The following is a 251,496-nucleotide window of genomic DNA, read 5'->3' on the forward strand; positions in this document are numbered from 1 at the left end:
AAGCAAGTCATCTTGATTCTGCCCACACTGAGATGATCAGATATTGATATGCAAATATGGAGCTGGTAGACTACGATGTTGGTTCATACACAAGGCAAGGGTCACATGATGGATGGAGACAGCTAAATGTATCTACAGGCTGCCTTTTTGTAGCCCTGCTCACTGAACTAAAAATGCATACAGTCAATATAGTGCTAGTTATGATGCACACAACAATCACATTATCTTCTTTGTCCTGCAGGTTTTGCTGGTTCTTTGATATTTGGACTTTTCGGCATGTTGGGAAAAGGGGATACCATATAATTTACTAGTACCATATAATTTACTAGTACAACATTCAAGTGTCTGGATGATCCAGTATCATTTCAACTGCGGTAGGTTTTGTGTCAAGAGTTTTTCTAGACCATGATAAAATCGCCATGTGCAGCTCACATGTTAATGATGTCTTTGGTTGGAGAATATCTTGTATATTTAATGGCCAGTGGGAAGCCAGTGAGGGATCACAACCTTGTTCTGGTTGTTCGGGGCATCTCTGGAGAGATGGGACTGGTAGAGTGAATGTTTAAACACCCTACTCTCTAAGTGGTGGAGCTTATTGCTGTCAGATGAAAAGAAGTGGATTGTGGCTCCTTGTGCATCGGGGTCGACAGCCTTGACCCTCAGGCTAACAGGGGGATTATCAGTGACATACAGTATAAGACGAAAGCTGGAGCAACCACCACCCTCAGACACTTTGAGTCACTCTTGCTTTGTATATGAAGCCATCACTGCACTGCTGGCTTCTCAGTAACTGCTGTTTGGAGACCTCACACTGCACCAGACTAGAAACAGGCAGTCACACAGCTCAGGCTTCATGCCAGCCCATCCTGATGATACATTGTCTTTGGGATTTAAATGACTGTTAATTCACCTGACTGCATTCATGAGAAAAACCCTCTCTGGTAACATTAACTCACTTTTCTGTGCCATCATAAAAGCTATGAAGAGACAAACCACTGTGTATAATGGTCTCCTCTTGAAAATACAATGCCCTCAGCTTGATCAGAACATGATGTGACCCTTTTTATTTATGCTGAAGTGGCTTCACAATGATACATTTAAATGGCTGGACAAGTGAAATGGCTTTGACATGAACAGCTGGTGGAGCACCACTAAAAAAATTCAACATTAACTAATATCTTTCAAGGGGATCATACAGTATTTCTCACAGTTCTTCATTATCACTTATTATGAGTATTATACTCTTATTGTGGTCAAGAGGGTTTGCTATGAAGGGACGGGAGCGTACCTATGTTCCCCAGGTTCTATGTTCCCCTATAGGGGAATATAGGACCCTCTTTTTGAAAATGGGTCCTATGTTCCCCGTTTTTACCAAAAAGGGTCCTATGTTCCCCGGTCGCAGTACATACTGGGGAAAATAGGACCCTTTTTCAGAAAAAGGGTCCTATTTTCCCCGCTGCTACCGGGGAACATATTACTTTTTTTCAAAAAAAGGGTCCTATATGTTCCCCACTGTTGCTGGTCGATGGACTCTCTCTACTTATCTGGACTCTCTCTATCTGGCCTGTCTAGCCTCTACCTGGTCTTTTTACTAAACTTAACCAACTCCTTTCTTCATTGCCTAAACCCAACCAATGGGACAATTAGCCTACACTTCTCACTCAAAGTCACAACTCAACTTCTCACTCAGAAATAGGCAAAAATATCACTCACAACTCCACTTCCAGGTATGGGTACAAAAATTGCATGTTTCCCGGGTCCTTTTGGGGAAAAGTGGGGAACATAGGACCATTTTTCTAAAAAAGGGTTCTATGTTCCCCGGTCTGGACACAGAGGGGAACATATGACCCTTTTGGGGAAAAGTGGGGAACATAGGACCCTTTTTTAGAAAAAGGGTCCTATGTTCCCCGCTTTTCCCCTGTCCCATATAAAGTGGGGAACATAGGACCCAGGGAACATAGGGATGATCCCGAAGGGACCGAAGGACTTCTGCTCTAACAGAATAACTATGTAGCATCCATACACTTTGGTTGGACGTACTATCTATGACCTGGTGAAAGGGAAACATACAGCTACGTGCTGGAAATCTCAAGCTTGGGACCTGTGCACTCCCTAAAACAGAATCTGTCTCCAGTCTAAGGGCAGCTGCTGTTCACCAACCATGTAAAAATAAAAATAAAAAATAAAAAAAAGCAACACCTTCCACCACTGAACATCTGAGTTTCTATTTATTAGGGCTGGGACGATATGCTTTTCTCCCGATTCGATTCTTCTACGATTTTTTGGATGCCGATTCGATTTAAATTGCGATTCTACGATATTGCCGATTCTCTCGATTTTTAGTCGCATTTTTAACATTTATCTGCACACAAACACTGTAGGAGCCTATAAATTAACATACTCCATTATAAAATGAACTTAAACCCTTTTCAAAGCCTGTACTCTCTGTATGTAAAAGAGGCTAACAAATACACATTGCACAATATTTAAAAAAATTCAAAAAAATTTTTTTCAAAAATTCAAAAAAAAAAAAAATTTCAAAAAAAAAAAAATCGATTTTTGAAAAAAAAAATCGATTTAAAAATCGTCAAAAAAGATATCGCGATATCTATGTGAATCGATTTTTTCTCCCACCCCTACTATTTATATATCTTTTTTTCAGATATGTTTTCCTTGGGTTCAATCACAGTATCTGTGTTTACACAGCATCAAGGAGCTGAACTGTTCGAACCGGGAGGAACCCCCCCAAGCTCATATTAAACACACATCACCTGTTCAGAGTAAAACACACATGCCCACACACCATGGAGCACGGATGGGAGCAAACACTGAATATTCTGGCCTCAGCGGGGAGCCTGCTGTCAAAGAAAATCTCATCTTTATGCAGGTTGAGGTTGGACCCAATTGCAGCACAACACAGAGGCAGTTTGTAATGACCTTCATTGAAACCCACAGCAGGATAACAGTGGCATGTATGAAAGCAGCAGGCCACAGGTGACTACAGTATTGGCAGGGCTTACTTCTTATAGTGGGTTAGAATTTGTGCGGGATCTGTGAGGCCTATAACTGAGAGTTCTGGGAAGAGCGACAGGGGAATGGTTTAGCCACCAGGTAAGGTAAGTGTAGCAGCACTCACAGAGATGAGGTGTTTCTCTTGGCAGGAGACTGGCAGGAGAAGCCGACAGGCGATACACGTGGTCAGAGACAGAAGGATGTTGCATTTATTGGGGCAAAGATGAGGGGAGGAGGTCAAAGGCAAGCTGAGTCGAAACCAGGTCAGTCAGTGTGTGAAAGAGTGCTGGGAAGGTCTTGCATACTGCGAAGAACAATCCGGCAGAGACTAAGTGGAGTTGGAGGGAAGGGGATACTGAGCAGCAGGTGAGTGGTCAGCAGGACAGTCAGCTGAGTGGAAAGGTACTAAGACCTGGAGCAGAAGACATCTCAGACACACACTCTTTCAAGCACGTACATATGCATATATAAATTATTATAATTGATTGATGAAATAACATGACAAGCAAAAAGTGATATAGACATTATGGTTTATGTTAAATAAATACTATTGTATTATATTGGAGCAGAAGACATCTCAGACACACACTCTTTCAAGCACGTACATATGCATGCATATATAAATTATTATAACTGATTGATGAAATAACATGACAAGCAAAAAGTGATATAGACATTATGGTGTATGTTAAATAAATACTATTGTATTATATTGGAAAAAGATTATGTTGAGGATGTTAGTGCATATTATTATCATAATTGAAATATAGTTCACTTGTGAAAAATACAATGTAATATATGGTGCTAAATATATGATAACAGATTATGGAATGGCATTAACATTATAAAAAAAATTGTAAATTGCATACATGTACATCTTTCCCATAGATCTAAAAGGAAATGTCACTTAAAGGTACATTGTGTAGGAATTACTCCCATCTAGCGTTGCGGTTGCGTATCGCAAGCAACTCAATCGTATTTTTCATGCTGCATTCACCTGAAATTGGGCAGACGGATGACAGCCGCTGCACATAACGGCATAAACAAGCCTCTATGTAAACAAGCGGTCTGTCAGCACGAGGCAAAACAATACACGTGACAATATGTTGACATGGCGATGTGGTATTGTTTTACCGTCTTTCTCTGGACTTCTGTGACTAAAATGACCTCTGGCTTGTTAGCGACGGCCGTCTGCCCGACTGCAGGTGAATGCAGCATCAGTGTAACGCTCCATTCCTCCTCACTGCGTTACCGCGGTGACTTTTCACAGACGCCACCTCGACCTGAGCCGACAGCTCCGGTGTCTCCGCTGAGTTTCCGTGGTTTCCTACCGTCAGGCTGCCACTGAACGTAAAAACATGGAGACACCACATGGCAGCCAGCACCGAGCTTACCCGCTCCATGGATTACTGGTTAATGAAAAAACAGACTTTAGAATGAAATCATCGATTTTCGTGAATAGATAACAGGAGAAGTTACACAATGTCCCTTTAAGTCATGTTCCTGTTGAAACACCAGTCAGTTGAGCAGCTCCTGAAATCCACTCCCCAACAATAAACCCTCTCAGTCAGATCTTTACCTCTTGATTCAAAGTCCGAATCGATTGGTCCTCCTCTGTGTGCCTCACAGTACCATGCAGTGCACCCGTGTGGAAGCATCTGCATTCATTATGTTTTTTCCACTCGTTTATTCAGATTTCCCTTTAATTTGTGACCGTCTGCTGTATTTGAATCATTAGAGCAGCACAGAGAGGCAGAAAGCCAGAGGTCTGTCTGTGCCAGAAACAAACAGTAGCTCATTAGTATGAACCTGAGCAGAGAGAGAAAACTGCATCTCTCCTGCTTTTACTTTGACTCTCTTGGTTTTAGAGGGTGGTCATATTCAGAGCTAAACGTCTGCTTCCTGCTGTCCCATTGTTACGACAAAGAATCTGAGTGGAGTGCTGCACCACTCAGTGTCCCCCCGGAGAGAGATCTCACAGCAGAGAAAGAGACGTCTGTGTGAAGCAGGAAGTGATTCTTTGCAGAGTCACTGCATTAAGAGACACTAATTTGCCACATAGTGAATCATTTCTGACATTCTGACCACATTCATATTTCACACTATATTTAAAACTTAATGCATTCCTTGCTGTTAAAATGGAGGGATTTCAGATCATCACAGTAATGAGAACATTGTGTTGGAATACAATACAAACAACAAAATCATTTTTGCTGCCGAAGTTCAAACATCACAGCTGTATATCCATAATTAATTTTAGTTCAAGCCCCAGTATGTAACTTATTTGGCTTTTTATTAGCAAAAATCAAAATATGTCTTTCATAAATACGTATTTCACTGAAGTGGAATCACACCCGCATACAAATGAAAGCTTTCTCGTACCTTAGAATGAGTTGTTACAAGTCGTTACAAATATACAAGAGGCGACGCACCGAACCGAGGCGGCCATGTTGCATCGCCATTTTTTACGTTGAGTGGCAGCGTGACCGTAGGTAACCACGGAAACTCAGCGGAGCTGTTGGCTCGGGGACATTTGTTTACATAGACGCTTGTTTATCCTGTTACATGCAGCGTCTGTTGTCTGTCTGACGTCTGCCCCATTTCACGTGAATGCAACATCAAGAATACGTTCAGATATGCAACCGCACCGCTAGATGGGGGGAATTCCTACGTATTATACATATTAAGGTCTCAATAAGCTGAAAAGATGAGGTGACCACATGTGAGTGTCTTCTCCCACTGACTGATCACCCACCTGCCATATTAGCAACAGGTCGTCTTTTTTATCAGACCATAATGATATGCATAAATATGCAACTTCAAAGAGTGAGGGCATCCCAGCGTTTTGGCACTTGAAATGAAATGTTGCTGCTGTCAACATCCTGTAGTGAGGGACGCTGTGTGAGGAGATTATAGTGAGTGATTGCAACTGAGATGATGAAACCTAGAGACTGCACCTATGGAGAGGGAGCCCAGCTGGGCTAGTTGTATGCTGCACTCATTACTGGAGGGTGGTTGCCATAAGTACGTATAGGCAGCGGTTCACAGAGGGCAGTGTGTTGTGAGGTGCTAGTCTGATCATCCTGCTTCAGGTGGAGACACCCCACTGTGGTGGTCCCACAGCAGCGGGGGGGGGGTCTTGAACCTGAACCTGAAATGAACGTAATAGTCTCTACCTTTAGCTGGAGGTCGCTGTTTGCTGTGATCTGTGCCCAAATCTCACCACGCTAGAAATCTCGTTCTGAAATCTCACGATAACTCGCGGCAAAACACCGATGGGGATACTGTTACCTGACTGAGGTGAAGAGAGACGACCGGAGAATTTACAAATTGTAACAACAAAATGTTGGGCTGCTCTTTGCGCAGCTTTCACAGAGCTTTCACAAGTTAGGGCTAACAGTTAGCTGTGCTACAAATGGATGCTGACACTCCTGTCGATGCACTGCACCGTCGCCGTGCCGACCACAGGGTCTGCTGTGACCACTTTGACCGCGATGACTACTGCCAGTCAGAAGAAGAAGAGACGTGCTAAAGGTAGAGACATACGTTCATTTCTCCTTTCTAGTATGTTGTCGGACACTCATTGTTCTATCTGAGCCTAAGGCCCAATTCCGATTCTATTTTTCATCCCTACCCCTACCCCTAGCCCTACCCCTAGCCCTTAACCCTTGCCCTTGAAACGGAGCTACAAGGAGTAGGGTTGAAAGTCAACCCCTACGAATTGGGACACCACTTCAACAATCACATGCGTCATCAGTCGTCTCTGCTGGCTTTCATATAAGCAGACGTGACGAGCTTTTGCCACAAATCCTCTATTCAGAACCACGTTAACTTAAAAAAATAAAATAAAATTTAATGAAGAATGATCGGTTCATTGTAAAACATTTATTTATTGATGTAAATGTGGTGATTTCTGTATAGGCTACAGATCCCCCAGTGCTGCTTCTGTGTCCAAAACACATGAAGCTTCACTTTTAATTCAAACAAATGAATGCGACAATTGTTACATTTCATCAATGAGATGAGCATTTATCTACTAAAAAGAATGTAACTACGCGGCGGTAAACCTTTAAAACCCTGCGGGTAAGTTAATTAGCGTCCGTCTTTTCTACCGGGACGAGGTCGGGAGGTTGGCCGGCTGACAAGCTCTCCGGACGGGGTGGTGTCTCCGTGACGAGCCGCTGATCTGCTCCACAGGTGGAGGCTCCAACGTGGAGCTTCACTTCTCCGAAAAACATCGGAGCAAACGTCTAAACAGCCTCATGTGGATAAACCGACCGCACATTGGGGATCTAAACAGCTACTTTCTCGCATGAAAAAATATTAAAACTTAACAAAATGACGTAATAACAGCGCTACAGTGAGAAATAAATCAGCTGCCGGTTGCCGCAAGATGCATTCTGGGAAACTTGCCATAGCCCTCGGTCCGTAGTGTGCCCCTGAAAAATCTCCGTTTCGAGGGCGAGATAGCCCTACCACTTCCCCCTAACCCTCGTCTGAACCAGAATTGGGACACCCCTACCACTTCACGTGAACGCGCAAAACGAAGGGTTAGGGCCAAGGGCTAGGGCTAAGGGGAGAATCGGAATTCGGCCTAACAGTGTGAAAAAAATGCCTGTTTATAGGGCGAACTTTGACGGGAGCCACTTGCCCGGTTGAAGAGCGTTAGCTGGGCTGCAGGCTGCCTGCCCGGCTCAATACTGGAGCCACCTCAATAAAAGTATTATCCATCACTCACATATACAGAAAAACATATGAAAACAGGGCCCAGGTTGAAAAAAACTGAAGTTACCCTTTAAGTTATGATGACTTGTTCCTTTGGACCCGTTTGTCTTGGTCGTGTGTGCTTATTAAACGTTATTGATTTTGCTTGAGGGATCATGTTGTGTGTTTTTACAGCTTGGCTCTGACTATGTGTAAGGACATTGTGATTGTTGCTGTTGTCTGTTCCTCCTGGGTTTCCTAATCCTTTAATTGTGGGCACAGTAGAAACAGTGTGTGTGCAGGCTCTCTACATTGTCAAACCTCACACAAGGTTTATTACAACACACCCACTACTTAAATGCACACTTCAAAAAAAAGTGACAGAGGTATTATTGATCCAACATGTTGAGTAAATAATGTCCAGTGGTGGACAAGCCAGCTGTAAAGGTTTCCATGACTAAAACATCACCTCTGAAATGCACAGCCAATCAATTTTTCAGCCACACACACACACACACACACACACACACACACACACACACACACACACACACACACACACACTGCTCTCCTCAGTGTGTGTGTGTGTGTGTGTGTGTGAGGAATCTGCAAGCTGATGCTGGGAATTTGTTAAAAGGTCTCTAAGCAACGTAAGCCTTGACATCAGTTCCCAGGATGAGGAAGTCAGAGGTGGACGGTGAGCTATTTTAGGAGCAGCTGCTGTGGATTTCATCTTTTCTTCTTGACAGGTTTTGTTTTGTCGGTGGAACATGGAGCTGCAGAGCTGCTTTCCTGACCTGATCAGAGCCTTCTGAGAGTGGAAGTGACACTGGCTCGTGTTCTGCGGTGGATTGGGACTGGGACGGCAAACACATGCGGTACACTGCTCTACTTTCAAGTTTGGCCACATAGTTAATGTCCCACAGGACGGCACCAGTCCTGCTTCTCATCTCTTAAAGATTTGCCCGTGTTTCATCTCATACTCACACTATACTTCAGTACTGTATACCATACTTTCAGACTCAGAGAGGAGTCATGGTCCCTGTTGTTACAGACACAACCAAAAGGGCATTATGCCAGGGTTAGGGTTATGAGAAAAAATCACAAACACATTGTTATGACTCTGTTATATTTGCTTCTTTTTTTTGCCCATTAAGAAGCAGTTAGACTAACTTATCACTTTTTAAACTGATACTGTGAACTTGTTAGCAAATAGTTGCTTATTTCCACATTCAGCAGTTACAGAGCAACATTACTACTCATCTGGAGTCATGTTTATCTACCTAATGAATATCAAGCCTAGTATTCACTCTCTTTAATATCTGCTTTAGTTTCCTACCAACTTGTTATATTGATATCTGGCTCTTTAGCTGCTAAATGCACCAGCTTGAGCCTCCTTTTTAACTGACTTATGTTGAAAACATCCATTCACTCTATTTTATAGATATCTTGTTGTGTTGTTTAAATTTCCACTTGTAAATCGTATCCACTCAATAAGCCACAGCAAAAATCACCTAACTGTAGCGAGTAGCCTACATGATTTAGGCCTATAGCCGACCCAAACTCATCGTGCATTGCAGCCTGTCTTGTTAAAATGCTGCAGGGAAAGCAACAGGCTAACAGACTAGGTGCTGGCTTACTATAGCTACAGTGTTTTGTCTAGAATCATAATGAAAGGGTTTGAACCCAAGCACTTAGTAAGTGCCCATATTTGTTAATATAAATGCCAGAGGTTGTTCGTTTCCAGCTGGGACTGACTCCAATGGTATGCATGGATAATTAAAACCCCTGTTGTGACCATATTCGAAAATACAGTAACACACATGGTCAAAACAGTAAGAGACATGCAATCGACAAACACACTTAATACATAAAAGATGTGGGGAAAATTGCACATCTTGTTGAACAACATGTTTCTTAATGCACGCTCTGGCATTTGTTAATGCAATGGAGAGAATAAATCAAGAATAATATTAAAATCCAGTAGTGTACAACATGAGCTGGGTGAGTGGACAATGTGTCTTAGAATAAATCTCTGCAGGTTTATTGGTCTGTCGTCTCTTTCACAGTCAAATTGTTGTGATTAGCTATATTGATGCTATATGAAATTGTCAATTCATGACACAGAACTTGAACAAACAAGGTCAGGCCCCTGAAAATAATGTACTTGCACACTACTCACACTTTTCCTCATACTCTGCAGCTTCACCTTTAAAACTTCACAGATTCTTCTCTAATTGATTTTCAACAAGTTTCATATTCACGCCTCTGATTGGTTGGAACAAACATGTGTGTCATTGTGGCATTACAAACGTAGCCCTGATCAACAGTTCATCAGCCACAGGAAGGTAACCATAGCAACACATTTGTGCATGTGCAGGTTAACTGTGTGAAATGTAGAAATCACTAATTAACTTATCTGCTACCCTCCCTCCACAAATCTTCTTTTTGACTCGTGCAAATTGAAGAAGTCATTTATGAACATTCAGTGCATGACACCGTCTCTTCCTCGCTGTGGTCCAGAGAAACCAACCAGAACCTGGAGAAACCAGGCTCTGCCTGTCATTTGTCCTCCACTGTCTCCACAGGCAGCCAAACCACTTTCACAGAGATAGATTTCTGAGGAAAAAAACTGTGGGCTCCCTGTTGCTACAGAGAATCAGTCAATGAGACATCCAGGGGGAAAAAAAGCTGTGTGAAAAATCATGGTTTCAGCTCATTTCAACAGAAGAAAAACACAGTGACCCTGTTGGCTGGCCGCGCCCTCACTGTAATATGATTGGTTGAGAGGTAAGCGGGACGGGGCCTGTGCACAAATGTCACAGGACTGATTCTATTATAGATGCTAAGCCACTTGCAGTGTGTTCACACGTACAGTACACACAAGTACACAGAATGTGGGGGTGCACAAACTCACACAAGCACACATGCAAGCGGGGGGCCAAGACCCGGCAACTCTGCAATCACCATGACAACAACAGCAGACTCACTGTCATGATACAAATGTTTAATCTGCCTTAACTCTTTGGTTGGCGTCAAGCTAAGGGAATCAAATCAGGGCGACACACATGTTCACACGCGCACACACACACACACACACACACACACACACACACCCCTGGAATTGCCATGAATTGTGGATCTGAATTCATGGGTCGAAGTAAATCCATGTCTTTTGCAATGTCTCCCACTGGTAGGGTTTAATACTGTATGCACAGCTATGAGAAAATACATGTGGCTGAGAAAAGCCAAAAACGAGTTAGCTAATTGGCCGATAGCAAAGAACTCCATTTCTCTCTTCACTAATGTTTTAGTCACTACTAGTCTGAGAAGGATTTAGTGGTTTAGGGGCCCAAGCAAGGTCAAGTAACAGGCCTTCCTTATGTCTCTGCCTGTCAATAATTTATATTATTGGCATTGAGGAGGTTATTGATAACCATTTAATTTCCCCTGCTTTATTGCATTATTTGACATTCTGATCACTTAAAGGTTGAATATGGAGAAGGAACAGAATCCCACCATCTATTGATCAAGATAGGAATTGCAACAACAGAAAAGAAAGTCCAGCAGTCGGTTGGCAGACTGTTGCTAAGTATAACACACCGTTGCTCGGGACGTCGCTCTGACAAGAGGAGCACAGAGGAGAACTATGCAGGATATTTACCTTAGGCCTATGCTTCATTTTTACCTTCATTAAACAGCTTCGGACTAATTGTGATGTTGGATAAATTACTTGTAACTTGTTACTGTACATGGAGAGTGAAGGCTTGCTTCCACATTGTGGATATATAAATTAATTAACTCAGACTAAATATAACTTTTTATGGCAAAGCAAAATTTGTATTGTGCACCCCTCTAAAAGCACCGTGGATGTATTATTTATTTTTTTAAATAGAAAGCTTTGAATAAGCATTCTCCATATTGAACCTTTAATTGAATCAAGTGCAATGTGAAGTACAAGCTAATTTGTTTTCTTTATAATGACACTAATTTTGCTCTGAGCAGCAGTTGTTGGTCTGAGCTCCATCACCAGTCAACACCTCCTCTTAAAAGTGAAGAGGACAGATGACGTTAAAGAGTGAGGGGGCAGAAGCATCGTGGACAATGAGATAAGAGTGAGTGAAAGCTCTGTGAGTGCTGACAACGTCACTGTGCAGCAAAGCTGAACGAGATTAACACCAGCATTGAGACTTTCTGACACCGTCCAGCCTCTCGTGTCTGGTCTGTCTCGACCTGATGCCATGACAACTGCATTGCAGGAATATCTGTAGTGGGGATCCCAAAGGTGTGCAGGGGCCAGCAGCTTGATTGAAAAAGTCTCACTGGGTTGACCAAGGATGGATTTAAACCAGGTCAGTAATAAACTGACTTCACGTCAGAGGGAAGAGAGTGGGATAGGTGTTTGAAATGACATCATCCTATTGTTATTGCCACGGCTACTGTAGTGCTCCAACTTTACAGACACAAAAAGTTTTCTTTCATTTTTATTTTAACCTAACAATGGTCAATGTGAGCGTGTGAGGCAGTTACCATGTCAACCTTGTGATGGATTTTTGACCTGTCCAGGGTGTATCTTGCTGGTTGGGATTGGCTCCAGTCTCTGGATATTATATAGCCTACATTATATTATTATATAGTGGAATCAACTGCATGTTATAAGTCCAAAACATTGCATGTTTTAGAAATGTGCACAAGTGTCCATAAACAATTATATGTGCCTCAGTGTTGTTGCTTTTTGTAGCTGTACAACACGTATTGGATTATTATATTAAAATGTTTTTATAAGACAGTCTCTTTGCCTATCGATTTGCTTGTTGATGTGCAGCATCGAGAGTGAGTCTGCAGCTTAAGAAAGTCTTCATTATTGATTAATCCTCCGATTCGTCTTTCAGTTTTCTGTTTGGGCCATAAAAAGAGACAAAATAGCATGAATGTCTTGTTTCTATTAAGTCCAAATGGAATGTTTTAAGTTCATTCATAAGAAAAAGAAAAGAAACGCTGAAATGCTTGATTGAAACAGGTGCAGTCTGAGTTTCAGCGCTGATGTATAGTGATGAAGAGGAACTGAGACAGCTCACTTAGCGACCACTGCAATCAATCAGGGCTCCTGTAGGTGACAGAGGTGTCAGCAGCCGGTCTGACTGGGCCCTGGCTGAGCTCCTCAAGGGGATCAGTCATGAGCCTTGATCTGAATTACTCATAGCTGACTCTGTTCTGCAGCAAGTAGCTGTTACCTATAGCTCAGATCTGCTGTGCTGGAACAGAAACAGCTACAGCAGCCGAGTACCGAAGCTGATATCAGAACAAACAAACGCACCTTCACGAGATGCAACGCCAGCATTTACTTTCTGGGAAAACGAGCGAGGTGATTGTTCAAAGCGCTTTCCTCACACTGGGAAAAGCGGAGACATTCAGTCTGGTCAGTGTCAACCAGGTGCTGATGTGTAAAAACACTTATTGCTGTGCTGCTGGTCAGACACAGACCTTAAAGGTGTACAGAAAAGAAAATTGAATGTGAGCCCACTCTGGGTCATATCATTAGTGTAATAACTCATCTATCAGATGATGTAGGCCAAACTTTGTGCAAAATTCTATTTTTGATTAAATCCGGGATGAAAGTGTGTATTTTTTTCCTGCATTGGATAATGCAGGCGCACGGATTATACGTCAGCCTGTACACGATTCATCAGCCACTGATATTGGATCCGTCACCCGTCAATCAAATGTCTGGGACACACACACACACACACAGAGCTCGGTCTCGCCCCAAACATCGAATGTCGCGCCCGCTCAATAACGACCAATCAAATTTGTTTTCCTTGCTCGGGTAAACTCGTGCGGCAACTCGTGACAACTCGGCGCGACAAACAGGACAAACGGCCATTTCTTTCATTTAGCCAGTTTGGCTAATGGACCATGAGAGCGCTGCCCACAGATAAACTGTAAACTAACTCAGAGGTGAACAACAGAGCTCTTAAAGGAATGGTTCACTCAAAATTGAAATTTCATTATCTACTCCCCCTCATGTCGACTAAGGGCTGGGAGAAGTTTCAAAGTCCTCCGTGGCTTCTCTGAGTTACAGGGGGTCTCGACGTAGCAGTGCATGTCCATATAACGGTTGCAAATGGATACCAACTGTCTTCGTAACAAAAAGACACACCAAAAAACATCCAATGTCCGTCTTGTATTGAAGCCCCGAAATGCGAAATTGTTCCGAAAAAAATTAAATAAGTCTATATTTCAAGCTTGTTTGTAGCGGAAGCTCCTCTTCCTGGTCCGTCCAAATCTAGCGCGATTTGCGCCGGCATTGGTAATCGCACTGACGCCGGCGCAAATCGTGAGTCCAATTTGAATTTTGGGTGAACTATTCTAATTTTGGGTGAACTATTCTTTTAACATGCCACAAAGGAATATATCAGCTGACAGCTCACTCACCTGAACAATGAACATAGCACCGGGGTGGGGGGGTTGGGGCTCCATATTAAAAGTGATAACAAATTCATCTACATTTGCTGGTTTTACTCAGGTAAACGTCAGACTGAGGCAGCACTGAGCACTAAAACCTGTTAAATACAAACCATGGCTGTCGCTGTCAGGGGAAACAAATAGTACAAAAAACTTGATGGATCGGTAACACAGGAGGGATCAGGGACACGAGACGAGCAGTTCCCCTGCTGCGTGAGCACAACGCGGGGACACGAACAAAAGGGAGAACGAGGCCCACGAAGCGGCGACAGCAGGTAAGGACACAACTGATTTAATTTGTTTTGAGCAGACAAGCAGCCTCCAACTCCGTGCTATTTATAAGCAGAGAGGGCAAAAGATGACATGCACACCCACAAACACACGCCGCAAACTCATAGTCTCTCTCCCTGTCCCAGGCAGGACGGGGGCACGCTCATTTTTTCTGTCACCTTGGTTGGGTCACTGTTTTAGCTCTCGCTTCGTTGAAAATAAAAATACCAACACTGGCAGCAGCAGCAGCAGGAGGAGTCTGACCTCTCTGGACCTATCAGGCAGGACAGTCACATCAAAACCAGTCACAGTGATTCATTCTCAACTCTAGTTCTGAAGTTCTGCTGCGGTAATGGATCCACAGCATACGTCATGTCCTTGTCACTGGAGATAGCCAACACAAGGCTGATTTTTCCACTAACAGAGTAAAAAATAAAGCATCTTTTCTACCTTTCACTACTACTTACACTAGTGTCTCAGACTTCCAGACAATGCACCCACTAGTACCAAACCAAACCCTGCAAGTTCAGTATACTGTAAACGGTACAGAATATATACGGTGGCCCTGAGAGCTCAAAGCACTGCAACATAAGAAAACACATGCAAACACAGATTCAGAATTCAGAAAAGATCTGTATCAATTTGACAACCCTGCAAAAAAGGGAAAAAAAATCTGATAACAAAATGTTCAAATTGCAGCATGTTGGAAACTATTTATTGTGATCTGTCTGGCAAATGGGTCACAGTATAGATGATTATCATAAACTTTTTACAACCTGTAATTTCTGTATCAGTCCAGTAGGATCAGTCTTCACAGATCGTTACACAGTGGCTTCGAAAACCTCTTGCAAATAATTTGTAAGACGTATTACAACTGCAGTAGTAATCTATAACAGGTTGTTTTATTGTATTTGAAAAGATTCAAATGCATTCTGTAATGAATTATTAACATTTGCTTTTGTTCCATCAACAGAAGTTGTTGCAGTTGCAGAAGTGTAACTGTATGATCCACTGCATCACTTCTCACTGCAGATGTAACAAATGCAGCTTGAACAAATCCACCCCTGACGACTCTAACTTTGACTACTATTACTACTACTACTACTACTATAGCTGCTGAATGCCCTGGAAAACCAAAACAATGAGTTTAAAAAAGGGAGAGCTAACAAACCGAGTCACAACTAAGCAACTTGTTAACGTCAAATGCAGTGACTGAAAAAAGTCTTTCATCAGACTGCCTGGTTCAATTTGTGTTAAAAGTAGATGATTCAGTGTCTCATTGCAGATTAAAGCCACTCCACCATCATCTTTCAGCTCACACTTCATCATTCTCACTTTTTCTTTAATTAATTGCTTCAAATAAAACCTCAAGTGTAAATAAGTGCATTCCAGTTAACAGCCCTGAGAGACAATGACTTTATTCATGTGGCAACATGTTGGAAATGTTAAATGGAACATTTTCTCTTGGCTGTCTTTCATGTGATCTTGGAGGAGAAGTGGAGCGGGTGATAATATTAAGTCTAGTTATATTGAAACATGTTGTTCCCAGTGTGGGAGTGTAATGAATGTTCCCTGTCCAGTGCTCAGCTTTGACTCATTGCAGCGGCTCCTCTCTCTCCCTCTCTGTTATCTGAGCAGCGTTTGGACAGAAAGCACAGACTGACAGGCTCCATATTGTTACACTCATATCTCATAATGGAAATGTTATAAAGTCACTACAGAGGAGCTACAGCACAATGAATGTTACAACATGACAGAACAAAGGCAAAGGGAGATGGAGGAACAGAGGAACAAATACAATACAGATGGCAGGGAAATGTCGAGGAATATTTCAATATATTTTGAAAATAGTGTAACATGAAAAATAAGAGCAATAAGCCACCATGTATTAAAATCTAATCTAATACTATACAGAGCTAAAATAATAGGTTCTCTTCAGGTGATAAAACACCTGAAGAGTTTTTAGCCATGCTGCCAACCTGAGACTTCACCTAAACAATGGAATATATGCATATACGGATTCCTCTATATGTACATAATCTCTCCCACACACATACACGCATATTGATCTCTTTTAAAGGACCATTTCATCTTATATACTGTGTCTGGTTTTTCCTGTGTTCCAGGTCTAGTTTTTTCAGTTTAAGAGGGATATGTGTGTCCATTTGTCCTGTAAGTAGATTTCAGTTTGATATTAATAATTATTATCTTGTGGATTGCAGTTGTTTGAGTTAAGTAATAAGCAGTGTGTTAATGTGGTAAATCTTTAAGCTACTATTGGTTATTCACCTTTTGTTGTATGAAGATGTTAACAATAGTGTGATTTTCACTCTTTTGTTTTGTGTACATCCTAGAAACCACACACGCAAATCCTTGTAAGAGCCAACAACTTTATTGGAAATTAAAGAACTCTTTCTGCACTCCACGGCCTGGTTATTGAGACCCACCAGAGCCCTGACCGGACTCTCCACAGCGATTCGTGCTCTCCAACCACCCTGCACCCTAACATCTATATAAAAAAGACTAAACCGAATATGCCTTTACTGCTCTGTTTGGTTCACTTTCATCTGGTCCATTTAACTCAGACCTGTGAGTGACAGTTACAGTAAAGCGGAAGCCTGAGTTCTGACACTTAATGTCATCAGTTGATATAATTGGGACCACTCAAAGATCTTGACTATGACAAGAAGCTCCACACTGCAACACTGTTGGTAAAAGAAAAATAACTGGGACATCCCTGGTATTACTCAAGATATCAGTTGCATTATGACACCCTACTGCCAAGAAGAGACATACACTCTTGCCAGATAAAATGATGCAAGTTTGGACATTCAGTGCCTCCACACATCCAGAAAAGTGTGTCTGTGAGAAATGGACTCATGGTGTATAAGATATTTTAAAGATGATGGACTTAGTGTTTTGACTGATTAGTTTATGTGGAGGATAAGAGACAACCCAAGTGATTCATTAAGTTAAATTACCCCCACCTCAGTCTTTTGACCATATCTTCACTCACTCATACCCTGCCATCAAAAACTAGAGGCCTCAGTGTGTGATTTGTTGCCGCCACCATGAATAATTCAGTTTCTTATTGATTGTGCGAAGTGTGTGGCAGATCAGCGGTGTTGGAGGCTTTCCAGAGGAGTAAATGGCCCAATTATGATTCTCTGTGTCACCAGAAGAATGCCTTGTTTTCTCCATTGTGAGTGTGTGTGTTCTATGTGTACATGTGTGTGTTTGCATGCGCATCCATCCTGCCTGCTCACTGTTCACAATTGTTCATCTTACCGTCTCCATTGTCATGGTAATTGGAACAAATCATTCGCCAGCTGTGTTGTGATTCCACCGTGGAATATCAAACAGAGCTGCACTCTCTGTTTGTGCTGCTGCGTTTTACAAGTCACTGCATTGACTCCGGTGTAGGACTCAGTATTGACTTCTCCTCGCAGGCCCGCTCGCCCGAGTCTGATGCTGATGCTGATGCTGATGCTGGAAGTGTGAGCAGCTGCTATTGACCGGATGTAAAGCGCAGCATTGGCAGCACCCAGCAGGAGGGTACAGCTTAAAAAGTCAGAGGAATTACTGTGTCTGCAGTGTTTTTCTACTTCTCCTATTACATCTGTTAGTTTAGCTTTAGGAAAACAGCCCTGTTTTTCTATCACAGCCTCCAGCCACACATTTTCCAAACCAAGTGTTTAGGTGCTGTTTGGTCTGATCCAGACTATGACTGAGATGCTGCTGTCCTCTTCCCTCACCTGTCATCACCTTGACATTTCAGACACTTAGTCGATAGTTAGGAAGACACATATTTTCTCCACATTCTCCACAGTGCAAAGCTCTGGTAATGCATAGTGCACAAGGCTGTTTTTAGAAGCCATGGAAAATAATTGAAGAAAAATGTTTGTGAATGTGAAGTTTCAGATGGGATTGCTAATGATTCAAATTTAACTCAGGCCACAAATGTACACACACACCAAGTCAGGCAGAGGACAATAAGAAGTGTCACCTGTTTCAACATTTTGGCAAATTGGCGCTGATGCGCGTTCCTGTCGAGGGCAGTTTCAATCTCTGTATTTACCTCTAAAACAACTCTGTCTTATAACTTTCTGTTATTATCTCATAGCGTGGTGAATGTGCAGGTCACAACTTGTCCACCAGAGCGTTTTGGAGTTGTTGGATTGTGTATTTGATGAGGGAAACCAAGAAATTCAATGAGCCTCCGTAGCGTAGTTCTGAGCAGCTCACGACTCTGCTCCGCCGTTCTAAAAATAGCTTGTACCGACACTTAAAGGTAATGAACCTACTGCTAAAACTATAGGGATTATGGCAATGGGCCAATTTGGCCTTTAACATTGTGACCAATGTAAATTCTAGTAGGCAGGGGAAGGTGAGTGCGTCAGTATATGGCTATTTCCTGGAGCAGTAGACAACTGTGTGTGTGTGTGTGTGTGTGTGTGTGTGTGTGTGTGTGTGTGTGTGTGTGTGTGTGTGTGTGTGTGTGTGTGTGTGTGTGTGTGTGTGTGTGTGTGTGGAAGAGAAGCTGTCACTTATAGACAACCTAAATTCCAGGCCCTGCTCTCTCAGCAGCAGGTCAGAGTGCTAATTTTAGTGCCGCATTTGTCACTGCCAAGACACACACACACACACACACACACACACACACACACTGATGATGCTGCAACATTACATCGAGCTGGACTGAATGAAAATGACTTTACAAATCAAGGAAAAGACAAAAAGGAGAGGAAGTGGCTGGAGAGAAACTAAGCCATCTGTGAGGAGGAGGAGTGAAGGAGTTTTGAAAGTCAGCGTCTCCCAGGAGGAGAGAGGGAAGGATGTGAGAGCACACAGTGTAAAGGAATATTTCTCTTTCAACTGATACCATCATAACTGAAGCAGTCATGCAGGTTCAGCAACAGAAACCAGACCCTGGAAGATTTCTGGGGCTGCTGTGTCATATCTGTGGATGAACCTGAAGAGAGGAGGTGGAGGTGAGACCAACATGATGTGTTCAGGGACTGATGCGAACAAGTTTTTTCAGGTGACAGAATTTCTTGGCTCTGACTGACAACATTGTTCATATGGGAAAATAAAAAGATATTTGCCTCAGATATAAAGGAAAAGGATTCAGAAATACATGGCTCTCAGTAGTGTCATTATTACCTCACCACTCACAAACAATAGAAATTGTATTTGTTTTTCTTTGTTCCTTTGGGCTCTAACAACTTCAGCTGAGATGACTTTGTTGGGCTTAATAGGATATCATGATTAAAAAATGAAAAAAAAAATGCATTCAAACAACTTATAACGATAAATCTTTGTTAATGGTTATCATTTTGTCTCTTACCTCTTTAGTTCACCTTGAATTTGACCTTTTGACCTCAGACCTTCTATACACTTTAGAAAATCATCTCCACCAGAATCCACGTATTTAAAAGTGAGACGCACAATTCATCATGTTAACCCAAACCTGTCAGATCACAGCAAGCTCGTCGAGTCGCCAAGTTGGGTATCACTACTGTCAAAACAGATCACCATGACAACATATGAACGTCTGCACTGAAACAGTCTGCATCCCATGAACCAGAGGCGGAGTCACCTCTAGATCTGTATTCAACAAATCCATGTGTGTCCGTCAAGGGGGCAGTTGTCGGTCTGAGAAGTGAAGCTCACTTCTGCGTTCAAAAAATTGCAATCCCCTCGGCTTCCTCTGGGGGCTGGTGTCAGAAGGGAGCATTCTCCATAGACCCCCATGTTAAAATCGCCGATTTTACATCCTCAATAAACATGTTAAAAGCCTGGTGTCAGAACGTTTTTTTGTCTCAATCGATAGTTTCTACCCCCGCACACACTCTGAGGGGGGTGAATTTTTTTTTAACTCTACCGTTTTACTGTTATTAGGTTAAAACTCTGGCCAATTAGGGCACGGAAACATTGAGTGACAGGTCCGAGCAGCTCCGTGGACAGCTGCTTCGAGGCCAGTGGGCGGGTTCTCGGCCGGCCAATCCAACATGGCGCTGTTCAGGCCGCCATATTTGAGTCACAAAAACGACTCCCCAAAACCTATGGGTGACGTCACGGGTGCTACGTCCATTCTTTTTATAGTCTATGGTGTCCGTCTGCTCTTCCAGATCTGATGTCATCAGTCCGGGACGCGGTAGGCTACACCCTGTCAGCTGACAACACACTCTGTCTGCCTCTCGTCTCAAGGTGACAGTCTCAGCAGGGTCCTCCTCTTCCTCGCTTCCTTTTCTGGATCATATTCTGTTTTTCTTCCTCCTCTTATGCATCCACACTGTCAGTGTCACCCTGTCCTCCCGCCTCCTCACCAGTGTCACGATCAAACATCTGATCAAGAGCCTCACACAGAGGCAGTTTTTTGGGTTATTGTGATATCAGAATGATATGTGGGTAAAATTGAGCAAGCAGACAACATCTGGGTGGAAAATATCAGCCTGTTCAGCCTGTGTGATGGATGGCCACAGAGATGTCTAGCTTAGCCTAGCTTTCAAAACTAAAAAAATGACTAGGTAAAACACAGGAGCAAATTGTGCACACACCGTCTAAAACTATGTGAGTGGATAAACTGTTGATCATGAGTACGTCCTCCTCACACCACATCGATTAGCTTCTGTGTGTTTCTCAAGCTTAATTTTTATGCACATAAACGAAGGCCTTCTCCCGGGTATTTTTGAAACCGAAGTTTTGTTAAATAAAATTCCGCATGAGTGGCGTATACTCTGTACGGTTACACCCCGCCTTTCCGAAAATAGACTTCCATTCTTCGTAATAGCATGGTTTCCTATTTTTTCTAAAGACCCCGCTATTCCGAAAAGGCTATTGGGGAAAACCCTCCATTCCGAAACCCCCCCACTCCGAATGGACAGACGGACGCAATCAGAAAGGAAACTGAGGCTGCGCATTGACCCTTTTTTTTGATTGATTGATCGATCATATTTATTTCAAACCAAACAAAAATTATATCTCACATACAACAACAAAAACATCCACGGGACACCATATAACCAAATATCGAACAGGACAAACAACAACAACAACAATAACAACAACAACAGACACTAACAACAACTAACACTGTTGGGAAATGGGGATGGAAGAAGCAGAGCTTATCAGTTTCCAACCCCAGACAACACACATACAACACAACCAAAACACAAGGTCACTCTCCAAAACCCCTCCCCCCCACAGTCATCACATTAGTTTACATCATTTATCTCTCCTCCTCTCTGCTATACATTTCAAACACTCCTTTTCTAAACTTACTTTTAAATTGATTAACACTTTTGCTGAGTTTAATCTCTACATCCAAGCTATGCCATAGAATAACCCCTCCGACAGAAATACACATACTTTTAAGAGTCGATCTTACACTTTGCTGTTGCAATTTGAGTTCTCCTCTTATGTCATATCTTTTACAACCTTCCCTCTCATGAAATAATTTTTGGATTATACAAGGAAGAAGATTATTTTTTGCTTTATACATGATTAATGCAGTTTTAAATTTTACAAAGTCAAAAAATGTTAATGCAGATGCCTTCAAAAAAAGTGGCTGAGTGTGATCATTGAACCTAACATTAAAAACTGTTCTTATGGCTCGTTTTTGTAATATGTACAGAGGCAACAGGTTGGTTTTATACGCATTACCCCAGACTTCCACACAGTAACTCAAATATGGCAAAACCAGAGAATAATATAAAATAAGTAGAGACTGTTGGTTAAGTATGTGCCTGGATCGCCTCATAACACCCACACTCTTTGCCATCTTGGAACATACATAGCCAATATGAGTTTTCCAGCAGATTTTTTCATCAGTTATCACTCCTAAAAATGTGGAATGATCCACTCTTTCAATACTTACATTATCTATTATTATTTGAACCGGGATGTCAATTTTACGTCTGCCAAATAACATAAGTTTTGTTTTTTTTCCAAATTAAGTGACAATTTGTTTAGATCAAACCATTTTTTCAATTTATTCATTTCCTGTGTGATTTCTAGTAAAAGCTGCTGCAAATCCTCACCTGAACATATGTTGGTATCATCGGCAAAAATAACAAATTTCATGATTTTTGATACTTTACAAATTTCATTAATATACAAGATAAAGAGTAATGGCCCCAATATTGACCCTTGAGGTACACCACATGTGATGTTTCTTTCCATAGAAATATAATTGCCGATTTGGACAGACTGTTTCCTGTTACGTAGATAACTTCTCAGCCAGTTCAGAACAGTCCCCCTGGTGCCATATCTCTCCATCTTTTTTAACAAAATGTCATGGTCGATGGTATCAAAGGCCTTTTTCAAATCAATAAAAACACCAATGGCAAACCTCCCTTTATCTATGTGTGTAGTTATGTCTACTTGACCCTTTTTGCATAATTAACTGCAAAACAAGCACTTCATATTAATGACATATAACACTCATTATGCTTCTAGCCTGCCTAGCCTCTACCTGGTCTTTTTTACTAAACTTAACCAACTCCTTTCTTCATTGCCTAAAGCAAATTGTTTTTTTTTCTCAGTCTGCTGTCAGCAGGAGCGACGGCTGCAGCAGCCTCGCGCCCGTGTGGGCTCAAGCCGGGTTCAGCCGCTCGAGCGCAGTGGGGGAGAGAAAAAAAATGGGTATTTCTTTTACTCTGTGGAAGATCTCCCACAACGGAGTGGGGGAGAAAGCAAGTGGGACAGATCTGCCCAGTCCCTGAGCAGCGTGCGTTTCACAGACAAGCCACAACGCAGAGTGTAAACAACGTCACCCGGTTCAGCACCATGGACAGCTGCAGGGGGTTCAGAACAGTGGCGTTTCAGAGTGGGGGGGGTTTCGAAACAGCGGTGTGTCGGAATGGAGGTGTTTCGGAGAGCTGTCCCCCTCCGTATACACACAACCATAAAATTCACTACCAAGTGATGCAATGTCTACATGTAATACATAGGTGGCGATGTAAGGTAAAATGGGAAGGCGGTTTCAACCAATCAAAATAGAACCTCTGCTGATGCCGGGCACGTCGCTGCTGTCTTCTTGAGAAAGTTGCAGTAAGCAATCTCCTTTGTTGCTCGTCCATGCGACTCTGTTGTTGAATTAGGTTGAGCAACTGGATATGACAACCGAATACAGCTGACAGCATGTCAATAAACAACAACAACTTTGTCACGTCCATAGCTAGCAAGCTAACGTTAACTCTAGCTAAGGAGCTGAGCTGAGCACGTGCTGATGTAAATAGGCTATTTACTTCACCCTGGACCCCGGTTTCAAAAGACCATGGTTTCAGTGTTGCAAAAGCATGGTTGCTTGTGGACAGAACAGTAAACCGACCGAGAACATGCTCATGGTTGCAAAAATACCCGGGCTGGTGTGGACAAGGCCTAAATTACTTCTGTCCATAGGGTTTTAATTTCTCTCTCATCCAATCACACTGGTTACATTCTGTCATTCCGACATCCCACCACTCCGATATCCTACCATTCCGACATACCGCTATTCCAACATGTGAACGTCCCACCATTCCGACAAGGCTTTCAACAAGAAAATGTGCGTTAGTCTACTCAACAGGTGACTCCCTTCTTTAAGACATCCTGACTAGGGACTAGTCTGCCTGTCTAGCCTCTACCAGGTCTTTTTACTAAACTTAACCAACTCCTTTCTTCATTGCCTAAACCCAACCAGTGCAAAATCTTTTGGGGAAAAAAATACGATATTAAAGGAATTGTCGGAAAAGCAGGATGTTTAAAAAATGAAAAAAATACTGTCATTCTGACCATAGAAGGCAAAAATGGTTGGAATGATGGAAAATTTGATAGAAGATTAAGTGTTGCCATTTAGACAATTAGAGGCCTATGTGGGATGTCAGAATGGCCGTTGCTCCCCAATCACACTGGCCTCACCAAATTCATGTTTATCTCTGTCAGTATTTTTCACACTACAATGTCTTTGTGTGTGTGTGTGTGTGTGTGTGTGTGTGTGTGTGTGTGTGTGTGTGTGTGTGTGTGTGTGTGTTGACGTCCTCGCTGACCTGTGTCATCTCTTAAGTTTGAGCATCAGTGCTGTGTCTGCTGCAGCTCTGACCCAGATCCTTCACGGCTCTGACCGAGGCCACAGCTTCCTCTTAGCTGAAGTGAAAACACAACGTGAGGAGACGGACCACGTCCATCTACACAGTGTGTCTGTGACAGTGTCTCGCAGCTTTGTCTCGGCTCAGACACACACTTTGGAACAGAAATACTGCATTAAAAACTAATACAAACTGTGTCATACTTTCCACTGGTTGCATACAAGGAAAATAACATCTGAAGGAAGAATGTTTGAGTGGTGTATAAAAGAAGTGTGTTTCTCTGATTATGGGTGGTTTGGGTCATAAATCAAAGATTTGGATAATAAAAAAAACACTTTCAAGTCAGTTATCAGGAATTAACATGAATCTTACTGACAAAATATCATGTCAGTTTAGACTAAAGTAGTGACGTGACCAGCCTGCTGAAGATCATAAACAGAGCCATGATGCTAGCAGGGCCACACTGGGACAAGGTGAAAAACTCAGATATACAGAGCGCAACTAACAGAATTGAAGAGCCGATTCCACAGTCGAATAACAGAAAATTAATCAGTTGTTTATTTGGCGAGCGGTTAATTGTTTTGTTTCCACACTATTCCAATTGTTATCTGGTTCCAGCTTCTCGAAGGTGAGAACAGCACATTACATTGCACTGTCAGCTGAATATATTTTGGGTGTTAGAGATTAAACATTTAATTAAGAAAAACAAATCAGGGCCGTCAAACAGTTTCCTGTTTACAAAGAAATAAGGATGAGCATGCAGGGGAAAAGTCAAGACCGACGCAAAGTTAAGAAAGAAAAGAGGATCGAGGATCAAGTAAAACTTAAAAAACAATGAGATAAAATATTCAGTCAGGGCTTGATTAGAATGAGGAAAAAATATTACAGTCAACAACCACAACAACAAACCTCATCTCTTATGATAATGTATTGTCTCTAACTCAAAATATGCACATAACCTATCACTCTCTTGCTCACAGACACACATGCACACACTCAAGATTCATTACTTAAACAGGAAATTGAAGAGCTCCCCACTGTGACGTTTAACAGTAACTGGTGGGATCATCAGGGAACTCAGAAAAACACAGAATTAGTCACTGCATGATACAACCTTTATCACTCTCTCATATCTAGTTGCATAGAATGGTGTGTGTCATTTCTCTATGAGTCAAACAGAATGTAAAATCATTCACTCAGTCATTAATTAATTGGTCCTGCACCATACATCATGCAAATCAGTCCCTCCAAGATTTCACAGTCTCTAAATTTAACCAGCCAACACATTACCCAGCAGCCTCAGTGAAGTATTGGTGAAGAGATCAAGCAGATCCCACATCACAGTAACAGCCATGCTTTCATTCCTGGCCAGGGGTTAAGTCATAGATGTCTTTGTTTTGTTCAAAATGACAAAAAAAAGAGAGAAAGAAACCATCTCCAGAGTGAATCTATTGAGCCCCAAAGCGCTGAGGGCAGTCAGTACATGTATGTATGAAAGTGTGTGTGTTCATGGATGGTAATGAGAGACATGTCATCCAGTGCAACATTATATATCTTTGCCACTCTACTGCACAGAGGAATACGACATGTGAGGATTTCTTGTCATTCCATGTTTGGGTCTGCACTTGAAATTTATTGACACAAGAGTGTGGAAGTCATCAAGGTTTAGATGGCTCTGCTGCACTGTTTCTATCTGTACTGCTTTACACAGCTATGACGCATCTATTGGGGATTGTGGGTCGTGTAGATTTGTCACCAAACAGCATGTGCCCCCCGTGCCCCCTGAAGGCATATCCAGAACATTCCCAGTCTAATCCAGATGCTCCTCATTCCTCTGGCTTACTGACAACATACCAGTGTAAACACACACACACACACACACACAAACACACACACTAGGAGCGGATGAAATGATTGTGTGTCTCAGATTGTATCACAGCCATTTCCTTCTTAGTGGAAACCAGTGGAAGGACTGCTGGAGATCCCATCTGGCTGCTTTGTTAATTAAAGCCTTCAAAGTGTTGGCCAGAGTGAAAGGCATAGAGTTAATTATGTTATTCTTTGAGCTGTAACTGTGTTGGGCCTATAAAGGTTTTCCTCCGGTGGTGCTGGATGAAAGGTCAGGAGGTCCTCACAAGGGATTCAACTCACTGAGAATGTCCTGAAAATCTCCTATCCGTACAGTACTGTAAAGTTTACATCTTAATTCATATTGTACATTCACTACAAACAGTTAAAGGGACAACGAGGAGTTTTGGAAAAGCGAAGCGTTTTCACACTACATTTATGAGCCTCCGCGCACCGTGAAATTATTTGACCGGCGCAAGACAGACTCATGTTTTTATTCATCAAGAATTAAAGTCAGAGGTTGGAAGACGATCACATACCGTCGTAGTTCCCACCATAAACGGCGATTCGGCAGCGTTATTCTCATGACTCGCCACGAAACCGAAAGTAAAGAAACGCTGGTCGGCTCGACCAGCATTTCCGCCACCAGTAATAATAACAAAATAACGATGGAGACAAAATGATATATTTATCGAAAATGGGCCCATTAACAAGTGTGGGTAGCGTAGATTCATCCACATTAACGTGAGACTTTTTTATAACCAAATAGAATCTCCTCGTTGTCCCTTTAACCTATTATTTATAATAACGCAAATATTATTCACATATTTTCAAGTTTAAATATCTGCATGTTTAATCCAGTCGTAGTAACATTCTGAACCCATCTAAACCATGTGACGTTGGTTTCACTCATCTCTGTCGTCCTTCTACTCTCTGGTTGGTTAGTTAAGAGACGAATGACTTTGAGACAGGACGTGTTGTTGTGAAGTGCAGGTGTTGAGTAAAGTAAAGTTGCTGCTTCAAAAGTGAATCCATCTCCATCTGGCTGTTATCAAACCACCACATATCTGACCCTGGCTTTATACTGTACAATTACTCAGTATGTTTTGGGGTTTTTTAGAGTTATGGGTGAAGTTGTAGAAACAGGGAAAATAGAAGCCGAGAGAAATTAGTCTAAAATGAGTCTATGAATCCAAATGCAGCACTGAAGAGACAGAATGTGAGTTTGGACCAGATGGGAGTTTATAAACAACTTGACAGACAGGGCTGCGCAGGGGACATGGACTGAGGTAGGGGTTGGCACTTGGATGGGGGGGGTCAAGGCTGGGGTGTCAGAGCCAGGCTGAAGGAGTCCAGAAGAAGGTTTCTAATGAGGTTGAATGCTAAAATGTGCCTATTAGGCCAAACCAATGGAGATCTAGCAAAGATACCTTGTTATGGGCCAAGGCATTGACCATGAGGAATCCTCTGGGGATCCTGAATATACACTAAATATCACATGTCAAATGAGTCATGAGTCAAGTTGTGGACCTTTTTTTTCACAGACAGATTTGTGGTTATTCAAAACCACAAAGCAAAAGTGACATCCTCAGGGAATGCAGTCATTTCTTACTGGTGACTGATCTAATATATGGACAACTGGCAGATTAATGACATGATGCTGTATTACCCTGGTGTAAGCAGAGGCTGTTGCTCCCTAAAGCCAGCAAGATAAAAATAATGGTAAGTGCTATGAGCTGTTTAATGCAGTATATACTTAAGCAGAGGAAGCCATGAACATTAAACCATCTCCCTCTCTGCAGGGGAGGGCCGAGATAAAAGCCGGGTAAAATATTTAGAGCACGTTGAATGATTTCACACCCACCCTCTAATTTATAACATCTCCCTTGTGTGGCGAGCTCGCACACAAATCCATATTTCACACAACTCTTTCTGACACCGCCACTGAAAATCTATACGTCTGACCTCATGTGGGTCCTCCTCGTTATACAATCCAATAGATGTAGAGTACATTCAGAAAACAGAAACTGTCTTCAGTGCTGTTTTCAGTCTCCATGCATATATTTCTGTGGTTCAACAACTCATACTGTGTGACAGAGTTAGTTAGTGATTATTTACCCCTTTGATTCTAAGTGATTTTGACAGCAGAGGCCTCAGATTAACCTTTCCTGTTGTATCTCATGCTGTTTCATGTCTGTTGTAAATATGTCTATGCACTCAGGCAAAGCCAGCAGCTTTGATTGCACTGCATGGAGCAGCTTGAGAACTCCTTCAGGGTGATGGGACCCAAAACATGTGAGGTAAGCATGATGAAACAGTGACTATGTTTACAATGACTGCAGTAGGAACAGTTTGGGCCGGCAGCGGGAGAAGAGACGTGAAGAAAGAGCAGGAGAAATCACAGTGGATCAGTCAGTTGAATGAAACCTGTGCACTTATGATGTGCACTGTGTTACACAAAGTTACATCCCAGTGTTGCTGCCCCTGAGGGGGAGCGTCAGCATGAAGTCTCGGAAGAGGACAAGTTCAGCCACATGTGGGTCAGTACTGTATCACCACTGATTATGCTGAGGTAAAAGGGAAATACAGCCTACACCTGCTGTAAGACAAAATCAATATTACCTTTTAAATGCTTTAATTTAACAAGGTTTGAAACTTAAAAGGCCAATTTAAGGGGGTTTCAAAATTACAGTTCAAAATGAAGGAGAAAATTAACTGAATTTCTGTTCACTGAACTTGGGGCTGCAATTCAACTTCCAACTCATCAAAGCTGCAGAGGAATATGAACTTCCGCTCACTTTAAGCGATTCCACTGAGCTTTAGCGGTTTGTAGTTTCTTGGGCTCATCATTTTTGAAGATGAGACCTTCATCATCTCTTTGAATGTGAAGATGGGCTTTTCTGCTTTCAGCAACACTGGCTCCCCTTTCACCCCAGCCCTTCTATTTTAAAAAATATGTCATCCACCAGTTTTGATCTAAGGTCATGCCAACAATATAAACTTAAATTGAAACTTCTTTAAATGTTTTCTGAAATGGCCGTTTGTCCTGTTTGTCACGCCTCCTTCCACAAGTTGCTGCACAAGTTTACCCGAGTAAGGAAAACGAATTTGAACAGCCGCAAAGCGCCGAGAAGCGAAGCCTGGGGCGCCCATGTTAATGTGTCGTTCACACCAGACGTTCCGCGACAATCCTGGCAGGATGTCAAACAAAGAAACACGAGAGAATCCAGTCAATTTTCAAAATAAAACATTGGCGAATACGAGAGGCCATGTGTGCGTTTGTAGCTTATTTGTGTTTATTTATCTAAACAGAGAGCGAGTGAGATGAACACACACACACACACAAACACAGGACATTTAGGCTATAATAAATAATAAAAATGTGCGATTAATTTGTCATTAATCACGAGTTAACTATTCATGAGATTAATCGCAATTCAATTTTAATAGATTGACAGCACTAATTTCATCATTAGAGAGTAGGCCAACGCATGTTGAATAAAAGAAATAATAAAATCTGAGGGCACAAATAAAAGATTTGATTTGAGAGGATTAAGAAGTCTTATTTTCAGTGTTTTGTTAAGATAACGAATTTACATGAATTACCCCCCCCCCCCCTTTTTTTTTAAGGTGAAACTCGACTACTGGCTATACTCCTACATCAGTTCCAGTATAATCATATAACCCTACGCCAAATCACCTAAACTATCCATTTAAGGAAGAGTTCCAGCATGTGTCAGTGAATTTATATCAATATTTGTATTCAAATTAAACAAATGTGTTAATTAGCGAGCCAGGAATTAATTGCAAACCATTTCCCCTCTACTCCCAGTCTTTATGCTAAACTAGGCTTCCCACATCCTGACTCCAGCTCCACAGATAAGCCTTCTTTGTATTCACAGGCGTGCACACAACAACAACACACAAACAGTGTGATCAGGGCTGCTACAGTAGAATGGACAGCACTTCTGCCAAAGCTCTTCTCCTGTTCAAAATCCTTTATGCGACCAGATGGCAGTAATGCAAAGTGTGGATTCATGGGGTGATTAGTATCATTTTCCATTGTAAGTGCAATGTGTGTGATGGCTCTGTCGTTTGTGTCTCAGGGGTTGGTGTTAGAGAGGCAGATGGTTTTTGGAAACAGTTTAATAAGTTTGTTTTTGGTGGAGACGATTATCATGGTGAGAAAACAGGGCAAACAATATAACAGGATGGGCTGAATTATGCTTTTGTAAAACAACAACGGCAGCAAAAGTGTTACATCCCATTAAATGTTCATGTCTTGTTTCCTGTTTTATGTGGAAATCTGTTATTTACTCCTCCTGTTTGCCTTGTCCCTGGACAGACTGTCTTTGTTTTTCCTCGTATGTGAAGTGCTTTCTAGAGTGCTGCGCAGATTTGTGACTTTATGACCTTGATCTAGGGTTTTGAATTTTTCTTTTTTTTTTTTTGGTGTTGTTGTATGTTATGATCAGAGTGTATTTGACCTGGTCCCCAGTGAGTCTCTCTGTCTGAGTCACTGTCCTTGCCAGAAACGTTACACTGAGGGGAGACGAGACTATGACGTGGACACCAACATGACGTGACAGACTGTGTCGTCACAGCAGAGCAGAAAACCTGAGCTCCATATTTAACACACACACACACACACACACACACACACACACACACACACACACACACACACACACACACACACACACACACACACACACACACACACACACACACACACACACACACACACACACACACACACACACACACACACACACACACACACACACACACACACACACACACACACACACACACACAGGATTGACATTGATTTTCTCATTTTAACCTTGGAAAAAGGCAAATAAACAAGGCTGGCTTTTTAATTCACAGAAAGCTGTGCAGACCGAACAGCAAACAAAGGGGCTGGAAAATAAAATGTAAGTGGCACAAACGAACTGCAGCTCTTCCAATGAGCACCTGAGTCTGGTGAGGGAGTCTCCAGAGACTTCCCTGTTCAAATGCCTAACTTTATTACATAAAATGTTTACAGCCTGGGACAAAAAATGGTTTTGGTCTCTACATCCACCTTCAAGACAACAGAGGGACCGAATTTTCATATACTGTACTGTATAATTACTCAAACATTTAAAGGGACAACAAGGAGTTTGTATTTGGTTATAAAAAAAGGATGAATCTCCGTTACCCACACTTGTTAATGGGTTCATTTTTGATAAATATATATTGTTTTGTCTCTATCGTTATTTTGTTATTAATATTAGTGGTGGAAATGCTGGGCGAGTCGCTGGAGAGCCTCAGGGCCGCAGAGACTGTTGATGTTTTTAAAAGCAGGCTCAAGACACACCTTTTTAACTTGGCTTTTAACTGATTTCTTCTTATCCTTCTCTTAAACTCTTTTTTAACTCGTTATTTATGGTTTTATTCAGACCTTAGAATATTTTTTAGTAACTTTTAGGATATAGTTTTATGTATTGTATCCAGCGTTGGGTAGTAACGCGTTATTAGTAACGCCGTTACGTAACGCCGTTACTTTTTTCAGTAACTAATAACGTAACGCGTTGTTTTTTTAAAATCAGTAACTCCGTTTCCGTTACCAACCGCTGCGTTACTCCGTTCCTTTTGGTGAGGTTTTACGGCAGCAAACACTTCCTATAACATTTCAGCGATCAATAAAGTTTCATTGGCCGCCCTCTAGCGTCCCACGCGTTCAAACACGCTCCATGAGGAGGACTGGACCGGTAAGGGCAGGGCCAGAGCGATTCTCTGGACACGGCATGACGGCGAGCTAAGGTAACGTTAACGCAGCATCCGAGACCGAAGCTGTGTCCCAGGTTGTGTCCGAAATCACTCACTCATTCCCTCCTCCCTACTCACTATATAGTGAATTCAATATAGTGGACTATGTAGAGGACTCACTGGTCAAATAAAAAAACACTTTCGGACACTACTCCGCCGCACAGTTAATGACGCATTACGTTGCGTAATTAAAACGTTCCGACCGCGATTGTAACGGCCGGTGCAGGTACCATGGATACAACCATGGTAACGGCCGGTGTAGAGGAGTAAAGCATTAAGCGGTAATATATATATTTAAGCATCAAAGATGTTCAATCAAACCCACATAGTTTGAAATAACATTCAAAACACACACAGCCAGTGTCACAACTAAGCATAACGTCCGCTAGCTTAATGCTAACGTTAATGTAAAACACCATAGACGGGCTAACAGAAATTAGCCTCGCTATCCAGAGTCTGTGGTCAGTTTATAACACTTGTTAGGAAATTTGCTCTGACGTTTGTTTTGGGAGTCTGTGGAAGCCGCGACCGGACAACTCTGGCAGCCCGGACACATTTATTGAGAGGCTGCTGCACTACTTCATAGCTACACCGGTCGTTCTGGGCCGGTGTGTTAACGGCGTCGATCCGTGACCGCAATGCATGATGGGATATCTTGCTCCAGTTAGTGACCATCGGATGCTCACTACATTTCGCGGTGAATTGTGGGATAGATTCAGTGCACTATATAGTGAACATTAATAATCACTCAACATTCGGACACCACTACAAAATGGCGTGGTCACTATATAGTGCAATATATAGTGAGTAGGGGGTGATTTCGGACACAGCCCCAGTTCAGGCTGCAGCCCCTGAACTGGGACACAGCTCGAGAGTCACAGCGAGACACACAAGCACCCAGTCCACCTGAGCAGCAGCGGTTGGAGTCCGACGGACTCCAATTATGAAACGGTAAACACAGAGTGATCGCTCTGGGTAAACACAGCTGATCGATCGATAAAAAAATACCGCTGGAGTGAATTTACTTCCATCACTGAAAACAGGTTCTGAACGTGAGTCGAGATTTTTTTGCAGTTCTGTTACGTCAAGCTGCTGTAGCCTACATGCTGACATCATGCAGCATGATGATGATGGTAAAATTTTACAGATAAAAACACGTGTTTTTTCATCAGCATCAGTACAGGACTGAAATGAGGGTTAGAGGGGAATTCAATCAACCTTTTTTTAATGGGAGCATTGGAAAAAAAACGTTTTAAAGTAACGAAAAAGTTACTTTCTCAGTAACGCATTACTTTTTGGTTTAAGTAACTGAGTTACTAACTGAGTTACTTTTTAATGAAGTAACTAGTAACTGTAACTAGTTACTATTTTTCAGTAACTAGCACAACACTGATTGTATCTTAGGTTTTTTCTTTTACCCTCTCTATTCTTAATCTTTTTAATGTTGATTTTATCATGTTTTCTTTAAAGTCTCGCTCCAGTGTTTTGCTCACGGGGGGCCCTCCACACTGGGAGGAGCTTGATCCACCTGTGGGGTGGCACCACACCACGGCCATCTTCACATCCGTCTTGCGCCGGTCCAAGAATTTCACCATGCGCACAAAGGCTCATGGGAAATGTAGTGTGAAAACTTTGCTTTCCAAAACTCCTCGTTGTCCCTTTAAGGCTTAAAATGCATTACTGGGGGTCAGGGCAAGTGTTGTGTTGTTGACCAATCAGGTAGCTTATGTGTACCTGCCTTTTTTTCAGTACCATGAGTACTGAAAAAATACAACTTTGCCCTTGGCGGACCATATCGACTCGTGACGGGTCTAGCGCGGACAGTGTTGCCAACTTGGCGACTTTTTTTTGTCAAAAGCGACTAGCGACAAATCTAGCGACTTTTTCCCGTGATATTACAAACGTTTCTGGACCTGAAATCACGTACACAGCTGTTTTCAACGAACAGCGGCGCTACCGCGGGCACTCACAGGTATTCAGCCTACACACAGTAGTGTCACGGAGCTGTCTCCGCTGCATTCAGAGACGCACTGCTCCACGCCACAGACATAAAGAGCGTCGCTGCCCCTGAAAGTGAATGAATGAGAACAACATTTCTCTTGTTGAACTACTTGAAGGATAAAAGCAAAGACGGTTTATAAATATATATGTATTCTGTACAAGTTCAAGAACCATTCTTATGCATTTTCTGAGTCGTTCACCTTTATTTTAGGTACCAAAGATTTTGGCTGGTAAATAACCGCTGTAGCAGGTGGAAAAAGTTCACTTCAGGCCCTGCTGGGGGTTCTCAAATATTAGCTGCATCCTGTCCTTTTCACTAAAGACACTGTCTAGTGGCAGTGTGTGCAACTGTAGCTGTGTTTTCCCCTGCTGGAGCCCCGTCTCATCAGCATCACTGGGTTGACTCAGCTCTGAGGCTGCTACAGAATTACAGGAACAACACATTCAAATGTCAAGAACATTTTATTTCAGTATTTTTGCATTAGCCAGCTGCCATGCACAGAAATGAAATTGTCATCTTCAAGTGTATGACTGCCCAAAAACTAGCTGCAAGTTAAACTAGCCCAATTTTACATCATTTGAGTTAGCACCCAACTCCAACTCCAATGCTTAGCATGTCACCATGGCCTTAATGGATGTCAGGACATTTGTAGCTACGTGCCGATTCTGCAAAAAAAAAAAAATAATAATAATAACTGTCCTCCAGTGTTTCTATCTTTTTCATTTGATTTAATTCCTCAGCACCTTCTTTCTCTTCTTGCTGTCCATGCTCCTAAACTAATGTGAACAGTATCTGAATAGCAATGCATGTCTGATAACTGTACAAGCCCAAGGGAGAGTTCATAGTTGTTACTGTTGAGCTGACCAATTACAATTCAAGGCACACAGGGGTTACGCAGTCAAAGAGGGGTCGCTCATTTACGCCTCTAGTGCAAATATAGACTTTGGTGCACATTAAGCCTACACAGTAATATTCCAGAAATGCTAAAAAGCCCAGCAGGAATTCTCCTGGTCTTATTGATCATCCTCCACTACTTAAAGACCCCCTCCCATGAAAATCGTGTTTTTCGTGCTTTTCACATGTTCCTGTGGCATTTTTCTTGTGTTAAAGCACATGTCAGCAGAAAAGGAAGTGCAAAATTGCATTTCTGAGTTTTTCTGCCTTCAAATTGCTGTGAACCAATGGCAGACGCAAACTGGCAGTTTCAGGGAGACTGGAGCTGACGTGTCACAGCTCCAGGGGAGGGAACTAGTGCTATAAGCTCCCGCCCTGCTCTGCATCTGGCTCAGAGGTGAAAGGCTTGGCAGCTCGGTGTAGCTGTCAAGGTATAACAGGTATAGCTCACCTGGTAGAGCAGCTTGCACCTGAGAAAGGACTATGTTCCAGTCTGGGATCGAATCTCAGTGTGCAATTTTACGCTAAACGCGCTGAATCTGTAAATGTACAATGTCCAGCTGTCAGCAAGCGGGGGGTGGGGTGCGAGGAGGTGGCTGGGCGGGTGCAGAGCAGCGCAGTCTCCGCCCACCCTCCAGAGGTGCATTGCTAATGTGAATTGCTAATGAGCTGGTTTTAAAATGACAAAAAAAGGGTCGTGGGAGGGGGACTTTAAGTATGCATCATGTGCTGGTAATAAAGCTCTATAGGAAGGTGCACAATCCCAGACGTGTACCCTGTCGAGAGATGCATGTCTTTGGCATCATGAACCTTTTTAAATGGAAGCTGTCATCTCATCTTATCAGGGTTCATTTACACAAGCAATCAATGTTTAGTTTGGCTCCCAACATGGCTACAGTTAAGATAATTATATAAACAGGAGGGAGGTGAATAAAATTGCAGAATAAAGCGGAGACGAGGAAAAAAGGGGAAAAGAAGAGTCAGACAATTCGTGTCGTTCCACTGTGGAGTTTGAGAAATGAAAATCAATGCGCAGACTTGTGTCTCGCTGTTAGCCAGTTCTAATTCCTTCTTCTTAGTACAAAAAAGAGAAAAGTTGTTCATTCTGCCAGAAAGGACTCCTGTTGTGTCTCTGTTGTGTCTGTCTGGCTGAGACAAGGCTCAAAGATGTTCACTTTCGTCTGCTTGGATTAATGTGATTTCCAGTCATCAGAGACAGAGCGGAGAGCTGAGAGAGAGGGACAGAGAAACAGCAACAAAGTAAAAGGAAGATAATCAAAAAATAAAGTGAAGGAGCAAAGATGTAGTGAGACAGCGAAGAGAGAGAGCTCGGAGCCTTTTTCCCTTTCTTCTTCCCAACCCAGATTAAGTCAAATATGCTTCGTTGTGATTCTGTGTTGATGACGGCTTAGTTTAGCTCAGCTAGCAGCAGAGTAGCAAGAAAATACATTTAAACATGTATGGTAGCAGCTTTGTGAAGCTTTATTAGGGTAACATGCTAATAAAAATAGTAGTAGTATTGGTATTAGTATGATGTTGTTTAGCATCAAATACTGTGTTTATGACAAGTTCCATCTTTAAATTCAATAGTCTGAACTTTGTCCTTACTAGGATTGTATATGAGTATGTGTGAACCTTCTAAAAAGAAGAGTTGCACCAACTTTGAGGCAACGCTTGATTGTTAGTAGAGCTACAAGCCAAGTTTGCACAGAAGGCCACAATTACAGATTCACATACCAGAAATAAATGATCACATCTGGTTCAGCTGCACCGAGACAGAGGGCCACTAATAAACTCATCTTTTTCTGATATTCAGGAGGGAAGAGAAAAATGGAGCTCTTTCTGTTGCCTTCTCCATCTCAATCACCTCTCCATCTCAATCTGACACATCTGTGCAGCTGTTAGGGGCCAGATCTGAGCAGACACGGTGCAGGTACATGTTCCCCACGGTTGCAGTAGACGTAACAGCTGTCGTTTCCTTCTCACTGGGCTATTTCAGTATTCGCTGTGTGTGGTCACAGGATGCTGTGAGGAAGCCACATGGCTACTGACCTCTTGCATTGCCCAGTCAGAACCACAATCCATTTACTTGACTCTCTGAAATTAAGTTTAAGGATGTCTATGATATCTCTAGCCCGGGGTTCTGGGCTAGAGTCCAGGTGCTTCACTTAGTTTGCCTCTGTTTTTTGGGTCTTTTTTCATTTCTTTTTTACTAGGAATTCTAACTTGGATACCGATACATCTTCACCTGATACCACTGAGGACCCCACATCTTCTGATGTGGGGAGAGAGGCTGCTTAAGTTTCTCCTTGATTTGTCACAAATGCTCTTGCTCCTCTCTTGTCCTCACATCACAGACATGCTTTCTGCACTGTCTAACAGTTCTCAGAGGACCAGATGAAACTGCATTCACTTTCAGTTACCTCCTCTCCAGTCTTTTGCGCTTTACTGTTAAGATACTGGTGGGTGGGTGCAGATATTTGTAGCACTTGGTGCAGAGGACCAGATCTGGTGTCTCCATATGAAACATGCAGGCCAGGGGCCATTGTGCATGAGGCTACAATTTGCAATCTATTATGTGAATAGAGCTGTGACTGAATACAAACAAAGTGATTCATTAAAATTGACCCAGAATACAACAGTCAGGCAGAGGAACCGCACAAGCAGGACACACCATTATTGTGCTCACTACTATTAAAGGGGATCATGGTTAATTTCCATCTCTGGTTATTATCACAGCTCTGGCACTGGCTCTTTCTTAGAACAGTACTACCCAAAGTATTTGTTGAGAACCACACAAGTTTAACAGGTTTAATTTCATTTATCTGGAGTAGAAAAGCCAAACAGTAAAATCTACAACCCAAATTGTGTGTTGCCACATTTGACTTCCGAGTTCAACTTTGACATCATTTGCCGTATTTATGAGTGCTTGCGGTTGTCCTAGGTAAAAAGGATTACACAACATTATGTGCGCACTCACTCACATTTTCCACATGAAGTGGAAACTGAGCTGGAAAAACTGACAGCTTGTGTGAAACCTGGATCATCATCAGACCGGTCTGGGCTCTGTTGTAAACCATGTGCATGAGATGCACTGGTGGCACATGGTATCTTGCGGCAGTGGAAATGAATTGTTCAACAAAAACCTGGTGTGAAGTCAGCAGGGCAGTATCACACAGAGGTGGGTGCACAACACATATACAGTGGGAATTGAAAATGTTGGAAGAAGGCAGATGTAACATTGCAATAACACCTCAGAAGGTCACAAGTATATTTTTTGAGACATTTTGTATGTTACCACGTGTGGTGTTATTTCTTGCTATCCTTTATAGTTTTTCCTTATTTATTGCCTAAGCTGAATTTGTTTTATTGTAGTTTTAAAATGAAGCGAAAATATATCCACACATGCGGGACTGGGTTCACTGGTCAGTCATAATATTTGGTCGACTCACCCCAAAGTAATCAGTAAAGCACTGCTCCATCAAAATACCAATCCACAAAGACGTTAGTATGGGTGTGCATGATTGGTTGACTGTATGTTTTAACTGTTGTGAACCATGTACCTGCAGATGGACCAGTTTTTCCACCATTAAAATTCAACAGTGGACATGGAAACACCAGTTGTACTTTAAAGACAGGCAGTGAAGATTAAAGTCTCTATCTCAGTGGTCTAGAGCTATTTTTAGACATGTCCCTGAAGTTGAACAACAGTAATTACTTTGGTGCGAGCAAAGTTATCATGAACAGTAGGACTGATGGCCATGGCTGCAGAGATAAAACCAAAGTGGAGGAGACTCAGATGCATTTTTCTCTGTGTTAAATGAACCTAAGACAACTAATAATTGTCCAGCTATGAGTAAATCAGTTATTCATTTAACCCAAGGACATGTAGGGGAATTGAGATCATGTGTCTGTCTAGTGGAGAAGAAAGTGAGTTTCTTTTTATTTTTTATTAGCTTGTATGTGTGTGTGAGTGAGTGACTGGATGGCGCCTGCTAATGAATAGGTAAGTATGGCTAAAACATGTGTTTTCACAGTTAAGGGCCTGTGTGAAGCAAAGACACAGACAGAGATCTCACTAATCTCTTTACCATGAGGAGTCTCAGCTGAAGCAGCAGTCGGTGGCGTTGCCGTGGAAACCGCAGACTGTCTCTTGATGAAAAGTAAGAAGCGGGGCAAGAGACCGACCAACAGTGTTATGGCTGTGACCAGCTGGTGAAGAGATGAAACGGCCTTGACGTCTCTACGACATGAAAACAGAGTGGATGGTTCGGGTGAGAGTGGGGGTGGGGGGTGGGGGGTGGGGGAGGAAAGTAGCGGGGTCAGTTTGTAGATGATCTGCCCTCTCTCTAAGGGTGTATTCACACCAGGCTCGTTTGGTCCGCTTAAAACTGACTTATTGGCAGTGGTGTAGTCGAGGGGGTACGCCGGTATACGGCGTATACCTACTTATTTTTCAGTCAGGATTGCGTATACCCACTTCTAAATCCCCCCTGATGCGCACAAAGGGTTAACAGTCGGTCTCTGCTAGAAGTCCCGCCTCTAACCTGAATATTGATCTCCGATTGGCTCTGCCGTTTCTCGCTAACGTACATGTGATTGGCTGTCCCCGCTGTCACTCCGTCTGCTTGTAAAAGTTACCTGCTCGTTGGTCGGACGGGACAGGAGGTCACGGTGCTTGAATCTGCAACCGCGAATGTAAGTTGTCAACATGTTCGGCTTTTGGGTCACGTTAGCTAGACGGATTTTAACATCAGTGGTGTCATTTACATGTGTTTCTGTCTGTCTGTCTGTCTGTCTGTCTGTCTGTCTGTCTGTCTGTCTGTCTGTCTGTCTGTCTGTCTGTCTGTCTGTTTGCATGCGTGCGTGTGTGCGTGTGTGTGTGCGTGCGTGTGTGTGTGCTCTGCCTGTGGGTCTGTGCTTGGTAATAAGGATGTCAAAGAAAAGGAAAATGGACATAAAACACTTCTCTATCAGTGAAAGTGTAAGTTACTTAAATGGTATCTAACTGTAGAGCCTCAACAATACAGATAATGAATAAAAGCCAATATTTAATGGCAAACACTTTTTTTAAAAAAAAGTTATTTTTACTACTAGCTTATTTCCATGTAGGCCTATCCTTTGTGTGAAAGGGAGCAACTGTTTAAAAAACAAAAATAAATAACATTGGTCAGGAAAAGGCCTAGAAAAAAACCTCAGATTCCAGATGCTCGTGTAGGCTAATTTTATACATTTTGGGGGAATAAATGACACATAAGTGTGTGAAAGTAAAATCCTTTTTTCCTCAGGCAATAACTGTAGGCCTACCACCAAGCTCTATTGTATCCCTAATGTATCTGTTCATATGTCATGCATCAACATATTTTTGTCAGGTGACAGACAGTAGAGAGGTTGGAGTAGATGGAGAAGGAGAGACCATAGGAGGTAGAGGAGGAGAGGCTAGAACAGATGAAGGAGGAGAGGCAGGAAGAGGTAGAGAAGGAGAAGCTGGATGAGGTAGAGAAGGAGATGGAGGAGAGGCTGGAAATTCACAGGTGAGGTTAAATAACGATGAAAATTTAGAGTATACCCACTTCTCCAGGGACCACTACACCACTGCTTATTGGGGAGGTGTTAATACAAACCAGCGGACTTTTGTGCGGATCAAACAAGTGAACCGAGGCCAACTCTGCAGCTGGGACTCGGTTCACTTGTTTGGTCCGCACCAGAGTCCCAAACGAACCCTGGTGTGATTCGCGTACGGTGTGAATGCAAACCGAACCTTTCCCAAACCAAATGCAAAATCCAAGCGCCTTTTTGGATTCAACAGGCTTCCGTTGTTGTCAGAAAATGTGGAAATGATCAACAGTGAGCCGTGGGTCAACATGGAGCACAGATAGACACGCTGCCTCCTTGATATTTGGTCAGTGGAAAACATTTATCAGATGCTGGAGAGGACGCACCCGTCGCCGTTAAGGATGCACATTCTTAATATTATTTATTTTTTAACTGATAACAGAAAGTCGTTAGGCTATCCGATTAATAACCGTTAACAGAAATAAATGTGACTAGGCTTATGCCAATCGGCAAAGCGGCATCCTGAGAGTAGGGCTGGGCGATATGGCCTAAAAAAAAAATCTCTGATTTTTTTACAAAAAATCCGATTCACGATTTAAATCGATTTCCCCCCCCTCTCACCTAAAGCTATGGTCTACGACATCTCAAGTGAGCGGACCAGTAAAATAATAGCATGATATGGTAGTATAAATAAAAAGAACTTTTCCCTTTGTATTATAAGATGTTTACAGTCAATGAACTATTCTTTTACAAAACATATTATGAACAATCTGAAATGTTTTGACAAAAATACATGTGCAATTTCAACAATATTATGCCTCTTCTTCCTTCTTTTCACACATGGCAAATTCATTCTGAGGGCCAGATTGGACTCCTTGCTGGACCAGTTTTGGCCCGCGGGCCGCAGGTTTGACACCCCTACCCCCGACCCCAGAGCAGAGCAACAAGCCTGCTGCCAGCAGAAAACACGGCGCCAGCTTTGAATGCGGAGTAAAATATTGAATTCACAACTTCCACAATAAAAACAAAGATTAGGCTACCTGTTCAACATAAACTCCGCTCTATCAGCACCGCCGCTGCAGCCTGAGCGGTCGCTCTGCACAGTGCACACGCGGCTCCGCGAGGTTTAGACCCCGTGTCTCCCTGCTTCTCTCCCCGACGCACAGCGCCCTGTCCTGGGGATGCCCGCCGCCGCCGCACCGACAGTCCGGTTGCCGCCGCCATGCACCAGCCAGGAACACACTGGCCCGACCGTCGGGCGTCGGAGAGTCGGACCACGTCGGGTACAGGCAACTGGTGCCGCCGTCATTAGCAGTCATTAGCAGTAGCTGGTACATGGTGGTGACAGTGTTTGGGTCTTGTTCCTTTCATAGCGAGCAACAACACGGGAGAGATGTTGCGGGGGGCACGCGCACTCTGAACTACGGGAGCCCAGCAGGGAGCGTTGGTGGTGGATGTTGAAGAGAAAATAGATTTTCATTTAAATAAATCGACGTAAAGTACAAATTCGAATTAATCGATAAAATCGATTTATCGCCCAGCCCTACCTGAGAGAATGATTATGTTTTTTGTTTGTTTGTTTTTTGCTGTGCCGTCCTTTTTTTTCTTTTCTTTTTTTAGCGCACCATCCTTCAGACGCACATGCAGACGTCTGTGTGTTTGTTGTCTGACCATCCTTCACGGGGACGGCTGCATAACGGCCACATAGCCTCCAAGTGATGAATAAGCAGAGGACAGAATTGAAAGGGCAGCAAGAAACGCATTCATGACCTCCATTGTGTACTTTTCGTGGAAGATCCCACTGATAATTTTTATCCAATGATTGAGCGACTGTGGGACACACGTGCTTTTGTTTACAAAGTTGATCCGCTTGTGAAAATATGTAATGTGAATACAAACCGCACCAAGTTAAAAAAAATTTAGTCCGCACCAAAGCAAGTGAACTATCGGACTTTCCTGGTGTGAATACGCCCTAACTGTTCTGATCTCGGTTGAAGGGGTTGAGGCTCGTCACGACTCTAAATGACAAAGCATCAGTCTCATTTTCATGACACATCATGAGCTTTTACCTCCACACTGTGACGCAGCATTTTAAGAAGCAGCCCTCTCAGACGTCTGAGTCACCATCGACGCTTCACACTTTACAGTATACTGTCAAACACATCTGAATGTACCTAAACCAACACGTTGTCTAGGTCCTGTGAACCACAGCAACAAGGATCCTGACATCTACTGTTGTTGAACATCTGCACAGTTGAGTACGAAGCGCCATTTCCACCAGATGTGGCTGCAGCGTCCGGTGTTTCAGGCGCAGCAGGTTTTCAAGCATCATGCAAGAAATTAGACGTACAAGTGTTATTTGAGAAATGACTTCTGTAAAATCTTGGATGGACTTTTACTACGTGGAATATTAATAACATGATGTTTCATTTCACCTCCTGGGTAAATCATTCACACTCATGGGATTAATTATGCTGATGATACTCAAAGCAGATGATCCCTCTCAAATCATTAAATTAGAGCTCTGGCTGCTGTGAAAAGCTGCATGTCTTGAAATTTCCTACTGTTGATTTCTAACAGAACTGAGATGTTAGTCACTGGCAACATACAGTAGACATTAATTGTGTGATTCCTCATAATCATGACATCCAAGACTCTGGGTGTTACGTTTTAGCCCTGTGCTGTCAAGAAGTTCCAGAGGCCTTCATTTGGTTCAGATGCCGCAAAGAATTTTAACTAAATCTAGAGAATGTGATCTCATTACGCCAATTCTAGCGTCTCTTCTTTGCCTCCTCGTCTATATCAGCTCAGACTTTAAGGTGCTTTTGATCACATACAAAGTTCTAAATGGGATTCATACCTGTCTGATCTCCTTAAACCTTATACTCCATCCCAGGCGCTGCAGACAACAGGGCTCCTGTCTATCTCCAGAGTTAAAGAGATGTCTGCCGGCTGCTTTTCCTGTTCGGCCCCTCCCTCTGGAACAACCTCCCTGCAGACAGCAGACTGTCTGACTCTGCTGAGGCTTTAATCCAAACTTAAAACTTATCTTTACGCCTTAATGTTCTGTTACTAGATTACTCCTCTCCTGTTTTTCACGCTTTATACCCGTTACCATTCTCCCACTGGTGGTCTCAGTTTCAATGAATCCATTAAACCCAGTAAATCTAGTGTACATTACAGCTTGCTGATGGGATTACTGCTGACTTTCTGAAAACCACTGCATCTCTACCTCAAATACATGAGTGTCCAGGATGTGTCCCCCACTCTGTCACCTCCCTGTCCTCTCCTATTATGCTAACCCTCTGCTTTGTGTCGTCTCTCCCTCTCCGAGCTGTCAGTGTCTCATTCCAGATGTTCTGGATGTTCGTCCTTCAGGACTCCCAGCCTCCTCTTCATCTCTCTCTACAGTCATGTGAAAAATTAGGACAACCTATGAAAGCCTGTGTATTCAACATATTTGGACATATGGATATTATTGATTATAACAACACTAGGACATTCAAAGTAAAATAAGTAAAAACTAAAAACTGAAGAAAACACTTTGCAAGGATTTTTCGGTAAAATGTTAATTCTAAAAAAAAAAATGCATAAATGAGGACACCCCCATTTATTCCCACTTAAAATGACTAAAATCACACACACAGGTGGATCACATCAGGTGCACATGATCTGAACAGTGTTATCAGCTTTTTGAAGGACACTTGCCCAATTTAAACCACATTTAATCTTCTGTGCTCCTGACTGTTGAAGTGGGAGTGAACACCGTGGTGACATTGGAAGAGCCTTCTGAGGCCTTCAGAGAGAAGATTGTAGCAGCTTATGAGTCTGGTAAGGTATGAAAAAAGGTCTCCAAACTATTTAAAATCAGCCATTCCACCGTCCAGAAAATAGTCTACAAATGGAGGACATTCAAAACAACCACCAACATGCCCAGGTATGGCCATTCATTCAATCAAGTTCACCTTGAAAACAGGCCACAAGATGCTAAAAGAAGTAGACAAAGACAGGGACATCTGGAATAATATTCGTTGGACTGATGAGACTAAAAATTAAATTATTTGGACAGCAGAACAGAGGACAAGTTTGGCCTAAACCAAAAGGTGTCCTACTTTTTTCAAATGACTGTCTAGAGGCAAAACTAAGCACATCATTCAAGGAAACAAACTCATAATGTGTTGTCTTGTGTCCTCTGTCCAGGTCTTCATGGGCAAGAGGTGGCTGTGTGCTTCAGTACTTACGCAGAAGTAACCACCAAATCAGCATTAGTGCTAAACCTCAGGTAACTTTCTGCAAGAACTGTGCAAACATGGCCAGAGAGAGAGGAGTAGGCTGAGGTAGAGGTGGACAAGCGCAAAGCAGCCATGCTTAATCTGGTCCTCTGGAAAGGACTGATTTACCTGCACCACCTTCAACCATGAAGTGTTACAACAAGTGCCAATGGAATGTCGGCCAGCTCTTCTTGCTTTACCCTGCAGCTGTGTGAGGTCAATCAGGAGACTAATATCCTCCTCGCAGTGGGAAAACCAGCAGGCCAGAAATTACATTTACCTCCACTGTTAAACAGCTTCTGCAGCCTTGGGGCAAGATGGATTATGTAAGTCGTCGCCGCAATGGCTGCGGTGTGAAGGGGGCGAGTGAATGCATGGCTGTGATTATTGCATATGGACATTTTTGTGCTTGAAAAAGAGCCAGGTGTGAGAGTTAAGAAGTCAAAGAGCACAACCTGAGGAAAGTTGAGAGGAATATAGAGAATATGATGATGATCAGAGAATAAAGTGCAAGTCATTTAACTCAGTAAACCCGTGCAGCGGTGTTTCAGTCAGAGACTTCCATTAAATACACTTTAATAACTGTAATATCCAATGACCAGTGTCGACTATTATACAGTGCACAGTTCTCTCAAAGCAGAGGTGTTGTCCTTTCATTTTCATACATTCTTCTTCCTTGTGAAAATCTTTCACCTGCATTATCCGCATTGCAACTTGACCACCAAAAGATGTGTTTGCATGATGCTAGTAGCCTCAAGCAGATATGAGCTCATAGTTTTCATCACCTTTGGGCATTTATCAGACTACGTTTACACGTGCCCGGCTATTTTCATAAACGGACATTTCACCCTCTCCGTTTACAAAAAAAACTGCGTGCACACCAGTCTGTTTTCAGAAAACGTTTCGTTTACACTAACCCGTGTATATATGCCGTCAAGAGCATGCCAAACCTGTAGCTGGCAGTGTAGCGATTAGAAGAATCAGAATCCCGCACATGATCCCGCATAGCAACCTGATAGCAACAACAACAACAACAACGTCACTTGCCCTCCTTGTGTGTAAAGTTTTAATATTTTTTAATGCGAGAAAGTAACTGTTTAGATGCCAAATATACGGCCAGTTTATCTAAATGACGGCTGTTTAGAAGTTTGCTCCGATGTTTCTCGAAGAGGTGAAGCTTCTTTTTTTTTCGGAGAAGTGAAGCTCCACCTGTGGAGCAATGACCGGGACATCACAGAGACAGTGGGGACTTTAAGCAACGGCGGATTTTGCCACGGCTACGGCAGCCGGAAATAAATCTCTCCTGACGCTGGTGCCGTAGCCGTCAATTCCGTAGTAGTCATTAAGCAAGATGCTGCGGCTGCGGTAGCTGTCAGATCAAACAGCTGATCGCTCACGTGACAGGGTGAGGGTAAATAAACACAGCTGATGTGAGCGCAGACCTGTCAAAATGCCCTGTCCTAGCTGCGTCAGGTGCTGCACAGCGTCATGAGGAACGCCCTCAGTGGTTAATGAGGAACGCCCTCGTGTGGATTGAATTGAATTGAATTGAATTGAGGAACGCCCTCGTGTGGATGTGGAAGGACAGGCAGGTCAGACTGGTGCTTCCCAAGCTGTGTTTACATTTTGCCCTGCTGTGATTTATGGCTCATATTGTTGTTGTTAGGTCATGGGAGCGGGCATGAGGGGTGGGGGGGCAGTGGCCTATATGTAAAAATAGACATTTAAATTATTACTTCAAACAGACACCTGGATCAGAGTGAATTAGAAATAACATACAGTCGCTCACGGGAGCAGTCTTGTTGAGGGGTGTGTGTGTGTGTGTGGGTGTGTGTGGGTGCGTGTGTGCATACGTAACTGTGTGTCTGAGGCCACCTTATCTATATATGTGAGATTTAAAGATAAAAAGTATTTCTATGTCATTATTTCCTCATTAAAAGGATAATGGGGAAATAGTCGTCAAGCTCCCATAGACTTCCATTATAATAAATTATAATGGAAGTCTATGGGAGCTTTTCTTTTAGTCTGACATTACCAAAAAACTAAAAATTCCCCCAAATCAATATTGTTGCTAATCAATGACATGTCCAAGCCTGGTAAAATCCCCACCCAACAAATCCAGTTTGCATTCAGTATTTTGAAAATACCCCCCTTTTTGTGTGCGTTTTTTGCGATTTTTTTTCCTAGCACCCTTTACACTGGCATTTAAAGGGTTAAAAGTCTGAAATTAAAGCAGATATCAGTGGAATGTTTTTGTTAATATAAGTCCTAAATAGTCCTATTTTCCGTCAGCAATCACTTACATGAAGTATTTCAGCCTAAACACGAGTCTCTCCGTCACTCTGCTCTGCTGTAACCCGAGGAGAAAATTTTCCTTGTGGGATACAAGTGTTATCCAATGAGGGGAGAGAACGGCATGAAGGGCTGTGTGTGCAGCCAAGGGATGCGTGTGAATGTGGTGACGTAGCACGAGGACCAATTGATGCCTGACAAGGGCGGGGGCTGCTAACTCATGGTGCGTTCAAGGAAACTCGTACTTTGTGTTTTTCCTTCCTGTGAAGTCATACCAGTTCGATCTGGCACGAGTTCACGGGTCGGAAGTTACGAGTGGCCGTTATAGGGAACTTTCACAGACAACAGGACGGTAAAAACACGAGCTACGGGTTACCTGGAACGCTACCAAGTCGTAGTTGTGACTTGAAGCTGTAACTTACGGTTTCAAAAGCCTGCCTTGAACACAGCATTAGCCGAAACGGCCGTGCCACTGATATCTGCTTTAATTGAATATTTGGTATGGATCATCAGAGGAGAAGTAGAATAGAAGATCAATGCAAAAAAAACTGTAAAAAAATATTCATATATACTATTTTCATGGCGTTATTTCCGTGGACACTTTTGTCCTCAGTTGGTGCCAGTGTAACAAAAAATTAGGAAGTGGGATTACAAAAAAACTAAAAATCCATTCAAATCAAGTGTGTTACTAATCAATGACATGTCCAAGCCTGGTAAAATCCCCACCCAACATATCCAGTTTGCATTCAGTATTTTGAAAATACCCCCCTTTTTGTGTGCATTTTTAGCCTTTTTTTTTCATAGGACCCTATATTCTGGCATTTAAGGGGTTAAAAGTCTGAAATTAATTGAATGTTTGGTATGGATCAATAGAGGAGAAGTAGACTAGAAGATCTATGCAAAAAAAACTGGAAAAAAATATTAAGGTATACTATTTTTATGGCGTTTTGTCCGAGGACACTTTTGTCCTCAAGTGGTAAGAGTGTAACTTTTTTTAGTTAGGGTAGTTAGGTGTATCGTTCCAATTTTTTTTTTTTTTTTTTTTTTTGTAATAAATGATGATCGTTTACCAAATTTGATGGCAATAACTCTAACCACTGCAAGACAATCAAGAGTTGAAAAATGCAAAAGGACACTTTTGTCCTTATCAGACACAAGGGTTAAAGTCCCTAGTGTCCTACGACAGAGGCTGGCCGACCGAGCAGCATTGCAGAGCTGCTCGGTCGGCCAGCCTCTGTCGTCCTCCCGGGGGACAAAACGATCGCTAATTAACTTACCCGCAGGTTTTTAGAGGTTTACCACCGGCTGGTTAAATTATTTTTAGGAGATAAATGTTGGTCTCATTGATGAAATCTAACAATTGTGGCAGTAACATTAGTTTGAATGAAAAGTGAAGCTTCATGTGTGTGGACAGAAGAGCAGCGCAGCCTCGGGACTCTGTACAGAAATCACCCCATTTAACGTTACATCAATAAATAAATGTTTTACAATGAACACATCAGTCTGTATTACATTTTTATCATTATTATTATTTATTTATTTAGGTAATATGGTTACGGTTAGACATCAAGGTCTGACGTCGGCTACCCAAATCTCCGTTTTTCTCTGTTTACGTGCAAATGGAGTTTTCCAAAATCTCCACTCTGGCCGGAGTTTTTAAAAAGCATCGTTTTCAGGGTGCGATTTCTCCGTTTGCGTCTAAACGGAGGGTGCAAATGATGGTTAATGTCTCAGTTTTTAAAAATAACCGGGTACGTATAAACGGGGCCTCAGACTTCATCTGGTTCCTAACAGTACTTCAGGGGCCTCCTTCTTCAGAGGCCACATTTAAAAACCACCTGTGTATTAGTGGTGCAACGAGGATTTTATAAATAAAAACCTTCAAATACAGTTCAGAAATGTTTCCTATTTTCCTGGGCAACTCCGTTTCCACTGAGGTTATGTTAGCATAGTATAAACTAACAAAGTTCTTAAAACTACACTTTGACATGAGGGATGATACACACTATTACACACTGCTTCCCTTCAAACACTGTGACTTGAGACATGTCATCACCCTCTCCAATGTCTCCCAGCAGAGACTTGTGCCGTCATGAATATGTTAACTTTAATTTTGTGATGCTAATAAATGTGTAGTATCATGGCTTTATCTGAGGAACATTAGCATTGAGTTATTCCCCCCCATGCTGTCCTTAGCAGCTCTGAAGTTGAATAAAAAATGGTATCTTTCCTCGGAATGGCTCGTCAGGGAATATATTCTATTGTACAGTGATCCAAGTATTACATTTTCATGCTTGTCATGTGTCACGCAGCTAAGTAATCAATCCCACTATTTTGTATTTCATTCCTTTGTTACAAATCGGTGGAGCTCTTTGTCTTCTCTCATTCTGCAAAGTTTACACCCCATAGGAATTCTTGAAGAACTTGAAAAATCATTTTGTGTGGAGCAGCTTTGCCACCCAGCTCCTTTCTTTATGAGGCTGTGTCAGTGTTCAGGTATCAGTGAGCTTGTTCGCATTAACTTCCTATCCTGTAGTGCATTGTCCAGGAGAATGAGCGTCACCATCTTTTTGCAGAGAGCAAGTGACAGTAGCCCCTCAAGTGGACCTAACTCTGTCCTAATGCTCACTGACAAGAAGGGCCTCAACCACATGCAGCCATCGCCCTCACAGACCACATGTCCTGCTGCAGGGTCAGTTGAAGACCAGAGGCAATATTGGCCAGGTAAGTTAGCTTTTCAATAGGCCTGCACCATATCAGCATCGGTGTGCAATGACACTGTTCAATATGGTGATGATGATATGACTTGCAATAAATAAGCAAATTCAGGCGTGCATTTTAAAGAGGAACTAAACAGGATTATTTCCATGGCTATACTACATTTTTACCTTAATTAAAGGGATAGTTCACCCAAAATTGAAATTTCACTCATTATCTACTCACCCTCATGTCGACTAAGGGCTGGGAGAAGTTTCAGAGTTATCCGTGGCTTCTCTGAGTTACAGGGGGTCTCGGCGAGAAAAGTGAGGTGCAGCGAGCACCAGGAGCGGAGGAGTGACTCCTCAACCCGCCTGCAGTGCTCGTTTAGCCGGCCGATAACAACGTCGTCATGCCGCCGGAGGAAACGGTCGTTAATTTATTAAGTTTTAATATTTTTTCGTGTGAGAAAGTAAGGGTTTAGATCCCCAATGTGCGGTTAGTTTATCCAAATGACGGCTTAGAAGTTTGCTTTGCGTTGGGAGAAGTGCTCCAGCGAGCTCCAGTGAGGCAGGGGAGCGGAGAGTGACTCAGCAACCCACCTGCAGCTGCTCGTTAACCGGTCAAACTACGTTGTCATGCCCGCGGAGGAAACGGTCGTTAATTAACTTACCCGCAGGTTTGTAGAGGTTTACCGCCGAATGGTTAAATTCTTTTTAGGAGATAAATGTTGGTCTCATTGATGAAATCTAACAATTGTGGCAGTCGTAGTTTGTTTGAATGAAAAGTGAAGCTTCACAGAGCAGCAGCAGCTCTGCCCCGGGGCTATGTTGTATGTAGCCTACGTACAGAAATCACCACATTTGCATCAATAAATACATGTTTTACAATGAACCGATTCAATTTTGTTTTATTTTATGAAGTTATATAGCATGGTTACGGTATAGAGAGCAGCATAGTATGCGGTTTCCAATACAGCCTGCATGTAGCCCACTGGGCCAGCCACCATTCCGGCTTCCTGCGTCCAATCAATGCGCGCCTCATTACATATTAATAAAATGAACATCCGGACCAGTCAAAACCTTGTGCTTACTCTCACGAGAGAAAGTTGCCTTATGAAAAAGTGTCAGAACAAGCTCTAAGTTTGAATTAAAAAAAAAAAAATGTTTCCAATAAGTTTTAAGAACTGATTCAAAGCAATTCAAGGGGGATTGGATACATAAAAAACCAGGTGATGACTCCTTTAAGTTGACAAGCTTGAAAAGCTTGTGACCTACTCTTAATTGTTGTTAAACAATAGGTTACAGTTATAATTACCTCCCACATTTTGCTATAGGCTATTCAGAAATGCAGGTCTTAGTATTCTAAGTAAATTATTTTGTCATGTTTATGTCCAGCTAGTATTCATCTCAGCTCTGACAACAGATGTGCAGGTAACAGCCAGGGTCATCCCAGGCTAGATGATGCAGCCAATAAGTTAATAACTGAAAATCAATAATGATAACCAGTGCTCAGCACAGACAAACAACATCATGTTTCCTGTGTCTGCAGAACATAATTCACATAATTGCTGTATGGCAAAATACCTTGATGACTTTAACATAAAGTTTTCCTGTGTCTTTCATGCTGCTTTGCAATTTATTTTTTTGTTAAAACTGATTTTATACCAAACGACCCAGTGCTGATACTGTATGCTAGAGATAAAGGGAAGATGATTATGCAGTACATGCTTTGAATTCCTTAGCTATGGCAATGCAGTGCTCTATGCAGACTTATTAACATGCAGCAGACCACAGAACCACATTACAAAGACACAAGACCTCACTTGTATGTTCAGAGAGACTCATGAAATTGGTATGAAAGATATACCAGATTTCTAACTGATTTTTGAGATTAGGGAATTCTGTCTTCATGATTTATGGGAGCTGTCAGTGTTCATCTTCTTGACATATAAACAGAGGCTGAACTTGTCCTGATGTGCAGTCACCCAACAGGTATGAGCATTTCCCATCTTCCTCTTCAAGCACTTCAGAGTGTTGAGGAGCAGCGGGTTTTTCCACGTCTAAACATCTGGACAGATATTGTGTCTTTCAAGGTCTCTCCCACCCTTGGTACCTAATGACTCCCAAAGCAAAGACAATTTGAAGTCCTACAGTGGAGACAACTTAGAAGGCCTGTTGGGGTGTTGTCAGTGGTAAAACTAAAGAAACCAATATAGAAACTGGAAACTGCCTTTTGTAAAAACAATATAGTTTTACCCTGGAACCAATAAAGAAGTAATTGTCCTCTGCTGCACACCAGACCTAGTTTTATAAATGACCCTCTGGTCCAGTACAAATGTCTGCATTGATTTATCTTTTTTTTTTTTTCTGCAACAACCCAAGAAACTGACTGTAGATTAAATGAGCTTTACAATAAGTCAAGTGCAGTGTATGAAATTGTAACTATTACATTTACTGTTGTACAAAGCACCATATGTGTGCGTCACATCCAAAACAATGAGGTACAGCGGGCTAAAAGGCCCTGTAGAGCTAAAGGGAAAAAAAATCATAATCACTTCCGCTTTGTTAGGGAGAATGAAACTCTTCTGTACTTAATTACTTCTCATTTTATTATTCGAAATAGGTTTAATAAAATGTCTGTTATCATTATGTTTCTAAACTGTAATTTACATGGAAAGTCTGTGTTTTTCTAAGTTTTCAGTTTCTGTACTGCAAAACTACTACATACTGTTTAAGTATTACTATGTAGTGTTTAAATATTCCCTGGCTTCTTGCTAATTTATTTCATTATGACAGCACGTTATACACCTACATTATTCAGAGGTGATTAAATAAACATATCTGGGACTTCAGACCAAGGACAGCAAATGCCTGAACAAAGGAAGTGCATCCAAGGCCTTAGTACAAGCAATTGTTGATGTAATTTAGTTGGATCTAAGTCAGTTAAGTCAATTAATTCTTTATTTGACTTTGTGACTACAAATGCTGACAGTAACAAATGATTGGTTTCATACTACTGCAAATTGGATCATGGGCTTTTGTTCTTTGCAATCCTAAGAAACGTCTTCTATTAGAAAATACATATCACTAGGTTCATCGATATTGAAAGACACGCCAACAGCATCAACAGAGCCTAGCAGCATGCTATTACAATAGACCCTGACCCTGGACATGTAGTGATCGGACTAGTAATTATTTCAAGTCATGCAATAGATTTACATATCCAGAAGTTTTCTCTTTCAGAATGTTTTTCCAATGCTGTTGTTGACTTCAACTATGAAGTCCTGACACTTTAAATTTTGTAAAATCCATTACTCGAGCTGCAATTGTGGTTAAAAGGTGTAGCAAACACCATTTAGTCAAAATAGTGTTTCTTTGTAAAGGATGCATCACATGCCTCCCAAAAATCAGCCACTGGAAAACAGGCTCCTCTGTTTTCCAGCAGACCGATGCCAGGGTTCCCCGACGTAACCTTTAAAAAAGGGAGGGAGATAAACACAACCCACCTTATGTTTTTAGTGCAAATTGTGTCGCAAGTGATGGAAAAAAGTGGCAGCTGGTGATTATTTATCTGGCTTGGGCAACTGGCACCAAGGGCTTCTGCTTGCATACTGGCAATGATGATGTCTGGCTTGGTGCACTAAACAATAGAAGACTGTTCCATTTACTCAGCAGCTGAATGAGAAAAGCAAACACAGCCCATCTAGCAGCTCAGCTCAGACATCTCATCTAACTGTCTCTTTTATACTGTGTAGAAAACAAAACAAACCTTGGACTTAAAAACAAGAAATACGAAATACTGAGTGCATCCTTTCCTGTTCTTCATAAACAAGCATCGTCTTGAATTGAACATAATTTACAGCTTTTTTTTCTTGTTGCCCACGGCCTCTGTTGTTGACCTTCTCTTTCACATTGAGAGGTTTGTCCTACACGTCTACAAACTGTCTAACCTGCACTTTGTCTGTGATAGGAAGATGGACTGTCTTCCTGCTGTCTCCCCTTGATTGGCAGCCAATCACTCACAGGTACCATTGTTTTATCCATTTGAGAGTGCCATGCCCATTTCACATGCCTGTCCCTGAATTATTTGTGTATTGTTGCAGCGGTAGTGAAGGAAACACAGGAAGAAAACAGACAACTTTTTTTGATTTCATAACACAAGTTCACAAATGCTTTCAATGCACCGTTTTCTACACTTAAAGCTCTTTTAAACGATGTACAAATATATAGGAGTCAGCTGATGACTGATGATGATTTAGTATTGATCACTGATTTATTCCTACTCTTCGCCATTTTCTCATTCTCTGACAGCTACATTTAATGTCCTCCTGACTTGCTAGCATGTGTTACCCCTTGTTGTTTCTCTACATAGTCAGTATATTAATATCAAAGGCTTGAACGCTTAACAAGGTCTGAATTAGTATTTTGCTGTGCTCTTTCAGTTTGGATTTGTTACTGATTGATTTACGAAATGTTTTTGATCAGAACTTTTTAAAGACAATCCCTGCTGTGCTTTGTGATAAAATTCTGTTTACCTGTCTGTGTCTTATACAACCAATGCAATTGCAGATCATTTATATTCCAGTCACTGGAACACAGCAACAAACTGCAGTAAAATTCTCACATGCCAAGACACATTAGGTTTTGAAGTAACACAGTGAAATAAACAACCTAATGTCTATGGGCAGTGCTTGTTTTCTGTTTTTGTTTAGTTTTTTACCACAGCCACCAACATTACAGTTTATTTCTTGAAGTATGACATAAGTTGATGTTTAAGTGATTTACTGTAAAAGTGCCATTTTAGCCAATTGATAAAGATTATCTGCTGCTTTTAAATGTGAATATGACCCCAGAGGGCTAGAAAACTTACAGTGTTGAGGAGGATATTCATTTTATGAGGTCTCTCAGAGAAAGATACATGAAAGAGCAACTTCCAATGCTTATTTCAGATGTAGAAGTCTGTCATGCATTATTCTTCTCCCTGAGCATGTTCTGTAAGTCTGCTCAGTAGTTCACTGACTCCCTGAGACCATATTACCAATCCCCAACTTCTCTTTTATCAAAAATAATAAAGACATTCTTCACTTCAGCAGCTCCAGCTCTGTGTGAAGTTCTATCCCGGTGTCTGCAGCCTTCTGTTATTTCACTGGCCCTGACAATTCTTTTTTTTTTTAATGTAAGAATTACTTTATTGTTTAATTCCACAGGATAAAACCCTTCCACCAAAGAGGAATGTAATTTCATATTAATAAAAATTATATAATATGGTGTTGCAGCTCAGAATAATTCCCTCTCATGACATATCGTGTTGTGCTACGGCTACGCTGTCAGTGGTTGCCTCAATGAAGATACATGTGGGCAGTAGAAGGGGTGGGGCTTAACAGTCTTATGGAGATGATCTGATATTATAGCCTACATTTTCAGCCCAGCTCAGTATTTTCTGTAGAAGAGAAAACGTCTAATATCTGGATTAGGGCGAACACCTTCCTGCTAAAACGACTGTCAGCCTGAACAGAAATATGACAGCTATGAATGCAACAGTAAAATGAGCCAGAAACTGGATGTGCAGTCATACGTAAGTCGATGTAAAATCATGTTTTGACTTTGCACAAGGCCCTGCAGTATGTCTGCTGTGCCGGCATGGATGTAACGAGCCTGACGACAGGAGGCACAGATGCTACTTCATCACTGGTTGTTTCATTAAATATATATTTGAATATCCTGAGCATTACAAGCAGAAAGTCCCTCTGGTCTGAGAAACATTTCCTGAACGTTGTCACCTGATGTCTCAAACTAACGAACATGTTTTTTTAAACATGAATCTCTATGCAAGTCTATAAATACAAGGAAGTCCATGTGGTCCTCAGATGGACCAGATAGTGACTTAGCATTGCATGTTAAGGCAGCTAACAGTTGATTCTGCCTAAAACAAACAAACTAATCCTCTTCATTCTTCATAAGTACAAGATGTCATGATTTACTTAGTAAGCAAAGATAGTGGAAAGAAGGTGCTAGATTAATTAAGCAGGAACAAATCTATTATGTATTATTACACCATGGTCTGGGTGAATCCTCGATTCCGATTGGCTGCAGGGTGTCCGTTAAAAAGGGTATTAAAGACGTTCCGGTCAAATTGCCTGATGACAGTTATAAATATTATTGCGTTGGCTCAATGGTTAAATGGTAACCATGGCAACAGTGAGTAACAGAGCGCAACAAGTTTTCTTCAGCGCATTGTGACTTGTCTGCAACAAGCGTAACAAGCAAAGTGGTAAGAAGTGCACTGGCCCTCTGAAATAATACTTGACCAAATACTAGAACCTTAAAGGGATAGTTCACCCCCTCATGACGACTAAGGGCTGGGAGAAGTTTCAGAGTTATCCGTGGCTTCTCTGAGTTACAGGGGGTCTCGGCATAGCAGTGCATGTCCATTATAACGGTTGCAAATGGATACCAACTGTCTTCGTAACAAAAAGACACACCAAAAAACATCCAAATACCTCCATGCTGCTCGTATGTAATGTCCGTCTTGTATTGAAACCCCGAAATGCGAAATTGTCCCGAAAAAAATTAAATAAGTCTATATTTCAAGCTCAGACAGGGACTCTCAGGTGTCAAGCTAATACAGTTGGTATCCATTTGCAACTGTTATATGGACATGCACTGCTACGCCGAGACCCCCTGTAACTCAGAGAAGCCACGGATAACTCTGAAACTTCTCCCAGCCCTTAGTCAACATGAGGGTGAATAGATAATGAGTGACATTTCAATTTTGGGTGAACTATCCCTTTAAGCCATCATCTCACTTCCCATTACTGATCAACTATTAGGCTGCACCACTATGCACACAGAGTCACTATGGCTCTACACTGAAGCCACAGCGGGGTATTCTTCTTCGTCTGCGGATGAAAGACATTAAATAGTCAACTCAGCTGTGGCTTATGAAAAAAAAACTATTATTTTACCGCTAAAACACATTAAAGTATAAATACTAAATTTATTATTTCTTACCATGGTACAAGCGGATAATGCCCTTCAAGGTATCCAATTATCAGGAATTAATGACGCAGTTACGAGTATTATACATTATATATGCATTTTTGAGATTTTTTGTGTGTATACTGTGTGTTCAGAGCTCATCTGGAAGCGGACCCTCCTCCTGGAGCGCAGCACAGAGGAGTCAGTACGTTCAGTAAACTTTAATATGGCACAGTACAGTAAATGTGTGAATGTCGTCTCGAGGCGTGTTCGACTTGCTTTAGTACCCGCTGCACCGACCAACAGAGTTCCAGTTGGACACAGGCTGAAACTCTGCACATAGTAAATGTATGAGATTCTGTGTGTCCTGCCCCCCCCCATCCCCCAACTCCCACCAGCACTGTGCCAGGTCAGCCTGAGCAGCATCAAATGTAATTGAAGATTTAGCCTGCTTAGCTGACAGTCAGTGGTGTGATAGTCATTTAACTACAACCAGGGGCAGGAAAACACAGCCCCCGTGACCCTGCCTGCTTATCACATAGGCTACATACACATACACACCACACACACACACACACACTGACTCGTTGCCTATCCTGCACATCAAAGAAGAGTCAAAAAGCAGTGGGGAAAGTGCCCATGCAATGCTGAAGTCACGGCTGTGAGGAGATTACGTGTTGGGAATTTAAATCCTTTAGCGGCAGCAGAATGTGTCACTTTCTCTTATTCACTGCAGGATTTCCATACACCGCTCTGAGATGCATAATAACCACCGACATCGACTCCACAAGGAGGAAAGTTCACATCCTCAAAGGAAAAACACACACCTAAACACACAAGCAAACATACTGTACACACACAGCATTCTTTTGATGGAAACCCTCATCCCAATACAACACAGATAATTAATATTCATTCTCACATATGAACAAATGTATTAGTCAGAGGTTAGTGATAGAATATCTGCTGCTTTGTTCTCATGTTTTGCACTGAGGCTGTCTCCCTTCCTTTCATCTTCTAGCCATACATCATATCATTTTGAATGTTATTTCTGCGAATATATATTCACACTCCGTCTCAATCTACACTAGAGCCTAGATAGTGACTCTTAATGTCATGGTTAATTGGACAAAACAGAGTGACATATGCAGTAAGCATCCCGGTGCTGTCATGCTCTCATCCAATCAAATAGCTTGGTCAGAACGAGGTGGTACAGTATAAATGATATGACACTAAATGTGGTCAAAGTTTATGAGGTAAATGTAAGTGTAAAGTCACTGTGAGAGACCACAGCTCAGTTTGCTGTGCTCTGAAAGTTTCCTACAGTTTTTTTCTACACACTAAACATATTTCTTGACACGGTCCTCATAAGCTCAGCTTTTCAAACAGTGTAGTCAATTATAGTCATTATAATCATTTAAATTACTCCAGCATATAAATAAAGTCATTTGATGACAGAAGAATAACCTTTAAATGGCAAAGTTAGCTTTGGTATTCTGTTTTCCACTTCAGTCTGCATTTCATTTCATTTCCCACACATACAACTATCAGCAGATGCATTTATAACTATACTGTATATAAATATAAATGACCATCCATTCGACGGACTGACTGTTGAACTTCCTCATATGACTTGTTCTTTTTTTGCTTCACCTTCACAAAGTCGGTGTCAGCTTGTTTTAAAGCTTTTTTTCCCCTCAAATGCACAATAAAGCAGATTATTATTAAAGGCTACAGAGTGGGGGAATTAACTTCCTGAACTGAGGTTGAGTAAACCAGACACAGTCCATGATCTCACTGCATGGTAATTCCAGCAGCCAGGCTGAGGTTCCACTTCATAATGGTAATGGCTTTCTCTTGCAGGGGAAAAATGATAATAGTTCTCCACTTACATCTCTCAGGGGAGGAAAATTATTTTTCATTTATAAAGTAAATGTGTTTTACATGTCACTAAATGACAGTTAGTCAGGTTATATATATCTTACCTTGATTGTGAATAACTAAGCCTGCGCATGTGTGTGTGTGTGTGTGTGTAAATGAGCATGTGAGAAAAGAGACAGTAAAATGCAGAGTCCCTGATTTATACACTCCACAAAGTGACACAGACACTATATTTAGGAGATATCGAACACACATTAAACCACTGCTGAGAAAGTGATAAACTCTGAGCTGTAATTAATATGCAGTTTAAGACTTGTGAATAATGCAGGGACAGAATCTGAAGCTGTTTGGGCCAATCTAAGCATTTCACCGGGAGCAGAGCGGAGCGGAGCAGAGTTCATCATGATACGGTTCACAAAAGCTGCACCTACCACCCACCAATAAAAACAGAGTAGCAGGACTGACCCAATACAAAACGATATAGCTTTCTTTCTATGTATCTATCTAAGTTTCTATGTGCAGCTTGGCTCTTAGCATCTGTGGCAGCTTCTGTGAAAGCATGTCCGAGCTCTTCTCCCAGAGTTATCCTTGTCATTATTTTCAGGCATTTATTATCATTATTTTGTCCTCCATAGATTCCCATTTTAAAACACCAAACTACAGCAGAAATAAACATGATTACTTCCTGGTTAAAAACAAACGAAAAAAAGGAATTTCCACTTCATGTCAACTCCAGACATGAGTGGCCAAAGGGTGATCAGGTGTCTGCATCAAAGCGACATGCACCAAAGTTTTGGCTCCATACAAGCCTCTTTGCCTAATTTCATTTTAGCATTTTAGACACAGTCAGACACTCAGAAGCTGGCAACAGTGGCACAGCTCAAAACCTATGGACGCTGTTACAGAGGTTACATCCATCTTTATTACAGTCTATGTGCAAAAACATACATTAAAGGTACTTTATTGTAAAGGTAAAGGTACTTTATTTGTCACATATACAGCTAGTACAGTGAAATTCTTTCTCTGCATTTAACCCATCCCTGAGGAGCAGTGGGCAGCCACGGTGCAGCGCCCGGGGACCAACTCCAGATTATAAGCCAGTGCCTTTGGTCAGGGGTACTGACTGGAGGATCAGGCTAGCTGGCATGTTTTTAGTGGTGGGGGAAACCACTAAAAGCACCCGGAAGAAACCCACGCAGACACGGGGAGAACATGCAAACTCCAAACAGAAAGGACCTGGGCGGCCGGGATTCAGGTGCCATGACAGAGCAGAGTGACTAATTGACCTATGGCTAAGCCACGCCCCCAAACGCGATGAGCCAATCACAGTGCGCATAGCTAGCCCATACACTCGGACATTCTCTGCTTCCACGTCCATTAAAATGCATTGCAGTTAGTCAGTTTCCATCTGCTTTTATATGTTTTTTCTTGACATTTTAAGTTTAAAATGGTCAAACGGTGTGCATGGGGTACATGCAACTCTGACATGTATCCCGAGAGGCTGGGCGACGGGGTGGATTTTTTTTTACCTTTTCCCAGCCACATCTCAACCGAGAGAAGTGTCTGCTCTGGATAAAGTTATGAGGTAGACCACAACACCAACTAAACGTGGATACAATTAACAAGGATGTCTACGTCTGTTCTAAGTTAAGTCAACAATGTGCAACATATTGTCAGAGATGTTTAGATGTTAGCCAGTATCACAACTAAGCATAAAGTCCACTAGCTTAATTCTAATGTATAATCTAAAACTCCATAGACAGGCTAACAGAAATTAGCCCATCGCTATCGGCGTTTCGCGGCAACCCGACAGCCATAGCAGTAAAGCTAAGTGAAGTTTTGGTGACTTCGAGATGATATTTAATCTTTCTGTCTCCAAAAATCATCAATTGCCTCCTATGAAATGTCTCCTACTGTGACAGCTGCCATAGCAACTGTCACCAAATGTTGACTGTTTGTCCGAGTGAGTGGAGGGGGCGGGGCTTAGCCATAGGTCAATTGAGACTGATGAGTTAACTAGACCTGTAGTTTAGCCTACTATTATAGGCTACAGTATTTATCTGGGGCATTGGAACATTTTGCACGCAAACCAAATTTAGTTTAAACCACTTGAAAAAATCTTGAAAAAAGATGGTTGTTAAGACCCAGTGCAACCCCCACTGCTTTCTCCCATTTCTCACACACCTTTTGCATTAATCACCTCTCTCCCTCACACCTGGGTCCCGACTCCCTTCTTGATCCCAAAACTCATTCTCAACTCATATTGACTTGCATTTTGTTTATAATCATTCATCACCTTGCACCACTTCACCAAATCACTGAGCTGTGGAGTATTTTATATGGGGGCTGACTGCAGGGAAACCACCATTACACGTGATGCAAACTGCCGCCTTTTCATCCTCCCATCTATCAGCGCTAAGCCCCTGGTGACTGTGACTCCCTCACTTCGCTCCTAAAATCTCCCAAAGTGTTCCACACTCTGAAATCCAGTTCAAGCAGAATGGTCCCTCCCCATCAGTGCCTCTCCTTCTCATGTATCAGTCCAATTAGATTTTCCTCTGTGTTGCCTGCAGGTACCGTGAGGATTTATTAGGATGATGTGACCAGAACACCTGAGAGTCCCCTGTCTGGGTTCAGCAGAGCTACAGAAATAAAAACAGACCAGAGAAGGAATGTGGACAAATTACCACAGTTGCCCAAATGAAAACACGCACGGTGATGATTAGGCCCGGCTAACAAGCAGATTGAAAAAGATAACCGCTGACAAACACAGACACAAAACACACACTGAAACACAGGCGGCGCAGCTCGCGAGTCAGACGGCTGTAATTCGTTCATTTACATCGCAGGTCATAATAAGAGCACAACTCCATTAATCTTCTGGCCAATTTAATTAGACTGTGATGACAGGAGGGTTCCTGGAGGACATTGCATTATTGCTGAGAGTATGGATGATTCAGGCCTGTGCCCAAGTCTTTAATAAGCACAGTGCAGTTCTGAACTTGCACAGTCACTTTGAGGATGTACAGTAGAACCTGAAAATGGCTGCTGGATACAAGGACCTTGGGTAGCACTTTATAATAATAAGTACACACTATTAAGCATTAGTTAAGCATTCAATACTGAATTCTTCATTTATAACACATGAATACTCATTATGTAGTTTATAAACACAGTTCAAATGTTTTACTCATCATTGACAAGCACTAACTGTATTGAGTATTCATACGTTATAAATGAAGAATTCGATATTTAATGCTTAACTAATGCTGAAAGGGATAGTTGAACATTTTGGCAAATTGGCCCATTGCCATAATCGCTACAGTCATAGCAGTAGGTTCGTTACTTTTTAATTGTTGGTGTAAGCTACTTTTAGAGCGGCGGAGCAGAGCGGCAGGCTGCTCGGGGCTATGCTATGGAGGCTAAGGGAATTTCTTGGTTTCCCTCATCAAACTCATCAAATACACAATCCAACAACTCCACAACGCTCTGGTGGACAAGTTGTGACCTGCACATTCACCACGCTATGAGATAATAACAGAACGTTAGCAGACAGAGTTGTTTTAGAGGTAAATTCATACAAAACCACTGATGCGCATTGCCTTCAGGGACAGTTTTTCAGCAAGCAGACTCTGTATTTACTAGGGCTGACCCGATTATCACCTACTCATTTTAATGTAACAATTGCCGATGAGAACCGGTGTCAAAAAGGGAAAAAGGAGGAAAAAAAAAACTGATCACGGACTTTAATGATCGATTACCATGGTAACGAACGAAGCTTCGAATTTTTTGGGTCAGCCCTAGTATTTACACTGTATTTACCTCGAAAACAGCTCCGTTTCATAATGTTCCATTATTATCTCATAGCGTAGTGAATGTGCAGGTCACAACTTGTCCACGAAAGCGTTTTGGAGTTGTTGGATTGTGTATTTGATGAGTTTGATGAGGGAAACCAAGAAATTCCTTTAGCCTCCATAGCATAGCCCTTCTAAAAAAAGCTTACACCAACAAATAAAGGTAACGAACCTACTGCTATGACTATAGCGATTATGGCAATGGACCAATTTGCCAAAATGTTTAACTATCCCTTTAATAGTGTGTACTTATTATAAAGTGTTACCGGACCTTGTTACCAGCAGGTCTGCTCTATTTACCCAGAGCAGAAAATGTTTGTCTTTTGTTACAAGGACATTTTACTTGGGAAATTCAGTGAAGAGTGTAATCATAAATTTAAATCAGATGTGACCTCTAAAAACATCTTCCTCCCTAACAATGCTTGAAAAATTATGAGCCATGTTTTCCTGTTTGTATCATGATGCATAGGCTGGTTCCAAACTCTCCAGCTGCTCACCGACCAAAATATAAACTTCTCCTTTTACCTGATGGCTCTGATGGCTTAGACCAGGGGTACTCAAATACATATGTCGAAGGGCCAGAATTTTTCTTAACAGACACCTTGGGGGCCGCACATTCAAATAGGCCTAGATTGAAATTAAATTCACCTTTTTCGTCTAATAATTTAAATATGTTTATTTTACTTGTAAGCATATAATTTTTATTTATACACTTCACGGTGTTTTGTAAATGTCTTAACATTATCATATCATCATTACATATCATGCTGGAGTTTTACACTGCTGACTTGTATCCTCAGACATGCCCTGTGATTTTCAGCTTAAATATGAAAGGAGGCTGACCATCACAGGACATGTCTGACTCTGTTCTGAGGATACAAGTCATTGGTCCTGAAATGTGTGTTTCTCTTCTATAATACACATTCTACATCTCGGAGGCGACGTCTTTCCACACACGGGCTTCCTTCACCTTTCAAACGAGACAGAGCTCAGTGGGAAACAGTAGGAGAGACACAGACCGAGGGCACCGGGACACAACACCGGGGGAGAAGCAGGTCGTGCAGCTGTGTGCAGCTGTGCGCCGCAGATGTGCACGGAAAAACAATCGCGTCTCATCAAATGCGCGCGGCTACGGCTTTTGAGTTGTGAGCGTGCATGACGCGCGGCTACATTGAATGGGTTTGAGCTCGCGCAAAAGACGCTTCATCTGAACGGCCCCCCATGCATGATGCACATTGCACACACAGTTGAACCAAGACGGCGGTGAAAATCACCCACGGTCTCTGCAGACAGGCAGGGAAAACCCTGCAGTCCAGCCCGCTCCCCGAACACTCGCGCATGGTGATTTGGGTTCGTCAGCGTTTCTGTATCCCAGTGCAGGGCCTCACAGGCACACACAAACGCTCCGCACGTGTTTCCATGTCCCAGCGCATTGACTTACAGGCGCACGGAGCCCGAGAAATACAGTATACAGTAATATGTAAACTAGTAGAACTCAGTCGCGAGCCTGATTGGAAGGTTCGGCGGGCCGGATGCGGCCCGCGGGCCGCCTATTGAGTACCGCTGGCTTAGACCATTTGGTAGACAAAGACAGCTCAGTCTTGTTGTCGATGTTTAAATCACTGTCACAATGAGATCCCTTCACACAGCCACCTCATACAGTAGGACATCTTGGGCAGATTTGAGAAAGCATCCGAGGCATTCAGAAATGGATTTAAGATGTGAATGTTTTAAATCACCTCTGGAGTTTGTCTAGTCACAATGTTGAAAAGCTGTAAAAGCATCTATCTCTGTCTTTTTTTCCTGCTAAAGTGTGGGACACAGCTCCAACCGCCAACATGTCGGTAAACAGTCTGTGGATACAGCCTCCACTGGCTCTGCCTGACAGATGAAGTCAGAAAGTTTCCGGGGTAATGGCAGCCGACGTTGTACTGAAATGACATTCAAAAAAGCTGTTGCTTTTTCATTAAAAGTGACAGGAAAAATGTCTCCAGCGATACCAACACATAGAACAGCTACTTTTTGTCTGATTCTTGAGCACTTCAGCCCTTCAGTGTCCGTATGGGTGAAAAAGTGATGTGAGTTATGATTCCTCTATTAAATTTAAATTTTAATTCAATTTTATTAGCATAGCACCAAATATCTCAAGGGGAAGGTCAGGGCCTTATTATATTTTAGAGAGAAACCCCAACAGTTCCCTGAGAAAGCAAGAGATAATGGGGAGAAAGAACTCCCTTTTAGTAAGAAACTACAGAAGAAGCTACACACCAGCTACCCAGGAATAGCTACTTAGACAGACTAACAAATGTCGTCTTATATTGAGGGTTGCTGGATTGTGTATTTGATGAGTTTGATGAGGGAAACCCAGAAATTCCATTAGCCTCCGTAGCGTAGCTCTGCTCCGCCGTTCTAAAAATAGCTTGCAACGACAATTAAAAGGTAATGAATCTATACTCCTAAGACTATAGGGATTATGGCAATGGGCCAATTTGCCAAAATGTTGAACTATCCCTTTAAGATAATGATGATCAGTGTTCGAATTACCCCACAACTTTTTTTCTTTTCTTTTTTTACCGGGGGGCACAGACACATGCGCGCTCTAACCCGAACCCAAGGCACAACACACTGACGAAAGCAGGGAGCTACCTGCTAATATGTCTCTCCCATAGACTGTAGTCTCTCCCTATTATATGATGGAAGTGACACTCACCACTTCAGGTAGCTGTCAACAATCTAACCTGACAGAGGTTCAGATATGGTACAGTCCACTTTATGGGTGTTAAATCGCATTAGATTGTAACCAGCAAGAAGACCACTGTATGATATTACTATAAATATTTCAACCACTGCTGATTTAAATGCCTATCTACAAGTCATTATTTCACTCATACTGAAAACATGATTTAAATTTTTTTTTTAAATTCAATTGGTTTTTGATTTTGTCTTGAAAAAAGTATTTTTCCAAAAATAGGTCTTGAAAAAGAGGGGTCATCTTATAGTGAGGGTTATTCAGATCAATACGCTACATTTAGTACACAAGGGAGACACAGGGTGGAGGCCATTGCTAAATTCTAAGCTAAAGTCACCAGCCTATTTGCAGCATGTTATCACAGGAGGTGTTTAGATTGACAGTGTTTTTATCTTAGTATATTATGGATTGTTCCCAGGCAGCAATGCTAGCTGACAGCATTAAATTGTAGCTAATTGCTCCATGGCACACACACCCTTCATCTGGTGTTATCAACACTTACCAAACAGCTTCAGGTGGATCACCTCCACCTCCTGGGATGAAGTGCTGATAACTGAGCCAGACTCTCTAATCAGATCTGTGATCTGGCTAACGCAGAAGCAGATGAGCTGGAACTTTCCAGCAATCAGACATTCACAGCGACTCCACACTGTGACTGGCCGGAGGTGCAGAGATGAGAGAAGAGCCTGGGCTCTCTCTTGCTCTCTTTTTTTCATTCTTAATGGAAATATCTCTTTCCATGTGAATAATTGAGTGCAACACCAGGCCCTGCAGGAGATGCTGTCTCAAAATGTCTCTGTGATGCCCGCTTCTCCAGTGTGGTTTCAGAACAACAGCGAACAACATCAACAAAGCATCCTGTCCTCTAGTTCTGTGTGAGTTTAAGGCAGCCATGTGTGTTCTTAAATGTAAATGAAAGTATCTGCTTTTAATCTGGATAGGAGATACTTGAACTCACCGGTGTAAATAGGGCCTTAAGGGTTCTGTAGAACAGGGTGTTCGCCGTGTGCCAAGCTGTCATACAGCTTGTTGTAAGTCATCTTACAGAAATAACTGTTGACAGCAACATTTCTTTGATCCTAAGAGAAACATTAACTGCTGTTAGCAAGCGTTACTGTAGCTTGTTGGTGTAAATTATGTCAGTGGGGTGGATGTACATCACATATCACTACTGGTTAGGGCAGAACAAATAATTACCCCCAGCTCAACCTCGCACGCACAAAACAAGAAACTGGCATGAACACAATGTCAAACTGAATAAATGTGATGCAAAATGAAAAACTGTGTTAAGAATCTGACTGTCTGGCACCACCACTCCAGATTTAAATCACCTCTAACCTGCAGGCCCATGGATAGACTAGAGGGTCTGTTCTGTTGTTTCAGAATATTTTGGTCAAAGTTCGGGCAACCTGACCTAAATGTGGATTCTTTTCTCTCATTTAACCACTGTGAGTTTGTTTGTCAAACTTAACTTAGATATAATTTGAACAAAGTCATTGAGGGAAACATAAACTGGGAGTATAGCTACACTATAGAGGCCCATTAAAATCAAATGTTGGCTGCTTCCTTGTAGCAGATTACATCATGAAAGATTGCTTTGGTAATCAGTGCCTGCTCAGAATGTCCCTCTCTGCTCTATTGTTTGATTGTAATTATGCTTTGAACAGATACACAAGGTTAAGTCAATACTGGGTTCTAGGAGAAGCAGAAACATAATATATCCAGAACATATTTGTTCTGGTGCCATTTTCTATGGTTTGGCCTAGGCCTGTTCGATTAATCGATTTTAAATCGTAATCGTGATTATTTAGTTAGGACGATGTTAAAAACGTAAAACTCATAAAATCGATTTTTCACTTTAACTAGGGTAATTACGGTACAGCCCCCGTTCATGTGTTTGGGCCGTGCTGGGTTGCCGTAGTGACTTCCGCCTCTATCCTCCCATCGCGTTCTTCCTACATATTCGTTGTAAACAAACATGTCGGCGTTGGATTTAGTTGACAAAAAGAAGAGCAAGTCCATTGTGTGGAAGTGGTTCGGCTTCGTAGTAAGTACTCCGCGTTGAAATAAATTAGTCGTGCTGCTTTTAACTGCCACTGACTTACGACAGATTTTACAACACCTCTAGAAAAACCACCCATTGGAATGGCAGCAGTGTGTTGCAGAGCGAGCCGCACATGGGAACGCGGATGCGGCTACACCACCACCACCACCAACTCCAAAGCAAGTTACTCTGCCAGCTTCATTTTCACGTGGGGTACCATATGATAAGACTGAAAGGAGGTGGAAAAATATTACAGACACAGTCGCGTTTCACATCGCAACAGACATGGTCCCAATATACACAGTAGAAAAGGCTGGTTTCAAACATTTGCTTCATACGCTGGATCCCCGCTACGAGCTACCAGGGCGTGTGAGTGAGTGAGAGAGAGAGGGGGGGGGGGGGTCATGTGGTTGTGTTAAAAAAGAATTTAAAAAAAAGTCTTGCATAAAAATATTTGCATTTATTTTAACCCAATATACATATTTTGACACAATGTGCAACTCCTGTCTGTTTGTGTCAGTTTTTTTTTATCAACATTTTTAAATGGTGAAACATTGTGCATGTGAGTGAGAGAGAGAGAGGGGGGATCATGTGGTTGTGTTAAAAAATAATTTAAAAAAAAGTCTTGCATAAAAATATTTGCATTTATTTTAACCCAATATACATATTTTGACTAAATGTATACAGCATATACGTAATTCCTGTGTGTTTGTGTCAGGTTTTTTTTAATCAACATTTTTAAATGGTGAAACAATTTCTCAGTGTTTGTTTCTTCTGTATTTCTCTTTATACAGTGAATGCTGTCAAAGACCCAAGGATTGATCGTGCCATCGGGATTTGCAAGAAGGTTGTGACTTTCTCATACAGCTGGAAAAGGAGGAGGGAGCTGGCGGCAGCTCGGCCTACCTGTCCATCAGCTCATCACCGAGTCCCCAACCAGGTGGGGCTCCAGGCAAGTGATGATTGAGCGTGTCCTGGAACAAGAGAGAGCCATAGCACGTGTCCTGGGGTCGGACAAAAAAATGCAGGCACCGCGTGCCCACCTGGCAAGATGTTGAGATTTTGGAGTCAGTGAACAAAGCAGTTAAACCACTGCAAGATTTCACTGACGCGTTGTCTGGGGAGAGTTATGTTACTGTCTCTATCATCAAACCAACACTCAGCATGTTCAGAAGCAGTCTTCTCAAGCCAGAAGACGAAGACACTGAGCTCACAAAAAAAATCAAAGGAAACATCCTGCATTACATGACTGAAAAATACAGTGACCCAGACAAAGACGAACTCTTGGACATGGCCTTGCTGATGGATCCCAGGTTCCGCACCACATACATCAACCCTGCCAAGGTGGCACACATTAAGGAGAGAGCTGTGACAGAGCTGCTGTCTCTGCTGCCCACTCAGCCTAGCACAGCTGTGCTGGTGCCCCAGGAAGAAAAAGATGCAGGAGCTGCAGCTGAGCCTGGTCCTGCGCTGAAGAAGCGAGGAGCTTGTCAAGTTTCTTCCCGAAGAAGGCGCCCGCTTCGTCCTTGTCACAGGCAGAGAGAATTAGAACTGAGCTTGCAACCTAGGGTTGTGCCGATTGGCGATCCAATCGTCTATCGGCGATTGGAAGGACGATCGGCGATGTTTTGTTTTCTTGCCGATTTTACACACACACATACTCGCTACTTTTTTATTGATCTAATGCGCAATCTGTTTGTTTTGTTTTAATGAAGCCGCTTGGCTTGCTGCTTCCAACTATACTCTGTCAAAGGACAGTGTTTCACCAATCAAATGCAGCCACTGGCGACGTCCAATCAGACGTAGCCAGGTAGTCATATGACCGCACACAACATCTCTGTGGTAAACAGGGTGGCCACTCCGCCTCAAATTTGAGGAAACACGTTTAGCTGGTGTTGTGGCTGTGACTAGGCTTCTTTTTACAGTCTATGCTAGGCTGCCGACGCCAGCCCTGTCACAGCCCGACGACGTGTTCACTGATATGCCACAAATAAATTACGTCCGCCATGAATAGATTTTTCGGCTTCCGGCAACGCAATAGCATTCCGTTCATTGATCATAGCGCTCTTTCTCCGTTATTAGCCCTCACACACACACACACACACACACACACACACAGAGAAGCGCGCATGCATGACAGCAGGGCACGGTAAAAGCGATACTCATACGCCGCCGCCGCCGCCCCCCCCCCCCCCCGGTCGAACGAACACGTGGAACGGCCGCCGCCGCCAACCCCCCCCCCCCGGACCCCGGCGATAGATAGGTCTATCGGCGATCTCCAGGGAGGGCGATTGGGACGATCTGAGAATGTCAAAATCGCCCAACACTATTGCAACCTACCTGTTGATCTCTGAGATAAGCGAGGATGCTGATCCACTTCAGTGGTGGAAGAAACACGAGGAAAACTTCCCAAGGCTCAGCAAGCTAGCCAAGAAATAACCCCTGCGACAAGTGCCCCGTCGGAGAGGCTCTTTAGTGTAGGAGGGGGCGTTGTCACATGCCACCGGGCATCCCTCAAGCCAGATGCCGTAGACCGGCTTGTGTTCCTTGCAAAAAACTTGCAAATGTGAATAACAAATGTAATGACTGACATTACGCACCTCTACCTCCTTCATGGGTTATTTTATTATTTAGCATGCAAAGACCCAGTTTAATTTATTTTTTTCAGGGATATATTATGCAAATGACTTATGTTTGCAAGTGTTGATTTTTGTCTTAGAGATACAAATTATATTTTTTCAAGTTTTATTTATTTTACAAAAAGTTAAGGTTTTGCACTTTATTCATTCATTTTTGTTTAATCAAGGGGATGGACACACTGACATTACACACCTCTACCTCCTTCATGGGTTATTTTATTATTTAGCATGCAAAGACCCAGTTTAATTAATTTTTTTCAGGGATATATCATGCAAATGACTTATGTTTGCAAGTGTTGATTTTTGTTTCAGAGATACAAATTATATTTTTTCAAGCTTTATTTATTTTACAAAAAGTTAAAGTTTTGCACTTTATTCATTCATTTTTGTTTAATCAAGGGGATGGACACACCTTAAGATAAATGTGAAAGTGAGGTTTTTCTCTTAATCCCAAAGGGATTGTTTTTTTTGTTTACAAGATAGCATGGAGCAAAGCCAGATGGCAAAAGTTCATAGATTTTTCTTTATATTAATCCCTTGAGGGATTTCTTTTGTTTAAGAAGAGCAAGGTTTGCACTCAAATCCCAATGGGGAAATTATTTGCAAAATGTTCAATAAAAAACAGCATATTTGAAATCATTTCTTTGCCTTTTGTCATTTCACAAAATAATCGTAATCGTAATCGAAAATCGGATTTTGAGAGAAGAAAATCGGGATTTTATTTTTGGGCAAAATCGAACAGCCCTAGTTTGGCCTCTTTCCTTAAATTATTATTCCAGTTAATACTCATATCAATCATAAAACAAAGGTTGAACACAGTTTGACACAGTAGGCCCTTAGTCAGATATCCATCATCCATCCATACTGCTTATGTAAGGTTGTGGGGCCCAGATGCACAAAATCAAGACCATCTAATCCATCTGACAACTCTATGAACGGCCTGTCTCTGCAGGAGTCTAGTGTGTGGCATTTAGGTGCCGGTGGGATTCACCTCACCCGGTCTGACTGCAGTATATGAGCTGGTGGGAGTCAGACAGTCCCTCTATCTCCATCTCAATCTCCCCTGGCTTCCATCCTGTTTAGTTCTGTTGTGTTTTGTTTGCCTTCATCTGCCTTTCCTTCTCAGTTTTTGTGAAAATAAACTTATTTTTACTTAAAACTCACGTGTGGTCTCCACTCCTCCTTAAGCCTTGAGCCGAGCTGATATTATCCGGAGTGCAATATAAGTTCCCTTTTGTTTAGCATTCAGCTGTTTATATTTTTCGGCAAATTCCTGTCATAGAAAAAAAGTCGATTTAGCTATTCACAGTTCCTATTGACAGTGTAGCCATGGAGGTTCAGACAACTATCAACGGGCTCTTTTGTCTATTTTTCTATGGATGTTTATTCTGCAGAGCCCTCCAGTATCAGAGCTGTTTTCTTGTGAAAACTGTTTTAAAAAACAGGAAAATTACTATCTGGATCTACAGGGTTTACTCTCTGTATCATATACTGACCATGCTGTATATCACATGTGGCTTTTATTGGTGTAATAAAGCAATATCTATTGTTTTTGAAACACACAATCCTCCACATATAAATCTGGCTCTGGGTTTAAACCTGTGTCTCAGTGATATGGTTTCACCATGCTGGGATATGTTGGTAACACAGATACATCTGTACACATGGTTGATGTTGTTAGGCTACTTGTTCATCTTCACATTCATGCATTGAAGTATGGCTAAACCAAAAACCTTGATGAATGGTATGTTGTGCAGCTGTGCACATTTTCAAAACAAGGTCTTCAAGGTTAAACAAAATTCATCCAGGGAGAGAGACAATTCGATGCTGAAATGATCAGTGATTGGTCATCTCAGAGCAGCTGCTCAGCCTGTTCTCTGATCTGGCACAGCCCCACCAGCTGTTGCCCAAACCTCTGATTGACTAGAGACTGGGGCCCTGTTTATACGTATACGTATGCGTTATTTTTAAAAACGGAGACATTAACCATCGTTTGCACCCTCCGTTTAGACGCAAATGGAGAAATCGCCCCTGAAAACGATGCTTTTTAAAAACTCCGGCCAGAGTGGAGATTTTGGAAAACTCTGTTTGCACGTTTGCATGTAAACAGAAAAACGGAGATTTGGGTAGCCGACGTCAGACCCTGTCGTCTAACCGTAACCATATTACATAAATAAATAAATAATAATAATGATCAAATTTAATGCAGACTGATGTGTTCATTGGGTTACACTTTACTTGAAGGTGTCGTCATAAGAGTGACATGACACAGTCATGAACGTGTCATAAACATTATGTCAATGTCATAACGTTGTCATTAAGTGTCATTCGGTTTTTGTAGGGTTAGGTTTAGGGTTAGGGTTAACCGAATCACACTAAATGACAACATTATGACATTGACATAATGTTTATGACACGTTCATGACTGTGTCATGTCAGTCTTATGACGACACCTTCAAGTAAAGTGTTACCGTTCATTGTAAAACATTTATTTATTGATGTAACGTTAAATGGGGTGAGTCCTGAGGCTGTGCTGCTCTTCTGTCCACACACATTAAGCTTCACTTTTCATTCAAACTAATGTTACTGCCACAATTGTTAGATTTCATCAATGAGACCAACATTTATCTCCTAAAAATAATTGAACCAGCCGGTGGTAAACCTCTAAAAACCTGCGGGTAAGTTAATTAGCGATCGTTTTGTCCCCAGGGAGGACGACAGAGGCTGGCTGACCGAGCAGCATCGCAGAGCAGACACTGTCTCTGTGATGTCCCGGTCGTTGCTCCACAGGTGGAGCTTCACTTCTCCGAAAAAAAAAAAAAGCTTCACCTCTCCGAGAAACATCGGAGCAAACTTCTAAACAGCCGTCGTTTGGATCAACTGGCCGTATACAGTTACTTTCTCGCATGAAAAAAATATTAAAACTTTACATACAAGGAGGGCAAGTGACGTTGTTGTTGTTGCTGTTGCTGTCAGGTTGCTATGCGGGATCATGTGCAGGATTCTGATTGGCTAACGTGGGCTTGAGCTTCTCGCTACACTGCCACCTACAGGTTTGGCATGCTCTTGACGGCATATACACGGTTAGTGTAAACAAAACGTTTTCTGAAAACGGACTGGTGTGCACGCAGTTTTTTTTGTAAACGGAGAGGGTGAAATGTCCGTATATGAAAATAGCCGGGCACGTGTAAACGTAGTCTGGGTGCTGCTGTGTGTTCATGTTCTCAAACAGCTGCACTTGGGTTTCCTTCATTTACCTACATTTTTCCTGGTACCCTGGAGACCCTTGACTGTGTGTGGCTCCATGACGCCTGTCAGATTCTTCACAGGGATCCCCAAGTCTTCTTTACTGAGAGATGTTGAGCCACATTCTGTCCTCACGGTTTGTCGATCACTAACATTCAAGGAGACGACTCCCTTGTCCTGTGCTATTGTTATTCAGGGGCTCTCCTCTGCCTCCAAATTACACTGTAAAAGTCATCTCTTCCTGTCTCCTGCTTCTATCGTCCTCATCTTTTTTACCCCCCTCTATCTTCCACTTTCTCATTCTCCAAACTTTCCTTCTCTACTTTTTTTTTGTCATTTCATCACACGTTGTCCGACACACCTGCCCCACAATGCACGTCATTCATTTGAAACATGGAACAGGATTGGATCAGTTCACCACTGATCCATCAGTTCAGGCTGGATGAACTGCTGTGAAATTTTGTGTGGACATTAATGAGAGGTAGCAGAAGCTTGGCGTTCCATCAACTCTCTATTAAGCGCGATGTGACAGAATGCTCAACTCTGTTTGCCCAGGTGATCTGATCTGGTGTCAGTTCCAGCAACAGCTTTGGGGACATAATAAGGAGCTCTGCACTCACCAAGGGTGAAATGCAACTTTGCAGACATTTCGTTGGAGTGTGTCCCATGAGACGGACACGAAGACACTCTCTATTTCAAGAGCCTGCGTCACTTCTCCCCCTGCACTATAATGGATCCTAGGCTGACACTCTGCATTTACATGCATGAGTTGAGCTAATTTACTTTGAAACAAGCTTAGCAGTTTGTTTATGTGAGCAGATTACTTTTATGTTTGATGTTCTCAGACAAAGTTATGTCCAAATAAAAGTGCTCTGCTGAGAGAGAGGGTTATATTAAAACTAAGATATTTTTCTGTGGTTTACAGGTTATATTTTAGCTGTTTGCCCATTTTAATTTTTTTCTCAAAACTAAAAAAAACATTACATATTTTTACCCAACTAAGTTGGCCTAACTGCTCCCTGGGCTCCGTCTATAAAGCTGCTCATGTTTATCCTGCAATGGTCTTCAGCTTGTGGGGAATGGTGTTCAGTAATGGCTACTTAATAGAAATATATATATTTAATTGCTATCCCTGTCCAAGCAAATTGAGTGAACCAAACATAGGTGCAACACACAGTTAAATAAGGTTATGACCACGGCTGGAGTTTTATTTCTGTTATTATTAATTCCAGTGAGTATTTGAGTGAGATTTTCTTGCCTGTGGAACAAATGTGGTGGTTCTGGACAATGTAATTATTTGTGCTGTCCAAAATCATAACGAATCACAGCTGCAAAAATAAACACATATTCCCTCTGCTGCTACTGTAGCTCTGCTCTGTAATGAGACACAAAAGCTATTCTCCTGAATACAAGTCAGATCATCTAAATCTCCTATAGCCTACTCCCCCAGTTGATGAGCGAGGAGAAGAAGAGTGGAGGTCAAATGGGAGGTCTCTGGTTTGATCACCACTCCTCACAACAGAGAAGCTTCTCTATGGACTACAACAGAAGAAGACAATGTCAACTAAGAACAGATAACGGAGGCTTTGATATTTTCACTTTGCACACAGAGCGGGATGTCTGCTTGTGTAGCTCCACTCCAACAGCTTCGATTTATCCATTTACCCATTGTTATCATAGTATCTCTTACATTAAAGGGGTAGTTCACCCAAAATTCAAATTTCACTCATTATCTACTCACCCTCATGTCAACTAAGAGCTGTGAGAATTTTCAGAGTCCTCCGTCCCTTCTCTGAGTTACAGGGGGGTCCGCGCAGCAGTATTTGTCCATATAATGGTTGTGTGTCCAAAAAGACACACCAAAAAACATCCAAATACCTCCATACTGCTCGTCTGTAATGTCCCTCTTGTATTGAAGCCCCGACATGAGAAATTGTTCCGCCGGTCAGTGCAAATCACGTGAGATTTGCACTGACACAGGAAGAGCAGTGAACCGAGACACTGGGAGCTTCCGCTACAAACAAGCTTAAAATATAGACTTACTGAATTTTTTTCGGAACAATTTCTCATGTCAGGGCTTCAATACAAGAGGCACATTACAGACAAGCAGTATGGAGGTATTTGGATGTTTTTTGGTGTGTCTTTTTGGACGAAGAAAGTTGGTATCCATTTGCAACCATTATATGGACAAATACTGCTGCATGGACCCCCCCGTAACTCAGAGAAGGATAACTCTGAAAATTCTCACAGCTCTTGTTGACATGAGGGTGAGTAGATAATGAGTAATTTGAATATTGGGTGAACTATCCCTTTAACATGACCAATCGCCAACAGCCCATCTGACACACACAATACTCCAACAGATCCCACCCTGTTGCACATGCAGGGAGATCAGATGGAGGAGCAAAACACAGACGGACAGGCAGATAAGTGAGAGGAAGTTGGGGGATTAATCTTAATTAGTGACGGTTGATTTCATCTGGTGACATTTATCACATCGAAAAAAAACTGAATGTTTTGCACATTGCTGCTCTTTGATAATAAAAACCAGAGGAGACAGGAGACAGATTTAACCAATCAGGATGTCCTGAACTCACCAGTTAACCCTGTGTTTCCCTCACATTCACATGCACAGTTTCATTCACACACTTTCTTTTTTTTAGTATATTTTGGGGCTTTTAGGTCCTAGGACTGCTGTAGAGAGACAGGAAATGGGGAGACAGAGATAAGGGGAGTGACATGCAGCAAAGGGGCCACCAGTGGAATCGAACCGGAACCGCGATGGCGAGGACTATAGCCCCTGCATATGGGGTGCCTGCTGTACCCACAGAGCTAAACGACACCCGTCATTTACACACTTCCAATCGTACATGAACAATAGGGCTGGAACGATATGCTTTTCTCCCGATTCGATTCTTCTACGAATTTTTGGATGGCGATTCGATTTAAATTGCGATTCTACGATATTGCCGATTCTCTCGATTTTTAGTCTGCATTTTTTACATTTATCTGCACACAAATACTGTATGAGCCTATAAATGAACATACTCCATTATAAAGTGAACTTAAACCCTTTTCAAAACCTGTACTCTCTGTATGTAAAAAAGGCTAACAAACGCACATTGCACAATATTTAAAACATTTTTTTTTTAAATAAAAAAAATCGATTTTTGAAAAAAAAAAAAAGATTTAAAAATCGCCAAAAAAGATATCGCGATATTTATGAGAATCAATTTTTTTTCTCCCACCCCTAATGAACAAGGTGCTGGATTCGTAGCAGCTCTGGAGGACTACGGTGGATATATCAGCAGAGTAGAAGAAGAAGACAACTGTGGGACATCTCTACCTGCATGTCTCTGCTTGTCTGTCCTATTAGATTCACTTGTATCGAATCTTCAGCTCCTTGTGTCCCTGCTGTTTTCCCGTCACTCATGACATCCTTCCATCACTCCTTACTTCAATTTGTCTCCTCATCCCTTCCTTTCCCCATTTCTCCTCATCCTCTCCCTTTGTGTCTCCCTCAGGTCTTCAGAGAGGACTGACTTTCAGCAGGATCATTAATTTATGCCAGCAGCGGTGCCTCTGCAGTAAGAAAAAAACAAAAAAACAAAAAAAACAGGTAGCAGAGGCAGGGGGAAGATTTATTACCTCCCTGTCTGTAAATACCATTAGTGAGCGTCTGTGTTATTTTATTTCTCTATCTGTGTGTACTGGGTGCTCAGTCATGCGCATGTGAATCATGTTTTTTTTTTGTGTGTGTTAAGCAGACGCACTTGTGTTTTGTTGTTGCCCAGTTGGTTTGCATGTTGCATCATTAAATCCACCTAAATGGAAACATACAGTGTCTGTCACCAGACATCAGAGGGACAGTCTCACACAGCTAAACAGAAGTGTCGTCCACTCTAACATGACTGTTAATATGCTAAACTGTTTTTACAGGATGGTTCCTGCAGAGTCGCTTACTGTGCATCAAAGTTACCACACATGCAAAGAAGTCATGAGACCTTCCAACAGAGCACCTCCCAAAAAGATGCTGCAGGAACATCTGTACAGGGGTAGTGGGCTGTATAGTTTTACCATCCAAAGTGCATGGCTTTAGTGTAGGGTGGAGTGAGTATAGTTGAGACATGTGTACAGTTGAAACACCCTTAATATCTTGCCAGCGCTGCAAGGCTGAGCCACCATTTTTACTCAGCACATGCATATTAGCATCCTCTTTGGTTGTGGGAAATTTGAAGAGTTTTAGCATCTCCAGTCCAAAGATATCAGCAAAAGTCTTTTTACTAGGGTAAGAATTTCACTTTACCATGTCCCTTCCACAACGAATAGCTTATTATCCTTTTGTGACCATCAAACATAACTTACATCATTGCAAACGTTATTTTGTGCCCTAAAAACTCACATATTTCATGCTATCCTAACATGTTAGGTCACTGCACAATCTAGAGAAATACACAAAGTGGTCAGCAGGGTACAATTGAGACACAATGTCTCAACTGTACCCTAATAGAGTTCTATTACATCACATCACTGTTAAATTGTGCAGTGTAGGCTACGATAACATGTTATAAGTCATAATAAGACCAAAAAAACAAAGAAAATGGAAAAAAACTAATATTTGTGATACCTGAACAGTGTTATATTATTAATATTATAATTTTATGTTATATAATTACAATATAATAATATTTATATTAATAATACAATAATATTACATTGTTTTTAATTTTGATATGGAGGAATGAATTAATATTGAAATATCTTGTAAAATTGTCATTTTTTAAAAAGTTTATTGCGTTCAGTCATCATCATCATCATCAATGGGTTTCAATAGGTGTCTCAACTGTACACGTATGGGGTATGGTTGAGACGGGACCATGGTAAAAATGCACCTCATGTTTATGACCTGATTGTGGAAAAAATAGACAAATAATAAATGATATTCATCAATAATAACTTAGTATACAAATTAAAGCAGAAGTAAGCGATATTTTTGTGTTAATATAAGTCTTAAATAGTTGTATCTTCCGGCAGCAATCACTTCTATAGAGTGTTTGGTCTGAAACACGGGTCTGTCAGTCACTCTGCTCTGCTCTGAGCCGAGGAGAAAACTTTCCTTGTATCCTACAAGTTTTATCCAATGAGGAGAGAGAACAGCATGAAGGGCTGTGTGTGCAGCCAAGGGATGCGCGTGAATGTGGTGACGTAGGGACGAGGACTGTTATGGTGCATTCAAGGCAACCCGTAACTCGTGTTTTTCCGACCTGTTCGATCTGGTACGAGTTCACGGGTCAGAAGTTACGAGTGGCCGTTATAGTGACTTTCACAGGTAAAACAGGTCGGAGAAACACGAGTGGGTTGCCTGGAACGCTACAAAGTCGTAAGTTGTGACTTGAAGCTGTAATTTACGGTTTCAAAAGCCTGCCTGGAACGCAGCATTAGCCAAAACGACCGGATCGCTTACTTCTGCTTTAGACAGCGAAAAATCACTTATTTTCAGTATATAGTTTTTTTTGCAATATCTGTTCAAAAATGGAAAAAAAAAGTGTGTAGCTTCCATGTCTTTTTTTTTTTTTTTTGCTAATTTCACAGTGGCAGCTGCATCAACAGGTGCATAGTTTGAAAGGGTTCTACTCAGTCTCTTGATTACTCCTGGGAGTGTTTAAGGTATAACATCCAAAACAATTATCCACACCATCTCCCATGCCCTTTAAAAGTCAGGTGCCCCCACACCTTTGTATCTTGTTATTATAATGACACAGTTTGTCACACAGAGTTAGATTACAGTCACGGACAGTTACAGTGACATAGCATGACTGGCCAGCTGGTAGTCCTGGCACAGGCAGCAGCTCTGTGGACTGAGTGAGTCAATGCTCTGCACACCTCCAGAGTGAAGAAATGGCACAAATGACTATGTAATAAATATTCCATGTTATATGATGAGGAGTGTGGATAAATCTTCAGTTGGTGATAAAAGTTTGGTGAAAAACGTTGGATGATGAATGTCACACACTGTGCTTCTATTTACCAGGGAGTGAGAAAGAATCTTCCCAGAAGAGCCTCATGCAAGAGGCATCCATAACTAGGGATGCTCCGATCGATCGGCCGCCGATCGTTATCGGCCGATATTGATCCTAAACAGGTTGATCGGTGGGCTCTCAAAGTGCCGATCAGAAAAGCCGATCGCATATATATATTTTTTTATTTATTTTTTATTTTTTTACTGGAGACATTCTGCGCGTGACGTATATTATATGAGACTGTTTTGTTTCCCGCATTCCAGCGTGTGACGTAATTAACCTGCGACTGTTTATCCGTTCTCATGAGGCTGGCACAGGCAGCATGAGTTCTCCGGTCTGGAATTTTTTCACAGTTTCCGAAAAAGATGTAAAACTCGCTGTTTGCAAGATATGCGACGCCGAAATACCAAGAGGTGGTCAACAACAACGACAATTTAATACAACTAACCTCATCCGACATTTGAGAACACGCCACACAACAGAATACGGCGAGTATGAGGAACAAGCCCGGACAAAAAAAAGACGGCCGCCGTCACTCAGCCCACTGTCAGTGAAACGTTTAGACGTCTGGAGCCTTACAGCAGGGACAGTAAAAGGTGGAGGGATATTACAACAAAGCTCAAGGAATTTATTGGACTTGACGAGCAGCCTCTTTTTGTTGTGGAAGACACGGGGTTCCGCCGGTTGATATCATTCCTGGAGCCACGCTATGCCCCCCCTGGACGTAAATACCTGACGGATGTATGTCTCCCTCATCTTTACGAAACCGTTTACACACACATCGACAGACTTTTGAAAGACAATGTCACATCAGTCAGTTTTACAACTGATATTTGGACGTCGAGTGCATGTCCTATGTCGATGTTAAGTTTAACAGCGCATTTCATCGACCCAAACTTTCAGCGACACAACCTCGTACTGCACTGCCAAGAATTCACGGGGTCTCACACAGCCGAAGCTTTAGCAGGAGTCTTCGGGCGTATGTTTGAGTCCTGGAGCATCCCAAGAGAGAAAGTCCGTGCTGTTTTAAGGGACAACGCACGGAACATGGAAAAGGCCATGAGAGACGCAGCTTTGCCCAGCTTACCATGTATGGCACATACGCTACAGCTTGTTGTCTCTGAGGGAGTACTTTCACAGCAAAGTATTTCGGATATTATCAGTTCAAGGAGACGCATCGTCGGACATTTTAAACATTCCCAGTTAGCATACTCCCGTCTTCATGATATTTAAAAGCAACTCGGCCAGACAACCAAAAGACTTCAACAGGATGTCCCAACGAGATGGAACAGCAGCTTGTACATGCTCCAGAGTCTCTTGGAACAGAAACTGTCTCTTTCTGCCTATGCAGCTGATTATGAATTGCCGTGTTCATTCACTAGTAACCAGTGGAAATTAATCGAGAATATGACCTCCCTCCTCGCCCCATTCGAGGAGCTCACGCAACAGATCAGCTCATCATCTGCAACAGCTGCTGACGTTATTCCGTCCATTAAAGCCCTCACACGTCTCCTGGAAAAAACAGCTGATTCTGACCACGGAGTGAAAACTTCAAAAACAACATTGCTGGAAGCAGTCCGAAGACGATTTGCTGGCATTGGATCTGAAAACCTCTAGTTGTAACCATTATGGATCCAAGGTGAGACAAACTTATTTTACTTAGCCTAAATCATCTAAATTCATTACAGTCTCACAGAGGTTACATTAAATGAGATGGTTCATGTTTAGCATCTGTAGGGTTCCCAGGGGAATATGTGTGATTGATCTCATGGTTAAAGATAAATAAATCAATGTACACACTGCCACTCTTCTACATTTTGTCTGTTGTTACTTGCCATGTGGCAGTTCAGATGTGCAGTTCTAAGTGTTTAGCAATGAAGATCTGTGTAGCCTACAGAACATGCGATTAATTTCAGATTTTTTTTTCTCAATTTAAAGATACAAAGACCGATACTTCCCTGACCATCTCAAGCCACACCTGCGTGATGTGCTTCGGGATGTTGTGGCTGCCCTTCCAGGCCACAGCACTGAACAACCCATCAGCTTGGAGGCGTGTGGGTCTAAGTCACCACAAAAAAAGAAATCAGCTGCCAGCTCTCTACAAGCTATGTTTGCAGAGCTAGTAGATGAAAATGAGGAACTGAGAGCTGAGGAGTCTCCACCCACCTCACAGATAAACCTCTACCTCTCTGAGCCCCTGACACCACATAGTGGACAGCCACTTGCTTACTGGCAGGCTAATAAGGAGCGGTTCCCTGCACTTGCAGAAGGAGCACGAGCCTACTTGTGCACACCGTGCACCAGTGTGGATTCTGAAAGACTATTCAGCACCGCAGCACATGTTGTGGATGAGAAAAGGAAAAGGTTAACCTCCAAAAATGCAGAGATGCTCATATTTATCAAGAAAAACTTGCCATTTATGCTTGAGAATTAAGTAAGATAGGCTCACCTTAAAAAGAAAATATGGTAGTGTAACGGATGTGCACTCACTCCACCCATGAAAGACGTGCTAACCAACCCGCTAAGTGGTTGTCAACCTCTTGGCGAAGAGGTTAGCATCGTCGCCTCCGGTGCGGGAGGTCGTGGGATCGAACCCCACCTGGGGCAGGCCGTGAGAAACACAACGCAGAGGGCCAGATATGACATCGGCTACAGTAGCCTAAGCAGTACCCTGGAGTCTGTTTTTCTCAGTTTTGGTCTTTGACTTTTGTTGGCATAACTTGGGAAGGCTGTTATTTTGTTTCATCTATTGGAATACATTTGGTTTTTTGTTCCATTAATGGAACTTGCTTATTGCCTCATAGTTAAAGCAGATATCAGTGGAATGTTTTTGTTAATATAAGTCCTAAATAGTCCTATTTTCCGTCAGCAATCACTTACATGAAGTATTTCAGCCTAAACACGAGTCTCTCCGTCACTCTGCTCTGCTGTAACCCGAGGAGAAAATTTTCCTTGTGGGATACAAGTGTTATCCAATGAGGGGAGAGAACGGCATGAAGGGCTGTGTGTGCAGCCAAGGGATGCGCGTGAATGTGGTGACGTAGCACGAGGACCAATTGATGCCTGACAAGGGCGGGGGCTGCTAACTCATGGTGCGTTCAAGGAAACTCGTACTTTGTGTTTTTCCTTCCTGTGAAGTCATACCAGTTCGATCTGGTACGAGTTCACGGGTCGGAAGTTACGAGTGGCCGTTATAGGGAACTTTCACAGACAACAGGACGGTAAAAACACGAGCTACGGGTTACCTGGAACGCTACCAAGTCGTAGTTGTGACTTGAAGCTGTAACTTACAGTTTCAAAAGCCTGCCTTGAACACAGCATTAGCCGAAACGGCCGTGCCGCTGATATCTGCTTTAAGGTTTGTTTGTTTGTGCTAAGGTTATCTAGACTGTGAACTACTCTCATGTAGAGAATAATGAGAAATATTATTATTTTTCCCATCAAATGGATATCAATTGTGTTTCCTTATGGTTAATTTTATTTAATTTAATCTATTGCTCTTGACAGGGCAGGGTTTACACAAATAAAAAGTTGATTGTGGTACATAAAGATCTTGATTGTGTTTATTATTTATTTTAGTACAAATGGTTTTACCACTTTAAGTGGTGCACAAGGCTACATTGTAAATACAGGACATTGAGGATTATTATTATTATTCTCCCATCTATTCTGTGATCGGTGATCGGTATCGGTATCGGCAGATATATGATAACTGTGATCGGTGATCGGCCCCCAAAAATGCTGATCGGAGCATCCCTATCCATAACACATGATGTTATACATGTCACAAACAAACTCTGACTTTCTGTTTCAACCTGACGTATCCCAACATCTAGAAAGAGGAGTTAAAGAAGCCATCTATGTAAAAGTAGAGAAACCATCCCTCAACAGGGGAGGAGGTCTCAGACACCACCCATCTCCAATTTACAATGCTGCCCTTTCATCCCTTCCCAGGAGATTCAACAATCTAGCCTCAAAGAACAACAACTGTTCACAAGTGGCAAGTGCCTCCAACGACTGTCGTTATAACAACATAGGGCACTAACGAAGTCGAAACCAACTTTTCCATCAAAGACAGTCATTTAAACGACTGTCGTTGGCACTTGGAGCACAAAAGGGAACCAGTGACATCATCACCCTTGTGAACGCCCACACAAGAGGTTAAATAGTGAGTCTCCACACCAGATAGTTGGACCAGTCCCAGCCTGGTCAGATGCGTACATGAACTGATGAAGCCTCTTGGATGAGAGGTGAAACGTCTTCCTAGACAAATAACGAAGTCCAGTTGCTTTCGATTTAACCTCCTTTGAAATTCTATGACCTGGAAAAATGAGAATATGCACCGGCCCAACATCTAAGTGCATATTCTGCTCAATCACAGTGCGTGCGCTCTGCACTATGTATGTCAGCACATGACATGCTTTTGACAATGCTCCTTGAAAATAACAGTGAAATTATGTGCAACTCACTTAAGACCAGGTGCTCGTCAATCGCTTTCCATTGCCTCAAGACAACTAACTGTTCCACCACTCTGATCCAAACTGATCCATCTCCCCAGCTGTCACCACTATAGATAGTGATCCTATTTTCTCTGTGCAGCTATCTGGTCTGGTCTCAGAAATGTCAACTCTTGGATGGATTGACATAACTTTGGGTTTTGACCGAATACTTGCAAAATTCACGACATCATCTTTACCCGAAGTTGCAGTACTACCTAGCCCATTAACTCATTGAGTGCCAGACCTTTTATAAAATGGTCAGTGCCATGTGCCAGCGTTTTGGGGCATTTTGAGTAATATGTCAAGACCCAGAGAATATTTTGTACTATGACTCTGAAAACACCAAACAGCTCAAAGGAAAGAGGAGACTCTCTATTTAACTAGGGAAAAAACCATTTGTTTGTACCTTGTTCCATTCTTGATATATCTTAAGTTGAATAGAGCCTGGTTGCACCAAAAAGACCACTTTTTTTCTAGAAAGCTGAGAAAAATGCATTTTTGTGAAAGAGAGTCTCTCAAGAAAAATAGTGATTTATCCGTTTTAATTTTGGCTTCAAAAACATGTAAGGCATCTGAAAATTTCATTTCACATGTTTTTTTTACCCCCCCCCCCCCCCCCACCACACACACACACACACAAAAGACAAAAGACAAAACAAAACAACAACAACAACTAAAATACAACATGTACGTGCAGTTGCTGCCCCCTCAGCCTCTCCTACGCCCCCCTCCCCTCTCCTCTCCTCTCCTCCTGCTGCATCCCCTCGTCTCTGAAGTAGGGAGAGAGACGTCGTGGCGTCTTCAGCCTCTTTGCTGGACGCGGCCGCGCTGATCTCTCGGTTCGTCGTCACGACGTCGGTTTACAGCAACTACTCCGCGATCCGCCTCTGTTTCGGCATTTTGGTGCTGATCATCTACATCATTTTACCTTCCCTGCCTCCTCCGATCACTTCATGCTGGAGCTATGCTAATAGCATCCGTGGCTAAGCTTTCCTCCAGCTCCACGTTACACTTGTTCCAGGCTCTGCCCGTCGTTTTTCTCTAGAAATAGAAACTTTTCCCAACTTTGTTATCTCCGTACCGATCGCGCTCGTCTTCTCCTTCCTCTTCACTTCTTGCTCTGATCTACAGTCTTCTTCGTTCTACACATCCCAGAAGCCCCAAAATTACTCACAGTGTGCGCGAGAGCATCCCCATTTACCAGCCGCAGAAAAGTGCATTTGACGTCTATGGACGTCATTGGCACTCAAGCGTTGGATTTTGATTGACGTCCATAGACGTCAATGGCACTCAATGAGTTAACATACCAAACTAAAATGGTAAACTTTGTTAACATTAGCCTGCTTGACATCAGCATCATTTTGAACTAGTATGCAATTAGCTGAAAGCACCACGGTGCCTGTGTATAACCTCACAGGAGCATAACCAGAGCTGCAACTCCTTCAGCCTCTTTCAGCTCATTACTTCAAAAGCACCTGTGTGGGAGATAGCAGAATGCTGACAGTAGGTGGAAATTAACAATGACAGCCCAAGGTTGTCTGATTTTCTTTTTTGAATCCCGTTCAATAGCAGTAATGTTTTACTTTATTTGTCAAACTTCAGAGTTAGCACATAATTGTGAAAATGTGAAAGATTTGCATGTTTATGTCAAATTAATGTTCAACTCAGTCCAATTTGTATTGTTTCAGTACAGATATTGTAACTTCTGTTACTCATAAACACCTGCACAGGCTAATTAGTCTGTTTTGTAGTAAAGCTTAATTGGCGTACTTGAAATCCACACCCACAGTAAAAAAAACTAAAAAAAAAACTGACTGAAGCTCTGTGCCCACACAGTCAACATGACCTTGCTCTGCTCGCCTTCTTCCATCGACATCAGTAATTGCATTGCTTTTGAAGCCACTGCCATGGATTCATTTACACTGAAAAACACTGTCTCTTAATCATCCTTTTTTTCACACCATCTTGAAGACAAAAATGGAGACATTGTTTGGAGAAAAACAACTTTAATGCATCACCACAGAATTAAAGTCAGTGATAGCATTAGCTGTGGCTAACAAGCCAGGCCTCCATGACTCCAGATAATATCTATGACATTTAAAGGGGACGTATTATGGAAATATCACTTTTTCAAGGCTCTTTAACACATATTTGGGTGTTTGTCTTGCCTTCCGGCCCCCAAAATGCCACAATTGAAATTGAAAAAATTGTAATGTTCAGGCTCCCTAGGTTGAAATCCATGTGTGTTTCAGTTGTCTTCCAGTGATGTAACTAGGATTTGAATTTGCATAATACCACCCCAACCTGGTACCAGTAGAAGAGGTGGGGCAAGCAGTGGTTCATTTGCATTTAAAGGGACAGGCTGAAACCAGCCATTCTGAACAGAGCTGTTTTGAGAGGATGAAAAGAGCTGTGATGTTTGATCCTTAAGGTATTTTGACCAAAGCCTGTCACAGATAGGTCTTTAAGACACCTGGGAACTATTTTAATTTGTAGAAAAGAGGCATAATGTGTCTCCTTTAAATACTGTCACAAGCAAGAGCATTTCTCTGAAGTTGCATGAAGCAGCTTCACAACAATAAGATCATAAAAATAATTCTCAATGAATACAAATGACAGCTTGCCAGCTGTAAACAGTCTCAGCAGCTAAAGAACAGTCAGCAACCCTCCATAAATTCACTCAAAAAGCTCCATATAAACAAAAGTTAGTTTTAAAGAAGATACTTTAAAGAGGTCACTGACTCCGCTGACCTGATTTCCTCCGACAGCTCATTCCATAGCCTCAGGGCTCTCACTGTTAGTGCTCTGTCACCTCCAGTTTTCAGCCACACCTCAGGAACAGATAATAGACCTCTGCCCCAGGATCTCAGGCTGTGAACTGGTTCAAATGTGACTCAGAGGTCACACAAAGAGCCATAACAGCCAACAATACTGAAATCTGAAAATCTAAAATTGCTTTTGGAATCAATAATTCATTATAATAATTCATAACAAGCTGACATGCAGACCCATATCATCCATTAAGCTTACTGAGAGACATAGGGTGAAAAAGAAATATATGCTGTGGTGCACGGAGGAGAAGGGCAGAGGGTGAAGCCATACTGTGGCATCCACATTAAATCCATAGCGTGAGACCAGTGGGCCGGAGGGGTTCAGTGGAGATTTTACACCTGCTGATGTCAAGTGTCCCCCGAGGTGGAGACTCAGTGGGCGGCTGAGACGGATGAGAAGGAGCAGCAGGTGAGGGCTGAAGGAGAGGATAAGAGAGAAGGAGCTGGGTGGAAAACAGAGAAAGGCAGTGGCAGAGGATGAGTGATGAGGAGAGCTGCTGTGGTCTTGTATAACCAGACCTCTCTTTGCTCTCTGGTTAACGTTTGTTATAATAGAACGTGTGTGTTGTTATCAGCCTCTGTTCTCCCCAGAACACACATTGTGTCTGTGTGTGTTATTAGTCTTTGGTACATTTGTTAGTGATGAATCTGCAGTAATATTGTTTCTGCCATTCATGAAAAAAAAACTGAATATGACTTCTGAGGTTTCAGCTCCTCTCTTTTTCCCCATTCATATCACTGTAAACTCAATACCTTTACATTAAAGTAAGGTTTCCAGACATGTTACAGAATAAATCATTTTAAAAATTGAATGACATTAAAGCTTGCTGCACACCTAGCAACCCTCAGTACAAAACATCCTCTCTATAACGTCCAAGACAAAAAAAAACATAATGAATTTCCTCATATGAGAAGCACAAAAAAATGTTTTTGGAACATACTGAGGACTGAAGGTGGAAGTTTTGTTCCCGATCTATTCTGTACATTTTGCATTTTCCTTCATTATTTCCTAGCATCTCAGATTTGAGAAAGATGCATCAGGCTGACAGTTGCTAAGGCATGAGACCTTTGACTTAAAATTACTGAAGCTCGAAACAGTGACTGGAGGTTAAGTGACAAAACCAGCGATGAAACAAATTCATAAAATGTTCAGGCAACATACACTTTACTCAACCGTAATACTAATCATTTAGTGACAGAGCATCACCTGATAAAAGTTCAGACTGCTGTGACATGACGATGATCAGGATCACTGCACTTTACACTGGAGTGGAATGAAGGCAATGACAAGATCAACAAGCTCCCTGCAGGCTGGAGGCCCGGGAGGTTGCCATGGTAAATACAAATAATGTGCTGGATGGAAAAAACAAGGTTTAAAACACAGTTAAAGCATCAGCAATAAGCTGGTTCATCCCAGTGACAGCATGTTAGTCTTTGATACTCTGTTTTAAAGGAATAGTTCAACATTTTGGCAAATTGGCCCATTGCCATAATAATATGGCATAATAATAATATAATAGTTTTACGAGTAGGAAAACTACTCCGTCTCATAACGTTCCGTTATTATCTCATAGCATGGTGAATGTGTAGGTCACAACTTGTCCACCAGAGCATTTTGGAGTTGTTGGATTGTGTATTTGATGAGTTTGATGAGGGAAACCAAGAAATTCCATTAGCTTCTGTATAGCGTAGCTCTGAGCAGCTTGCGGCTCTGCTCCGCCGTTCTAAAAATAGCTTGCACCGACATTTAAAGGTAACGAACCTACTCCTAAAACTATAGGGATTATGGCAAAAAATGTTGAACTATCCCTTTAAAAGTTGAGCTTTTGGTCTGAAGGTTTCTATCTTACTTCCAGAATGTGCTCAATAAATTTCATGTCCATCAATACTTAGAAGTATTTAAGTGGCACCAAAAACAATCCTCCTCTGCTGACCTTTGTTGTGAGCACCACTTACAACATCAGGAGCACAAGGACACCGGAGTGATTTAGTGCAAGAGAGATCAAGATGGAGGAAGACAAACAGAGTGGACAAAGGTTAAATTAAACAACTGAGCGTCCGTCTACATGGGCGAGCGTGGAGAGTAAACGGAGACAGAGGGGACATGGTGATGTCTGGTCCATCAGACAACCTTTGGGCATCAGGAGCCACAGAACAGAGTGACAGAGCAAAATGTTACTGTGGGCTCATTTCTCTTGCTGACCCACTTTTTCACACACACCTCTCATCCAGGTGTGTGTGTGTGGTGATGTTGTGTTATCATATTTGTGGGCACAGGAGCTTAGCCTTGTTAAGTTTGAGTTGTTACTGAGTTGTCAGTGAACCTATAGTCATGGCTGTCCAGAGTGAGGAGAAGGGGGCTGGGTGTTCAGAGGAACTGTCTGGGGTCTGTTTGTGAGGAAGTCCAAATCCAACTGCAGAGAGCTACATTTGTATCGAACAAGCTCAAATCAACAAACAGCTTCCTGTTTGTGTTTTCCAGCTACCTAAAGGAGTTAATAGAGGAACAAGATCATATTGAGAGAGATCGCGCAGACATGATTGTGAAAATATGCTCTAATGAGGGAACGAGATACAAAACCTACCAAGCCATCAACCCAGACATGTCCATCCACCCTCTCTACTCCAACAGTGCCCCATATATTGAGGGTCATTTAAGAGTGACTTTCACACGGTTCCGGTTATCCTCCCAAAGGCTGCGTGTAGAGATGGGGAGGTGGAGCCGTACACCCCCGCATCTAAGTGTGTGTCACTGTAATATGGGCATACAAAATGAGGAACATTTGCTCTTGTGCCCTCACACAAGGGACATTCGTGCAAAATATGGACATGACTCCACAGAGCTGAGCTCTCTCTTCACAAACACTGATAAAAAGATTTTAACTATGTTACAGGCTTGTTTGACAATGCTAGAGAAATAGATGGGAGATGGGAGGGCATATTAAGTGTGTCATTCCCTCTTTTTATTTCTATTCTTTTCCTTTGTGTGTGTGTGTGTGTGTGTGTGTGTGTGTGTGTGTGTGTGTGTGTGTGTGTGTATGTGTTGTGTTGTTTATTGTTTATTGTTTATCGTTTATTGTATATTGTTTATTGTTTAGACCCAAACGTTATGTTTTTAATGATTTGTGTCAATAAATTAACTAACTAACTAGGTGCTGTTGTTGTTTCACGGTGAGTTCAGGGCAGCCTCTGTGATTCTGGATGAAACTGATGAAGGTCCAGAAAGAGGAGGAAATGGAGGATCAGCTTGTGAATGGAACATAGATGGAGTCATTTAGTCACTGCAGACTCTTTGGGTACAAGGATAACGGCCAGTGACTGGAAGCAGGTGGGAACGCTCTCCTGAGACGGTGATATGTTAGAAATGTCAGTGACAGCATCATGGAGCTGATTGGTTGATCAGCCCCAGCAGCTTTCTACTCATCTTCACCCTCAGCAGGATTCTTCCACATCTGCTGTGGATAGTGACAGAGGCAGCTCTGGAGGTGGAGTAGACTTTACAGCTGACTCTTTGTGCAGCAGATCAAAGTATTAAGCTCATCAGGCAACATGATCTCAAATATTGTTTGTGTGTTGTGGGGGGGGGGGGGGTCCACTGGGAGCTATAACTGGAACACTGGAAAATCCATTGTAAATGTTGAAAATCCATTGTAAATGTTGTTGTAAGCTTGACTAATGTGCATTTGATAGTGTGTTGTATGTGTGAATATTCATTAGTGTGTCCATATGTTTAAGCAGTTTAAATGCCTTTGGGTTTGTGCTGCTTTGCAAAATATCTGGAAACCATGTGTATTCATCGTTACCTCTGACCATCTTCCAAAGAGAAGGTGACTGTCTGCAGAGAGTTTTGGGGTATGCAAGGACATTTTCATATTGTGGTGGAATGAAGTGAAACTAATGGCTGCCTGGAAGGTAAGAAATCAGTCCAAGAAGACCCGGTTTGGTTTGGAGAATGGTCAGCACTAGTGTAGCATATATATGTATGGTTTATAGTTAATGAGCTGGAAAACTTATAAGTATACTTTAGAAAAGGCATCTGCACTTTCAGAACAGCTGACTGCACAAAACTCTCTGTAACTGCAAAGTCCAGTTTTTCTTTGTACTTTCCAAGCCCAGAAACCACTCTCTGGTTGTGATTCTGGATTGATGCCCTGGGCCGCAGACATTTAAAAGGTACTACATTGTGCAGTCTAGGTTCTAGTATATTAACACTCAAAGCCAAAGAAATTCATTGTATTCAGAAACTGAGCCTCAAAAAAGCTATTTTGCTTTTCTGTAATTTTGTCATGTCACAACAAACCTTGGAGCACGGCTTGACCCAACATCCAACCTTGCAGGATTTAGAGTCTTAAAATGTGTACCCGAAATTTGCTATATTTTTTATTGGCTCACTCAGGAAACGGAATCAGAATAAATCTCAGAGGCTCCTCTCCTGATTGATTTTGATAGTGGGGCTCCAGGATAAAGCCAGAAATGGTTTTAAACCACAAATATATATTTTCAATCAATAGGCTACTTCAAATAAAACACATGGACAGTGTTAAATAATGGACCATCAAACGGAGGGAAGAATCAGGCACACACAGGGTCAGAGCCGTAGCCACCAACCACTGTAAAGGCAACTATGGATCGTCCTTCCTGAGCTGTAATCATTTAATGGGCAGAGAGTGACAGACTTGTAATTTTCACACCAAAATGAAAAGCACAATTGGAAAGACAAGTGAGAAATCTCATCCAAGGAACTAATCTGAGACTTCAAGCAGAGATGTTCACAAGTCTTTTTTTGCAAGTCCAAGTCAAGTCTCAAGTCTTTGGTCACGAGTCCGAGTCAAGTCTCAAGTCTTTGAGGGGTGAGACTTCATCAAGTTTCAAGTCTTTGGTCACGAGTCCAAGTCAAGTCTCAAGTCTCTAAAAAATAAAAGTCTCGTCTCTTCTGGTTGTAATGACCCTTCTATCATCTGCTGCTATCCGGTCTACTAAGAATATTGCACAGCTCTATCTAAGAGTTTCAAAGCATTTACTGTAGGTTATTATCACTCCTTTATCTATACAGTATTGATTAGTTGTTGATCACTTTAAACAGGATATTGCAATGCAATATGAAGAAAACACACAATGAAAGCTTCCCTTTAAAGGAAACTGTATTCTGAGTCAAGAAAGAATCAAGGCTGCTCTGCCCCTCTGCACTGGCCTTTTCTCTCTTTTTTTTGCTTTGTTGAATTCAGAAAACCCAGATGAACAACATGGAAAATGATTTAGGCTGTTAATTATAAATCATAAGATCTGGATGGTACCTATAGCTCACATCTTTATGTGCAGCAAAACCTTTCTGGAACCGCATGTTTCTGATAGAAGAACTGGTTGTTATTATTTTTTTAATGAGCTCCGTCAACTCATGGGGGCGTGTCGACACGTCCAGACTTCCATACGGGTATTCAGTCATATTTCGCAGCAAAAACATTAATAAACAGGAGGATTTATCCTACAGTAGCCTGATATGTGCCAGTTATGCAGCAGCTAGTCCCCGGGAAGGAAGGTCTGACAACAAACGGACGTTGTGTCTCACATGTAGGCTGCGGACGGTGGCGCCATTTAGAAAAAAAAAAAAGCCAGTCGCCTGTCGCTCACCCGCAGCTGACTGCGCTGTCAGAGGAGCTCTGCTGTTCCTCTCTCTTTCAACACTGATGTTTGGCTGCACTCTGTAGGAGTTCAATATGAAGATCTAACCTCCATCTGAATAACGTTACCGGCCATGTGGCGCTGCTCCGCTAGTGGTGTGTTAACGGCAAAAAAAAAAAAAAGAAGATTGTCGGCTGTCCTGTCAGGAGGGAGGCACGAGCCAAAAAAAATAATGATTGTTCACGAGTCTCAAAACACGAGTCCGAGTCGAGTCTGAAGTCTTTTGGGCACGAGTCCAAGTCAAGTCTGAAGTCTCTGTGGGTGCGACTCGAGTTCGAGTCGCAAACTCGAGTCCCCATCTCTGACTTCAAGGTCACTTTCGCATCAAAATGGATTCTCAAGGAGTCAAGTGCTTGAAGTAGTCTGCTCACACTGGAGAAAATACACATCAGATTATTGTTTCCAAAGTTAAAGACAGGCAAAAGTTTGTTGCCAGAAATTGGGATTTACTATAAAATTCATGGGGTAAAAAACATACTCTTTATTTGGTTACAATATACTTGTGGGCTTCCCTCTTTGAGCTAGGTTGTAGACTGGACCGATTTGCTTGAGGCTTGCCTTGCGCATTATCAGTCAACTCTGAATCAAGAAGCTCACCAATGTACTATATATGAGGGAAAAAACCATCACAGAGACATTAGATGGAAGCACCACTGTTAAAACAGATGCCACATATATCTTCACTAATGTGACATGAACCTGCCTGACAGGTGTGTTGTTTGTGCAGTGGTGTGCCCTCCTTCTTCTGCTGCTGCCGTCTGAAGTTAGAAAGGAGCTCAACAGGCGCAGAGGCTTTTAAGCCTCTGCAAAGTATTTGTGTTTGTTGTGTATCAAACCCCTTTCAGTGTCTTTAAATATTCATGTCTTTGTTGATATGTTAAAAGAGTTTTCTTAATGCATTTTAGGGCATACATCAGCTTCAGATGGAGCTGAGTTGTTTTGATGAAGAGCAGAGATCTCTTTCATAAACACTCCTCCCGCCCCGGGGGCTCTGTGCCTGGCTCCGTAGATCAAGGGCATGTCTTCCACAGGTCGGCCTTGGACCAGGCACCGAGCCGGGGGAAATCTGTGCCAAGAGGGGGCCTTGCCCTGGAGCATGCTGATGTTCCTGTCTCTTTGTCTCTGTCTCTTTTCCTGAATTATACATCAGAGGCAGACCATATACTCCTTGGCTCAGGGCTAATCACATCAGCTCAGTCCCGGAGAAGGAGCCTGTCTGTGGGCATGAGCTCGTCTGTCAGACCCTTCTTGGCTCCAGCTCAGTCCATGAGGTAACACAGGGGAGGTGTGCACAGAGCGTAAGCCATGTAATGGAAGCTACTGTGGTGGCAGAGAAAGATAAAGTTACAGAAACAGTCGTCCAAGCATCTCACAGCGAATCCGTAACAAGGCTACGAGGAAAAGGACAGAATGTAAGAGACAGGTCAGTGGGATGAAATAGTCCAGGGATGGAGGCAGAGGTGGCATCAGTGAGGTTAAAGAGTCAGTAAGTTTCCAAAGCCTCCACAGCAGGTTTAACAGCAGTGGAAATAACTTGCTGTTTCTCTCCAGAGTTATAAAAGCAGTCCCCACCCCCAGCAGCCAAGGAGTTAGAGGACACTGAACAATTACTTTGATGGCTACATGACAAATCAAAAAGTACATTTCCACAAAAAACAGAACATAAAAAAATACAAATCAAATCATTCCCTTATTATATTGGACACAGTGTCCTCTGTCTTCTTGGCTGAAGAGGACTGCTTATGAATCTCGCCAAACAAAAGTCTCCACATTAAAAAACCAACTCAGCATCTGACAACCAAAATAAATCAGGATTCCTGAAATGGATCCTCTCAACAAACATTTCCTTAGATTTAACTGTAAAAATGGCTACAAAATACAAAATGAAATCCATCCTACAATTAGGATGAGTCCGATCAGAAGATTAGATCAGAACATAAAACCAACAAACAGCCGACTCCCGGATGCTGCAGAACTCAGTCCATGGTGAAATGTCAAAGGAGGTTTGCTGATGAAAAGATTTTTACCACTCCTCCATACTGAAGTCCTCAGTTTTCCTTTTCTCTGATTCAAAGTTTGGAGCCAGAGCGTGAGAGCAGATATGAAACAGGAAGAAAATTGTCAGATAAAGTGAACAGCAAAATGAATTCAGTGCTCAGGACGCTTTAGCCTTGGCTTACCGCCTGCCTGTCTGCTTTCCTCTGGGGTCCCAAAATTCGAATTCTCTTCATCTCACACCAAACCGCTGTAAGAGTGAGTGGAATTTCATTTGCAGCATCGTCTGGGTTTGTCTTTTCCCAAGTCGCTGATAGAATCAATGCTGATTAATTCAGGACTGACGAGCAGGAGATGGAGGGCATTTGATTCATGGCTGCCCATTGATTTAAAGTGCAGGTGACAATAGACGCCTGTGTGTGTGCGGGTAGGTGGGGCGTTTGGATGGGGGGGGGGGGGACAGTTAGAGACTTTCCAGTTGTGCTGCTGTAACCAAAAAAAAACTATGACTAGAAAGTGTCGAAATTGCATTTCATCAACCAGCTGCATGTCGACATCAGCTCTGATGGCTGCATGTGTGTGCTTCACCAGGTTGGAGCTGCCTCTGTGGAGTAATAGAATGTCCTGTTTGATTTACTGTAAATTGCAAACAAAACTAATAAACACATACTTGAAAAAAAACAAAAAACGTGGCTGTCGCCTCTTAATAGATCTAGGAGATTGAGAAAGTGCCTGTTAAGAGAGTTTTTCCGGAGGTTTCTAAAACTAGGGTGACGAAAGATACAGAAGCAGAGATATCATCTCTTCTCAGAGAATCAGTGCTTATAAATTCAGCCTGAAGGCAGAGGACTACATCTCCATCATCAGTATCCTAACACAGTTTCACACTTAACCATAGACTGTAAATAAAGAAAGACATAGTGGCCTCCAACCTCGGACTGTAAACTGGTTTATTTCTGCTGTAAAGTTGGTCACTTCAGCATGAGAGCTGCTAGATTGTAGGAATTGACACATTTACATTTTTCTAACAATTTGACTGTTAAACTTAATTCAATTCACCTTTATTTAAAGTGTAAAATCACCAAAACATGGTCTCAGAACACTTTACAAGACAACTTAGACTTATTGTCTAAATTCTGTGTTTCCTCACACCATTTAAAGGGATACTACACCCAAAATCAGTAATTCACCAATGTTCTACTCACTCCCATGCCAAGGAAGGGTTTGGAGAACAAAACTCTTTTGGAGTTCCAGGGGGGGTCTGGCTGGCAATCAATTTGAATATAATGGCGGCGGACAGAGCTAATTTTTGAATCATCCAAAACACACACTATGAAACATCCAGATACCTCCATACTGCTCATCTGTACTGACCCAAGTGTCCTGAAGCCGCGACATGAAAAAGTTGTTCAGAAAAAATGTATTTGATCTCTGTTTTTAGCCTTGTAGTAGTAGTTTTGTAGTTATCAAAACGCTTTTGGAGTTCCAAGGGGAACACCAAAAGCTGGCAGTGGATTTTCATATAATTGTGGCAGTGGCTCTGTGGCTCTGTTGATGTTTGTGCGGCGCACCATGCTCGAGATTTGCTGCGAGATGTTCTTCCGTGTTTACATCATACATCCAATGGTTTACAACAACGACCAAACTTCTCACAGCAAATCTTGTGCATGCACACAAACATCAACAGAGCCACAGAGCCACAGAGCCACTGCCACAATTATATGAAAATCCACTGCCAGCTTTTGGTGTTCCCCTTGGAACTTCAAAAGCGTTTTGATAACTCTGAACCCTTCCATGGCATGCAATGAGTACACAATTGGTGAACTTTCGATTTTGGGTGAAGTATCCCTTTAAGTAGAAAAAAATATATTTTTCTCACATCCTCAAAACTCACACAAACGGCCTCTTTTCATATTAACCTGACACCAACCCTGCAGTTCTTTACTTACAGTATATCATCTATATTTCCTGATTCCACCTTTACGAATGTGCCTTATACTTCTCACATGGCCCTGGCAACTGCAGCCGTATGCATTCAGCGTTAGAAGCTGTGAGATTATGAGGTCGTAGAAGGTCCCCTTTTATATTGGTAAAAGACACATAACATAACAGAACTAAAGCCAGGATGTGAGGCGTCTGTAGAGGAATGCAGAGAGAGAGAGAGATGTTGTCTGTAGCCAAGACTTATATAACCTGGAGCTGTCTCAGGTACACCAATCAGCTACCTGCAGAACAAAGACACAAAGCTCCAAGACGACTGACGGGTCATCACACAGATTGATTCAGTTCAAAGGAAGATAGTCGGTGAAATTATTAGTCTAAGCTACAGCAGTTACCACTAATCCAACTACAGGCAGCTGTTCTGTTGTTACTGACGTGATGAGAATGATGATCAGAGACTCTGTGGGAGCAGGTGAGCCACAAGCGACACACAGCAAAGATGATTCGTCTTTGAGACTAAGAGGGTTTTCAAATCAAATCCCACACAGACTGTGGTAATGTCCTCAGAGACTAATGACATTGGGCACGAGTCCAGTACCTCCTGTGATTTTATCTTATTTGGTTTATCCAGTATAGTTGATAGATTGGGGAACATCCTAACATGATAAACCAATGCATTTGTGACCTGTCCTACTATAGGCAGGACATATTTTTTGTAGAAGATGCTCAGGAAGAAACTTCCAGCTGATGTGTGATAATTTCTATGCAGGAGTGATTGTAGGGAAAAAGTAAAGTCCTTGAGGCCATGAAGTCTGAACTTCTTATTTTGACTGCCACCTGCTTGCCCATCATGGAATGGCATGAGTTTTAGTGTTGGCAGCTTTAGTGCTTAATGAGAGGGCTTGATGTGTCAGTAACCTTGATGCTGGCACAACCTTTCTCTGAAACTGTTAAGACTGAATTTGAACGATTGGTCTTTTAAAAACAGGATCAAGAGCAACAGGACAGAAAACTGCACAGTCTGGCTGGACTAACTCTGCACACAGAGCACTGTCATAGCTCCCAGTTGCTCAGTTTGGTCAGGAAAAGTCCTGGTTGTTCCAAACTTCCTTTATTTAACAACCATAGAGGCCACTCTGCTCCTGTGAACCTTCGATTCAGCAGAAAAAGCCTCAGGACTTAGGTCTCATGGCTTAGTTTTTGCTCTGATCTGCATTATAAGCAACCACAGGACTCAGGACTTAAGGTGAATGAACATCAAACTGATCAAAAGAAATACAAGGAACCTGAGATAAAGTTCAAGTGTCATAGCAAAGGTTTGACATATGTCAAGTCAAGTGACGGGGTCTGAAATGTTTCTTAATACTCTGTATATTACAGATATGCTGGTGATCCAGTAATAATTGTACTACAAGGCCAAGAAATATTTGAGGTTTTTCAGCATTTCAGATGCACAGCATCACTTTGAAATGTTTTAATTTCCCTTTTTGTTCAGTTTGTTGACTTTGTCCTCACCATCTTTTATTCATCTGCCGGTGTCTCTCCTGCAGGGATGATTGTGCATTCAGTGTAGCACAGCTGAGAGAGTGGTGGTCCTGCTGTTAGCAGCAGCTCTCCTCTGGCTACATGATGGAAATGCCAGAGGAGACTGAGAGATGAGATGCTGAGAGTTACTAATATAGCACATGACCTCAGGATAAATACAGTTGTAGGCTACAAAATAAAAAAGTCTTCCAGCACATGGTCTTCATCACGCTAACCCACACGGACTTTCACCCGCTGGTGACAAATAACCAGGAAATCAAGGCGAAGCTGTCGCCATAAAGATGATTTACTTTACCTGATGTTAAATGCTTTGATGCGAGCTCTTAGGAGGGTCTACCAGTGAAAGTGATGGGACTCCCCAGTGCTGCATGAAAATCTAAACATAGGGAGTAACTGAGTGTTTTAGATGTCCACTCTGCATGACTCAGATCTTGTCATCTAACCGAGGGTAAACGGGAGCTCTTGTCCCAAATGGGGATCTCGTTCATGCTTATGGTGGAAGCATGACTCATCAAAAAGAAATGCTTATGGTGGGTGTATGAGTCATCACAAAACATATTTCTCTGTGAGAAGTTTCAGTAGTTGCAGAGCATATCGTGAGGGTTAAAGGGATAGTTCACCCAAAATTGAAATTGCACTCATTATCTACTCACCCTCATGTGGACTAAGGGCTGGGAGAAGTTTCAGAGTCCTCCGTGGCTTCTCTGAGTTACATGGGGTCTCGGCGTAGCAGTGCATGTCCATATAACGGTTGCAAATGGATACCAACTGTCTTCGTAACAAAAAGACACACCAAAAAACATCCAAATACCTCCATGCTGCTCGTATGTAATGTCCGTCTTGTATTGAAGCCCCGAAATGCGAAATTGGCCCGAAAAAAATTAAATAAGTCTATATTTCAAGCTCGTTTGTAGCGGAAGCTTCTCGAAGCTCCTCTTCCCGGTTCATCAAATTTGGACGAACCAGGGTCTGTCCTCTTCCCAGTTCGTCCAAATGTGACGAACCGGGAAGAGGAGCTTCGAAAGCTTCCGCTACAAAACAAGCTTAAAATATAGAGTTAGTTAATTTTTTTCAGGACAATTTCACATTTCGGGGCTTCAATACAAGACATACATTACATACAAGCAGCATGGAGGTATTTGGATGTTTTTTAGTGTGTCTTTTTGTTACGAAGACAGTTGGTATCCATTTGCAACCGTTATATGGACATGCACTGCTACACCGAGACCCCCTGTAACTCAGAGAAGCCACAGAGGACTCTGAAACTTCTCCCAGCCCTTAGTCCACATGAGGGTGAGTAGATAATGAGTGCAATTTCAATTTTGGGTGAACTATCCCTTTAATTTGCTTTTTCAAGTACCCATACTGTTAATCTGCAGTCTTCTTTCATGCCTTAGTTGGTGCATTGCAACCATCTCTGAGAGTTACCACCTCCTATTGTCTGAAGCATTAACCCGTTTAATCCCACCGGCAACAATTGTTGCCAGTCATTTCTTCTAACTTCTGGAAGCTCTAAAACTGCTGTTTTAGCTTTGGGCATCTAATGCAAGTTTTAAAATGAAATTATATGCTGTTTACTCTAAATTGTATCAATTTCATGTAAATAGTGCAAAAGGTCACATGACCAGGCCTCTTTACTTCCTGCTTGCACCTCTTGGGGGAGATGTCTGCCTCAAACGTGTACATGAGGAAGTAAATAAAATACTTTAATTAACAGATATAACTGACATTTTTTGTACATATATTCTTTAAAGGGTCTACTACTGATATGTAATGAGAATTATATGCCTGCATGCATATTTTGATCATAAGGAGAGTAGATGTAAGCACGGCAACAATTGTTGCCGCTAGCATAACACATAGTCACATAGCATTATGCGAGATGTCAAAGGTTTTAGCTGTTTATTCTATTAATCTTGTGTTTTTTTCTACACAGCTTAAAAATATCAGAGGTCTTGGATCTTCTAGACCTAAAAAGACCCCAAAGTGATGTGTTGTGTGTGTGTGTGTGTTGTGACATGGTTACCAGCCACATCCAATATACCAGATTTTGTGACGGTCGAACTGCAGTAGGCTATACAAACTAAACCCGGACCTGTTGATTTGTTCTGCTGATGTATCCTTCTCTGAGGGAGCTCACTGTTGAAATGCCAAATGCCTATTCAATGCAAACCAAAGGAAGGCACTTGATTGGAGCATGGATGAGTTGCTGACTTTTCATGGGATTCTGCTCACAAATGGATTTTATTATTATTATTACTATTAGTAGTAGTAGTAGAAGTGGTGGTAATAATAGTATTATGGCAAGCATGACAGCAGTCAGTTTGTCAGGGGCAAACCAATCTGGTTTGAGTACAAGTTGTGGAGCCTTGTTTCACCCACAGTGTGCATGTTTTACATGGAGCCCTATTGTGGAGTCCACACACATCCGCCTAAAAGTAGCCTATAGGACAGGGCCCAGGTGTAGTCCTTGGTCAAGGTAAACAAGCAGAAGTTCCTCTAGGATGCACATTTGTACATGCCTTGTTAAAATATGTTTCACATGTTAGTGTCAGTTTTAATTTTTTATATGTGTAAATAGGTCAAATTATAGAATTTGTGAAAATTTAGACTATGCAGTTTCCCACCGGCAACAATTGTTGCCGAGTATAAAACCTGCATTTTCACTAACAAAACCAACATGAAATGAAAAAAACCATACATATTATGTGTTAGGGAGGTCCAAGGAGTGAAATGTATGCACTTATTTTGCAGGGAAAAATTTGGGATTAAACGGGTTAAGGATGCACATTTGGTTTCTATTCCTACAAAGAAAGAAGGCACCCACTTGTATAGACATACTGTAGCTCCACAGCACTACTAGACATGAAAAATATAATATGGTAAATTGATGACGATGATTTAGGCAGAAATTGTCAAACAGATTCACAAAAGGGCTCCTACCCTAAATTTGAGCCTAAACCAAGATGTACCAGTGTCTAAAAAAAAATTTTTCCAAGGGGGAAGTTAACTTCAACAGCTGATAACTCTAATACAGCTGTGACTCAGGAAGGGTTGTCATATTAAAATATCATACAGACATGAATCATAAGTAACCTTTGCCACCTTGAGTGGTACTGACAAGTGAAACTTTGGCCTCTGGCGCATGGACTAATGGGCCAAAAAAAGCATGGTAGTGTGAGGGAACCTGTTCAAACATGGATATTTGGAGTGTGTGAGCAGCTTTCATAGAAATGAGTGGATGCAGGTAAGGCTCATATGGTTTTAATGTCCTGTAGTCATCCCATTCCTCAGAGGCCCAGATCTGAATGAGCACTGCAACACCATCACATTTGTTTGCTATCACTGGATGTTCCTCAGCCATTTGTGTAGATTAAAATGTGCAGATATATTTATTGGCATCTGTCCAGGGGAGCAAAGGTGCAGCTTTTGATATATGTGATTGCGTACCAAACAGTGTGGAAAAAAACGAGCCTGCATCATGATGAGTAGATGTTCATACACTAAATTGCATGTTCACGGGTTTTACATGGAACTAAGAATAGCAGTAGGCTGTTTAACTCACCTATGGCAGACACACACACACAGGAAGTAATTTCACTTGCAAGAGATCCCTTTCCATCATTTCATATAGCTCCACACTGCTCATCCTGTATATGTATGAATGTATGAGGCTGGAGGCTGTGTGAGTCTCTGCTATGAATGTTTCATAAACGTAAAGTAAAGCTGCAGTTAAGGCAGATGCATTTGTAACACACTTTAAATACTGCACTTTACCAGGAAGTGCTTTGGAGACTACAAATACACCACCAATACAGGTCAGAGGGAGAGAATATAAAACACAATACAAGCACTGAACTGTAAACAGGACGGAGAGGGCAGAGACACCCACTTCCCAATGCTCTCCAGCCTAATCCACAATTAGAGAGGTAAATGTGTCCTCAGTAGGAATTTGAAATAGATATTGGTCAGTGATTTGTTTGGTGATTTAGTTAAAGTCTGAACTTTTTGGGAGTTATCTTTTTTTTTAGCAAAGTGAAGCTTGGGAGAATGGCTGAATGCAATAAATTTCAAGTGTTGCATCATTACCACCTCCTCCTCGCACAATTGACGACATATCACCAGCTCAGCTTCTACCATATATTTCCAATATAAAAGAAAAGTGACCATTACCGCACTTCCTTCTCTCCATTTTCATTCATATTATCCACATGCACCAGGATCATCAGATAATACACTCAAATCACCAGGTACCAAAATACAACACAAATGCTGAGACCTAAGTATCTATGTTTAAAATGAATGCCACAGAACCTCTGGGCCACCGCTACATGAACAAATTGGGCCTGACCTGTCAACACCAATCATACTTCTAGGTTCTAAAAAGCATGGCTTAACCAAAACAGACCATTACAGCTGTGCTTCAATGAAAGCATCACAGTTTAATACAAGCCTCACAGATAATCGGAGGTAATGGTAAAGGCAGGAGCATCAGACAAAACTCTCAGCTCCAAGCAGTCTCTGTAGGCGCCCCATCCTCTCTTCATCTACCCAGACTCCCAACCCCCATTTGGGGCCCTGGGTAATCAGTCCCACGCCTCTGGGTGGAGGCACTAAAATGAACATAGCATTGCATAATAGTGGCACGGCGGCCACTAGCAGTATCCACGGACACAGTAACAGCATTGTAAACAGAGACACAACAGAACCGGTATAAAAATGACACTTGCACATACAGTAGCAGGCTACACACACAAACAGACGGTAGATGCAACATGTCAGCATATGATCTAGCATCACCATAAATTAGACACCCAACAAAACTAGACCCAATAAACAGAAACATAGGCCTAAATAGTGTAACTCAACTTACCTTTGATGATCACAGCAGGAGACGGTTGGTGTTGAAGTGATTTTGTTGTAGTCCAACGATCCAGTCAGTCACAAGTGATGAGCTGATGCCAGTTCTTATCCAACTGACAGCTGAACAAAGTCTTTTAGCTGTAGGGCCCTCCTCGCTCATAAGGGCCCGGAGTGAAGCATTTATTTTGGGTAATGAGTCAACAGGCGAGGGCTCTGATCGACTCTGTCTTCCCTCCTCAGCTGCTGGACAAACACTTCCACAGTCTGCATCTTCCACACTGATGGAAAAGTGTGTGAATGAAGCCCCAATCCCTTTTTACTGAAGGTGTTTGGCTGAGGCAGGCAGTAGCAGCGGCTCTAATAAACTCCAACGAGTCCGACTTTAAACGAGTGTTTAACTGATTGGCCTGTCTCGTACGTCGGAGTTGTCCTTTACAGGTGATGCTAGTTTCAAATCGTCCAACTCAGCAGCTTCTTTGTGTGACAAACTTTGCAAAATTTCGCCAGGATTGTTTGTCATTACCCACCTGCTCTACACCTGTGCTGCATTGCGCGGGCCGCAGACTGAGTGAAAGGGGAGGGGCTGCGGGCAGTCTGCATTTGTGAAAAGCGCTGTCAATCAAACATCATCATGATATGGCAAACCAGAAGATAGAAACAAAAAATGTTTTATATTTTTGTTGGTGTCCCAGTTTGATAATTGAAACAATATTTAATTGCATTCATTGAGTGAATATGATGATATTAGATGAATGGACCTTTTTTTTTCAAAACTTTATTTAAAATCACAATATGTTGTGCATTTCAATTTGAAATGAAATACACATCAATCTGCAAAGAACTCATCTGGGGAAATAACCGCCTGCACTCGAAACAGCACAAGCCCATAACACATTAACAAGGTAAAAAATAAAATAATACTGTAACATGGGTTGACAACAAAAAAGTGCTTTAAGCGTGTTAAAGAAATAGGATTAACTCAAAGAGCAAGATACTTTGACATTGTCTCATACAGTTCCTTCATAGTCATAGACTAAATGAGTGGGCCTGAGTGCCCTCAATTGCTCCACTAATAATGCCAAAACTAATCTTATATTCCAATATCAGTTATTATTCTTTAGGTTTGTTTCAGGTCCTGTTCAACATGCTGGGACTTACTCCATCCCACATCATAAACACTTCCAGAAACTTTGTGACTAATGTTTCACAAGACCGTGATACATGGATGCAGATCCGGGGGGCGACGGGGGGGACATGCCCCCCCCCCCCCAATTTCTGAAAAACATGAATTGTCCCCCCCAATAAAAATACCCCAAATTATTCAGAATTGAACAAATGTATTTTCAGACTTCACATTTTAGATTCACATCTAAAAAGAAATGATTGAAATGGTGAAACAAATAATGTTTGACAAATGTATTTCTGACTCCATATTCCATCTCTGGTCTCTGGTCTCCTTCACTACGATGCTTTAAAAAAAATGACCTCCCCAATCTTAGGGCTTCATATTTTGATATTCATCCATATCAATTAATCATGCATAAAGTTCCATACACTGGGAGAAAAGGAAGATGGGGAGAAGAATTGGGGATCTGGGAGGGTCGGATGGAGGCGAAAGATAAGAACGTGAGCAGATATTATATATCTGAGACCCTTAAAATTATGATTCACTAATATAACAGCAGTGATCCACGCTGTTGGCTGTTTAGGACACACAATAAATGATTCCCTGTGCAGTACTTTTTGAATGATATGGTGAGCCTCTATCAAGTTGTGATTTATGGTGGCATGTTATGAGCTGCATACGAGCAAAAAAAAAAAATCACTTTTGTGTCCCCCCCAATCCTGACATTGGATCTCCACCCCTGCTGTGATAACACAAGAACACACAAGAACTCAAACTCAGAGACAGATTTTGTTGAAGGTCGTAAAGGTGCTTTTCAAAAAATTAATTAATTAAACAACAGGAAACAAACAGGAAATGCACAGATGTTAATTACAACATCAGCTTTGTCCCAGTAAGTCACTGAGTACACATGCCCTCATAGTGCCCTGAACCTGGAAGGCAGGAATTATGAATTACACTTGTGCATCTGCTGCTTTGACAAGTCAAACTGTGTGTGCTGTGGAAAAGGTCTGTTCATTCACTGCAGGACATCTCAGCATGGTACAACTCAAAACTCTCAGACCTTTAATAACAGGTGTTCTAATTAGCCTGGGAAATACAGCTCCAGCTAATATATAAGAAATGGGCGAGTTTGATTGAACCGATGCTAATGAGTAGACATGGATAATGAGTATCCTCAGTGTTTGGTAATTTGCAGTTTATCTGTCCAGATGGAGGCATCCATACTGACATCTGTGTACCTGTGACTGGCTGAAAGCCTTGGACACTGCATCAGTGTGAATACAACTGAAACAAAGTCTCCTTTATGGTCATTCCAGAACTTTTCCTATCTCTCCAATTAAAATGAACAAACATCTCTGCCCTCTCCATTTTCATACACATGGTCAAAAATAAGCTCAATGGAGTACACATCTGCCCTCAACGAATTAAAAGCTGCAAGGCATGATGCACAGCTTCTAGGGAATTCCACTTCTACATCTAAGGACAGGGCGGATGGTGTAATAACAATACTGCCAAATGAAATGACAAGAGTCAGCCAGAGATTCAATAGGAGATTAAAACAAAGGAAAGAAAAACATGAGTTGAGCAGAACACAAAATTCATTGTTCTAAAAATATATAAAAAGAAGATACTCGTTTCAAAACTGAGAGAGACTCACCAGGGACTTAGGCTACTCACTGAGGTTGGAAACCACTGAAAATAAAGCTGGGTGCATCAGAACTGAGCTTCACTGAAGTTGTTATAGTGACCTTGTTAGTAATAAATTGCCATCACCATTCATGGGGAATCATGTCCAGATAAACCTAACTCCACAGCTCTTTTAGCTCTGTTTTGGATCACCACCATCTCCAGAGGGAAAAATCTTGTTATATAGTTGCTAAATGCGTCACATTGTCTACCAGCTGGTCTCTGTGCATGCCTGCTTTATAATAGCTTTAAAATAGCTGCTGAAAATGAACATTAAAGAGGCTAAGAGATGTGTAGACTTGGAAAGTTGGTGAAAATGTTCTGTGTCTTTCCCGTTAGATTTTTTACATAAAACCACTGATGGCAGCAGTTTGAAAAATTAACTTTTCAGTCATGGTGGATGAATGAGCAGGAGTGGGAGGTAGCAACATCAGCCTGGTTTGTAAAATTATGAAGAAGCAGTGGATGCCAAATGTCTGTCATATTATCCCCTCCATTACTCCCTCTGACATGCTGACATCTGATCATGGTGCAAAGCAGATTTAAGATAAGGGCAACACACGCTGAAGTTAAAGTCTGGGTTGTGTGAGGCGCTTCTACATAGTCAATGAAGTCACCTTGGAGAAGCAGCTGGGAACAGCAGCACACAGTGATGTGCTGCTGTGGAAAGAGACATCCAAAAAAATGTGTTTTAGCCATTAAAAAAATATTTAAGAACAGAAAGATTACAATATCAGCTTAAATGGATGTTATCTATATTTTGAATATTTTTACAATTTTATTTTGTTCTTTAACTCCATTTTTCAACTGTATTTCTAAACCTGAACTTAGTTCTGATGTAATATGGCTAAAACACATTTTTGGAAATGGCCTCATCCACAGCAGTATCTCTAAGCTTCTGCAGCAGTTGTTATTCCATATACATTATATATATATATATATATATATATAGAGAGAGAGAGAGAGAGAGAGAGAGAGAGAGAGAGAGTGATACATAGATATAGAGGGATTATAGAGTTTATATATAGCATGTGTATCTCTGTGGCTGGGGTGAAGCTGTGGAATAGCTTGCCAGAGGATCTAAAACAAAGCAAAAACATAACGTAAAGAAATTAAAACATAGTATGATAGAAAGCTACAACCAGGAATGATCATTTCGGGTTTGACTGCAACTTAAATGCTGTTTATTTATTTTGGCTTTGTCTGTTGATTATAAGATTTTGCTACTTTCTGTTACACTGAAACCATAAGGAGCTCCAAAGGTTTAACTGAATGAACTGATGAAGAATTAAAGGATAGGCACTGAATAGCTTCAGCCTACACCTTTTCGATCCATGTAACATTTATGAATTAAGTTTGAATTAATGAATACTACTACTACTACTACACAAGTAAATAAGTAGGTGAGGAAACACATGACGCCGTGTTCAATCTGATCACGGTCTATTGAGCCATCACCACACCATACAGAAACAGACTGCTGAGGTTAGTGTGTGTTAAACAGGCAGGGTAGAGTCTAGCTGCAGTCTCAGCATGCAGCCACTGTTGAGGAGACTGGATCTATTCATCTATTGTATATTCTCATCTTTGATGAATTATTTCCATGTAGCCTCACTTTTTCCTCTGCCTTCCCTGTCTCCACTCAACATGAAATATTAAAAAGCGATTCTGTAATACAAAGACAAAGTTACAGGTTTGTTGCTCCAGAGCTGAGCTCGTGTTTGTATGAGACAGAAACAAATAAGAGGAAAACAAGTGTTTTTGTGATATCAGCCCACATGTCCATCCATGGGTAAAGAGGAAAACAAGCATATCCAGCAAATGTCTCTTGTCTTTTCAGTACACAACCTTGTAAACATCCTGTTTTCCTCCAAACAAATAAGAATGTCTTATTTTGGGATGTATGTCATTCTCCAGACTACAGTTTCCTGTGTTCGTCATCTGACAGCACACTGAAACACAGGAGATGTGTTTGACTGACACACCAACTAGTGATCATGTGACTGGAAAAGCATGGAAGGATGAAGATAGTGTGATGTTTGTGCTTTCTACTTTTGCGAGCAAAAGTAGCAATGTTTTTAAAGCTGAATAAGGACACTTGTACATTATGGCCCATTACTGCCTAATTTGTGTGAGCAGTGCAGAAAAGCACTGTCTGCTCAAAGAAAATGATCTACACGTGACTTATCCAGTGTGTTCCCGCCTTTAGACCTTCACGCTCCTAATGTTCATGTTCTTTTAGTCATATTAATGATGATTGATTCATGTTCCCACAGGATGTCCTGGAATAACCCCCAACCCCTACTGTCAATGTCATGATGGCCCTCCAGTATGATTTTCAAGTGGAGAGGGGGGAGGGGGGCTTGGTGCATCATGGGAGGTCCCCTCGCATAGGCCCAAGGATGGTTTAAGAAAGCCCAAGTAAGTGTAGGAAACACAAGTGGCATTGTTCGAATTCTTTACAATATGGTATTTGATCATTTAGAGCTTTGTGGATGAAAACAATTGTGGATGCATCACACCTGTAGCAGATTCCTTAGCAACTGGTAAGGTTTTGCAATATAACACAGATGAAGTGAGAGTCCTTGAATCTTGTTTTATGTGGCAGGTTAAAGACATACCCTGAATGCTCATGGTAGTGCTGGACGTCAGGCAAAGGCTATCTAGAATAATATATAATCAGCCGAGGTGCTTCTGAGTTGAACAATCTCAGTTTGGTCTTAGATTAACAGCTTTCTGATCATACAGGTCTGAGATCTTGTTAAACTGGGACAACAGCACCACAAAATGCAACCTTCACAATGCTCACTGAGTGGAATAAACAGGCCCCACACACAGTTTCAACACAAACAGGAACATTAAAACGTTTTTTGTTTTGTTTTGTTTTTTACTGCAGGCCTGTTGTATTAGACTGCATTCATTTATGCAAGTGTTCCTAATAATAACTGTATAAAACCTTTTGTAATCTGGCAATTCATAGGCCAGCCTTATTGTGGAGATTCCATAACAATGGTGCATTGGAGTTTTACATTGAAAGCGAATGTAAAAGTGGTTCAGAGAGACTCTCTCTGCTCTGCCTGTTGTTTGTGTCACAGCCACTGTGACATGATATATGCACAAATAAATAATGCAAAGATGGAATGGCACATTGCTGAGTCCCATTCTCTCTCATCTGACTTCCTCTTTTCATCCTTCCATCAGTCCCTCCAGCTTCCATCTTCCTCTCATCCCTTTCTTTTGAAATTCACATCTCTCTCTCTTTCTTTATCTCCTTCTCTCTCTCCTTCTCTGTGTATTTACATGCTCATATGTCTCATTCCCATCTGCACATGATGCTGGAGATGGCTTCCCTCTCATATGGTAGCAGTGTGAATAATGGATCCGTGGTGCTGACAGCTATACAGTGTGGTGCTGTTATAGAGCAGCTAATGGCAGAGGTCAGGCTGTGGAGATGAAAGAGGAGGACAGAAACCACATGGACAGGATTTAAAGCCTCCTGACAGCAGCCTGATAAAACCCTGAAGGAAGATAAAACTGTGCTGGTGCATCTTCTGCAACACATGAGATGTATTTGAAGTGACGGTGCCAAATGATATTATCAGCAATCTGTGAAGGCTTTTGTCCCACTGTTGGCTCGGCAATGGTTTGTTGGTTTGAAACATTTCTCAAACACACTGTAGAAGTAAATTAACTCAGATTATAAGGGAAATACCATTATGCCATGATATCCTAAGAACTTTGTTCATTTTAATATTTATATGTGTATATTATACGCATATGTGGAGATACATACGAATGTACCTGGAGGGGAGCTCACATTTCTCATCCTATAATCTGATCACCATGAAATTTAGTCAGCCATGTCTATATTCCCAAAGGGCGAGCTTTATGGAGCTTGTACACAGGAGGTGTCTTGGCTATTTTTCAGTCGTCTGTCTGATGGAGCAGATGAATTTCTTCTCTCTACAGGGATTTTTTTTTTTTTTTTTTTTAACTCTCTAGGAAAAGAAGAACAGTGACTGCATGTTAAGTCGAGCGCTGCCTGATCACAGGTGACAGCCACAATTGTTTTTGGGTTGTGTGCTTTTTTGATAAGCACCATATCACCTCAATGAAAAGACGGAAAATGAGCAGAAAGAAAAAGACAATAAGGGTATTATATAAGTGGTAGACGGTATACATCCCAAGAACTAAAGAAGAAATGATATCATTATTGCCAGGTAACCAACATGGATTACAGGAAGGCACCAGCAGCTAAGAGAAGGCCTGGTTCTTGCCTGTAAAACCACAAATAGATGTTTCCTGTGTTTGTGTATTAAGTATTTGTAAATTAGAGTATCCTTTAACTACTTTCCCAAGACCCATGGAAGTTGTTTCCCCTGCTTGATTATTTATGCTAAGTTAAAATAGTAAGCTGCAACCATGTCTGCAAACAACATTCACAAGCAGTGAAAACAAATCTTTGAATTGAACTGAAGAAAACAATTTTGAATCTGCAAAGTGATACATAATTCTCCCTAAAATGACCTGCAGAAACTGTAGATGAAAATATCTGCTGTCCTATTTACATCAATGAGAGTAGACTAAATATTAGTAGCACCTCCTATTATGATGCAATGCAGCTCAACAGAAGCACAATCTGCAGCCTCCACCTGTCTAGTAGTTTCACCAAGAGATGAATGTTTTAATCTTTACGAGGGAGGATTTAGACTGTTCCCGCCAGGTGGCAGGTGAGAGAGAAGCCTGAAACATACAGTTCAAAAGTTCAAGATTTGAGCAGCTCTGGAGATCAAAACAATTTGCCAGAAACACAGGAAAAAGTCTTTCCTTTTCACTTTGTTGTATTTATCGACCAGAGGCCTTTGCAGTGCAGCTTGTGTGTGTTTGTGTTACGCAGTGTTTACTGGCAAATGCTCACTTACCCCGGCAACAGAGGGTTTGTCATTTAGCCAGCAGCTTCCGTTGACACGTTCAAGTGGTAAGAACAATGAGTGTTGGTGAGGACAAACACACACACACACACACACACACACACACACACAGGTCAGGCCTCAGCTTCCAGATGGGAAGTAACACCTTGCTTCTGTAGTCCAGACACATGAGACTGTTCATTTCCTGTGTGAGCAGCATCATCAGCTGTTGGATGCATCAGTTACTGTCATCATTATTGCTCTCTCTATTCAGAGTAAAGCTTTTCTGATCATTTTAAAACTGATGTGGGCACCTTTGTAAAAACTTTGTAAGATGTCAGAGAGTCCTGTGTGTTCCTGAAGAACTCATATGAGTCGATCATTTATCCTCCATGTTTGGGTTGTAAGGACTATCAACTGATAATAACAAAGGGGCAACATATTCTATACTGGATACAAATCATACTACGTAATTCTACTAAGATTAATCCTCCTATTACACAGCATTGCTGCTTTCAGGATCTGTTTACTTCTGTCAACGTCTCACTTTCTGCAACACGTTTCAGGGTTGGCACTGTGCAACCTTGTGGAAAAAAACAATATGCTGATTATACTAAATTAGCATACTCCAGTGTGCTTGCAGTCAGTGTAGTTCAAGTGTGTTAATGATTAGTTAACTTGAGGTTTTCCACTTTGGAATAACACATTTTTCACTCAGTATATTCTAACTCTAATTAAATTGTATAAAAGGACAATTGCAAGTGTATTTTGTGAACATTTAATGTGCTAAAGTGGAACAACTATGGCTGTGCATAAAAGCGCACCATATTTGTGTACATTCAAAAATGTATTGTGAGTTTAGAATTAATATACCATGAATACATTCTTATTGTAATAATAGGCCTGGTCATATGCTGCCAGATTTCAGTTACCAAAAACACACACATAGCCTACACTTACTAGTGTACTATTGGGTTTCCATATCATCATCATCAGTATTTTTACAATGCTTTGGGACTGTGGACAAAACGATTTATTTTGGTACATAAAAAAACATGATTAATTGTCGAAAGGCAGATGATTTCCTTTTTTGATAAAGGCTTCTGTGTATTCTAAGCAATGACCACTGGGTGGTGCTAGACACCCTGCAGCAGCCTGTGAGGGACATTGGACATTGTGGCCATAGCTTTTGATCGGACTGAGGAGATGTTTGTCTCTTCTGCCCCTTACAGACTCCTTCTGTTTCATTTGGCTATTGATGGCATACTGTGACTCCCTAATGGTGTTTTTGATTTCTCATCACTTCACTTTACTCATCACTATTAATGTATTTTAATGAATTTCACCCATTCTAACTGAGGTGTGTAGGCCTACTGTGTGTTCATGTGGTCGTGTTTTCTGTTGTTGTTGATTTATTTGCTTCCTTGTCAGTTTCTCTTTCTGTCCATCAAATTACTTTTATATACATTACCTACAAATCATCTAATTCTATGGGACAAAATAATGTCATATTGTTCATGATAACTAAATCAGAGCAAGTCTTTGAACATTTAAAATGATATCATATTTTCTAGTTGCTACAGACTCTCAGTTCTCCTTTATTCCCAGTGTATCCTTAATTATAAATGGCTCCATTTGTATGCCAGTATCTTACCTGAAACGTATTCATATAGCATTTTAGATTAAAAAAAAGTCACTCAGCATGACATAAATGTGCCTTACAGCAGCTGTGCTGCATACATTTTTCAACGTAAGACCTTCACTGAATTTCCTTCAAGCTGATCTGAAAAGTTTACAGCAAACTCCTTCAAGAGCCCTGATCCCTAAGGCTTTGTGTTACTCCTCTCAGTGCATAGTAAGTAGCTCGCTGCGTGTCAGGTCTTACAATTCTGCACAAGAATCACGGTGTTTAAATATAAATGTGTTTGTTCTTTTTGGGAGTAAGATGTTAGCTTTAGCAGTCTCTGGAGTCCTCAGATTAAAACACATCCACAAACAGAGCCACGGAGCAGCTCTCCACTACCTGCTTGGCACCCAAAAGGCCTCTTAATGAAAATATGCCAGTGACAGCCAAGGTCGGTGAGAGATTCACTACATGCTCTGGGGAAGCCTGGAGCATTTAGCTAGTTTCGGAGTAACTGTGGGTAAAGGATAAAGATTTTAAGAAATCAACTGCCCATTGAAAAATCCCTCTCTCCTCAGGAACAGAGGGATCCAGGAGAGAGCAGAGAAGAGTGGAATGAATGTCAGAGCTGAGAAGAGTAGCTGTCAGTCAGCCTCCCTCCACTCACAGCCATGTAATGAACATGGGAAGAAGAAATGAGATGAGATGGAAAAAGGGAAGGGGAGGATGATAAGAGGTGTGGCACAGAGCCTGATATGTCAAGTCCCTGAACGCTGCTGTAAGAGAGGAGGAAGTGAGAGCACAGGACATTTTAGAAAGCTGACCGGAGCAAATTTTCCTGAATTTAAAGGTCCCATAGTTTACACCTCCAGTGGTTTATTTCAAATATTTATCCATATTATATATTTGTGGTTTTAAGAACCAAAACCATTTTAATTCACTTTTTCTCCTCCTGTCTCAGGCCTCTCTCTGATGCACAGAGAACAGGTTGGTGAACAAATCAGAAGAGAGGAGGCTCTGAGGCTCTCCTCTGATTGGCTGACTGTTTCCTGGGTGATCACATAAAAATATGTCCGCTTCCAGGTAAAAAGTCAAAATTCTCCAAGGTTGCATGGCGGGGGTCCAGGTGGGTTCAGATTGGGTGGGTGGGTGCTTTGTTGTGACATCACAATGGTAGACCTTGAAAGTCATGATCACACCAGGGTGCCTTATTGGTTTAATTCTATAATAGTGCAACCTGAGTGAAAAGTATCCTGTTGGGGGGGGGGGGGGGGGGGGGGGGATCAACTATCAAGAAGATAAGACACTACGATTTTATGTTCTAACTTAATTTGTAAAAATAAAAAAGCCTACTATTACTTTAACTCTTTGCGACATAATGATGTCCCTGCTCCAACAACAGTAAAATACTTAAGAGGCATGTGTGATGAAATGAAATCCTGAGCCAGCCAAGTTGACAGCTGAATGGTTTGAGAAACAGCAGAAATGCAGCGACTCTACAGGTCCTGTGGGAGCGCTTTAAATCTCCCTGTATCTTCCTGTCTCTCACCTCATCCTCTTGCAGGGAGGAGATGAAATCACAGATTCTACTCACACCCATAAAGCTGACTGTGCCCTCCTCCTCCTCCTCCTCCGTCCACCTGCAGAACTATCTCTCTCTCACACACAAACACACACACACACACTGCACCATGGGCCCCACATTCAGACTAGGTCTTTTTGGACAAAAATAAACAGACTGTAATCATCTGAATGTGTTCTCAGCCACACGCTCTCCTCTCCTCACTCCATAAAAATCCCCTGTGAATGCCTCAAACATAATCAAATTTTTTTACACAGCCATGGTTCGGTTACTTCTACCTTCTCCACATGCTGCTTGTGTAAAATAATGTAATAACATGCCAGAGAGAAACTTATATGCCACATGAGCAAATGTAGATGGAAGCAAAGAATCTCAGTGAAAAGCATCCGTTGCTGGCACAAAAGAAACGCACGACTTCTGCCACTTTCTCACTCAGCAAAGTTGCCTCGCTGATTCGGTGAGGCGCTTGTGGACAGATGTGCTCCGTGTTTGGCGATGCCAAGCACATATGGCTCCCTGCGAAACAATTATGCAGAGGCAAGTGTTTTGGCAAGTGGAAATGGGGTGTATTCACTATTTCTTTGATTATTCTGCAGACACATTTACCAAACTGGCTCAGAGTAGGAGCCAAAAGCTGTGTTAAAACTATAGCTACACTTACACTACAGTATGTATGTATGTATCATGGTCAAACACATTTTCTTGTTATGATTATTACTGATCCACCTTTGTGCCTCTGATTGTCAAAGTGTAATCTGCTCAAGATCAGAGTAACAGAAATCGTTGAATAAACTGTTTGTGCCTATCATCCTGTTAGCAGCAGGGGGGATATTGACAGCAGCCATTTTTGCCTTTATTAGAGAGATGACAGGAAATGAAAGGCAAGATGGGGAATGCAGGGATTCATGTGCGCAGCCAGCTATGAATCTCTTTCTGGTATAAAAACATATACTCTTTTCTCTGGATGCGGACGCCTCCTTGATCTCACCAGTGATGCTGACAATGTGCCCCCACCACCAGCTGCTCTTTGTGGTGGAGTAGGAATTTTCTCTGATATAGTACATATCTGAGGGGTGGATAAGAGCTTCCGTTGCAATTGGATAATCAGTGATGGTGGTTGTGAGACTGATCAGGATGGTAAAAGTCTGTTTGCCCCAAGCAGGTACAATGTAATGTAGACATAAAGCCAGGACATGCTCCTCTGTGATATATAATAACCCTGCAGAATTAGCATTTTTATGTCTGTGTTGTCATTTAGGACCTCTTACTGTTCCCTCCTCCCTCCTCCTATGAGTTTTTCTTCATAGAGCCTATACCATTTATTTGTATTCAGTCAACTTTTACAGCTTCAAATTGTAGCAGGCTTCTTTTTTAAAGTGTCACTGAGGGCAAGTAAACAGCACGATGCAGCATCGGTCAGCAAGGAGAAGAATAATATATTGTGAAGCCAACATCACCTCTGCTCCCTCACTCCATTTTCCATATACACATAAAACACACACAAGCAGGCACAATGCTTTTCTTCTCTGTAACACAGACTCAAAGTTAAAAGGCACTGGATTGTGTTCAATAAGAATATGGGTGAGGGTGTTTTGCACTTTTTGCACACTTCATTGTGTTGTAGATGTGTCTTTTCAAGTCAGAAATGAGGGATGGATGGATGCAGTCAAACACAGAGTGGTTCTTCATAAGTGTGTGCTATTTTCTGAAATTGTCATAAAGGATTATGAAAGAAAGAATTTTAGTTTCTGTATGTGACACACTGTCTTTTGGAGAAAATGTAAAAGAGCTCACTACCTCTGTTACAGTAATCTGCCTAACTGCTCATGTATGCTTAGCATACCTTGTCATATTTAGTGACAGCCATGTTTTTCTCTCTGTCCATCTCTGCTGTCCCACTCTCAGGACAGGTCTTCCCATCCAGCCCTGTTGTTCCTCCCAACACTTTCCCTCTGTGCTGGACATTATTGATTGTTCTGCCTGATGGTTATGTAAGAGCCCAGTAACAGGCGTCACTCTGAGGTCATCCAGGACGTAGAGAGGAACAGTGTGTGTGTGTGTGTGTGTGTGTGTGTGTGCGTGCGTGCGTGCGTGCGTGCGTGCGTGCGTGCGTGTGTGTGTGTGTGCGTGTGTGTCCATAGTGCAGAGCCACGGTGTCTGCCAGTGGAGCCAGTGATTAATGACTTTCACAGTGCTGATACAATTTTCTTTATTTCTCTGTCTCTTTCTTTACTGCTAAGTCATGTTTACCACTGAGTAGTGAACACTCTTCCCCTCTGTGTCTTTCCATTTCTTTGTAAAAAAAAAAAAAAAAAAAAGGAAAAGAAAAAGAAAAAGAAAGAAAATGTTCAAGATTCAGCCGAACAAACCCAGGTATTCATTTTTACAGGACTCTGTAGACTAGGCTTCCCTATGGTGCAGTCCAGCCACACATTGTTTATTTTCTGGTCTTGTTCATTGCTGTTTCTCTAATTTACACGTAAACTCCCTGCCAGTAAGATGTAAGACATTAATTTCATGTATTGTAAATAAATCTTTTTTTCCCCATGCTATCACTGCAGTGTTCAGCTGACCTGTCCTGGCTTCAGCCCCTGTTTTCCATCTGAAGTGGGTCTGGTCTAGGGGAAAGAGCAGGAAAAGGTGGTCAGGCTCACCATCACTTCACAACTCCCCCACCAAAATGTTATTTCTCCTTTTTTCCCATAACAGCAATTCTCTCATGTAGTGCCATCAGGCCAGGGAGTTATTCATTGTTAAATGAAAAATCTGTAGCACATTGCAGCGGCAGGATTTTTCGAAAACAAAGGAGAAAGTTGTGCTCTCTTTGCGTTGCACCAGGCAGTCACTGCATATTCAGACGGTGGTGTGATGTAAGACCGATGCGCCGACACAACAGGTTGATGATTCACTCCTTGTTTTCTGCAGAGCAGCTCCAGGTGGATGAATCCTCATCTTACCCCTCTCTCGCTTGCAGCTCTGTTCGCTGTCCACTTTGAAAGGTCACACCTAAAAACCTTGCTGTGGGGATGATCTGAAGAGTTTCTTCACATAGTTTAAGATTTTTTGGCTTATTTTTCTGTTTGAAGAATAGGTCAGACCCCATTTTTGATATACTCCAATTTGCTATCCACATATTTACTTTGGCTCCCATTCCAGTGATGCATCTCTGAAGTGTTTTTTTTTTTTTGTCTTAATGACTTATTCTCTCTCTCTCTCCCCCCTCCAACATGTTTTGTATTTTGCAATTTAGCCTCAATGATACCAGCATAAATTATTAAAACAAAGAACCATAACTCCTAAGGCAGCCCCCCGCAGGTCATACAGACATTAACCACTCTGCAGCTGTAGTCATTGCTGATGGCCTGGTGTCATTTTTCTTGTATATCCAAAATATAGAGCAATTACAGGCACAGCAGCAGAATACCAAACACTGAGGATCTGTGGAGGTTCTGTGTGCAATGGCTCCATCTAGTGGTTAATTCAGGTATTTAACGCTTCCACAAAGCGACAGCATTACACATGCCTTTTACTGACTGATTTCTGTCAGGAGTTCGCAGTTAGAGAGGGTTCACTTAGGGGAAACACACTGCCCTCAGACACTTGTCTATAAAATTAGTGGGTTTTTTTGTTGTTGTTGTTTTTTTTAGTGTTGAGCAAAGTATGAATCATCTCCCCTGCATCTCAACTACATATTATGGATTCAATATACAGCAGATATATGTTTATGTATTCAAAACATACACTTTTAATTATACTTGACTGAAACATTTATTCTAAAGAAAGCTATGTGTGTACTTTTCTGTTTTGTTTTCTGTCATTGCATCAGACTGTCATTGTGCTTGAAGGTCATTTTCCTCATCCTCTTGTCACCTCGATTGCACCTTTAATTCAAAGCATATCACGCTCATCTCAAACAGGTTTCAAGACCATGACAGTGAGCTCGGTGAACTTCAGTCACCAGATCTGAATCCAGTAGAACACCACTGGGGTGCGGTAGAGCAGGAGATTGGCAGATTGAAAGTGTTGCTGACAGATCTGCAGAAATGATGCGATGCAGTCATGTCAGCACACACACTGAGCAGAATCTCTCAAAGGAAAGTTTTCAACACATTTTTTGGGAAATTATGACACGAGGAGCAAAGATAGGAACTCATATCATCACCAATGTGTACAGAGGAAAGCAGTGACTGTTATTCTTTGCTGGCTTTTGAAAAGTCCCAGTCGCATAATAGCAAATCTAATCAGTTAAAGGCTTATCGCTTGTATTTTCATGCTCTCTCCAACATTAACGATGTAACTTCACAGACAGAAACTGAGTAAGAGAAGGTCGTAACTAAGTCAGAGATAAAATATGTCACTTGTTCCTAAAGCTTGTTATTGAAAACACGTTTGCTCTTCTTCTCTAGAAGATTCTCTCTGAAGCTGATTCCAAATATCCATCTCATTAGTTATTCATTGGAAGCTCCATGCTAAATGCTCTATCTACCCTAAATACAGTTTAGGGATTCACATTGTGTGATGTTGTATGTGAATGAATGTGAGCAAGACAGCGGCATGAAAAGCAATTAAAGAAGGACGTGTGAGGGAAAGTTAGCTACGCATGAACTGACTAAAAGCACAGTGATTATGTAGATTTATGCAAATAAGATCAAGGTTGGATTATTGAAAGCATCTGAACTTATATGAGCTTGTGAGTGTGCAGCTGACAGCAGCCATCATCAGAGAGTGAGCAGGACTTTCAGAACCAATCAGATCGAGGAGCTGAGTCATGACTCAAACAGGAGAGGGGAGATGATGGGAGGGGAGGAGAGAGGCATACCTTCCTTTCTTTCCTCCAATTCCTCAGAAGTGTTTTGCAGACACTTTCCTTTTCATTTTGTTTTATTTATTGATGTAACCTTAATTTTCTGTCAAAAGAAAATATTTGTCATAGTGGCCCTAAGAGCTCAATTCAAGTCCAAATAGACAATAAAACAGATTCAGGGAACATCTTCATCACTTTGACCGCACATGTGCTGCAAATGTTCACAACATATTTTTGTCTAATGTGAGTATTTGCAGCACGTCTTGTCTGTGTATTTGGTTGTTTTGCGAGTACAGTTTTGTCTGTATTATATGATCTTGGCGACAACAAAATTTTTATTTACCCTCAAGTGCAGTTTTTTGGAGAGCCCTTTTTAGAAAATTGGATCAAATGAAATAGTCCTTTGAAGTGGATGTGGGGTTTGTGCTGGTGAGTGGTGATCTTTTTTTTCTGCCAAATGTGTGAACTGTGAATCCAGGCTGAGACTGCTGACCCCTGGAGATCACCTCCTCATACTCACGTCTGACCCACCTGCACTTTAATCCCATCCATTTATGACAACAAATCAGGATTCAGATTTTGTGCTCACAAAATTTAATCAGTCCAATTTATCAGTCCCAGGAAGCTTCATTGAGGTTCCATGGTGTAATGGTTAGCACTCTGGACTTTGAATCCAGTGATCCGAGTTCAAATCTCGGTGGAACCTGAGCAAAGTTTGCCCTTAAAGTAAAGCCAAAAATAGCTGTATAGAAGGTATTGCACAGCAGACAATGAAACATTTACTACAGTTATATAGAAGTACAATGTTGTCATTTGTCCAGTGAAAAAAATTGGACTCTCTTGTTAGCCACACCCTCTAACAACAAACTTTTGTTGGCTCTACCTGAAGGACCTGTCATGCCATCAGCAACCACAACACCTTCAGTGGTTCCATGGTGTAATGGTTAGCACTTTGAACTTTGATTCCAGTGATCCGAGTTCAAATCTCGGTGGAACCTGAACCAATTTGTATCCTCATGCACAGTTATAGTGGGCATCACACATAGGACAAGGCGTGATTTACCAAAGTTGAGAGGCTACAATGTTGTCTGTTTCTCCGACTTTCATGAAAACATCTCATTCTTATTTGTCCCAATATCCCCCTATCTAACCTTACCTTAATATGATCCCTGTAACAACAAGTTTGATTTTCTTGGTGCGACCTGAAAGACTGGTCACGTGATGAGCAGTCACAGGGAGCTCTTCAGTGGTTCCATGGTGTAATGGTTAGCACTCTGGACTTTGAATCCAGTGATCCGAGTTCAAATCTCGGTGGAACCTGGACTGTATCATTTGTCCTGAAAGTAATGCCCAAAAGTAGCTATATAGAAGGCATTACATGGAGGACAAAGAAACATTTACCAAAATTATACAGAAGAACAATGTTGTCCATTTCTCCAGTGAAAAATTCATAACAACAAAACCTTGCCTTTTTCTTCTTTTTTTTGAGCTACCTGAAGGGCCGGTCATGTCATCAACAGTCACAGGGAGCTCTTCAGAGGTTCCATGGTGTAATGGTTAGCACTCTGGACTTTGAATCCAGTGATCCGAGTTCAAATCTCGGTGGAACCTGCACTGTAAAGTAGGTCCTCACACAGTGTGGTAGAGGCCATTACACATCATTTACTAAAGTTAGGAAGCTACAACATTGTCTGTTTCTCCGACTTTCATGAATACATCTCATTATTATTTTTCCATCTAACGTTACCCTAATATAACCCCTGTAACAACACAGGGCTACATTTCATTTCATTGGTGCTACCTGGAAGACTGGTCATGTGATCAACAGTCACAGGGAGCTCTTCAGCGGTTCCATGGTGTAATGGTTAGCACTCTGGACTTTGAATCCAGTGATCCAAGTTCAAATCTCGGTGGAACCTGGACTGCATGATTTGCCCTGAAAGTAAAGCCCAAAATAGTGATGTAGAAGGTGCTTTCCACAGGACAAAGAAACAAAGTTATACAGAAGAAATATGTTGTCCGTTTCTCCAGGGAAAAAGTCTGACTCGTGACAACAAACCTTGCCTTTTTCTTTTTTCTTTTTGAGCTACCTGAAGGACCATACATACTTATCCTATCTGCTTTTAATCCTGTACCCATGTCTGTTTCGTGATGTGTGTTTTCTGTGTGTCCTCTCATGAATGTCTGTGAGACGCCCTCTCCTACTGCACAACAAATCTACCTACGGGTACTAATAAAGTAAAACTGAACTGAACTGAACTGAACTACATCTCATTATTATTTGTTCCAATATCCCTCTACTATCTAACCTTACCCTAATACAACCCCTGTAACAACACAGGCCTACATTTCATTTTGTTGGTGCTACCTGAAAGACTGGTCATGTGATGAGCAGTCACAGGGAGCTCTTCAGCGGTTCCATGGTGTAATGGTTAGCACTCTGGACTTTGAATCCAGTGATCCGAGTTCAAATCTCGGTGGAACCTGTCTGATTTGTCCTCAAAGTAAAACCCAAAAATAGCTATATAGGCACTACCCAGAGGACGAAGCTATTCAGAAGAATGTTGTTGATCATATCTCCAGTGAAAAACTCAACAAACCTTTCGGAATCGGAACCCTTAACAACAAACCCTCACTTTGATTGAGCTACCTGAAAGACCGGTCATGTGATCAGCAGTCACTGGACACTTTTCGGTGGTTCCATGGTGTAATGGTTAGCACTCTGGACTTTGAATCCAGTGATCCGAGTTCAAATCTCGGTGGAACCTAAACCAAGCTATGTCCTCATTGAGGGCATCACACAGAGGACAAGGAATTGTTTACCAAAGTTATGGAACTACAATGTTATCTGTTTTTCTAACTTTCATAAGTACATCCCACTATATTTGTTCCAATATTCCTCTATTATCAAACCCTACCCTCATCTGACCCCTGTAACAACACAGGCCTACCACTCATTTTGTTTGATCTACCTGAAAGGCCGGTCATGTGATACAAACTATGTAGAAAGTAAAGTCCAAAAATAGCTATGTTGAACGCATTACACAGAGGACAAGGAAACATTTACTAAAGTTATACAGAAGTACAAAGTTGTCCATTTGTCCAGTGAAAAAAATTGGACTCTTTTGTTATCCACACCCTGTAACAACAAACTTTTCCTTTTGTTGGCTCTACCTGAAAGACTGGTCATGTGATCAGCAGGCCCCCTGGCTTCAGCGGTTCCATGGTGTAATGGTTAGCACTCTGGACTTTGAATCCAGTGATCCGAGTTCAAATCTCGGTGGAACCTGACAGTTTTAAGTATGTTTCAAAATTGCAAACTACATTAAAAAATATATATATAAAACTCATCAGAAAATGACAAAGCAAGCCAAATGTGAAATACACAATAATCTAAGAGTGTTATCACAGAGGTTGATTACCTTACCACAACAGCACATTTCAAAAACTTTATCCCTCTATTTGGCAGCAGGCAACTGTGGATGTAAACATTACAATGTGTGTCCTCTGCCATGATGGTTTGCTTTTACCTTTTAAACATCACATTGGACTCTACAATACAGAGACACAACATTGGTTTGCTGATGTTGATGAAAACATGTGACCAAATGCAGATGCATGAGAGGGAGTAAACATGTTTTTTTATGTGTGTCTTCTCAATTCTGATATTTCGTGATTATTTCTTTTTTTGCAAGAACTGTAGCATTATGCGCAAAACATGGAATTGAAGCAAAGTGATCCGTTGCTGATTTATTTTTGTTACAGTACAATGGATTGTTAGTTTACTGCGTCCTTCCAGACTTGAATATGTGATATGCAGGACACATGTTTATTTCCTTATGTTTATCACCGGTGGAGCAGGTCTGTTCCAAGTCACGTTTCACTTCTGCCATATAGGTCACATACCAGACACACCTGCAGTACAGTATAGATGTCCTCCTCACTCACGTCATCTGCTCAGTCATGGAGGACATGATGACTGCCTGTCACAAGGCATGTTTCAGTGTTCAACTTATAATTATAAAATGATAATCAGCAGCATCTCATACACTAGCACCACCCCTCATGCTGCTGCAGTGAACACTTCACACATTTTGCTGGTGGGACTTTCCAGTGTAAAGTCTAACAATAAATATTAATAACCACGTTTGTTCAATAATATCTTTATTTATTTCCAAACATGTATAACCACTAGGACATAATGCTCGTGTCAAAAGGTTTTGGTTCTAATTGAAATTTTGTCTCTAATATTTCCTCAATACAGTAGCACTTCTCAAAACAAATTTGAGTGAGTTTTGATTTGCCAAGATCTTCTAAAATTTTAAGAAGATTATGGCAAAATGAAACTTCGTACAGAAGGTCAGTCATGAGCAACATAATTCTTCCAGCGTAAGGCATGCGTTCATTTTAGTGTGTTTTTAACATGGGGCGTTGTGTAAGAGGAGAGTGTGTGTGTGTGTGTGTGTGTGTGTGTGTGTGTGTGTGTCGGCTGTTAAGGGGGCGCGTGTTGGCTTTAATCAGGGGCGGTGCTTATCAAACAGCTGTGCACAGATTAGCAGTGGTGATTGTGCACGTGAAGCAGTGGGCAGCAGAATCCTGTGTGTGTCTTTGGGAAGAAGAAAAAAAAAACCCAGCGGACTGAAGTTGCAGCTACTGCGGTTACTTTGAAACAATGTTTGACCACAAGAAGACGTACAGTGTGAACGTCAACTGCAGCAGCCGGGAGGCGGAGGAGTTCAGGCGAGTGGCGGTCAGGCGGAAAGTCCAGAGTGATGCGGTGGACTGCCAAGCCTCACAAACAGGTGGGCTGCCTTTCCCTTACATAGAGTGTGAGAGTAACACTGTTCTGACCATAAGTATATCTTTACCCGTCTATAAATTGTGTTGTGTTGCGTATCTTCCATTACTAACCAGTGAAATAGCAGGATTTGAATCTAACCCAAATCAGCATAGCCTACAGTAACATAGGGTTTAGTTGGCCTATATTGTTGCATATGTGTTTGCAAATAGTGATATATAATTATGATAATAATGAAGAGGCCAGTGGTATTTATGTGTGTGTGTGTGTGTGTGTGTGTGTGTGTGTGTGTGTGTGTATATATATAAGTGAAAGTATAAAGGTGGTCCCAGTCCCAGTGCAGTTGGCAGTTTATTAAATAATATCTTAAACTTAGTTGTAGTTCAATATGCCAGTCCTGCAATAACCCCATCCACCATGAAGGGTGCAATGTTTTTTTGTTTGTTTATGATGCAGATAGAAGATTGAGGTAAGGGTATAATGTTGAACATGCGTAGAAAGGTGTTTGCTTGACTCTATGGTTCTTGCTTTATCCTATCTATCAGTAATGGAAAACAAACATTTGCACAGTCACTGAGAATAATGGATAAATGTAAAGCATTCTCTAAGAGGGTGACTAACACTAACACTCCCTGTTGTGTTTGTCTCTCATTTTTAGCTGAGTATCCATGTCAGCTTGTGAACAGAACGCTTTTGTATGCACAGCACTTGGTGTGTATTTGTGTGCACACACACACTTGAACTTTGTTAGGCACAGTTGGCACCTGTTAGCCTCTTAGCTTGTAGGATTTACTCTTACTCTAAAATCTCTTTCCCCTGATTCAGCCTGGACTTTGCCTGTGTGTCTTGAGACCAGCATTTGTCAAACATACCCCCCCCCCCCCACACACACACACACACACACACGCACACATACAATTATACACACATGTACACAAAGCCTTTCTGTTCCCTCACTGAGGCCAAACTATCTGTCTAGATTTGAGAAGTATGTGCTCTCCAATGGTACTGTTGGATGCAGGACTCAACAGTCCTGTTCATTGCTCCGACCTATATGGTGCAAATTATTCTTTGGCTAAGTTTGAGACCTGTTGCCATGGTCGCACTGGCAGAAACAAATAGGATATAGTGTTCATTTTAAAAAGGAAAATAGCATTGACATTGTTGCAATGTTCTGGTTAAAACTTGGAGATAAATGCATTTGAAAACTTGAGTGTATGAGTTGATTTGCATAGTGCTTATTGGAAACCAGATGGCAAAAACAATACTACTCTCATGGCTGTCCATTCCAAAAAAAAAGATAAACTCAAATGAAAAAAGCTTAATGATGATTGAGAAAGCTGTTTTAAAGAAAGAAAAGGCTGTAGTATTGTTACAGCATATACCTTTCGTTTGGGAATTGTTTTTCACTGTTTTATGCTGCACTTAGGTCAGTGATCACTACTAGTAATATAGACAGGTACAGACAAGAATGAATGTTGTTTCTCAGCTGCTGACATAACTTGTCAGACTGGCAGAGGTTAGTGTGTGAGGAAAAACAGAAGTGAGAAAGCAGAAGTGTTGCGCTGTTCATAAGCATTAGCCCTGTCCACATGACCAACAAATCTGTCACACTTCAGCAAAGCTAGGAGTGAAGTGAAGAGCTTTACTTTCTACAAGTAACGGATAAGAGTTAAGTGGGGAAATAAGCAGCAGGTAAGGAAACAATTAGTTACATAACTTGTACATTGCTGTTGTGACGTGAGGATGTCAATACACTGGTTCTGTAGAGTAATGAAACGGGAATAAACTTTTGTGATGCTGTGCGTATGTGCAATGAGAGCGTAATGTGAGTTGAGATATTCGATTTCAATCCAACATTTTTTAATGCAAAATTAGGTAAAATGGCTGGATATGGTGTGAGGGTAACGTCTACGCAATGTGTTGTGATGGGAAACAAGTTACCAGGACTTTAATGACACTAAAACATGGTGATGTATTGAAGGCTTGAAGGATCAAGACTTCTAAATTTGATCTCAAATCCCATGGTGTTGGTGTTTTTACACATTCTAATGGTGCGAATAAATGCAAGAAAGGAACATTAAATCGTAAACTTGAAACATATTGTTCAAAAGCTGAACACTTTTTTTTCTCTGCAGTGGAAATGAAACATTGTTCAGAAAGTTCAATCTAACACTTTCGCTGAAGTTCCCATGAGTATAAGTTCCTACTTGTAGTTTTTGTTGTTGTTGTTGTTGTTTTCACTTTCTGCTCATTTATTGCAAACCAGCTCCATGGGGTGTATGTCTGAAGACTGTGGTGGTGGTCTTCCATCATGCAAATCCACCGGCTGGTTCTGTTAAATGTCAGCTCAGTACCTTGCTGTAGGACAAACCTCTGACCAACCTGTCCGTCTTCTCACTGATCTGAAAGCAGTATTGGGGACTGTTGTACTTCCTTTAGTACAGTATTGTTCGCAAAATGAGTCCGTGGATGTAGTAACAGTTTGTTTCATCACTGCCTTTACACAGAGGGATGGCTTCATCAACAAAAGCTGTGGCACGCAACTTTTAAGGCTTCTTTTAATTCCAATTGTTGCAGAAAATGTTAATACCTTTCTCAATCCCTGGAAAAAGGACAGTTTTCTGTGAAATTTACCTAAACTTAATTTTCACTTCCTAAACCCTTACTGTAAATTTGTAAAATATTGTGTTTCAACCAGAACTGAATGCAGATGATTAAAGGGATAGTAGCATTTTTTTTTCAAGTGGGGTTGTATGATTGACAAATAGCCCCTAAGTACTTTAATTGCAGTAGAAGACTCTCTCCTCCCGTTAGCAACGCCAGCCCATAGCCCTGCCCAGAGATTTACAACATACAGTGTTGTGAACAGACCCAAAGAAACGGCCTATTTTCACGGCCTAAAATAGGTTTTACCTGGGAAAAAAAAACACAGTTCCATTGTTTGCTACAATATAATTTTTTCCAGCCCCTCAAAGTGCAGGATAAACGCAGTTTTTATTTGGACCTAACTGCTGATCGACGGGTGCAAACCCTGGGCGGAGGGATACTTGGTTAGGTCCAAATAAAAACTGCGTTTTTCCTGCACTTTGAAGGGCTGGAAAAAATTATATTATAGCGAACAATGGAACTGTGTGTTTTTTTTTCAGGTAAAACCTCTTTTAGGCTGCGAAAATAGGCTGTTTCTTTGGGTCTGTTGTAAATCTCTGGGCAGGGCTATGGGCTGGCGTTGCTAACGGGAGGAGTGCAGAGAGTCTTCTACTGCAATTAAAGTACTTAGGGGCTATTTGTAGATCATACAACCCCAAATGCTACTATCCCTTTAATTGGAGTGGAAGATGTGTTGTATATAGAAAACATGCCATGCAGTTTGGGTTAAAAAAAAATAAAAATCACACAGTAATATTTCTCTTACTAGTGAGCGGCGGAGTGTGTGGCTTGCACAGCTGTCCCCATGCTTGTGACAGGGTCTGTGGATTAGAACCAAATACCATGGAGGACAGCAGATCAAGCACAGCAGGTAAGAGATCTCCTTTGAAACCAAAAGGTAGGGTGGTGTCCAGTAGCCTCTGCATGTCACATGAAGCACCCATGATAAGAAGTGTAAATAATTCTGTCTTATTCTTATCACCGCTCAACCTCACTCATTGTGTTCTTGTTAAAACTGTATTGTAGGGGCGGTGCGTGGCGCAGTGGTTAAGGCGGCCGCCCCATGTAGAGGCTACAGTCCTCAACGCAGGCGTCCCCGGTTCGAATCCCGCATCGGGCAGACCTTTCCTGCATGTCATTCCCCCTCTCTCTGCCTCCCCCTTTCCTGTCTATCTCACTATATGCTATCAATTAAAGGCAAAAACGCCAAAAAAATATATACTAAAAAAAAACAAAAAACTGTATTGTAAGGTAATCACAAACCAATCACACTCTTTTTCTCTTCTCTAGCGCCTCCGAAACCAGCTCTGCTCCAGCCCCCCGTGAGTGCAGGACAAGTTCAAGCCTACAATCCCACCACAGGAAAGAGGAAGACGGAGGAAGACCAGAGCCCCAACAGAAGAACCAGTGGACTTTTTATTTCCCATGTCAGCCCGACGCAGAATTGTCAAAGCTCTCCCAGTCCTGTTAGAGGAAGTGGCAGTTTTTTTTTAAATGAAGTATCCAGAGTGCATATTAGCCCTGCCAGACATGTTCAGGGGATGCCATATCTTGCAGGAAGTCCAGTTTTAGGATCTCCAAGTCCTGGCAAAGGAAGCATTCAGAACTGTAGCCCGTTGAGGGACGGGGGGCACAGTCCTGCTAAGTTGTTCCCAAGCATCCATAGCCCTCTCTCTGGGAAACTGCGGACTCCTAGCCCTGTACTGGGGAGAAAGGGGAGCTACAGCCCCGCCAGGAATTCTAAATCCTGGCTAGGACTGCACAAAATCCCAAGCATCAAGATGGAGGGACAAGAGAAGAGGACGAGGAAATCTTTGAGTGTGCCCGACTTGGTCATTTACTTGGATGAAAACAGGTAGGACTTTCAATTCGGTCTATTTCTGCACCTCAGCTACCTAAACATCTTCATGTAGCATGTACAATTGAATTATGATGTATTCAGTCATGAATATACTTTATTTCTACAGGATTTCCACTGAAAAAGTTGAACGCTCTCCACTGAAACCTCTCCAGTCACCCAACTGCACCGGTCCTGCCATCACCATCAAAGCACCTGTTAACCAAAGACTCAGTTATACCACAAATGAAACCCATCAGCTGAGTAATGGCAGAGAGTGTGCGTCGGGACAAAATGGCTTGGCGCAGGACAAAGAATGGCCAGCAGGAAACGAGAACGGAATAAATGCGGACGGGGAACGAAAGCAGTTTTCCTGCCAGTGCACCGAGGCTTCTACAGAAGATGGAAGGATTCACGAGGAGCCTGTAGGTGAACGAAATGAGGAGGACGTGAAGAAGGAAAGAGGAGGAAGCAGCCCAAAAGATGTTGAGAACAAAGAGAGAAAGTTGTATAATATTGCCAATGAACTCCTGCAGACGGAGAGGGCCTACGTAGCTCGCCTCCACTTGTTGGACCAGGTTAGTGTGGTGATCTGTTTGTGGCTTCCTCAGTTCTCTTGATGCTAAACTTCTGATCTGATCTTGCAGCTGAAGCATTTCTTGTGTAGAGCATCTAAAACTGAAAAACTAATGAGCAATTCCCTGGCTTTGACTCAAACTCAGGTGTTCTGCTCACGCCTAACAGAAGAGGCAGCCCGGGGCTCGTTCCCTCCAGAGGTGATAAGAAATATCTTCTCCAACATTTCCTCCATCTACTCCTTCCACAGCAAGTTCCTGCTACCTGACCTGGAAACGTGCATCAGTCACTGGTGGGTGTTTGTGTCGCGAACTCTCGCGCAACACTGTCTGGGCCTGTCCCATTTCTCCACACTTGGCTCAGTGCGCTTGGTTACGCACACTTTGGTGACGTTTTGCCGGCAGAACGTATATTTGCATATAGTGTGCAAGCATGTATTAAGTGGCCAAGCGTGTGGGGGGATATTTAAAAGCAATTGGGACACACTTGACAAGTGCCGCCTGTGCCATTGCACAACTACGACACACACACACACAGCACAGCAACAGTTTATAAGTGCTGCTGGATCACAGTCTCATCTACTCCAAAAGTGTCTCTATGTGCAAATCATAAATGTGTAAGCCCAACTCCGTAAGTAAATAAGACAAACAAGAAAAACGAAAAATATAAAAATAAAAACATGAACAGAGCATAATTAATATAAAATATGACATTAAAAAGTCAGAATTATGAGATAGAAAGTTAATTTCATTGTATTGAAATTAATTAAATCGCATTTCCTAAACGTGGCTTGTGGCTCCCGGTGACGGCGGACTTCACCATGGTGCATTGTGGGATTTATACTTGGCCAAATACCGCTCGGATGCGGTCTTACCATAAGTGTGGGTAAAGTGCAAATCAAGCGCGCTGCACTTTCGGTCGTTGGAGAAATGGGACACACTTGCGCACTGACACTAAGCCCATAAACGCGCACGCCAAGTGTGTAAGTGTGATCGAGTGTGCATATTGGGACAGGCTCACAGTCAGTCTGAGCAAACCCTCACAGCTTTCACCTTCCCACCTTCCACTAAGTCTAGGTGCGAGAGGCCGGGCCTGGGCGGCGTCCTGCTGCAACACGCACCCTTCCTGAGGATGTACGCCGACTACGTCAGGAACTTTGATCACGCCGCCGAGCTGGTGAGGACCTGGACCGAGCGCTCCTCTGCCTTCAGAAACATCATCCAGGACATAGAAGTGAGACATTCAGCAGGTTAAAGGGACAGTTCACCCAAAATTCAAATTTCACTAATTATCTACTCACCCTCATGTCGACTAAGAGCTGTGAGAATTTTCAGAGTCCTCCGTGCCTTCTCTGAGTTACGGGGGGGTCCACGCAGCAGTATTTGTCTATATAATGGTTGTCAATGGATACCAACTTTCTTCGTCCAAAAAGACACACCAAAAAACATCCAAATACCTCCATATTGCTCGTCTGTAATGTCCCTCTTGTATTGAAGCCCCGACATGAGAAATTGTTCCGAAAAAGATTAAATAAAAGCTTGTTTGTAGCGGAAGCTCCCAGTGTCTCAGTTCACTGCTCTTCCTGTGTCAGTGCAAATCTCGTGATTTGCACTGACCAGCAGAACAATTTCTCATGTCGGGGCTTCAATACAAGAGGGATATTACAGACGAGCAGTATGGAGGTATTTGGATGTTTTTTGGTGTGTCTTTTTGGACAAAGAAAGTTGGTATCCATTGACAACCATTATATGGACAAATACTGCTGCGCGGACCCCCCCGTAACTCAGAGAAGGGACAGAGGACTCTGAAAATTCTCCCAGCTCTTAGTCGACATAACGGTGAGTAGATAATGAGTGAAATTTGAATTTTGGGTGAACTATCCCTTTAAACATTAAAAACCGATTCCTACATGGCTGAAAGTGTAGAGGTGTGAGGGTCATGTGTGTATGAACCTGTTTTTAGAGTCAGGAGGTGTGTGGCAACCTGACCCTACAACACCACATGTTGGAGCCGGTTCAGAGGGTTCCACGTTATGAAATGTTGCTCAGGGATTATCTAAAGAAACTGCCTCAGGATAACCCCGACTATGAATCGGCTCAAAGTAAGTAATACTCTAGCAGCTCTTCCTCATGCACACTTCCTCTCTGTCTGTCTCTTAGAGCTCATTGTGTCCGTGTTGAGCAGTAAAACACTCCTCCTTTGTCTCCTTCCCAGAGTCCCTGCAGACTATCTCCATGGCAGCCACCCATTCAAACACTGCCATCCACAAAGCTGTTAGTATAATATACCACATCATTAATCACTGTTTGAAATAATGTAGTTTTCAAATGTTGTGACACTTGTTGCCAATTGTGGGAATAGTAATTGTCATACAACTGTGATTCAGTGTTTTTCACAGTTTTTTCTTTGCCTGTAGGAGAGCCTGAAGAGGCTGCTGGAGATCTACGAGATGATTGGAGAAGAGGAGGTGGTCAATCCGACCAATGAGCTGCTCAGGGAAGGACGCCTGCTCAAGCTTGCTGCCAGGAACACATCTGCCATGGAGAGACACCTGTTCCTGGTGAGAATGCTTCATTATAATCTAACATTTTTATTGAGACAGTGGTCCATAATGTATTCTTGTAATGTTCTTTTTTTCTCTAAAAGACAGTCTTATATGGAGAACGGCCGCTTGTTTACAGACATTAACTTTGTGACTTTGGGTTTATAACTATTTCCTTCACAGTTCAACAACTTTCTTCTGTGCTGCATTACGAAGTTTAGCCTCGTTGGGCAGCGTTTTACAGTTCGGTGCAGAATCGGAGTGGATGGCATGCAGGTGCAGCAGACCACCAACGAGGACCACCCACACACCTTTCAGGTCTCTGGTAAGGAGAGGACTCTGGAGCTGCAGGCCAGGTGTGTTTGCATATGTCCACACAGTGACACATGATTTTCTTTTTTTTCTTCTTTTTTTTTTTTTACCTCTGCCAAGGCTGGGTTTGTCTGGTTGTTGGTACAATATTAGAAATAATTACAATAGATTTGTATTAAATATTGAACATTGGATTTTGGTTTTGGTGCAGATCCAGGAATTTTTAAATTTTTTCAGATCCAGGAATTTTTTTCAATGGATTTTTTAAAGGGACATTTTTTCTGGTTTCTATGGAATTACTGCACTTCAAGTGAAATTAAGTCTGGTACATGTATTTAATGATTTTTTCTATGTATATTATGATCCAGTTCAATAAAGTCCATTTTATATCATTGAATAACAAACTCGGAGGACTGTGCAGCCTTGGCAGTGGTACATAATCTGAATACACTCTAGTAATAGTTTGTATTTAGTTGATATTTTCATTTTATGACTATTGCTTGTGACTGCAAGTCCTTCCACTTAAACTTGCTTTGCTGTCTTCTTTTCTTTCTAAGCTCTGAACAAGATCGAGATGAGTGGATTAAGGTACCATGGTAGTTTTATTCAGTGTTTGGTGCTTCACATTAAATACCATATAAATGGTTACAGGAAAGTTCTCTATTTTTATTCTAAAGCAAGTCTCATCTGTCCTTTATCCAGGTGATTCAGGGAGCTATTGATGTGTTTCAGAAGAAAAATAAAACCTTCAAATTGGCTTCAAAGGAGCTCAATGTAGAAGAACCAGTAAGTTTTATAATATCCATTTGGGGAAAATATAATTAGAGGAGGTTTGTCTTTGTCTATAATCTGTCCAGAAAATGCTTTAGGATTTTAAAATGTCCCAGCTGTGATGTGTCCATATTTTACAGACCAAGGAACTTGGGCGACGAGCCCCTCGCTGGATCAGAGACAACGAAGTGACCGAGTGTATGAAATGTCAGGAGCCTTTCAACGCATTGACCAGAAGAAGACATCACTGCAGAGCCTGTGGCTGCGTGAGTGGTCTACGTCTTTGGTAATATGAGTAAAACGTGTGGCGTTTTGAATCACTAAGGCCAATCCAGCAGTGGTGGTGGTTTGGCTTCTCTGCTCCCCAGGTGGTGTGTTGGAAATGCTCAGACAACAAAGTGGCTCTAGAGTACGACGGCAACAAGCTGAACAAAGTGTGTAAAACCTGTTACTTCATCCTGACTGGACAGAGCGGGGGCAGGGTGGACGGCAGAAAGAGAAGAACACTGGAGGTAAGCTGTTGAAGTTTAGCTTTCAAACAAATACCCCATTGTACTTCTAAGTTAAAGGGACAACGAGGAGTTTTGGAAAAGCGAAGCGTTTTCACACTACATTTATGAGCCTCCACGCGCACCGTGAAATTCTTTGACCAGTGCAAGACAGACTCATGTTTTCATTCATCAAGAATTAAAGTCAGAGGTTAGAAGACGATCACATACCGTCGTAGTTCCGACCATAAACGGCGATTCGGCGGCGTTATTCTCATGACTCGCCGCGAAACCGAAAGTAAAGAAATGCTGGTCGGCTCGCCCAGCATTTCCGCCACCACTAATAATAACAAAATAACGATAGAGACAGAACGATATATTTATCGAAAATGGGCCCATTAACAAGTGTGGGTAGCGTAGATTCATCCACGTTAATATGAGACTTTTTTATTGTCGCAGAATTTTTCGTTCTGCCGATGGAGAAACTCCTCGTTGTCCCTTTAACACTCTCTATGTGGATGTGTCATAAGTAGTTTTTTCCCATTATATTCATATTGACTAGACATTTACAGTAAACACACTTTTTAAAAAGCTGCCACAAAAATAATTGTTGTATCAATATGTTCAGTTGGGAAATCTCATTTCAGGATCATAAAAGGCAACATAACGAGAATAAGTCTTTGCCGTTGTCTTTTCTTGTGTCTTGTCTCTCAGCGAGACGCATCTGGAGTACCTAGTGACATCATAATGAGTGGATTCCTGCAGTATGGTGATAACTCCAAAACCTGCCAGCGGGTGTGGTGTGTCATCACACAGACCGAGCCGCCCGTTCTCTCCCTGTATGCTGCTCCACAGGTAGGCCTCCCACATGAAAATGTCTGATACATTGTTGTTGAATGTATTTAGGAAACATACCATGAGCAACAACAATCTCACGCAATCGCCTCTGTTTGTGAGTAGAAGTGTGGGTATGCGTGTAGTGTTGTCATACACAGATGTTGCCACAATCACTCCTACAGAGACATATGTGAAACAACAGTCAGCAGCTTCCGTCTTACACTTGAGTGGAAAAAAGGAAACTCTACAGCCGAAATAGTGAGGAGCTGTTGTGCAACCAACAGCACAAATAGATTCTGAAATAAAAGGTCAAGGGCTATATATAAAGGACAATATAGAGTTTCCTGTAGGGCCAACACGTGAGAAGAAATCCTCCCCAGGGTGAATTAGAATAAATGAAAGGTGGATGTGGTCTCTATGACGGGAACAATAGGTTTTCCTAAGAGTCATGTTGAAGCTTAGGGTGAAACTTCACTATTACCATCGTGGCATCTACTGTAAGTGGTACACCCTCAATTTTGTGTAACCTTAAGCTTTAATAAAATATAAATGAGTATGTTATGAGAATTAAACCCCTGTGCCGTTGTCATTGAGGGACAAATTGGCTCTGGAGGATGCTGCTTGATTAGGATCTGGCAACTGAAGGTCATAATATTTTTTGGATTGTCACTGTCATCAAATGGAAGTATCTGCTTTCATAGTTTCTCCTCTTACATTAATACATCAGCAACTGACTGCTGTTTGTCACCAGGGGTGAGACAGCAGCAACACATGGACAACGTGATAGCAGTGGTAACACTTTATTTGACGCCTATAATGAGTTATAATGCAGTTATAGCACTGTATAACTATAGTTATAAACACTCATAAATGATCATAATGCTTTATAACAATAATCATAACACACTATAAAGCATTTTATCATGACTTATAAGGTCAGGTATTGTAATACGTTATAATTGTTAGTAACTCACTGACAGTGACCACATCAATATTGCATTATAAATATAGTTATAATGTGTTTATAATTGGCTTATAAACATGTATAACTATCATTAATAACACTTATAAATTGTCATAAGGCTTTATAACAATAAGCATAACACATCATAGAGAATTATTTTATAATGGCTTATTATAAGGTCAAGTATTATAATAGAGTTATAATGCTCTATAATGTGTTATGCTTATTGTTATAAAGCCTTATGATGATTTATGAGTGTTTATAATGATAGTTATACACGTTTATAAGCCAATTATAACACATAACTATATTAATAATGCATTATCAATGTGGGCATTGTCAGTGAGTTACTAACAATTATAATGTATTATAATACCTGACCTTATAAGTCATGATAAAATGCTTTATAGTGTGTTATGATTATTGTTATAAAGCATTATGATCATTTATGAGTGTTTATAATGATAGTTATACAGTGCTATAACAGCATTATAATGCGTTATAGAGATAGGCGTCAAATAAAGTTACCAAAATGTTAATTCACCAGCTTCAACTTTTGCACTCACCACCTCCTCTCCCTTTCTTTCACCCTGTCTGTCTCCAGGGTGTGAAGCCTCTGTCCACTATAGCTCTGACGGGCTGCAGGGTGGAGGACTCCCCTCAGGACGGTCCCCCGTGTTTCTGTCTCGGTCAGTCCAAAACCACCCACACGTTCTCCTGCGACAGCTTGGACCTGAAACAGCGCTGGCTGACGGTTCTGAAAGTAGCTGTGACGGGCACGATGCCAGCACACACATTGAGCAGCTCTGACAACGCTACAAATGGCACCGGATGTAGCATTAACGATAACGCCAGTGATGGAAGCGTCTCCAGTGGCGAGGATTTCAACATCAACGGCAACAAGGAAAATCACTCCTGAACGTTAAGACTCACAAGCAGGTACAAACATAAAATGACAGGTGGAACAAGTTCATTGATGTTACAGACAATATCTCTGAAATACGTATTTTTAATGAATGAAATCGAGAAGTGAAATTAAGAGACAACTGTTTTCTTTACATGTGGCTGTGCACTTTATTTCTGAAATGTTTTACTTTAAAATAAATAAAGTGAAAGTGTTTTAACATGAGTTGTACTATACCTTCAACTACAATGATGTTTTTCCTGTACAGGTTTGTCTAAAGGTGTCATGTGATGTGGCAGGAAAATGTGCTTTAAGTTGCTTTCTTACAGTGGATAGTTGAGCACGATTGCATGAGGATATCAGTGATACACAGAGGCTCAGTGGGAACATTATTGTCTTAGAAAACACATTCAGCTGATCCCATTTCCTTGATCGTTACAGCAATAGAATATTTACACTCATACATTTACAGCTAAACAACATAAACACTAAAAACGAATAAATAAAAAAAACTAAATGGATAAGAATCACCCCCTGTGAAACAAATAATGACTTGAAGTGTACTCTACCACAAACTGGGTCAAGTACACAGCATTTATCATGATCAAAGCAAGTGTGGCAAGTTTCTGACTTTTATTTTCAGCACATATATTTTCATGTGATGGTCTAGTCTAAAGTAGCTTCACTCTGAACTGACCTATGTTTCACTTGAACTACACCTGATCTATGACTGAACGCAGGCTGTGACTGAAATGTCCCACTAGGAGAACTTTCTTTAAGCTGCATGTATTTGTATTTTTTTTACATTAACAAAATCCAATGGCACCATGTAATGTGAAAAGAAGTCGCAGCTTTTGATAAACCTGTGGAGAATTATTGCTGCTCTGTTCCTCTACAGAGCCTTTTAGCATCTTGGACAATCACTATGTGCTTCAGTCTGTTTACAGAAAGCCAACTACTGATCACCATCAAATAGCAAAGTTCGTCACTAACTAATGAGAAATACCAAACAGCCAGCAGCTAAAAACAGACTTCAGACATGACACCACACAAATGCAAAGCAACATTATTCATTTCAAAGCGCTTGTGCCCCCTAGGGGCCAAAAACAATAAATAGTTCACGCTTTGTTCTGCAACAATATATAAAACAGCTAGCTGAGTGCTGAGCATATAGTGAATTATGGGATGTTAAAGCTTTAGCATTAATGACGACCTGCTCACTATTAAGTTCTGTAAAGCCAAGAAGAGCTGCTAATTCTCTGTAGGTTCATCAAGACGTCTTCCACATTGTCATAGTGTTCTCATTTTCCATTTAAATGTTATTATAAAAAAAGAAATACTGGTTATAGCTGCTTTAAATTTCTTGAAACTTGAGAAGCTTTTTTCCTTAGTGTCATTCGTGTGTAGCCCTGTGTATCAACGCACACAGTTGAGACGCCCTCTCAAGTTTTGTCGTTAAAGGAGCTAAAAATATCTTCTATGCGGCTGGGTGTGCTTCAAAAATGAGCACATCTTAAAAGGTATCGAAACGCATCTAAACCAATTCCCTCGAGAATCAGCTAAAGTTGTCAGTTAAATTCCTGTCATGATGGATAAGATGAAACCACAACTGGACCTTTGAGAAAAGTATACAACACTAAACAGTGTTGTCACTATTTGTGTAACAGCTTATTCTAAAATGGGGTCCAGCTGACAAATGACGTGCATACAAACCACTTCTACGTGCCTTTGCCTGTTGGACATCATTAGAAAATCAGATTTGGTTTCAGTACAGGCAAAAAAAGAAAAAAGAAGAAAAGACATTGAATGGAAGTACTGGATAAGCCAAATCCATCAACTGGTCATTTTCCACTAAACAGCAGTGGTTACAGACATGGCTCTTGAGGATGAAGGCAGTTTGATCTGCTAGTAATGACATGTCAGGAACAGAGGCCCTGATTTGGATAAAGAGGCTTAAAACGGGACGTTTAAATCCAGCACTTGGTACAAAGAGAGTAACACTGGCAAACAGTCAGACCCCATTATCACACGTACGCTGACACATTGTACACAAAGAAAAAAAATAGCATTATTTACAGAAAGGCTACTTCTCTGTCACTTTTATACATCAATCATCAGTACTTAAAAATCTCAAAAACCATTACCTTCATCCCAGAAGAAGTCTTCTGCTCTGTCATTCAAAACTCAAATCCATCAATTCAATCTCATGTCCCAGTCCTGTACGTTCCTCATGAAGACACTCCCTGCTGGGGAATCAAACCTCCGACTCCACGGTGAGTTGATCTCCAAGAGGCAGAACTGACCATGTTACTCATGAGCCTTGACTCTAATTGTTGCTCTTGCCATCAGGTTGTAAAGGAGCAGAACCATGGTGAACAAAAGGACGGGGAGATGTACAACACAAAGTTATACTGGGGAAATTTCTAGTGGCTCAAGTCGTCCTTAAGACTCCAAGAAGCCAGTGGTGCAGCACATGGAGTTGGCTCAAGGCAAATCATCTCCCTTTTTTAAAACCAGCAGTGATGAAAAGCAGAAGCCAGCCATCTGTGGTCTCTCAGCTGCAGCAGAGCTGCTCAGACACCAGCAGGGTGTCGTAGCCATAGATCTCCAGCAGGTGGAGCAGGAAGAGCCGGTCTCCATGGGGGTCCAGACCCATGGCCCTCACACTCTCCTGTGTTAAAGTGGGATCAGAGCTTCCCGCCACTTCGCTCAAGGTCTGGAAAATGCGGTTATTCTGCTCCAGAAAAAACCTGTGAGAAGCACGTGAGTCAGTTACTGTTCCATTGGTTTTTACTGTCAAACTGTGAAAAAACAGGGTCCAAGGCAACTCTACTCTGATCTATCAATAAAAAGCCTTTATTTAGCGGCTAGTTCCTATTAGAACATTAAAAACAACCAACATGTTTCAACCCACAGGGCTTTCGCATTTGCTGCTCTAAGTACTAAGTTGGTTTTTACTGTTATTCAAATCACTCCATGACATGTCTCTAGGCTGAACAGTGGCAGCATAACAACTAGAACATTTCCTCACACAAAATTTAGTAGAGTGTCATGGGAAGGGAGCTGCTGGGGTGTGATCTCAGTCATTATGGGACTCCAACCCACAACCATAAGACCAAGAGTTACATGTTGTACAGTAGCAAAGCACCACAGACCAACATCTCAATCAGAAACAGAGTTGGCAACTATACAAGAGAACTTTTAAGTTGAAATTACAACTATGAAATCTGTTGTACTGATACTGTCTAACACCCTTGTAGTAGTAGAACTGATAATGTCAAGTGGTTTCTAACTTCAACATCCAGATGAAAAAATGTAGAAATAGAGGAATAACTAAATATATAATTATTAAAATAAAGAAATGAATGAACACAGTGGGTATTTGATCTGAATATCTTCATATAGCTAGATAGACAGATAGAAGATCAGGTGAGTGAGGACATCAGTACTGTACTGTGACCTTTGACAAGTGAAACTTGGAACAGACTTGGACAGACCTCCTCACCTCTAGGTCATATACCTGCACACCAACACTCACAAACAGCACAGTACACATGTCCTCACTCCTGTCATCTGATAGCGAGTGATGGACATGTTGGCTGCCTGTCGTGAGGCATGTTTCAGTGTTAAAGGGATAGTTCACCCAAAATTGAAATTTCACTCATCATCTACTCACCCTCATGTCGACTAAAGGCTGGGAGAAGTTTCAGAGTCCTCCGTGCCTTCTCTGAGTTACAGGGGGTCTCGGCGTAGCAGTGCATGTCCATATAACGGTTGCAAATGGATACCAACTGTCTTTGTAACAAAAAGACACACCAAAAAACATCCAAATACTTCCATGTTGCTCGTATGTAATGTCCCTCTTGTATTGAAGCCCCGAAATGCGAAACTGTCCTGAAAAAAAATAAATAGGTCTATATTTCAAGCTTGTTTGTAGCGGAAGCTCCTCTTCCCAGTTCGTCAAATTTGGACGAACCAGGGTCTGTCCTCTTTGAGAGCTTGGAGAAGCTTCGCTACAAACAAGCTTGAAATATAGACATATTTAATTTTTTTCGGGACAATTTCGCATTTCGGGGCTTCAATACATGCACTGCTACGCCGAGACCCCCTGTAACTCAGAGAAGCCACGGAGGACTCTGAAACTTCTCCCAGCCCTTAGTCCACATGAGGGTGAAATTTCAATTTTGGGTGAACTATCCCTTTAAACTTATTATTATAAAATAATAATAAGCATTACTTCCTTTACTAGCACCACCCTTCATGCTGCAGATGTACACACTGTGCATGACACTTTTTTGCTAGTGTAAAATAATAATGATAAACTAGAAATTTTCCTTGCAGAAATTTTGACCTGTCTCTCTCTCTGTCGAGTGTGTGTGTGTGTGTGTGTGTGTGTGTGTGTGTGTGTTTCACAGGGCTCAGTAATATCAGTGACATCTGCAGAGACATCAGAGGAATCTCCCTGATTCATGAATTGGTCTCAGCTGTGGCTCTGGCCAGAAACTCAGGGGTTGCCGTGGTAATTTGAGGGGTTACCACGACGATAGACGGACCTCAGGCAGAGGCAGGCAAAAAACGCTGAGAAGGAGGGTGATTTTCTGCCTCAGTAATAATCTGACTTTTGGGCTTATTGTGACAAAACGGTAGCTCCAGTCAGAACAAGAAGCAGACCGTGAACAACGAGACGCCTTTCCGAATACGTTGATATGTGTTTGGTGTTTCTAGGATAAATATCTTGGAAACCTATGCTAGCTAAAACAGGAGGCACTTCTGCTGATCCACATTTTGTATTGGAGTCAGTGGAGAGCCAGATGGGAATGCCCTAGAGGCTCAATTTTGTAAGTCTCTCTGTTTTTTTGAGCACATTATGAGACATAATACGTTTGTTTATAACTGTGGAAATAATCATGTATATAGAGTGTAATTTGTGGGCAGCCCCGGGTAAACACAAATATTTCAGACAACTTCTCCCACTCTAGCTGATGATGTCACCAACTCTAGCCTGAACATAATCTCAACATTTCTCCAAAGAAAGATGATCATGATCATTGGACAGTGATAGATCAAAAACTATAAACCCTATCAGAGCCAGAACCGTTGGAGGAAGAGAGACCTAGTAGAACAGGTTATGTCACATGGTTGATCAGTAGGGAGTAGTTAAATGAATCATGTTGCACTTACAGAATAAAGAGATCCTCTTCACTGGACATGCAGTCTCCATTCTCCTCCTGGGAGTACAGCAACATCTGCCTACACACACACACACACACACACACACACACACATACATACTCACAGCATTTATTTCTAGCGATTCCCTTGAAAACCAACAGGACAGAGTGTACTTTGTCCTTGTCTCTAGCTAAATGCTAACACCTGACAATGGTTTACTCAATTTCTGGTCAAATTGAGAACCTGGATTCATCACAATCTACCAGCATAAGGCTGTCTGTTCTACATGTTAATTATGTTTAAATAAAAATAGCAAAATGAACACTGTGTTACTCAGTCTAATATTTAACATTAATAATATTCTATCCTATCTTAGGAACAAGTACACTTTTACAAACAGGTTTTTGTTTTGTTCTCTAAAAGAGATGGGCACTGCAGTTAGTGGAAAATGATAGGAGGACAGTATGTGTAGAAAATGTACATCACTGTGTTTTTTTAATCAAAGTAGAGCTCTATTTCACAGAGAAATGAAATATATCAATGTACAGAGGTAATATACTTTAGTTGAGTAGATTCAGAGATCAGTTTTAGTCTTGTTATGGGATTTGTTGACAATAAGAAAATAAGGAACATCGATCGAAGCTTATCCTATTTTCCTACCCTGATGATTAGTGTGAACTTAAAGCAGTAGTCCTGTTGTTCTACCTACCTCTGCTCTGTGAGTTTGCGATATTTCTCCCGGTCGGCGGCACTGAGGCGGAGCAGCGGTTTCAGGCCATCTCTGTAGGTTTTTACATTCTGATTGTCTACATACACATCGTAGAGATCCTTTTTCTCCTCGAAGATCTTCTCAGTAGTACCTAAAAATACAAACAGATGTGAGATCTCACACAGGAGCTTCTCCTCCTCACTGTAAAATCTGTGTATTAAAGGGACAACGAGGAGTTTCTATTCGGTTATAAAAAAGTCTCACGTTAATGTGGATGAATCTCCGCTACCCACACTTGTTAATGGGCTCATTTTCGATAAATATATATCGATCTGTCTCTATCGTTATTTTGTTATTATTAGTGGTGGCGGAAATGCTGGTCGAGCCGACCAGCGTTTCCTTAATGAGAATAACGCAGCTGAATCGCCGTTTATGGTCGGTAGAACTACGACGGTAACTGAACCTCTTTGAACCTCTGACTTTAATTATTGATGAATGAAAACATGAGTCCGTCTTGCGCCGGTCAAAGAATTTTACGGTGCGCACGGAGGCTCATAAATGTAGTGTGAAAACGCTTTGCTTTTCCAAAACTCCTCGTTGTCCCTTTAAAGCAGCTAGCCTATTTCAGTGTGTCTTTTCAAAGATGTTTCTAGGATACACTTACATGCTACATAGGAGAGCTCATTCTCCAGGGCACTGATATCGGCCACATTAACATAGAAGAAGGGGCGGAACTCAGGCACAGCCACGTTGACCCCAGGGATGGAGATGTTTGCCAGGCAACAGCAGCAGTACACTGGGAGGGGGTGGAGGGCCAAATTAGAAAAATTATGCATGAGTGTGGGAGAGAAAGAGAGGAAGACAGGATGTGAATGTGTGCATGAGGTGTGGGCTGTCCAACAGTGATACAGCAGGAAAGGAGCTGCACAAACACAGTGCAGTCCCCCAGATTCAGTCTGAAGAGATGTAGAAGATCAGTGCAAACCTAGTTTCAGGAATAATATCAAAATATATTTTATTATGATAGTTTTATATAAAGATATATTATATTTTGTTATATCAATACCACTTTTACTGTGGCTTACTGTCAAAAAGGAAGCTGGAGCCTTGAGGCATTCGCTTTTAAATTACTGCTTTTCACATTTTGTACAGGTTATACTGAAGGGATAAAACATTTTTAAAATACTTAAAAGGTACAGGTTGATAGATAAAAAATAAATAAATAAAAATCTGGGCAGAGTCAGATTAACTGTTTCCATCTTTGCTAAGATAAAACTATCTTCTGGTTCCACCTTTATACTGAATGGATAGATATCAAAGTTATCAGTTATCGTTTTAGTCCAGGACAGAAAACAAAGAGTCATAATTTGGAAAATGTCAGTTTCAAATAACCTCTGTTCAAACCCTTGAGACACATCCATGTTTCTCACCTCTGTAGCAGACCACACCCACAGGCGGGGGGGAGAAGATGAGGATGCGTCTGCGGAGGAGAGCCAGTTTCCACAGCACCATGATCTGCTCCCCAAAGAAGCGGATGAACTGGGACATACATCCTGCTGGGTGGGTGATCTGGTCCACATGGGGGTGAGAGACACAGTCAGAGAAAGCAGTTGATGTATTTGGAATCAAGAAGGACGAGAATTGAAAATATCCTAACTCTCTCTATATACCTTCATCTCTGGGTGCATGCTGTGGTTGATCACAGCTCCCCAGGCATTGGCTGGACATGCAGTAACCACACCGTCTCCACTAGGGGGCAGGAGTGCTCTCTTGTCCTCATAGAAGGCCTCAAGAGGAGAATAGTGGCCTGGGGTCTGGAGCTGGAGCCTGATGTAGGGGACAAAATAACATCTGAAGAAGTCAAAAAGGACAGGCACACTACATTTTAATGATGAGCTTTAATGCACATACAAAACCCTAAACTTTAGCTAACTGCTGTTGTCCTGTCAAGTAAAATCAGTCCAGTGATTTATATTTAAAAATGAAAGAATGAGGATAAATCTATATCTACTGATGCTCATCTGTCCACAGCTGAATACAAGGCCTTTTGATATACATGCATACCTTGATTTCTCCCCTGTATAAATGGTCCAAACTCCCTCATCACTTAATGTGTGTGGTCAACAATTAATAATTAATGCAGATTGTGTTTTGTAAAAACAAATGATCAGCTGCAGCCTTTTATAAACACACACTAAATGCAGTAATGTCTAGGACTTGGGCTCCGTCATTCAGCAGCAACATACTGGACGGAATTGAACTTTCATCCATATTCAGCAGCCTGGATGTCAGTCTGGGAAAAACTGTGCTAGAAAAATGGAGGCAAAACATCTGCCAATAGTGGTACACAGACTATTTTTTATAGGCTTTGTTAAATAGATTTTTCATGGTACTTTGCTTTCAAATCCTTTTTGAAACAAGGATGCTATCTACACTCATATCACAAACCAAAACTGTTTAACTAACTATAAGAGTAGGGAGAAACATTGCTACAAAGAAAAAAAGAAAATGAGTGAAAAGAAAAGTCTAACATAATGAGTTATCAAATCAAAGGTTTTTTCCATATAATTCCATACTCTTTGTATTATTTCATACTGGGGCTTTGATCATTTTTTGTAAAATATCCTGACAGAGCATTCTGTATAATGTGCAGTTCAACCCTTCAGATTCATGGATTACCATTATCCATTTCACAGCAGTCCACTAACAGGTGGACACTGGATTATTCAGACTACAAAACAAATATGACCAGATTGTGCCACGTAATCTTTGGATCATTCGACACCAACACACATCTCCTGTTTTTGTCCCTGTTCTAGCATTAGCATTATTAATATTTACAGTGAGTTGCAAATGCCAGAAGATGAAAAACAAGGCCCAAAATCAGAAAGAGCGAATGAGAGAAAGAGAGGAAGGAGGGAAAAGTATCCATAAATTCCTTAATATCCTAATCACCTCATGACCAACAGAGAGCCCTTTGTACAAGAAACAGACGATTCCCATAGCAGTCAGCAGATGGGGAGTAGCGAGCTACTTGGGGAATGATGAGTAAGGAGCATGACCAGTGCATGACTGGAGGCCAGGGGAGGACAGGGAGACGGGGAGCCAGGATGGAGACGGAGAGCAGAGAGAGAAAGAGAGGGATGGAATAGAGAGAGGGTTTTTCAAAGGGCTGCCGAGGAGGAAGTGTGACAAGACTTTAGATGTAACCCTCAAGTACACAGGTCTATTCATACCAGAAAAAGTATCAATGGGGTCAGAATATAATGGAAGTGATGTTTTGCTCCTGGAGATCATGAGAAAAAAACAGAAGTGTGAAAGTTGTCTTTCTGAGTTCAGGGAAAAGGAAAAAAAGGAAGTTGGCTCATAATAGTGAAAAAACAGCAGCTCATAGATACTGCCTTTGATAGACCTGAAGCTGTTTATTATTATATTATAGTCATTATTATTACACTTTTGGTAACACTTTATAATAAATAAATTAAAAATTAAATACTGAATTCATCACATGAATACTCATTAGTATGTAGTTTATAAACACAGTTAAAACGGTTTTACTCATAAGGGTTAAGCACTCACTGCATTTATAAACTGCATACTAATGAGTATTCATGCTTTATAAATAAAGAATTCAGTATTTATTAATGCTTAACTAATGCTTAATAGTGTGTACTTATTATAAAGTGTTACCTACTTTTTACTTGTGTTTTTAACCATGAGTTGCATTATCAGGAGTTAGCTTGTGATTGCTGCTGCAGTTTTCTTTTTGTGTCGAAATTGTGATCCAGTCCATAATTTGTTTGTCTGTTGTCAGTATAAGTCGGCTGGTTCCAGCTTCTCAAATTTATTTAGTTCGAACGTAATATTTTTTACTTTCACTCTCAACTTCTCAGCAAAACCATCAATGTAAGATCAGTGTATTTCTGTAAGGGGTGTAAATATATGGAATGCACTTGATGACGAATTGAAGATGTGCCAGTCAATTTATGAATTCAAACGTTTGTTTAAGAATAAGGTATTGAAAAATATGAGAGATGCCGTTGATGTAGCTGACACTATTATGGAATTATGTTTGGGATTTCGTGCAAAACGATATGATTTTCTGTTTGATGTTTTGAATGATGTGATCTGAATAAGTTGATCATGTAAGAAGGGTAGGTGAAAATAAGAGATAGCTTCAGCCTGTGTCTTTTCGGTTTGGCTTTTTTCTAGTTGAACTGATGTTTTCTGTTGGACTTTTAATTTTGAATGACCTGACCGAAATAAACACATTTTCATTCATTCATTCAAAACATAACAATAGATAAACAGTGGGTCCATCCAGGTCTGTCTTACCTGACCTGGTGCTCCAGGAAGCTCATGTAGCGGTAGAGGAGGGTGTAGGAAGGAGACAGGATCCCTACCGACTTCATCCTGGCCCCCCTCTCCACCGTGCTCTCCACCGCCATGTTGGCGAAGCAGGCCAAGCCGAAGTAGCTGCCCTTCCGGAAGTAGCTGTGGATGCACAAGAGAGGGAGACAGACGAAGCCATGAGTCAAGAAAAGCACAGACACTGCCAGATGGCTCTGTCTTTTTTCTTTTTTTTTTTGCCAGGCAACACTTTGTGTTGTTGTGTCCTGCCAGGAGGGAGACATGAGGCCTCATCCTGAGACTGAAAACCAGCTCCCTCCACTTAGTTCTATGGATACAAACAGACTTACATGAAGTCTGTGGTGACTCTGTGGGAGCCGCTGGCGATGGCCTTGAACTCCACACCCTCCAGGTCCATGTCTTTGGGCAGACACCACTCCAGCATGTTTCCTGTCGCGCCCACACAAAAGAACAAATACTAATAAAACAAACACACACGCAGACAATTACTGACATAGCTACAGACAGCAAATATATTATCAGCATCTCGTTTCACGTTCATGATACAGTGACGCAGCTCGACTGGATTCCTTGGACTTCATTTTGTGTCGGTTGAGCAGTGACGCTTGAGCAGCAGCTGAGCAAATATGGTCTGATAGGAGCAGGGAAACAGAGAAGGTGACTCAGCCAGTGCGGTTTTCAATCATTAGCCACATGTACCAGTCTGAGGTGTTTCTGCAGAAGCATGAGTATATCAGTCGCCAAATTAAGACTGAGGATCTGTGTCATCCACCGAGACCTAAGCCACCTGCACCTGCACACCAAAGGTGCTCTATCGCCCCTCTGACAGCTGTTATTGACTCCAAGTATCACGCAGTGCTAAAGGCATTTGCTGTACAGACGGAGCATAATTAAACAGTCACTGCAAGGTAAAAGAAATGGGGTGAGGTATGATATTTTTAGAAAATCAGGTTGATTTGCTTTTGATCTGTGGTGTATCATATTGCTCTTCATTCTCGACTAGTCTGTGAGAAATGATGCTCAAGTCAATAATCTGTCTGAACTTTCTGTCAGCTTTATAAAACGCTATTATAGGTGCATAGCAATACTAAAATTAGCAGTAATCCCATTTTAATGAATCCTCTTCCTTTTAAAAAGACACATGTGGTGGTTCCACTAATTGAACTATGGGGCTTTGGGGTGTTGACCACACGGTCCCAGTGACCCCAGTTCAAATCTGGCTGTACAGCCTCTTTGTATGCCTGCCTCCCCCCTTTCTCTCCTCATTTCCATTGAGCTCTGCTACCTAATTATAAAAAGAAACACACACACACACACACACACACACACACACACACACACACACACACACACACACACACACACACACACACACACACACACACACAATCTTCCCCACAAAAAATATGGAAGTGAAGCACTTTCTGACTTCAAAAACAAGATAGAGCGTGGATGGTTTGCATAATACATCAGCAACACCTGTTTTTGTCAAGCGTTTCAGGGCGGATTGTTCCTCTGGATGAGCAGAAATGAGGTTTACTGTGTAATAATTAGGTAGATTATTGATAAAGAACATGCATTTGCACCTGACATCTGTTTGGTTGTAGAGCTAAAGCCGGTGGACTGAGGCCACTGAGTAGCAGTAATGACCAGACACATCAGGAATTGATGCAGGTAATCGACCTGGTGTTTTATTTTCTTTGATTCAAATGAAGGCCTTTCCTGCAAAGGGACACAATGTCACACTGCTCTGTGTGCCACTGTGTTTGTAGAGGAGCATCACAATAAAAATATTTTTGAAAAAGCATCATTATCACCTGTCCATCACTCTTATTCCCTGTTCTCTTGTCAATTTGACATTCTGCACGATCTGAAAATACCCAGCTCCACCCTATGGGCCATCTCCTGTGTAGAAATCAAATCAGGTTTTCTCACACGTTTTGACACATCAAATCCTAAAACTGGGAGTAAAATATTTGGATGCTATTTCACAGGGACTCATCTTGCCTTCAAAATGCCCCTCATTAAAAATGTATAGGCCCTCTATGCAGGAGCCACCAGCTGATTGATTTAACTCACCCTTGTCATTCTGTCCTACATGTTCTGTAGTTAGGCTACAGATGATGACATGGCTTTTTATTATATCTCCAAACTTATAGCCAGGTCACAAAAAGCCACACCTGTAGGAGAAGGGTCTGCAGACTTGGTACAAACATGCGCTGATCATTCTGGGCGTCAGACACACTGATCTGAATCCGTTATATTAGACTAGGCAGCCTTCGTCTGTGTCCCTCTCCTCTACAACATGATCATTTCCTAATTTTCTAGAAACATTTCTGTATTTTAGTTAATATAGCAGAGATAATAATTCAATGTTGTATATTGTATACCCCCACCTGATCTGGTGTTGAATGTAACCACAAAAACCGACACAATCTGGTCCTTTTCCTCCCATTTCACCATCCTCTCTTCCAGCGACAACTCCCCCGATTCTGAATCCGACAGATGCTCCTCCTGGTCGGGACGCAGCCCCTCATCCGCGGCCGGCGGGTTGCTGGAGGTCATGGGCGGGGTGCTGCAGCCGTCTGAGCCGGAGACAGGACCCCCCGGACCGCTGCTCCACCCATAGCCAGGCGCGGAGCATCCTGACAAGGCACGGCTGTTAGAGGGGCTCGCCAGCCGGTCCTTAGAGTGCGGAGCCCCAGCCGCCGCCGCCGGTGCTGGTGCTGCACCACCGGGCTTCTCCGCGGACGGAATCTCCTCCCAGTCCAGCAGCGGGGCTCGGTCCGACCGCTCCACCATCCTTGTCGGCGGTCCCGCCTTGTCAGTCTCACCGCGGATTGTAAAGGATGTATCAGCCGACGGGCACCAGGTCCATCCGTGGATAATCACACATCAGAACAATTCCCACATCGTGAAGTTATAGTAAACTATTCAGAACGGTTGCATTTGGCATCTGATCGCCGTTTTTGCAGGGCGGCGTTCACATCTAGCTTTTAGATTATTTCTAGTCTGAGGTGATCATAAATTTGATGCTGTTGGGAGAAGGCAACTCCTTCGTCTATTGTGAGTTGCATTCAACACAAATCACCTCCTACTACCACAAGCCCTTTACTACGACTGTCTATTGAACGTTTGACAACGCGAGTTCGTTTTGCCTTCTTGAATGTACCCTGCACCACAGTGTCGGAATTAATCTTTTTTCACGAGCCGCACTTTCGATAAAAAACAAAAACGTTTTACTATTATTATTCATTCACAAATATCATGTGTATATAATATAAATATAATTCATACATTGAATGAAATATTGATAATATTTTTAGCTTGCGCTTTTAGTCATTATTATTCTATTTCACAGTTGCTCGTGCCATTTTGGATGTGTCGAAAGACGCCAAATGAAATCCAGGTTACGGTCGGTGACACAGTTCAGCGACACGTCAACTACACGGAAGGAGGAGGTCTCCGACTAAACCTGCTGCTGTATTTATTGCTAATATAAGGAATATAGCGTTGTCGAAATGGGTGAGTATTTTAAATATTGGTTTATAAAATGTGTATTTGTCCTTTTTGTACCCGTAAGCTACAAGCGTATGGATACTAGATGCTGATAATATATTTTTCCTGCTTCTCTCCAAGCGTAGTGCGAATGTGAGTAGCTAGTTAGCCAACGTTAGCTATTTACAGTGAGTGCCAAATGTTTCTTAGCCACGGTGTTTTTGTATGGGTAGTTATCACACCTTATCCTGCCAAGTTTACTAGTCTAGCCTCCCTTTGTTACATTTATGCGTTTGGTATCAAGGGAATAATAATAATGACAAAATAATGATGAAAAACGACATCTTGCGGTTTTCCTTTAAATCCATCATGCCATGGATAATGTGGCTAAGCTAACTTACTCCACCACCTGAGTGATAACTGGAAGTGAATGATCAGGCATTAGCCTTTGAATAACCATTTTGTTAAGATTTTATTTATGTCACCCTGTCTGTTTATAATGATAATTAATGTTTAAAGTTACGTGCTAATGAGTCAGATGCCTACAGCATTCAGTTCATTATTAAAATGGAACAAGCAAATGCTGGCAACTATACCTGATCCATGAGAAACACTGCATATACTATTTATCCACTTATCAAAAGCTCTCAGTATCAGCACTAAAAGTGTCCCCTGTGTGTTTTCTCTAGGTGGTTTCTTCTCTAGTCTCTTCTCCGGCCTTTTCGGCACCAGGGAGATGAGGATTTTGATTCTTGGTTTGGACGGTGCAGGAAAAACAACCATTCTGTACCGGCTACAAGTTGGAGAGGTGGTCACCACAATCCCCAGTATGTACTGCTCTGCTCTGTTTCTTTATCAAATGCTTATACAGTGTTTGATGCTCATCATTCTTCAGAACTTAAAGAGTCAATTACTCCATTTATCAGATGCATGATTTTCAGAATAGTGGTGTGATAACAATCAGTGTATATAGTAATAAGGTTACATAATGGCATTGACAAGTAAACCTGCAAGCAAATGCTTTGGCAGGCTTGACAAACACTTGGAACTCGTCCGGCCGGCATTCCTCGTTGACAGACATTGTTTGACTGAGGAGAAACAAAGCTTGTAGGAAGAAACAAGATTAACTGGCTCTCCTTCAACAAATTTAATTGCATCCCTGAAAGACTCCACCAACATGTCTTTTTCATGCCATAACATCCCACTTCACTGCCACTGAGGGACCAAACAGGCCAGCTGTTTGCAACTATGACATCAATATAATTATCATATGGACATGAAAACATGTTGTGGTTATTTGTGGCCCAGCTTCATAAACACTGCTTGATATAACCGCATGCCTTTAGTTGTCTGTGCAGTACAGTAGATTTTCCACTTAAAATATGTACTTGGTCAGTATTTGCATTGTGCACCACTGGGTGTGACTGTGGCTTCACGAACCTAACATTGCAACACTGCTGTTTGTCGTTAATCTAGCTTTATTTCGGGTCATATTTATAACTACTGAATACTAGGCTATATGTTTTAAGTTGTTTAATAAAGCTTGGCTCAACATTTGGCAACAGATGTAAGACAATATTGTCCACTTCTCCCAACTAGTGGGACTTTATGGTCTGCAATTTCTTTCAGAGGGACAGACTTCAGGAAATAAAATTCAGGATTATTCCTCTTCTGCAGTTTCATAGCCTAAGAATAGAAATCAAATGATGAATAAAAAGCTGCGTCTGCATGTATTGCAGTGTTTATCATAATAGCAGCACTCAGCAGCAGCATCACATCGTACATCCAGATAACACAGTGTTGAGAATCACAGGTTCTCTGCACTCACTGCTATTGGGTCTCTCTCCACACAGCGATTGGCTTCAATGTCGAAACAGTCACATACAAAAACCTGAAGTTCCAGGTGTGGGATCTGGGAGGACAGACAAGTATCAGGTAGGTGTGGCTGATGTTTGCTGTGCTGTGGAGCCCCTGTGTGGAAATGGATGCATATGAATCAGGGTCTCCGCAGGTCATTAAAATGCATTAAAAGTCATTAAATATATTTTGCTGAAATTAAGGCCTTAAATGGCATTAAAAGGAATTAAATTCGATTCTCAAAGGCATTAAAAGATTGATTGATTCATACAGTGAGATTTTGATATCATTACATCCCTATAGAGCACAAAGAGCAGAAAAATAGGGGGATTATACAGTTAATCTACAGTAAAATTAAACATGGGTGAAGAAATGGAGAATTTTCTAAATTAATATTTTTAGGTGGTGGCAGGCTACTGTTGACTCAGAAATCGGAATCGGCAGGTCAGGCTTTTTAAAAATCGGTGATCAGCCAGAAAATTGCAGTCGGTGCCCCCCTATTGGTGTGATAAACATGCAGAACCATGTAATTGGGTGTGTGTATGTGTATATAGGTAAGTGTATGTACCATAGACTGTATAAGGTATGTACGCACACGTATAGTATTTGCAGTCACGGGCATTAAAAATGTTTGAAATGACATTAAAAAGTATTAAATTAGATTTGCTGGTACCTGCAGAAACCCTGATGAATGGATGAATGAATCAATCAATCAATCAATCAAGAATGCAGCTCTAAACAGACTTTTCCAATGTCTGTTATTTTAATTTGTCTACATGGTTACTTCTCTGAACTCACTTGCTCTTTGTGGGAACTTCCCCTCCTACCTCTCCACAGGCCCTACTGGCGGTGTTATTACTCAAACACAGATGCAGTCATCTACGTCGTTGACAGCAATGATCGCGACAGGATGGGGATCTCCAAGTCTGAGCTGGTGGCCATGTTGGAGGTGAGTGGACTAGTTCTCAAACATGAGCCTAAAGACACTGCACCAAGTCAGATGATAGGTTATAACTAGTGATGTCCAGCAGATTGTCATTTCTCAGCTGTGGGCTAGATTTCCATTACACTGAATATCTGTGGAAGCTCTGCAATGTGGTTCCATTTAACGGAGCCTTAATGTAACCTTTTTGGAAGTTCAAAATGTCTCTGTTTTCATCATGTGTTTTTGTGACTGTGCGTCTCATCCAGGAGGAAGAGCTGAAGAAAGCCATCTTGGTGGTATTTGCAAACAAACAGGATATGGATCAGGCAATGACGCCCACTGAGGTGGCAAACTCTCTGGGCCTTCCTGCCCTCAAAGACAGGAAATGGCAGATCTTCAAGACTTCAGCCACAAAGGGCACAGGCCTGGACGAGGCAATGGAATGGTAGGTTTTACCATAAGAGCAAGTAGAAATTATAGTCAATTGAATTCATTTCTATTGGTTTTGAAGTAGGAACAGCACAACCTCAGAGTGGATATTGATATAGTCAGAGATAAGGAACTGATATTTTTATAAAGTACCTGGATAGCAGTGAGCTCACCAGCTTATTTAACAGAAAATGACAATGTGTAGGGTTCATTACTAGATTACTCATTCTCTCCACTGTGACTTCATATTCCACAGTATGTTATCTGTTCTGTGTGTTTACCGAGCCTGAATTATATTTGCTCTCTCTTCCTCAAGGTTGGTGGACTCCCTGAAGAGTCGGCAGTAAAGTCTCCCCCACCCACTCTGTATATACTCCTGACCTTTGACCCTTCTGTATGAAGCCTTGTGGCTGACCCCTGCCCTTTGTCCCACCTTCCTTTGGACCAGTGCTTGCACTCCTGCCCTCCTTTTCCCACCTCATACCCACCTGAAGCCTTGGTCAAGCCCTTCCAATGCCTTTCAAGCCTGGAACTGAGGAGTGAGGGCTGCAGTAACGTCTGGACACACAGACACACACAAACACAAACACACACTACTCCCATGTGAAGGTTTTAGAGAGCCTTAAGACTGCAGGGATGGATGTGCAACATTTCAACTGCAGTATTTACATTTTTGTATGTTCTGGAAATGCATCCAAGTTTCAGTTGATTAACACCTGTAAACAAACATGTCAAACACTGAAAGGTTTTTGAATTTTTCATTTGTAACAGTGTCAACATTCAAGTAAATTATTGTGGATTAAGAGGAATGAATAAATGAAGCCTGTCCACTCCTCTTCAGCATGTCTGAAAGCAGGTTTCTTCACTGGATGCTGCACCAACTGGCATTGATGAATCATTTCCCAAAGAGAGAATCTGACTGTGGTGATGCTAGACACGGTTTAGAACTTGATGGGCACTGTGTTTGCCAGAAATGCCACAAAGATCCATCAGGAGGCAGCATTTTCCCATCAAAGCACAAATGTAAGAGCGAAGAGAGAGTGGACACATCCTTAGAAGCAGCTGCTGGTTGTTGTTAGTTTGCTGGATAGCAATGACTTTCCTTTCCATGTTTAGTGCAGCAAATACAAATTCAATTTTGTTTACACAGGTGTGTTATCCAATCTACTGACCTGTATGAAATGTTCTGGTTTTCTTTTTGAAATGGGAAAGTAAAAGGAATTTGACTTGAGACTGATTAAAATATATATATTTCTCTCATAACCTGTCCTCCAGCCAAGTGTTACTGCAGCCTGGGCTGCTTTTGTATATTAGTCATGCAGATGCAGTGACATGGATTTCTACTTTTCTTCCTGTTTGTGTTGTTCCCAAATTTTTAAAATACAATGTAGTCGATAAAGCCTTTTTTCCATTGAAATCCTTGAATGCAGCTTTGGCATATTGGTCATTAAGTTACTGAACACTAACTGTATGCTCAAAGTTTTATGGTGGCATATTTATATCTGCTTGTACAGTGATTGATTCTCAGTAAAGATTGCTATCAGTGATTGTACCATTACTGTGTTACAACTCTTTGATTCTCCAATTACAATACAGCACCAGTACCACAGCAAATTCTAAGTAAAAATGTTGGATCTTTTTTAATTACAAAACATACATTAAACTACACAGGATATAAATGTGAGCACATTGGTGCACTCAGTGTGCACAGCAGGGAAATAAAAAATAGATTTCAGCTTTGATCTGCAATTCATATGAAGTGATGATGTAAGCGATACAGAGACGCCCTGTTGTGGAACAGCTGTTACATGATGTCATTTCTAATTCTTCTTACAAACACATGAGGAGGTTGAATATCTAGCATAGAAAAGATCATTTTTACAACCTGCTTGTTCCTCTCATATTCTGCAAAACACATCTGTTTGCTGTTTTTCTTGGCCCAATCCAATGTTTTCTTTGTCAACTGACATTAGTTGCAACAGTATAAATCATTATGTAACATCATGAGCTGAGATTTAAAGAGTCTGAAAGCGTCCATGTCAGTGCCTGGCTGCTCACCTGGCCAGCTAGTGTCCTTGATGAGCAGATGAAGCTGCCGACATGGCTCACTGCACCATGGCCAGGTCTTTGAGTGCATGGCTCCGATGCTTCTTGGCTTTATATCCCGGCCGCAGGAACTCAATCTTCCTCTTTTTGGCTTCAATTTTGTTCTTGTGCTTCTTAAGTTTCTTCTTGGCAGCGATGTCTGGGTTAGCTACCGCCTGGAAGAAGAGAGATGTAACAGATTACAGGTGTGACATAGCCAAAGTTTTTTGTTTTTTGTTTTTGTTAACCTTTATTTATTCTCGAGAGACATTGAGGTTACTCTCATTTTCAATGCCGTCGAGTTACAAGCCAAGATACATATACATTTAACAAGAAACAGGAGATACAATCATTTAAAACAGTTACAACCAGAGACACAGCTATCCATAACCAAGCTCCTAAACTTGGTGAGTGAAGGGAGCGTGTCTAATTTCAGGATGTGCTGCAGTGCGTTCCAAGAGTTAGGTGCATCATAACAAAAGGCAGTTTCACCAATACTTGTACAGACTCGAGGAACTTTAAGTAGCAGCAATTCAGTTGAACGGGTCATGTAAGTGCCTGAGTTCCATTCTAACAAATTTGAAATATACGGTGGTAATTTGCCTAAAAGGGCCTTGAAAATATATACGGTAAGAGCCAGTGCCTCTTGCGCCTTTCCTCAAGAGAGGGCCAGCCAACTTTTTCATACAGAACACAGTGGTGGGTATCATACTTATCACCAGTAATAAATCTAAGTGCTGAATGATAAACGGAATCTAGGCGCTTCAAGGTTGAGGCAGCAGCATGTCTATAGATGACATCACCATAATCCATGACAGACATAAATACTGCTTCACAAAAGTTAATGTCGTGCCCCTTGTGTGTGTGTTCTTTCAGTGTGTGTGTTTTGGCCACATCGTACCTGCATGGCCCTGTGTCGTTTACGCGCTGCTCTCCTCTGGGAGAACTCCTTCTGGACAGCAGAGAAGGCCAGTGAGAACTTCTCCAGCCCCACCTGTCTCTTCAGCAGCTCGATCAGCTCCTGTGCCAGGTTCTTCAGTGTGGGGTCTGGACAGAGACGGAGAGTAGGGCTCGGTGATTGAGTCAAGTATAAGAACGATTTCATTCGTCTGCCATTGGACACTGGTCAAAGAGTAAACCTTGTGTTGAGCAGATACGTACTTTGGTCTGCATAGGTGCTGTCCAACTCTCTGTACAGAGGAGTGATGAGTGTGGTCAGATAAGGGCCAAGCCTTTCCTTCCCCAGGTCAACTGCTATCGCTCCCAAGAACTTAAACACACACGTTCTCTGTGGGAGAAAGTGGAGGGAAATAAAATTCAATAAAATTACAACTCAGACACAGGAAATACTGGCTGTCTTAAATTAAGAACTGGATCAATGAAGTATTGCCTGACGTGCCTCCATTTTTGGATACATTATCCATATTCTGTATTCTGAAGAAAACATCTTTTAATTGAATTTCAAATCCTACATTTAACCATTAGCATCATAAAAAGTGATGGTTTTTTCAACATTACTCTTCATCCCAAGTCAAAGTCAGGCTTTTACCATTACTACCGACTCTTTTGTAAGGAGCAGGGAAATAAGTAAGGGTGTATTATTAGGTGATGTTGCAGTTGCGACACACTACACTGGGCACATACAACAGAGAAACAGGCTGTGTATAGGTAGAGTAAAATACATTCTTAAATGTGTCAACTATCACTGTGATGTTTATATTATAATGATCAATGTGAATATATAGCATAGACACAACTTCAACTCCTCAGACTGGTAGTTATTGTCTGTTAGATCTACTAGAAAACGTTCCTGTCAAATGATTTTAACCACTCTGCCCGATAAAATGTTACTTTGTGAGAGATTTATACTGATGCTGCTTTAAAAAGTTCTACAATATCCTGAGTCAGTGCTGCTTTGTTATGTTTATACCTAGTCTATAAATAAGAGAATACTGGGCTGCTATTAACCATAAGACATGTGACTGCTCATTACCTTTGTGGGAACTTTGGGAGCGTTCGCTGCCTCTCTCTTGGCCATCAGAGAGAGCTTGTTCATCAACCACAGCAGGGAAGGAGGTCGATCATCCTTGTCACCTTCATCATCTTCCTCCTCCTTTTCCTTCTCCTCCTCTCCTTCTCCCTCCCCCTCTCCCTCCTCCTCTCCCTCCCCCTCCTCCTCTCCCTCCCCCTCTTCTTCTCCTTCCCCTTCTCCTTCATCTCCATTCTCTCTCTGCTGACCCTCCCCTTCTTCTTGCACCACTTCCTGAGTTGGAGTGACATCACACTCAGGGGCAATGAGGTAGATCACCTTGCCGACAAACAGCAGGTTCTTGATCACCTGTGGGTGGAACAGAACAGAGGTCCTTCAGTCAAATCTGATCAATGTGATTTGCAGGAATATGTTCTAGACGCATGAAGACGGTTGTGTGTTGGCAGAGCTTGTCACCTGCTCTCCTGATGCTATGTCCAGGAACTTGGACTGCAGCTGATGGCAGAACGATAACGCCAACTCTCTCATCTAGAAGTGAGACAGGGAGGGTAGGAAGACAAATGTATTTAAATAATGAGAATAAGATGCAGAAATGACCAAGCAGTGGTCCCTGGCCTCACCTTCTTGTCCAAGTTGTTTGTGATGAAGGATGTGACTATGGAATTGGATGAAGCATCTCCACCCTCTCCTCTCCAAACACTGACCAGCTGTTCTGCCTGCTGGGCTGCAAACAGCTGGCCAAAGAGCTGGGATGCGGTCAGCCACACCCAGCAGTGTGGGTACCGCAGGTGGGCTTCAATGTGACCTGCAAGTGTGGTTGAAAAAAAATTGACTGAGTTTATGTGGAATTTATATGTAGCCTTCCTCTGGTGTTCGGGTCACCAGTGACCCGTTTTCTTTTTTTTTTTTTTTTTTTTAAAGTATATTTTTTGGCTTTTCATGCCTTTATTTGATAGGACAGTTGAGAGCGTGACAGGAAATGGGAGGCAGAGATGGGGGGAATGACATGCAGGATAGGGCCGACACGGGACCCGAACCGGGGCCGCCTGCAGCGAGGACCACAGCCTCAACACACGGGGCGAGCGCTCTACCAACTGAGCTAAACTCCGCCCCATGACCCGTTTTCAAGTTTTAAATGCATACAAGTACCACATAAATTTGTTTATAGAATCAAGACTTTTTGACTTTGTCAGGAACCTCTATTTAAACAAAATAACAAAGTTCTAAAATGCTCTGGTGAAAATTGTTACATTTGTGGTGTTCGGGTCAATTTTGACCCGGTTATAACAATAAGAACAATAATGAGAGTTAAAACTGAAATCATAAGTGCAAAACAAACCTTTTCATGGATAAGGAAGCCTAACAACATAACCAGAGATGAGAAACAAATGGGATGATAAATTATTGTTTTAGTGTGTTTTACAGCTGATTGAAGACTCAGGTCAAAACCGACCTGAACACCAGATGGTAGCAGAAAGCAGACAAGAGGAAGGTTACATTGAAGCCAAGGGTCATACTGACAAAAAAGGCCCAGGGGCCCACACCCAAAAATATTAAAACCAATATTTTCATGGATAAGGAAGCCCAACAATGTAACCAAGAGAAGAAAAACAAATTGGATGAAAAAAAAAATGTATTTAGTGTATTTTACAGCTGATTTAAAATACGGATCAAAACTGACCCGAAACACCATAGATGGCAGTAAAAAGCTAACACAAGACGAAGGGTATACAAGTGAAAGAGCAGGTGTGTGTGTTGGGCCTTTACCCCATATCTGAACGAGTGTGTGGTCGTGCTCCCTCAGCTCCAGCAGGCTGCAGTGTTTGCAGAGTTTGGTGAGAAGAGTCAGGTAACTGAACAACAGCCTGTCAGCTCCTTTCTCCTCCTGCTCCTCTTCAATCTGAAACATGGACACAGTCACTAAGATGCTTGTTGTTCCTAATGCATCAAGACCTGTGACCAAAGATGGTGATCATGTGTAGACATTTACATCTTCATAGTTGTCGGGGTTGATCTCTCTCTCCAGCAGAGGCAGAACGTCGGCCAGTCGCCGGGTGAACTTCTCCTCCTCCACCTCCACAAACAGACCACACACCTGAGCCCCGAGGCGACGCAGGCTGGCCTGGAGGAGGGAAGGGCAGAGTTTCAACTGAGATCTGATTCAAAATGTTAGTACCAAAAAAAAAGGCATTTTATTTTAAAGTCATGTGTTACCTTTTCTGCATTTAGCCACGTTTTGACAGAGGAGAACAAGGTGTTCTGGTGGTTTAAGTCCAGCTGGGTCAGTAAGCCCTTAATGGCCATGGCGGCCATTTTTTTACATCGTGCGGAGTCATCATTTAGCATAACCAGGGCCAGAGGGGCAAAGAACAGGCCGCTGTTCTTCAACAACAGGTTCTGAACAACAACAACAAAAATTACAAAATGTGGATATTAATTATGGATTTCAAATCTTATGAGCAATATGAGAGTGTTCCATATACAGTATTCAGGTGAAAACACCAGACTATATAATGCACCTCACCTGAGGAAAAGACTGGAAGATGTATGCAAGCATCTCTAGCACAGACTCCCTGCCGGTGTCGTGTTCATAGTCCAGCTGGGCCACCACAAAGTCCAGGTGTCCTCTCAGCTTCCTGCCCAGTGGGTAGTCCAGCAGGTACTTCAGGTAGATCTGTACAACACAGACAGTGTTAACCTGCTGAGCCCAGGCAATCCTCTGTTTTGAGATGCAGCAGGCAGGAGGAATAAGCTCTCGTGTGTGTTAATACCTGTCGACAGTGGATTCTGATCATAGCGTTGCTGCCAGTGACAGACAGCTTGGCAACTTTCTTCATCACCTCCTCCATCTCTGGAACGACAAGCTTCCTCGACAGAATCGCCTGAAGGAGTCACGAAAATATTAAAATGTTGATCCTCTGATTTATCCTGCACATTAAGTTTACAGCGCTACAAACACTAAGAGCTTCACCTTCAGCAGGCCAAAGGCAGTGGCCTGGCGGGACTGGTCGTAGATGTCCTCCTCTGCATATCCCAGCAGCACCTGCAGCTGAACCTCAGAGATCTTGTTGCTTTTGACATTCTTCACCAGTATGGTGATGGCCTGAGAGAAACAACATGCATTTTTATCTTCAGTTTTACCAATGCAGGCAGCTCAGATGAAACTAAAGAAAGCAGCAATAAAACCAACAATAGTTGATGTTTCACCTGCTGAAAGGACAATTCTGGGCAAATTCAACTCAGGGCTGTATGTTCCTAACATTTTAGGTCTAAAAGAAGGAATCTGAAGATTTTCAGTTTAATTGCTCCTGTTTTGCAGTAGTTGTGTCTGTCCCCGCATCGCCACGGCAGCAATGAATGGGAGCGGATTGAAGTTCTGCTGCTTAGGCTGTTTACATCCCTCAAAGCCGCAATTTTTTTCCACAGACAGCGTCAGATGGCGACTCAAACATGCACCGAGAAGTTTATTTACTTCAAGCAAGCCGACATGTTTGTAAAACTAGATCTAATTCAAAGTCTCGCGCAAGACCCAAGTTGCCGTGCTCGGTGTGTTCAGGTGCAGTGGGAAAGCTCCCGTTTGTGTCATAAACACAGGAATATCAACTCTTGACTTGCTTCAAGTGTACATTTCTTTCCACAGACAGCGTCAGGTGGCGACTCAAACATGCGCAGAGAAGTTTTTTTTTACTTGAAGCAAGTCAAGAGTTGATATTCCTGTGTTTATGACACAAACGGTAGCTCCCACTGCACCTGAACACACCGGGCATCAACTTGGGTCTCGCGCAAGACTTTGAATTAGATCTAGTTTTACAAACATGTCGGCTTGCTTGAAGTAAATAAACTTCTCGGTGCATGTTTGAGTAGCCATCTGACGCTGTCTGTGGAAAAAAATTGCGGCTTTGAGGGATGGAAACAGCCTAAGCAGCAGAACTTGCATCTGCTCCCATTCATCGCTGCCGTGGCGATGCGGGGACAGACACAACTAGCGCAAAACAGGAGCAATTAAACCCTAAAATGTTAGGAAAATACACCTCTGAGTTGAATTTGCGCGGAATTGTCCTTTAATCATGTTGCGTGTATACTCTTTGTATTACCTTAAAGCAGTTCTGGACCAGGAGGTAGTTCTCCCCGCGGGCCGCTCCAGCCTTGGAGTAATCCTTCAGCAGAACAAAGAGCAGCTTGGTCAGCTGGTCAGCGCTCTGCTCCACTGCCGGGAGAGGGAACTTCAGCAGCCAGGTGAAGGCCAACAGAGCCTCTGTGATCACCTGGGAGGGAGGAGAGACAGGAGACAATGAGCTATCGTCTCCATCACCAGAGATCAGTATGATCATAGCTGGAGAATCATGTCAACATCAGATGCTCATACCTTGACGTGCATGGAGTCGAGGCACTCGAGCAGCAGCAGTACAAAAGGATCCAGCATCTCTAGAGTTGAGGCCTCAGCTGATGTCACTTTGGATTTCCTCAGACTCAGACTCAGCAGCTGAGGAACAGATGATGACAAACATTACAGAGACCTTTCATCTTCTGATGACCTCAAAAAACTCAAAAAATCCCAACATGTCTTTTCAGGGTAAAGGAAGTGTGCAATATTTATTTAACTGGAAAGGAGGATAAGCATAATGCAACGCAGAAAATGTGGAACATTATGTTTCTGTTACTATTAGGGCTGAAGCGATTCATCGAGTCACTCGATTAACTTGATTACAAAAATAGCTTGAGGCAAAAACTCTGCCTCGAAGCCTTGTTATATGACACGCAGGGATATTGTTCCACATGGACCATTGTTACCACTAGTGCGTGATAAACTCGCCACGATGGTGGAGAGTTGGGATGTCCGTGAACGGCAGAGAGATCATCTAAAGTTTGGGATCATTATACTCAAAAAGGAAGAGAACAAGGTGCAGTGTCTCTAATAATAGAAAACATCATTTGTTTTTTATGCCAAGTCTTGACTTATAATTGTATTATTTACATTTATTTTTTATAAATTTTATATTGTTAACCTGTTTGGCTTGATATTTTATATTCTTTGGTCTCAGGTAATTTTCAGAAGGAGCAAATGTGCAATCCTTATTTGTAATGTATGTTTAAATTTACAGTAAGTTAACTATTGGCACTTGCAATAAATGGGCTTTTTGGAGCCAATAAAAAAAGCCAAATGCTTGATCATTCAAAACCACATCATTTTTGTTGTTTTGGTTGTTTAAAAACGCAAAAAAAAAAAATCCGATTAATCGATCGATAAAGTGCTAGATTAATCGATTACAAAAAGAATCGATAGCTGCAGCCCTAGTTACTATATTATAACATACAGATTTCAAAGGGACAGTATATTGCTCTAAACGGATGCTGATAAAAGCATCTTATGAGCTCAGTAAAGTCCACTAAGACGTGTACCTTGAGACCAGCGTCCACCAGGATGTGCATGTTGGTTCGGCTGCTGACAGGAGCTTTCTGCCCCCCTCTCTTAGGGGTTGGAGGCAGGAGCAGGCAGCTGGGGGGGGGCAGCCGGGGGTCAGGGGGGCGCTGGGCCGAGGCTTTCTCTCTACAGTTACACACACACATACATTTACATGGTGTTATAGAGGATGCAAAGTGATTTACTGTACTTCAATCTGAACTGAACTGCATATATTACTGTTTGTGTGTGTTTGTGTGAGCGTACTTGTCTCTCTTGGTGAGCAGTGGCAGACTCTGGCTGACTAAGCCGTGGCTCAGCAGTAAAATGTCCTTTGGAGTCATTCCTCCATTGACAAGCAGACCCAGGACCAGTCGCCGCAGCACAGCCCCCACCCGGTTACACACCTTCAGACTGGATGAAGTCTCCAGTATCTGATGGGAGGAAAATACCAGCAGGAAAGATTACCCTTTCTATGTTCACATCCCGTTAACTACTGTCTGCTAAAAAATCAAAATAATTTTATTCATTGTTAAAATAGAGCTGATTTGCGGTCCAAAACGAAACACAAACATTACAATTTGAAACCTAACTGACTTACCTCCTTCAGTGGCAGTATGAGTCTGGTGATGCTCTCTCTGCTGCAGAACTGGGCCAACAGCTCATAGGAGTCCATGCTCTTGCTGTGTCGAGCCTCCATCAGTTTGGAGAAGATCCCCTTCACCTCCTTCTCCTCGGCCACAGCACCAAACAGCTCGCTGTTGAAGATCTGGGAAACAAATATGAAGGAAAATCCAGGGGAGATGTGAGAAAGACCAAGTGACATACAGCTGGAACACTGGCAATATCTGAGAAACAGAGTCTACACAGTAAGATGAAGTGAAGTTCTTACATCAATGAGCATTTTCATACATGGGTCCAGGTCACCACTCTTTAGTGTTGGACTGAGGACAGACAGCAGCTGGTACACTGTAAATGTTAACACATGGACCTGGATAGGAGGAGGACAGACACAGTTCAGAGACAAGAGAGGAGCATCTCTTCACAACAATGGTTGAGAGCTACAAAATCTATTTAACTACAAAAAAATGTAAATATTTTAACTTTAAAATGATTTAATGAGAGGAATGTGAAATATTTTATTCTATTATTTCAGTGTGTGCATGTATTAGTACGTGTGTGTGTGTGTGTGTGTGTGTGTGTGTGTTCTCTTGCCTGGTAGCCCTTAACCAGAACACCCTGCATCTCTTTAAGCAAGTAGTGCAGGTATCTTTGTCCAAGCGTCTCAATGATCTTCACCAGTGTTCCTCTTGCTACATCACGAATCTCCTGGAAACGGTTCCTCAGCAGCACACACACCTTGATCAGAATCCTGGATAACACACACACACACACACACATTGAAGTGTGCACATAAGCCTTTGCTAAAACGACACCCATCATGCAACAGATTCCCGTGTTTATGTGAGATCCCAGAAAGAATGTTTTTCTTTTCATCTAAACCTCAACTTTTATCTTCTCCATCTGTTGACAGACGTTGACCATCAACACACTCACACACACATACAAGAACACACACACGAGCCTACCCGGGCAGGTTGACCTCCATGATGTGTGGAGGCAGAGTCTGCATCAGTTTGACCATAGCGAAGGCTATTGGTATCCTCCCCACCTCGTCTTCCTTCACATCCTTTGACTTCACCGCCTTGTGCTCCTCATCACGCTTCACCTAGAGGAAACAAACACATTTACACCATTAAACTAAAAGTTTTCCTCACCAGGACTTGTCACGTGTCAGTTGTGTACGCAGTGTGTACCTTTGCGGTGAGACACTTGTGCAGGCGCGGCAGCACGTTGTCGTTAACAGAGCGGTGGATGGCGCTGATCAGAGACTCCAGCTCCTCTTTACTCTGTGGCAGCCCACTGGCCACGGCTACAGGTTTAGCAGCCACTGGTACTTTGGCTTTAGTGGTGGCCGCTTCCTTTTCTCTATCATTGTCATCCGTTTCCATGGGAACATCAGATGGGGCACTTTTACTATCAGTCTCCATTGCCTCCTCATCGTCGCTGGCGTCCGTTTCTTCATCTACAGCTTCGTCCATGTCGCCTGCATCGACTGTGACGCTCTCAGCTGGTCAGAAATGTGTTGTTTGATTGAGCATGTTTCATACGCAGAAGAAATACAAGCAGACATAGAACACATCTGATTAGTGACTTACCTTCTCTGGCCTTGGCTGCTTCCATTTCCTTGCTGAGGGTCTGGTGGTCAAAATGAAAGGCCTCCAGAACTGTGACTAGCAGACTGGATTCATAGAGGAGGAAAACATAGAGGAAGACTTTTGAGAAATGACAGTATGATGATTTAAAATGTAAAGAAGAAAAGATGGCAATATAAAAAAACAATCTAATAGCCAAAGGAGATTTTAAACAGTGTTGTAAAAGAAGACATGAAGATGAGGAAAGCCCTACCTCACAGCCAGTTTCTGTTCTGCCTGTGCAGTCTGCAGGATGTGAACGAAGTGTTTGAGGTAGTAGAGGTACTTGGACCAGGTCAGCCTGCGACAGACTGCACCCACCACCTCCACCGATGCAGATATCATGCTCTCATGCTGCAGCGTAACAAGGTTTTTTTTTAGTTTCCAGGCACAGTTTTAAAAAGTTATGTGTCAAAAGCAAATGTGTTCTGTTGTATTTTGAAATGATACTGTTTACTTCATGAAAATAAGTCACCTTGAGCATCTTTTCATCGAGCAGGGCCGTCATGGCGTATGGCATGATGTAATCCTGCAGTGAACGAGACGTCATCACCACCGTGCCCTCGTTGAGCTGCTTGGCCAACTTTCTCAGTGCACGACCTCGACGGTGGATCTTAAGAGAGGAATACATAAGTCAGTGTAGTCCTACCTGTACAACAGTCTGATAACAAGTAGAAAGAAGGCAGGGGAGGGACTGTGGATGGTTCCTTTCTCACCTGGATGTGCTTCATGTGCTCAAAGAAGTCAGACTCAGGATCGTTGTAGTCTGTGAGCTGCACCAGGTCTCTGAACTCCTTCTTGGAGGGAAAGGTCTTCACCAGGCAGGCCAGGACAGTGGTGGATTCATATTGCACAGTCTGGAAAGATTCAGGGGGGTGAGACCACATTTTTAAACATACCGTAAAATTCGGAATATAAGTCGCACTGGTATATAAGCCGCCGTCTATTTTTGAGGACCTCAAACTGGGAAAACGAGGTTTTCTATTGCTATTTGGTAATAAAAACATTATACAGGTTCCACATGTTTCTGTGCTGCGGTGTAGCTCTTTCTTGTTATTTTATATTTAAAAAGAACAGAGATCGCGGGGTAATTAAACACTGTACATTCAGCGCGATATAGTGCATAGCGTTTATTAGTTTTCCATGCGCACGTGTGTGTGTGTGTGTGTGCCTGCGAGCGCCTGCTTGAGAGAGAGAGAGACCAAGTCCAGCAGGAGGAGGGGCTGACTGACAGAGATGAGAGACGGTGGTTTAAAAAAAAAAACCCATAACAGTAATATTATTTTATGTCGGAGACTATGGCGGGGCCAAATGAGTCTCGTTAATTACCGTCATCGGAAACGCCGTTCTGCCTGCGTGATCGTATGCGGATACAGGACGCATTACCGCTTACACCTGTGTTCACACACATGTGGTCACAATGCGACCCTGACCGCCTCCGGGAGGTGGTTTGGCCCATCGGATCACAATCCGTCCTCAATGCACCCTTACTTTCAAGTGGTCCAGCTCTATCTGACTGCAGTCTGATCACTGAGAACGCTGTTAATACCAGTTTTAAACGGGGTTGACATTTACCTTGGTCTATAGGTCGCACCGTTGTATAAGCCGCACCCAACTTTTTAGATGGAAAAAAAAGGAAAAAAAGTGCGACTTATACACCGAATTTTACGGTATGTCACAATGACTGTGTGTGTGTGTGTGTGTGTGTGTGTGTGTGTGTGTGTGTGTGTGTGTGTGTGTGTACCTCTGTCTTGCTGCGGAGCCCCTTATGTATAGCATCCAGGATGGTGTGTTGTACAACATCCTTATAGATCTGTTCTCCAGGGCCGACCGCTGCCAGCTGGACAATGACTGCAGACAGACACAGGGTGGCGTTGTCTGCCAGAGACATGTCCCCGATCTGCACCAGAGAATGGAGTTAATGAGTTCATCTTCTGATGTTACACCCATTCTTTAGACAGTATGTGTTTTATCAACTGACCTCATAGGTGTGGAAACAGTTGTGTATGATGGTGTTGATGTAGTCCAGGTCCAGAGTCTGCATGTCTTTGACCCGCCTGGTGGCGCCTTGGAAAGCTGTCAGACGCACATCAAAGTGGATCTCGTCCAAGTGTCGACTGTCAAACGCATTGAGCTGGAGAGGAAGGACAGGAAATGGTGAGTCTAACCGCAGAGATTAAAGTCTAACTAACACATGTTTGTGTGAGTGTAATCAATGATCTTACCTTTGCTGCTAACTCAGTGATATATGTAAGTGAAGGATCCAGATCTGACAGAGTCTGTAATCAGAGCAGCACAGAGGGGGTTCAGAGTTAGATGGGTATCAACCTCCATCAAGACATCATGTCCAACAGCACACACTGGTTACAGGCTGGATCAGTGATTCTAAACCTTTTAAGATACAAATGACTCAACCTTGATCCCTCATCACAGTTTATAGAGATGAGTTGTGTGCAGTTTAAAGAGGGATTATCATTTAAAGGTGAGTTATTATGGAAATATCACTTTTTGAAGGCTCTTTGGGTGTTTTTCTAGCCTTCCTGCCCCCAAAATGTGAGAATTGACAAAGAAAATCTGTAATTTGCAGGCTTCTCAGGCTAAAATCTGTATGGTTTTATGAGCTGTTTCCTTAGTTGTTTGACAATGATGTAATTAGTTTTCGAATTTGCATAATCCCACCCTACCTGTGAGCAGTGGCTCATTAGCATTTCAAGAGACAGACACTGAAACCAGCCGTTCTGAACAGGGCTGTTTTGAGCAGATGAAAAAAGAGCTGTGATGTTTGATCTTTGGGGGATTTTGACTGAAGCATGTCACAGACATGTCTTTAAGACACTTGGGAACTATTTTTAATTTGTGGAAAAGGGGCATGATATGTTTCCTTTAAAAGATTTTAGAGGTAAAAAAAAAAAAGAAAAAAAGGCACACTTCTATCTTTCTTGGTACCTTCGGTCATCTGTGGACCCTTGAGATTTATCTTGGGACCCTCAGGTTGTTTGAGGACCCGTATTGCTTCAGACATAGATTAATAAATACATACCAGAGGTGAGATTCTAAATGTTGAATGCAGCATTTAATGGTGTTACAACAATCTGGGATCTAAATCACTGTCTGCCTGTACTAACAAAATCTTTGTTAGGTGTTCTGTCGTACCTGGAAGACATTGGTGAGAGCCTGCCTGGGCAGCTTCTTGTGAATGATGGAGAAGAGTTTGCTGAGAGGGCGGAGGAAGGCCGATGGCTGCACACACTGCCGCAGCAGATTCTGTACAGTGGCCAGGATGTCGATTTCTGTCTCCTGCAACCAACACAAATTGAGGTAAATAATTTGTAGCATGAGGAAATACAATCTATTACAGATCTATTGACCTTTGAAATGAGACTTGACTCTAACGTTAAACTATTCATATCTTTAAGCTTTAACTCACAGAGATGCCAAAAGGTATGACACAAGCTCCAGATTTTAAATTCAATTCTGACGTGATATGAAATTAGTCTCATCTAGCGTATACAAACTGTTTGTTAGTCTCACCTGAGGGTTGTGGCCTTTCTGGAGGTAGGGCAGCAACAGGCTGATGAGCACTGAACTCTGCTCCTTGTCACTCACAAAGCGACTGACCCTGGCAAAGTGAAAGAAAAAAAATAATTTTAGAGGACAAAGTAGGCTGAAACTTGTGCACACCGGCACGGACGGACAGGTGCGTTGGAGAAGACCTGGTAGTCGAGTAACGTGAGAAAAAGCTCCCGCACGGCGCACACTGTCATCACTTGCAGAGGTTTTATTGAGCAACGTTTCGGTCCTGAGACCTTCGTCAGGTTCTAAAGGACAAAGTAAACAACTAACAAGTAGGGGTGGGAGAAAAAAATCGATTCACATAAATATCGTGATATCCTTTTTGACGATTTTTAAATCGATTTTTTTTTCCAAAAATCGATTTTTAATTTTTTTTATTTTTTTGAAGTTTTTGAAATATTGTGCAATGTGCATTTGTTAGCCTTTTTTACATACAGAGAGTACAGGTTTTGAAAAGGGTTTAAGTTCACTTTATAATGGAGTATGTTAATTTATAGGCTCCTACAGTATTTGTGTGCAGATAAATGTTAAAAATGCAGGCTAAAAATCGAGAGAATCGGCAATATCGTAGAATCACAATTTAAATCGAATCGCCATCCAAAAAATTGTAGAAGAATCGAATCAGGAGAAAAGCATATCATCCCAGCCCTACTAACAAGTGTTTTTCTTAAAAAAGAAAACACCCAAGATACAGTGACACAAGAAGATAATTCATGATTGCAACCTCTACTGTATATCCTCAAAGCAGAACAGTCAGCTGACAGTGAACTCACTTGGACAGGATGTTGAGCTCCCTGGCCACCTGCGCTCTGAACTTCTTCTTCTTGAGTCTGTCAGTGTTGCGTACGACTCCACTCAGGTACTGCAGCAGCGTGGAGATGTGGGGCAGCAGCAGCCTGGAGCCCTGACTCAAAGCATCTGGACGAAATACAACAACACACACATTGAACTGTGGCTGGCATCGAAGCAAGAAGATCTATAGAATTAGGAAAAAATAGGAAATACATTCTTGATTCTTGATACATTCTTCATTCTTGAAGAGGCACAATCTGCTGACCTGCACTGACTAGAGCGCCCTCTCCAGGCTGGGGGAACACACTGTTGTTGACACTGAGCCCTGTCTCTGTCTCCGAGGCAACAAAGTCTTCTGTTGCGGCTAAAGACTCTGCTATGTCCATCACCACGGCTGTGGTTGCCGGGGAAACGTTCTTGGCAGAGAGGAGGGCAAAGACATTAAGGAGGACATCACACTCTGGATGGCCTGGTCTCTGCTTGGCCAGAAGGGGAAAATACCTGAGACAGAGAGACAAAAAATATCTTGATTCAACTCTGAAGGCCACTCTAGACGCTGGGAAGAGGACAGATGCAGAAGCTACCAGCTCTGACCTGGCATTTTTGCACCACACATGGATGAGTTTCAGCAGAGGAGTCGGGGAGTAAGGGCTCTCTGAGGGGAGACGACACACCTGCACAAAAAAAGACATTTCTAGGTGAAATCAAATCACCCCAAGTAAAGACAACACAGCACAACAAAGCCTTAGTAAAAAACACATTGTTGTTTCCAATATGTACCTGAGGCCAGACCACAGCCTGGAAGACGGCATCCAGCTCGTCTGGGCTGAAGCTGTACGAGTCAAAGCTGTCAAAAAAGTCCTGGATCCTCAGGATGCCCAGTCGCCTAAGGTTCTTCAGAGGACTGATGCAACCTGCCCTCAGCTGCAAACAATAGGTAGAGAAAGAGAGGCAGCATCTTTTTTAGATGTCTTCATTTTTAGATGACTCAAAACGTACAGTTTTAAATATCCATAATAGAGCAGCTCTATCTGAACAGCTTCAACCAATTCGGTTTGGTGTGCTCGTAAGAAACCTGGATCGTCGGTTTAAGAAACAAAAAGTGAAAACACTGAATCAGTCCACATCTTGGTTACCTGGTCCCTCTTGTCCAGGACAGTGGACACGGAAGCGGTGACACACAGGATGATCTGCAGCACTTTAGGCAGGTAGATGTGGATGAGGTGGCCCAGTTTCTGTATCACCACATTGATGATGTTCAGCAGGCCGTGCTGACGGCCGAGCGGGAGGATGGCACCCACATCCGTCTCAGCCACGGCCCTGTCCACTGCTGCCAGACAGGAACCTGAAGACACACACAAGGACACAGGTAAAGATGGATGAGGGGATGGCTACAGTCCAGGCCATCTCAGAAAAACAAGAGACTTGTTTTCTTGTATAGCTCCAGTGCACTGTGCTGTAATTCGCATGATTAAGTATTAGCATCATTCAAGCCTGCTGATCCTTCAGGGATGATGTCTAACTTTTGGCTGGTGCCAGTGGCTCAAACAAACAATCAAGGTAAAATCTATTACATGTATTATTGTTTCAGAAAACTGCATATAAAGAATGTGGCCCTCACTCACTCTGATAGATTAACTGCCAAATATTACATGTTTGTGTAGACTGTTTCAGCTTTCTTGATTAATTATAATTGCTATTATTGTTTTGTAAGGATCATCTACACAAGACAAGCAAGTCCCAGAAAGAACAGCCATTAAATTGATACAACATATCAACCAAAGAGCTTCTCAAACACACTGTGCAGAAAACTCTTCGTCTTAATGTCAAATAAATGAACAAATAAAAACCAAACTTGTAATTTATGTTGATTGGGATGAAACTCAACAAAGGTTTTTACATGGGAGGACAGCTTTGATTTTCTACCTTGGCTGTGATGGCAGACGGGCTCCAGCAGCAGATCGATGAACATTCCCAGTTCCTCAGCCTGGCAACCTGCCAGGAAACGCAGTATGATGGAGGAGCGGGAGGCCGAGGCAGCTTTCCCTTGGAATTTACTTCCTGCTTTACTGCGCAGACGTCCATAAAGGATCCTGTGTAATGAAGAGCAAGAACACGGCTGCTGAGAATAATATAAGAGTTCACTAAATGATAACACAGGTGTAACAGTTTTGTAATAAATACAGGTTTTCAACTGTGACTTAAAATACTATACTCAAGTGAGTTTGCTGACCTGGCCCCCAGGGACTGACTGACAGGACATTAAGACGCAGTCACTCTGTCTTTTGGCCTTGTTTAATTGTAATGTATTAATTGTTCCGAAAAAAATCTATATTTTAAGCTTGTTTGTAGCAGAAGCTCCCAGTGTCTCGGTTCACTGCTCTTCCTGTGTCAGTGCAAATCTCACGTGATTTGCACTGACCGGCGGAACAATTTCTCATGTCGGGGCTTCAATACAAGAGGGACATTACAGACGAGCACTATGGAGGTATTCGGATGTTTTTTTGGTGTGTCTTTTTGGACAAAGAAAGTTGGTATCCATTGACAACCATTATATGGACAAATACTGCTGCGCGGACCCCCCCGTAACTCAAGAAAAGGCACGGAGGACTCTCGGAGGACTCTCTCACAGCTCTTAGTCGACATGAGGGTGAGTAGATAATGAGTGACATTTGAATTTTGGGTGAACTATCCCTTTAACATGGCGACATTTCAGTGTGTTTTTCTGGGTTGAAAAGGCTGGACTTAAAACAGTGTCAAACATAACACATTTGTGGTCACAGATAAAATCCACCAATTCTAAGGAACTAAGTGATATGGCCAGTGTAAAAGCTAGGTCATGGATATGGCCACATAAGAACAGGACCCGTTTGAGCAGGAAGCAGGAAAAGACTGGTTCCACGTAAACCAGTGAATGAATGAAACACCGAACCAATATTTATATTCATAAAGTAAACAGTAGAAGTGTGGAAGTCAGACTGGCTGGGGACATAGTATGTGTAAAAGCACGCTCCTTTTTTGTAAACACTTCGCCCTGCTTTCTATCAGATAAAAAAATGAAACTATCAACTGTCTGTGTGTTTTTTGGGTAATATGTAACCTATGGGCGGTGACTTGTATTTCAATAAAAAATACTCCCAAAATGAGCAAAGTGGTTCTGAGGAAGTTCAAGGAACAGTATCATGTCTCTGTATGCTGAGTAAAGCTACAGGCAGGACAGAAGAGAGAGAGTGAAGACTGGAAATAGCAGTAGGTGGTATGAAAAAAAGAAATAAGCATCTAAGAAAAGTATCTAGAAATGGAGGAACATCTGTCTGTTTTACAAATGTCTTTCTTTCTGCTCGTCCAGTTCAACTTCACTGGTGTGTTGCTGAGGACCCAATGACAATAGAGTTGGTGTGAGTGTATGGTTCTTGAATATAATTTCAAATATCAGCACAAGTAACATGATGATTTGAAGAAAGGCATCATTCAACGCTAACAGCAACTTCTATTGTCACGGAGACACTACCAGAGCAGAGCAGCAACACTCACTGACTATGTCACACAGTTAGGATGATGTATTCAGGAAAACTGCAGGCTTGAGTTAACTGTGGACCGGCCCATTATGAACACACACACACACACACACACACATACCTCATGAGCAGTGGGATCAGGCCGGCTCTGTGTGAAGCGTCAACCACTTCTGTCTCCTCAGAAATGTTGAAATGGACAATCTCCTCTCTGAAGTGTTTGTCTTCCAGGAGCCGCTCAAGATTCTCCCTGAACACACACACACACACACACACACACACACACACACACACACACACACACACACACACACACACACACACACACACACACACACACACACACACACACACACACACACACACACACACACACACAGGCACATAAGAGGTCAAAACACCGAATAAAAATACCCCAAATTATTCAAAATTGAACAAATGTATTTTCAGACTTCACATTCTTCTCATTTTAGATTCACATCTAAAAAGAAAAGATTGAAATGGTGGAACAAATTTGACAAATATAGGCTATTTCTGACTCCACATCCCATCTCTGGTCTCCTCCACTAGGAGGCAAATGAACAGGTAGTTTCTTACACAGACAGTGATGACATCAGCAGGCGTTAAAAAAACGACCCCCTCAAATTTAGGGCTTCATATTTTGATATTCATCCATATCAATTAATCATGCATTAAAGGAAAGGGAGGCAGAAATCTAGAAAAAAGCTTTGAGTTGAGTCCACACGGTTCTCATCCCCTCAGCCAGAGCAGCGAGTAGAGAAAAAACGTCTCTTTCTTACGTTTTAAAACGTCCAAATAATACGAATAAGGGCTGCTGCTCTGTGATTGGTCAAAATGAACCGTCACAGGTAGATTCTTTGCAGGCTGAAAACAGAGCCTAGGGGAGACGCAGACGTCTGATCTTTTTTCACATCACTTCATTTACATTATCCCCAAGGTTAGTGTGTAAGTTTTTGCCTAATACTGTCAAAAAAAAGCTGCCTCCCTAGCCTTTAAGTAGTCCCATACACTGGGAGAAAAGGAAGATGGGGAGAAGAATTGTGGATCTGGGAGGGTCGAAGGAGACAAAAGATCGTAGACATTACATACCCGAGACCCTTAAAATTATGATTTACTGATATAACAGTTGAGTAAGCAGTGATTTGCGCTGTTGGCTGGTTGGGACAAATAACAAGTGGTTGCTTATTGTGGTTCAATGTCTTGTTCAAAGACTTACTACTCAAAAGGTGGAGGTCTCAAAAGGTCTTGTGATGATTGTGAATTTAATTAATGACAAATAACAAGATGATACACCTTGTAGGAGCGATATTAAAAAAGAAGCACCGTCCGGAAAGCAGGTCAGTGTGATAGCCTGATGCTGAACAAAGAGCCACACATACAGTCACCAGTAATGCAAAACTTCCCCCGGAAACACACATCAGTCTGCAGCAGGGCTGCAGAGCAGTAAGTGGATAGCTTGCTAACAGATAGTGGAGGGTATAATGTCAGGCAGAGACAGCACTGAAGTGGAAGTTAACATTCCTCCATCTGTAATCATAGAGGGTTGGTGACGAGAGCCGTAACTTATCAAAGCAGCTCACAATGATCCCATTGAGGAAGTTGGGCAAACTGAGAGAGTGCTGCTTCAACAGCAATGTTACTACTGTACATTTGTCTCCCTGATTTCCATCTCATAGTGCTTTTCTTACTTGTATGGTACAATGTTGGAGTCTTTGTATGTGAGAACACACTCCAGTGCCACTCTCTGGATCTGCTGGTCCTGATGGCAGAGCAACTGAAGACACAGAGACACAAACATATCACACTGGATTCTTAGAGATACTCTGTATTCTATCTGCTTCAAAAGCCCAAATTAAAGGGATAGTTCACCCAAAATTGAAATTTCACTCATTATCTACTCACCCTCATGTGGACTAAGGGCTGGGAGAAGTTTCAGAGTCCTCCGTGGCTTCTCTGAGTTACAGGGGGGTCTCGGCGTAGCAGTGCATGTCCATATAACGGTTGCAAATGGATACCAACTGTCTTCGTAACAAAAAGACACACCAAAAAACATCCAAATACCTCCATGCTGCTCGTATGTAATGTCCGTCTTGTATTGAAGCCCCGAAATGCGAAATTGTCCCGAAAAAAATTAACTAAGTCTATATTTCAAGCTTGTTTGTAGCGGAAGCTTCTCGAAGCTCCTCTTCCCGGTTTGTCAAATTTGGACGAATCAGGGTCCGTCCTCTTCCCAGTTTGTCCAAATTTGACGAACCGGGAAGAGGAGCTTCGAGAAGCTTCCGCTACAAAACAAGCTTGAAATATAGACTTATTTAATTTTTTTTCGGGACAATTTCGCATTTCGGGGCTTCAATACAAGACGGACATTACATACGAGCAGCATGGAGGTATTTGGATGTTTTTTGGTGTGTCTTTTTGTTACGAAGACAGTTGGTATCCATTTGCAACCGTTATATGGACATGCACTGCTACGCCGAGACCCCCTGTAACTCAGAGAAGCCACGGAGGACTCTGAAACTTCTCCCAGCCCTTAGTCCACATGAGGGTGAGTAGATAATGAGTGAAATTTCAATTTTGGGTGAACTATCCCTTTAAGCCTAAGCCATGATTGAGGTTTACCTGGTTGTAGAGCTCACTGAGACTGCCCTCCAGGTAAAGAGAACGAGGGTTGGTGAATTTGGCAAAAACCTTCAGATGTGCAATCAGCTGCCTACAGGAGGAAAAAGACATCCCATTAAAAACACAACACAAAAGCACAATTGTCCTGCTGCACAACATCAATACTGACACACTGATCATTAGAGCCCCTAAATGTCTAATGTTTATGTGACTCAACCATATGATAAATTATTCTGATAATGTTTTGTGTTTAAAAAGAAGAAATGGTTCAGTTGACATGTTGCATTCAGTTCCTTCATTCGCAGTGTTAAAATTATTAGTGCCAGTTTACTGACAGTGTAACGATGACTGGACACTGTGACCCATTTAAAAATCTAGCAGATCAACATTAGAATTCATTTGGAATTATGTTTCTGTCCAACTAATAAATGTAAGTCTATCATTCCTCCTGGTGGCTGTTTCTGGATTCCTCCAACTGCTTGGCGCTCAGTGTCTTACTTGGCAGCAGCTCTCCTTGGAGGTGCCTTCTTCTGCTGTCGCCCCCTCTCCTCCACATCCTGCTCTTCTTCCTCCTTCTCCTCCTCTTCCTCCACAGCCATCCCAGATTCCTCTAGGGCAGCATCGCTCCTCTTCCTCAGGTCCTGAGTGGGGGCTACCATCAGGTCGGCAGGATAGAACTCATTCCTGACAGCAACAGAAGAACATATCAGGACCTGATTCCTTCACTCCTCCTGGCAGCTCTACTGTCTGTTCAGAAAATGAAACATCCTTCCTCAGACCATACCTGATGAACCGGAGCAGCAGAGGGCTCAGCTCTCGGCTGCGTGGCTCTACTCTGTCAGGATACTGGGCCATGGCGCGCCACAGGAGGCTGCGGAAGTTGGGGAAGTCCGTCCTCTCATTGGGGTTAGAGGTCAATTTAAGCTGATCTAGGAACAGCACCCCCATGTCTCCACTTTCAATGACATCGCAACCCGGCTCGTTCTGGGGGATGGACTCTTCCTCTTCATTACCGGCATCATCTTCATCACTCTCCTGCAGTTCCTTTTCTACAACACAGAGAGGATGTCAGTTTCTGTTTCTGCGCCCAGTCTGTGTATTAGCCACTAATATTCAGCTGATGGAAATAAAGTGGAGAGTCCAGCAGCCCAGGGAGCAGCCTTACCAGCCAGGCCGGCCACCAGCTCCAGTTGTTCGTAGTAGACCGCCCAGAAGTCTTTGTTATCCATCCCTCTGGCATGGCTCCTGAAAGAAAGAAAACGGTTTTGGTTGAATTTATTCAGGAGATACAATGTTTTAATATAGTAATTATAATGTGAATACTTATTTAGCCAATACAAATGAAGTAATATAAAAATAAAACTGTTACAGGGTACAGTAAAAAGCCAACAACTAATGACGTTGTGCATGTTTAAAATTGCTCACCTAATGTGATATTCTTATCTTTTAGATAAGCACAAAACATACAAACAAAAATAAATCAAGATATCATCATTTCACAATCAATTCTAGCAAGATTCTTTATTTACTCACACAAGAAGCTCGATGACTGCGTCCCACAGCGGCCTGAAGTTGACAAACAGCATGGCCATGAGGTAACGCAGAGGTACCTGGAAGGCAAATAGGTGTCATGTTATTAGTATAAAACAACCAAACTGCAATGATTATTTGACTGACTGAACAATTCATAGACAGAAAATAAATTCTGTAACAATTTTGCTTATTGAGTAGAAAGTCTGATTTATAAAACTCAGCAGCAAGTTAACTTGTATTGATTCCTGTGTGTACCTGCTGGAAGGAGCCAGCCGGCCCCTGAGGCAGACTGCGCTGCACCAGGTCGTGTCTCAGCTTGCGGAGGTGAAGCAGCTTTTCTCTGTAGTCCTGCACTGAAGCTGGTACCAGCTCTGCCTGCAGGCAAACTGCAAACACCGGCTGCACCTCCACGTTCTCCTCACCCTGGACAGACACACACATATATATACAGCGGGGAAAATAAGTATTGAACACGTCAACATTTTTCTCAGAAAATATATTTCTAATAGAGCTATTGACATGACAATTTCACCAGATGTCGGCATCAGCCCAAGTAATGCACACATACAAAGAAATCCAAACATTAATGTCCATAAATTAAGTCATGTGTAATAAAGTGAAATGACACAGGGAATAAGTATTGAACACATGAAGAAAAGGAGGGGCAAAAAGGTTTGGAAAGCCAAGAAAGCAGCTGGAGTCTGTCAGTATTTAGAATGTAATCCTGTCCCCTATCAGTGCAAAGTAATATCAGATGGTTTAGTCCTGATTGATGCCTTTTAAAAAGGTTTCTCACTACCAAGGTGTCAGACAAGAAGCATTGCATGATGGGTAATAGCAAAGAGCTGTCTAAGAGCTGTCTAAAGACCTATGCAACCTTATTACTGCAAAAGGCATTGGTTACAGGCACACCACGGCCAGGTGCTCCTTGCAAAATTTCAGACAGAAGAGTCAAAACAATAATCAGAAGGGTTCCCTAACAGTCCAGGATCACTGGTGGAGAGCTTCAGAAAGACCTGGAATCAGCAGGTACAGTTGTTTCAAAGAAAACAATAAGTAATGCACTCAACCGCCATGGCCTCCATGCACGCACACCACGCAAGACAAGGACATGGAGGCCATGGCGGCTGAGTGCACTGTTCAATACTTGTGAATACTAGTGAATAAGTGGCTGTATGTCCTCTGTTTGTTGTAGTTTATTAAGATTCTGGGCCGACAGCTGTACCTCGGTCTGTGGAGGAAGCTCGGCCTCAAACTGAGAGAGAATCCTCAGAGTCAGGAGGCGAATCTGAAAGAGGAAACAAAATAAGGTAATAAATGTAAACAAATGTTAAACTTCACAATATGAGAAGCAGTGTCTGTGTCTAATATGCCTCTGCTGGGACTGGAGACAAACCTTAGAGATGTTGGACGAGAGGTTGGCGTGCAGGATCTGGTAGAGCTCCAGCAGTGCATTGTGGGATAGATGCTCTGAAACGCCGCTGAGTGACAGGCGGGTGTAATAGAGGTCTCCAAGCAGCAAGGCAGACAGATCCGTGGGATACTTTCTATTATGATAATAATAATAATGAAAATAAATTAGATTTAAAACATGATATCATTGAATAGAAGAAGAAGAAGTGTTGTATTATTATGTTTAATAATAGGGGACTTGGATAAACATGGTTGGGATACTATGCAGCACACACCTTAGGATTGAAGTGATCTTGTCCACAGAGAAGAGTGAGAGCAGCTGGGCAGAGCTGTCCAGACTGAGCAGGCAGCTCAGGGCCTGTCTGGCTACAAGCAGCCCGGCTGGAGGGAGGAGGAGGAGAAGACATCAGTCAGCAAAGCCTGATATACTCTGACTATACTCCACACAGAATCTATTTATTTGTTTGTGAATAAAGTTCTCCACAAACAAAAAATTCTCCACCTAATGTCTGTGTCTACCTGAAGTCAAAGAATCACAATTGTCTCTTGTCATTTTCAAATATCTCATTCTGTCTATAAAATAATCTTGGCTCAATTAAAGCAGAAGTAAGCGATCCGGTGGTTTTGGCTAACTTCTTGTCAGCAGATGGAGTTAGCAGTCCCCGCCCTCGTCATGGATCTATTGGTCCTCGTCCCTCGTCACCACATTCACGCGCATCCCTTGGCTGCACACACAGCCCTTTATGCTGTTCTCTCTCCTCATTGGATAAAGGTTGTAGGATACAAGGAAAGTTTTCTCCTCGGCAGAGAGCAGAGTGACTGACAGACCCGTGTTTCAGACCAAACACTCTATATAAGTGATTGCTGTCGGAAGATAGAACTATTTAAGACTTATACACAAAAATATCGCTTACTTCTGCTTTAATAATAAACATTCTCAGTTATATTTTGTTGATTTACTAATTCATCTGCCAAATGCCTCTTATTAATCTTGTAGATGGAATGAACATTTTCCTGTTTATGCTTCTGACACTTTCCACACATGAAGGAAAAAACACAGAAAACAAGATGTCACAAACCTTTCCCCTGTTTCTCTGTGTCAATCTGACTCAGGAGGTGGTTTAACAGGGCACACACAGCAGGAACAACACTGGCTGAAACCAGAGGCCTAAAAAATTCAGGGAAAAATAAACAGAAGACGTCAGTCAGGAAGAAAGGGTCACAGGGGCTTCTGCTGTGATGCCCTTGTGATCATTTCAACAATGAAATCTCTGTATATACTATTCATTTTTGTTTGCTTTAAATATTACTTTGATCTGGTGGCAAACACTCTTTAAATGATACCTGATATGTCACAATTTGTTTTGTTTTTTTCAAACTTTATTGTGTTCAAAATGTACATACATTCTCAAACAGGAAAACTGTTGCATTCTTTTTTTTTTTCCAAAGACATTACTTTTCTTACAATAAAAATTGAAAATTAAATCTACAAGGCTTGGTACTGAAAGAGTAAAAGGCTATTTTAAATGTGTGAAAATAAATAAATAAATAAAATAAAAGATATAACACAAGTTGAAGGCATTGTACTAATTGGGACTCTTCACAAATAAACAAATTACATCGTATTGCAATTTCCATCATACCATTATTTTTTTCATTTCCATCTGTCAGTAAATTTAAAGCAGAAGTAAGTGGTCCGGTCGTTTTCGCTAATGCTGCGTTCCAGGCAGGCTTTTGAAATCGTAAATTACAGCTTCAAGTCACAACTTACGACTTTGTAGTGTTCCAGGCAACCCACTCGTGTTTTTCCGACCTGTTTTACCGGTGAAAGTCACTATAACGGCCACTCGTAACTTCCGACCGGTGAACTCGTACCAGATCGAACTGGTACGACTTCACGGTCGGAAAAATACGAGTTTCCTTGAACGCACCATAACAGTCCTCGTCGCTACTAGGGGTGTAACGGTACACAAAAGTCACGGTTCGGTACGTACCTCGGTTCAGGGGTCACGGTTCGGTACGGTTTCGGTACAACAGACACTATTGAATGTAAAACTGAAATCTGTCTTGTGTTATGAAAGTAAAAAAAAAAAAATAGAATATAAAATTAAACAAGTGCATTAGGAGTGTTATCATGCCATTCATTAATTCTAGAGGGAAAAACACTTGCACTTGACAACTGACAACTATTACAAACAAAACAAAACAAGAAACTAACATCAATGTTGGTTTACACAGTTAACTTAGACTAGATGCCAGTTGCTTTGGTGATGTTCCTGGTCCTGTCTGTGTTCATGTCAAGAGGCTTAAAAGCAGCGGGATAAGTTGTTGCACACAAGTTGTCTTTTTTCTTGCACCAGTGATCAACATGTGGGAGAGAGGGGAGGCGGGTGCGCTACGTGTTTGATGGGTTTCTAGCGACGCAGCGCGCATCCGTGAAATAGCGCCGAGTCCGACGGACTTTGTCCGGTGGACCAGTCGTGAGCTGCTACGGTCTATGGTCGCGAGCCGCCGCCGCCGCCGTTGTGTTTCATTGAGAAGCCACACGGTGACATGAATGAAACAGACAGCTCTCCTCCTCTAAATTCTCCTCCTCTAACTTCATACTCTCATCACTTCTCTTCTTCGTCTGTTATGACGGTTGTGGCAGCTTCGAGGCTCATTACCGCCACCTGGATTGGAGTGAGGACTCGACTTTTTTTTTTCTTTTTTTTTTAATATTCATTCAGACGTATTCGTCGTGTGACTGTGTGCACCGAACCGTGACCCCCGTACCGTGACGGCACGGGACGAATACATATACCGCCTAGTCGCTACGTCACCACATTCACGGCGTTCCTTGGCTGCACACAGCCCTGCATGCCGTTCTCTCTCCTCATTGGATAAAAACTGTAGGATACGATAAATGTTTTCTCCTCGGCTCAGAGCAGAGCAGAGGGACTGAGAGACCCGTGTTTCGGTCCAAACACTCTATGTAAGTGATTGCTGTCGGAAGATATAACTATTTAAGACTTATATTAACACAAATATATCACTTACTTCTGCTTTAAGGAACTAAAATATTTGTTTAGTTCATTTTTAAAACAGATTATTGACGGGGATTTACTTTTCCATTTACAACAGTGTATATGGTATTTGCCCAAAAGTAATACTATATTTAACAAATTTGACATTTTTGAGGGGGCATCATCTTTGAAAAGAAGGATGTGTTCTTTATTAAAGGGTGTGACATTTTTTATTTCATTTTTTAACCAATCAAACACATTTTTCCAAAATAGTATGTGATGGTAATGTGATCCAAGCAAGAGAAAATGTTTTGCTTGAGACGTGACCTTACCTGCCAGCAAAACTAAAAACTTGAGAGCCTTGAGGCGTGTGTGTGTGCGTGTGTGTGTGTGTGTGTGTCTTACCTGACATGTGGCAGCAGCATCAAGGCAGCCCAAGGCAGTGAAAGGTCAGCGATGGGCTGGTTCTCCTCAGGAAGGCTAATGAGAGACAGCACCAGCTCTGGCACCGTCGGCTGCTCTGATGTGCCACCGCTCACCTGACCGGCCTGCTTCCAGCTCAACACACTGCAGGACGGAGACACAGTCAGCTCATGGCAAAATAAAACAACACATCTGCAGAGTCGGACAAACAGATATTTATTTTAAATACCTCTTTTAAACAACTAAATGAATTTGCTAAAAATGACAGTGGTATCTCACCCCATGGTCTGCCCAGTGAAGAGCAGTGGGTAGGTTTCAAAGGCCATGGAGCCATCAGTCGGGGGCGGAGCTTTAGCAAGGATCAGACTGACCAGCACCTCCAGGCCACAGTGGCGTGACACGGCATCTCCACAACTGAACAACCCAGCTGTGAAGCGCAGCAGACTGGGGAGGAAGAGCTGCAGGAGGGGGTGAGAAAGAAGTTAGAGTCAGAAACAGTGGGAACTAGGGCTGGGACGATATGCTTTTCTCCCGATTCGATTCTTCTAACAAAGGCTAACAAATGCACATTGCACAATATTTAAAAAAATAAAAAAATAAAAAATCGATTTTTGAAAAAAAAAATCGTGAAAAAAGATATCAGGATATTTATTTTTTCTCCCAACCCTAGTGGGAACTGAATGTACCTAGTGACATGTCTAATGATAACTCACCTGCTCAAACTCCTTCATGGTGAACATCTCCTTGGTGAACTCTAGGATCAGGTCTTGTCCCATTGTGCTGTTAAAGACCTGTTGAAGAAAACAAGGTCAGAAAAACTGGTAACAAACAAGCACACACAAGGTGTGAACTTTTTTTCTCATCACCTTTTGCACTGTCTCCTGGATGAGGGACTTGGGCAGGCTGATGTTTTCCCCGAGCAGCAGAGAGGAGATGATCTGGAGCAGCAGGCGGGAACAGGGAGCTGACAGAGTGGCGCTCCTGATCAGTTTCAGCACCGTCTGCAGGCATGAGAGAATAAGATGGTGAAAACCGTGCAGTCAAGACTGAAGTGCTACATTGAAGCTTTCAGGGGAAATAAGGCTTTCTCACCTGGCAGACGGCCTCTGGCTTGGTGATCTTAGCTCCGTCTCTGTGGGACACCAGGGTGTGCAAAATGAACAGCAGCCTCTCCAGCTGCTCTGCTGCCTGACCCGACTGCTCACCCTTCGCCTCCATCACATCAAGGACCTCCACCACACAGGCCTACACACAGGGACACACCGACATCAAGCACTCAGTATAACAATGGTATTAATATTTAAAGGGATAGTTCAGCATTTTGGCAAATTGGCCCATTGCCATAATCCCTATAGTTTTAGGAGTAGGTTTGTTACCTTTAATCGTCAGTGCAAGCTGTTTTTAGAACAGTGAGCAGAGCCGCAAGCTGCTCAGAGCTACGCTATGGAGGCTAATGAGATTTCTTGGTTTCCCTCATCAAACTCATCAAATTCCTCCTTCCTTCTAAAAACAGCTTGCACCGACAATTAAAGGTAATGAACCTACTGCTATGACTATAGGGATTACGGCAATGGGCCAATTTGCCAAAATGTTGAACTATCCCTTTAACACAAGACACAGACAGTGTCTTGAAAGTGAATGTTTCATCACTGTCATGCGGTCTATGGTCTAAATTTGCCCGTAATGATCTGAGTCCTGCTTTACCTGTAGGGACTCCCATAAAACCAGAAAGTGTTCTTTTGCAACGTGATTGGCTGCAGCCTGGGCCATGTGATCCAGAGCGTCCCTGACCGTGTCCCAAGGTAGAGAGACTTCTGGGTTGGTTGTGGGGCCAAGCTTCCGCAGAGCCACTTTGAGAGCCTGGAGAGGAGGTTAGAGAAAAAGGAGATGAATATAACCAGGATCAACTGAGTCTCCTACAGCAGACCATTACCACAATATGAGACTGCCCCCTCACAAATGTAATGTACCAGTATTACATTTTCATAACCTCACCTACGTTGGATTTTTGAAGCTGCTTCACATCATTATAATTTATTGTACATACTAATGAAAACTCCTTGAGGAAAATAAAACTCACATTTTCAGTGCAGGAGTGGAACATGTTTCTGACTCCTTTGCACATCTCAAACAGCAGCTGACCCGTTCCTTCTGCCTTTTCAGGGTGTTGCTGCAGGTCTGAGAATACATGAGTCAGCAGGGCATCCAGATCTGGGACCTGTGGGAGGGGAGGAGTTAGGAATTCATCACTGATCACCACTGGACTGCATAAAGAAATATTCTGTAACACAAGAAACCACTGCAGGAAAGAAATATCAATCCTGTATTTTAACTTGTTATTACAGCTTAATTTATCCATATATCGTGTATTGTAATTCTGTGTGGGCAGCTACATGTCCTACCTATCTTAACAAGATTCTCTTAATTCAAGAGAAATTTTTGAGAATGGTTAGTTTTGCTAAAAAAACAAACAAATCTTCTGTTCTTCTTTTTAGGAAATTTAATTTGTTATCTGTTTTCAATGTGAACATCTTCCAAACATGTGTGTTTATGTATAAGTAGGCTATGTATATTTATCTCGTGATCTGCCATTTAGTTTCCAGAATTTTTTTAGGGTTTCCTCAGACATTCATTTATATCAGACAAGACACTCAAAGGACTTCCACCTTCCTTTTTGTCGGACTTCATACAATCAACGCACTTTAAAATACAGAGGACCAATCTACCTACATCTACCTACATCACTGAAATCAATATCCACTCTGGCTTTGTTCAAAAAACAACTGAAAAAAAACATTTTTTAGTTAAGATTTGTAGCATTTCTGGATCTGTCAATTTGTAATTTAATTAATTTTTTCCTTTTTCATTATGTAAACTGTTTTTTTTTAAATTATTATTATTAATTCAGTATCTTTCATTTTTATATGTTAACTTGTCTTTCTTTTTTCCTTGTTTTTCTTTCTTTTCTGTTTTTTATGTTGTGAATTTCTGTGTTGTCTTCCTACTCTGAGGACCACCACTGTTGTTGTTGTTATTTTTTATAAGCCTTTTTTGGCTTCTACCTCTCCTGCACAATGTTTAATTTTACTATTTTCATTGTTTATACAGGTTTTATAATGTGCAAATATAACTAAACTAAACTAAATAAAGAGTGATACTTAATCAAACTTCACAAAAAATCACAGGGAGGGATTCATGTTGTTTCTGCCATACCTTTCTCATCAAAAAAGAGAAGCTCTCTGCTGCAAAGTTGCGGATGTGCTCCTTCTTGTGTGCTAACAGTGTACTGTAGAGGCTGTGGAGGAAAGAGGCATTAATGTTAACCACAATCTGAGCTGCGTTTGAGCTGAACACATACTGAACAGGTACAGTCATTTATATCATTTTAAAATCTTTAATTAGGCTTTTCACAAGTACAACATCTGACTCACCTGTAGATGCTGGTCATGTCCTTCACCATGACTCTCCACAGGTACTTGTAGAGGTAGGAGAGGCAGGTGAAAGCCCACTCCAGCACCTCTGTGTCCTTCGTGTCCAGCAGTGAGGTGATGAGGATGAAGAAGTCAGGGAAGTGAGGGTAAAAGTCCGTCTGCAGGTCTCTGGCCAGCTGAACAACAAGGCTGGAGGGAGGATGAGAGGAGAGACACAACTGTAGTCAGTCTCGTGCAAAATCTATACATAAGTGTTGGTTTTTAAACATGACAAAACAGCTTTTTAGCATTGAACAAATAGTTTATCTGGCAAAACCACAGGTCACATGCAAACACTTACTCCAGCAGTGGCTGATAGGCCAGACTGTTGTTGACAGCCAGGTGTGTTTTCAAACTCTCCACTATCAACTTCTGATGGAAAACCAGCATGTTGAATGACTGGCTCTTGTTGGATACCTCTTTCAAAAATGTTGCTGTGGAGGACATGAGTTATGAGTAACATGGTTCAGCCAAACACATCACTTACCACAGTATGATAATACAACAAACGATGTGGCATTTTTTAAATTATATACATACTGAAATGCTCGGTCAAGTTGAGGTCTCTCCATTTTGACAGTCCCTCAGAAAAGTATGTTTCTACTTCCTGCATTGAGGGAGGAAAAAAAGTCAATACCAACCATATCAACAGGAGAGTTCACTGGGATTAAAAATAAAAGTGCTGTGTTTACAGACTGTACAGACCTCAGCATAAGATCCAGTCCTGTCAATGCGATGAATGACATCGATGTTGACATTGGCAAGCCTCTCAGCAAAAGTGCGAAACTGGAAGAGACAAGTCAGAGGATGTTGTGATATGTTACGTTACAGATTAAACAATGCTCTCTGTAAGATTAACAGTGAAAGCCTCGATTTTCATGTTTAACAATGCAACACTAGACATATAAAATGATTAATTTCACAGCCTTTTGCAGCCCTTTAACTCTGGTTCTCTATGAGCATCGTGGTACACTGTGTCTGTGCACTCACCCTGAAGGTGTTCTCAGATTTGTGATACGACGACTTGGACTTTATCTTCATCTCTGCGTCGCTGTTTGACAAAAGGAGAGTTGAATTTCAAAGATGGGCACGTGATCAGAGCGATTCATGAAAAATCACACTTAGTTTCTTTTCTTAGCTGCTGCTACAACTGTTTACACACACGCCGACACCAGGACGCGGCCATGTTGAACAAGGCATTGTGGGAGTTTTTTTTTTCTCCGCGTGGTCTTTGGTTGAGACGAAGAGAAGCAAAGAGGCGAGAGAAGAATCCGCCATCCACTTCCGGTTTCGTTTGAAGCGTCGCGTTATTCTCAGTTCTGGGGCCGTGTAGCCAAACCATTAAAATAAAAAGGCGCCCGCAAATATATATATATATATATATTTGTTTTGTTTTTTGTTTTGTTTTTAATAAAACAAGGATAGCTAGCCTATAAGTTATTTTCCTTAGCACTGAACCAGCTACTCTAAACAAACACAACATGTGACCACTAGCAAAGAAAGACTCACCTCAGTTCAAGCTCGTTCATTTTTTCCCGACATGAAGTTAGTTTACTTTGTTTTTCTGGAACAGACTTACCTACAACTTTGCTTCAACACCATGAACAAGCTTTTTGCTGAAAACTTCACTGTAGTCAAACCAGCACCAGTTGTTGAATAAAACTGTTGGCAGAAAATTCTGTAATAATATTAATGGCATCATTTCAGTGTGTCTGCATGTCAGTGCCACATCGATACACTCTCATCATTAATGCAATTCGTTATACACCATGTTCTTTATAATATCACTGTAGTTCACTATGTGTGTTTAAGGAGCAAAAGATAGGCCTATATGTTTCTAACAGTTTTTAGATCAAATAGGCTATGGATTTTTTTTTTCGGGCACTACATAGGCTACATTTCACAAAAGTATGAAAAATGTATCAATTTAAATTGCATTTCAGCTGTCAATAGTAACCATTATAAATACCTTTACAATCTATATGAAAAGACCATTCACTCCATATGTTGTCCTCGGGGTTGGTACCAAACTCAGGTTGGCACCATTGAAAACTCCACTGACAACACAGTGTACCAAAATATTAATAGCACATGTAATCTATGCTCCCGGAAATGAGGAATGTGAAATTAAGAAGTTATTATAGGCTACTTGCTTATTCACATATCTTTAATTCTGCACTCACAGTTCCAAATGTCCCAGGTCAATTTGACCAAATTAGAGTTCAAAAGTGAATACCACTGTGTGTGTGTGTGCATGCGTGTGTGCATGTGTGTATGTGAAGAACTGATGTTGGTGTTTTTTCCTGACAGGTGAACAATTCATTCTATCCTGATGACTTCACAACACCTGCCGGGAAAGCTCTCTCCTCTGTCTGTCTCTCCCACCAACTCCCCCCCCCCCCCCCCCTCTCTCTCTCTCTCTCTCTCACACACACACACACACACACACGGGCTATATACACTTACACACCCACACACCACACAGGTAAAAGGTTTCGGTCTCTAGTCCTGCTATTGCCAAAGTGCTGACTGAGAAGGTGATGTGCCAGGACCTCCACTTACCCACAGAGGACTGTCTGTTTCTGAGTACACACATGGAACAGTTTGAGTAACTTCCTGAAAAGTTTTATTTCTAGTTTTTGCTCCGACCTATACTAAAATGTCAGGGGAAGCTCTGGTTGCTGGCTCCTTTGTGGCAGCAGACTATGTGGTTTTTGCTTTCATGCTGATGGTGTCCGCTGCTGTCGGGGTCTACTACGCCTGGGCAGACAGGGGCCAGAGAAGCTCCGGGGACTTCCTAATGGGGGGCCGCAGACTGACGGCTCTGCCTGTCTCCCTGTCCCTGACCGCCAGTTTCATGTCAGCCATCACAGTCCTGTCAAATCCAGCTGAGGTAAGATTCCCAGGAGCCAAAATGAATCTGAATGCATGAAAATGTAATTTTGTGTCTGGTTCAGCCTGCAGGATGTATTTTACAACACATGACACTCTTTTGGTTGGCTGACTTAGTTCATGGTGTGAATCAGAGACATAATGACAGAGACACAAAATTCAAATATGTTTGTTTGTTTTCTGTGGCTCTGATCTCTAGGCTATTTGATATCAAGTTGTTGATATCAAATACAAGACTATATCAAGTCAAATCTATTTTCATTCATAAAGTGCCAACTCACAAAAAAACGTTATCTCAAGGCACTTTTCAAATAGAGCAGGTCTAGAAATGACTTGGACGAACATTGACTAAACTGTCTGTTCTGAGTTTAACTGTTTTATTGAGACATAGGCCAGTGGTAGGATGGTAACTGGTAGCCTACAGGGCCTGAGTTGTTACAGTAAAATAACTGAAAGTTAAAGTGTAAAAATATGTTTTCAGTTTGGATTTGAAAGTCTTAATGGAGTCAGCTGCTCTAATGTCAGCAGGAAGGATGTTCCAGAGTAGAGGAGCCCATTAGGAAAAGACTGCTCTACCACAATTTCTTTTTGACACCTCTAAGTGAGGTGTCAAAAAGAAATTGTGGGTTATTGTTACTGATTTGTAACTCAGAGAAGTAGGTATAAGCCTGATGTTTCAGTAAACCAAAATCACTTAACCAGGCAATAAATCTTTTTATATAAAATCTCACTATGCACTTTCACTGAACAATCTGTGATTTCATTTCTCCAGTGTTTCCTGAAGTGAGGTGGATCGACATATTTGAACTTCTGTGGCTTAAACAGCATTTTCTCCACCTTGCCACTTTATCATGCTCAAATGAATAAGTTCCTACAGTCTTTTTTGGACAAAAATCATATAGAAAATATGTATAATTCATATTCTCGGCCCCCAGGTGTACCGCTATGGAGCCAGTATTGGATTTTATGGTCTCTCCTATGTAATTACCATAGTGGTCACATCTGAGGTCTTTCTTCCAGTCTTTTACAGACTTGCTGTCACCAGCACGTATGAGGTGAGTGTGCTTTGGTTTTCTGATTATGTCAGTCATTTATTTAGTTTTGTGTCATGCTGGTGTGGTTGTGCAATGCAGTGGTTATATTCTACTTTAACTCTATTCATAAAGGCATGAAATCAGTAAAATATTTTGCTTTCCTGTAAACCATGAAAGAAAGTGACCCAGATATTTGACCGCTGTTGTCAAATAAAAGGTTGGTGTGAGAAGTGTAAAACTGATTTTGAAACACCATAGAGCACGTCCTTGTTGTAGACTATTATAGATATGTATGTTGACACTGAGTTAGCTAAAGGTGAGGTTGGATGAGTTTGAAAAGAATTGGTCAGAGCAGAGTCAGATGATGTTATTATTAACATTTTATATCTCCGTTATTTTCTGTTTTTGTTGCATGTCTCTGCCAAGTACCTGGAGCTACGTTTCAACAGAGTTACCCGTCTGCTGGGAACGTTGCTCTTCATTGTGCAGACAGTGAGTAAGAAGCCAGTCAACACATAATTACAGAGCTTTGACTTTCGTGGGTCAAACCACAAATCCGACACTTTGCTGAGGGTTATTTATGATGGGATTAAATCCCTCTTTGTTGCAGATTCTCTACACTGGAATCGTCATCTATGCCCCAGCTCTAGCTTTGAACCAAGGTATGTTGGTTTCAGGTTAAGGTCACATACCTACATGAGGACACTTAAAGCTGCTTGGTTGTGCATGGTTGACTTGAGTGACCACTGTCTTAAAGCCTCTCTCCCTCTGCAGTGACTGGGATGGATCTGTGGGGTGCAGTCATCTCCACAGGTGTTGTGTGTACCTTTTACTGCACAATGGTACGTTACCAAATCTCCTCTACTGATTTCTGTTATGCGCATAAATAAAATGGAAGTATTGACAGCATGGAATAGATTTTGATGTACAGCTGACACAGCACCTGTTTGTGGTTGACATGGTTACAGGGTGGTCTGAAGGCGGTGGTGTGGACTGATGTCTTTCAGGTAGGCTTCAGAATGAATAAGATAACTTTTCTTTTTAGAGGTTTGTATGGTATTAGCCATACACAAGTCCAAGTCAATTAAACTGCATATATGTCATGTATGGTGTACACCGTACACGTGATAATATTGTATACCACTGTTTCTTTTGGCCTGTTGGCTTGTTGTAAGGTGAAATTAGTATAACCATCTCTGGAACAAAGGAAACCTTAACCATGTTTAAATGTTCTCCTCCAGCTTGGTGTCATGCTGGCAGGCTTCCTGTCTGTCATCATCAGGTCTGTGGTCATACAAGGTGGAGTCCTCCCCATCATCTCAGATTCAGAACAAGGGGGAAGACTCAACTTTTGGGAGTAAGTATGATGAAACAAATTGAATAAGTTGCTGTAGTGGGAAGAGGTTTAAACTCTTAAACTATGTAGAAAAAACACATGTGTAAAACATGTTACCACATGTGGAAAATGGGTTCAAATGGGAATTAACCTGTGATTCACAATAAAATTGGGCCAAAACCACATGTTTCCCATGTGCAAATAACATGATTCCCATGTGCAAAATTGCATGTGAATCGCATGTGAAGTTCATGTGGTTTTTCTGTAAGGGGGAGCAGTATATTGTTCTATTATTACTTTTATTGTACTACAATAGGCATATCATACTGCATCTACAGTACATGCATGTACATCTCATACAGTCCCTCATAAGAATAAATGTGAACATTGTGATCTTCTAAACTAGCGCACTCTCTTTGAGTGAAACATTCAAACCCTTCATGTTGCCTGTCTCTCTCCATGGTGCTGAGAAATTTAAATCCCAAACTGTGTAGTTTAGAAATCAGAGAATAAATCTGCAAGCCTACAATAAATATTCATATTATGATCTCATCATAAACTGTCCAATTTTAAAATGTTCTGCCAAATACATCCAAGCAACACAAGATCTTTTTATTTGATTTTGGAGCAGACTAAAGGTGTAAGTAACTTTGCAGATGTTGGCAAAGACCACCTAAATATACCATTAGTTTTGTTCTGTGTGAGTCCAGACCATTGTATTGACGGAGACCTTCGTGTTCTTTTAAGGAATAAAACTTTGTGAATGCTGATCCAGTCCCTGATCTTGGATAGTGGTGAATAATATCTGGCAATAACTGCTGTGTTTTCCCGTTCCACCAGCTTTGACACCAACCCTCTGAGAAGACACACTTTTTGGACCGTAACAGTGGGAGGGGCATTCGTTTGGGTCAGTATCTATGGCATCAACCAGGCCCAGGTTCAGAGATACATCTCCTGCAAGAGCATCACTCATGCCAGAGTGTGAGTTGTGTTTTACAGGGGGGGTGTACATTTAGCAGAACACACAATAGGATGTGACACAAAAGATGCTTCTAATGCTTTTGTATGTTTGTCCCAGTGCTTTTCCATTTGTTGAATCTCTTACACCCCCCCCCCCCCCCCCTCTCATCCAGATCTCTATACATCAACCTGTTAGGCCTGTGGACCATCTTGCTATGCTCAGTTTTTGCAGGAATGTGCCTCTACTCGGTCTATAAGAACTGTGACCCATGGACAGCTGGTCTGGTTTCTGCTACTGACCAGGTGTGATGGAGAAAGACATAACAGACCTGTTACTGCAATCAGTGGTTTGATTCTGTTGGATATTTTTACAGATAATGAGCCAGGTGTTCATTTTATATGTAAGACACCAAGATAAGAGGTTGATTGATTGACCTTTTTTTTGACACACTAGGAAAGTTTATGTATAGATGGACTGTGAGACTTGGATCCTCCTGATGTCTTTAATCCACTGTCACTTGTCCTCTGTAGCTGATGCCGTACTTGGTGATGGACATCTTGGGAGGCTATCCTGGCCTTCCTGGACTGTTTGTTGCAGCAGCATACAGTGGATCTCTAAGGTTAATACAGTACTTAACATTAAGATTATTTCAGCGTTACAGTGTAGCATATAGGTTGTATTTTTGTGTATATAATGAGTAAATTGTGTTTGTTTCCCCAGCACAGTGTCTTCCAGCATCAATGCACTGGCTGCAGTGACGGTGGAGGACCTGATCAAACCGTACACTAACATGTCTGAGAAACACCTGTCCTGGACCTCTAAAGGCCTGAGTGTGTGAAACGGTCTTATTGTGTACAATATTTCAGCTGACTGTCTGGTCTATTACAGGCTAATAAAATTAGGTGGTGATTATGGATTGAAATCTGTGTGTGTTTAGGTTTCGTATATGGAGCTTTGTGCATCGGAATGGCTGGAGTGGCTTCACTCATGGGAGGGATCTTGCAGGTAGAGTGGACCTGTTCCACATGTGTTTCACAATAGAACTGTTGAATGTACAAAGTTTCATAGGCTTTTGATGGAGACCTTGCCAAATTCAAATTTCACTCATTATCTACTCAGCCTCATGTCGACTAAGAGCTGTGAGAATTTTCAGTTATCCGTCCCTTCTCTGAGATACGGGGGGGTCCGCACAGCAGTATTTGTCCATATAATGGTTGTCAATGGATACCAACTTTCTTCGTCCAAAAAGACACACCAAAAAACATCCAAATACCTCCATACTGCTCGTCTGTAATGTTTATGTAATGTATTTGCACTGACACAGGAAGAGCAGTGAACTGAGACACTGGGAGCTTCCGCTACAAACAAGCTTAAAATATAGACTTATTTAATTTCTTTTGGAACAATTTCTCATGTCGGGGCTTCAACACAAGACAGACATTACAGACGAGCAGTATGGAGGTATTTGGATGTTTTTTGGTGTGACTTTTTGGACGAAGAAAGTTGGTATCCATTGACGACCATTATATGGACAAATACTGCTGCGCGGACCCCCCCTCCCCGTAACTCAGAGAAGCCACGGAGGACTCTGAAAATTCTCACAGCTCTTAGTCGACATGAGGATGGGTAGATAATGAGTGAAATTTGAATTTTGGGTGAACTATCCCTTTAAGTGATGTATGTGTCTTTATGCAGGCTGCCATCAGCATATTTGGGATCATTGGAGGTCCTTTACTTGGCCTGTTCACATTGGGTATTCTTTGTCCATTTGCCAATTCCAAAGTAAGTTAGTCTGACTTCTTTTAACTGGACATTAATCCAACATTGTGATGACATTTGACACCTTCATTGTGTTGTTCAATTTCACGAACCTCTAAAAAAGTACATGTTAACTTAAAATGCTTTCCAGGGAGCTTTGTCAGGTATCGTGTCAGGCTTGGTGGTGTCCCTGTGGGTGGGAATCGGAGCCCAGGTGTACCCACCCCTACCCGAGCTGACGCGCCCTCTGCCACTGACCACTCAGGGCTGTAACTTCACCGCAACAGAAAGCCTCAACTGGACCACCACCCCCGTTCTGCCAACACAATTACAGTCCATCACCAAAGCCCCAGTACACAAACTTAACAACAGGTAAGGGTATTCCAGTTAGAACAATGTGATGTCAAGTAAAGATGTTATATGTAGGTATTGAGTTTGTGTGGTATTGAGAAATCAGATAGTGACTTTTGGGCTTTATATGTATATCATAAATAAGGGGCGTTGTTCGGCCCGACGCGAAGCGGAGGGACGACAACCCCCTTAGAGTGGTATAATGAGCATATACCACGGACTGGAGTGATATATTGCTTTTATAAAACGGTTACCAATAAAGGTAATATGAAAGAGGGATACGCAATCAATTTCATGTAGTTTTATTCAACCAGAAATACATATTATCCAATAAAATAGCCTCACTGTGAAAAAAATAGTCCCACCTCTCCAGACGTTAGCTCCTAGTTAGCTCTGCATCTCGTCTTTTCCTCCGCTTTTTTTCAGATGAAAGTCACTGCTCAATCCCCTCTACCATTGTTAACCCTCCCCGGAGGTGAAAGTTAACCTTAAACATGTGAATTCAACTACTTTAGTCCGTTTTTTAACATCGTAAAAACATCAGCTGTCTTGGGCTACGGACTGCAACAGTCCGTTGTCATGGATACATGACAACAACTTCCATTCATACCAGTCATACGTGCCTGACGCGGAGTGATAGCTTACGCTGTGATAAGGCTTTAGAATAGTAGCCGTGGTATATGCTCAATATACCACGGTTAACAACCAATCAGATCGCCGGATTTCACCTTTCCGTTTTATAAATCCTATTATACAACCCTCAATGAGTCTGTCTTACTCATGTAAGTCTCTGCTTTAGAGTCCAATCATACACAATATTCATGGGGGAAATTAAAAAGTAGTTTTGTCTGTATGTACAAGATCTCACTCCCTTTGCACTATTTTCTTGCACCATCAGGCCTGAGCTGGCAGATAACTGGTATGCTCTGTCCTACCTTTACTTCAGTCCCATTGGAACCATAATCACGATCAGTGTGGGGCTGATAGTCAGTCTGTTCACAGGTAAATAACATTCAAGTGTACTTTGGTTGTGGAAATCAGAGTTGTTTGTTGATTTGCAGTGAGCTTCAAGTAGTTTCAGTATGTCCTTAATGTTGATTTCAGGAGGCTGCTTGCTGAATGTGGAATCAAGGCTTACACTAATGAAAGAAGACACAACTATTTACTACCTAATCAAGTTTTTCAAAGACAGGGTAAGTACTGCAGTGGGCTAAGATCAAAAGCTGCAGCCTAATAACAGCTGCTGACACCTGCACTGTGTTCTTCATCTCTGAAGGTCATGAGACGAACAGGAAAACTCGACCTGACCAAAGACAGAGAGACGGGATTTGGCAACGCTAATCCTGCTTTCTGTGACACTGAAATGGACCCAACACAAACCAACATCTCCACATGAAATGAAAGAACTTTTCTGGATTTGTTTTTTTTGCGTCACACGTTTAGATCATATTCATGAAAATGTTGAGATTATGTACCAGATAAAAAATCAGGCGTCACGTCACTGTTTTAAAAATGTATATCTGTACAATGTTTGTTTTTTGTTTTTTTTAAAATAATGTTTTTATTATGGTTTTTCCATAAACATACAAATTGAACACATTACAAACAAACAAACAAACAAACAGTGGCCATAGAAATCAAGACACAGGAGCGCTCAGTCCATTTCAATTGACAGTGATGCAACCGCTAACCATTTTTAGAGAAATAAGTGGAAAAAGGATACAAATTTTCATAAATCAAAATATTTGAAATCTTTCACAAAATTTCACAACACAAAATATGAGCAATAAATAAATGACAATTGATCACCAAGCAAATGGAAAGATGTCATCTTGCCAATTGTCAGCACTGCAGTCGACCATTCCCTTTGAAACAATATTTGTAAGTCTTTTACCAGCATATTTAAAGAAGGGTGTCCAGGTCTTGAAGAAGACTAGCGTTTTACATTTGAATCTGTATGTCAGATATTCCTACAACAATGTTTGTTTTTGTTCAATGGGAGATATTGGTTGTTCAGAAATGAGTTTTCCTCTCTTCCTGAAATTACTTCACATGTGAAATTTATAGATTCATATATTCATACCTTGTATAGACAATGAGTATCAAATGTGTGTGTGTGTGTGTGTGTGTGTGTGTGTGTGTGTGTGTGTGTGTGTGTGTGTGTGTGTGTGTGTGTGTGTGTGTGTGTGTGTGTGTGTGTGTGTGTGTGCGCGTGAAGTGAAGTGACCAGTGTGAAGCCTCCTTTCAGTTTGTTCACTTCATATCTGTCTGCTGAGACAAGGACATATACAAACACACAGTCTATACTGAAGGGGATTAAAGGTTTCAAGGCTGTTTTACTGTTTGTCATTGTTAAGTGAGAACATATTTTGTGGAAAGACTCACAGTTAATTTTAAGTTTTGGTCCAACTTCCTGCAAAATGTTACAGGACTGTCTAGTAGCTGTGGTGTTTGCTCACATACTGGATGTGACTGGAGTTGCAGTCCACTATGCTTGGGTGAACAGGGGCTTGTGAAGCTCCAGGGGCTCTCTAACAAGGACAGCTCTGCCTGTCCCCCTGCCCCTGAGTGCCAGCTACATGTCAGCCCCTGTAGTGCTGGCCAACACAGCTGAGGTTGTTGAATTCTTTTTTTTTTCTTTAAATGAGGAAATCATCCATTAGTGGGATAAGATTTCCTCTTTATCTACATTGAAATGTTGGGGGGAAATATTTTTGACTCTTTGACTGGAAGTTGGGATGATTCCCAGACATATATCTGTATATGACTGGAAATCATCATAAATTCAACCATTTGTGTAAGCGTATGTTACACCAACTCTGAGCACTAGAGGTCAGCAGTGCAGTGCAAACTTTTCAAGTGCCCCAATGCTCTTTGTTGACTGTGTGAATGTCACACACTTCACTGGGAAAATGTGAATGTCTTGCTTACAACAATGCCAATAGTTACTTGTCATGTGTTGGGCTTTAATAATGCTGATATTTTCAAAAGGAACAGCTGTAGGTTAGAAGCAGCAGATGGAATCCTAAAGTTTGGCTCTCACAGCAGAATTGTTTGATGTGCAACTAGAAATGTAAAAGATATGTTTGTTTGTTTTTTTATTTCACATGAAAAGTTAATTTTCTTTACCTTTCTGTTTATCACAAGAGAAGTTAAATCAATAAGGAAACTTTTTGTGACTTTATAATCTTTATTTTGACAGCAGATATCACTGTTTTAAAGCATCTGTACAGTTTTGTTTTGAATTCTATCTAATAGTGCAGAGATACATGGTCATGTACATTCGCTCTTCAAAAAAAATTGACCACGTATTTACAAATATATATATGTACACTGAAATACAAAATACATTTGACAATGTGATTCAGTCAGTCAGCTTCTACAGTTTATCACAGATCAGGTGGATGACTGTATCTTTATTGTTTAGCTAGAACATATAGGCAAGATTCATGATCCAAATATGTGAAATGTTAAATTTTTATGAAATAACTGACATGATGAAATGTTGGTTTAGACTAGACTATCTGGCAATGGACCAAACTTTTCTTGGGGAAAAAACTGTGATATCACCAAACATACACACTGTACAGTACATACAATATTTGAGATTAAAAAGTGCAACTTGTGAATTAAGAAAACACAATGCACATCCTGTAACAGCTACATTAACGTCACTTTCTGGCACATATTCCAAATGGACTTTCCATTTCCCTTATGAGGCAAATATAATTTAATATAAGAGCAACTGTTGGGCAGCTTGTCAATTCTGCAGTGTAATGTGTGGTAAATATTATTTACACTGACTGTTCCTTGACTCTTTGTTCCCGTTGCCCGTTTTCATTTCACAAAGACAATTTGTGTTTATGTCTAATGATTCTCTGGCTCATAATACCTCTTCTTCATAGCTCGATATTTCCTGAGGAAATAGAGAGCTTCGAGCTCCTTGATGACAAAGTCGCCCCGGGCCACCAGCTTCTTGATCTTCTCAGGGTCTGTCACGTCTTTATTCTTCATGAAGGCTGACTTGAGTCGCTCTCTGAAGTACGCTGATCCCTGTGGGTACTCTCGGCCAAGGTACAGCAGCTTCAGGAGGAGGACAACCACAGTTTAACACAATATCAACACAGTATGCAGCGAGTTTATTTATTTTATTTAACCTTTATTTACCCAGGCAAGCAAATTAAGAACAAAATTCTTATTTTCAAGTGCAGCCTGAAAAGCTGATCCACTTGTTTTTTTTAAAAATATATGTATATTACATTTTTAAGAGATAAAACAAGAGCAAACAAACATACATTTGGCTCACATACATATTAAAATTCAGATTTATACAGGTGAGAGATTCAGGAGTCACCTCCCACACAAAGAAAACAAACAAGGTAGTACACAAACAATATACTAGTTAACTAGATGCACATGACACACATACACAAAGTAAAATAAATTAACGGCACATTGCCATGCATGATACATCCACTTGATCAGAGAGAAATATTTGAAATATTCAAACCAATATGACAGGAAGGGTTCCCATGTTTTACGAAAAGCATAATCTTTGCTGTGTAGTTTACACGTCAGATATGGGTAGTCCAATGCAACGTATTCAAGTGTCGATTCACTTACATTTTTGTAGAGTTTGATAACCTCACCCCTTAAAGGGTTGGCCATGTCAGAGACGAGCTGGGCTTCCACGCCCCTGAAACAACAGAAAAACGACATAAAATTGTCAGATCAACCGCAGCAGAGTTCGACGAACAACAGAGGTGGCAGTGCTAACAATAGAATTAGCCAGTTAGCTCGTTAGTTAGCCTTTAGCACAAGCTACGTCCTTCACAAACCACTGCAAACAACTTTATATAGTGTGTTCATATTTACACGTGTTATTCTGTTGGGTCTGTTCAGTCCAACTTTACCGAAGAGACGTCTCCTGTTTCACTTTGTCCTTCCCTTACCCACAGTGGACAAGCAAGCCCAGTAGTAAACACAGTCGTAAATCGTCCCGTCTTCTGTCGTAAATAAAAACAGAGGACTACGCATGCGCTCATGTTTCTATGGTTACCGGGACGCTAGCTTTTGGTAAACTTCAGTATGGTGAGTTTTTAACAATTTTATTCGAATAAAACGCCTCCTTTTGACTTTAAAACGTTTTTAAAATCTTAAGGTAGGGTTTAACTCAATTATAGGTAATAGTTCAATTGCTATAAAATTTATAGTGATAACGCTAAAGATACATCAAGTAGTGAGCACAGGGCTGCGATTAGCTGTACTTAACGTAGCAGAAAGTGTTTTTAGTTTCATCTTTCCTTTATTTCCACACTAACCTTACCGGAAGCATGTTGTTCTTTAATCCTCTCTCCATGTTTTCTCCTGTGAGTGTGATAGCCGCCCAAGAAAGGAAAGGTATGAGCAAAAGGAAGACACCACATTCTCTAGAGACAGATCAATCACATTTAAAGTCAAAGATCAAAGTCTATCAAAATGCAGGGGTAGATCAGCAGGGTACATCACCGTCCTCATCCACCTCACCCATTCAGTAGGCTATATACCCACCTTAGCAGTCCACTAATTTACAAGCGAATATGGATAGACAAATGAACTGTCAAACTGTGAACTTCTAATAATTTATAATGTCTGGCTTGTTTGAAGAAAGGAGGTAAACTATCCAAGGCCCAGAAGGCAAAGCAGCAGCAAGAGGAGGAGGAAAGGAGGCTGCGAGAGGAAGGTAAATCTGCCAGAGATTTTTCCCCCTATTCATTCTATAAATTAAAAAAAAAAAAAGTCTTGTGTTTGTTACAGATTTAGGACACGTGTTGAGGTACTGTATACATCATGTGCTTTGCATTACAGAGGAAGCTCGACTACAGGCAGAGAGAGAGGAACAGGAAAGGCTAGAAAGAGAGAGGAAGGAGAAGGAGCTGGAAAAGCTAGAATTAAAGGTAAAATATTATATTCCCTGTGGAATATATCACGTTAGTCATGTTCATTTATATCTTAGCCTGAGTCTTTCCCCTTTCAAAACAAGTCCTGTAGTGATGGTTGTCTTGAATGGGGATACTGTTGTAGCAGTGCTCAAGGATGTCTTCTGCTGACAGGACAGAGAGCGCAGAGATGATGAGCTGGATGAATTGCGCCATCTGCTGGAGGATAATCATAATTCAGCAACCAAATGGAAAGCTGATGCTGAGGAGAAAGCAAAGGTGTGTGTTTCTGTCTGTGAGTTATTTAGAGAGAAGGAGGTTTAAAAGAAACTGGATGTCTGACACATGTACTGTTACCAGTGCAACTGATTTCCTGTGACTGACATTAACATACAGTTTATTTTTTGTGTGCAGTGGGAGAGGTACATGCGTTGTGATGGTATTCCTGACCCAGCAGTACAGCAGGATATTAACACATACATCAGTTTATGGAGAGATGACAGCGACGTCAACATCACATCTGTGCTCAAGAAGTGTGACATCACTCTGCGGGTCTGTATTTTATGTGTGTGTGTGTATGTGTCTTGCCACTTCATGATCACAGAAATAAAAAGGTAAACTCACCTCACTGTTTGTTCCTTACAACTGAAAACAAGACCAAAATGAGAAAATGTTCATTTAATCCTTCTATGAAGCATGTTATTAAAACTAGGGTGTTGGGAGTGAAGCAGTCTTAGAAATGTAATATTTGCAAATGAATTCTAATGATACAAAATATAAAATAAAGTACATTATGTCCTTTATAGCTGGTTCGGGAGCTGGAGGCTCTGCTCAGAGATGTTACAGATCCACAAGAGGGCCAGAAGTACCAGGAGGCGCTCATAAATTTGATGGAGCTGATCCACTTTAAACACCTCCTCACCACTGAGGAGATCCTCAAGGTACAGATTATAATTGCGCTCACACTGTCAAGTATGCATTGCACAGCATGGGGAAGCCGTATGTAAACATTGGTGATTTATTGTGATGTATGCAGGTTGTCGATTTCGCAAGATGTGAGGCAGTATTGCAAAACCGGCGCGTGTAATATGGTTTTTGGAACCATAACTCTTGTTTTCTGTTTTGTGTCACCCTGGTTACAGAGAGCTAGTGAGAGCATTGACACTGAAACAGGCAACATGCAGACTGTGGTGAAGGATGACAATATTACACTGTGTCTGTGGGCCAACCTCAAGAAGAATCCAAGGTCTGTGTTGTAGAAACATCTCTTAATATATTCTATGTATTATAATATATTCTATTTCCTTTTGTTGCTATTGCTTTGTTGCACTGATCTTCCAGGGTTGGACTATGGTTGTATTATGGTCTTATATGGTTTTATTATTACAGTAGGTTTTTTATGATGACATTCTTACTATGGTCTTATTTATTACAGTAAGTTGTTTTATTTTTATTTATTACAGTAAGTTTTCTTTTTTATGACGTCCTGTTATGCAATTTTATTGTACTAGCACTGACTACAACTGATTACTACTGTATGTTTCTTGTATGTCCTGTCTCCTTGTCCATTGAATGTATTGCTATGCAACTGGGCCGAACTATGGGCCCAAGACAAATTTCCCTTAAGGGACAAATAAAGTTTACCTTACCTTACTTTACCTTACCCTATGGGTTATAATAAAAAGAAAGTCTGTCTAACCTGTCCATCCAGGTTTGAGAGATTAAACTTTGAAGAGGTCAGTCTAGGCTTCCAGCTTCCCAAGCAGTTGGCCGTGAGCAGTATCGGAGTAAGGATTCTTCACACACACTATGACCACCTGTCCTTGCTGGCCAGAATGACTCACCGGAAAATACACACACCGAGCTGCAGGTCAGACATCAGAACCAATACTGCTGTTATTAAGATTCCTATCACTGTGATTAAGAAACATTGGTATTTCCTCCCAGATCTCTTGCAGGAGGTGAAGAGGTTCCAGCAGATGCAGATCTCCCTGAGCAGGGGGAGAGAAAAGAAGACGAAGAAGAGGTGAGGGATGACAAGATGCAACCGCAAAAGCTGGATGAGGAGGTGCAGTCTGTCCAAGGGTTGGAAGGGAGGAAGGTAATACAAAAAAAGAAGAAGTGGCTATGCTAGGTTCCTACATTTAATGTTGGTGTTTTCAGTCTCATTGTGTGTGTGTGTGTGTGTGTGTGTGTGTGTGTCTCACAGAGTGCAACCAGCCTGCAGTCGAGGAAAAACAGTCTCCAGCCTTCTGAGGGCCAGAGGAGTCAGATAGAGACACAGATGGAGGCGATCTGTGGTAAGATGCCACATCGAATGTTTCCTGATGCTCCACACCACAAACCTGCTGTCAGTCAAACAGACTGACAAAGTTTCTGTTGGCATAGACTCAACACCATGTAATAAATCTAAGTTACGAATGCTTTTGAAATCCTGATTCAGGCAGGGTTCCTACGTTTTAAAAAAAACCCTGGAATTTGGAATTTGAAAATCCCAAACATGGAAACTTGCTGCCAAGTCATGGAGATGTCATGAACCCCGTTCAGGGATGTTTATTTTGTTTATTTAGCAGTTTATTCAGTAAAGGTTTAAAGAGACATGTGTTTTTTCTCTCTCCCAGCTGAAGGGGACTTGACATCTCCCTCAGTGCAGCTATCAGTGATGGATGGTGGTGAGCATGTCCAGGGGGTGGACTTGATGCAGTATACACCTCTGGGTGGGGTCTTCTACTACGACGCATTCTGCCTCCCACCACAATCCCACCAGGCCAGTGGCTGGGAGATTAGAGAGGTGATCAGAAAAGAGTTTCAGTGGCCGCTTTCACCTGTCTCTGCAGCCCACCCTCTAAATTTATCTCTGAAATCTCGCCGTCCATAGGTGTTGGACACGGGACTACAAGTGTTTCAATACCCCACGGAGAGAAATGCGGATGACAAGGATGCCCTCTCATGTCCCCCAGTGGGAGTGTCTGTGAAGCTGCCTGACTCTGTTGTCTTTTTGGAAACTCCCCAAGTGGCTCGCTGGGATACTGCCGGTAAGAAAGACTCAGTCAAACAAAGAGAAGCACTAAAACAGAATTGTGTATGAAATGATATGTGAAAAAACGGGATCCCAGGTAAGCAGTGGAGGATGGACGGTATCATTGATGCGTCTTATGAGGAGGAAGAGGCTGAGATCTCCTTCAAGATGGCCTCTTTCCAACCGTTTGTGCTGATGCAGGAAACGTACGCCAACTTTCCCTTCCAGAGCTGGGAGCTCAGACCACTGGGCCGCGACTCGGCTGTGTTCACCGTCAACGGAGCACTCTTTGACCTCAGTATCACCATCAAGGTAGAAAACAGGAAACCACTGTACGCACATCAACACCTCTCTTGGAAGTTGGAATAGAGTTGAAATCATAAAGTTTGTGTTATTTCATTAACGACAGGGTGACCAGTGTATGTTGCGGTCCGAACGGGAGAAAGGCCTCTCTCAGCTCCTGGGAAAGTGGATGAGCAGCTCCGTCCTACAGAGAGCCATGCTCAACGTGGGGATCAACATCTTTGTGAATGAGTACACGGATAGATATGTCAGCACTTGTGGCAAGGTCTGCACCTTCTACCTGTTAGCTTTTAGAAAAAAGACAAAAACAAGATGCAAACACTAATAATAATAATAATGTGGTTATTTTTGCTGTGTTGAATAGACAAATTTACGGATGAGGATTAGGGCCGCTGTGGGAAAAAAAAGTGAATTCTGACTTTAAACTCAAAATTCTGACTTTTTTCTTATAATTCTGAGATTAAAGTCAGAATTTCAACAAAAAAATTCTTTTTTTTCCACAGCGGCCCTAATCCTCTTCCGTACAAAGTAGTGTTTGCAACATCCTATCAGGCATGAATTCATATCCTGCCAATGGGACGTGGGATTTAGCATGTTAACCCTTACCTTCCTGGCAAAATTTTTAAATACAAGATGACTAGCTAAGAGTATGATGTAAATGTCATGGTAATCCATCAGTCCAACATTTCTGTGCTTATAAAATCTGCTGTATGGTTCATCTACTCTACAGGACCCACTCACAGAGCATGCTGCCTACGAACAGATGGCCCTCTTCTCCTCTGCTTGTGCTTTCTCATGGAGCAAGTGGAATGCCAAATGTGGAGCCGAGCATCTGGTCCTGCAGGTATTCTTGCTCAAGCATAGATACGAGTGTTGGACAGAGGAGGGTGCAACACAGTCATGTGTCTCCCCATGTGTGGAGCCAAAAAGATACATGCAGATGTCCATACCAAACCACTTCCACATTGGCACCATGACAAATAATGTTTTGTCGGCAAGGATTGCATCACAGCTGGGAGTGCACCACGCCACCTGGGTGCCTCCAACGAATTAAGATTTGATATTTACACACCCACAGGCAACGCAGTTTAGAGATAAATAATCTTTTCAGAATGAATGAGGAAGAAGGAAGTTAAGTGCTACACAGAGTAGAGGTGTGGTCCAGCACAGAGCACCTGTTATCACTACAAAAAGTGAACTTGCTGGCTATGGTGAAGTTGACAGGCCCAAAATAAAAAATAAAAAATAGACTTTAGATTATTTAAGTACTTACTGTTCCCTGTACCATTTCCCTGCCAGGTGTGTGAGCACTGTGGCTTCGCCCCTGTGCCCAAGGACTCGTGGAGTCTCTACCTCCTGGGCGCACAGAGGAATCAGAAGCTGGAAACTACAGAGCAGAGTGAAACTTTCTCTCCAGATCATTATCCTGGCAGTGAGTTTCACTCCACCTTCATCCACGTTCTCCAGGACAGCATGAGCTCTGAAGACACAGCGAGGACCAGGGAGTCCAGTTACCTCTTTATCGACACAGTGCAGAGTCTGCTCTGTGCCACCAGACCCCTGATGTTTTCTTAAGCCTGTGTCAAACTCACTTGGTTGCAATTTTGTAAACTAATTAAATGCATTTTAACCATCTGCATGAATGTTTGGATGCACACAAGAACACGCAGCTTCTACTGTAGAATTGGCTACTTTATTTGTGCAAAGTTTCACGCATCTTCTTTGGAACATACAAAAGTGTATGAAGTTGAAAACGGTGACCACCACAGCAAGAACTTTTAGAGGAAAATTTTAAAAAAGGAAAAAGAAAACCCTTTAATTATAATTTAACAAAAATAAACATATTCACATCTCCCCACTCAAAACTAACAAACTCATATAGATTTCAAAAACACAAAAAAAAACAATTAAAATCAAAATTATCAGTGTTTATAGACTAGAAGAAATGATTAAAAGGAATTAAATATTCCATGTAAAAGGCTGGCAGTTCCCCGTGTCCTCAAGTGCATGAAATGTGTTTAAAAAGCCACATCGTCCATGATCTCTGTCAATGGAAAACTGTGCTGTGGCCCTTGAGGGACTTGGTGGGTCAGTGCTATCGTTCTGATTAAGCTGCGACCTGACTGGCCGGTCGGTGTTGCTTCTGCTCTGATGACTAATCAAGCCTGATTTGACGTATTGTGTTGGGACCAGGTCGACTGTTGGCAGGGCGCTGAGTAAAACTGCATCATAATGTGTTAAAATTTAGAGCGGCCCACTGTGAAGAACGTTAGCTGTCGCCACCTGTAACTGCTTCTTCTCTTGAAACACAGACACATGCATTCACACAGCAGACTAACTAATTTTTTTTAGCAAACGTGATGTGATGTATAAAATCCTCCGTAGGGGCTTACTATCCCTTGAGGACTGGCCAGTGCTGTCAAAGAGTCTCATCTTCTTAGGAATCTTCAGGCACCATTAAAAACATCCAAATGGTCTGCACCGAGGAGTGATGCACTGTCCATTCCTCATCACCACCCCCCAGTGCACGGATGATCTCTGCAGAAGGCTGATGGGCGATAACGCTGTCCATCCAGGGTCACAGGGGGCTAGACTGGCGGCTGCCCGTTGTAGCGAAGCCCTGCGTAGGGCCATAGCAGCTGCTGGATGGTCATCCACGAGTCCCCTGTCCCCACAGGGGCAGCATCCACTGCTGGCTGCATCACCAGGCTGGCCAGCAGAGCCAGGAGGCCTGGATGACAAACAACTGCATATTACCATCCCATGTATTGACTTCTATGCAAAAATTAGTTTTAAAGTTTGGCAATTAGGTCTGCTATGACAGTTTAAATTGTCTTTAAGTCAAGTTGTCAGAACAAAAACATCTCAAACAATGTCAACTTTGCATTAAAAGTGACATAACTTACCAAATGACACTTAACGACAGCTGTCACAAGTATTCATTGATGTTTATGACAGCTGTCATGTCATGGTTATGACAGTTTTATGTCAATCTTATGAATACCTATTCAAGTAAAGTGTTACCTTTTATTCTCACAGCTGTCAAATTCAAACTCTGGATTTATCCACGTGATTAAAAAACATACCAACCATGTGTGTTAAAAAAAATACTTCTGACAAACTGAGTGTACCTGCCAGCACCACCACCATGGCTAACCAAAGCCAGAGCCCCCGGCCACCTCTGGCTACAGCTGCTGCGGCGGCGGCCCGGGAAGAGGTCAGGCCATGGGACAGAGACTGGGCCATTCCTGGGTTTGTGGATGTGGGGCTGGAGGAGGGGCTTGGACTGGAGGAGGGCAAGGGAAGAGTACAAAATGTTACACACACAATATGGTTAAAAATGTGTCAGTTGGCTGGACACAGACAAAGAAAATAAATGGTATCAGACAAAAAGCAAGTGGATAAGTTACCAAAAATTGTTAGACTGTGATGTGAAACAGAGCAGTGTCTTAACAAACAACACTTTCTGCTACAACCTGTGGGTCATTTGTGGTAACTTATGCAGGGAATGGCAGAGGGTGAATCAGCTGCAGCTTGATGGAGTCTAGTTGGGTTTAATGAAGCACATTTTACCACCTGTCTCGAACTGTGTCAAAGATGCAAAAGCATTCACATCGTCAGCATAATGAAAGAGCGGTCAGCGGCACAGTTTACGGCAGTTGGCATGTAGGTGGATTTGCACAACTGATTAGGCAAAGGCAGAAGATGATTTTTGGCCTGGAATATGTAGTAAAAGTAGGAGTGATTGGCCTTTTGCATGCATTTATTGTTTTTTGTTTTTTTTTGCACAGAGACAGAATTCACAAGCGCTTTGAGCTGTGGATTCTCCTCCCCACACACTTACAGCATAACAAACAGTTCATCCTGACTCCTGAGCCATGTGGAGGGAGGGAAAGAAGAGAGGAAAGTTCAAGACAACACATGATCTGCTTGCATAAAATACTCAAGTTGCCCCACATAAATCATAGAAAACCGTCCAAAGTGTAGCAGTTTGTATTTCAAATTGTTAGATTGGCTGAAGATGTTAGTAAGTGACAGAATACTAAGCCCAGTTAACATCCGGACTGGGCTTAGTGTGCAGAACTTGAGATCCATGCATGGAATCGCAAAGCTTTCATCATGATTTGGCAGGTTGACATACACTGATCTCAAGTCAGTTAACAGCTTGAAGGAAAAGGTTCATTTCTGGCCCTTCCAGTAGAAATGCTCTGTAAACATGATTAAAAGCTGCTGAGCCCCTGGAGCAAAGAGGAAGCTAGTCCAGCACAGACCCATGTTATGAAAGAGTTTCATCACTTAGGAGGTTCCATATACTCACCCAAAAAAAAAAAAAACTGAAGTGTAAGATTTGATTTAATTAGCTCATTAAATATTTGACACATGACCTGAAAGTTGTGTCTAACTTAGATTTGTTGATTATTTAGATCTGTCACAGATACCACGAAATGCAGTGCAGTATACAACACCACAAAATGATTAAGAAAGCATGAGATAAAAATAAAATATCTCACACCAGAAAATATGCTGTTTGCTACTGGAACCTCAGTACAGCTAAATGGTGAACTCTCCCACTACGTAGCCAGCCTCTTGGCTTTGCTGGCAGAATGCGGCGCTGCAGTAGGCTAGTGGTGGCTATTTGGTTGGACTAACGTCTTAAGGGGCAGAATGAGGGAGGTGAGTTTGTTGCCCAGCTCACTGAGGCTGGACCTCCTCCTCTCTGCCACCGGCTCCTCCTTCTGCTCGTCCTCCGACTGGCAGTCGGTGCTGTCGCAGGCCGTCCTGTGGGCACGCGTGGGTCAGGCAATCACAAACACACTGTTCATTTTGGACATTCAGATAACGAGCGCGGCCACATGACCAAACCCCGCTTTGCATGTGCACATGCCATGCACACATTTTACATTTCATGCATTATGCAGGCAACAAAAGCAGGCAAAGGTGATGAGACTCAATGATTTACATTCACCTGTTGTACACAAAGGTTTTGAGAGAGCCCTCTTTAAATTACCAGTCTGTTTGAAATCCTCTTCTATAATATAACAATGCACGCCCAACAATATACAGGTGCATCGCAATACATTAGAATATCATGGAAAAGTCCATTTCCAATAGTTCAAGTCAAATGGCTCCAAGTATTGAATGCTGCATATTGGACATACTTTTCGAAAGGCCAACATTTCCATTTTAAAAAATGCTTTAAAAAAAAAAATTACTCTTTTGTAAAATTACATTTTTTTGAGACACTGAATTTTAGGCCTTCATTAAATGTAATCCATAATTATTACAATTAAAAGAAATGAAGTAAATAAAGACATGAAATGTTTCATTCTGTGTGTAACGGATCAATATTAGTTTCACTTCTTGAATTGATTCTTTTCGTCTTATTGTTTTGTACTGCTGATATTCTAGGTAATCTAATCTTATGGAGTGTATAGGATAGGCAAATAAAGCCTTGTGCTTCAGCCTATTCCCTTTTCGGTTACTGTATGATTTTTTGTTGTGTGTGAAATGTATGGTTGCAATTATGTATTTGTGCTGGCCAAATTGTCCACACAAAATGGTTGGTTTTGAGTGTGACCAAAATAAACAATTTCATTCATTCAATTACTGACCTAAATAAACTTTTCCTTGATATTCTAATTTATTGAGATGCACCTGTAAAGGACTGGCAGAACGTGGTGCTGCAGTAGGCTCGTAGTGGCTATTTGGTTGGACTTGCACTGTAACAGGCAGAATCAGGGAGGTGCGTTTGTTGCCCAGCTCCCTAAATCTGCACCTCCTCCACTCTGCCATCAGCTCCACCTTCTGCCGGTGGCAGAGTGGAGCAGCTTTACGACCTTTCAGATATTTGGAGATCATCAGAAGTGCTCTATTCACATCATCTTAAGTTTAAACTTTGGCTTAGCTCAAATAGGGCAAATGCTTCTTTTATTGTCCAAACATATGAAAGCATGTGGTGACACTAAAAAAAAAAGTCCATGTCAGCTGTCGCTTCACGTTTCACCGACGTGAAGGAAAAATGTGCCAGACTTAGAAAATGTCACAATAAAGGATGTAAGCTTCTGATAAACACTTCCCCATGCGAGGATGGACCAGATGCTTTAAAGATGGCTGCTGTGGTTTGACGTCATTGTTTTTCCCTCATAGGGACAACACAGCCGAGTATGTTCAACTCCCCTTTACGTTATTACTCCTTAAGTACACACAGTCACTTTCCATAGTGAAAGATATCAAGCTTCTTTTCATTTTCGTAGTTTTGGTCTTTGTTTCAGCCCATATTTCCTTGTCATCTTGTCATCCATATCACACTGTGACTAAGTGTCAATTGTTTCACTCTGTTAAAGCAGAAGTAAGCGATCCGGTGGTTTTGGCTAACTTCTAGTCAGCCGATGGAGTTAGCAGTCCCCGCCCTCGTCCCTACGTCACCACATTCACGCGCATCCCTTGGCTGCACACACAGAGAGGACCGCCCCTTTATGCCGTTCTCTCTCCTCATTGGATAAAGCTTGTAGGATACAAGGAAAGTTTTCTCCTCGGCTTACAGCAGAGCAGAGTGACTGACAGCCCTGTGTTTCGGACCAAACACTCTATAGAAGTGATTGCTGTCGGAAGATATAACTATTTAAGACTTATATTAACACAAACATTCCGCTTACTTCTGCTTTAAGATAAGATGAATGTATTTTTTGTTTCTTGCTTAGAGCTATCTTTTACAGATTCAAGCTAAAATTATTCCACATTAAAATCCACTGCAAAGTAATTTGGAGAAATGTGAACCTGACCCTGACAGTTTCAGTAATCAGACATATAGTCATGATGTCACACCAGAGAGCTGCCATCTTTATACATCTGTGTCCAGTGTGAAAGCCTGTGCGACGCAGCCAGCGTGACATGATCCTCCTCCTCCTCCGGCATTTCTTACCCCTTCATCATGAGAGAGGGCTCTTCAGTGTCAACCCAGGCCGCAGAGCTAACAAAGCGTTTTAGTGGGGGGCGTGCCGTGCTCTTCCCTGCCACAGTCCTGGAAACCACCATTATCACTTTGGTGCATGACAACAACAGCAACAACCCTCATGTCATGGTACAGCAAGCCTCTGTGGCTCGAATGCAACGACAGCCGGTAGTTTCCCCCACATCAGAAACAATTCTGTTCTCATGTTTTCAAAAAGTCATTTCAACAGTTGTCTTTCTTTTATTATATCCACTCTCCCCTTTGCACACAATCTAGATCTTGTTTAACTTCTTTATGCAATAGCAAATGTAACACACGCACATCACGCATACAAGTACCTACCACGGGGATCGCCTGGTCAGTCGCTCTGTCTCAGCCTCTGAGCCGTCTTGTGTTTTGGGCTGTGTTGGGAAATTGAAGAGTTTGAGTCAGCATCATGTAAACAACTTTTTCATGACAAAACAAAACTAGAAACACTTTGTGCTTCAAAACTAAAACCTCTACTTGTCTGACTGCATCACTCTCCAACAGAGACACAAGGCCACTTAAATCAGTTTACATGTCTAAGTTCACTGGTCTGAGATTGTGTTGAAACTACAAATTTAGACATTTTCACACTTCCAACATTACACTGCTGCATGTACCTTAAGCACTAACAGCAACCTGATACAATGAAGCATCAATCTACATTTGCCTTCTTTATACTGTAGTTTAAGAGAAAAATACAGTATCTTACAATAAAGGGAGTGATGAACGTGTACATACAATGATTCTCCCAATTTGTTGCTAAGAAAACCTCTGGCTGCTGTGGTGTAGTGTGATGTGATGGCTGTGTTGTCCTCACCGTGTCAAAGTGCATGTTGCCTGCACCAGTGCGGGGGATCGCTGCTATGCTGACCCGCCGGGCTGATGACTGAGGGGAGAAAAAAAAAATGAACACCTCATCAACACACAATTAACAAATAAAATTAACATAAATCACTGAGTAATGGAGGTCACCTTGTAGTACTGTGATGATGACTGCTTCTTGCTGCGGAAGTCTTCTGGAAAGAGAAACACATGTACAAAGTATATTACATATGCACACATACCTGTCTGTATATACTGTACAGTCAAGACATGCATACAGTAAAACTTTTTTACATCAAGGACCCTAAATTGACACAAATTAGACCACTGACCCCCATTGGACAAAATTTTGAAGCAAACACCAGAAATACTCAAATATTTGTTCTGAGACGGAATATAACGTTACTTTTTTAGTCAGTGTTTGTTCAAATTAGGGCCACTGGCATGAATTTTTGGAAATATTGTAGAGAAATGTCTGGAAAAGGTGGTAAGATTTCTAAAATAAATAAATAAATAAATAAATGAATAAATAAATAATTGACCCCACTTTGAGAACCATTGCAGTAGACAACATATGGTTTAATTAGTGTGATGACTATATTTTATTCCTTTTAAAAGCCTACCTATTGGGTACTGCTTATTTATTAACTGTGTATGTGTATTCAACATTTCCAACCTCTGTCAGTGTGTGATCCAAACGACCTCTCATTCTGCATGAGATTCTCCCTCAGTTCTAGCAGCTCGGCGTGCTCCTTGGTGTACATCCTCCTCAGGTTCTCCACATGCTGGATCATCACCTCCACAGCCTTACCAATACGACTCTCCTGACATCACACACACAAACCTCCAGTTAACAACCACAGTCACATGACATTGCACTTTGTTCTGTTGTTGACTCAGCCAGGGCTGAAAATGGAGTTCAGTTCATACTCTCATTACAGTAGCCCACCTGGTGAATGGCTCCTAGCATCTCAGAGCGACTGGACACCCTGGTCATGGACTGGATGAGGATATCCAGGTTCTTCTGGAGCCTCTGGATGATCTCCATGGACTGGTTGTCATCCTCACACAGAGGAGTCAAAGCCTGGAAGGAAGGTTAGGCAGAGGGGAAAAATCACATACAGACATCAAAGAAAGTTTGTGACGGCAGCTTACAAGGAAATTGGTTCTCACCAACTCAACCCTGTTATCAACAGCACACAGGTGTGACAGAGCTTGTCCAAATATTCAAACAAGTCTCACATGAAACCAGTAAATCAGGCTGAAACATGCAATGATTCTCTACAGGACAAATTATAATGCTACAAATAACTCATTGTGTAGTCATCAAAAAATGAATGCAGAATCCCTAAGACTGAGAATGCTAATGCAGTTACACCTGATGAAATAAAGTTCTGTTGATGAGTGATGGAGGAGAACTTGTGTGATCCATCCACAGAGAGCAGGACATATGCACACTGACCTGCAGTAACCCCTGGCAGCTGGACACCTCCTTGCGGACGTTCTCCTCAGCCAGGTCACGTGACCTCTCCTCCAGCCGCAGTCTCTTCTCCAGGGTGAACATGTCACACTTGAAACCCAGTGCCAGACGCTGGAACTCTGCCTGAAAACATGACATAGACATTTTAGATTGGAGCTATTTGCTGGATTTGTAATTGTGGCAGTGAATTCTGCCAGAATTGACCATTTCAAAAGGTTTTGTTAGGATTCCCCAGCCCAGAAAAGTCATAATACTTCAATGTCAAAGTTATTTTTCCAATTATAAATCAACAATCAAATACAAAAAATAACAGATATCAGACAACAGACAAAGGCTGACATCACTTCTATCTAAAACAGCTTAAAAATGTGATGGTGCACAAACCTCAATCTCCTTTTCAGATGGTGACAGGCTGTGGATAAAGGGATAACAGTTAGGGCTTGTACCATGCACACATGGATAAATATGGATTTAAATACTAAGTAGGGTTGTTATGATCATTTGGTGCCTCACCTGTTCCTGTCCTCTTTAAAGCTGTCATTTGTATCAGAGATCACTGATGTCTCAGCTGGAGAGAGACATGACAAGCAGATGAATCATGGCATATTACCCAACTAAAAGCTGCAATCAACATTTAGATTTTGAAAGACTTCTTGTATAAGCACTGATTAAAAAATGTCTTTATCTAAAAATGCAGAAAAATAGTATACAGTAACAGTGCAGCATACATACATTCCTTCCCATTGGTCAAGCTGGCCTCACTCTGGTCGTCCTGATTCTTGTGTTCCCCGATGGCCTCCATTTGGTGTGACAGCTCCTGCAGCGTCCGCACAAACATTACTGCATTTCTCAGTGCCTTTGCCCCCACTTGTTCTCCATTCAACTCTGAATCCCCCATTTCTACATCTGTCTTAACATCCATCCTTGGTCCCTTCACTTTCTCCCTCCCTTCTCTGCTTTTTTCCTCAGTAGTCTTTACATTATGAAGGTAATGTGAGGATTTAAAGTAGCTGCCAGTGAAGTTGACTCTTGACTCTGATCCTGAGTGGAGCTAAAATGAGACTGTGCACCATCTCCCTTCCTTGTGCTTCCTCTGGCTCATTCACACACACACACACGCTGTGACACTCACATAGCTGGAAAGACAGCATTTCACAGTGTCATGTTGAATGATGATGAAAATGGCTCATCCCATTACTGATAAAGAGATGTAATCTTAATGAAGCCAGTTCTATTCACCATGACCCTGCTGTTTTACCAGATCTACTGTGAACCTGGCCTCAGAATGTGATAGAAAACAGGTTTACAGACACTGAAGTTACAGCTGTTCATGTATGTGTGTGGTTATTTTCTCACCGTTGCAGTTCAACAATTAAAACTAAAATCCAGTGAATTTTTAAAACCTTTATAAATGAATGCTTGTATTACATAACACCTGCTGGAAATCTGTTGAACTCTTTCATGATCATCATAATATCTTTGAAATATCCTGATCATGCCATAAATATGACTACTTATATCAAAACAACATGGGAAAAAACACTGACCATCAGACGACCAATCCTTAAAACACAACAAAATTCATTACATAACCATACTGATTAAATATCAGCATCTGTTTCACACAAAAGCAGCAGTCAAGTGTACGGCTTTCAATTCTGGGATAACACATCTAACAGTGGAGACTGAAGTGGGAGAAGAGCAGGTCTTACCAGTTCCCTCTTGTTTTTGCCAGAGTCCTTTTTAGATACATTATCCTCTGATTGGTTGGGGTCAGAGGTCACGCTGCCCATGCCGCTCCCCGATTGGCCGACGTGTGTGAAGGACGAACCCGACTGAGGAGAACTGCTGTTAGACAAGGTGGTCGCTCTGCTGCTGTCGAGCCGGTCTGTCCCTGGAAGGACGAGTTGGTGTGTGGGTGGTCAAAGTTACACGGAGATGTGAAGAGGAATAAATAAACTGTGGAAATATCAGATTCTCTCTTCATCTCCATCTCCACACACACACACACACACACACACACAGATGTGATAGATTCTCCTCTTACCTGCCATGCTGGCTGCCACTGTTAGGGGCTCAGTTGTGCCGTCCTGCACACTCTCCTCCTCTTCCACCAACACAGGTAGCAGGCTCGTGCTGGAAAACACACAGTGCACCATTACACAATACTAACACATTTGCAAAAAACAAATTAAACCTAAAAGGGTTTCTTTCCTCCTTTCTTAGAGTTAATCCAGAGAAAAGACTTCTGCTTTGACTCCATTGGACGTAAAGTGCCATGAAAACCCTGTGAGGTCAAAAGGTTGCTTGGTCAAACAATTGATAGTCACTCACCTGTCCTCCGCTGCTGATCTGTCTGCCAAATGGTCCTGGCTCAGGCTCTGAGAGGGACAACAGTAGAAGAAGAGAAGGAGGGGGTGAGAAAAAGACAGGTGGCCTTGCAGCTCATTTTTCTGTCCTACATTACAAGAATTGTTCAATGATTAAAAGGCACATGTATACATCCATTCATATACACGCAGTGTACCTGTCCCATGGCAGTGAAACTCTATCTAAGCTCGACAGAGTGTGGAAGAGAAAGATTGGGCTGATTCCTTATATAATATGGAGCTTCATGAAGAGCCCTGCAGCTCTATGAGAGTGGTGTGTGTGTGTGTGTGTGTGTTGCTGAGAAGGGTGCTCAGAGAATGAGTTAACACTGGCACAGTACTAAGTAGTGGAGGCGGAGTGTGTGCACACAGCTGTGTGAACACACACACACACGAGCAAGGTGAGCTTTCAGAGCGATGCAATAGGATATTGTGTAAGAAGTGAACGTAACATCCGTTTGACAATGCTCAAAAACAGGAGACAGCGACCTCGTTATTTCACTGAATCTTCAACTTCAGAGCCATTTTACATCCAAAACAGTAGTGAGAACTAAAACTGACTCTGAAACTCTTAGAAACACTGTAAATTGGTCCAAGATTGTATCCAGGCCTCCAAAATATTGCAAATTTGTACATCAAGCTTCTTATTCTGCTCAATAATTCAATCATTTTATTCATCCACAATCATATTCAAGAAAATATTGCTGTTGTAAAATGAATAACAAAATATATTTGCAACCACTGTTTATCTCATTGGGACAAATAATCTAAAAAAAATTAAATCCAATAGTGAGACAGTACTATGCCAAGAAACTATTTTGAGCCAACAGCACAGATATGGTTAACATAAAACTAAAAATCTTCCATTTACAATTGTTGAAATACAATGAAATGTTTTTGTTCATTAGAAACTCAAGTACTTACTACTACTGTATGTTGGTAGATTAAAAGCAGTAGTTGCTTCTGAATTATTAAAAACACTTTGACCTTCTGTGAGTATTGTCAACATACTGAACACACATGTAGCATCAAAGCCTGTCTCTCTCTCAGCGGGGGGTGATCAGTGAGTGCATGACACTACATACAACAAGATCATTGATCTCTGTATTGAGAAATATTAAGATGTACTTGCCTCCTTTGACAACAGAGCTCAGGAAAGCTGAAAGCCCATCCTGTTACTCCCCATGCTGCAGCAGACAGCACAATGATGGCCACCTGATTCTCTGATCGTTCCCTTCATTTTACATCCCTCACCTCTCCTCTCCTTGAGGACTCCTCCACCCCCAGTCCCACCCCGCCCTCCCCCCCCCCCCCCAAAAAAAAAAAAAAAAAACCCACCCACACACTTTAAAAAACACACTCTTTAGTGACTAGAGAAACTGAAACAGACAGGGTCAGAAAAGAGGAAGCTGTAATCCCTCATGCTTAACACACTTCCCCCTTTGGTACTAACCTTCATACGACTCATGTCTCCTGTGCCGGAGTCCGCCTCGCCTTCTCTCTCGTCTGCTCCTCTGTGGTCCACACTGGTCGCGCTGCTGACCCCAGGTAAAAGGTCAAAAGGTCAACTGTTGACTACTATCCCTTCTCATTCTATATTCATACTTTCACACTTCTCGGTATCCAATTACCCAAAATTGTGAATATGAAACAGAAAGATAGATAAAAAGAGAGAGAGAGAGAGAGATGAGGAACAGCCTTTGTCTCTATGTAGGTGGACTGTGTCTATGCAAAACATGTCTGCAGAGAGACTAATTAGCCTGCACACTCCTCCCACAGCAAAAAACACCCATTTGACTAGCAAATGCTGACCAAGTCATAGGGAAATGATGAAACCAAGTAAAATGGTGACTACTGTGGGTATTTATCAGACCCATGTCAAATCTAGCAGGGAAAATGTATACTGCCATGAAAATTTGCCAGGATGCTGGATGGGTTGTATGGTAATTTCAGTTTCCTGAGTGGGGAAGCCTGTGTTTTGTGTGGATTTTCCAATTCAAACGCCAACAGGTGCCTGTGGACAATGTGCCTGTTAAGTTGTCCCCGAGCGGCTGAGCAAGAAAAACAAAAGCTGGCTGCTTTAGTGTTTGTTTGTCCTCTTTTTATATTAAAACCAACCATCTCAATACTCTTCAGATGTGGCTGTAATTTTCAATATTATCAAACAAACAGCCATAATCGCCACTTCCAGTTCTTTCTTTCCATGTGTTATTACATTCTCTGTTTTAGAAAATCTTTTGTGTTAGTCAGACATAATTATATCAGATGTGTCATGGGAAACAAGAATGTATTACAGGGCATATTGAGAAAGACCTACTGTAAAACCTGCTATGTCACCCAGCAAAAAGCCACATCCCCCCTACAGTAATGGCTGAAACACACTCTCTCTCTCTCTCAGCAGAAATAAACATAACATTTAAGGTCCACTGTCAATATTTTTACTTTCTATTTCATTGCAACAAACTTGGGAATTTGGCAAAATAAGAAATAAACCCTTTCACTGTGATTGACAGATCACAAAAACATAACTTTATGATTCAAACCACTATTCAATTAAATGGAAAATTCCTGACTTTGGCATCCCCTTGTGGTAGTGCCAAGAAGACATTGTGACAGACAACAGCGGACAAACAAGTGAATGCAGTAGGCTATTTGATATCATTTAAAAATTCTAGGAGGAGTTATACAGTCCTGTGCTATGATCATATACCCAGTTTATCAAATGCAGTACCTACTTTTTTTTCTCTTTTTTTTAAATTTACCTCTCATTCTGGGTGGTCGCCTCAACTGGTCCAGGTGATGAGCTGTCAGGAGAAACCATCTCTGCTTCTGCGGGAGGGGGGTTGGCAGATGTGATTGTTTGATCCTGCTCAGGCAGGCTGCTCAGATTTTGGACTGGACCATCAGAGTGGGACTCGGCAGAGACCTCTGCATGTGAGGTGACAAGGAAAAGATTAATATGTTCCTTTTCAGCGACAGGAATGTAATATAGTTGGTTCTTTACAGGATACCAGATTCTTTAAAGGCACAATTTACTCCAGTGATTTCCTACATTAACATTAAAACTGGATATAATGAAAAAAATAATTTAAGCAATTAAGATTTCTTTCCTTGACCACCACTTTAGATAGTTCATATCCACATATCCACAATAAAACACAACAATAAGTAAATTAATAATTGACTTTTCCAGTTGCGAGAAAATGTATCTTCATTCAATGCTGCAAGCAGTGAAGTAGCTCTTCTTTACTTAAAGTGCACATTTTACAAAGCAGCCATGCTATTCTGAATTATACATATAAAAAAACAACAATAGTGATGTTCATTCTGTGGTATTTGGTAGCATTTGACCTTTATCTTGCAAGATTTAGCAAAGTCTAAACAAACAGCATACCAAGTGAGTCAGAAGATGACTCACTCCTTTAAGATGTAAAACAGCAGAACTGAAAAATAATGATTGAACCACATAAAGAGTTAATAACAGAGAGAGAGGGGGAGGCGGAGGTCTTACTGTTCTCTGAGTGGGACGGATCAGGGAGAGCATCCGCCTCTGGGTGTCTAATGTTGACAGCTTGTGAGTGGGCGCTCAATAGCACTGCTGCCTCTTCCTGAAAACATACACAGAGAAACAAAAATATAGATAAATATTCAAATAGGGGAAAGGATGAAAAGGTCAAACAAGCATAACACATCAACCATGTAGCAAACAGCAGGCCTCCTGTCAATAGAAACAAATCTTTGTCAGATGAGATAGCGTTGCATAAAAATGTCAATAAAATCTAACAGCTGACAGACAGCACAGAGCATCAACGATGGGTTGATGGGAAGATCTTTCATTCCTGTCATCTTCATAGAAATGTAAAAGCAAACTTTACTTTTATACTGACTGGAGAGATGATGAAGCAGTTAAATTGGTTCTGGAAATCTCACAGGCTTGAAATTAAACACTGAGGACTCCAAGTGAGAAGAATGCATAACAGCCAAGATCAGAAAATGAGAGGTCACATACTATGCACTGTGTACGTAAGTGTATTCAATGATTACAAATGGATGCTATTTGAAACATATTTGTCTAGTTTGTCCAATAACAAGTCCTTCTCCCTTTTGTCGTGTGATGTTAAAGTTTCATCACTGTTATTCTATATAAGGAAGCACTGCGCTTCAGCCCAGCTATGCAGTCTGCTGCCTCTGAGGAGAGGTTGTGGATAATGGTTTGTCAAGAGCTATTTGGTAGGCAAATGACAAAAAGAGAAAGACAGAGTGCAGAAGCTGAGGAAGGAAGAGCAAGGGGAAAGCAAGGTACAGTGTGTTTAAAATATCAAACAGTGCCTTACATTCTGCATTCATATTAATAATATATTTTAAGAAAAAAAGAACAAATCACAGATATCGTAGATTGGCACAGACAGTAATTAGTAATTAAGTATCCCTACCTTCCACGCAGTCATTGCCTCCCTTTCATTTCAGAGTTGTAAGACAAGACTTAAGACATGAGTTAGTCCATCACAGAGGGCTGAAGGGGGTTTTAAATCCCTCCTTATTGCTGGTGCATTCAAGGACATTCCCCTATCTGATATTTGAAACTCTGAAATTCAATATGCAAGAGCATCCTTGACTGCGCTAAGAGGAAGTGTTTGCAGAAGAGTCACTTCATGTGACTGCATTACTATGCAAGTGTGAAAAAAAGTGTGAATAGTCAGTGACAAAAGTGTAAAGCAGACAAAATGTTGAGCTGTGATGTGATTACTGATCTCTAGCAAGTGTAGCATAAAGTATAAAAAATATAAAGAATGGTGGGTGGTCAATGCACCGCAACAACCAAACATAATAGGCATCTTTTGAATCCCATGTTATTATAAGTCAAAAAACTTCCTACTTCCTTACCACAATAACACAAGAAATGCAGGGTTATATTTCAAAAACAGCAAACATCTGTATGCCAATTTGTCAAGATGACCATCAAATTTGTCAAGATGACCATCAAATCTGACAACCGTCCTACTTCCTGCTGACACACCTGTCATCCCTGGCAACTGCCTCATACATGTACAACCACCTACTTTTAGCCCCTGAGCAGCTGATTATTTAGTGTCTGGCACAAGAAAAAACAACAACAGTGATTCAGGTAGAGAGTTGCCCGAGTAATTGACCTTTAAAAAACCAGGCTAGTGTGCGAATACATAACAGGAAACTGTCATTAGCTTGTTCCAATCTGTGACCTCCACAGTGCTTGGTTTGGGGGAAGTCTTTTGTCCTCTGTACAGCCCATCTGAGATTAATCCCTAGCAACATAATATGTGGTGTCAACAAACACAACATAATCCTGGATTCCCAACAGATTTTTTTAGATGGTCAGTCAAAGAGTTTGGTGAAATGGAAGAGATCTTATCTCTAAACCTCTGGTAAGGAAAGCCTTACCAGGAAGTCGCAATTGGAGGAAAATCTCTGTTATTAAATATTTCTCAAATCCCTGAAGTAACCTCATGCACATTAGTTTCCATACTGTCAAAAATGTAATGCCTCTAATAATCACATTTGTGCAACCATTAAACAATTTGAAAATATACTTTCCACAGATTAAAAGATGTTTGGATGTTACATGTTACATTCGGTTCTGCTCGGCAATACATTAAAAAAAAACAAAAAAAAACGGAAATCACTACTCACCTTGTGTCTGGTATCAAGTTACATAACGTCATGCGACTTCATTACTACATGTACAAATAGCAATTAGGTTTTCCAAAGTAGTAAACGCAAAATATCATACATTTAATAAGTCAATATTCTGTCAAATATTAAGGAACAGACAGGCTGAAAGCCTAATTTACAAAAGCCACACAAACATGGTGAGCATCTTATACAATAGATACAGCTCATCCCATGACAGGAACATTTATAAACTCAATTTACCTGCAAAGGCTGGCCGTTCACCTCTGACTCAGCGCAGGCAGCAGCGTCTGTGTGACAAGACAAACAGGAAGAACAGAAGAAATATAAAATAAAAACAGAGAAAAAAGTGACAGAACAAAGAAGCTGTTCATTAAGAACCCAGTTTTTTGTCAACTTCAAGTACCGGGGTTAATGGATGCCCAAAAACAGTAACCCCACCTTTTACCGTAAAAGGTCAGGCCGTCTATTATGCAAGGCACTGATCTGAGGGAGGGGCAGAGGGGTTAAAATACCATGCATGGCTAAGGTGGCATTAATGACCACATTTGCACTCTCATTTTCTGTCTCTCTGCCTGCCAGCCACTCATGCAGGCAGAGGACTGGGGGATTACTGAGCTCACTTCATGGACTCCAACTGGTCTTACACCTGGCCATAGAAGGACCTTGAGGAAGAGAGGATTTCATGTATTGTGTGGACACGCACACACTGACTCTCACTCTCACACACAACCTTTAGAAGCCCACAGCCACAACAACCATAGAAGGCAGGGGTCTACTTCCAAGGGCCTCAGAGTGTGTGTCCTCGCAGACCGTGAGTGTGTGTACTGTACTTGTGCTTCAAGGGTGGCTGAGTGCCCTGTGACTCCTATGGATTACAGAGGGATAATCCACTCTCTCCCTCACTTACACACACACACGCAGACACAGACACACACAAATCAACACTCAAAGACAATAATGGCGTCAGTAAGCTGTTGTTCACCAAGAGCGTTTATCCTGTGAAGGACTTTGTAAGACATGGTGAGGCCTGGTGCCTGATGCACCAGCTGGACTATTGTGTGAAGTCAACAAGATGGCCTCAGATTAAAAACTGTGTTTTTTGGCTTCACAGCAGGAATTTAAAGGGATGAAGAACTGAAGTATTATAAAAGCTCCATTTTTTTCTTCTTTTCTGTTGGTAGTGTGATTTAATATTGGCTCTGGATTAAGCAGAGGCAGTTATGATCAATGTAATCTATGACAAATGCATACCTAATCTAGAACACAGATAAAGATGCTGGCATCTTGTTTCTTTTAATTAAAAATTAGTTTTAACTTTAGTTTTTATAAATCATTACATTAAGGAAATGTTCTGTTCTCTGTAGTCAAAATATGCAGCTCACATTCTTGTTTCATGAAGCTTGCACAAAGCTTATTTTTACTGTTAATCCTACCGGGTTTGATCCAGAGCTGGGAACATGGTGAGTACAGGGGTCACAAGAGGGCTAAAAAAATATTAAACTATATTTAGCCCTATTTGGCTTCCCTTTAAGAGGTTTCAGTCAAGGCTAATTCTGAAATATCTTGGATAAAAAAAGGCTCAAGGAAGACCCCTCTGAGAACATTTAATCTGATGAAAGACAAAAAAAAGTTATAATAGTCCTTTAGTGGCTCAAGTGTTGAGCTGTTAGTGTGTGTTGGTTGTTAGATCCATCATGGTGTCCACACTCACCTTGACTCTCTCCCACTGCTCCCTGGCCAGCCTGAGCCTCCCCAGAGAGGGCAGATATAGGAGTTGACGTGTCCCTGACCTCTCCCTCTCCTGCTGTGTCCACCACCATCCACCTCTCCTCCCCGTCTTCCTCTTCACCTCTGTCTGTTAATTTATCCACCATATCCTCAGGCCTGTTGTTGGTTTGCCCGTCCTGTACCCGGCAGTTCCTCTCTGCTAGTTCATTCTTCAGGAAGTCTTGGAGGGCGAACTCCTCATCCCAGTCCAAGTCTCCATCTCCAGTCTAAAAGAAAAGAGCACAAAAAGAAGGTCTGACAAAACAAATGCATAGGTAAGATGGGAAACCAACGTTAAATCCAGCTAAGGCAAATCCATGGTTGAGGATGAAGATAAGGCTTGAGCTATGGCTATCACATCATCAATTTCCAGACATATTGATAAAAATAATTTAAAAAATAAAATAAAGGCGTGTTGTTTAGATTAGTGGGTAGAGCAGGCGCCTCACATGCAAAGGCTATAGTCCTTTGCTGCATGTCATGCCCCCTCTCTGTCTCCCCATTTCCTGTCTCTCTACAGCTGTCCGATTAATTAAAGAAAACAAATATATAAAAATAAAAATTCATGTTGATGCAACAATGAGTTTCTCCCTAATCCAGAGCTGTACTGAACAAACCACTTAAAACTGAGAGCTGCATTATTTGTCGTGGACGACCTGGTCACTGTGTGCAGATCTATCCACCCCAGCACAGAGCTCATTATGTTTCCCAGTAAAAACAATGGTGCTGTAATGGAAATGTTCAAGCATGTGTTGTTGCATTTTGTGGTGTGTAGGTGTGTGGTCCCTCACAAACACAGACACACACTCAGCAACACACCCTCTTCTACCAGATACTCCATCTGTCTGAATACTGTGTGAGCTCTGGCACAGCTTTGCAAGCCAACCATCCAATACCGTACCACTGTGGTGACTAAATATCATTACATATAAAAACACATACATGACAATTATTAAAATTGAGTGCAGCACAGCCTTGAGTGGATTTTTCAATCCCGCTTTTAACATTTAAATGGTGTAACTAACACTCATTTGTTTTTCAGAAGTTAAAAACTATTTATACCAACTATGGATTAAGACTAAAACATAAAGATAATGAGAGTGATGGTGATGGGTTGTTGTAGGCTCTATATAGGCCATTAGGCCATATAGGTTTACAGACTTAAGTCTGCTTCTATTTTTCCTCTAACCTCTTCCTCTGGTGCAGGTGTTTGGCATGAGGCCTCTCTGCTGTCCTGGGGTGTCTTTAGCTGCTCCAGCTCTTCACACAGCTGTCGCTTCTGGTTCTCCTGCTCCTGCACCCTGTGTACAATGATTCAAAATCATGGTAATTACAACAGACAGCTGAGGGATTATTTGTTTTTTAAGAAAAATGTGAAAGACGTACACAAATTATCAATGCAGTCTTAACTGTCCGCACATCACGAAAAAAACAAAAACACATGCACACGGATCCTGCAAAACAGCACGGTGGACATACTGTACCCAATCCGCAGGCCCATGCAGTGTCCCATTCTGTTGCCCAGGGTGACCAGCGCCAGTTCTCCGACTGGCCCAGTGACGACTCCTTCACTTCAGTTTCTTAGATCCAGTCCCTGCCTGACCCTCTGATCTCACACAACACAGATTCTCAAATACGTCCTACAGAGTCCTGATCCTCACACTGCCCTGGAGCCCAGTCTTCCTCCAGTCTAGATTATGATTCTCCAGAGCAGGAGACAGATCTATACCTACGATCAACCCTCTTAAGTTTCAGTCTGAGTTCTCTCTCAAACAATATTTAAGTTCCTGAGATCACCCTGGCAACAGAGCACCAGTAAATCCCAGCTGGACAGCCTGTCCAGTTCTCCCTCTCTGATCTGATACTGTACCACAGCAGCCCTGTTATATATCTGAAGGGGATGTCCGTCTCCATGAACACACACATACAAACAGTCACACACACACACACACACACACACACACACACACAGCACGAGGAAAACCCATCCACACAGACTGAAGTCCAGAAATGGCCCAAACCCAAAGCTAGTGAGGTGGGCCCTTTGAGGTCATTGAGGTCAGGATGATTGACGTCTTTCCCCCACTCCGTACAACTGACTAGCCAACTGAGACAGCAGCGAGAGCAGGGAAATACAGCTCAAAGACACTTGCAGAGGTCTTATTGTGGTGTTATTTATGTGCACTGATGAAGTTTTATAAATATGATCTGCTCAGAGGCAGAGCTTCTTTGTGGCAGAAACTTCATTGGCTGAATAAAATCCTCTGAAGCTCTGCCCAGTAAGGTTTTTGAATTCATTCAGGACCATGTAGCATTTCACATCCTGGAAACTGAGCAGGCATGCTAACAAGCTTATAGAGAAAACCACAGGCTTGTATGAAATAACCAGCTAACTTAGACAGCTTGTTATGTTTACACTGCATTCTATCAGTTAATGACATGACTAAATTTAATCATCCCTGGCTGTGTTCTTCAGTGTTGGCAGTATTACCTTACTTAGCCTGAATATTCTTTAGCACTGCCTACTCAAGTTTAAGTCAACCAATGAGATCGCTGCTGCAAAAAGCAGCTCTGCCTAAAAGAAAATGTTTTCTTACCTTAGAGTCAAGTTGCCTTAAATTGGCCAGCACAGGATTCAGTGCAGTTCTATTCTCTTCCATCTTCCTCTGCTATTTCACTTCCATCATCCTCTGTTCTCATAACAACATCACTCGTTTCAGCATTCAGCATTCAGCAGCTCGCACATTTCTGACTGCCCACTTCTTTTTCACACACTCATAAGCCAAAGACAAAAAGGCAGTGCAAACAACAAAAATCTCCTCACCTCACTGAAAGGTGGAGGATCTCAGTGCGGGACCTCCTCATGTTACTGGCCATTTTGATCAGCTCCTTTTCCAGGGAGTCTGTGTATTGGGCCAGCTGGTCCAGGCTGAGGGCCCAGTCTGCCCTCCTCGAGTCCAGCTCGGCCTGCACCGTCTGTGGGAGGGTAAGGCCAAGGGGTCAGCCTCTCGCTCGGGTGAAAGGATGAAGGCTGTCACACAGCATAAATAGCTGGGTGCCTTTTTTAAGCTTCCAAAAAGTTCTGACACCTCACTGACAAAATCTTTCCTGACCGACAGAGGACAGACATGCACTGGTAACAGCTCTAGCTCTGCTCCACTAATGATTTCTGTCTCATTTGGTATGTTTACTGCTGTATGGCAGTACGTGGCTAATGAATGCAGAGTGGCAACAATGCAGAAGGAGGGGGGGAGAAAATGAGTGAGAGAGACAGAGAGATTCAGAAAGTCAGAGTGAGGGAGGAGGGGAGTGGGTAGTGTTCATGGTACAACACACTGACTAAACAGCTCTGCTTGGATGGGGCCTGTTGGAGAGTTATATAAGTGAGAGATCTCCAGAGAGGAGAGATAGTGGGTGTGAAAGAGAGAAAGAGCAGATAAACAGTAATAGACTGAGAAAAAGAGTGCAACAGGTGGAGGGAGAGGAAGATAGAGATCACATTATATAATTTTGTGATTCATATAGCAAAAAAAAAAAATCAGCCTGCAGGCATACAGTATGCAAACACAGGAATGCACACAGGGACTGGGTCTGCAGTGTCTACACTATTAATCTGCAACTTTGCCTGCAATTAGAAACACGGTGTGAGCATCTGACCTGAAGACCGATGTCTGTGTTGCCCTCTGTGCGTGTGAAGTCATCCAACAAGCCTCTAACTGTAGATAAGACAGAGTCCGTTTCGTCCTTGAAATCCCTTTTCTGAGAGACATAAAGAAGATTCAGAAAGGCAAGACATTTGTATGTCTTGTATGCATAAACTTACTGTTTTAAATATACTTTGATAATCTATAACTGCACATGTAGCTGCTGCCTAAACAATTACACCAACACATGACTAACTATATGTTTAATTGGTATGGGAAAGATCATCCTGATGAACAGAAGGGATTGACAGAAAGTCTAAGTCAAGTCTCTAGTGAAAGATAAAAATCAGTGATGTCTCAACAGTTCTACATTGTGGTTCGAGCTAAGTGTTATGCTGCCTTATTTAGCTTGTAGCAGGCTGTAGCTGAACTTACAGAAAGGAAGTGAGAACATTTAACTGCTTATGCAAACAGGTAGTATTGACTATTCAAGCTAAACTTTTAAAATTATAGTTGCAGTTCCTCTGTATAACAAAATGATTTTAACAAATAGTAAATTTGATGTAATGCTGGTTTTGTGTTGATTAGTTAGAGCGTGACATTTAAATTTCAAATACACAACTCGAAACACTTCACACAATTAAACAATGAGACTCTTTCAAATGCCAGTTGTCCACCAGTCACCACACACACGCACACTTCATCACACTTGGTTACCAGTTTGTTTAACATGCTCTTGAACTCCTGGGCCATGTGTTCAGGATTGGGTCCCTGCAGCATCAGCAGAACCTCCCTGTCCAGCGTCTCGTCCAGTGGAGAAGCAAAGCTCATGGTAGTGGACAAATGTTCGGCTCCATTGGGAGCCTGTGGCACAGCAACAAAATTTATATGAATGAGCAGAAGATGCTTCAAGCAAAGTTATACCATTAGTGTAAAGACAGACTGAACAAGTATGTAGCATGTGGTTATCAACATATAATGTTCAGACAGTGCTTTGTATTGTGTTTAAAAAATGTGGGAAGCCTCGCAGCTTGTGGAGGAAAACTCTTCACAGATTAATCACCTGCCTGTGGGCATAAAAATTCTCAGAACAGCAGTTGGGATCAAGGGCACTACAAAACAAGATTACATAACACAACAACTACTAGCTGTCTACTGAAGTGCTTGTTCGGTGTGAATATGGTGTTTCTGTGCAGCCAATATTCATGTTCTAATGTGCTGCAGTTTGGCTGCTAGAAGACTCGCCACGGCCATAAATTCTCTGTCGGGAAAAAATGCAAACAAAGGACTATAGAATATGTACAGAAAATTTTGAATAAATGTCAGCATATATGACAAGGAGGGACAAAAGAGTAGATGAGTAAGAGATGTGTGATAAGAGCAAAGAGGAGAGAGAGGAAAAGGAAAGTTGAGCACATGGGAAAAATCACCCAGAGTGAGGGACTGCTGACCTCCAGTGGCGACTGTGCCAGAGCCAGTTCAGTCTGTAGGGATCCTGAGGTGCTCTGGTTCAACCTGTAGGCCACTGACAGGGACAGGCCAGCCCTGTGAGAGACAGAGGGAATAATCACGATCAAACATGACATTCATTATCACTGAAGTTTCATTATACACACAAAGTTTGGAGCTTGGTTACTATTTCAAATGTGGTCAATATCTACTTCCTTAGTGGATATCCATCTACACCTGGGTCATTCTTGCTCATACTAACCCAGCCAGGTCTGGATAGATCATCTGCATCTGGCTCTCCAGCTTGTTCTTATCCGCTCTCAGCAGCTAGAAGGAACAACAGAGAAGCCAACCATCTCACACCATATTTACAAGTCAGCTTGTAGCTAACTCTAGCAAAGCAGTGAGCTACAAGTCTTGTGTGTGTGTGTGTGTGTGTGTGTGTGTGTGTGTGTGTGTGTGTGTGTGTGTGTGTGTGTGTGTGTGTGTGTGTGTGTGTGTGTGTGTGTGTGTGTGTGTGTGTGTGTGTGTGTGGAAGGACAGCAGGTGATTTCATTCCCACAGATTGTCTTCACAACCAAACCAACACATGCTGATAATTGAGTCAACACACTGGATACAGCAGAGAACTGTCTGTGCAGTAAAAAAAAAAAAAACTCATCTTAGAAAAAATTACTCAAATTGGAATTTTCTGCTGTGTGGTTGCAGTAGACCCAGTGGCAGATTAAATGGCTGTATGGGTATGAAGAAGTCAAGAGATAAGGAAGATATGAAAAAAGTAAAAGAATATTTCTGAAAAGTTATTAGGGGCTGTTGATGCATAGAAGCTGAAATGAGGATTTGACGTGAAGTTCAACACACTGACCTCTGTGATGGAGGAGTATTCCTCCACCGCCGCCTTCAGCTCATCTATCTGTCTCTTTTTCTGTAGAAGGAAGGGAAGGACGTTCAAGCTATTTTATGTAACACGTGATGAAAAGCTGCCACAAAACAGCAAAGGCTTTCCAGTGACAGTAAAATGGATAATAACACCGCATACGGCACTGACCTCAAGTATCACCGCTTCCTTTTCACTAACGACGGCATCGAATGAGTGAATTTGCACCTGAGGCCAAGGAAAAGGCAGTTGCATAACGATGACGTACCGGAAGCACAATGAGCACCAATCCAGGACAAAATGTAAAAATGATTTTGCACAGAAACTAAAAAAGGTACCTGAAGGTCAGCGTTAATGTCACACAGCTCTGCTATTCTCCTCTGAAGCTCGTCCATCTCCATGGTGACCTTGAAGTTCTGAGGAGGCAACAGAGGGGAGTAAGGACACCCATTCACATCCTTTCATGAACAAACTTGCAACAATATGCTATCTATGAATAGGTGAGTGCTTTTGATGCCCTGTGAAGTCAGGCCATTGATTTCACTGTCAACTGTTTTGACAACGGTAATCCTTTCACAGTCAAGTACCTCTTCCTGAAGAGAGGCGATCTTGGCGATGAGACTCTGGTTCTCCCGCTCCTAAAAAGAAGAAAATAATTCAATGGTGGCTATGGAAACACAACAATTCTCAGCCCTTGACTTGTTCACTTAAAATATTATATTACATTGCATTGTATGTTGTTGAATATGAGGTATTTCATGAAAAATTTAAACACAATCTGAGACGTGGGCTGCGGCTGAGATAGTGGGGCCTCATTCAAAGCTTGCACATTTTTCTGAAGGTGCCAGACATTGTCCAAGTTGAACATCATGTTACATGCACAAACAGCTTTATCCACTCTGTTTGTTCTGTTGCAAACACTATGTGGAAATATACACAGCTGAAACACAAGTCAAAGCCTGTCAATAAATTCAAATGAATTTCAAACCCACAAAAACTTGTTTTACAGGAGCTTGTGATTGTGCCACAATGTGATACACAAGAAAAATCTATCCTTCAATCTTAAGAAACAGTGCAAGTTAACGCAGCAGAGCTTTCAAAAGATTATGCTGCAGAATAAGAGTTTTTATTTTAGGCCAAATGGATCGATAACAACTGATGCTAGTATGACTTGACTTGTTTTCTATGCTACAGTATATTTCGACTACACTTGTCTACTCTGCACACAAAGAATAAAGCCCACGTAACAAAGCAACAGACACGTGTTGTCCCTCAGCATGTGAGCAGAAAGCACTTTCAGAGATCCTCTTTGTGCTGCCTGACTTTGACTAACCACATGTTTGCTGTGTGCGGAGGCGCGAGCTCTGCCTTCCTCCGTACAGCTCAGAGTAGCCTTCATCTCCTCCACCTCCTCCTTCAGCATCTTCTCCTTCTGGGCCAGCTGCTGGTTACTGAGCGAGAGGACAAACATGGATGGAAGTAAGCAAACCACATGGTGCTGCAGTAAATCTGTGCAGTCTATGTGCGGTGCAGGTATTCAAGTGCTTCTTACACCCTGGCCTGGTTGTGTAAATCCTCATTCTCCTCTGCCAGCTTCTGGTTGCTCTCCTCCATGCCCTCCACCACTTGCTTCAGCTTCCTCACCTCCTCCTGGAGCTTCTGATTACTCATCTGGAGGTCAGCCACACAATACACCAGCTCTGACGTTTCACTGAGAAGGGAAAAACACATATAGACAAGGTGCAATTTAGCTGAATATAACAAGGTTATGTGTGGGTGGTAATATACACAAACACAGGCACAGTATGGCCCATTTATAAAAGACAGCATCACTATTTAATACATTTACTTACAATTCTGCTCTGGAGGACTCCCCTCCGAAGGCCTCCAAGCTTCCCGAGGTCATATTGAGCAGCATGGACCTCTTGGCTAAAACATGCAAAACACATTATGTGTCAGTGGTGGGAAGAAAAATTAGAAAATTAGATGCGTGTATACAACACATGAAAATGAAACTCAAACATGTGAGCTGTCACACAGTGCACTCACCAGACAGGCTGTCTCTGAGTTTGACTGAGTCTTGAGTGATGTCATCCGTTGGCACCTCCCTGAAATACAACACAAAATAAAACATGCGTTACCCATGTACTGTATGTATTTAGCCTTTTTTTCTCTTTCTATTATTATTATTATTATTATTATTACTACTACTACTACTACTACTACTACTACTACTATTTTTCTACTATCATTTTTCCTGATTATTACCTTGTTTCTTATCTCGTTCTGTCTGAAAACATGATTGTATTGTTCCTTACTTGTCAATAAAGATATAAAAAAAATAAAAAATAAAATATTATATTATGGTCTTTCACCTGAACCCGATGTTACTGTTGGACTCTTCTACTGTGTTTATAATGTAGTGCTGAATTGCTGAGCACTCCTGCACTGCTGCAAAGACAACTCTTCGGTTCATATACCTTACTCAGTCGTATACTGACTTACACTTATGTGTGGGAAGCCACGTTGGTCTATTCAGCAACAAGATGCCTCATCACCAAAAGGTGTAGCTTTTACTTTCAATTTTAACCACAGAATGTGTGACGGCGACGTCTCAGAAACAGGGCCAGAGGTGTTAAATGCACATCAAATACATACCAACAGACAAAGACGCACTGTTAAAGGGAGATATCTAGAGTTGGAACTATGAGGAAAAACATTTATCACTAGTAATCTCTCATCTGATGCAGAACCCACCCACACAGCCCTATCTACCAGTAGCTGTTCTCCAAACAGAAAGCAGAGGGCCAGAAAAAAGATGCCATACACCCTCTCCTTTTTTACACCATGTTGGACACTCTGTTAACTTCAAATCTGTAGTTCTTTTACCCGTTGTTGCGGCGGTCATCAATCCACTCTTTCATGACGGCGTGGTAGGTGTCCAGGTCGATGGAGACATCTTTGTGCTCTGGATCCAGCATGTTGCAAAGCTCCTCCAGCCCACTGTCTTCTGAGCTGCGACTCGTGGTGTGCCGCAGGTAGTCCACAATGTGAGACACATACACTTTACCTGGAAGATGCATGAATCACAGACATATGACATGAGACATATAGATTATTTACCCTGTCACAACATAAGCGGTTATTTCATGATGATGACTTTGAAGTAATTAACTCTTTGTCTCTCCTGCAATTTCAGTTGATTTTCTTCATTTGAACCTCGAGACTATTCTGATACATCGTGACTTCAAATGTGGGTTATAGGCACTGGCAGGAAAAAGTAGTAACCATAGTGACAGTAAGAATCAGTTAACTTTTTAGTAGTTAGTTTCACAGATTTCAGTGCTGACCTCACTGTGTTATTTTTTCCACACAGTATCAGAACACTATTCTAAAAAGGTGACTCTTTTGTTCAGAAACAAAATGGACTGACATAAACATAAGGTTTTACATTACGTATCTATTCAGAACAAAGTGTCTAGTAGTAGTTGTAGAAGCGATAGTATAGCAGTGCATCTAATATTTTCACATTTACTTAAAACATTTAACAAAACCAATCATTGCCGAAGCCCATTTATCTAAGAAGTCACTTAACTATGTTCATTTTTTAATTTGAAATAACATCCGTAGAAAAAAACAACAACAACAAAGAACCAAAGCGCAAAAACCTGTATCCATCACCAGAAGAGCACAAAAAATGGAAGATAATAGAATTTAGGATGGAATTAAATCCAAGGGTCAAAATTCAGGAATGATAAAAATAAATAAATAAATAAATAAAATACTTCCTGAAAATCAGGCAAAAATCCCATACCTCTGCTGCAAAGGGTGCTTCACTCCAGAAGAACATCAAAAATGTTAGATGAGATAACAAGTCCCTGCACATCATTTGAGAAAGCTTGTGGATCTTGTGCAAGAGGAAGACTCAGACAACACGGATACTGTGTGACTGCTGGAAGCTGAGAGGATTACGTCGGCCATCCACACAGAAACACACTGCCACAGTATACTCAATAATAAATAGTAATTCATCATAAGACTGCTGTGTACAACTTGCTGGAAGACTCTGCTGCTGCCTGACCTAAGCATTGTATGCGTGCACGAGTGAGTGAGTGTGTGTGTGTGTGTGTGTGTGTGTGTGTGTGTGTGTGTGTGTGTGTGTGTGTGTATACCTCGACGCTGGGTATCACAAGCATGGAAGATGGTATCGAGCAGATTCTCCTCACAGATGAGGCTGATCTCTGCCATATTCTCCTTCCTGTTCTCAGTGGCCATTGAGCTCCCTGAAACATGAATATGCAACACACACACACACACACACACACACACAAACAGACTGTACTAAGTTGTGTTGCAAAGCGAGCACATGATACATTTTCCTTCAGGCACAGTACTGCTAAGTTACATAAGGCACGCCAGTTTGAAGCAACAAATATTTTTGTTTTTGATCATTTTGTCACTCACAGTCATAGCAATAAAACAATAGAATCACAATAAAAACATTCTCTTTAAATTGCAGACTGAGTCTTAATAAAAGCTAAAACTTTAAAAAATATTTGAAATGGTAAAAAAGGTAAATATTGACCCACTGAGCCCCTTTCCACCGCTGTTCTAATTTTTTTCCCCACACTGGATAAAGCCACATCCTAACTTTGCGACATGGCAATTATAAATATGCAAGAACAAAACTGATATTATGTACAATTAAACTGATTTTTAACAGGAAACAGTCTCCACAACAGGGAAGAATAAACTTTTATGCACATATCAGTGCTGAAGATAAAATATGAATATGAATGAATGAATGCCTTTCATGCCACAGACTTATGACGCCTTCAGGAAAAGGTTTGTTTTGTATGGTTACTAATCCAGTGATGTCATAAATTATCTGCATTCTTCATATTCATGTTATTGCATTTTTGCAGTTACTGACAGTCCCCATTTTGATCATTCTTATCAAATTTACATGACAAAACAAAACAAACAAGAAAAATAAAATTCCAGTCTTCACCCTAAAATTGATGCACCGGCACCCAGTGCCAAATTACACAGCACACTAACCTGAGGCTCAGACCAAATAATCAATTTGATCACGAAATAAAATCATAAACCAAGATCCACTGAGAGTGTTTTCTATCTTAAAACTTCATCTTACTCTCTTAATAAGTTGATGTGATCTGCTCAAAAAACACAACACCGATCTGCAGAAGAGTGCCATGAGTTGTAGCTGAAAGGGATAGTTCAACATTTTGGCAAATTGGCCCATTGTCATAAACCCTATAGTCATAGTAGTAGGTTCATTACCTTTAATTGTTGGTGTAAGCCATTTTTAGAACGGTGGAGCAGAGCCGCGAGCTGCTCAGAGCTACGCTACAGAGGCTAATGGGATTTCTTGGTTTCCCTCATCAAACTCATCAAGTACGGAACGTTACAAGACAGAGTTGTTTTCGAGGTAAATGCAGAGACCGCTTGCCGAAAAAACTGCCCTCGACAGGAACGCACATCAGCAGTTTTGCATGAATTTACCTTGAAAACAACTCTGTCTGGTAACGTTCTGTTATTATCTCATAGCATGGTTAATGTGCAGGTCACAACTTGTCCACCAGAGCGTTTTGGAGTTGTTGGATTGCATATTTGATGAGGGAAACCAAGAAATCCCATGAGCCTCCTTAGTGTAGCTCTGAGCAGCGCGCGGCTCGGTTCCGCCATTCTAAAAATGGCTTACACCAACAATTAAAAGTAACAAACCTACTGCTATGACTATAGTGATTATGGCAATGGGCCATTTTGCCAAAATGTTGAACTATCCCTTTAAAGCTAGAAGACAGTGAGTGGACCTTGAGTTAAGTTTTGCCAATCGATCCTTTTTGTGTTTGCTGCTGCAACAACCACCTACACATCCCAGCTGGGCAGCAGGTGCTCGTGCCTACCTCCATCTCCCATAGACAGTCTTTTCACCACCAGAGCTGGGTAGGGCAGCTCACACTCCGTTGAGTTTGTCATTTCTCCAGCGCAGAAGTTGAGGTTGTAGGAGAGGGTGCTGTGGCCCGGGGTGAAGGTGCGGGACAGGGGCGGGCTCCTGCTCGGCCTCTCGCTCTCAGGCTGCACCGACTGAGGTCCTTGTGTGAATGTAAAGTAGGGGGAGTCTTTGGACTGGCCTGTGGGTGTTGAACAATACCTCTGCCATGTCTTAACTTGTCTTAAATCACTCCCATCTGCACCCCTCCTCTCCCCCAGAGTGCTGGTGATGGTGTATGTGATGTTAGTTGCCGTAGCGGGGGTGGAAGGGGTGGACAGAGGGACAGAGGGTCCCAGCCTGCAACTTTGGGAGGCTGCAGAGCTCGGCATCCCCATCCCTCTCCCTCTCCCTCTCCCCTTCCCCTTCTCCCTCTCCTTCTCCTTCACCTTGTCCTTCACCCTTTCCCCCTCGCCTCTGTTGAGGGCCCCTTTCTTCAGGATGGCTTCTAGGTTGTGCCTGAGCCCACACTGCGGGCTGTCGTAGCTGCTCGAGGAAAGCTTGGGAATCTGGAAAGGTGAATTTGGCTCTCGGTCACCGCGCCACTGAATGGTCTGCAATTTGCGGCAAATGCTGTCCACAGGGTTGTGCCGACGATTTGGCTGGGGTGTGTAATAGTCCATGCTGCTGATGGCAGGGCTGTAGTGCTGGCTTCCTGGCTAGAGGAGAGGCTGAAGTCTGGGGAGAGATAAGCAGAGACCATTCAGACCAACAAAAGAGCACAGAGATACTTTACCATTGTTATCCTACTGATGGATGACCAACAGTGCATCCTGTCTGTTGTCCCGGGTTGTAGGAACAGAGTGAACGGATAAAGCTGCAGCCTCTAGTGTGTACAAAACAATAAACACCAATACAGAGGTATATGAAAAATTATTATGGGATAGAGAAAAAAAACACCTAATCAATCACCTCCAAGATTAGGTAGATGTCAGGGACAAAGGTTACTGCTAAAAGCTCTAATACAAGCAGGAAATAAAGGAGTAAAGAAGATGATATCAAGCTTTAATCTGTTTAACAACACAAAGTTCAATAAACGACTAAAATTGTGATCAGAGAGTCAATAGAAATGATTGTAAATGCAAACTAAGATTTACATATTGGCTGTTAAGTGTGGAAACATTGAATAACTCAAAGCACAATGCACTTACACCCCCAGGTGTGCAAATGAGCTGATTAATTAAATTCAACACGGATACTAAACAATGTCATCCCTTTCAATTACAGTTACAACTCCTCTCAGCTGAAGTAACAGGTTGAAATTCGATATGATAATTGATTTCATTACAGAGAATCTGCAGACTTAGAAAAAAATGTACAACCTGTCGGGCTACGACAAACACCGCAGGAAAACTGTATTATTCATCAGCGAGTCCATACCGACAAGGCTGAAAAAGACTCACCTTGTGTGTTACACCCTGAAAGAGCCTCTGTCTCCTGGCTGGGTGTGTAATATCTATCTGCTACAGAATGTTTGTCTAACTGACTCCAGGCGCAAACAGGGGAGCACGCGCACAGGTGGTTAGAAATCCGGGGTGCTCGCGCCAGAGAGAGTTAAAACCTCCGCGGTTGTGCACTATGGTACAAAAAAAAATGAGGCAGCACCCCCGCCCTGTGGCTCGACGGCGACACAACAGCACCCAACTAAACAACATGGGACAGCACAACGTTACACTACTACTGTGGTGAGTTTATCGGTGTTCAGTCTGATAAATAAAACAAATTGACTGCACTGACGAGCGTCGACCGCCGCCACGCGGACAGAGAAAACACCGCAGTGCTCGTCCACCAAACAAAGTAGGCCCTACATTTGAATAAAAATAATCTAGAACACACTTAACAAATAAATAATGAAGTCCCCGTTGAGTCCGGGGTCAACTGCGCTTCTGACGCACTAATTTGGATATTTGTTACAGCACAACAAAGGGACTGGTTTTAACCTGAGTGAGCAGTAAGCGGTTTAGCAGGGACAATTTGAAGAGGTGCACAGCCGGTTTCATTTTCATCACAGCCACCTTTGGGTCAGCCGCCTCTCCTGCTCTGAAGGTAACTCATCCTGCAACAGGCCGGTAGACTATACTCTAGGTGTACGTATGTTGGGGATAAATATTGGTGACGCAGGCAGTGCTTTAATCTGGCAGCAAGTGTAAGTACACAATATTAATAACCTATAGCCTACTAAAGCTGTCAATACTGATATCATCGCACACACTTTGCTTTAATTCAGTGTCACCATATGCCAGTAATTGAAGTACTATACATATAATAATATGGCTCATCATATGATGTGACATAACTGCAAGAATTGATAATGTGTTCATGTTCATTAAAAATATTTATACAGACACCCACTGCCTCAGAGGGGAAAAAAATCTGAGGGAAATCAATGGGATAAATTCACATTATGTTTGGAGAAGGTATTATACAAATTGGTAATGTGAAGTTAGTGGAGGACTCTTATGTTCATTGTTATCTTGGACAAAAGCTGGTTCTCCTACTGTACATATTTCCTTGTAATCGTTCATCCTGTAGCTTACAGCAAATCAGCTGACCGGTCACACCTTTTTCATGCAGTCCTACTGTGTTGTGTAGAAGAACTAAGAGCTTGTTTTTCTTGTCTTTACAGGAAAGCAGCTCCCTGTCTACCACTTAAATGGCTGACAGCACCATCCCAAGCTTTAAGGTAATGAAGCAAGTTGTTTCAATGTGTTGTTGCTGTTTGGTTTGAATGGATGGTAAAAACCACTCTAATAGATTTTGGTAAATGCCACTGCCTTAATGCCATTTTGATTTAAAAGCACCCACCCTCATCTTGATGATTCCTTGGCTCTCTGATGCTCAAAAATCCCCCATGCTGCTCCACATACAAGATGCTCCAGCACTGCTTCTTGTCCTCATGCTGCACCGAGCACCACTGAAAGGCCCCCCCGAGAGCTGCTAGTCCATCACCTGTGCTCTTGTCCGGGCACCAAACACATGAACAGTAAATCCAGCAGAAATCCCAGCGCTGCTGTCAACCTGGGCAAGTCTTTTCTGGGGGCTAATGATTTAGCCCTCACCTGCCATTGCAACAGAGTAATATTCACAGTGTCACCATTTTGAAGGGGGGAGGACACAGTGTCCACTCTGGTACTCGTCCTCCTCTTCCTCCTGGTGCAGCCTGCTCAACAGAATCCACTTTCCCAGCTCACGCTAAGTCGCTGGAGCTTTGCTTGTTTTCTGACCCTGGACGCCTGAGCAGTAGACAGCAGGCTCAGGTAGAGATTAAGCTGGACATGTACAAACACAAACACTCACAAGGATGAGTGTTGGCTTTGGTCTGGAGATATGTGCCATCATTCGCCACCATTGAAAAAGTTAATTACTGTTTTCATCTAGCGGGCAATCGCATTACACTCACAGCACCCTGGGGCCTGTGCTGACAGACACACTAACAACGCAAAGATACTAGCAGTGCTTGTTTTCAAAGACCTGTACTCCCGCTAACTTCCTTTGCTGTTCTCTTACACACCAGAAGATGGTTGGCTGTGCAACCAAGCTCGTATTTATAGCCACTTAATCCTGACCAAACATTGGCTGGACTGTGTGTGAACTCAGGGATGCAGGTAACTGTGGAGAGGGATTACAGCCCATTCCGAGTGCTACTGACAACTAGGCGTACTGTGCTATTGTGCTATCATGGGAGACAGGGCTGTGTGAAGATGGTGTAGGAGTGGATATTCTTATGGCTATTGGCAGAAAAATATATCGGAGAAGGTTTAGCTGCTAAACAGGAAAATAAGAATTAAAGTCACAATTGTTTGTGTCTTGAAAAGATAATTGGAGACAAAGTGAACAGGTAAAAAAACAGAAGAAAAAGCAGAACTTTCACACAGTGCTGTGTTGTGGTTGTCTGCCACTTCCCAATACTGTAATCTGGGATTATAGTGCAAGCAACCTTCTGCAAGAAGAGAGGGGATAAAGGGTCAGTCTAATCCCAGCCAATTGGAAGTTAGTGAATGGTGGGCCACATAACATCACATAGCTGAGTTTTACAGCACAGCAGGAACGGACAGCACTCCCAACTGTCTCGCTCCTCACAGCTCTCGAATAATATGACACATCTCTCTAAGCCTGCTGTTGCTGCAGCTCTGTAAAAGTAGCATGGGGACGCAGCGGAGTTGGAGACTGGATGAATATGATTCAAGTGCTAATATGGGGCCACCCTATTCAGCATCGAGTCATGACATTTGATATGAGATAATTGAGAAAGACAGTGTGAATGCAGTTATAAACATTTTTTTTCATCCATCTAAAAGTGTTCAGTCCAGCTAGTTCTGGGTCCACCTCTTGGTCATTTCCCAGTTGGACAGGCCTGGAGAATTTCTGAAGGAGGGAGGATTCCTAATCAGATGCCTGAACTACCTAAAAAAAGAGGAGTGAGTTAGTTTATACAAAGTGTTCTACCCACCCTAAACATAAAAGAACACTTTGTATAAATAAGGAGTCACTCTGTTTTTTTTCCCCAATACCAAAGAAACAAACCGGAAGATGCAATTTATGAAAATAAGGAAGTGTTCACTCATGCTGTCCACAGTACGGACACTGTTTTTGATTTTGAGTGGTGTCATCTGTAGAGATCCTGACTGTGTTCCTGCATAACATGAAACAGATATTGTTATGGATTATTCTTTAAGAAGCAGGACAAAGGTTATTCCGTTCCCTCAGCTTTGATTGAATGAAGACAGCATGAATATAATCTGTCTTTAACTTGAAAGACGTTAGGCAGACATACTGAATGTGAACTGTGAAATTCAGTCTTCAGTGAGTGATAATACAGACTGGATTTTTGCACAAAATGTTCACATTCATTTCAACACAACACTGTTTTCCTCTTTTTTAACCAGGCAGCCGACCTAGTCATCCAGCTGTCCTCCACTCCAAAGGCCCAACCTGACGTGGTTTACTCCTTCGGGACTGTCTTTACTGACCACATGCTGACTATAGAGTGGAGTGAGACTGAGGGCTGGCAGGCTCCGCTCATCAAGCCATTTGGGAACCTGTCTCTCCACCCAGCCTGTTCATCACTACACTATGGCATACAGGTGTGGTCGCCAGGATGTGTCAAATGTCTGAAATTTGACTTAGCAGATCTACTTACCCAACATACAGTACAACTGAAATTATGTTTCAATCAAGCTCTGGCAAATCAGGAAAACCATGTGCTTGGTGTTTTACTTGCCTGCTATTTCCAGTGTTTGAGGCCCAAAGTATGTTTACATTTGAGGACTTATATAACACTTATGATACAACTTTTAAATTAATCAATTACTATGTGTTTCTCCACCAGAATATTATTCTTAATAATAATAATAGTATTGTTGACAGAATAAAATGGGTTTTTTTAAACTTTTATTTTACAAATTAAGCCTGTGATGATGTATTCTCACCAGCTGTTTGAAGGCTTGAAGGCGTACCGTGGGGACGACAACCGGCTGCGCCTCTTCAGACCGATGCTCAACATGAACCGCATGGCCAAGTCTGCTAAAAGAGCTTGTCTACCTGTAAGATTAATGAAATGGATGAATGAAGGTGGACTGATGAAAGGATAGGTGGCACTAAAGAATAAATCATATTTCTCTGTCTCTCTCAGGCTTTTGATCAGGCAGAGTTGCTGGAGTGCATCAGACGACTGGTAGAGATTGACCAGGACTGGGTCCCTAACTCAGACTCTGCTAGTCTGTACTTAAGACCAACATTTATCAGCACTGAGGTGAGGGGGGTTAATGAATTTCTGTAATCATTAATTTCTTTAATTACAGTGAATGGAATCTGAAATATACATCTCTCTCCTGGTAGCCCTCTCTGGGTGTGAAGAAGCCGGCCAGTGCCTTGCTCTATGTGATCTTATGTCAAGTAGGCTCTTACTTCAGCGAGGCCGAGGCCCTCTCTCTGTGGGCCGATCCAAAGTACACTCGGGCCTGGAAAGGAGGAACAGGAGACTGCAAGATGGGAGGGTGGGTTTGATGTTTTGATATATTATAGTCAGCCAGTGGGCATATCTGGAAACCTTAAAGGTTTCATTTGATTTATTATAAAAAATAACTAAGTTGTACTATCTTTTTCTGAAATGAAATGAGTGAATTTAGATCCATTCAGCCCTAATATAAGCACTGAATATCCTTGTTTTCTTACACTTATCTAATCTAACATCACTATTGTAGTTGCATGCAGTGCTGTAGATACTAAGCTAATGAAGTGATTCCAACTTTTGCTGTGGACATCTGCAGGAACTATGGATGTGCTCTGTTTGCCCAGTATGAGGCACAGGATTATGGATGCCCACAGGTGTTGTGGCTGTATGGAGAAGATCACCAGATCACAGAGGCAGGAACCATGAACATCTTCCTGCACTGGATTAATGAGGATGGGGGTGAGTCCTCATCAATACCACAGCCCTGTTTGGTCAGTCACAGTCAGTATATGTACTGTGAGTGGTTTAAGGGGATGTGTAGTTGTGTTCAGACATCAGCTGTGGAACTCTTTAAATATTTCTACTGACCTCTACTGGCAGAATTGTTTCATTACAGCTGCAGGACTTTTTTATTAATTGCTGCCTGAAACGGTGGTATATTTCTTGATTATTTTTTGTGGTCTTCAGAGGAGGAGCTTGCAACTCCACCTCTGGATGGCATCATCCTCCCAGGAATAACCCGACAGAGCATCCTGGAGCTGACAAGGCAAAGGGTGAGAAAGACACACACACACACACACACACACACAGTCAGACATCAGCATGAATTCTTCTTCCACCTGACTTGTCATTAGTTGTCATGTGCCTTTCCTTCTCATGTTCAGGATTTAGTAACACAGTCTTTATATTAATATTAATTATAAAGCTCTAAGATTAGCATAACTGGATACATTTCCTTACATTCTTTTTGAGTCTCTCTGCTCTTCACTTCTCTCAGGGTGAGTTTAAAGTGGCAGAGCGATACCTGACCATGAGCCAGCTGAGCTGTGCTCTGAAGGAGCAGCGGGTCAAAGAGATGTTCGGCTCTGGCACCGCCTGCATGATCTGCCCCATAGGGCACATTATTTACCAGGGAGAGGTAAGACCAACACATGTGTCTCTCTGTTCATTAATTGATTACACAATTATAGCAGCAAGTTGAGAGCAGCAGGGTTTATAACTCCTCATCATGAATCTATTTTCCCACTACTGCCTCTGCATTTTGTAGTAAATGGTGTTTTTAAGCTTCCAAACAATGGTTGGATTTTTCTGTCACTTACTGTGTCATCACAATAATAATCACTAATAAAAAAGACTATTTAATTATCCTGGAGCTATTTGCTTCAATCAAATTAATGAGTGAGTTTTGTTGTTTGACTCTGTTTCCAATCTTTATGCTAAGATAGGATAAACAGCTGCTTCCTGTGTATTGAACAAACAGAATTGTCAATTGAAAAAATAAGAAGATCTATGTCTACCGTATGATAACATAAAGGAAATTCAACTTTGTGAATTCCATTATGTTAGTCACTGTACACTGTGCAGGAAAATTATCTGTCTTCATTAGATATTTTTTTCATATTAAAAGCACATAGATGTATGTAGAAAGTAATTACATGTAATTTATTTCAAAACTACGAGGTTAAGAATGTGATGAATGATGTTCATTGTCTCATGTGACCACATGGGCAGTTTTCATCTTTGGAAGGTCATCAGAAGCCAATGGCTGCTGGTTTTTTTTTTTTTTTTAGATTTTTTAAATTAGATTCACAGATCCAATTACATTATTATTAAAACTGTGTTTTGTGTGTTTTAGACCTTGCACATGCCCTGTCAGGATAAAAACTCACAGTTGACTTCACAAATAGCAAAGGAACTCACGGATATACAGGTTGGTGGATGCACACACACATACACGCAACCCACAGAAGATCCCCCTAGCTCACTAACAGCTGGTTGAACAGCTGTGTTCTTTACACCACTGTCACCCTCAGGACTTTGTTTTCATTTAGTAACGGGTTACTTTAAATGAAGCCTTCAGTGATGTGATTGTAGGTGAGGAAACAGCAGCTTAGGAAATAACAGGTGGCTGTAGTTGCAGCAGCAGTGACAACACAGTAGCACATGTATATTTTGTCACATGTCAGCCTCCTAAATGCACACATTCGTACCAACCATCCATAAGTGGCTTCATAGAAAAGGACAAATAGTGTTAACTAAACAAACACAAATCCTCCCTCCAAATATTAATTTATATTGCATCTCTATAAATGCATTACAGTATTGTTTGTGTTTATTTTGCAACTCAGCGAGATGGAATTATCCTTTTTCTTTTTCTGTTTACAAACCCCATCGGTCCTTATTTATTTCACACCCACTACATGCATTATGTTGCCTGCAAGTACATAATAGTGAAATATCTTATTAGATAATGAGTAATGATTTGGTACTATGGCCTACAAACACACCACCTCTACAGTCTACACAGCACTGCAGGTTTAAACACGCTCATAAAGTTCCTTGCTGAAGGCTTGATTTGTGTTAATGAGTGTTGTATATATCGCTGACTGTCTGTTATTGTGCTGTGTAATGAGTCAGTTATTAGTATTCTCTCTTTTTCTCTCTGGTAACTTCCTATGGTTGAGATCATGGTCAAGCTAAGATGGTTCTTGGTCTAAATCTTCATCTTAAAAAAATACAGGTGCCTTTGTAAAGATTAGGGTTTTTTTCACAGCTGCTTTCCTCACCAGAGGGAGTTGCGCATGTTTAACAGATAACCTGCAAGTCCTGTGCATTGTATGAAAATAATAATGAAAGAAAAATAATCTAATCTAAAGCAAACAGTCTCAGCTTCAAAATCTGGTCCTGGCACAGAGAAGCAGGGTGAAGCTAGAGAACACAGGACATCAATTAGAAAGCAACACAAGAACCAAACTAATATACTGTAGGTTGTGTGACTCCACAACAACACAAGACACCCTCGAGTTACAGTATACAGTATGTCCCCCAAACTTCAAATGAGTGAAATGAAAGGAAGGAGGAAATCATAAGGCTGTAACTGACGTGGACACACTGCTGAGTTTGTAGCCTTATATACTGTATATATATACAGAAACAGAAAGTAGCTTGATATTTAATTCATTTTCTGACCTGTGCTCCATGGAACATAGACACCTCAGTGAAGTTCATGTTTTTCTGTTGTTTATCGAAAAACTAAGTGGATTTCTTCTTATTTCTGTGAGTCATCTTTGACAACCTCTAGGTGTCAATCTTCTTCTCTCGTTTCCATGTGCTGGTCTCTGACTACTCTTAAAGATATTCTTGACTGGGGAGGTATAACAACACTTTCAGATATGAGTTAGACAGAAGTTTCTGCACTCCTAAACGTCCTCCAAACACTTATCTCTTTAACTGTGACCTTTGCCCTTTCCTTTGCTTTGTCTTTCCCTTCTCCTCTTGATGATTAGCATATCTGCTCCCTCCATCAATCAGGCCTTGTATGCATGCGTGATGTGTGTTATGAATTTGTTGACCACATCTTTATATGCGATAACATCTCCCCTGGTCGACAGTGCTTCAGAGGAGAGAGAGGGGAAGAGGCAGACAGTTGTCAGCCTAATGGCGAAGCGTGGAGAGTTGGAGATAGGGGCAAGACAAACTCCTGGATTCTCTCATTAAGCTTGCTGTAATTGCACAAACCCAATTATTGCCTCAGCCTTTTGTGATCTTCAAAGCTAAGATGCTGCAAATGAAGCCTGGAACAAGTGGGAGAGGAGGAGGAGGAGGAAGAAGATTTAGGCGAGGGGGGGAATGGGCGGCAGCAAAGCTTAATGAACAATAAAATCGACAAAACGCTGGAAAACACAGCGCTCCTTCCGCAGTGCTGTTAAATCTGTTGACATTTCATTTGGAGGGAAGCAGCTCAGTGTTATCCCCCCACACACACTCGTCCTCCCGCCCCTCTTGAAGACAACATTGTGCAACAAACAAACGAGTGGTCTGAGGCAGCAGATGAAAGATGGGTTTACTAAGTCGCCCTGCTGTTCCTCTTTCAAGTTAATTAGAAATCACATTCTTTTGTTTCCCCTTCGCAGGCGTTTATTTACTTTCTCACTTCGACCATTAGAACAAATTTGCAACATGAGACACAAATAATTGGATTTGTCTCCGCGGCTGTCATGGATTGGGGAACATTTTGTTTTGATTTTTATTATAGTGCCTTTTCTCTGTTGTGTTGTGTTGTGTTGTGTTCTGTTAGTGGCTGAGTTTGCAGATTTGCTTACGGATATTTGATCTCATTTTTTGATTTGTGTTTTGCTCGCAATTACACAGTAGCGGCGAGAGAAGTTTAGTGCTTAGCGGCTCAGAGATTTTTTTCACCGCTCGGGCCCCAGAGGACCAAAGACTGTCATAACCTTTTCATGACCTTCGTTCTCTTACAGTACGGCCGCACACCCAGTGACTGGACTTTCCTGGTGTAGCAGTGACGATGAAGGAGCCTGGCGTACACACACATACGCACAGAAAGATGGATTGTTAAGCAACAACCAAGAACATGTACTGCAAATGTACAGTCATAAGGAAAAAATGTATGTGCAATATTTTGAGCGCAGCTGCAACACGCTTAGAAACCAAAATGTCTGAGCCGTGAGTATGTCACACAACGTAATTAATGACAAACACAACTGTCCAAAGTAATTAACAAAAGAGGGGTAACGTCTCATGCAATACTGCACAATAACTTGCACTGTTTCTTGCCTCCTTTTCCAACCAACACCAGGAAACAGCTGTAGCTTTGATACAACATGAAAAGAAGCACTTGCAATACCAGAGTTACATAAATTTCATAAAACTTGTGTCAGAGTTACAAACCAGCTGTAAAGGGATTTAACTCTGTGAGTTTGGTATGAAAAGATACATTGAAAAATCATAGTTTCACAAAGTTGAAGTTGAAGTTGAAGTTGAAAAGGTGCTAAGAAACAGTTTCATCAAGCATTTGAAAAGGGAAAATGTTCCTTTACAGTGTTAGTTGATAGCATAGTACTTTACTTTACTTTACTTTATTTGTTTATTTGACTGGGACAGCGCACATCAATGTACATATAAGAAACATGTAAATGTGCCGGATTATAGCATCGATGCTAATTTCCATCCGGAGTCCCAGGACATAAATACAATACAGTAACAGGGGAACACAGTTATATACACGACATGACGAAGTAGACAACAAGGTAAAAAACAGAGTCAGATAACAGGTCAGATAATCAGGCCAGTAATGGAACCTGGACAGTTTGGGAAATAAAGTGCAAAGTGCTGGGCCAAAGTGACAGGTGCTAAAGTGCAGGAGTACATGGGTACCAAGTTGTATTGCACGGTGCCCTAAAGTGCACTCAGTTTAAAGTGCCAGGTGTATTGCATAGCATACCGCATCAGATTAAAGTAAAAGTAAAAATAATAGTCTATACTGTACAGTCTGCAGTATCGTGTTCATGGTCATTTCTCAAGGTTTTTGGAGATACTATTGAAAGCAAGGGCTAAATACTATACTGTATACTAATACTGTTGTATACTATTATACACTATTATTGTAATAGTGTATACTTCTATCACTCAGTGTAGCACAGGAAACGTTCACATGGAACTTTTGGACTATTTTAAAGAAATAGTTTCACAAGTTGGGTAATGAGATTATTTTGAACTCCTCATGAGCGTTGGATGAGCACATTCACTCACAGCGATGACAAGACTCCAGGAAGTCACTGTTACAAGGCCAAGAATCAGTCCAACACATAACACCCCCATAAAACTGCAGTTTGTCATTTTTAGACTTCACGTTTGCACGAGTTCTACACACAAGATATAATGTGTTAATTAGCGAGCCTGTAGAGGATTTGGTTTCCCTTGAACAGATCCAAGCTATGTGATTGCACTCCTTTCCAGTCTATTTCATTTCATAGCTCCTGGATTACTGCTGTACTAGTCATTCTCAAACATCTTATGGTCGTCTTCAGACTGCACAGAACTCTGCTGCCAGGCTTTTAACCAGAACACAGCGACGTTACTACACCTCTCCTGGTTTAGCATCTCCACACTGGCTCCCAGCGCATTTTACAATGTGTTTCAAGATTTTATTGATCACTTTTAAAGCCAGTTACATTTCAGACCTCTAAGCTCTGTATTCATCAGTACACAACCTGAGATCCTCGGTGTCCTAGAGGCTTGGCACAAACTGTTGTCCTGTCTTAAAACAAAATGTTTCTGGTTTTATCTTTCCTTGAAGTGTTTTCTTCTCTTCAAATGTCTCAGTCATGGTGATCATCCTCCTGATTGTTTTAATTCTTCTGTCTCTCATCTGTGCTGTTAATGCAGTGATTTTATTATTTGTTGGCAACATCATATTTAAAATACAGAAAATATATTTTATTAATCCTCCTCCTATATATACATACTGTATATATGGTTTTCTTAAATATATATATGTCTTACCATGTAATCAAGAAATGTTACTTCTTTCACAACTAATAAATTCAGACAGTAAACTAGAGTGCTAGCTGTCCTTTTTGTCAGTGTCCTAAGTAGTTTAGTTTTTGTTCTTTCTCACACATGTGTTTTAAGAGCATCAACACTCACACCTCACCTCTTTGTTTAAATAGGTGGGAAACGTTGTGTTTCAAAGACCTTGATTTGACAAAGAAAGATTGTTTGAATGAAACATGTTCACTCTTCATGTTTCAGAGTGGGAGAACAGAGTGTTCAGATGTTGTCGTTGTTGTCTTTGTCGTACAGTAGTTTGGTGCCGTCCAGTGGGTTGTGTATGTGCTGGTTGACCTCTGGACAGGATGAAGAAATCTGAGATCCTCCACAGACACACACACACACACACGCAGAGTGAGAGAGAACCTGGAACAGAACCAAAGCCATCAGTATAATGGAGTCATAACAGAAAACCATCAAACCGGAGAGCACTTGGCTGTTTGGCTCTGCACACACACACACGCGCACGCACACACACACACACACACTTGCAACATCATTTAGGATACAGTTATACATAGTATTGAAAAAAATAAAACTCAGGTGTTAAATTGCGTCCACCACCAAAATCGTGCCTCATTAACTGGGCTCTTGTTTGCATGTCTGCGTCTGTGGGGGCAATCGATGCACATACAGAATATGTGTGCGTGTGCATGTGTGTGTGTGGACATACGAGTGTGTGAGGGGGTACCCAGTGGCATGCTGGATGATTTTTGGCTCTTTGTGAAGACAGCTCATTTTGGCTGCAGCTCCTTCCTTGTGTTGCATCGGCACAGCTGGTGCAGAGCCCAGCAAGTACACACACACACACACAGCACATACTCCAAAATACCAAACCCCAGCCTAGCTCAATCCAGGCCACTGGTGGACTACCACAGCTCATATCTCTGGTGTAGATTCCTCTCCTTTCAATCAACTGCTCACAACAGTTCAACAATAATTAGCTCTGAAGCTGTTTTTCAGTCTCGACTGCCTCATTCACCCACAGGGATCGTTAATATTACATCAAGTCTGATATAAATAAGACTCAGACAGGTGAGGACATGGTAGTTTCGGGGCATGTTGAATGATAGTTGGAAACCATAGCAGCAGATTGGTCTTTGCTTCATAGATACTTACTGTGATTTGACAAGTGTTGATTGGACGGTTGCTTGTCCACTCAGAGAACAGATTAACCTCTAAGGCAATGATTTCTAACTATGTGAAAGCACTGAAGTAAGCGATGGTGTGAAGTGATGAAGAGATTGGCGACGTGCTGATTTAACACAGTCTGAGTTCAGACTCTATTTGCCAAAATGTTTGATGTAGTGTGATGACAAGTTAGACTGAAAAACTCAAAAGTCTACACCAGTCAGTCCATGATTAAATCTGTAATCAAAACCATCGACTGCATTCAGATCAAAATTTCGCCTCTTGAGAACTGCACCAATAAAATTTATTATTTAGTATTAATATTTTTTGCTTATAGTTTAATGATAATCTGTCTCTTTCCTTATAATTCATCCTGCTCTCTTTTTGATATTTCAGTTTTTATTTTGTTTTATGTGATCTATACAAACCAGTAACAGTTCTGTATGTTCACAGTTGATGCACTATATATATAGTATATAGTATATATAGTATATATAGTGCATCAACGGTATATATATATATATATAAAATATTTTTGATGTTTTAGATATGTCATATATGGAATTCATCATTTATAACACATGAATACTCATTAGTATGTAGTTTATTAACAGTTAAAAATGTTTTACTTATCAATGATAAGCACAAACTGTATTGATAAACTCCATACTAATGAGTAGGCCCATTCATGCGTTATAAATGTAGAATTTAGTATTTATTCATGCTAATGCTTAATAGTGTGTACTTATTATAAAGTGTTATTTATCTACTGTAAAAAAAATTAAAAAAAATAAATAAAAAAGCAGTGTTTAGCCCAAAACTGAAACAGTGTCAACAAAGACATTACACTTATGACTCATGCCTGACAGGGATCTAATTTATTACAGGGCTGTGGTTCGGTTTTGCAAAGGAATAGTGTATTTGTGTGCTTTAGTTGACAGTTTTATTCCATATCTGCCGAATGTGTCATCACATGGTAATTTAGAGTGTGTGACGTGTGCCGTATGTTTCATGGTTGTTCTCTTTGTTCCACCACGTATACATATGCATCCTACTACACATATCAGTCTTCACAGTTCAAATCATTGAGCTTTATTGGCTTTATTAAGAGTTCAGATATGTTGCCAAAGTATCTCTCACTCTCCATTTAAACAGCTCATAATATATTTCCCTCCAGCTCCTCCATCTCTTTCATTCTCTCACTCCCTCTCTCTCTTTTTCTCTCTCTGCCCCCCCCCCCCCTCTCCCCCCTCCCTCACAGAGATCAGTGACCCCGGCAGGCCGCTCCCATTCAGCCTAGAGATGCCGATGATGTTTTAATTGTCACTTCTTGTTAAGGCGGCCGTGACATTCACGCAGGGACAGAGGCATAATCAGGGGGAAATGGAGAGAGGGGGGAGAGAGAAAGAGATACAGAGAGAGAGGGAGAGATGGCACCCATTGGTGGTGGTGTTTGGCTCTGAGCTGTGTGCCTCCTTTTCTCTCCTCCTTCTCTCTCATCCTGCTGGGGCATGATCTGATTTGACAAGTGCAACGCTGTCATCTTGAGTTTGTCCAATTTGAAATTCTAATTAATGAACTCAGCGCCACTTTGTGTTTTTGTTGTTGTTGCCGTCGTTGTTGTTGTTGTGCCGCTCTTCCTCTTCTTCTCCTTCCTCTTCTTAGGCCAGTTTGTCTTCTATTTGTCTTTTCTCCACCCTTCCTCCTTCCCTCTCTCCTCCGGTCTTCTTCGGAGGCGGTGTGACTGCAGAGGCCGCCGGTCCAACTGGGTGAGATTGTGGTCTCACACCACAGCAGATGATATCAGTGGCTTTAGGTCACCCAATTAGAATCAAACTGTGTGCGTGTGTGTGGGTGTTTTACATGTGTGTGTCCATTAGTCTCTGTTCTGCTTTTCACCCAGAATTCTAATGAGGGAACAGAAAGAGGAGCTGCTGATCACTGGTGCTGAAGGGCAGAGGAGTGGTCGCTCTCTCCTTCCAAAACTTCACACATATATACCGTCCATGGAAAATCCATCCCAGTGCTGTTTAGCACTGTGCAACTAAACACACACAATGTCAGGTCACACAGGTGATACTTCACGGTCATCTTCAAGTTTTAACAGGTTTAACCACTGCGCAAAGTAGAAATACATCATACAATACCTTGTAACCACAGTATGGACATTTGTTTTTTTTTGTGATCAACTTTTTTTTTTTTAATTTAATTTAATTTCCATTCATCTATACCCCTTACTCCTCCCCCTATCATGAGGCTAACATGAAATTATGAAAACCATTATATGAAAGAAAAAGAAAAAGAAAATAAATAAAATAAAATACACACATTGTAAATATATATTCTCAGATACATTCAAGTAGCCTCAAAACAGAGCTTTAACTTCCTCAGCTGCCAATTCCAAATTCTGTATAGTTTCTGTCTTTGCCATTTGAACTCGGGCACTGGAGATTTCTAATAACAGAATTTCCACAGAGACACGTTTAGAACATGTGGTGGTTTCCATCTCTTTATCAACATTTTCTTTGCTGTGGTTAGGCCTGAGTATGGACATTTGTAAGTTTGTTATCAGTGATGTGTGAACTAATGACCACTCCCATGTTTTGGGTGGTGTTGGTGAACGCTGGTGTCTATGAGTCACAGAGCCTCAAGAGAAACAGACTCTCTTTCTTTTTTTAAAGTAATTTTGGGGCTTTTTGCCTAATTGACAGTACAAAGATAGACAGGAAATGAGGAGGCAGAGAGAAGGGGCGGATGACATGCAGCAAAGGGCTGTGGCCTCTGTATATGGGGCGCCTGCTCAACCCATTGAGCTATATGATGCCCCACAAACAGATTCTTTTACCACACATACAGTAAGATCAGGTAGAGTAACATCTTTATCCGAAGGAAGTTGGTGTCGTACGAGTGTTTGTCCTCCACACACACAGTCCTCCTAGATAGATAGATAGATAGATAGATAGATAGATAGATAGATAGATAGATAGATAGATAGATAGATAGATAGATAGATAGATAGATAGAGAGTAAGAGAGAGTGTATGTGCTGTAAATCCCTATTGTGCACTTCATGATTTTGGCGCCCCTGTTCCCTGCTTTTATTAGTGCATTCTGTCAATTTTTAAAATATTATGGTCATTTTGTCACTTACGTCCTATTGCAATGATTTTAATACTGTATCTGCTCCAACTTTACCTGCCCATTAGCAATTGTTGCTATAACCTGGCGCAAAGCATCTCTTTTTGTTTTACAAGATTAATGTTTTTTGTGCATTGTCCCTGTTTTAAATTAATTAATTAATTCATAGATAGATAGATAGATAGATAGATAGATAGATAGATAGATAGATAGATAGATAGATAGATAGATAGATAGATAGATAGATAGATAGATAGATAGATATAACTTTATTCATTCAAAATTCTTCAAGCGATCTGACTGGCAGCCGTCCGTGACAGCGCCTGTTGGTTGATGGCAAATGAAATGATGGCACATGATGCTCCACTACTGGTGATCAGACAGTGAACTATTTAGTTACTTCTGAATAGTGAATAGTGTAGAATAGAGATAGAATTCATCCATTCATTCATTCATTCATTCATTCATTTATACTGTTTATGCTTTCAGATACTCGACTCCTCACAGGAAGGCTGCAGCCCACCTGCAGGTCCCAACCCAGAATCTGCTTTATACTGTGAGGTAACTAGGTTGCACCAAATAGTTCACCCATTCACTTACAATGCAGTCAAGTCTGCTGCTGCTGACTGTTTTGAGTTCATTTAACAGAAAACATCACTGCTGATGACACAGAACTGACCTTTTTGTGTTGAACCATCGTGTCGCTCCAACCACCTCACAGCCCCTTGAAACTGAAGCTATGTGGAGCAAGGGAAGAGAAACTTGACCGTCATGTCCACGCGGCTACCAGCAGGTGGTGCTAGCAGCCTGCAAACTGACACAGTTAACGCGGCTCTGCCTCAGAGAGGGCTAAACAGAGGGAGAGCGAACAGAGAGGGAGTGTGTGGAGTGAGTTTTTGGAGGCCTGCCAATCATGATGAAAAACCACTGCATAACTAATCTATTTCCATGCCCGTCCTAATCCACCAGCACAACGATGGCATCATTTAATCGCAAAATCATCATCACCATCACCACTATCACCATCATCCTCCTCTGCCTCACTCCCCTCCCCCTCCCCCCTCCACTGCTGCATTAATAAAAAATGTATTTTTTTGTAAATAAGAGCTTGTGATTAAGAGCAGATTAGTGCGCCTTCAGACAGACAGACAGACCGTGATGGGTTTTGTTAACACGAGAGTAACACTGGGTGTCAGTTGTGTGCGTCTGACATTACATCAACATTATCCTCCTGCCGCTCATGTTATCGCTCTTGGCTCAGAGTTTTAAGGGGACTTTTTAACAGCAGCACTGCTTAAGAGCTTAGAGTAAATGGATGGATGGATAGATGGATGGATGAAGATCAGGCACACACACACATCCACTCACATATACGCACACATCCACAGAGAGATCAGTGTCACTCACACAGCTTCACCACCAAAGCCTGATTTGCTTTGTGGTAAAAGCTGTTTTATTTCTCATCAGTGTTGTAATGGAGATGCTCTGCTGTCACACAGCATTTGAAGTCTCATTTTGGAAAATCAGCCATTTTGCTGCTGTGGTTTTCACTTCATTCTGTAGGCCTACAGTAGTATTACAGATACCAGTAAAACAACAGAGTTTAACATGCATTTAATTTAATTAGATTTTTTTTTTTCTACAATGAACTTAATACCTCGGTTTAAGACTTGACATCTGCTGCAGGTACAGTAAAAGGATGATTTTACATTTTATAAGAACAGAGGGGATGTTGGATTATTTGGTTCATGACTTTGTCTTTAAAATTCCAAATTCCAAACTCTTAAAAGTTAATTCACTCAGGGACTGTATGAAAATGATCAGTGAGAGGGAGGTTTAGAAAAGGGGGACATTTAAAAAAAAAAAAATTTTTATTAAGAGTGTGAGTGGGCTGGAGCCATACAGCGAAATGTGTCAAATGAAGAGA

The 251,496-nt window shown here is 41.8% G+C and overlaps 9 protein-coding genes and 8 non-coding genes across 27 annotated transcripts; 13 read left to right on the forward strand and 4 right to left on the reverse strand.

The window, feature by feature from the left end:
* Positions 1-119,030: 119,030 nt before the first annotated feature.
* Positions 119,031-119,102, forward strand: trnaq-uug (transfer RNA glutamine (anticodon UUG)). The gene has a single exon. It is a non-coding gene; the product is annotated as a tRNA-Gln (tRNA).
* Positions 119,103-119,322: 220 nt separating this feature from the next.
* trnaq-uug (transfer RNA glutamine (anticodon UUG)) lies at positions 119,323-119,394 on the forward strand. Its single transcript has one exon. It is a non-coding gene; the product is annotated as a tRNA-Gln (tRNA).
* A 250-nt stretch (positions 119,395-119,644) lies between these two features.
* trnaq-uug (transfer RNA glutamine (anticodon UUG)) lies at positions 119,645-119,716 on the forward strand. The gene has a single exon. It is a non-coding gene; the product is annotated as a tRNA-Gln (tRNA).
* Positions 119,717-119,935: 219 nt separating this feature from the next.
* On the forward strand, positions 119,936-120,007 carry trnaq-uug (transfer RNA glutamine (anticodon UUG)). Its single transcript has one exon. It is a non-coding gene; the product is annotated as a tRNA-Gln (tRNA).
* A 236-nt stretch (positions 120,008-120,243) lies between these two features.
* trnaq-uug (transfer RNA glutamine (anticodon UUG)) lies at positions 120,244-120,315 on the forward strand. The gene has a single exon. It is a non-coding gene; the product is annotated as a tRNA-Gln (tRNA).
* Positions 120,316-120,810: 495 nt separating this feature from the next.
* On the forward strand, positions 120,811-120,882 carry trnaq-uug (transfer RNA glutamine (anticodon UUG)). Its single transcript has one exon. It is a non-coding gene; the product is annotated as a tRNA-Gln (tRNA).
* A 210-nt stretch (positions 120,883-121,092) lies between these two features.
* Positions 121,093-121,164, forward strand: trnaq-uug (transfer RNA glutamine (anticodon UUG)). Its single transcript has one exon. It is a non-coding gene; the product is annotated as a tRNA-Gln (tRNA).
* A 449-nt stretch (positions 121,165-121,613) lies between these two features.
* Positions 121,614-121,685, forward strand: trnaq-uug (transfer RNA glutamine (anticodon UUG)). Its single transcript has one exon. It is a non-coding gene; the product is annotated as a tRNA-Gln (tRNA).
* A 1,253-nt stretch (positions 121,686-122,938) lies between these two features.
* Positions 122,939-135,299, forward strand: LOC146963093 (FYVE, RhoGEF and PH domain-containing protein 4-like). Of its 3 annotated transcripts, XM_085768786.1 has the most exons (16): positions 122,939-123,198; positions 126,613-126,714; positions 127,134-127,698; positions 127,811-128,258; positions 128,403-128,548; positions 129,333-129,489; positions 130,219-130,357; positions 130,471-130,529; positions 130,673-130,816; positions 130,982-131,154; positions 131,668-131,698; positions 131,813-131,896; positions 132,022-132,147; positions 132,250-132,393; positions 133,084-133,224; positions 134,775-135,299. In XM_085768786.1, exons 1-16 carry the CDS (start codon positions 123,069-123,071, stop codon positions 135,087-135,089), a joined length of 2,904 nt encoding a protein of 967 aa, XP_085624912.1. In that variant the 5' UTR covers positions 122,939-123,068; the 3' UTR covers positions 135,090-135,299. The 3 variants fall into 3 exon arrangements, with proteins under 3 accessions (XP_085624912.1, XP_085624913.1, XP_085624914.1); XM_085768787.1 differs by lacking the exon at positions 126,613-126,714 and having other exon boundaries at positions 122,940-123,198; XM_085768788.1 differs by lacking the exons at positions 122,939-123,198; positions 126,613-126,714 and adding an exon at positions 124,817-124,889.
* A 1,719-nt stretch (positions 135,300-137,018) lies between these two features.
* Positions 137,019-148,408, reverse strand: LOC146963094 (DENN domain-containing protein 11-like). The gene is made up of 9 exons (XM_085768790.1): positions 147,723-148,408; positions 145,656-145,755; positions 145,291-145,449; positions 142,626-142,782; positions 142,386-142,524; positions 141,620-141,751; positions 140,956-141,106; positions 140,256-140,324; positions 137,019-137,824 (listed from the first exon to the last, which is right to left on the reverse strand). Exons 1-9 carry the CDS (start codon positions 148,126-148,128, stop codon positions 137,629-137,631), a joined length of 1,509 nt encoding a protein of 502 aa, XP_085624916.1. The 5' UTR covers positions 148,129-148,408; the 3' UTR covers positions 137,019-137,628.
* Positions 148,409-148,752: 344 nt separating this feature from the next.
* On the forward strand, positions 148,753-153,587 carry arl1 (ADP-ribosylation factor-like 1). The gene is made up of 6 exons (XM_085768794.1): positions 148,753-148,851; positions 149,514-149,651; positions 150,678-150,759; positions 151,519-151,630; positions 151,873-152,051; positions 152,352-153,587. Exons 1-6 carry the CDS (start codon positions 148,848-148,850, stop codon positions 152,380-152,382), a joined length of 546 nt encoding a protein of 181 aa, XP_085624920.1. The 5' UTR covers positions 148,753-148,847; the 3' UTR covers positions 152,383-153,587.
* Positions 153,588-153,649: 62 nt separating this feature from the next.
* utp20 (UTP20 small subunit processome component) lies at positions 153,650-185,346 on the reverse strand. Its single transcript, XM_085768777.1, has 61 exons — positions 185,121-185,346; positions 184,836-184,916; positions 184,671-184,737; positions 184,432-184,564; positions 184,092-184,280; positions 183,874-183,955; positions 182,741-182,878; positions 182,365-182,520; positions 181,753-181,905; positions 181,527-181,661; positions 181,374-181,451; positions 180,940-181,118; positions 180,643-180,804; positions 178,312-178,400; positions 177,508-177,613; positions 177,216-177,366; positions 177,045-177,107; positions 176,075-176,242; positions 175,820-175,896; positions 175,452-175,531; positions 175,071-175,335; positions 174,785-174,970; positions 174,287-174,377; positions 173,356-173,441; positions 171,771-171,896; positions 170,058-170,224; positions 169,268-169,476; positions 168,912-169,055; positions 168,726-168,805; positions 168,397-168,632; positions 168,113-168,257; positions 167,298-167,385; positions 166,920-167,063; positions 165,992-166,045; positions 165,748-165,900; positions 165,511-165,666; positions 164,483-164,623; positions 164,242-164,379; positions 163,981-164,120; positions 163,731-163,813; positions 163,329-163,642; positions 163,101-163,240; positions 162,727-162,883; positions 162,404-162,502; positions 162,113-162,280; positions 161,779-161,945; positions 161,511-161,658; positions 160,477-160,593; positions 160,205-160,375; positions 159,082-159,213; positions 158,882-158,992; positions 158,635-158,784; positions 158,325-158,507; positions 158,101-158,232; positions 157,878-158,010; positions 156,731-156,915; positions 156,567-156,638; positions 156,114-156,458; positions 155,282-155,408; positions 155,022-155,167; positions 153,650-154,296 (listed from the first exon to the last, which is right to left on the reverse strand). Exons 1-61 carry the CDS (start codon positions 185,169-185,171, stop codon positions 154,141-154,143), a joined length of 8,523 nt encoding a protein of 2,840 aa, XP_085624903.1. The 5' UTR covers positions 185,172-185,346; the 3' UTR covers positions 153,650-154,140.
* A 1,311-nt stretch (positions 185,347-186,657) lies between these two features.
* On the forward strand, positions 186,658-193,883 carry slc5a8 (solute carrier family 5 member 8). Its single transcript, XM_085768789.1, has 17 exons — positions 186,658-187,023; positions 187,958-188,077; positions 188,483-188,548; positions 188,667-188,718; positions 188,831-188,898; positions 189,025-189,063; positions 189,298-189,413; positions 190,233-190,373; positions 190,526-190,655; positions 190,884-190,972; positions 191,074-191,183; positions 191,291-191,358; positions 192,049-192,135; positions 192,263-192,483; positions 193,361-193,464; positions 193,567-193,655; positions 193,739-193,883. Exons 1-17 carry the CDS (start codon positions 186,790-186,792, stop codon positions 193,856-193,858), a joined length of 1,854 nt encoding a protein of 617 aa, XP_085624915.1. The 5' UTR covers positions 186,658-186,789; the 3' UTR covers positions 193,859-193,883.
* Positions 193,884-195,884: 2,001 nt separating this feature from the next.
* On the reverse strand, positions 195,885-197,470 carry lyrm5a (LYR motif containing 5a). Of its 2 annotated transcripts, none has more exons than XM_085768795.1 (3): positions 197,338-197,470; positions 197,086-197,158; positions 195,885-196,545 (listed from the first exon to the last, which is right to left on the reverse strand). In XM_085768795.1, exons 2-3 carry the CDS (start codon positions 197,128-197,130, stop codon positions 196,330-196,332), a joined length of 261 nt encoding a protein of 86 aa, XP_085624921.1. In that variant the 5' UTR covers positions 197,131-197,158; positions 197,338-197,470; the 3' UTR covers positions 195,885-196,329. The 2 variants fall into 2 exon arrangements, with proteins under 2 accessions (XP_085624921.1, XP_085624922.1); XM_085768796.1 differs by having other exon boundaries at positions 197,376-197,466.
* Positions 197,471-197,482: 12 nt separating this feature from the next.
* Positions 197,483-203,337, forward strand: dnai7 (dynein axonemal intermediate chain 7). The gene is given in 19 exon segments (XM_085768797.1): positions 197,483-197,528; positions 197,531-197,553; positions 197,845-197,862; positions 197,953-197,961; positions 198,109-198,184; positions 198,310-198,398; positions 198,555-198,659; positions 198,795-198,932; positions 199,187-199,321; positions 199,523-199,626; positions 200,092-200,250; positions 200,328-200,481; positions 200,590-200,680; positions 201,002-201,171; positions 201,259-201,415; positions 201,497-201,711; positions 201,809-201,967; positions 202,433-202,546; positions 203,002-203,337. Coding segments are annotated over 19 exon segments (2,223 nt in total). The 5' UTR covers positions 197,483-197,497; the 3' UTR covers positions 203,278-203,337.
* A 36-nt stretch (positions 203,338-203,373) lies between these two features.
* Positions 203,374-234,391, reverse strand: irag2 (inositol 1,4,5-triphosphate receptor associated 2). 7 transcript variants are annotated; one of them, XM_085768778.1, is made up of 40 exons: positions 234,175-234,311; positions 232,690-233,453; positions 230,932-231,042; positions 229,649-229,829; positions 228,809-228,867; positions 228,613-228,688; positions 228,312-228,470; positions 228,093-228,210; positions 227,347-227,397; positions 227,098-227,175; positions 226,931-226,987; positions 226,748-226,807; positions 226,145-226,209; positions 225,885-225,978; positions 225,151-225,297; positions 224,447-224,548; positions 223,614-223,765; positions 221,979-222,090; positions 220,734-221,016; positions 219,263-219,309; positions 216,864-216,960; positions 216,115-216,280; positions 214,806-214,890; positions 213,318-213,364; positions 213,031-213,119; positions 212,696-212,877; positions 211,716-211,800; positions 211,497-211,551; positions 211,368-211,395; positions 210,966-211,106; positions 210,453-210,587; positions 210,180-210,327; positions 209,654-209,697; positions 209,499-209,567; positions 208,997-209,055; positions 208,625-208,723; positions 206,353-206,481; positions 205,547-205,573; positions 204,834-204,988; positions 203,374-204,433 (listed from the first exon to the last, which is right to left on the reverse strand). In XM_085768778.1, exons 2-40 carry the CDS (start codon positions 233,396-233,398, stop codon positions 204,291-204,293), a joined length of 4,644 nt encoding a protein of 1,547 aa, XP_085624904.1. In that variant the 5' UTR covers positions 233,399-233,453; positions 234,175-234,311; the 3' UTR covers positions 203,374-204,290. The 7 variants fall into 7 exon arrangements, with proteins under 7 accessions (XP_085624904.1, XP_085624905.1, XP_085624909.1 ...); XM_085768779.1 differs by lacking the exon at positions 205,547-205,573 and having other exon boundaries at positions 234,179-234,389; XM_085768783.1 differs by lacking the exons at positions 205,547-205,573; positions 206,353-206,481 and having other exon boundaries at positions 234,179-234,391.
* Positions 234,392-234,696: 305 nt separating this feature from the next.
* Positions 234,697-243,581, forward strand: bcat1 (branched chain amino-acid transaminase 1, cytosolic). Of its 2 annotated transcripts, none has more exons than XM_085768792.1 (11): positions 234,697-234,821; positions 235,402-235,458; positions 237,662-237,859; positions 238,208-238,318; positions 238,408-238,527; positions 238,614-238,771; positions 239,045-239,187; positions 239,416-239,501; positions 239,726-239,866; positions 240,584-240,658; positions 243,210-243,581. In XM_085768792.1, exons 2-11 carry the CDS (start codon positions 235,429-235,431, stop codon positions 243,246-243,248), a joined length of 1,101 nt encoding a protein of 366 aa, XP_085624918.1. In that variant the 5' UTR covers positions 234,697-234,821; positions 235,402-235,428; the 3' UTR covers positions 243,249-243,581. The 2 variants fall into 2 exon arrangements, with proteins under 2 accessions (XP_085624918.1, XP_085624919.1); XM_085768793.1 differs by having other exon boundaries at positions 234,780-234,921.
* Positions 243,582-251,496: the final 7,915 nt, after the last annotated feature.

The sequence above is a fragment of the Trachurus japonicus genome, chromosome 23 (genome assembly GCF_045865225.1).
Source record: "Trachurus japonicus isolate A0001 chromosome 23, Traja_1.0".
Lineage (NCBI taxonomy): Eukaryota > Metazoa > Chordata > Actinopteri > Carangiformes > Carangidae > Trachurus > Trachurus japonicus.

Excerpts from the sequence above, each read along its gene's own strand:
- utp20 (XM_085768777.1), bottom strand. The coding sequence starts at position 185,171 with ATGAAGATAAAGTCCAAGTCGTCGTATCACAAATCTGAGAACACCTTC. Across the intron at positions 158,011-158,100 it reads ACCCCGACAACTATGAAGAT|ATTGAAGAGGAGCAGGAGGA; the intron begins GTAAATGTCTAC and ends TCCATGTTTCAG. Across the intron at positions 155,168-155,281 it reads CAGCACCTATGCAGACCAAA|ACCCCACACTGAAGAACCTG; the intron begins GTACGTATCTGC and ends GTCTCTGTCCAG.
- bcat1 (XM_085768792.1), top strand. The coding sequence starts at position 235,429 with ATGGCTGACAGCACCATCCCAAGCTTTAAG. Across the intron at positions 238,528-238,613 it reads CAACATTTATCAGCACTGAG|CCCTCTCTGGGTGTGAAGAA; the intron begins GTGAGGGGGGTT and ends CTCTCCTGGTAG. Across the intron at positions 238,772-239,044 it reads GGAGACTGCAAGATGGGAGG|GAACTATGGATGTGCTCTGT; the intron begins GTGGGTTTGATG and ends GGACATCTGCAG.
- slc5a8 (XM_085768789.1), top strand. The coding sequence starts at position 186,790 with ATGTCAGGGGAAGCTCTGGTTGCTGGCTCCTTTGTGGCAGCAGACTAT. Across the intron at positions 188,078-188,482 it reads CTGTCACCAGCACGTATGAG|TACCTGGAGCTACGTTTCAA; the intron begins GTGAGTGTGCTT and ends GTCTCTGCCAAG. Across the intron at positions 191,359-192,048 it reads TCATGGGAGGGATCTTGCAG|GCTGCCATCAGCATATTTGG; the intron begins GTAGAGTGGACC and ends GTCTTTATGCAG.
- irag2 (XM_085768778.1), bottom strand. The coding sequence starts at position 233,398 with ATGGACTATTACACACCCCAGCCAAATCGTCGGCACAACCCTGTGGAC. Across the intron at positions 211,396-211,496 it reads TTTAAAGAGGACAGGAACAG|CCTGTCACCATCTGAAAAGG; the intron begins GTGAGGCACCAA and ends CTTTATCCACAG. Across the intron at positions 209,568-209,653 it reads CATCATCACAGTACTACAAG|TCATCAGCCCGGCGGGTCAG; the intron begins GTGACCTCCATT and ends TTCTCCCCTCAG.
- lyrm5a (XM_085768795.1), bottom strand. The coding sequence starts at position 197,130 with ATGGCCAACCCTTTAAGGGGTGAGGTTATCAAACTCTACAAAAAT. Across the intron at positions 196,546-197,085 it reads TTATCAAACTCTACAAAAAT|CTGCTGTACCTTGGCCGAGA; the intron begins GTAAGTGAATCG and ends CTCCTCCTGAAG.
- arl1 (XM_085768794.1), top strand. Across the intron at positions 149,652-150,677 it reads GGTGGTCACCACAATCCCCA|CGATTGGCTTCAATGTCGAA; the intron begins GTATGTACTGCT and ends CTCTCCACACAG. Across the intron at positions 150,760-151,518 it reads GGAGGACAGACAAGTATCAG|GCCCTACTGGCGGTGTTATT; the intron begins GTAGGTGTGGCT and ends ACCTCTCCACAG.
- LOC146963093 (XM_085768786.1), top strand. The coding sequence starts at position 123,069 with ATGTTTGACCACAAGAAGACGTACAGTGTGAACGTCAACTGCAGCAGC. Across the intron at positions 128,549-129,332 it reads GAAACGTGCATCAGTCACTG|GTGCGAGAGGCCGGGCCTGG; the intron begins GTGGGTGTTTGT and ends CACTAAGTCTAG. Across the intron at positions 131,155-131,667 it reads ACTCTGGAGCTGCAGGCCAG|CTCTGAACAAGATCGAGATG; the intron begins GTGTGTTTGCAT and ends TTTCTTTCTAAG.
- LOC146963094 (XM_085768790.1), bottom strand. The coding sequence starts at position 148,128 with ATGGTGGAGCGGTCGGACCGAGCCCCGCTGCTGGACTGGGAGGAGATT. Across the intron at positions 145,756-147,722 it reads TACATTCAACACCAGATCAG|GAAACATGCTGGAGTGGTGT; the intron begins GTGGGGGTATAC and ends TGGGCGCGACAG. Across the intron at positions 140,325-140,955 it reads CGCAAACTCACAGAGCAGAG|GCAGATGTTGCTGTACTCCC; the intron begins GTAGGTAGAACA and ends GTGTGTGTGTAG.